At 38.8% G+C, this 288,358-nt stretch overlaps 2 protein-coding genes and 1 non-coding gene across 3 annotated transcripts; 2 read left to right on the top strand and 1 right to left on the bottom strand.

Annotated features, from left to right (window-relative positions):
* Nucleotides 1–71,318: 71,318 nt before the first annotated feature.
* Nucleotides 71,319–82,939, bottom strand: TMEM130 (transmembrane protein 130). The gene is made up of 8 exons (XM_050906066.1): nucleotides 82,875–82,939; nucleotides 79,953–80,243; nucleotides 77,892–78,060; nucleotides 76,598–76,767; nucleotides 75,880–75,964; nucleotides 73,771–73,973; nucleotides 72,607–72,719; nucleotides 71,319–71,855 (listed from the first exon to the last, which is right to left on the bottom strand). The coding sequence occupies exons 1-8, from the start codon at nucleotides 82,927–82,929 to the stop codon at nucleotides 71,679–71,681; spliced, it is 1,263 nt and encodes a 420-aa protein (XP_050762023.1). The 5' UTR covers nucleotides 82,930–82,939; the 3' UTR covers nucleotides 71,319–71,678.
* Nucleotides 82,940–85,081: 2,142 nt separating this feature from the next.
* Nucleotides 85,082–187,173, top strand: TRRAP (transformation/transcription domain associated protein). Its single transcript, XM_050906188.1, has 73 exons — nucleotides 85,082–85,228; nucleotides 85,578–85,627; nucleotides 89,494–89,604; nucleotides 90,185–90,289; nucleotides 90,974–91,057; nucleotides 91,820–91,876; nucleotides 92,538–92,663; nucleotides 92,999–93,076; nucleotides 93,308–93,396; nucleotides 94,310–94,406; nucleotides 94,766–94,904; nucleotides 98,524–98,602; nucleotides 99,637–99,871; nucleotides 101,858–102,185; nucleotides 102,308–102,405; nucleotides 103,047–103,241; nucleotides 103,772–103,963; nucleotides 105,719–105,884; nucleotides 107,112–107,368; nucleotides 108,243–108,443; nucleotides 110,901–111,052; nucleotides 112,177–112,376; nucleotides 113,148–113,365; nucleotides 113,507–113,704; nucleotides 114,383–114,643; nucleotides 115,642–115,803; nucleotides 117,047–117,143; nucleotides 117,586–117,707; nucleotides 119,190–119,360; nucleotides 120,119–120,187; nucleotides 122,752–122,803; nucleotides 122,933–122,955; nucleotides 124,111–124,230; nucleotides 124,554–124,673; nucleotides 125,032–125,196; nucleotides 125,602–125,783; nucleotides 126,073–126,271; nucleotides 126,688–126,816; nucleotides 127,532–127,798; nucleotides 128,382–128,588; nucleotides 129,467–129,625; nucleotides 129,709–129,843; nucleotides 130,068–130,178; nucleotides 131,442–131,588; nucleotides 133,049–133,262; nucleotides 133,943–134,068; nucleotides 136,079–136,225; nucleotides 137,310–137,509; nucleotides 138,197–138,318; nucleotides 139,225–139,438; nucleotides 140,428–140,607; nucleotides 140,970–141,116; nucleotides 141,821–141,940; nucleotides 142,242–142,528; nucleotides 143,204–143,222; nucleotides 143,946–144,083; nucleotides 144,499–144,611; nucleotides 145,116–145,251; nucleotides 151,150–151,341; nucleotides 156,618–156,813; nucleotides 157,107–157,372; nucleotides 158,149–158,249; nucleotides 161,010–161,211; nucleotides 162,362–162,526; nucleotides 165,068–165,158; nucleotides 166,700–166,899; nucleotides 167,660–167,921; nucleotides 176,141–176,366; nucleotides 176,953–177,170; nucleotides 180,481–180,665; nucleotides 182,348–182,551; nucleotides 183,514–183,708; nucleotides 185,925–187,173. Exons 1-73 carry the CDS (start codon nucleotides 85,129–85,131, stop codon nucleotides 186,207–186,209), a joined length of 11,604 nt encoding a protein of 3,867 aa, XP_050762145.1. The 5' UTR covers nucleotides 85,082–85,128; the 3' UTR covers nucleotides 186,210–187,173.
* Nucleotides 85,358–85,500, top strand: LOC127022677 (small nucleolar RNA ZL1). Its single transcript, XR_007767370.1, has one exon. It is a non-coding gene; the product is annotated as a small nucleolar RNA ZL1 (small nucleolar RNA).
* Nucleotides 187,174–288,358: the final 101,185 nt, after the last annotated feature.

Genomic DNA, 288,358 nt, shown 5'->3' with positions numbered 1-288,358 from the left:
ATGCTAATATTTTTAGGCTTCAGTAGTTCTGTGAGTTACAAAGGTGATCTGTCTTTATTTACTGCATTCATCTCAGGAAAAGAAGGGCCACACCTAAACGAGACTGATAACAGCTCTATGTGTCTTAGACCAGTGAATGCAGGTGGCCATGATGCTACAAATGACTCATCTCCAGAGGTGCTGTCAAAGACTGACTTCCTTCAAGTTCATACACAAATATAATTCATATTCCTTTGTCAAGGTGATTTCAAAGTATCTGTTGACTGTGATGGAAGCAAGGATTTTGTGAATTTAGGATTTTTCTGCTGATTGTAAGGAGGAAAAGGAAAGAGGCTTTCATGCCCAAATTATCAATAGTTATGGAGGCTTTTATGCCTTTGTATAAAATGTTTTCTGTACTCCTAATGCAGATTTAAAAGAAAGATATAAAACAAAAAATACAAAGGATACCTTTCCTATGAATTGTTCCATGAATTCTGTTCCTCTGCCTTTACTGTTTCAGTCACTATATACGAATGTTAAGTGACAATTATTTAAAACAGAGTATTAATTAATGCAACATCTTTGTTGGACCCTATTTGACACAGACAATGCAAAGCCTTTTTCTGGGGCTTACAGCTGCCGCCTTTTCCCATTTAATGTTTCCTGAGGATGGATTTTTCTTCAAAGCTTGCACTGACGTTGGTGCAGAATCAGGACTGGCTGATCCTGCATAAGGATAAGGGGGGAATAAGAGGGTTGCTGCAGAGTTTAGGGGGGTTTAGTTATAAGAGATGTTTGTACTGGCAGTGTGGAAAGAGGCAGCTCATGGATGACCCACTCGTGGTGCCTGTGTCCTATGTCCCTTTTCTGCACAGAGATCTTATTTCTCATGAAATATCCACAAAAGGGGATACAGAGCAACACTGGTGCTGAGCTGGTGATCTTTGAGATGGCTGCAAGCTGAGCTCACGGTGGCGAGGACTGTGCTGCTTGGAGGCTCCTCTTCAACGCATCTGTGTGTTGTGGCATTAGGAAGTACGTGGCTGGTGAGGAAAGCTGTCAGTATCTTTGCAAATCAACCCTTGGGCACCCAGAAGTTGCGTGTAAAAAATCTGTGGTGGCTTTTGGAAGCAAAAGTGCATCTTTTCTGTGAACATAAGCATAGATCTGTTACAATCAATGGGGAAAATTTACTGTTGATGAAGGGACCTGGAGGACAGAGAGCGACTGCTTGCTTGCTTGCATGGGTCTTAGTTAAAATACATCTCTTCTTATTGTAAAGCTGATAAAATTTTGAGAGGTTTCTTGTACTTACAGCCTCAGCTGAGCAGATTAAACATTACATAATGTGCCTCTCAGGGGTACTACATGATTAATGAATGCTTACAAAGTGCTTTGTTAAATATGACATAGTACTAATGTCTCTCTTGTAAAAGAAAAACTGAGGAGGCGTTAGTAGAAATTGTCTTCCCTGAAAAGGCATTCTCGAAGTTTTTTTTCCCTAAAGTAATCTACTGAATGAAGAAAAATAAACTGTGAATGATATGCATGATAAAGCAAAACACCAGATTTCTCCTCTTGTGTTGGAAGAGGGTCTTAGCTGCTCAGGAAATCGGCCTGATAAAGTCATACAAACTTTAGAAAAGGCAATGTGGAGGCCAGTAATTTAACTGACAACTTTCCTGTGCCACAAGCATAAAGAAGGAATATAACCTGAAGCTAAAAGGAGGCTTTCTTGAAATGAGTACTGTCGTGATAGCTGAGCTTTGATTTATTTTTATTTTGCATTGACAAATGAATCGAAGTGGAGCTTTGGCTTTCAAATTTCTCTTCCATAAAAGATATTTTGTATGTAATAATTCTAAGGACTCCATTTTGGAAAAGTGGGGACAGTTAAAGAAAAAATATTCCAAGGTATATGTATGTCTCTGTATGAAGCTGGAATACAAATTATAGGTCTATTCAGTTAAAAACCAATATTTGTAAAGACCCTGCTGGTACTAATTGCGTAGGGCTAGACTGATGGCTGCTGCAAATCAGCATGGATATATTAGCTTTCATTTTTGACCTTCAGTTTTGATGCCTCTTATTTGAATTCTGGATAACCTATTATTGGTGTTACATGTGTCTTTCTGCACCTTCTCCCAGAGAGAATACTCTTGGTATTGAGAGGAAAAACCAATATAGATTTATGTTTTGTATCTTCATGACGCTTTCTTGCAGGGGCTGTCACTGAGAGTAACGAAGGACTGAGATCAGAGGTGGAGGGATGGCAGATAAAGCTTAGTACTGTTAAGGATTTAAAAAATTGATCCTGTCCATGTGGATTTCCAGATCTTACCTACTTTCTTCCAAGGAGATCCTATTTCTGCTTTGATTTTTCCAGCTGCTTTGTTTTTTGATTATGTTATAGATTTTTTTTTTTTGGACGTATTTTCTCTTTCCTTCTTAAAAAGAGAAAAAAGGAAAAAGAAGTTGATGTATTGGGAAAGTGAGAGATTTAAAAAGCTGGAATTTTCCTTTGCTTGATATTTTTACACCGAGAGGGTAAAATTCCAGAATGGTGATGTTTTGCATCCATATTTCACTGAGATAAGTGAGGACATGCGGCACAACATAATGGAGAAACAAGCCTAGAGGCTGGCATCAGACCTGGCTCTGGTCTGCATTACTCCATTGCTTCCCTCCTGTAGTCCCATGCATATTCCAAGTCCAACTGGGACCAAAATTTGAACTAAGCTAAATTTTGCCAGCCTTCCAAGGCACTTCAAACCTGACTTGCTGTATGTAGTTTGGACAGAAGATCAAGTCATTCATTGCTGTCATACATATTGCGTCCTGAAAACGAGGTGAGTGATTTACTACTTTGAATTTCTTCTTAGAGAAGAGATGGAGCATTTGCTTATGATAAGGCTATGATTGGTGAAAGCTCATTCCTGAAAAATCAAGTTTTCCTTTTGCTAGCTGGATGGGAACAAATGGACTGGCCAAGCACCAGGGGTTTGTAAACAGAAAAGTGGCTGATGACAATTTATCTTCAGCTAGGAATTTGCCAGAAGAGTCCAGAATATGCAAACTTGGATATACTTTCCTTTAGACATCTGAATAAAGGAAATTGCATACATGCATACGTGATCATAGGCCTGGAGAATCCAAGAATTCTTAAATGCTTTAAAAAGACAAGCAAAACTGGCAATAATGGCAAAAATCTTCACTGGGCCATGTTTCCATCCATGGTATATGAGGAACTTTTCTGAGATTGGAGTTGTTTGCAAGTTCCAGACCATAAGATTTCTTTATGATTTATATGCTACGAGTATAAGTTTCTACGGTACTTGTATCCATTTCATATCATATATTATTGCCCTGAATGCTAAGCAGTGTATATTTTGTTGCTTGTATAAGCTACAGAGCTACAATGATTTATTTTGTACGTATTTCTTGGAAAAGTAGCAAAACTTTATTCAATTAAAAAAAAAAAAACCACACACAACCCTTGAAATTATCATGTGCAGATTTTGTGGCATATTTTCCCAGAAAAAAAAATTCCATGTTCCTGAATATTTAATCTCTTAAGAGTCATATACAAAGCCAAGTAGTTAACTGACATTTGGTTTATAATTACGAAATGCTGTGCAGCATAAAAAATGTGGTATTGTTTCTGGTGTACTGTATCCAGGTCCCTCAAAGATCTTACGTGTATGCATAACTGCTGTAAAACCTTATGCCCCTGTGTAAGTCCTGTGGGACTGAAACATTAATAACTACAAGTTAGTGATTTTGTTGTTAATGCTTTCAAAATGAAAAAGCTTTCAGTATTGCTTTGCTTGAAGGTATTAATGGCCACTGTTATGTAGGGTGTATTTTTTGTTCATTTGCAACGCTGGTTAAAGTTGATGGATATACTAACCTCTTTCATTTACGGTAAATAGAAAGACCAATTAAGTGCTCCTTTGTGTGGTGATAGATGAAACAACAGCAAGTTGGTACCCAAGGCAATGAGCTGCGCAAAACTAATGAGCAACTGAGCTGAATGGCCAAGGGTTTTCCTGCAGATTAATGGCAAACTCTGGTTTTGACTGGTTGGTGCTATGTCCTTCAGTATTTTTGAGAAATAAAAATTAAGGAAAACCACTGCAAAAAGGGAGAGAGGCAGTGCTTAACCTGGGAGAAAGCCAAGAGCAAGAGCTCCTAGTGGGAATAGCACCCACTGGGAAGGCAGTCTTGGATTTCTGAACAGAAAACAGATTCCTGTTTGTGGTTTCCCCCCCCCCCCCTTGTGTGTTGAGGAAGCAGGGTTCTCTCTCTCTCTCTCTCTCTCTCTCTCTCTCTCTCTCTCTCTCTCTCTCTCTCTCTGAATAAGCAGGACTGGACCAAAGAAACACTTGATTTGTCTCAGGTTATTTTCTTCCCATTGGGAAGCAAGTGAGCTAGCTAGACCTCCCCCCTCCTTGTGCAACCCCTTGGGGAGAAAAGGAAGCAACAACACACTGAAACATGAAATGTTTTTTTCTTTGTACTTCCACATGTCACAACTTAGACCAGGCCTCTGTGATAGGCATGGTGGGAATCAGGAGGGATCATCAAAGCTGAGGGTGTTTATGGTTGGATTTAAAGTCTTACAAACAAAACTACTTATTTAGATTATTTATGCTAGTTACAAGCAACGCCGATGCACTGAGAATGGAGCCTGAGTGCAGCCAGTGGCTTGATTCATGTAGGGCTCGTTAGGCACATTAAAAATGATGTACTATAGCATTTCAACGTTATTTTTTTACTGATATTGCTGAAAAATAGATGCAAGGATTTCTAGGATGAGGATGCAAAGGGTTCACTGCAGGGGAAAAAAAGTCTCAAAGGACTTTTTCTGACATTGATGAGAGCAAGTTGGATGCTTGGGATTTATGGTAACCTCCTGACAGCAAGATAATGCCTTGGGGAGGTGGGCTAAAAATTGCCAACATACTCTTTGTTAAAGAATACTCGAGTGTGTGAGTCATTGGGGAATTAAATACAGGAGAACAGTATTCGTTTTCAGACGGCAACACATCACTGCCCACCAAATAGGTTTAATGTTTACCCTATTGTAAGATGATTTTCTTTACTCATGGATTTGAGAACATCTTGTTCACTACAACTTAGTCACAGATGTGTCCTGGTACAATGACTACAAAAGTCCAGCTGGAAGAGCTGGTGGCTGTGTCTATTGATATTCATGTTGCAACATGATTATTTTTATAGGAGTCATTGTTATGAAGTGTTAAGCACTTGTGAGTGTTAGGCTGTTCTTGTTTGTTCCTTCAAAAATGTCATTGGTGGGGAAAATTGTTGTTTAGAAGTGTATAATATTTTGCTTTTCCTATAGAGTGGTTTGTCTTGACTGGTGTATCAGTTGTATCACCACATATGGGTGCCCAGTTCAGTTGCGACAGTATAAAGGTATACAGAGTACTATGGCAAGTTTTTCCTTCGTATTTGTATGATTTATCTTGATTTCTATTTATATGATTTCTCTTCCACTAGTAGTGGAAGGACTCCAAAACTTTAGGATGAATAAGCCAGAGATGCCTAAACCTGGGGGTAAAACTCTCAGAAGAATACGTTGTCTTGTGATCCCAATAATGAAACAGAGAAAGAGCTGCTTTCATCTGACAACTGGTAAAGGTTTTTGTTTAGAATAAGGAAAATATTGTTATACTCAAAGGCACTGACCCTTTCCTTGGAGAAGGGGGTTGTAGCATAGGACAACCTTCTTGTGTACTTCTTTTGTACCTTTCTTGTGAATGGAAAGGAAAAGAAACTGCTGCTAAGCAGCTTTACATAGCCCTTGTATGTACTGTTTGTTTAAATGCTGAAAGTTAACCTGACCAAAGGTTTCAATCCACCTTCACCACAGGATTTCAGGACAAAGTGATTCAGGATACTGGTGGGAACTAGAAAAAAAGAAAAAGAGCAGTGATTCTGTAGTTACTGGCTTTGTTTAAAAAGCAAATACTACTTCAAGAGAATACTGGATTTCTTCCTTTTTAATGGAAACAACATCAGCATGTCTTGCCTCCCTTTCTGTGCTTGCATTTGCCTATATTTTCCGTATGAAGTCACACTGCAGCTCCATTCCCTGAACCCTACAAGCCAGCATGTGTCCCCCAATCCTGCAGGCGGCAGGGACAGATCCTCACACTAGCGTGCAGCCTCTCTGACACAAGCATTGACCTATGAGGAGATCAAGGCTACAGTATTCATGAAGCCCTGGGCAGTGCTGGTTTGCTTTGAGCTCTGCCACGTAGGGAGATATTGCAGAGCAGCAAGGGAAGGGATTTTCATTACCAGGCTGCAAGAAGCCTTATGCGTGTCTTCAAGAAGAAAAGCCCTAAAGGCAGACACTCAAAAAGGCAGTCACCTACTGCAGAGATGCTCTTTTGGGTACTTATTCCCCTTGTACATATAAATTCTGAATACCCCCCCCTCCCCCCCCCAATGTATAATATTTAGGTCTGACTTCAGTATGCTGGAGACAAAGTCGAGGCCAGAGGCCAAAAATCCCATCTGGCCACTTGGCCCTTGCCGGGCTGCAGTGAGGAGCTGGCAAGGCTGATCTGTGAGGATCTGCAGGCTGGGTGGGTTTTACATGGAAGTGGAGCAGATCCTGATCTCTGCTTGAGTAGCTGTGGTTTAACAGCATCGCTCGGTGGCGTAAGTGACTGCGTGGGAGGCTGTGGGGCTTCTGGGGTCAACCTGTTTTAATGCATTTTGGCTGTGCGGTGGCCATCCCAAGCAGAAAGCACGGCGGGAGGAATTGTTGCTGAAAAGTTAAATTGTACCTGTGGAAGCCCTAAGATTTGAGTGAGATTTCACAGGTAACAGCCGTTGCTCAGTACGTATTCCTGCTTCTGGGGGCTTGATTCTCCCATCCTCCACAAAACCTTGATATAGATAGAGATGCTCTCTGCTATTACAGCTAAATATTATTCCTTTAGCAGAGCATTGAGAGGGGTGAAGAACAAAAGATGTTAAATTTGGAGTGAATTTTTGGTGTCCTAGCTTGAACCGTGTCTGTTGGACCATGGAAGGTGGCCCTCTGCTCTCAGTGGTGCCACCTCACGTGGTCTGAACCTGCCTGGTGTATTATGAAGTGTCTTTTCTGAAGCATGAAATCAAGTCAATATGTGAGAATCTCGCCTTTCGTTTTGCAGGAGAGCAGAGAAGAGAGGAGGTGGGAGAGAAAAGCATGCTTTTAAACCAGCTAAAAATAACAATCAGAAAGTGAATAAAAAAAATTCCCACAAACTTAATATTTTTAAAACTACGTGACTTTTTAAGCCAGCCACATGACTTCGGGGCGGGGGGGCTGACTCATAATATTTGAATACTACAGATTGGCAATACTGAGCCTCTCTGTTTTCCAGGCAGGCGTAATTACTGTTAGAGAGTGAATTGCCTCCCTCGGATCTTGGAAGGGAGTAGTAGAGCAGAGGAGTAGTTGTGACTCAGACATGGGGATGTGTGTGAGTCATGGTGACTCTTAGGTTGGTAATAGCTTGCTTAGGGCAGCACTTAAAAATCTCACGGTCCGTCCCCACAGAAAGGTGGATATTTGCAGCAGATACAGATACAACTTTAAAAGCTTGATGGCTCAGAAAAAGAATGAGCCATAGTATTTTGCTGTCTTACAGGTGAATTAGAGACTAAATGGAAATGCTTTGATTCCTTTCTCATCACATAGGCTGATTTCAGTATTTAAATAAACTCTAATCCCTAAGTGCTTCAGAGCTCCAAGTATTTGGGAAATGCACACCAACAGAGTCTAGACGAGGAGGAAAGTTTGAAGAGTAATGATAGTTTGGGGGCTTGAGATTTTTATTATTTTCATTGCTTTTATAAAGTATTTGTCAGTCATGTTTGCGGAGTGGGAATTCTAATGAGTAATTGGCATTGCTATTGTTTATTGCTTTGATGTGAAATCTATTTTATTTATTTGTTTGGAATTCAGCCCAGCAGTGGATTACTGTTTTGTCCATGTCCGGTTTAAAATATTTGATTTAAGCTTTCAGCATGCAAATTAATCTTGATGTAAATGGAGAAACTGTGCAGGTTTCTATTTATATGATATTAAAGATAAGGGACAAGAAGCAATGAAAAAGGAACCAAATATTTACAGTTGGGAAAAAGAGAAACAGCAACATCTAAAATGATATTCTACATGAACCAAACTAGAGCAAAAAGGGCTGTAAGAACATAAAAGGAGTTGTCTTTGCCTGCCTCTAGGAGATATTTATAGACGTACCAGAGTTTAAACTGAAATTCAGTTTGAATAAATTCTAGGCATGGGCTTCATGAGAATACAGATAGGAAGCTCTGTAGTCTTTGCTGTATGTTGGAGATGTTTGTATATGCAATGGGTATTGTCCAGTCTGTGATTTCCACCGGGAGGTAGGAGAGATGTGGGTGGGAGCATGCCAGGGAAGGCAGCAAGTGCTCCTGCGGAGATCCCCTCTGAGCAGCTGCTGCAGCCGATGCGCCACTGCACTTGCATTAGGGCTGGGGACCACAGTTGGGGTGAAGGGGATGTGGCTGCACCTGGGAGACCTTGCCCTGTGCATGCAGCAGAAAATGTTGTGAAATGTATCTGAACCCGGCGTTGCTGGTAATCTGGGTAAAGTGATTGCTTGATACTTCTATAGCATCTGAGTTTGTGTTGGCCCCAAAGAAATCTAGAGCTGCTGCTTGGAGCATCTGGTGTACTTATTCCTGAGCTTCCAGACAGAAATGAGCTGCTGGGCTTCAAGGACATCCTAGTTGGCTACAAAACTCCTAGATAACCCTGGCCAACTCCCCAGGTTTTATTTCAGTGAAATTTCACGTTTCAGTTTTATGCGTGTGTCCGAAATGGGGTTGAAAGCCACAGACTTGAATGATATTTTGTGGAGGAAATTGCACAGCTCTTAATTTGAGTAGCGTTGCACGGACGCTTTCCAGAGCAAACTGGTGCCCTTGGCTGGCAGGAGGTCAGCCGCCAGAGCTGTGCCGCTGCAGCTCCCGCCGGTCCCACTCCCAACACCAACAGCAAAGTGCAAAAAAGAGACCAGGAAGAGGCGAGGGCATCTCCTCAGCTGTATTTCCTGCTCCTTGATTAGGAATATCTCAATTGTTACAATTCCTTGGTGAAATTGCTGTCATAGTCAATGAAATTGTTCTCAAATTGGTCTATCCCCAAGTGATCCAATGATGTTTCAAGACCAGAAGAAATTTGAGGGAATTTAGAAGAGAGGATTTACTATCAAAGGGATTCTGATCTTTTTAAAGTTTTTTTTGCTTTAAAAGCCGTTAGAAAACAAACTGTCATCCAAATACTGTATCATAAGATTGTTTGTTTTAACGGTTGAAAAGAATGAGTTGGGGAGCAAAATTTGTACATTTGGAAAATGAACAGAAGATATTGAGTGCCTTGTTCCTGGGTGATCATGTTACAGTCTATATTCTCTTATTTTTAGTAGAAATAGCAGTTCTATCTGAGGTGAGATTTCATGGTTACTGTAGTGCAAGTGACACTGAGAGGGGAAAAGGTCTCTGTTTTCTTCTACACCTTTTAATTTAGAGAGGTCTAAAAATATGTTTTCTCAAAAAGGCTAATGTTTGGGTTGTTTCACTATTGCTCCTCTTCCATTTTCTCTATTTGTCTGCCCTTTGTATATTTTAATAGCATAGTATTGTGCTCTTTTCTTCATACTCTGTTCATGCTGTACTTGGCATAATTAAAATGAGCTACGTAGTTATTTTGGTATTACTTGTACATTGGGAATCTCCTGTGTGTCTAGTTATCTGTAGCCAAATATGCTTGCTCAGTGGCCGTAAGCTAAAATCTTGTCAGCATTAAAATCAAACCAGGGTCCTCGTGGAGTTCAGTGGCCCAGCATTTAATTTCACCAGGAGAAAGCTACACCGGCAACGGTTGATCCCATCAGCATTCTGCTTTTCCCTAAATTGGTGATAACTTATGGGCTGTGGAGATCCCTTGAAACAAGGAGTCCCTAGCCCTTTGGGATCTCGCACATCAGTTAAACCTCTGATTATTAATACTGGCAGGTCTGACTGACCTCAGCCATGTCAGTAAGAGCTGACTCTAGAATAGTGAGCACTGAGTGTCTCGGAAAACTAAGTTTCAGGTATTTTCCTGTCTTTCTTGAGGTTTTGTTCATTTCTTGGCCACCCTTGTCCCAGTGGGCTTCAACTCCCATCACATCGAGTTTTGTAGGAGCTGAATGAAGTCCTCACGTCTGGAGCCAAAATAATCTTGGAGCACGTCGCTAACTCTGAAGTACAGTTTGTAACGTCTGATGGATTGTGCTTAACGGAATTTGTAATGTGTTTAACAGTCCTTTGCCAAAACTTAATTGTATCCAAATAAATAGAAGCGCTGCTCTATACAGTAATAAGTTTGGTTAAAATAGGTGCAGTAAATATGGACTTTACCATTAATTGCTTTTCTCCTATACATTTTGAAAGTACACTTTAAAAGTGCTTTGCTGATTGATGGCTGTCCTTTGCTATGCCATTTTGAGGGTAACCCTGGTCTGGTTTGACACTCAAGCAGCTTAGATTTTGCTCTGGAGTAAAATCAACTTTTATAGGCAATATTGTTTTAGAGTTTTGCCTTTTATTTGAACTAAGCTAGGCTGCCTTTTCCTGAGGTGGCTGCCTGACGCATATTGAAACCACTGAGCCATTGTAACGAAGATGAGCCTTGTCAGAAAGGCATCTACCAATGTCAGCTAGAGCAGAGTTAATGGCACTTCAGTTAATGCAGTTCCTTAATCAGTGCATTCAAAATGCAATGCTGCTGGACACTGGCTTAGTTTTCTTTTCTGTGTCCCAGTTTACTGTATTGATGCGTTTTCACATCTAAAAATATCTGAGCTGTTTCCATGACACACTACGCTTCAGTTTGCACAGAAAACAAGTCCCTGTTTGACAAAGGAATATCTGCATTATATCCACTAGCACAGAGAGTCTCTGGTATTTTCACTGGATAGTCATGACTGAGGCGGGGGTTTGGTGCGAGAGTTTCTCATCTCATGTGATGAACCACAGTCTGGGAAAAACAAGTTATGAGGGAAGTTGTGCCTGTGACATCCAGCTTGACTCCTGCTTACAGGGTTCATTCCTCACTCCTTCCAGGCTGGGACAGACTTGGCCCTGTTCTGCACGCTCCACTTTGTGCTCACTTATTGTCATTCTGTGTGGGTGCTTGACTGGAGCAGGCAAGTCAGAAAATACTCAAAAGGAAAATATATTGTTGAAGACCAAGATAAAGTTTTAAGGGCTTGAAGAATTTCCCAATGGCTTTTGCACTGATGCAGTTTGAGCTCTGGCAGGAGAGTCGGGGTATTTTTCCCCTTCCTTTGGCAGCATGGGCATTAAGGAGGTGAGCTGATTGGCTTGCACAAGGAGAATGATTGCAGTCTCCAAGATGAAATGCTTCTCTTGGGTGTCATGTAACAGGTCAATAATAAATAGGCTATTGCTCCTCAGATGAGCCAATTTTGAAACCAGGTTCCCCTGCAGTCCTGTTCCCAGTAAGCCCCATCTGGAGACTTGGGAAACAGGAGGTAGAGAAGGTCTGGCAAGGTCTCCTCCTCTCAGATGATGGATGGTTCCTAACCCCAATGTGTAGGCAAGGTGATTGTGCAGAGGTAAAGAGGCAGCTTTGACAGTTGGCAAGGAAAATCTGTGGGTGGTGGGAGTTTTTTTGTTTGTTTTACTACCTTTTTTTTTTTTTTTTTTTTTTTTTTTTAAATATTGCACCCTGATTACCCCAGGGAGGTGGCAAGGCTGGGAGAGCACAAGTTGCTCCAAGGGCTGCTCTGCCATGGTCCCCCACTTGCTGAATCTCAGCTTTGGGTCTGTCGTGCTTGGTACGTGGTCTGCTGGTACCATGTGGTCTGTGAAACTCTCACTGCACTGTCGTAGATCTGCAACAACTCAAGCTGAGTTTAGTGGAATTAATTTGGATTTGCTCCAGGATAGTTGGCAGAATAATTTGGTCTAAAATAGCATCATTATTATCACCTATGGCAAAGCTTATTGGATGCAGTGTTTAATTTTAAGAGCTTAATATGGAGCTGAGTAAGAAAGGGTTTTCCTGTCCCAAAAACTCACTGTGATTTCCACCCCTCTCCCAATATCCTTCTTTGATTAGACCTCTTAAAAGCCCTTTCTGGGAGCAGTGGGAAGCACTAGAGGGCAGTGGAAGAAGGGTGAGACATCGCCAAGCAGGAAAATGCAGGTGTGAGGCTTGGACACCCTGGTGTCTGTGCCTTGCCCCCCTCTAATGTTCAAGCCTATTTGTTATTGCAGAGTTGGTTGCTCAGACTTCACCATCCTACTTGGAATTACTGACTCATCCAAGATGAAATAAATATTTCCTAATGGAGATTCATAAAAACTGCAATCAGTCCTACTGAAAAAATTTAGGAAGTTGATGTGTCTAATGGAGGTAAAAAGCCTCATCAGAAACTTTCTGCCATCTATGGTTTGTTATCCCTACATAAAATGTATATTAGCTACTTGTTTACTTCTGCTGTTTTGGGATTTATAATGAAAAGTGATGCCAATGCCTTGCCCCTTTATAAGTAGAGGTTGATTGTCAGCAATAGCAGGTTGATCCAGGATTTCAGGTACCTTTAGTGCTACTTACAGTTGTAATTTATGACTGACATTTTTCTGTTGGTTAATACAGGAATGGAGATATAAAATACCAACTTAAATATTTATGTAGGTAGCATATCTTCATGAATATTTCTTAGTGGTAAGGAAATGCTGTTTAAAGAGCAATACATTGCAATTCAGTGGGAATGACTATGTGAAAGCTGTCAATGTTTTGAACAAAATCTGTGGATGCCATAAAGTGGTAGAATTACTCATTCACCAAATCTGTGCTTTAGGAGGGAGCAAAATGTGTTGGTTAATGATACTTCAGTAGTGACAAAGAATTTGTCTAGAAAATTGGCACATCAATTGAGAATATCTGGCTATTGAGATAAGCATTTAGGGGTTCAGAGTTTCTTCAGTGCATGCATTTAATTCCAGCTAAACGGACAGAACTTGTGCATTCAAGCTGAATAAAAACCAGACAGCGACTACTTATCTTGCTATCCTATATAAGGTGGAGATCTGATGATGCTCAACTTTCCTCATTTGCCAAATCTGACAATTACAATTACAAATGTCTCTGCAAAAGATCCCATTTTCTTCCTACTGACTCACAGCTGCCCAGTGGATTTGCATGCATAAATTCATTTTGCATGCAAACACCTCAGATAAAAAAGAAAATGTTTCTGCAAAAATTTTGGATCTGCAGCATGGCAAGAGTTGCAAGAACTGATTTATATCTCTGCTCTCTTTTGCCCCACTTACCATAAAAATAGCTAACAAAGAGAGAGGAATACAGTTTAATAAAGTCTTGTGAAAAAGATAAGAACAAAATTAATCTGGAAAATTATCTGCCTACTATAGGTTTTATTGACACTTAATTTTTTCAAAGACATTGAATTGCTACATACTGATTGTATAATATTAAAGTTTAAGAATATATTAAAATTTAATGAAAATGTCTTAAATAGCAAGCTGAAGAGCCAATGCTATCTAATTTTTTTTTTTGTCTGATGCAGCTACAGCTGAAATCTCTGCAAGTCTTTCTCTTGTCTTTAATAGATATCAGAGCAGGCTTTTAAAGGAGCAGGTCTATTTACTAAAGGTCAGACACATTTGTAATGAAAATTCCATTCATCAAGATGCATTTATATTGTGAAAACAGCTTACTGCTTCAGAATGGATTTTTCTCCCTCCCTTGTCCCTTCTGGAAAAAACCAAACACCCCTGAAAAGAATGACGATAACATTTCTCATGGTACTCAAAGGTCAATTCATAATATAATAGCCCTGAGGGCTTACTGAGCTGGATGGGGAAGCTGTGCTCTTGCAAAGTGCCAATATACAGAGAGGTATGTAGGCATTAATATCTGTTTGAAATAATCCATCAAAGCTGATATTTATGTTTTTGATAGTAAAATGAACCTGGTGCTGAAGAACCTTGTAGAGAAAATCTTACTGGTGGATTGTCTGCTTTGAGGGGTTGAGGAGGTCTGGTCTTGTCTCTCCTGGTGTCTGTAGGATCATGTAATTATTGTAGTTTTTCCTCAGAAATGGTTTTAGTTTTTAGAAATGCCCCCCCCCCCCGCTGTTATTGTGTTTTGATTTAAATAAATGAATAAAATGTAAAAAAAAAAAAAAAATCAAAGCTCACAGACAACTGTCAGAGCCTGTCAGAGTTCAAGGAGCATCTGGACGACACTCTTAGTCATATGGTTTACTTTTAGGTCGTCCTGTGAGGAGCACGGTTTTGGACTCGATAATCCTTATGGGTCCCTTCCAACTCCAGATATTCTATGATTCTAACTCCCAGAATACTTCATCAAAAACCTGAAATTCCTCAAAGGACTTGTAGCTTGGGCGTGTGTGTTTTTTTTAGTTGGGTGGTTTTTTTTTTTTTTACTGCACTGCCCCACTCCTTGTGTTCCCTTTGCATGCTCTCTCTCCAGCTGATGGAAACGGTAGTCAGAGGAAGGAACGTGGCATTTAAGGTAGAACTAATGAGTTAAGCTCAAAGTACAGCTACTAAATGCAGTAATGCTATTTCTAAATGAATTTATTTCTGATAGCCAAAATAATTGTGTAGCCACTGTAGATGAAACAGAGGGTTTTCAGTGGTGTTTTGTATGTAGCTGGGGCAAGAGGAACCCAATTTACACTTATCTCACACTAAGCCATTATTAAGTAAGGTGAATTATTTCCAAGCTGTGCTGCTTTCCCCACTCTCCCTGTTCCCTCTGCTGCTGCCAACGGTGCCCAACCCTGTTTTGGCCTTTGTTAACAAAGCATCTCATTTGTTAAATGGTTTCAAACTTTGTACTTGCTGCCAGTATTGCCCAGAGATGTGATGCTGTGGGCATTAAAACCGAAGCCTGTCCCAAGAGGATCCTGCCTCTGCCTGGTGTGAGCTAGGTGAAGTCTGTACTATTTTTTATAAACGCTTATTTTGTGTCTAATTTGGAACATGCTTCCACATGCAAGCAGCTGCCCTTTTTTCCTTTGGGGACATATCCTGTGCAGCAGCAGTGAGAGCTGGTGATAAACTGAACAGCAGTTGAAAGCAAACTCCCAGCTTGTGTCCCAGAGATGTCCCCTCCCTCCTGCTGGTGGCTTAGCTACCAGCGTCAACATCGCAGGGTCAGTCTCCTGCATGAGTGTATATATATGCAAGGCGGGGATGCACAGCTTTCACAGGCAGAGCGAGCCACGTGTCCCCTTCCTCACACGTGCGTGCAGCTCGTGCATGCCTGCATGGGAGAACTAGTTTCTTCTGTAACAAGTTAAATGATGCTCTAGGATATAGCTGAGCCTGCCGATGCTGGGGTAGGAGGGGAGCACAGGGAAGTCGGGCACCTCAGAGCTCTCTCAGATAGTGTTCCTACCAAAGGCATTGGTGCTGGTGGTACACTGAAGCTATTTGTTTTAATGCTGTGGATCTTGAGGCACTCCTCCCCCTTGTAAAGAGAGTATTTGTTATGCATTTTATAGTCTTAGGCACGGCCATCTGCTAATATAGTCAAGTAGACACAATAAAGGAGGTTTATATCTTTTTAGGTTCTGCTACTTTAGGTTCTATTTTTGATGCAGTAGGAGCTGGCACAGCTGAGCTGAAAGACTCTCAGGAACATGCCATGCATTTTATAGTGGATGCGACTAAAGAAAATTTGCTGAAGGACTAGAATTAAAGGCAGCACATAACAGAGAATTTGAAATTGCTATTGCCCTGCCTTTAGCCGGGGGTACTTTAGAAGCTCTTTTTTACATAAGAGACTCACGACACTTTTATTCTGGCATTATGTAGCCTGTGCAGTGCAAGTCTGTGTGTGTGAACTGCACTGAGATGTGAATGGTCAATACCAGCACGTCTTTTACCAATATAGGCATGAAAAGCTTTTAATTGCAGTCCGGCGGAGGGTCTGTCATGTTCAATTTGTCTCCTGACATATGGTGGACTCATATCTGCATTAAATAAATAAATAAAGCACACCAGTAATTTTGTGTATAGATAAAACTTCAGCTGTCCAGAGGTTCAGTTTCTTTGCCTTTACTGTAGGCGTCACTTGTCAAAGTTGGGACCTCAAGGCTGGAAAGGACTCCTGGGTAAGTGAGCTGGGTGTGCTGCTCGTGCAAGCAACCACGCTGTTTATTCTGCGTTTGTCTAAGTTGCCCTCAAATCTGAGGTGTTTCTCATTTTCCAGAGAACTCACAGTGGAACTTACTCCGATTCAGCCCAGCGTGGGACAGGTCAGTGGGAAGGTGGCCCCTTCCTGAACCCAGTGGTGCGTTGTGGTCACTTGGGCTGGGCAAAGCAATGCAGCCATCCACATGGCTCTTCAGCAGCCGGGCAGGCAGGAGGAGAGACTGAGTGGCTGTCAGTGAATTATCTCCCATCTCTGTCTTTGCTGCCTAACATCCTTCGGGGTTTTTCTGTTGTTGGTTGGTTGGTTTTTGGTTTTTTTTTAAATTAATTTTTTTTTTATTTTAACCTTTTAACCGGCATGCTAGTAACTTTAACTTCTGGCTACTTGTTTTAAAGTCTATTGCAAGATCTGATTCAGTTTAACTTTTTGCAGTTCTCTTGTGTATCTCTACACTTCTTGACCTCCTGTAAGACATCACTATCTTTGGTTGATTCTCTCTTTCCCATTCACTGTATGCACTAAGCTGTACCTGAAATGCCTGTTCTTTTTAAATGTGATTATTCAATAGGGAATTTGGAAGTGCTCCCTTAACCCTAAGAACTTGATAGGAGTTGGGCCAAGAACAAAGCCTAAGAGCTCAAGCTGAACTTTCTACATTGTCTGGGGAAAAGTTGTGGAGGATGAGCAAAAAATCACCTGCTGAGAGCTGTAACTTCAGAGTGCCATTTTCATTCATCCTTGTCTTTGCCCCAAATTGTCACAATTCAAAATCTTTTGCTACCTTGATGCCTCTCAAATATGTCAGCCCTTTTTACAGGAGCTCTTCCAACTTCTTTTGTTGTTAATTTGGGTGGGTAACACCACTCAGAGTTGTTCTTAGGCTGGCAACCTTGCACAGAACGTGTTGTTGCTGAGATAAACTTCATCAGTGATGGCAGGTTTTGGTGTTTTGTTTTTTTTCTCACCTTTTAACCTGCATGCCAGAAGACTTCTAGTTACTTGTTTTAAAGTCTCTTGCAAGATCTGATTCAGCTTGACTTTTTGCAGTTCTCTCCTTCAAAGAGAGAAAGCAACTGTAGTAGGATCATGCCCTCCCACTTTGATTGGTGTAAACTGAGGAGCTGTAGGACCATGACTCCTGGCTCATAGCACTCTGGTGCTATGAATTTCAGCAAGTTAATTATGTATGAGCAGCTCTCCCTGCCATGTTTCTAATTAGCTGTGGTTTATGCCAAGCCTTTCCCTATCTTAATCCTTCTCTGCTACTGTTTTGAGATGTCCCTGATATTCAAAACAGATGAGTTGGTGTATCTTGTGATATCTGCGTTGCTGCACATTTTCTTTTCTTTCCCCTGATCCCCTGGACAGTGCAGAAGGGAGCGGGGGTCTGAAACAAGGAATGGCAAAAAAATATGAGCACAGAAAATTGCCCTCTCTTTTCTGATGCTCTTTCAGAGTTTCTGCATACTTGGGACAGGTCCTCATTTACCTCACTTTCTTGTTTTTCTCAATGTTTTCCCATAGCAAGCAATTGGCTTGGGCATTTTTCTGAATTCTACACACATCTACATGATAGATTCATGCGATCCTCTGAAGTATTAATTTTCTGTTTTATCCTGTGTTTTTCATGTTTATGTAGCTTTTGCTTTCAATTGTGTGCTCGTCAAAATGTTCTGCAGTGTTCAACTTCTTATTCCACAGCAGTTACATGATTAGATAGCAAGTGTTAAATTAGACTTTGGCTAGTTGGCTACGTATCTTGGTATCTGTAATATGTGTCTGGTCACAATTAAAAGGGAATATACCCATGTAATTATATAATCTTGTTTAAATATCCATGACCATGTGTAACAGTAATAAGTGGTTAAATAAGAGTATTAAGGTATTACCTCTGTGGGTGGAAGGATCTCTTTGGAATTACACAGAACAATTTGGCATCACTAATATTAATAGCTTAGCAGGTGATTTTGCAATGAAAATTTTGTGTAATAATTGGTCTATTTGTTCTTTTTAGCTAATGCATTTTGCAGCAAGTGCAATACATACTTGCAATTTATAACATATGTTCAGGAGAAAATCTCTGGTAATAGAAACTGTTCCATTATCACATGCTTCAGATATTTTCAATATCCCCACGCAAGGTAAGTACATTTGCTGAAGTCACAGCATAAATGAATGATCATGGTGAAACCAAAAATAGCAGGAGTGTACTCAGGTGATGCAGTAGCCCCCTCCAATATTAGGACATAATTCCTTCAGATACCACCATGTATAGAAACAGCAGTTGGAAAAGCAAATGTACGATTCTGGCATTGGAAGAATGATACTGTAATGACAGTCTGTGGAGACATCTTGAAATGGTTATGCTTTCTTTTTGTTTTCCCTCTGTCCTCTATCTCCCACTTCCTTTGAAGGCATCCCAAAGCATCCTCAGATGCAAACAGTTATTGCTTTTTGAGTAGCATCTATTTTGGAAAGCTCGTAAAAATGTATGAACCTTGCTAGGAGTGTAGCTAAATGAAGGGACAATTATTCCAGCTTTTGTTTGTTCTGGTGAGAGACATGTGAAGGTATGAATGAGAGTGGGCACTGATGGACAAGCACCTTGAATGAAATTTTGTCTGTATCCAAATGTAGCCTGTATCCAAACCCGTCTGACCTTGTGATTTCCGTTCTCCAGTACCTGAGAAAACTCCGTCTGAGAATTTTGCAGGTCTAAGGAGAGGAGCTTTGGAGGGCAGATAAGAACAGGGTGTGTTTAAAAGGTCTGATCTGAGATTTCATGTGGAATAAGAAAAGTGTCTGTTCCAGAAGGCTCAATTGCTTTATTTTTAGGAGCATGTGATCGGAGTAAGTGTAGTCTTGGCAGCAGAGCTGACTGGAAAAACACTGTTTTATCAAAACCCAGGTTGTGGGGATTTCTTCATGAGTTTAACTATTTTGACATATTTTCCTGAGGGGACAAAATTATCCAAACAGAACATACTTGCTTTGAAATAGCATTAAATTCTGGCTTGAACAGTTCAGCCTGCTTTCTATCCTGAAGATAGGAGATATTTCTGAATTCTGTTGAAGTCATCTCTGAGGAGGAAAACGGGCCCCAAATTAGTTTCCACAGATAAGAAGAAAGGATTCATTGTGCAACTGCATGATGCAGTCGGAGATGGCTTTGCTGAGAGGGAGACACAGGGATCACCAGGCTGTGGGAGACATGAGGGGAAAAAAGAGCAAAAAGAAAACTGTAAATCACGGGAAAGTGTATGCTGTGGTGGAAAAATAGAAGAGAAGAAAGTTGTGCTATGGTTTCTCTTGTTGTGATCCTCTTCACGGTAAATTTTTTTCCTGTGGGATGTGCACAGGGACAAGGGATACGTCTGTCATTCATTTTCACAGCCCTGGCTCTGTTCTGCCATCCCTCCTCTTCAGGTTTTGGTACAATAGCATTACTCTTACATGTGGCGATTATGTTTCTGTGTATCTTATGTGTTTCTGTAAAAGGAAGTATTAAGTACATACAGGTAACTTTGTGCCCAATTGGGGGGGAAAAAAAAAATCACCTTTGCGTCTTTACAGTGAGTTTACATTGAAAACTGTGCTGCCATATTTCAGCTTCAAAAGGAAAATGTTGACCAGGTTGTAGCGCGTGTGTGTTTTGGTTTGGTTTTGGTGGGTTTTTTTTGGTGTTGTTTTTTTTTTTTTTTTTTTTAAAGTCCCACTTTCCTTTTTTAAGTAGCAGCTCCAATACTCCGGGCTGGGCTGGGCTCCCATGTCCCTGTCCTGCTCCACCACCTTTGCATGGATCTTCCAGATCTTCTAAAGTAAGCAAAGGCATTGTGGCACGCTGAGCTCTTCCAGCCGAGGTCTCTGCCTCGTCTGCTTGAAATATTCTCTCTGGCTGTCTGAAGATCACTCTCAGCCTTGAAATCCACCTGGGCATTTTCCTCCTGCTCAGAGCTGTGCGTCCTCACGTCCTTTGTTTTTTGTCTCATTGTTTCAGATCTTCCTGGGGGAGTTCTTAGCCTTTTTCTGTAGATTTTTTTTTTTTTATTTTGTTTTGCATTAATAATACTGGAAGGGGTTGGAGAGAGGGGGGAAGGAAGCTTCAATTCTGCTGGAGTTTTTCCAAATCTGTTCATCATCATTAATCTTCCAATGTTACTTCCCTCCCTTAAAGCTTCTTGGTTCATTATTGCCACGAAAAAAAGAGGAACCCTTTGTTCAGTAACAAGGGAATTTTTGTCTGTCAAGGCAGCAGCTTTTTGCTCCAAATTCCATATCTAATTTTGCAGAAAAATATTGTCAGCAAATTGCTTGAGGTATTGCAGTGAAACACAGGGCTTATGTTACCAGCAAACATTCACGCTATTATGTAAATCTTTGCAGAGCTCTATTATTGTAAAAATAAATAAATGGACTGACCAGAAAACATATCTGAAATCAGGATGTGATGGGCACAAAGAGGTGGCTAGTGACACCGTAAAACAATTAGCTGTCTCCTTAAATGACACTTCCATTTCATTATACACAGAGAATTTAGCTTTATTCATTAATTATTGAAAAATAACTTTGAACAGAAGAATAATGCTTTCCCCATATGTGTAATCTGTGCTTGCAAAGCAAAAAATCCCAGCGGTTCAAAATGGAAATGTGTTTATTGGCATGCTTAGTAGCTCTCTTCTGCCAATGTGTGGAGTACGCGGTGTTTGATTTTCTACATCTGGGCTTCCCAGCTCGGTTTGCTTGGGAACCACCACCAGCCGTATATGCAGCAGCACCTCACTCGGTGCATGCGGCTCTTAAGGTGCCATTCAAAGAGGCTGGTGCAGTAGCACCTATGGTGGCATGCACAGCGAACCCTGTGCCACCTTACTCTAGGCTTCATTTAGCCAGGGCTGAGGCCCAGGTACTCGAAAGTGTCTAGTTTCTAGCTGGAGGCCAATAATTGCAAGAGATTATTTTTGGTTGCGCAGAGATAAATACCACTACTCTGAAGCTTGCATTTTCTCCAGCTTCTGGAAAATAATTCTGTGACCATATATCTGTTCCAAGTGTTGCTACATTTATCATAATTGGCATTACATTTAGAAACTGGGTTGTCATGTTCTAGCATTTTGAACTGTTTGTCTTCAAGTCCTTTGGAATATTGCAGAGATCCCTGGAAAGACCTGGATCTAAAAAAATGAATAAAAATTCCCAAACGTCACTTCTGTACCACCGAAGCTCGAAAAAAATAGTTTCTGAGCTGCACTTGGGTGGTTCTCCAATTATTTCTTGCTGGATGGGGCCCAAAGAGCCTAGTGTCCCAAGGACTTCACAAATCCAGTAAAATACTCGCTCAGCACAGCCCACGTGCTACCAACTGCCTCCCCCAGACATATGGCTATGTTTTTTGCCTATCACTATATAAGGTTAGAGTAGGGCAGAAACGCTTCCCCCTCCTGCTCAACAGAATAAGTTTGATAGTTTTTCTAAATTAAAACAAAAACAACTTACACTCAGGAGCATGACTAATGCAATGTAACCCAAGTGATTTATAAGATATGCCAGTGGAGTAGTTGCTTCATTGACTTCATCATGTTGTGCAGTTGCTGACTATGACTTGCATTTCTGTCTCTGTGGTTCAGGCATGTCTAGAAGCTCCCATCAAAGGTCAGATGTCTCAGTGCACATGATGAGACGTGACCCTCTAAAATGGAGACCAGTCATCACAACTCTTCTTGAAACTCAATGTTGAGTTTTCAGTACATGTTGCTGGTGCCTGGGATGGAAGTCTCTTATCTTCTCTAGTAGTGAAATTCTTCCAATGGCTGCCAGTGCCTTGTCTGCCACACTGGGTGGCAGAACCAGAGAGATGGGAAGGATGACGTTTACAGTAAAATTTTTGCATTGTTTTTCTCCTTACAGACATTTCTTTGCTCTAGTCTTACCTTGAGAAGTCTCATATGCTTCAGAAATGCTCTATATAGAGATTGTCACTATTGTCATTTAAATCCTTTTGCTGCTGGGAATTAAAAGGACAGCTGCAGTAACACTGCTGTATCATTGGCAGAAAAATACTATCTCGGAATTCAGCAACCGCTGGCAGACAGCATGTGGGAAAGGTTTAAATGGCAGGGCAGAAACAGGGCCTTGTTGCCTTGGGAAAGGCACCATCTCTGCTGGTTTCTGAACTCAGCTGGAGCTGGGAGTTGTTGCCTTGCAGCTGGGACAAAATAATATTGCCTGGCTGAATGGCGGGTTTTAATTCGCAGAAGCTGCGTCTCCAGGCCCTGCTCGGTTTCTCCCAGTGCACTTACTGCCCCAGTTTGGGAAAGAATAAACATTGTGTGCCATAGTGCCTTTGCAAAGCTCCCCACTTCTATGTTGTTTAATCAAACTGTATCGATGATCTGATGTGTCCAAACAATGTGCTTGCAAAGGATAGCTAGAACATTGGAGACTTATGAATAAATAGAAATTGTAGGAAGAGATTGAGCCTACCATCAGAGCAAACACTGCTGCTGCTACCCTGGAGAGTGAGTGGCACCGTTCTCTGCAGGTTTCATGACTTGGCTCTGCTCCTTCAGCAGTATTTCAAATATTTGGTCTTTTACAGCTACTGGGCAGGCTTATTCTTGCAAGCTTTTGGGAACAGAATGGTTGAAAATGGACACTGTTATGATTAAGAGGATTTAGGACTGGGTTTGAAGATTTGCGTTCTCATTCAGCCAGGGTCTTCCTGTGCAAACTACAGAGGGTCACTTGATCTCTCTATGCCTTGATTCACCTTTGTAGAAAACAGATAATGGTCCTTTATATTGTCTATATAGATCATAAATGATAAGGACATGGACTTATGTATGTAAATACCTGGTAATGCAGATTTCCCAGTCATGATTGGGACTTCTGCTTGCTACTGTCCTACAAATAAGTAACAGGATGGCAACTTCTCTTGCATGGCTATAATGAGATCCCAAACGTAATTTTCATAAGAAAACATTTTGGGGTTCACTTCTATTTTTTTGCATGCTAGTCATTAAGCATGATAATGTTTCCTAGTCAGTGCTGTCCTTCTTGAATCCTGAAAACATTATATTCATTGGGGGCGGGGTGGGAGGCGGAGGAAGAGGAATTTAAAACTTTTGTACTTAATTGGTCATGTATAAGTCTCATAGGTTTTACTCAAAACTCATCATTGGTTTTAATAGATCTGCTTAACAAGTGTTGGTCTGAAATGCCTCAGGGTAATTAATGCTAATTCTTACATGGTCTTGACAGTTCTGCAAGAATTCCTTCTAAAAGAAATAATCAAGGGATAAGTTATTATTTTAGCATGTATAATGACGCATTCCAGGAATTAGGGTGTTAGAAACTAGATGATAACTAAGTTGAGATGAATTTCTTATGAGATTAAAGCACTTGCAAATGAAAGTTCCCAGATGTCTTTCTAACTAACCTTACAAAAATGTAATACAACCAGAACCTACTCTCATATTCAGCCCATAAAGCAAAGTAAAGATGGTTGAAAGAAAATATCTAGTTCCCTTCCCTATCACTGATAAATATGGACCAAATTAGGAAAGCATTGAAGCATACAATTAGAGGAATGCTTAAGTGTTTTCATCAGGGCCTGAAGTAGTGAATTAGAGCAACTCTTACCCTTGTTCAAACCACACTGATGTCAGTGGAAAGACACTCTCATTAACCTCTGAGGATTTTGCATTAGATCTGTGGGTAAAATTCTGGTTCCTTTGAAGTTAGTGGCAAAGCATCCATTAACCTGTGCCTGGGACTTCATTTATTTTGCAAAAGGAATGTTCCCAGCATAAAACATATGATCATGTCCTGATAAATATAAAGAAAATGGATGCTATTCATTTAGGAATATCCAGCACTACCAATTAGTAGGAAGTTTGAATACAGAAAATAAAGCTAATCTATTATGTGAAAATCCTTGCTGTGTAATAAAATGGAAATGGTTTCTGCATGTCTTACTACAAATGAAAGAGATCAGTATTCAGAAACATGTTTGAATTTACTTTAATATGTATTGAAAATACTTTTTGCTTTCAAACTGCTTGGTAACCATTATAGTCTACTTTTACCAGCCATAAAGCTTCACTTGCCTTGCAATCTTTAGTTGTTTCTCTATTCCTAGTAATGTTTTGGAGGCAACCTGTTCATATTTTGTAAGATGTTATAATGAAACCTGGAAGTTCTGTTCATTCCATGTTTCTGAGTCATTTTGTGTGAAAATCTGTGAAAAAGAAAAGGAGTCTGAGACTTTGAGGACGGATAAAATTGGTCTTCAAAAGTTCAGGAAGAGCAATTGCATCAATTTGGAAGAACATGGTTAGGGCTAGAATTTGCAAATACAGACTGAAAGAATTGAGTGCGTTTACCCTAAAGAAGCCACAGTGAAGTGATGAAAAGGCACCCTGAGTTATCATTTTCCTTCTGAGGTGAAAAAAAATATTAAGTACCAGTATAACAATAGAAAATTTATCAAGGGCTGTAAAATATTACGTAGTGAATAGAAAAACTTTCTAAAATGGGTCTAGAGGGTGGCTAAATTATGGGCATGTATGCTAAATTATACTATAGGGAAACTGAAGTATAAATATTCCAAATTTCTTTTAAACTGTATTCAATTAATTTTCTTAATGGAGAAAATGCTATTTCATCTAAGAAGTTGGATTTAAAGTAAAAAAACAACAAAAATAGCCAACCCTCAGAGATGAGCAGTTTCCACTGTGAAAAGTGTATCTAGAGGATGAGATTTTTTGAAAGCCTGTAAAGCTTTGGTAATCCTAAATGCCTAAATAGAAAAATAAGTGGAGCTTAATATTCAAAAGAGCTTTTAACTAATGTTTCCAGAGGAAGTCAGAGGGCAGCCTGTGGAGATCTCTAAAAGCGGCGTTTGCAGAGACTTGCAACACTGCCTCCTCACTTCTGGAATGTTTATGGAAGAAGGTGTTGCCAATGCTGGGAGCAGGTCTGCATCCTCCAGAGAGGCAAGCCCACAGGGCAACTTGGACGTGAGCGTAGGCCTTCAAGTTGAACGTATTTTATAAAATGCAAGCAATCACATCAAGTTATGGCATGCTGTCTCATTTTTAAATACTCTGCTTCAAATAGGATGATACACTTTGCAGGTAACTCACCAACACTGCATGAAGTATTAATGCAGTTGCTGAACTGGAAAACTCATTCACTATGTCTTATGAGTCACACACCCTGAAGTCTGGGAGCTGACGAGTGTCCTAAGCTGATACTAAATTTGTTAGGAATTGAGGGTGCTCAACAACCCCAGAGGCTGTGTCAGGATGATATCGGAAGAATTTATTTTGGAGGAGTGACTGCATGGCAAAATTCCATGATCGCTTTCCGACTTTCATTGCCAGCTCTGCATTCCCCAATGACTGCAGTTATGAAACCTACATCAAAACAGATGACATCATGTGACATCACATGTTTGAAAACATTCATGCACGTGACTTTGAAACACTGCATATTTTTTAAAGATGATGAACATTTTCTCCCTGTATGAACTGGAGCCTTTTGTACTGAGAGATCTCCCTGTAAGTCTTCCCCATGTGTCTAATAAACTCACAAATGAAGACATAAATGCAGGTCTTGAGAGAAGCCAAACAACTAAAATAAGACAGCCAATTAATCTGAAAGCACATTTACCAGTTAATGAAGTGTTCCTGAGTTCTTGAGTGCCGACAAGGAATCTATGTTGGGAAGTATTTCTTGCTCCAAGGTATCCATTTGCAACAAAAGCCCTGAATGGCAGCATCTGCTAAAGAGCTTCTCAGTGCATCCTCCCAGTTCAATTGTATATTGTTCACAGTATGTTTTCTTGACCAGGCTACAGTAAGTATATCTAGACTATATTTCCCAGGGTTGCTTATGAACTGTCAAGTAAAACAACATTAAGAAATGTCAGAGAAAAGGAAATTACTTTTGCTTCACATATTTGTTCTTCACAAATCCATGTTGGCTATTACTCATCTTCATGTCATCTTCTGGTTTCCTACAGGTTATTTATTTCAGTATTTCTCTGCGTACTGAATGATGTATAAATCCCTGGATCCTCCCTTGCTTATTTTCTAGCAATCTGGGTTCTCACCTATCAAATTCTGCTCCAAAAACTGTACAACTACTTCCCTCAATATTTCTTTGATTATTTTTTTCCTGACCAACAGATGTAAAATCCTCCAACTGAGCCAAGTATTCTTCGATCTCTTCTGATTTTTGTTATAGTTCATACACTAATCTCTCTGAGCCAGCATCAATTTTGTTATCCATCTGATCACAATTAACCTTTTTAGTGAGAACTGAGGCAGAAGAGGGAGTAAATGCTGTGGTCTGCTCTGCATCATTTATTGAGACATTCTTTCCTGTTGGGTAGCAGGCTGACTTTCTCTGACCTTCCCCTTCCTACCAATATAGCCTGGGTTTTTTTGTTTCATTTTGTGTCTTGTTAGCTGCGCCTTTGTCTTTTTTTTTTTTTCTCTTCTTTACTTGCTGCAGCAGTTCTTCGACACACTCTTAGAAATTAGATGAGTAAATTGTATGTTTTCTGATGCCTCTTGAAAGGACTCAAAGTCTTTGCAGAGCTCTAGAAATACTCCAGCTGCAGCTTTAGCTGTAGTCTGCTATAAAATCTTATGCATTAACATTTAGAAGGAATAATAATCAGAGGATCAAGTAGCATTTGATTTACTTTTTTGTGGAATATTTTCTGTAATGGTTAGGGTACCATAACAATAACTTGCTAGGCCGCTAAAGGACATACCCTTTCCTGGATTTCTAAACAGTATTTATAATTCAAGAGAGATACCTATTATATCTGAATATATATTAGGCTTACCTAAAAAAAATCCTAGCTAGTAGACCTTTTTTTTTTTTTTTTTTTTTTTTTTTGACAGATTTCACTGATGGGAATTTTTTGAAAACATTGACTTTGGGTTTGGCTGCTTTTTTTTGTCCAATTTTTATCCTTTCTTTATAATTTCATTAGCGCTGTGCTTGAAAAAGCTTCTTCAAATGTTGTCTGTCACCATTATTTTGTTTTTATAATAAGCATTGTAAAGCCACAAAGCTGCAATGTTAATACAACAGAAATAATTGATACTGTATATGTATAAACATTAAAAATTCTTTCCCTAAATGTAATGGCAGCTTAACTGGGGCTCAGAGAGACATTGAGTATCTTGTGTCAGGTGTGATTTCAGAGGGACTGGCATGGCACAGTGCACTATTCTAGCAGCCAGGCTGCCATTGTTTTACCTTTCACATGCCCAAACCAAAGGTGTGGGAAGTTATAAACTGTCAAATTTTCACTGCTGACAACAGCCGTGTGCTATCACCAGTTCTGGCCTCTCCCCCTGTTGACACCATCTGGATTATTTGGTTATTGTCAACTGTAGAACCAAATGCTGTATAACTATGAATAGCAGAAAGTCTCTACACCCCCATGGGCTGATGAAAATTAAAGGTAGTACTATTTTTGTGTTGAGCTGCCTGTGATGAGAGGGGTTTTTTTATTTTTAAATGATCAATTGTTTTTTAAAGTTGAATGCCCCATTTATATGGCCATTAAAACTATTAGGAGTTAGTGCCCAAATCCTACTGAAACTCATCTGATATACCTTTGTGATAATGAAAATCTCCTCCTAAGCAGAAATATTGATGAGGGTATGATGAAATGATATTTACCTGCTTCTGATTCAGGTTTTGAAGACTTTACTCACATCTCCCTGCCCAGCCAGGGACTCCAAACACCTGAACTCATCCAGTATTTATGTGCTACTATATGTCTGTCCTTTAGATGGAAAGATTTTAGTAAGGTTATTAGTACATAAAATGCTGGTGTTTGTTTAAACGCAGCTTCCTTCAACAGTGTGCTTTCAGCTTCTCTATGGTGCTCTAACACCACCTATTTTCATATTTAAATCTTCTGTGGGCTTTTTAAATGTAAACATGCTACTTGCAGATGGAACTGATGTGAAGTTTAGACTTGCTTTATTATCATTACACAAGAACCAAAATAACATCTACATTTTTCCTGTAAGTGTGTGGTTAGTCTTTGTAAATACTGAAGGCTAAATTGTGCTGTTTAAACGGGAAGGATGACTAACCAATTTAAATTAGCCGTATTGTCATTGGCCTAAGATATGAGGTATGCGACTGTGTAATCGCTGCTGAAACTTGGGGGTTGTCTGCAGCAGCGCTGTGGTGTGTACTGGCATGCAGTGCGTAGCTGTAAATGTGCGTGTTGTGGGCACTGGATCGGGGCTGCTGCACCTTGTCCACCAAGGACTCTGCTCACAAATGGTCTCCTTCCGCAGCGCTGTGTGAGCAAGCACATGGCTGAGTAGTAAATGTCGATCAGTGTCTGTTAGCCCCATGGCTGTATGACCGTCCCCACAGCCTCCTGGGACACTGACGAGACGAGAAACAGGAACTAAGGGGAAGTTTTTGGAAAAGCACTGTAAGACCTACTAGTGTCCATGTGGTTAAAAATGATAAACTGTGATATAGGGGTGTCTGCAAAGAATTGCTTTTGGAAAGAGCCGGCGATATTTGCTGAGAACGTGGGTATGTGTCATTATTACCTACAACCCTCTTTGCAAGCATCTGTGCAGGTCTGCAGGGAGGGCTTCTCTCCAGCACCTGCACAATTTGGGCTGGGGTATTTGACCCCTGGAACAAAAAAAAAAAAAGGCGGGGGGAGGGATGTCTAGGACTGAATCCAGCAGAAATAATCACCTCCATGAAAATGAGAGCCCTCAGGTACCCCTTTGACTGCTGTTGAAAGGATGATGGCTTTGGGTAATAAAAACTGTAGTGCTCTTTTCCCCCCTCCTGTTGCCATCCCACGGCTGACATTTAATGCATAGAACAGGACCTGTGCTGTAGTGAAATATCACTCCTGTCACTTAGGCAAGTGACATGACTGGCGCTGGGGGACAGCGGGCTGTGAAAGCACCAGGCAGTAAAAGTCATCCTTCCCAACTGATGAAAGAAAAGTTAAAAGGGGATGCATAATTACGGAAAGAGGCTTCTCAGAGACCAGAGGTGGAAAGAGTGACAAAGAAAGTGCTCGTGTTGAAAGGTGCACAGACCGACGTGCGCAGCCCTATGCGACACAGTGGCTCTTTCATGGCTCTTGCATGCCCCTCCACTTGATTAGAGTTTCTGTAGCTGGATTCAGGCCCCTCTCCGCTTATCAAACGCCGTGTGCTGATTTTAATAGGCAAGATGAAACAGAAGACAGCTCAGTATGGGTTGTAGATTGAGTCATGGTTATTGAATTTGTCCAAGGTACAAAGGTGCTGTTTGCAGCAAAATGAAATAAGTGATTAAAAAAATCCACAAAGAACAAAGAGACTGGAGAGTAATATTTGTCACACTCTCAACAGTCTTCTGCTGTTTCTGAAAGATTTATGTGAGAGAAAAAAAAGAGTAAGAAACGTGCTGCAAACTTGCAACAGTGAACTGCCTGAAAATAAAAAAAGTTTAATGAAAATGAGCATTGTTTTTACTCAACTTTACAAAGCTTGGGGGAGGATAGGCATGTGGAACTGAACCTGCCCGCCCCCCCCCCCCCCCCCCCCCCCCCCCCCCCCCCCCCCCCCCCCCCCCCCAAGTAACAAAGAAACAAAAAAAGGAAAGATGAGGGGCAATGAAGGAGCCTTCACAGCTCCCATTTGGAAACCCTATAGATGTGCTTCCTCTGCTTACCCAGATGCAGTGCCTGGTTCAGTTGTTGTGTGAGTGTCCATGGAATGTTGAGTTGGGAGTTGTACCTCCAGACACGAGGTTCCTGCCCATCTGCTTGTGTACGCCTCTGAATCTTTTCTACTTTTTGATTTGCAAAGAAACATGTTTGTGTAAGTACTTAAGCATCTGAGGTTGAGTCTGTCTTTTTTAGCTCTTAAAGATAGGAATAGTTTTCTTTGTCTGTCATAGGCATCTGTGATGATGAATAAGTGATAGGTGATTAATTGCTATAATAAGGGGAGATCGGTAGGTAGATGCTTTCATGGTAAGATTGTTGTGATGGGTTGAGGACATAGGCACAGCAGGACTTGTAGGTAGTACTCCGTAAAGTGTAGTTACTTTATATGAGTACTCCAGACTTCTGTGCACAGTCTGCCCTTAATTTGGCCCTCATATAGGTTATTTAATCTTTTATGAAGCATTTACATCAAAAGAAAATTACAGTATTGAAAGAAATTGGGACAGAAAAAAATGAGGTACTTCTAGATGAACCCTTTACCCTCTCTTCTTTAAATGGGTATCTAATCAACCTCTGCTAACCTTTACCTTTCAATTTCTCAGCTGTGGTTACTTTTCCAGAAGAAAGCAGCTGTAGGTAGAAGACTCTTGGGCAGGTGTGTGCCTTTGCTTTGTGCCTGTTGGGGTGTAGCATCTGTAGAGTGGCCCAGCAGGCTGCTGTCGTCCGTATGTGCCACCGTTGTCAATTATGCAGTATCAGCTTTTGTTTCAGCTGCTGTCTGGAATAGGTAGAAATGAATAAGCCTTATCAGGAAGGAGCAGTAGAATGAAAAGCCAGCTGGAGTGAGATAAACTTTTTTCTCCCTCTCTATCGAGTCTTCCATGTGAAGTGCCGCCATCCTTCATTAATGTGCAGACTGCCGGAGTGCCGTGTTGCTCCACAGCTCTGTTGCCAAAGCTACAAAATCAGATGCTCTGGCTGTAAATGAAAGAGAACTGTCTCCACTTTTCTCATAATTTAGAATGGGTTTAGTTCCACGGTCCAGGCACCGCAGCTGAATCCTAATCTGATCAGCTCTTGCTGACTCCTTTCCACTTTGATTTATTTATTTTTATTTATTTTTCCCCCACTCAAAATCCCCCACCAGCAGATGGTGTCATCAGGGATGGGTTTACTCCTCGTCCCAAGGCTCTGTAAATGCTGTGACCCGAGGAGGGTCCTCAGTGAGCGAGGAAGCTCATAGAGGGAGATACGGTGCTAACCTTTAGGATTTGCTCTTGGCTGTGCTGAAACTGCATTTAACTTGACAGATCTGCTCTTGACCATCTGGAGACTCATTCATTTGACTTGATGCTCCACTACAAATCTGTATTTCCGTGCTTCCCCCTGTGGGCTGCTGAATCTTTCTGGTTCAGCACGGTCCTCCAACACTTGTGCCCAGACGTGTTTGCACCAAAGCAGTTTCAGAGGGTTTTCTGTTGTTGGTTTGGTGCAAGTTGTATGTATCTATTTTCAGAGCAAAGGTTTGATATTCAGATTTAACTAACGTAATTTTTTACACATATAAATTAAAAGCTAACTACTCATTTTCCAAAATAACTGTCTGTATCTTGGACTGCATTGGAGTAATAGGAGAATCAAACTAATCCTGTTGTTATAGCACCATTTTTGTCAGTAAAACAGCTGTAACTGTGTTTCTGTCTGGTCTATTATTTTTATTCCAATATTATAGATCTAAAATTCTCTGTTCTTACTCCAGGGAAGCAAATGACAATTCTGCTATGCCATAACTTTTAGTTAAGTCTTTTCTTACTGAGCCATTGCACTGTTGCTCACTGGTTAAATGCGGTTAGTGAGACATTTGCTGCATGCATTTCTCAAGCTGTCATCGCTTAATGCAAATCAAGGCTTGAAAAATGAAGGAAATATAGTTCTGCTGTTTTGCATAATTTTCATTTTTATGTCCTAACCCTTGTAAGAACAGCAAAGTTGGGTCACATTTTCTCTCCATGTTATTGTACCATCACTGTACCGCTGTGGTGGCGAAGTAGTGCCCGGCTTCCCCATCTTCATTATCCTCACAGTGTTAGTAGAGGAGGTGAACATAAAATAACTTCAGAAGCCTTTTTGGTAAAATGCCAGATACCAATATTGTTTTTCCTGCAAAATGCAGGATCTGGGTTACTAAAATTATTTGCAAGTAGTTTTTGCCAGACAAAAAGAGGGGGAAAGTCAAATGTTTTCTTTTGATATTTCAAAATGCTGGTTTTATTTCCTTCTGGGTGAACAAGTGATTAGAGGTGTAAGGAGTTAGCTGTAAAAGAAACGTCTCCAATGAAATGTGTGTGAGAACTGTGGAACAGCTGAAATAAATATAAATTTCTGTAACGGAAGACCAAACGTCTGTTTCTTTACCTTGGGTTTGCTCTGGCTAGTTTTTATGGGGGTATTATAAAGGGATTATGTCCATTACCCTTCAGAGATTTAATTAGCCTTGATGGTCCCACCTATACTTGTATAATTAGTTCTCAGGATGAATGAAGTTCCTAAGCAACTTGAGTATGAACAACTTCAGTCTCCACTGGGTCTTTCCAAGAAGTATTTGGAGGGTTTTTTTGTGTGTAAGAAGAGTAGAGTGTTTAAAAAAAAAAAAAAAAAAAAAAAAAAAAAATTCCCACCAGCCTCTCAGCCAGAGTAGATTCATAAGTTAACGGCTCTCTCCAGAGTCTTGTGCTTTTCTTACTTCCCAATAATTAAATTTTCCAGGTTCAAGTCAGATTTCATGCTGTCTTGGATGATGAGAATCTACAAATACATTCCACTTACAAAAATTCCCTAAAATCCTCAATGTAAATAAGGTACAACTTTGAACTTCAAACTATGACCTGAAATTCCTCTTTGTTGGATCTCATAATTTTAGCTGGCATTTAGTTACTTTTTTCATGTAGGGAGAATAAGCCTGTACAAGAAGGCTGGTGACCGCTCTTCAGCATAAGGATACCTGGAAATTTGGCTGCTGTGCTGGGGTCTGAATTTGCTCTTCCAGTTCCCATTTGAAGATGTGCTACATGATATCCACCCATAAACTCTGTGATAGACACACAATTCTTTTTCTTTTATCTATTAACAGTGCCTTTCTAGCAGAAATTTCTTACAAAATTAAGATATCATTATTCTTGCAAAATGTAATGCGATACATTAGTTTGTATAATAGGAAGTATTATCATACTGTAAATAATTGAAGAAACCATAAACTACAGTTGACAATCTAAATGAAGCAAGTACATTTTCTGATGCTTTTTTCTGTGAGTTTCCTTGCTGAATTTTGCAAATTAGCAAGTAATTTGTAATAGTTATCCTGAATTAGTGAGGGTCCATTGTAATTAGATTTTTTTTTTTTTAAACCAATTAGTAAGTGAAAATGATCTCATCATTTACTTAGAATTACTCAGGAAAAAAAAGAGCATAATTTTATTTGTACTGTATTTCTTTAACATTTTAATGCTTTAATTTCCTCCTAATAAAAGAACTTGTACCAGGGCAAGGAGAAGAGGAATGGTGAAATCCAAAGTTATATTCTTTCCTGCTAGATATGTAGGCTCCTTCTATTCTCAAAAGTTTCTGGATCAGACCCAGTATGATATAGGTAGTATTCTACAGGGCAGGGAATTAATTCTGCTTTCTGCAGATGCAGTCTAGTGCCTTCACCATAAGATCATTCTTTTTCTGCATGTCTTTGCACACATCACACTAGAATATTTTTAATTTCCATTTTAACAGAAGTGGAACCTCTTTTTTCATTTCTTTTTCATTTAGTAGTAACTGAATTGTAATAGAAATGAAATTGCATTAAATTTTCAACTCTGTCCAAGGACATCTCTAGTTTTGTTCTGTTTTTCTGTGAAGAGTCTTACGATAAGAGCAAAACATTGTTTTCCTTTGCTGTCACCTCATAATGTCAAAGGGAAAAGAGATTTGGCTGCTGCATATTCATGAATTACTATAGGAGATTGGATGAAGTACTTGGCAGAGATTCATGTAACAGCTGAGATGTTGACTTCTTGGCTAGTGCAAGAATAATATGGACACTACACCAGTTTGCACAGCAGGTCTGCAGTCATCAGCCCTGAGAATAAGTATCTTCTATCACTTCAGAATAGAGGGGTCAGTCATTTCTTTCTGTCAGATTGCTGTGCACTGGAAAGCTAGGTGATAATTGGAATCTCTGGGTGCTGAAGGACTGGTGATCTTTTATGTGAAAGATGTGACCTGTGTTTGAGGTACAGTGTAGTGAAGCTTTTCAAGTAGCAATGCATCTGTTTGCACTGGAAGGCCAAGACCAGCTGATGGCTCCTGTTATTCATTTACAAGCTCCTCTGCGGATGCAAGTCTCTGCTGTGTTGCAGCATAAAGGCTTTTTTTCTTTTCAATCTGATCTTATTTCCTGAGATCTATAATGAAATGAAGTCCTAGGGATTTTATGTGCATTATTCAGCTGCAGAAGTATTCTCCTTGAAGCAAGGTATTCTCTTCCTCTTTGTATTTCCATTGTTTTCTATTTATTCTTTGCAAAATACATGTTTTGCAGTTTGATTGTAGTTGCGTGGTCTGTGTGTGTCCTCCTTTCTGCACTGCTTTTACCTAGTTCTCTTCTTGGATTTTCTACCATCATGAACAAATCAATGGAAGAGTTCAGAACAGAGATGCTTTGTAATTTACAAGCAGTTTAGCTTGATGATGGGTCCAAGCTTAGAAAAACTCAATTAATAACCAAAAAAAAGTAAATGTTTCTCAAGTAGACATCAGCGGGAGTGGAGAGACCCTGGCTGTTTGCTGGAAGCACTCGGAGCTGCCCCCGACCAAGTTCAGCCCCTGACCAGGAGCTCTGTGGCTGAGAAGCACAGCTACTGAAAGCAATGATTTCAGTGGCACAGTTTAGGCAGTTTAGCTAACCTGCTAATTCTGACTATAAAAATCCAGAAACAAATGATAGAAAGCTGTGGTGCATCTATTCTTCCCCAGTCAGAGTGTCTGTAAGAATAAGCATTAATTGACTACAGAGAAAATCACAGGAGGCTGCATAAAATTGTAAAATAGGGCAGATGCATATAAAAAAAAAATTTTAACCCAGGCTAAAGCAAATTGAACCATGACTGCTGGAGCATTTAACATGTTTAATTACAAGCTGACTTACTGACATGGTTTCGTTGCTTGAGATTCCTTCGATAGTGAGACTTAAGCAACTGGCTGCATCTGAACATCTTGCATGTTTTTAATGATGTTTTTGTAGGTTTGGTTCCCCCCCAGCTTAAATTTCCTTGTGGGCAATACAGTTAATACTTTTCTTTTTCCAGTATTCTTTGAAACACTCTTCAAGAGTTCTAAGTAGTTTTGGTGGTGGAAAAGAAGTTTGCTCAGTGTATCAGTCATGGTAATTGCTGTAAGCCTTGCTCAGGTTTGGGAGGAAAGAACAGGGGGCTTGAAAATAGCTAGTTGTATGACATATATAGTATCTGGCAGAAAATTCTAGTAATTTTCTGCTCCGATATACACTTATGAATAGATATATCTTCTAGTTAACCAGCTCTGGTCCACTTCTTGCTCTGTGTATAGGTAACATCTGCTTAAATAAGAGGAGGAAATAAAAGGAACAAATTGACCATAAAGTAATATTTATGTTGTCCCATTTTCCTAAATAGAAGTTTTTTCAGCTTTAGTAGGAAGCTTAAATTGAGTGGCAAGTATTTAAAACACTTCTTTCTGAAACATGAGCTTTTAAAATCTAAGCAATGCATGAAAATTTAAAGACAGGAAAAGTTTCAGTTCTGTTTCTGAGCTCCAAATTACTCCTGTGGTGGTTCTGATCCTCAGGGAAAAAAAAAACCCAAACCCTCACATCCGTAGGGGGTGTGTGTCCCCTGGTACCACTAAGCAAACCAAGAGATTTCACATTACATTAATTTGCATGGTTTGCAAATATTTCTGAAGTAGCCTGTTGATTAGATTTCCCGTTATTGAGTAACTGGTTCATTGCAGGGCCCTTAAGAAATGTATTACTGAAAAAAATACCTTAAATTAGTTGTCTATGCAGATGAAGGAAACTATTGACAGAATATGGACACAGTCTAAATATTAACTGGGGATATATGGATAGGAATTTTTGTATGAGAACACAACTTCCCTCGGCTTACTGCTTTTAAAAAGAGACTTATTCTTCTCATGTCACATTGATAATAGTGGCAGTCTCTTCCTTCTTCTCAGCAGGAATAGCTATCAAAGATGAAAGTATCTTTGTAGGCTGGCATGAACTGATTTCTTTAGTTCTGTGCATGATAATATTTTAATTAGGCAATTCATTGTGGTGGTAACTAGCTTTTCAATTAACCATTTTTTAAAAGCTTTCTCACTTTCTCTAATTACATTACTTTAATTTCTTAGTGAAGGAATAAATCTCAACAGACAGGAATTCATTCACCTGAGTTTTTGGGTGCTAAAAAATCCGTAGAAAATCCAGAAAGCAATATGCAGTGGATGAAATATTAATAGCCACTCTGTTTCTTATGCAAGTTATTTGTGATTAGGAAAATGGGTGATGCACAGTGTGATGTGCGGAATTTCTTGCTCTTGAGAAGAGTGAAATATGAACCATTTCTTATAATTGAAAATACTGTGATGTCTATTCCTTAGATCACCATCAAGTAACTTGCCAGTTCAGACCTTGAAGAACCAAATTCATTCCTGATCAGTGGAATCAAACCTAATATGGAAGCAGCCAAAAAGTTTACCTGAAGATCGTTTCATCATGTTTTTATTAACATTTCAGAGAAGTTATGTAGGGGTTAATAAGTTACTAAGAGATGCTACAGGTATTACTACATGTTGCATATGTATTCAAGTGCTTGGAGCATCTATAGACGTTGTAGAGGACTATAGGTGAATGAAACTTCTTAGACTCTGTAGTGACTATTTAATCACAAATCTATGAAACAGATGTTTTATACACTATTTAAGTGGAATCTTAACTGCCTCTTTTTCTATTCTAGTTCTGTCAAAGTAAGTATTTCCATTGTTTCTGCTTTCAGATATATGTAGCAGCTTAATTACTGTTTTGAAACCAAGGAACATTTCAGAGGAGATGAAATTAAAAACAAGTATTCTTATCCCAATGGTTAGTGAACCTTTTAGTATTGAAGGAACTGCCCACTGATGAGAAAAATCTCATCAAGCAGATTCATAAGCAATTGACTATGGTTCAGCTATTCTTCACAAAAGAAAAAACAACTCTGGAGCTATTCAGATAATTATTAGTTCATTGTTGTCCAAAGAGCCAGGGTCTAACTCACACTAGCCATAACTAGAATGCAATTAATTCCTTCATTTTTTATTTTAACGTTTAGTTCTCATAATTTTTCTGAAAGATATGAAAGATAGCTTGTCTTTTTTGTAGGTTGTAATGCGGAGAGTGGAGAACACGAGGACCTGATAACAGGATACCCAAATTAGAGCTAGTTGGAAATGTTTTTGTGGAACAGTTTTTCCTCTTAAAAAATATAGCTTGAGGGGTGGAGATGGGGATTAAATATTAATTAGAACATATTGATATTTGACCAAGAAGTCTGATAAAAAACCAGAATAAATATCAATCAAATTCTTATTTTCTTGATTTCATATATTTTATCCCAATTTATATTTTATATAATATAATATATACTTTGAACCTTTAATAATAGTAATATTAATTTATAAAGTTTTGACACTTTTGAAATATTTTTAGTTGGTAACAAATTATTTTATCAGAATCCTCATTCTGCAGGTAAATAAAACTTGATTTTACATTCCAATTCAAAATAAAAACAGATTTTGAAATGGCAGCTTTTCCTGCAGAAAGAAAATCTGCCTTTCTAAACAGATGTACATGTGTCTTAATATAGTTTCAATATCACAAAGATTTTCACTGCAATTGACACTAATTGGAGGGGACAGGTGGTGGTGGCAGTGGGGAGGAAATCTCTCCAGGATTGTGTAGAATTGATAACAGGATACACAGAACTAGAGCTGGTTGAAAAATGCATAAATATCAGTTATGTAAAAAATTGATTAGCTAAGATTAAAAAAAAAAAAGAAGAAACTGCAATATAATGTAATTAACAGGAATAAGAAAGATGCTTTCTTTTCTGTGTCTTCACGAAGAATCCCTAGAAGTGTAACTCTCAACCCCTAATGGTCTCCCATGACTGCTACTAAACACCTCCCAATTAAGGAAACTCAACACAGTGCAAAAAATGGAGAGTATTTGTGGTGGGGAGGCATTGGAGGAGCTTCATCACCTTGTTGGTTATGGATATGTGTGTTCCTGTTTGCATAGAAATGACTGAATCTTTTCCCATCTTGAAGACAAATCTTTGGGTAGCACTAGAATAAATTCAGAGTTAAATGTTAAAATAAATGCAGTTGGTCAGCAATCGTTTTTTAAAATTCTCAGTAGATTTCCAAGAGTACGAAGTCCTGTGCTCAGTAAGGGAGAAAGCTCGAATACAGACCCTCTGCTAGGCGAGACCCTGCTAAGAAGTCTGAGTTACTGTAGCAGACATTAACACAAGAGGGAGTCTGAGATGTCTCTAGCACGTGTACTATGATAAAGTCTGTATACCATAGCTGAAGAAGTGAAGATATTTTTCCCAATAAGATACAGGCTGTGAGAGAATAGTGGGAGAATAAATTTAAGAAGGCTAGATCGATTCCATTTACTTTGAGGATCCACTGGTTTTGCCAAAGGAGAATGTGAACTACTGAGTTCTCAGGCTTGTAAACCAATGGACTGATTCAACAGAAACAAAGTAGACACTGATAAAAAGCCATGGTAATTAACTTTCAAAAGTTAATATTTATTACCAGAAATCAGATCATATCAGAGGTATTTAATACTCATAAAACAAGATGTAATTGAAAATTTTCACAATACTGTGATTTTTTTCATACTATAAATATTTGTCTCTTTAGAGAGCTTAAAAATGAAATAGATAAGTATGTAAAGTCACATGAGGAATTGAAACAAAAGTGCAGTGGCCTAGAAACCACAAATAGAGAATGGTTGTTTGATGCCCCATGGATCAAAAACCAGCTGCTTTCTAAACATGAAACTCAGCTTTCCTTCCCATAATCACTGCCTTTCCTCCAGGCACTTGCTCAAGGTGAATCAGCTTGAGGATTAATACTTTTGCACAATACTTTTGACAAAGTGTGTAATGCCAGAGTGCACGAGCTTGAGCAACGCTGAGAAAGGGATTTTACAGAGGAGCAACACGTTGGAACACCAGTGTTACCCACAGAAATGCTTCAGACCCTTTGATAAACAGTTTTGGAAACCGAAGTGACGTTTCTGCCTGAAATGCTGGAGAGAAAAGCAAAGAGAAAGGGTAAAACCAGTTTCCCAGCAGTGGGTTCTCAGCGTTCCAGGTTTCTCCCAGTTTCAGCGATGCTGCTGAGATTGGACTTGGTGTATCTGTGGTTTCCAGCAAGAATAACAAAGTTGTATAGCCAATTGCTGGTGATCTGGAGTGAGTTGGGTTTGCTAGAGCCAGTTTCCAGTTGTGATGTGTGTAGATGGAGCAGACGCAGCGATTTAAAAGACACTCTGAGCCTACATCTTGTCCCTGTTAGCTCTTTTGGGATGAGACATGGCTAAACCCCATGGTGAAAGTGGTCTGTAGGAGCCTGGCTGTGGTGGGGAGAGATTTGGCATTCCCCCAGGGACCCCTAATGAAAAGGGCTGCCCTGCAGCGAGCCCATGGTCAGAGCCCTTGATTTATTTGAGTTTTGTTTGGCAGCCGGATCAGGACAAGGACTGAGGTGTAGGTGAGGCAGGATGGAGCCTGGTGCAGTGGCATACTGCAGTTATTTATCACCGCTGTATATAACCTGCAGCACTGAAACAACATTATCACTGACTTATCTAGGGATTGCATTGTTATAACGCTTCCTTTTTACGTACTGCAAATGAGAAGTTGATAGGAAAAAGAGAATCATGCAATAGCTTTCTAAAGCAGAATTGACAGACTGCCGTTCCTGCAGGGGTACATCTCCCAGCAGCAGCTTCCTATTGCATATGGAGGAGACAATGATCTATCAGTGACTCAGTGAATGCTTTTCACTTCATCATAGCAAATGATTAAAAAAAAAAAAGAAGAGAAAAAAATACAATCTCCATGGCCTTATAAATGCGATAGGAACCTGTGATTAAAAATAAGGAGCTTAGCATGTGAAGGGTAAGAGCACAGCAGCAGGTTAGATGTTATTGCTGTTATTGAAATGGAGCACTGGGGTGACCGCACATTTACAAGAGCTGTATTGCTTCACTCTCATAAAAATGAATCACATTTCTCTCTCTCAGCTCCTCATTTTTCCCCTCAAAAGACTGATAGGAAAAAAAGATGATAAAAAGCTCCAACATGAAAAAATGTTCAACTTTACACGTCAGTGCGGTGTACAGATGGATGATTCACCAGAATCCATCTCTGTGTTTTTAAGCTGGCTTCTTGTTTGAACTGTAAACATGTCAAACTTTGTAGAGATTCCAGATTTGGGCCTGCACTAATACTTGCTTTTATCAGGTAAAATGTTATGTGATGGCATAGAAGGGACTCCTGCTGAAAGTGCTCCCCTTTGCTAGTTTGATGGGAAAATAAGGAGAAATCTATGAGAAGCCTTCATTTCTGTGCTCTGAGAGATTATTTCCATGAAGTCGTCCTGGGCACTGTCGTGGTTTAACCCCAGCCGACAGCTAAGCACTGTGCAGCCACTCACACCTTCCCTGTCCCAGTAGGATGGGGAGGAGGATCGGGGAAAAAAAAGTAAAACTTGTGGGTTGAGTTAAGAGCAGTTTAATAACTAAAGTAAAATAAAATATAATACTAACAATAATAAAAATATAATAATAATAGTAATGAAAAGGAATAAACAAAAAAAAAGAGAGAAATAAAACCCAAGAAAATACAAGTGATGCACAATGCAATTGCTCACCACCCGCTGACCGATGCCCGAGCAGCGATCCGCCCCTCCCAGCCAACTCCCCCCCAGTTTACTGAGCATGATGTTCCATGGTATGGAATACCCCTTTGGCTAGTTTGGGTCAGCTGCCCTGGCTCTGCTCCCTCCCAGCTTCTTGCACACCTGCTTGCTGGCAGAGCATGGGAAACTGAAAAGTCCTTGACTTAAGATAAGCACTACTTAGCAACAACTAAAACATCAGTGTGTTATCAACAGTATTCTCACACTAAATCCAAAACACAGCACTGTACCAGCTACTATGAAGAGAGTTAACTCTATCCCAGCCAAAACCAGGACAGGCACTGAAATGGCATCTAGAGGTACTTTCCAATATTGGACGCCATCCTTTGCAGTGTTGGAGAGGGTGAACTATACACTTTTCCAACTCTGAATCAATTTTGTGACTGTCCACTCTCTGTTAAGCACCTTTTAACTTTTGTTGCCATTACAGTCTTGGGACTTAGGGGCAGGAGAAGGCTCCAGCTATACACCATTCAACAGGCTCACGGCTTTGTGCCAGGTAGTGCAGGGACTGAAAGTCATTATTTAGGAAGCCATATCATAAAGGTACTTGCAGATATACAAAGGACAGGGCACCAGTCTGCAAGCAGGAAAGAAAAATTGAGTGTATAGTCCTGTAATATGTGAATATAAACTATGTATCTCGTTCCTACTTGCAACAAAATAGTACTAGTCAATGTTCAGTCTGCAGCAGCGCAGCTTGTCAAAGCTAAGCCATGCTGTCTGTGATAGGAACACTTCGCTTTCTGTGGTGCCTGGCATCTGACAGTCCTGAAGCATTTTGCAGTACAAATGTTAATTAAGCTTTACAACAGCTTTGTAAGGTAGGTAAACAGTATTCACAGACATTTCAGCTAAGGTACAGGGCTACCTCTGCTGTGGAAGGGTATCAGGGTGCAAGAAGGGGCCTGTTGGGTGGGTAGCCCAGTGTCTGCGGCCAGATTTGCACTTGGGAGAGCCGGTCTTCAAGTGCTGCGTGACCTTTTGTGCTAGCAAATGGGGACCTACATCGCAGCTGGGACCTCTGCTGTTATTACAGCGGGAAAACTAACTATGGTAATAGAAATGCTCCATAGGCTGGAATAGCACAGTGGTCTGTCTGCCAGGGAATTATTTTGGATTTCCCCCCAAATGAGACTAGAATCCGGCTTTTGATATGCATAACAGCTCCTCTTGTTCCCACTTAACAGGAAGCTTTTACTTGTTCCAGAAGTGTGACCTTGTACCTCAGCTGCGGCAGCGCCACATTGCGTGGGCTTGCTCTCTGCAAAGCCAAGCAGCAGCTGTGTGCCCTCTGGTCTGGTGTGAGCCTTCATTTCATTCACATATTGGTGAATCGTTAGCAGTCTGTGTGCAGCCTGTCAGCCCTTCGTGTTCTCTCTTCAGTGCTCTTAGTTTCCTAGCAGGAGGAAAAAATGCTCCTGGCTTGTAGCTGAAACCCTTTGCTGTCACATGTCCTTGTCCAGAGCCTCTCCTCCTAAGGGTGAATGCTCTGTCTGACAGCCCATCTCCAAGCTACCATCTGACATCCAAGGGTTATGCTGGGCGTTATTTAGACCCATCTGAGTCTTATGGGTAAATACTGCAGGATCTCTTTGCAAAAGGGTGGGAGGGAGGAGGAGGTAGACAAAGTGCCCAGTGTCCTACTTAGTAAATGCCTAAAACCTGGCCCGCTGCATTGCTTTGTCAGACGCTGTACACTGCAAAACTGATTAAATAAAAATGTAACATGTTGGGGCCAGAAATTGCCCAGTTCAATGTTAACATTGTGTAAACACTCTCCAACTGACTAAATTTTAGCAGATCCAAAAGTTGCCAGAAGCATTTTAATGCTTTCCCTTTCTGCTAAAGCTAAAATGGCAACTCTAGCTACATTACTGTCTCCCTGGGACTCATTAGCATGGTGCCGTAGTAGTTTCTGCTAGCAGTAGGCAGCCACAGGGGAAAGTGTCACACGTGCAGCTAGTGGCAACCTTCACGCAGGAACAAAACTATGAAGCAAAACTGCAGTGGAGGGGAAGGATCATGCTTAATAATATGCAAATCGATGTAGCATCTCACAAAGATTTGATTTGTGTTTTGAGGCATCTGCTAAAAATGTTGTTTTAACCCCTCTTGGGAGCATAAATATATCCAGTAGACACAGACTAGATAAAGGGTGATTACATTTTCTAATAACTTTAATTTTTCAAGGTAGAACATTTGAAAGCTGCTGTGTCCTTCATCCTTGGACTGAGTTTGTTGGGGAGATGTCCACGTAAGGATAATTGTATCAATTTAATATGGCAGAACCCTGCCAACTCATGCAAAAAATTGCACTAAGAAATGCCCTGCAGATTTGTCAGGACACGAGAAAGTTTTGCTATACGTAATGAAACGTGAAATATAATTTTCAATGCACAAAGGACATGCTTTCTCCTTGCTTTTTATTTTTTCATCACAGGCAGCCCAATACTCGGTGGTGCTGCTTGGGCTTGATCATTACACCATCAGGCTGCGTATCCTCTTCGCTGAATCAAGTGCTTACGTGCTAACCTGAGAAACTCAGTCAAGCCTAGTTGTTTTCCCATTTGTAAGGGCAAATGATTGGGGTCCTTTGCCTTCCTATAACCAATTCCACACGTTGTTAAGCTTGTGTAACTCAGGTGGCTTTTTATTGCCTGTGTCTTGTAGAAAGCAGCGCTAGACTTAATGCAGTTGCTTCAACGTGACACATCTGTAAGAAAGAGCAATATTATGGCCCAGTGCCGTTGAGAAGCAGAGAGCTGCTTCAGGAGGCAGAGACCTACATGAAGGCTGAGGCCCTAGTGCCAGGAAATGAATAAATAAGCAGCACACTGCTGCGCTAGCACTCAAGGAAAAGTTGTGTCCTGCTCCGCTAAGTTATTGTTCAGGAAATAGTAAATTGGTATTTCTGTGGCTTGGATCCATTTTGATTTGTTTTCCTGTATTCACATCATCTGCCTCTAGCTGCTTTCTCGGGTTGAGTTTGACAGAGATGCACAAATGGACTCATGGCTCATCATCTTCTGAAGAACATCTGTAATTCTCCTCCCTTTAGTTTTTGGTTTGGGCATTTGCGATAGCAATGCCACTGTAATGGGCCAGGATTCCTTGCTCTGCAAACACAAAACCGAGAGGCAATCTTGGGCTCAGGGAGTTTTCAGGCTTTATTTTGATTAGAGACACGTTGCTGATTGCAAGTACAAAGGTATTGATGGACTTCATCGTAATTCGGTACTGCCCTTGACAAAATCTTCTTAGCTGTTAAAATGAGGCCCTGTTGAATCAGAAAAGGGCTGCCCAAAAGGCTTTGCCATACTTGGGCAACCTTTATGGCAGTAGACCAGCAGCCCATTTCATTTTAGCCCTGCAGGGCTTGTCTCCTTCTTCTGCACCCACGCATGGCTGCAGGGGGCACTTGTGCCGGGCAGTGTGCCCAGCTGCGGGATTTGTGCTGCTCTCTGATTGACAGCTGGTGCCTTCAGTGCCTCTCCATCACGCGAGGGAGGGAGATTGTATCACCCTGAGACGATCTACTACTTCCCTGGTGTTTGCTCAAGTGTTTAATTATTCTCTATATTACATGTCTTGCAGGGCACCATTTTGAATTTGCCTAGTCTCATCTAGATTAAGGAACCTTTTATTAACAACTATTCCCCTTCTGCCTTTCCCTCTCCTTCTCGGAGGTCTCCATACATTGTAAACCAGGCAACTCTTGGTCTCTGTTTTGAACTCTGTCTTACAAAACCAGGCATGTTCTCTGATCCTCTAAGAAATTCTGTGGTTTTGCACTTTTCCTGGTTTTCAACATTGTTTTTTAAAATTGGGGTACCAGGGGATTATAGAATATTTCATCATCAGTCTTACAAGTGCTGCAAATGGAAGTAAATTTACCTCCCTATTTGTTATTTACTTGTTTATACATCTAAGGATAGTTTTCTAGGTTATAGTCCCTTATTCTGTAGCTATGCCTAGGTACACTTCTTGTTCCTAGATATATAACCACATATTTAGCTTTAAATGAACCTGGTGAAAATGAATGGATTTCTCTGAGATATCAAGGTTTATTAAAAATTAAAAAGATCTCATCTAACTCTGCTTCAGCTCCTCTGTGCAGGCTCTCCTTAACTGCCTTAAAGTGTTTATTCCTAGATCTTTAACATCCTCTTTAGTTACTCAAGGATTGAAAGACATTTAATTTTTCTACTGCCCTTTTCATATATGCAATAGAAATATGTATTGAACAATTTTACCTATTCTGCATTATTATTGAAAACTTTGCCAGCTGTATAGCTGCTGTGCTGCTGAGGTTCTTTTGCTCTGTTTAAACTCTTTGTCCTCAGCCAGACCTGCGATGGCTTTTTCTCTGTCCTTTTTAGCTTTCCTAATAAATATTTCATCTTTTCTAATTTTGTTTACAGTAATTCCTATTGATTTCCTCCTTTTCAGTCATTTTATATTGGCCTTTTGTTCCTAATTGCCTCCCTCACTTTGCACCAAATGAGAATGTGCTCTTAGAAAAACTTGTTCTTTTTTTTTTTTAATTGTGGTGTTGTGGCTCTTGGCCATCTCATGAATTTTTCCCCATGAACTCCCAATTCTCCTCCTGTCTACTTTTTCTTTCCAGTCAGTTTTTGTGCATTTTATGTTCTTGAGTTTTTGGGCAACAGTCCTTTTGAAGCCTCAGGTATAAAATTACATATGTCACATTTACTCTTCTCCTTTCTGTTCTGTCCTCATTTTTTAATATCTTTTTTTTAATTATGTTTTGCATAGTATGATATTAAACTGCAATATCTGGATCAGCAACAGTCTTACCAATATGTTTGAACAGCATTTGGAAAAATGTGTCTTGTATCTTTGTGGTCCAGAGTCTTTGCAGAGACTATAACAGACTATTCTGTTCTATCCTTTTCTGAATTAACACAATGAAGTTGAACTCTAAGCAATTTGTTCTCAGTTTGTTGCTTCCATTTCAACCCTGAAGTACCACCCACGTTTTTCAGGCTGTATCTGTGGGGTTCTTTTCTACATATATTAATTGGCATAATAAAGAATATTCCTCCTTCTACAAACCTTGCTTGCATCCTTAGATTCCTACAGCTACGCTGTTGGAAAATAGGATTTGGTTATAATCCTTTTTAGGAGACTACACTAAACAAGGTCTCCTGACAGGATGAATATACTTCTGCAACAGTAATTTTATATGTGGAAGAGACTATCACAGGGACAAAACTTCTTGTTTGGGGTGCTGAGTTATGAGACCTGTTGCTGTGAGATGCTGAGAGCAGGCATAAACCCAGCATATGCTCCTAGATCTGCATCCAAGGCCACTGCTGCACCAATTGCTATGAAATAATTTGCTCCTGCTGTGGCAGCAATTTTGGGTAGTATTTGGCAGCTCAAGCTGCCAGAATGATCTTGTTCCTGTTGCATGGGTGTCCAGCAAGCTATGCAGCAAGCTGTAAAGCTAAAAATCCACTGTTTTGCAAGAACACGGCAGTTTGAGTTTGCATTCCTCATCAGTCCTTTATTGCGTCACTTTGCCTTGTCATGGTCCTGAATCGCTGACACTTAATTGATGGAAACTTTTTTTTTATGCAACAGATGTCAGGCCTTGCTCAGGGGCCTGGTGAGTGATCCTGTACTCCAGGTGACTGACTGGGAAGGTTCTTCAAGTCAAACCAATCTACACAGCGACAACCTTACTTCCTCCATACTGCATCTGGCTGTGCACTGTAAAGGATGTTTTAGTGGCTGAGCGTGGTCAGATTGAACACCATGATCATAATTTCCTGCAGCAGCCCCCTAGAAGTATCTCTCTTCAGCATCTTCTCTGGGATTTGAGGGGGCACCATGATTTTTCCTGTGACAGAAGACACCTGGTAGCTCCCAAGATGTGAGTGAGGTCATTATGCTGTGTTGCGTGAGGTATGAACCTACCCACAGGGGATCCTGAAGCACTGTATCTGTGAGGCTGACAACAGCCAGCTCAGGCTTACATAGCATTCACAATGTGGTTTTCAATGCCTGGGAGAGCTCTTACTTCCACAGAAAATTTCTTGGAGCCCCAAACTTGATGAGTGTCCCTGATTAAGGTCTGCTGCCACTGAGCTTCTGTTCTCCCCCCTTCCTACCACACAGTTGTAGCTGGAAAGGCTGAATCTGGTCCCACTTGTCTGTGCTGATATTATCTTCCACTTAGTATTTGTGCAATATCTCTCCCTGCTTTCTTCCCTCTCTCAAAATGCATGTCCCTAGATACCTAAACACATCATACCAAGAGCGCTCAGTAAGCATGGAGCAGATTGACTGTGAGCCCTTCTGATGCTGAATTCGGCTGACAATCAGCTCCTAATGCCAGCAGCTATTCCTGTTTTGTATCCTCTTCCTTCAATCTGATGACGACAAGGTCAAGTTTAGAAACTTCTAACAAATGTTACTTTCTCATTAACCGACAGCCTGTTGGGTGGCAACTCCTATTTTGTATATGCCAGTTGCCATTTTAATCAGCTCTCTCTTCTGTAAGCTTCATATTTGAATAGCTGGTAATGCCAGAGTGGTGAATGGCGTAAGAGCCAGCAGGTGTCTCTGTACATGTTGTTTAGCTTTTCATATTTTTTATAGCAATTAGTATTTGAATCCCATTTTCCAAGTGACCCCGGCTGTTCTCTGCTCTTTGAGAAGGAAGGGATGAGGTGGCAGAGCAGGGGACGTCAGGGCATGGATGGATGGATGGATGGATGGTGAGCATCATGAACAGGTTGCAGCTGGTCCACAGAGCTGTGCTGTTAAAGGGAAACTTCTTCCATGTGGAGGAGTCCTGGTTCCAGATCCCATAATTCCAGTTTTCCTATACTGCATCTTCAGCATCCTCCACTAATCCTCCATTGGCTAAAGGCCATTGAAGTTTGCTAGGGACTCTAACTCAGCGAAGTATCTTAAAGTTGTATATCCTGCACAGTAAGGAAAATGAACTCCCTGGTGTATTGGTTTTGGATAATAGGCTGAAGTAAGCGCCCTGCTTTTTTAGAACTTCAATGTTGGCTCTTCTCATCTGATTATCACTGTAATCTCTAACCTAGTGCTGCAGGCATGGATTCAGATATGGACTGATAGCAATTACATAAGTGAATGAATCAAATATATATATATAAGATATATAAACATGGTGATTTAAAATTGTATTGTGAAGATGTATATGGAGACTTACAGTTTGAATCAAATCCCTTTTGAATCATTGGGAATCTTTCCACTGCTGTCGGTAGCCTTTGGTTTGGCTTGTTAATGATTTGTCTTCATTACTGAAAGTTATACAGAGTACATCTTCCTATGAACAGTTCAGGGCTGTCAAGTCCTGGCGGATGCTCTCTCTGAATGATGGTACTGAAAGTTAATGTCTGTTAGCGATGCAGTAAGGTGCGTGAGATGGTTCTTTCAGTCTTCCTGAGGGGCAGTGTCAGGGCTGTTTAAGGATGAATGAGGGTGGAATGACTTTCCACAGGTTGGAAGGAGGATCTCCAGAAGAGCGTTCTTGTCCAATATGCTTTGGGATTGATACCCGGCATCAGCTGCAATGAAATGGCCTCTCATTAACACTAATCACGCTTACCTCTTACTTTTCATATTAGATAATGAACATAGTTATGTACTGGAAAGCCTGCTCTCCCTTTTTCTGCTGTGACAGCATTAGATTGCTGTGATTTATACTCTTCATATAGGTAGTAATATGATTATTCAGTTAATCTATTATTCATTTCACTCATGATCTATTCTTTTCACATTCTTATTCTGTGAGTCAATTTCTCTCTCTGCTATTTTAGTAGTGTAGCATTTTAAATTGTGAGAACACCATATTAAACATGTATAAGATTTAATCTAATTTAAAATGCTTTCTTCTAGCAGGATATGCCTAATAAGCATAAAACCAATAATGTTCAAAATGCTATGGCATATTAACATGACACATTGTGAAGGATGCATTTTTCAAATAAAGCTAAGCACTAATTAATGAATACGTAAAAAACTTTCTTATCCGTTATCCTGAAGCTGTTTGATTGACATGGAAAAAGATCTTTTGACTGAATAGTATTGCATACAAGCTGCCTTGAAGTTTACAAATACTATTTCTTGCTGTCTAATGTGATATCCTTAAAGCAACACAAAATCAGTGATATCTCACAGTATTAATGTTATATGGACACTGAAGTACTTGTGAATAATTAATCTGCATTTGATTTAGTGCTGGATGTATGTGTGTGACCCACTGGTTGAAATGGATTTTAGGTTTCCTATCTGCATTTTGCTGCAGAGATCACGAGTCTGTTCCAGCCTGCAGTGGCACAGCCCGGCTGTTGCTTCTTATGCTTGTAGTTTTAGAGACTCTTGCTGGAGTTTAATTATCTGGGCAATAATTATTTTTGCTAATAATTTGTTTGACAGAAAAATGAAGTTTTGGTTTGACTGAAAACTTGTTTGAAACAATTTCAGCCTTCTACCTGCCGCCTGAGAAGTGAGTAATTTTGATGTGTACGTGAAACATTTTTGTTTCCTACTTTGAAATCATGCTTCCTTTTACAAAGTTAGGTCAATGCACTCTTGCGAAAATGTAAAACTTGCCGAGATGCAAAAAGAATATTTTATTGTCAATTGCACAAATACTTAGTCTAACTAAAATGAAATTGTTTATTTTTCTGTTTCATTGGCTGTTTTCATGACCCCTTTTAACGCTCAGTTTTTGACCATGCAAGCAGCCCCACTGTGAGGATACAGAAAACGGTAAAACCCTGATCCTATAGGAAGTTATGCACAAACTTAGGGTTTATTATGGCTGTGCTGGCTCCTGTGCAGCCCACAGGAGCCTGTTTTTCCTTTCTGTACAGAGCAAGGCAGAGGGTAGGAAGGCAGCAGAGCCCAGTCCCATACTAGGAGGCTGGGTTGTGGCCAGGACGAGCCCCCCGCTGTGCAGATTTGGAAGCCTTCTCAGCTCTGTCATTTTAGACAAAGCCAGTGGGAGCTGGTTTGTAATACCCAGTGGGAAAACTCATATAATTAAGCACGTCTCTATGTCTCTGCAGTTCCTGAATCTGCTTTTTAAATCTCCTATTCATTATCATTGTATCAGTTTAATTATAGATTTTCAGCAGAGGCTGACATGCAACAGGAGGTCTAATTGTGCATTCGGTTTCCGGGATTGCTCATTCCCAGCAGGTAACTCCAGGCGCATATGGTGGAATTAGCCATTTGCTCGTGCTGCTGACCTTCTCCGCGTGCATGATCTCGGCGACTGTGAGCTGCTGCACTCCCAGACTTTCAGAAGGGTGAGTCTGAAGTGATGAAAAAGGAGACTTGGACAGTCAGGTGAAGATCAGTGAGACAGCTTGCTGTAAACTGTGCCTCAAATGATGTAGAAAAATGACTAATGCTGCAAGTTCTAGAATACAAACTCCTGTGATATCAGGAGTGCTTAAAAAAAAATACTTCTGGACAACAGGTCAGAAGGATATTGGTTCTGAGCGTGGCTTGGATTCAGCAGTGTTTTTCCTTAAGCATGTTTAAGTTCTTGCTAAGGTCAGAACTTTGCTGAATATTTCTATTTATTATTTGTATCTTCCTCGTTGCTAGGTACTCCAGTTGTAGTCCAGGATCTATTGTGCTGGTGGTGTTTGAACATAAGAGAAAAATGGGAGTGCTTTGTATTTAAGGAATGCATTAGGAGTGTACTTCACTCTGCATATCTCTGCCCTGGAACTCGCATGAAGTAAACTTTTATGGGAAAACAACTCTTCTGAACATTACAAAACCAATATTTGAGAATGAGTGTGCATGTATGGCATTTTTTTAAACTGAGGAGGTGCAACTCCCCTTTGTAATTCTTTGTCCCAGGAGGAGCTTACAGAAACTGTATTATAGGGGTTCAAGAAACGCAGACTTAGATGCTGGGACTTCAGTGATGGTTCTTGGTGCGCTGGAGAGACAGATCGGTAAACTATGGTCATTCTTGCAGACATACAAAGTTAAACCAATCACCACTTTCAGAATTGGGAAGGAATTTTTCCTATGTATTCCCCAAGTATTGTCAGGTGCTGCGGATCCTCCTGCTGCCCACCCCACCGTTTCTCTAGCACTGCAATCCCAGTGAATTTAGGAAAAAAAACATCGGGTGGATGGTTCAGTTTTCTGTGGCTGCAGGTGAGTGGTGTAACTAGATCTCAGTCCTTCTGCCACCAGGACTATGTTTCTCTTTGCAATTATGTCTGTGCCTCTGCAGCACTAGAAAACAAGGTGAGTGGCACATCTCCTCTACCCTGTGCTCTGCTTAGCAACGTGCCTCAAAACCTGTCCAGAAACTTCCAGCAGTGAAAAATGCTATTATTTTATTACATTGCTTGGTTTTACAAAATACTGCCCTGTAGGTGACACCCTTCAGACAATTAAAAGAGCTGACTTTGATCTATAAAGCTTTTCCTGTTTAGGATCCTGGATGCCTCAGCACTGACATATCTCAAGCTGACGATCGGCGTCATTGACTGTTTGGGAAGCTTAGGCCCTGGGCACACAAAGATGCAGCACTTTTTTTTTTCATGTCTACCTCTCCTCGCATCCATCCATCTTAATAGAGATGTTATTTCTAGCCCTCGTTGTTTTGTTTCTGCTTTCAGCAAATAACATAAGAGAAAGGTCTGTGACAATTTTGGGAGGCTTTATAGAAAAAGGTTATTGATGGCTGCTACTTCTTCTGTGGGCATTTGGAAAAATCCTTGAAATGATGTTTGGTGGCTTGGGGAAACGAATTAATACGAAGGTAACAGCTGCTGAAATGTTACAGAAAAGTTTATCTCTACTTTTCCTTTTTTTGTTTTTATGCTGACATGAAATCATGTGGCCTTAGTGCTGAGATGGTGGCATGAACGTGTCAGTAATATTCGTTATGCAGCTTAAAAAAAGAGAAAGGATCAAGCATGTCAAAATCTTTGTATTCAGGATCTGAGTACAGCAGCGGAAATAAACACCATCTTACTGAAATAAATTAAGAAACTAGGAAGAAAAATCTATGCACATCAACTGGAGGAATCTTATTTTAAATGTTAGTGATTTTTTAAATTAAAAATTATTTCTTACTGGATTTATATCGCAATTCTACAGTTATGAGCTGCTATTGAATTACAAAAAAATTACCTTTACAGTAGAAATCTCATATTTCTGCCAGCATGCCCAAATCTGCCTTATGGTAGTTGGATAAGTTGTAGAGAAGGAAGAGCTGAATGCTCTGCCTGCCTGCCCTGGGGCTGATCAGGCACAAAGTGTCGTATCCACCTTGATGGAATAAATGGCCCTAAATTATCAAAAGTGTAAATGTCTGCTTGACTGCACAAAACACAGCAGGAAAGTAAGCTCTGGGCCTCTGAGTGTAGAAGTCTCAGTTCAGTTATCACAGTGGACACTAAAGGATGTGAAAGTGTGGAAATTCAAAATTAAAGTTAACAAAAGTTTATTGCAGCCTTTCTTAAGGGGGAAGAAAGATTTTTCTTGTTGAGTTCTAGGGCGCAAATGATCAGGACACTGAAGACTCACTAGTGGTTGACAGTATAGGTGGACATGAAAAAGCACGTGGGCAGGAAATACGACTTTTTTGGCCGCGTCCTCAGAATCCAGCTGGATTGTCCATCATGGATAGATACTCCAACCACAGCAGCTCATCTTATTGTAGGGTTGAAAGAGCCCTTGCCAGGCCAGTAGTTCATTTATCTGCTGTGAAGCAGAGTCTGGACTCGGGAAAAATTCAGCACCAGCTCAGTTATCAAAGCAGCTTGAAAAATATAGAGCTGTTTTTCCATATGAGATTGGAGAAGCTTTCTAATAAAAGAAATAACTTTGCTGGGTACATTGCAAGCTCTGCACGGTGGTTTGCATCACTCATTCTGAAATGAAAGTCGAATCCAAGTCAAGGGCAGGAGCTCTTTTTAGCACAGTGATTGCTGATGCTGGTGCTCATGACCAAAAGAAGGTGCCAGTCTCTTAGGTTTTCCCCAGGACACTTGAATAATTATATATTAATTGTGTTGCGGGAAAGCCTCGAAACAAACCCATGTATCTGAACAAGGTGAAACGTCACAGACTCTGAGGTTTAAAACCCAAAGGTGAGGCCAGTCCAAACGCTGCACGTGATACCAACCCAGGAGCCTTTATTCAGGTTGGACTGGTCCAGAGTTTGGGACCAGATGAAACACTTTAAGTGTGTCTCTAGGCTGTGTATCACTTGCGCTGCTGTGTGTGTGTAAAGCCTGCCATGTGTAGCAGGATGTATAAAGACATACAGTTCAACTTCTTTTCTTTCCTTGAATTTTAATAATATTTTTGGATTAGGACAACGAAAGAGAGGAGGATGTTATCAAAGACACAATAATCTCATGAGAACTGCGGGCAGCTGTAACTCTGTAGTCAGCGTGAGCACAGTCCTGCTGCTTAACCATGGACTTAGGGGAGAATCGTGCAAAAGCACATGGTTTAAGGATCTAAACCCAGGTTTGAAATACAGATTTATGATGTCAGTGGGGAGACAGGCAAACTGGAGTCTGCTCCCTGGAGCGGTCTCCTGAAATTGTGGGCAAGCTGATGCACAACTTTGTATCATGTATCACGTGTGGCTCATGCTCATGCCTTGGCTTCAGTGGCCTGACCCTGACATGCTAAAAAGCTATTGAGGTGTTTTATCATTTAACTCCTCTGTGAAATTGCAGCCAGACTTACTATATAGACAAGTACCAGACAGGTAGAGGGCTTGATCTCAAGGAATGACTTCTGCTCTGTCCTTTTCAAAAACCCTGCCTTTAGTGTGCTTTTAGAGGTTAAACCTTTGGTGATGGTTAAGGTGATGGGCTTTGTTGTAAGCCACAAGCACTTAGAAATATTTGATTTGAAATGACACCTAGCAAACTTTGAGATATTACTGTCAGTTTTATTCCACTGTTTGGGATCTTAGTCCTTCTGCAGCAGCGCAGTATTTCAGGTAATTTTATTGTCTGTAGCAATGGCTGATTGGGGCTGTCTGGCGACTGCTAATTTAAGAAATGGATTGAGGAATTTTGTGCATGGAAAATGAAAAGCTACAAGTGGATCAGATGGTGGGAGGAAAAGTGGGTTTGTGTTTGCAAACACCCACTCAGCCCTGAAGCACTGGCACCAGAGATATTTTTTGACAAATCCCGGTTCTTATCCTGTATAAATCAGTGGCAATTAGGAGCAACTCCACTGAAGTGAATGGGATTATCCATGTAAATAGAGATGAGATCATATTTATGCTTCTGTGCAACCAGTCTTAGCAGGGAATGGATCCTGAGCAAAACTAAAATACTCAGGTTTGAATGCATTTTTAACTTTTTTTTTTAAAACTATCCTTCCCATCACTCCTGCCTCTTTAAATCCAAAATAAAATATCACATAGAGCGCTTCCATAAATAATTTACTTTCTGCCTGACACCAGTCAGGGAGGCATAAAGCTTCCTGTGTGTACATGCTGCTTCTAGAGCTCAGCAGTAACTTGAACTGAATTTAAAACAAAAAATCTGAAGATTTTTATTTTCCTATAGGGATGGAAGAGGTTCAGGGACTCTGAAAGAGTCAATTCAGGCCCCACCACATCAAACACTCTGTGGTGTTTGAAAAGGCACCGTTCATTCATCCTGACCCCACCCAGAGGGAAGAGGCATGATGTGGGGAGGACTGCCCTTGTGGTTAAGGAACTGGGTGGAACTCATGGGATTTTGGCTCAAGTCTCTGCCCTGCTCTAGATGACGTCGGCTGGGTACAATGCAGTCCTGTGCTGAGATTTCCAGGCTACTGCCAAACAAGCTGGGAAGCAGAATAGTTGCATTGATACGTTATGTCCAGGCAAAGATACCTGCTGCCCATTGGGGTTAGCTAACACAATGGGGGTGTCTTGTTTTCCCAAATGACCTTGCAAAATTACTAAATTTCCATCCTTCACAGGGAGACTAATTATTGAGCAAGCTGTGGAGTTTGGAGCTGTTTTTCCAAATGTCCTGCATGACCTTGGGCAAGTCACTTAGGCAGAAATTTAGTGAAGTATTGAAGCATTTCAGTCCTATTGAGGGCTTATCTCCGCTTCATTTCAGTGGGATTTAGGCTTCCACTTTCTACTTAAGTACCTAAATCTCTTTGTGATCCATACAAATCTTAAAGTTTCTCTTTGAAAAAAGGGGATCATAACATGTCTTGTCGCACAGGGATGCTTTGAGGAGAAATTAAAGAATGTGAAAAAAATGAAAGGTTTGACTATGAGGCTATGTAGACGTGATAGAGAGAATGATCATGCATTCCCTAAAACAAAATCCAGAGTACATGCTTGGGATGAATGTTCTACAAGTGTTTTCAAGCTGGCAAGAGCATCCAGTCTCCATGTTGCACAAAGATCATTCTATAATTTACAGCAAACCTCTGGAAAATATTTCTTTCACTTAAAACAAAAATACAAAAAAATTCTGCCTGTGGCACGGCATCTGTAACATGCTTAGCAGGCAGCATGAGCTCTTTATAATTCATCAAAAAGGCCACACAGATAATGAGACAAGGCTCCTCGCTGTAGCTAAATATTTCTTCCCAATGCTGCTTCAAAACGAAAAGTACTGAGATGATGGGTGAAGGGAAGACTTGCTCCAGCACCGGGGCCCGGCACGTCCCAGGAACGAGCAGTGCACAGAGCGGTGCCTGTGTCTGGGGCGCTATTTGTTGCCCTACTCCAGGGATGCTCCAGGCCAAAGCACCAAACCATAAACCTCTCCTGCCCAGTTCTGGCACAGAATTTGGGCTAAAATGGCCAAGCTGAGGCTAAATGAGCTTCAAAAACCTGTCAGAGCTGCCTTGGTAGCTATGCTGCTGCCCTCTGCCACCACCGTGCTTTCAGCTGGGGCTGGGATGGGAGAGTTTTCTGGCTCCGGACAGACCCAGAAAATATTGCTGGAAGAGAGGGACAGCTGGGATTTGGGCTTGTTTTCTTTCTAGATGACATTGTGAGCAGGGCTGAGCTGAGCCTGCTTGTGGCCCTGGGGAAAGAAAATGTCCGTGGGAAGTCATTCTTTCGCTTGGCACAGTTTCCAGTGGGAATCAGTGAGGATTTCAAAGATGTTCCCCCTGATGTGCTAAAGCTTAGCTTAAAAAAACACAAAGATGAAAAGGCAGCCTCCTCTGGCGTGCAATGAGATGTGACAAGGTGAGCGGCTGCTGTTGCAGTGAGCTGTAATGAGTTCCTATAAGGGGAGTCACAAGCGCTGAAAAGTCAAATGAACAGAAATGTCTGTGTACAGAGTGATTTCAGCGATGCCTGTGCTGCCTGTACACATAGTGTGTCCAGTCCTGCTCCTTTTCACAGCTGTGTAATCCCCTGGGGCTTTGGGGGGACCTCTGAGGTGTCTGGAAAGAGAGGGAGAGAGGGAGAATTGCCACACCACATAGGTTTGCTCTGCATGCTGGCCACCTCCCTAGCTCACTGTTTGTTTTTTCCTTCTTTGTCTTTGAAATGTAAACTGCAGAGACTTTGATACTCTAACAGAAGAGGAGAGTTAGGTGACTGTACTCTACTGAAAAGCTGTTAGGTTATTTCCTAGTCTTACAGCAGTCTTTTCCAGTCTGCTGTAACTATAGCTGCAGCTGTAATGCAGAGATATGGGATTTTCCATCATGTTGCATGAATTTGGTGGGGTTTTCAGGCTCTGTAATTATGCAAACTTTTAAAAGCACAGTCTTTGTGGAGTTCAGGCTCTGTGTTCTCCCACGTGTATTGTGGCAAACTTGTAGGTGTAATGTGAGTGTTTATATCAATGAATCCATGGTTTCCTTCTCCCTTTTCTCATGTTTAGTTTCATGAATCTTCCAGAAATTGGTAAGGAAGACTAGGAAATGATGCCCCCATCCCTCTGGCTGTGGGATACAAAGTCAAATGGAAGCGGGCATTGAAGGAGAAAACACAAGAGTGAAGAGTGTGACAGGATGAAAGTGCTCCCACCTGCTCTACCTTCCCTGCATAAGCTCTGCATTTAATTGCAAAGTAAAGAATGGGAGAAGCAACATTAGAGATGTGTATGAAGGATTTGCTAACAGTTATAAGCAGAGGTCTGCTTTCCCTCTCCCCTCCTTCAGTTTGGAGTATGCCCTATGGTCTCACTAACGCACTGACTGAGCGATGTGCATTTCTGTCTAGTGGATGATAAATGGTGCGCAGTGACTAGCAATGACTAGGAATGGTACTACCTACGTCTGCTTCCTAAGTGGGGTACGCAACCAAGCTAACTTTGTATGCAGTGGAGAGGTAGGAGTTATTGTGGCAATAACCTGTTGAGTCACTGTTATTTATTGTACAACTATTCGTGTTCAGATCTGATGCCTAAATAATGTGCAATACTGAAACACTGCAGAAAAGGAAATGAATGCAGAGAGCATTGCTCCACACAGCAGAATGTCCCTGCTGAATAAAATCTATAGCTATTTCCCTTAAGCTCTAGTTAATAAGGTTCTAAAAATGATGGGTGAACTCCTTAGGGGCTGGTGTCTGAGTGGAGCTCAGAAGAGTAGCCCGAAATTCAGACACTTCTCTAAAGCTTCTCTCATCCATTTGAATGTCACGAGTCTTCAAACCTGGGCTGAAACCCTTGTGAGGACACGCTTCTCAGCAGTATTTCAACTTCTCAGGTTCCCACTGGAGAACTGAACTGCAAAGGCACACAAAACTCACGCCATTTCAAGCTTGAAAACAAGAGTTGGTGGTGTACTGGAAATAGACAGAGATTTAGGGTGGAGAAGCATCTTTGTGACTGGTTTCAAACAATGGAAAATCTCATCTTTGTTTAATGTATGGAGTGTGGGAAGCCTCTAGATAACAAACGGGGAAGGGCTTTGCAACCTGTCCCTATTTACTCAATGTTCATCTTGCTTATGAAATATCCTGTCTAGTGTAAGACAGGTTAACATAGCCCAGCCCACTGTCATCGTCTTAAGGCAAAACACACTCCCACATTTGAGCTGCTGGGATTCCTCTTGTAGCTCAAATAGCGCAGGCAGATTGTTTTACACGTAGAGCCCCAGGGCTCAGTCCTTTTACATGGACTGAGAAACAAGCAGGTCCCTCTTCCAGGGCAGCAATCTGTAGCCAGCTCCCATCAGCACCACTTGGATGTGGTGCACGTATCCCTGCATGATGTGACCTGGTCACATACAGATCTAGGCTGTGGCTTTCCATAAGGCAGCACCCTTAGGAGGGACGGCAGGTTTCCATAACAGATACAGTTTCAGTAGGAACCTTCTGTTCTTAAGAGAAATACTCTTTTTTGTGTGAGAGAGAGCAAGCCACACATAGCCTAGCAACTCTGGATTTCTGGATTGCATCCCTCAGCACAAGAGCTGGCAACCTGTCAAGACAGTTTTTCAGAATACATACATATTTTTGCAAATTGGACATTAAGCGTGTTAGCGGAAACCTAGTATAAATGGGAGATGTTTCCAATCAAAAGTCAACATGCTGCTGATCCAGCTCATCATCGTATCTTGCCCCTGGGGAGGCAGCAGGCTGCAGTTCCTGGCTCACATGAGGCAACAGATAAGGGAACCAGGGGTTAGGGACCACTTCTTGTTGACACATGTGCCTCTCAAGGTGATGTTGTTCCTCGCTGTGGCCCAACACCAGCCTGGCAACTTGCTGTTCAAAATACCAGCTTTATCGTCTTTGCCACCCCTGGTTTGCCTTGCTGACCACCAGTCTCCTGTCTTTTGAGTCCTTTGACATCAGCGTGAGTTCTGAAAATCTAATTTTGTCTGAACCACACAAGACTATTTAGAAATCGTGTGACTACAATGATGTGTCAAATCTGTGAATGTTGTCTGTTTTGGGCTTTGAAGGAAAGTACATATGAAGGAGCGAGGAGGAAGTGTATGAAAATCCCTGACTTGGGTTTAAACGATGATGACTAAGGATTGTCTATACAGGAGTTTCCTGTGTGATGAGGTAGGTTTTGAAGTGAAGTGCTTTGCTTAGCTGCCATTTCCATCTGCAATGCCTGGATCCATCGTATCCCTCCTACAGGTTTCTGAGGCAGTAGCATAGCTGAGTTAACCAGGGACAAGAGACAGAGGGACCTAAGGTGACTACTTTTAATGGAGAGTTTGCACAGAGTGTATAGAAAGCTGGAAATTCATTTTCTTGCTTAGAGGTCCGTATCATTTACAGTATTGCAGAAAAATGTCTGTGTTCTTTCAATGTTAGAACAAAGTCTGGTAGAGTTCATATGCAGTGCTCATGGAGTAGTCAGAGATAGGTGGAACATGCACTTTATCATATGCCTATAAATGTTTGGATGCACATCTATGTTTACTGTATATCTGTACAGCTTTGTGATCTACAAGCATCTGTGCTACTTGTCCTGAGTTACTGGCAGACCTGCAGTGCCTCCAAATGCCTGAAAAGCTACAGCTAGCATGGTATTCTGGCAACCTTTTTTAATAACAGATTTGTTATAAAAGTCCCAATAAGGATAAAGAACTGCAAAGGTGCATTAAAGATAAGTGAAATTCTGGCAGTGATGCAGTCCGGGGTTACTCACTTCATAAAAGGTATCTTGATAAGCGGGAACCTAGAAGGACAAATTTCAAAAGCAGAGGTAGGATTGTTCCTCGGAGGACCCCTCCCGCTTCCTTGGCTTTCAGTAGCACCCGTGGCCTTGCTTGCTCTCTGGGCTTCTGAAAATGTCCAGGCACTATTGGCACAGTTTTGTGAGAAAAGCTAGAAGTGCTATATTATGCACATTTTTCTCTTAAGCCACCTAAAATAAAGCCACTTATTTGTTTTCTTGTCAGATTGTCTGTGTGGCAGTCGTCTTTTAGGCTGCGAGAGTGAACCTAGCATTAAATGCTGTATTAGGGTATTAGAGAGAGGAGAATAATGTAAACTGTAGTTATCAGTGTTTTAGCTTTCAGAATGTTTTGTGGGTTTGCAGGCAAACTGCCTTTAAGGTGTTGAAATGTGAGGACCCTTGTTTTCCTCCCTCCCCTCGCGCCATCTCTGACTCCTCCAGAGTGCCAAAGCTCATCCTCCTCGAATCCGCGGAGGGAAGCCAAGGAGTAGTTTCAGTGCAGCTTACTGGATCCTTGATGCACTCTTGAAGGCTTTTTGATTGCAATGTTATTTCCTCTCAGAGCCAATGTGATTTCCTCTGTGCCACAATAAAACCACTTAACAATCTTTCTTCCCTTTCAGGAGAAAGGAAGCAATTTTAAAAAATATATAGCCACATATATCTCCAGCATTTCTAGGCTAAAAAATATATCACATTTAAAATGTTGTGGCTGTGGCTCTGCAGGCTCTCCCACATCCGAACAATGCAATGTCATGCTCCAAAACCTCATGACTTGTGAGATTCAGTGCTGGGCTGGTAACATATACATTGCATTTTTTGAAAAGTTACAATGCTGCATATCATTAGAAAGAGAAAATACTTATTTGTCCTCTGATATTGAGTACTGATTAGTAGCTATGTCAAATCTGAATTAGAAATATTTTAAACTGTGGCACTCACCAGCAAATAAAAGGCGTATTAGATTATTTTAGAATGCTTTTATGGCTCCATGTGAGTAATTCGACAGATGGTACTAAGGCACTTGGTTATAATGCTAAAGGAATATAAAAAACTGTCTTGCTTAAAATAAGAAAGTAAATTCTCAAAAAAGTCTACAACAGTTTCAAAAGTGTGGTGTGTGCAGCATAGATAAAGTAGTGAATGTGAATCCTTAATGCCATAGCCTGCCTTAAAATCCCAAGTAAAATCTCATGCAAGCAGTAATGCTGTCCCACATGCACATTGACGAAACATTTGCATTCCATGGTTCTGTATCTGTCTTGAAGATAAATGTGTGTATGTAGGTACAGGCTGTGTTCACAGAGTATATGAGTTAGGGAAACATATCCAGCTGCTGTGAAATCATGCTAACTTTGTGGCATAAATTAGGTGGAAATTTTCCAGATTTGTATTTAAAAATGGCATACTCAAGAGCTTTGGAACTAAACAAGCCCCATCTGTTTTAAAAATTATACAGCACTAAGAACGTGCCCCAGTATACATCAAAATTTGGGATGTTGTATAAGAAACAGTAATTTCTAGGGTTGCAGGAAGATTTCCAAAAAATGATTTTGTATGTCTCTTCTTGAAGCAGTTGGTTAAATGTACTCATTGCCTAAAACTACTAAGTTTTTAGTGTTAATCATGAACTATTTTCAAGTCTGACTTTCTGATGGAAGTGTTTAATCACATCTTATGACTGAACCGTATTAGTTGCTGGGTCCTGCTCAGCTAGGAGAGGGCTCACTCTGGCACCAGCCAACCTATGGCCCATCTGCTGCATAATAGCCATCTTTGAAATAAAGATGCTTTGATTGTAGATACTTCTAAACTTGGTTGTGGTTGGTGCTGCTGGATGGGAATATCCGATGATATCTGAATTTTCCGTAGCCTTTGCATCAAGTAACTGTTCCTCTTGGGATGCGCTTGGGAGCACAAGGAGGAGAAAGTCATCAGGAGCAGTCAGCACAGGTTGACCAAGAGTAAACACGCCTGACCAACCTGATTGTCTTCAATGATAAAACAACAGGATTTGTGGGCAAGGGAAGAACCTCCCTGTCATTTATGTTGACTTCAGCAAGGCTTGCAACAGTCTCCTAGATACTCCTGTATCTAGTGCGGGACATTACATTCTGGATGGACAGACAACTCAATGAACAAAAAAAATGGTTGGATGATTGGGCTCATCAATCCTGCTCACGCTCAAAGGCATGTAACAAGTGCAGTACTCTGGGGTCTGTCCTGGGGCCTGTCCTGTTTATGACCTTTACCGGTGACCTGGAGGAGGTGATGGAGCATGCTTTTGTCAAGTTTTCAGGTGACACCATATTCCAGGTGCTACCTGTCTGTAGCTTAAGGGCAGACCTGCCATTCAGAAGGACCTTGATAGGCTGAAAGGCCAGCAGGAACCATATGAAATTCAGTAAGGACAAATACAAGGTCTTGTACCTGGGAAGAAAAAGCCCTGTAACAATAAGGGCTCCAGAAGACAGAGCCAGACTCTTCACCGGGGTGCATGGTGGGAGGATAAGAGATAGCAGGCATACATTACTACAAGAGACGTTCAGACTGAGTGTAAGGAAAACCATTCTCCCCATGATGACTCTCCAGCAGCGGAGCAGGCTGCCCAGAAAGGCTGTGAAGTTTCCATCATTGGAGGTTTTTAGGACCTGACTGGACAAAGCTCTGAGCCACCTGGTCTGACCTCAGGCTGGCGCTGCTTTGAGCAGCAGGTTGGGCATAGAGACTTCCTGGGCTTCCCTCCAGCCTGAATTATCCTGTGACTCTGTGATCCTCTAAGGGTTTAACATTTTGGGGTTGAACATTTTTTAGACTCATGGGTGGTGTAAACCAGAGCTGACCACAGCAGAGCCAGACTAACGTATATTAGCATGGGGTTTACTATTTCAAGTCTCCCAAAGAGTCTGGGACATAACAGAAGAGAGATGCAGCTCTACAAAATGACAAACCTGCTGTACATTTGTTGACTGAGTCTAACAGGGCTGCTCAGCTGTGTTTTCTTTCAAATTTCTTTGCTGGCTCAAACACTGCAACATGTTACTGTAATAAACAGCAGAACAGTGGCCACATAGCCGGGGTTTGCAGGGGGACTTCTGTATGTTCGTTGTGCCCAGGAGATACTACATGGTCTGAATTACTGATAGTATAGTTGCTGTTCTAGGGAGAGAGGGAAGAAAACAGAAAGGTTGGCTCAAAGCTTGTGTAAACAATTAGTAGCAAGTAAACCAGGGTGTGAACCAACAGCACATTAGCTAACGCCCTGAATTCCTTTGTGTGAAGCAGCTTACTTTACTCAGTGCAGTGAGGCCCTGGGAAGATGCCCTTTTGCAGGTCCAGCTGAGCCAATGGAAGATGTTATTGATCCAGATGCTCCTCAGTGCTTCTCTGCCAGAGGCTGCTGCCCTTTCCTGTTTGCTGGCAGAACGGGTTTGCATGAGCACGTACGCCTTTGGTTCAGGCAACATCAGTACGGCTGGTGCAAACTGGCCATGCGGTTGGTGTGAGCTGGCCCCAGGGATTTGGCTGATGTGAGTTAGGGAATGCTCACATGGTTTGCTCAGTGTGGCAGATCCAGTGCAGGGACACGGACAAGCACTAGTGAGTGCTCCCACGGCACAGCTGGAGTGGGAGGAGGGCAGCCCTCTGAGGCTAATGGCACCTTGCACGGAAGAGCATCTACCTGAAAAACGAGTGCAGAGGAACTAATGAGCTCTGAATTCACACCTCTCTTGCTGTGCATTAGCTTTCTCACTTTAAGAGGGTGATCAGATTGCTGTGTGTCACTGCCAGTGAATGACGATACCCACCTTTTCTGAAAACTCCCTGTGATGTTGTACACAGGCCTTGATTACCCTTGTCTTTCTCCTTGGCTCTCAGGAGTGTGTTTTACAGAAGCACAGATGTTACCCAGAAAATTCCAAAACCATAAAATTGCCTCATACTTTTTATGCTTTTTGCTTCACTTTGATATTTCCCCGGAGGATGCTATGCCTTCTTCTGTCTCTTTCTGGACAGAAAGTCCTTTTGTAATGTCTTGATATTGCTGATGTTTTTTTCTTTTTTTTAATTTAAAAGCTTGCTTTGGAGTTGTTTCTCCTTCCATGACAGTTGGTCCCCAGGAACTATTTTGTTTTTACATAATTTGCACATCTATGTTCTGTCTGTGGTGTGAAAACCAGCAGAATGCTGGTTGTTAATAATAACAACCATATATCCATTGCTTTCCTATTGCCACTGTGACCCGCCCAAAGTCATTGACAATTCATCATCTTGTAGCAACTCAAAATGAGCAGTGCGCAAGGGGTGAATTCCTGCTGGTTTAGCATGGCTATTAAGTGTCCTCATTGCATCTTACACCCTGACAACTTCTTGACACTGGAGGACAGTTTCGGTTCACCTGTCACCAAACTGTGGCCACTTCTGCAATGGGCATGGCAAGTTTTGAACAGGCTCTGTTTGATCCAAAGCAAGCTCTCTGGGGAAGGGTAGGATCTGTTGATGATTATTTGTGGCACACATTTGCCTGTCCTGTAATGACGTGGGAGAACAGCTCTTTAAATCACAGGACTGTCAGCGGCTGCAAACATCTGCGGATATGGGATCTGTAATCTCTCCTCTCAGACCTTGACATTGCTGTTTAATCTCTGCTATTTGTGACTACAGGGTTTTTTTCTATGGGAGTCATGTAAAATCCACTGCAGGAAGGAATCACTGTGCATTTCTCATTTGAATGGCAGCAGATATTGCACAAATACATGTATATGTCTGTATGTGTGTGTGTATACACACACACACACACATATATATAAATAAAAACACAGGGAGCTCTAGTGCAAACATTACTGCATACTCCGGAAAGCCAAACGGAGGCAGCAGTTAGTACATGGGATGGAGCTGTTGAGTTTTCAAGTGGTACAGTAATGAAAAGTAGATGTGCCTCGGAGTCCTGGTCAGCCCTGATGGTGACACCCGTGAGAGCCCAATATATGCCTCAAGGACAATATACCTGGAGAGATGTAATCGTTCCCTATTAAAGTGCTCATTGTTTTGGAACTGAGGACTTTCTTTACTGATCAAAGAGCTGCCTTTGATTAATCAGTTTTGAAATGAATGAATTTCTAAGTTCTCATTTTTTGCTTTTCTTAGGGGACATATTTCAAAAGCCCTTTGATCTTTGATGATAGGTATTTAGTAAAAGGCAGGTACACTTTTACAAAAAGAACCATGGAAGTCTTGTTTTAAAGGGTGACGTATCTAAAGCCCTGATAAGAAAACATCCAGAACACATGTTCAGCAGGTCCATTGACTTCAGTGGGCCTACGCACACTCACAGGGTTGCTCTTGTGCTCATTCTTCAGCAGGATCAATGGTTTTAAAAGGTAAAATCAGGCTGCTGGTCTGTGGAAAAAAAAGGGTAATATCTACTGCAAAGGTCAGAAAATACTTATGCGGCATCTTACACTAACAGAGTACAGGCAGCACAAATCTTTACCAATAGGCCTCCTGCTGGTACCAATTGAAATGTAGGAGGCAGTTAGTGTTTCTCAACTGTAAGTGTCATTTGATCCCTAGGGAGGCATTTAATGGATGATATTTCCCTACTGAGAGTCCTGTCTTTTCTTTCTCTACTTCATTAGTAATAGTTGAGGGTCCTCCTGTTCATAAAAAATGTATGCACTGCTTACCTGATTTTTCACATACTGTATTACGAAAAAGGATGTCATTCCTAAAGAACTAAATAGAATACTTTACCTTTAATTACACAGTGTCTTCCTGTCTGCAAGCAGGTTTTCCCCACTACTTATTACCGAGCCGAAGGGAAGGAAAGAACAAAACAGAGAAAGGAGAATAAAATCAGAATAAAATAACGGCTATTTGCAAATCCACTTGCCTCTGAAAGTTCCCCCCTCCCCATCCAAGCTGCGTGGCCTGGATTGGTCTTAAGGATACTTCAGAACGCAACTCCTATCTGCAGTGAAATATCTATGGGAAATGGATGCCTCAGTCCTGCGGAGGTGGACCTGTGATATGAAACACTCATCTTACTGAGTATGAATAATTTTATCCATAAGCGAAATCTTGCAGTTCTTTGACAGGGTAGAGCATTACTATCCTACTGCTGTTAGAGGGAGAAAAAAATCACAAGTAAGAACTCAAAATACCACAAGTAGAGCTACCTGGACCAATTTCACATTCAAAACTCAAGCTGTAACAAAAATCCAAGTCTTTCCCTGTGGCTTAGGGGGACTATATTGACTCATCTCTGTCCCCCAGGATCAGGGGCTGCCATTCATTTTCTGATACTGTCTTGTTTGACTGCTCTCCTATTTTCTCACAATGTTTTAACTCAAATTTACTTTCTTATAACCTTGATCAAGTCCACAATATATAAATTATTTAGTAACAGAAATACCTTACTTTAATGGTCTAATTAAACACAATAAAACACTTTAACATGCAAATATAGAGCCTCCCACAAACTGCTCTGTATTGCTGGGGTTAAGTTCAGAAACGCAGATCTATCTGCCTTTATGGCTGCAGTGTTCCTGCATGGGGCACTTGCCCGGGGTGGCAGAGAACACGCTGCACAACCTGTCATAAACCAGTCCTGTTTGTCCTGTGACCCATGAAAATGCTCTGGATTCATTGCAAGTGTGAACTGCAAGTGAATTCATTGCATGTGGAAAAAATCTGATAGTGGGCTAAGAAATGGTTTTTGCATTAGACACCAGCTCTCCAGATGCACGTGCTCGCTGTAGGCCGTTTGATGTGGTCCTGAGAACTGGGCTCTCTCACTGAAGTGAGGCTGCTTACCTTTCCTTCGGACTCTTTCCACCACCCTGAGGAGCTGCTCCTCCAAGTCTGCTCCTGTGTTTGCACTTAAGCAAGTGTTTGAGTGCTTTGCTGAAGCAGAATCAAACCTGCCAGTTTCAATATTGGCTTGTTTTTGTTAAATTGAGCATGTTGTGTTTTGTTACATAGCTTGAGGTGGTGAGAGAAATCCATTAAACTTGAAGTTAATTAGTATGGGAGGACTGTAATTTATCAAGATTGTCTGAATGAAAGTAAGTGCATTGCTATTTAATTAGCAAGTGCATTTGGATTTTTTACATTATTTTTTCCTTTTTGATTTAATTCAAAATATTTTAAGTACTTTGCATATAACGAAAGAAGAATAGATTAAAGACAGGAAACTGAAAAGACGTTAAAAACCTATGGCATAATATTTCTTTTTGCTATTAAGTACATGCTGTTGATCAGATAAGAGCTTTTATTGCTGTGGCCTGTTCTCATTTTGTATCTAAATTGTAGCTGAGAAGATACTTTAAATGATAGAGTCCTAATTTATATTACCAGGAAGGACTGAGCTTACAGAACTATTAAACCATAATGTGCCTGTTTGTTGCTTCTTCTGCTTCCCTGTTTCTGAGACCTTCCACTGAAGCAATGGGGACCTCCAGGTGATTTCAAGAAATGTTTACACTCAGCTGTGTTTTATCCTGTGGGCTGCTTTCTTCTTCATTTTCCTTAATTTAAGATAAGTCATTGTAGATTGAAACTTCACAGTTACTCTACTTTATGGAAAATGATACTACTTTCATTCACAGGAATGGGCCTAGTCCCACCAGTTTCTAATCCCACAGCACGTGTCCCACTGACGTAAGGGACTGTGGAACGGGGTGTTGCCGTGTCAAGTGCGTTGAATCAAGTACAGAAAGTTCTCTCCCAGGAGCATTACTGCCTGCACAGCTTGCTCAGTCTGTCCATCCATCACCTTCCAGCAGGAGATGCAGGGCTCACCCCGTGCGGGGCAAGTGTTTCTGTGTGTAGTGATCGACACTGAGTCATTTCTCATAGTTGCTTGAGGTGGCGCCCAAAACTATGGTACTTGTATTGTGAATAATATGCATCTTTTATCAAATCTGGTTCTGCATTTAGCTTACATGCCACAGCGAGGCGTGCATAAAAATATTCACTGAAAGTCTTGCCAGTGGCTCACGCCTGCCATCGTGGGAGCGTGAAGGCTGTGGAAATATTCTTGTGCAGTGGGAGACACCTGCTGTGCAGTCCACAAATCGCAACTCCACGCTGCATGTACTATGCCCAAGCTCCTTGCTACAGCTACGGTAGGTAGGTGTGATATCTAAGTTGGTGTCTGTAAAAGGCAACCTAAATGTAGTGCTTACCTCGCTCCATGGACTGTAAAAAGAACCAAGATTAGGTAGATGGTCTGCATGGTTCCTTAATCTTTTTAATCTTGAATTTTATGCAGGCATCTATACCTGCCTCCGCACGAGCAAGCTCCATATCTCTATATGGCTCCCTTTTGCCTCCTGTGAATGGTGATAATATCACTTCCCTGCCTCCCAGGACTGCTGTGAGTAAATGCATTAGAAATTTATTTGGCCAGGGTAGTCTTTCACTAGTGCTCTAGTATAATTTGCCTTTGTAGTTGTGTCAGTTGTTGTGCAACTACGGTATTTTGTACAAAACCCACTACATGCTGCGACTGCTTTCCTTATGCACACTGCTGTAGGAATTACAAACGCTGGCGATGAGCATACCCAGCTCTGAAAGAAGTTTCTGGAACTTCTACGCTCCCCACGTTGGTGGCTGCAATTTAAAAATCCACATTTGTAGTGCTCAGTGTGCTGTCAAAGCTGAGATCTGCAGGATTTAGACAATTTTGTGACAGCTGCAGGATAGCACTTCAGTTTCCACGGAAACTGGCACTGGCTCTCCAAAATCAAGGTGAAGTGTTGGCTGATGATCTAATAATAATGCCGAGCATTTAAATATGAAGTTCTTCACCTTCCTCTTGCTGAAACAATTTCCATTCCTATAGCATCCAGCAAACGCAGTAGAGGTCTTGCGAATTCAAACTTGTCACAGCTTGGGCTGTGCAATCTACTTTCCGGAGATGAAAGACAGAATTCAGCCTTGACCTGTTCAGCCACTGAGCCTTATGCTCTGCTGTTAAGATAAAGGGCTAATTTGTCCCCACATCTACTGCACAAACTGGTACCATTGTTTATATGACAAATTACAGAATAACAGAAGTTCTTTTGCTTTACAGTGTGTTTTTATACTATGCCTTTCCAGAACATTTTTGTCCTCAAATGCATTTCCTTGTAAATAATTCTCATTGCATAAACTTCTTATCTGCTCGCTCTTGCTTATCACCTGAATTTAATCGCTCTTCCGCTTTGTACTCATTGGACTCTTTTTTGAATCAGTGAGTTTCATCGTTTTGCTGAACATTCCTTTTTCCAGGTCATTGATTTCTAAGGTTAACAAAATGAATCCTCCTGCTGATCCTTGTTACGTCCCACTAATCTCCTTGCTATATCCTGAACTGCTCAATTACCTTTTGTCTTCAATTTCAGAGGCATTTATTGAACCCACAGATCAGTCTTTTGTGCAGGAAGCAGTTTCATATTGGATTCAGGAACATGTTCGTGTGAATATTTCTCATACTTATACCTCAATTTGTTAAGGTGGTTTAAATTTTCTTGGTTAATTTGCTTCTTGACATGCCCTTTTAAGTGTACTTTCTCCACTGCTTATTTTTTGCAAGAGATGTCTGTCTTTCTAACCTCTATTCTTTTCCATCTGCTCTTGAATAATATCTTCCACTATTTGATAGTGTTGACTTTCCACTTTGCAGCACTTTATCTTTTCTACCCTTCTGAATCATTTGACTCCTCTGCCATCCTTTGTTCTTTTTAGGAATAGAATAAGAGCCAATATTCTTCTGAAGGACATTGCTGTTTTCCTCAATAGGAAATTGGGGATGTTCTTAGGCCTGTCTTTCATATCACTAACTCCATGTCCCTCTTTTTTTTGATTGGGGGTTGATATCCACTTTAGCCAGGTTTGGCATGATCGGTTGTATCTCAGCTCGGACGTACTGGGGAGAGCACGGAGGCACAAAACTAAAGAAGCAATGTTCGTGGCCTAACACCCCATGATACCCTTTGAATCAGCTGGGTATTAATGGAAAATGGGGCAGAGGATAGGTTTTACTCCTTTGATATGATTTTACTCCTTTGATATGATTTTACTACTTTGATATGATCTTCCTCCAACCCAAATGACCCCTGTTTCAGGTACGTATAACTGAGTCTGCTCTCATAGTTGTCTTTGCTAGGAGTGCAATATGGAGAAGAAAGGGCTTTTTACACATTGATTGGTGTGCCAAGGGGTTGTCTTTAGGTGTGTTATAGCAGCAAGGGCCACATGTCTGTCACAAATGTAAGAAAAGAAGCAGCCCAAACTAAACTTCTGGCTGCAGAGAGCCACTGTGCAGTCTGTCTAGGGTCACCGTCACTCTGAGTTGCATTTTTCACATCAGAAATCTGTTATTTCCAGTGCCCAAGGACCGTGTAGCCATTTACAGAACACACTGACATCCCATGTACCTTTGGCAGTGGCTCAGATGGCTGGGATCTCAGGAATAAGCAATAAAACTGAAGCTCTCGAGAACAATAGCTTCTTTGCTAAGGAGAGGCACATTTTTAACAGTGACTGAATATGACTGAAGATAAGAGTTTGACACCAGAGCACTGAGAAGGAATACAAAGGATACCACTCCTAATCATCGAGCTTGCTTATAAATACAATTTCTCTATAGAAAAAAGGCCAAAAGAAGTTCTGCCTTGCAAAGTACTTTTTGACAAAAACTTGGTTTTACTGGATCGTTTGTTATCTTAGATGATCCTATTCTATTTTGAATGTATCAAGTTAATTAACAAAGCTCTTCTGAGGTCATGTAATTTCATTCACAGAGGAACTGAAGCTCTGGCTTCTCTGAGGAAACGTAGAAGTTGAATGTGTGAGATAAGCACACAGAAAACCTCACGGTAAGTCCCCTCACATTCAGGCAATTATCTCCCAATCAGCGCATTTGAGAAATTATGACATACTTGAAAAACCCCAAGCCCACGATACCCATAAGCTTTAAATCAGATGTGGGGAAGGTGTGTTACGTTTAAAGAAAGAAATGGCCACAAAGGCACTTCTGTTTAAAAGCCTCCAGGGTACTCTGAAATGCGTCGTAGCAGGGGGCAAAGCCTGGCTGAGCAGGAAGCTGACCGGAGAAGACAGTCTGCAACAGGCATGGAATTTATACAGCCTTGAACATTGACTATGAATTTGAATTGAATATGCTTTGCTGAGCAGCTTTGAGCTACTGGTTGTTGCATTTTTTGGAAGAGGAGTAATATGAGAAAGAAAAGAAGAATGAACAGCCTGAAAAAAAACAGCTACTTATACAGATTAGAGTGGTGTACCACTTCACAAAGTGTTGGAGATGTGGAGTCTTCTACAGCACGTGCTGCGATCCCACCAAAATACTGCTAGCAGCTAGCTCTCCATGAGCAGGTCACTACCCACTCCAGTCCCACAGAAGCCCGTTAACTCAAAAAAGGGGTCTTTTAAGACAGGAGGAAAAACGACAACATAATTAGGTAGTCTGGTTCACTGGAAGCACCTAGGCCGTTCTCAACCTGGACAAGTCAGTTCCTTTTTCGAACAAACACACATTCAACAGCATTTTGGGTGACTTCCATTTCCAGTAATATTGTTGTAACATAGGAAAGAGAGGTATGTTTGTCTTAAGCATTTTCTTCTTTGAAACAGACAGCAGAAGGAACAGAAAAATTACAAGAGGTAGTGAGTTTAGCAAACCTGCACATAAAACAATCTTTCATAAGAATAAAATGCTGCATTTACAGCTGTAAATGTATACACCCGTGTAATTTAAAAATACAAAGCTACTTTTACTGTGTTTCAGGGCTTGCTCTTTTTTAGTTCAGAGAATGAAACGCTCAAGTGCTGGACTTAAAGCAGTTAACTTCATTGCATTGGCAAAACCAAACCATTCATGCAGCACTGGGCTTTTAACTCATCATAAGTGAGAAAGTTAAACTTGGCAGTTAGTGTAACCAAAGTGCAATTGTGTTCTTCATACTGTGTACATTTTGACTGGCTTGTAAAAAGAATGCAGAAGTTCATGACTTTCCCTGGCAGCTTCTTGAGATGACTGAAGAAAACATGATCTGCAACATATTTGGCCACAGCCTGAGTCCGAATGAGAAGACAGGCTTTTATCCGACAGTGGAGAAAAGTCAAAGTCAGCTACCTGGAAAAGGAACATCAAAGAGATCATTTTTAATTTGGGTCCTACTGGCTCAAGTGAGTCCAGCAAGAATACTTTGGGCCAGAAATGGCACTTGGTCCTCAACCAGTTTCAGTCAGTCACCAACTTCAAATAGACTTCTGATTTATACCTGCTGCACACATGGCTCATAGGCAGTGTCTCTAGAGGTATATTATTCATATTGTGGCATGATGTAAAGTGTATTAGGTACTTTCCAAAGGGCCACGAAAGCTACTTTTGATTTAGGAGCTTATGCTTATTACAAATATGATAATGTAGCAAGTGAAAGCTACACCAGAGATGGAAGGGAGCTGGGGAGATAAAGGTCACATACTAGGGTCAGGTGACAATTCAGTGCTGCTTTAGGTAACATACCCACCCTTTTTTACTACCCTGTATCCTCTCTCACTATCCCCCTGCTCTCTTTCATGTAACCACTCTGAGGTAGATCCTCTGGAAGGGATACTTCAATACAAGCACCTGCTTGGGAATAACAACAAACTGCCCATGATAGACCCAGCAACTTGAATTCTAGTTATAGTTCTCCACAACAAGCCAGAAGCATGCCTGTTGCTTAAAGTGTTTGCCTACACTGTTCAGATTTTTCCATGGAATGGATCAGACATACGAGGGAAATGCTCCCTCCCGCTCTGTTTGTCTGGGGATTAAAGAAGGGACATGGCTGAAAGGTATCTAATTACTATCCCAGCTCAAAGTAAGAGTAACTGAATACCTCCACGAGATCTTTTTGTTGTGTGTTGCTTCGAAAGGTCGTGTACAGCACCAGTCCTAGCATCACCGAAACCAGAGCAATGCAGAGCAAGACAAAGAAAGCCGGGTGGATCCCTAGGAAAGAGCACAAGGGCACAGTCCCAGAGTGATACAATACACTGAGAAGAGGCAACAGTGAGAAGGAAACGATATTTTAGGAGAAGTTTTCGTATTTTTAGAACAAAGGACATTTGTGTAACAGGGAATAAATTTTTCAGCCCAGATCACTTCAGGTCTTTCTGAAATCTCAGAAGTGGGAATGCAGGGTTGTGAGGTTGTAAGAGTCTTTCCCTTTTTACCCCTCTTTTCCCTTGAACAGCCTAAAAAACCCCACCCAGTTACATATGTTAGCCCTAACTCCCAGGGTGTTTGTACCTCTGTAGTACCCCAAGAGAATAGGAAGGAACCTCATCTTTACAGCAGCTAGCAGCCTCCAGCAAAGAGGATTTGCACACTTAGACCTGAATGCACACCAGGGCCTTCTGGAATGAGCTGCTCTGTCTGTATACAAGCGCTGGCCCACGGTGAGATGGTATAACCATTCTGTATCGTGGCCTGGCTGTCCTCTGGTCAGGTTCTCTTCACTTGGCCACCTAACCACTTTCTCAGATGATTCAGGGACCCAAGAGGGGCATGTATGAGCACGCATGGGGGAGCCAGCAGGGATTGCTGGCTGGGGGGACAGAAACCTGTAATAAAATGGAGGCCTAGAAAACTCTACCCCTAAAAAAACCTGTAACTAAACTAAACAAAAAGAATTGAGACTGCTTAATTAAGGGAGTGTTACAGACGTATATGTTTTTCTAGTTATTCTCTACAAAAGCCAGACTATTTAAACTGAAAAATATGTAATTTAAGTAACTCAGCCTTCCCAGGAAACTCATTAGCTTCAAGACACTCTTGAGACTAAGGGTTCAGCAGGATGCAAGAAGCTCAGAGCAGTTACAGTAGGCACATTGTAGGCTCTCCTTTCTCTTCGTCCTTCCTATGCTTTTAGGGATCTATACCAGTTTCCAGGAACCTCATCTGCAGGCTGGTTAATCCATAATTGTCCCTGACGTGTTTGAGACTGTCAGTTCCCTGCCAGGTGGGAATCTCTGTGCTGCTCAGACTAGCTGCTCCTCACCTGTTGGCCACACTTTTATTTCATGGTATGTCTGCAGCATCGTCACACCGTTCTCCACTCTGATGCTGAGGCAATACTGTCCAGCATCACTGAAGGTATGGCTGAGATTGTAGCAGGAGCCATTAATCACCACCAGATGGCATTTTTCATCTTCAAGTGGAATGCACTCAGCCTTTATAAGCCAGCATAATGCTAGTGGCGGGCTGAAATGACAAGAGCAAAAAGAAAAAAAATTAGGTGAAAACTTTGCAAAAATTTCAGCCAGGAGCTGATGAATCATTTGGTTAAAATAGCATAATAATTTTGCAAATAATGAAGTTAATCTAAATACAAACAGAGAAGTAATTAACTGCACAATTGTTTGGTTTATAGCATTTGTCAATTGAAAAAGTTCTTTGTGATGCTTCTATAAAAGCAAGCCTTTCAGCTGAGAGCTAAATACCTACACGGGTCATAGGCAGGCCATTGTGTGGAGAAAACCCCATAGTCCTTCTCCAATAAAGATAAAAGGAATCTTTTTTTCCTGTACTTCCAAAGGAGCATAGGTTGTTTTTTCTTTGTTCTTCTCACACAGAATAAACCACTGTCTGTGCTACTGAAGCACACCCAAGACTTTTCTGATTAAAAAAAACCCCACAACCAAAACTGGAAAGAATGTAAGATGAGCTCTGTACAATGGACTAATAGCTGGAAAAGGCAAATAAATTGCAAGGATCACAGTACTCCCTTACAATAACAAAAAGGTGTTTATTTGCTATCAGGTAATGTAGGTGCAATCCAGTTTATGGCCATGGGTCTTCTCACCATGTCTAGTTGATGCCTGTTATTTACATTTTCAGACCCTCGTTCCAACTGATTCTGCTTGGACTCACATTACGCACAATGAACTTTGATTCTGACAACAGACAGAGCTTTTCTTTATCCCATCTTATTAGTATTTTGTTCCTTATCTCTTTGGGACATTCTCTGCTACAGAAAGCCGCACGTTTATGTGTTTAGCTCATTTTCAAGCTTTGTTTTTGATAACCCATCTCTCAAGCCTTTGTCATTGCTTCTCTATCATAAACTCCTATTGCATCAGTCCCAGTCCTGTGGCTAGGAGGTTAGGTCTGGCAAACATTGTCCATCCTAAAACCAGGCCTGCTTTTAGGGGTCTCAGGTTTGCCTGTAATGTTTTTTGGCTGTTCATATTTACTGGTATGCCACCTCCAGTTTCCACTTCTGCCAGTGTGCCATTCGCTTTCTGAACGCAAACTGTGGCGCTTTGTCTATTGGGACTATTTATGCGTTTGGCAAATGACTCTGTGTTGGGTGCTGCTCACTCCATCCTCCATCCCTACTAACAGCTCAGCTCTTCCTCCCCGCGCCCCCCCCCTTTTTTTTTTTAAATCCAGTATCAGCCTAAACAGCTCCCAGTAGCAGAACATGAAAGTGTCACTCTTCTGGAGAATAAATGACTTCTGTGGTCATGGAGTTTTTATGGCGAAGGAGCTTTCCTGAGTGTTTCCAATGGTATTTAAAATGCTTCTGCCATACAAAAAACCCCTCTGATGTGCTCTAAATACTGCAGCTTGAGAGAGCTTGTGCTAGGATTGAGGTGCTCATGACTCTCCTATAATCCTCACTGCCTGAAGCTTCTCTGTCTTCTTCATCTTGTGGCAGTCTTAACTTTGCCAAAATTATTCCCCAAACCCATTACTCCCATGTGCCAGTCAAGGATTGCTGCTATGCAACAGGACTCTGAATACAGTTTAATTTAATAGTGGGGAAATTGGTCAAGAAGAAAAATTCGAAAGGAAGTTTTAAAATGTAATTTTTCCCACTATCTTTCTCTGGCTAGTTCTCTTTTAACATTCTCTTTACAAAGATAAAAAAATAACATTTGCTTTATGTAGGAGGATTCTACTTTTCTGTAAAGATGGAGGCTCTTAGACTTCATGGTATTTCAAGTCAGGAAAACGCAATATTCAACAGTATTTTGTTCAAAGGAAATTTCTTTGTTGTTTTAAGAAACAGTTCTATGGGCTGCAACTATTTTAAGGAAACAGTGGGGAAAAAAACTTAAAGAGACAATGCTTTTTAGGGAAAGAAGTTGTGTTTGCTACTTACGTGCCATTGATATGAAGAGATAAACTCAAGTTTTCCATTACGTGAGTCTCTCTGGAGCCCACTACATTAATACTTTTAACAGCATCTGAGAGGAAGAAAAAAAAGCATGTCATGCTCCACATGTAAACTTGAAATTCACTGGTTTTCCAGTGAAGGTTTGTTTTCATAGACTTTGCAGATTTTAGCTCCATCGGTCACACAAATAATAATACTTGCCTCACACCCAAAGAGAGTTGTAAGTTTTCTGAACGTTTTGTGATTTCTTTTTAATATATAACCAACTACTTTATTAATCCTTTACATGTTTACTTATGTGTTTATTTACTCCTGAAGCTGATCAAATCAATAAGACTTTCCTAATGCTTATTTTAAATAATTTATTTTTTAGGGATAGCTGGCATAAATTAAACAAACAAATCTTCCATAAGTTACAGTAAACATTTTATTGTAAGTTTTAAGTGTATGCAAGACTTTTACAAAAGACAGTGAAACTTTCAGTAAATGAAAAAGAACCAGAAGATTTTATATATTTCCCCCCATTTTTTCTGCACTAGAACAGCGCAAAGTCCATTTTGCAGTGGAAACTCTTCATTGAATAATGTTGGCCAGTTCTTGCATGTGAAACAATGCTGAAGTTGTATTATCACATTAAAGCTAGATTGTATCTGTACATATATAGCAAGTTCTGTTTTGAGTATGCAAAATGTTTTATAATTACCTAGCAGCTCCAGAGCAGTGGTAAAATCACCAGTTTTCTGCACCATTTCTCTTTCATGTACGATGCTTCCAATTTGCTCCCATTCAGCTATGACTTTCAGATGCACTGTGCGATTCCCCATGGTAGAGCAGTTATAGTAAACGAAGGGTTCCTTGGTAATCTGATAAACTCTAGGTGTAATATGAAAAGATTTAGAATCAAAATTGCTTTTTACCAAGCCCTTGCATATTTCTGATTTAAAAAGGAGCAAGCTCGAATATATTTTCTTTATAGACAATGCTACAGTTAGCTGTGATTCTGATTCTACTTTATGTCCATATCAATGAGGATTAATGTCTGTGGCATTACCAATAAAACTACAATCAGTATAAGACCCAGAGTGTATTTATGCATTTTTAATCAAAGAAACTAAAGATAATGCTAAAAGAATTCACAAAATGGAATAGTCAGTAAATGATGAAAACTACCTTTATAGCAGGTGTACTATAAGCTAACTGAAGCACTAAGGCAGGGCGGGAAGAAAGAAAGAAAGAAAAAATTTAGTATTCAAAGACTAAAGCTTACATTTCTATTTGCATACGCTTATTTGTATTGGACGTATATTTGTCCTCAGAGAAGGAAAATAACTGAATGTCTTTTTTCCTCCTTACTGCAGAGTGGCTTAAGGGCTAGATACTACCCATCATTTTACTTCTGATGGTTATGAGCTATGTTGGGTTTTTCCCCCCCCCTCCATTTTGTTATTAAGTAAGCATCAAGTGTGTGTTAATGTGCACCTCTATGTTACTTGAGAGAGCTATCCACTTTCAAAAGCTCCTCACCCAAGCTGTGGTATATTTATGAGTAGCTGGTCATAGTAACAGCTACTTACTGCCCAACCACAAGACAGTATACTGCTTCCATTTTCCTTAAGCGCACAAATTATTCACATATTCAACAACAACAAACTGCTAATGGAGATCTGCAGGCGTAATGATGTTTTAAAATAACAATTTACAAGAAGTTACTTTTTCCAGTTCATTCAGTTCATTTCAGCTCATTGCACACCCAGTAATACACCTAAGCATATATTTGAACAAGAAATTTAGGTCTTTAAAACATCACCTTTTTGTGAGTACGCAGTGACTTCTGTGCCAAAGTTTTCGTAATTCAGCTGGTTGATATGCTAAGAACGTACCAACTGACAAAGGTGTATGCTTTGTCCTATGATTTAATCAGGATTTTTCTCTAGTTGAGCATCTGAATCAGAGCTGTCTTGAATACTCATTAAAGCAAACAAACTAACCACACCTACCCATCTCCGAAATCCCAGTTGTAGACAAATGATGCTGACTTGAAGTAATGACTTGGGTCATGAAGACAGAAAGAAATCCGGGTCACGGCGCCCGTGGAGGAACTAGAACCACGTGTGATAAATCTACTGTCTTCTATCTGGGCAATGGTAAGATTCCCTGTGATAAATTCTGCAGAATAATAAGGTGGAGAAAGAATCACACTATATATCACTTTCATAGCATGCTCTGTGTGACTATCAAAACATTATTTAAAATGTACTACATAAGTCTTTCTGTGTCAGAGTCTAAGTGGTTAACTGTATGTCATATCTATTACTCAGTGTTGTTAAAATGTGTTAGTGAGGCAGAGAGATTAAATTACTTAGGGTTATACAATGGGCTTCTAATAGAGCTAAGAAATAATCCTGGACTGATTGAAGTCAATACGAATTTTTACTATTGATTTAAAAAGAACTGCGATTAACATGAAGTATCTAGATAAGGGATTCAGAATCAAACCAGTATACACGCTCTTCATGTTTGGGGTGGCAGTTTTTGTTTGTTTGTGGTTTTTTTATGTTGCTGGGGTTTGTTTTGTTTTGTTTTGGCTAATTCCACAGAAATGAAAATTTAACTACTATGAATAACAGATGTGCTACATATTGTGAATACAGAAAGGGCGAAATTTTCATTTTGATGTCTGCGAGAGATCCTATGCTCAAGTTTGTTTACAAGGACTGGCAAAGGCTGATCTAAAAAACCCTCTCTAACCTATGAATAAAGAGGTATTATGATGATACACTTATCAGCTCATTATAAAATTAATGGGATATTAATTACCAGTAACAGACTCTTACCCTGTTAACAATTCATTAAATCTGGTTAGCTGTTCTCTTGATGATGCACAAAAAAGAATCCTAATTACTGCTTCAGAATGGGGCTTGTAATGCAGAACTAACTGGAGCTGTAATTTATATGGGTCACTGGCAACTACCGCTGGGCCCCTGTGAAGCCCCTGTGGGTGCTCTTGCTTGGGGAAGGCAGAAAGGTACAATGGGATCTTACCTTTTACAGCTATAGAAAGCTTCTACCCCTTTTGCTTGTGGCATGAGAATATGACAGTGCAAAGTGAGACAGGAATAAGTAGATATTCAGCAGGGCAGCAGTTCTTAAGAGAGAAAAGATCTCATGTATACTTTTATAAAGACTTATCCAATAAGCTTGGTGTTTCTCAAAGAAAAATCTCAATAGCTATTCCCCAAAATGTCAGCTATGCCCTATGGTTAGCTCTTTTGTCCTCATGCACGTCCTTATCTTTGGCTGGGAGCTGGGTCTATCATGGAGTGTATAAGTAGAGCACTGGGACATGGGGTTGGAGGGATGTGGTTACTAGTCTCTGAAAGAAGGGATTGTAGGAGGCTGTCAGGTGGGATTTCATGTCAATCCCTGTATCAGAGATTAGGTTAACCATACCGCACCATTGGTCAATTTGTCAAAAATGCATATTTATGGTTATGAATATTCCCAGTAAGCTGAAATTGCACTTAGTAATATTTGGAAATGCAGCCATGACTTCACATCCAATTTCAGTACACTCAGTTAGAACTTTTAAAAGAAAGTGTAATGGCTCTGTTGTGCTGATGGCCTAAGTTTTTGCTATGTCATGCAACAGGGAAAATCAGTAGATCGTCACTGCTGCTGGTCATCCTAACTTTAGGACTAGAAATGCTGGGAAGCAGTACAGGAAGCATTGTTTTAGGAGTCTGGACATCACTGAACAACACTGATGTGTGAACTGCAGCTACTGAAGCATCTCGTTTCTAGTTCAGTTTCTCTAAGTGACAGAGGCAGGAAAACATGGGCAGGATCACATTTGCTTCCTGGATGTAGGCAGACTACAGCACGGCCCAGTTAGTACAATGCCATCCAACCCCACCTTCAATCAAAGGGCTACACAAATCAAACTGTTGGCAGAAGCCATATTTACACATGGCTTTCATTTTTCTGATGCTAGCAAAGGCAGCAAGCATCCTGATGTCTACTGAATTCCTGAAGATGTAGAAGTTGTAAAGCCATTTTACCTGTAATCTGAAGCACGGTGACATTTCTAGCAACCGGCCGACATAACCAACAGTTTCTATGAGTCACCCAGACAGATACAGGAAAAGTCCCAGGAAATTCACCAGTCACATTAATTATGGAGTTAAACCGCTGCTCGGATTTCTCTATCAGAATCAGAGGAGCATAAATCCAGTTAAAGTGATACAAGTTTGATGCGACACTGTCATTCTTCATACTTAGACTGGCGTGAACCGTAGCTTGAGCTCCCGTTGTGATGGGACCATTGTTGGTTATTTCCAGACCATACTCCTCTGTGGAAATCAGAAGAAAAAAACCCACCAAACCTTGCTGTATTGCATTTTTTATTTTGTTTACTTATTTACACATTTTAACTAGTCAGCTGTAGTTATGTGACCCACAATCACACTCATCCCAGCAAAGACTTTACCACCTTTTTTTTTTTTTTACCATTTAAAAACCTGGAACAGAAACTGTTTCATGTATATATGAGTTCAAACAAGTAGCATTAAACAACATGTTAGACTGGGTTCTAGAAATGTTAATAGTAGAAAGGAGCTTCAGTCTAGGGCATCACAAAAACTTTGATGAGGTTTTATAGGCAGAGCTGGGCACTGGCTGTAGGTTCAGTGTCACTAATGATCTAACATGGTGACTAAACTTCCAGCTACTGGAAAAAATTCCAGCTCAGCCTGAATCTCTGTCCTGAAAAAATGAACTTTCAAACTCAGGTAAGATTTCATCCAATAGATTCCTGTCAGCTCTGTTGACCCACAAGTCTCCCCAGTTTTCCTCCTAACTGAACAAAAAACCATCAGTACCAGCTTCTTCTTCTCTATGGTCTACCATTGACTTCCTTTTCTAGGAAAGGACCAAAAATCCCAATGTAAATGAAACTTGTATCATGCCCTAGTGGCAGATCAGTTGCCATCCAGAGGGACCTGGACAAGCTTGAGAAGTGGGCCCATGTGAACCTCATGAGGTTCAACAAGGCCAAGTGCAAAGTCCTGCACCTGGGTTGGCGCAACCCCCAGTATCAATACAGGCTGGGAGATGAAGGGATTGAGAGCAGCCCTGCAGAGAAGGACTTGGGAGTACTGGCGGATGAAAAGCTGGACGTGAGCCAACAATGTGCGCTCACAGCCCGGAACGCCAACCATATCCTGGGCTGCATCAAAAGAAGCGTGGCCAGCAGGTCGAGGGAGGTGATTCTTTTACGATGAGGATGGTTAAACACTGGAACAGGTTGCCCAGAGAGGTGGTAGATGCCCCATTCCTGGAAACTTTCAAGGTCAGGTTGGACGGGGCTGTGAGCAACCTGATCTAGTTGAAGATGTCCCTGCTCATTGCAGGGGGGTTGGACTTAAATGACCTTTAAAGGTCCCTTCCAACCCAAACTATTCTGTGATTCTATGAAACAGCAAGGCACGAGAAGTGCAGGACCTGTGCTACTGAACCATCCCTGCTGCTCTGGATCGCTCACCATTATCTTCTCTGCCATGTTTACACAAGCTACTTACTTCAGCTCTTACAACTACTGCAATGGGCAGAGCGTTAGTGAAGTTGGGTTTTATGGAAAGGATACATTCAATTTTTCCAAAAAATAGCACTGCAACAAGATTAAATGACCTGCATGTGTTAAAACAAAAAAACAACCCCAAAACCCCAAAACAAAAGGAAAGGCAACAACCACTGAAAGTTGTGAATTGGGGCAGAGCTGGGAACAGGACCTGGTTGGTTGCCTCCAACATGGAGCATGTTCCCTCCCTGCATCAGCACTCTGCCTGGCTATCCTCTCACCGGCGAGCAATGGGGTAATGCTGGGCAGAGCAGCAGAGCTGTGGGGGCTCTCATGCTGGTGACTTCCCTTCTCCTCTCTTTCAGCAGCCACCAGATTGCTAACAGGGACCTGAATCTTTGAGCTTCAGAAGTTGCATTTCTCACTCATCCATGACCTGTAATGTGGAGGGAGCACTGGGGTCAGCTAACCCCTGTGCTGCCTTTCCTGCACCCATCAGCTTGGGATGGGGTAGAAGGAGAACCAAAGCATCTACTTAGTGCCCGCATTTTACTTCACAGATCACAGGTGCTGAGCAAATCTGGATGCAAAAGGACTGTGAGAAATAACTGTAACGTGACTGCCTGAGCAAGAACGCCACTGTTCCCATTTCACAACACAAGGAATGGCCCTGAGTTCAGATTGTTTAGTTAATAGAGAAATGCTTCTGATTTAATGAAATCTGGCACAGAGAGGTTTCAGGTCTCTAGAAGATTCAGGCTACCCTCTGCTTTGTTTCAGCAGAACTTGGGAAAAAAATAGCCAGCTACCTCAGGCTTATCTAGCACTTCTCCTTGGAGGTTATCATGGTGCTTTAAAAACCAGGGCCATACTGAAGCCCAATAGCTGCAGCAGTTGGAGATTAAGTGGCTAACCCAAGGTCACCCAGTGAGTCACCGGTGGAGCAACATATTTCATCCAATTCAGGGATTTCTTCTACACTTCTGACCTCTCTTTGCAGAATGCAGCACAGCGAGGCTACCAAAGCAAGAGACAGAGGCTGCCCAGGTCCCTTGTGACCCATGGCGCTGGGTCAGCAGAGGAAGCAGAAGTGCAGCTTTTGGGTTAGGAAGTGCAAAGCAGAACCCTGGCTCCCCGGGATGCCCCAGATTCACTGCAAGCACCAAGGTCACAGCGCCTGAGAATAAAGTCTGGGGAGGCGAGAGGATGCCCGGAGCTGCCTCAATCCCCTGTCATGGCTAGCAAGCCCGGGCAGGGAGCCACCACCACCCCTCCACAAGTAAAGCAGCTCACGCCTGAGGTCTGCCCGCCTCGCTCCGCCGCCGCAGCTGCCCTCACCCCCCTCGCCCGCTTCCCAGGAGCCGCTCCCCGGCGGCGATGACAGCGCAGACCGGCGGCCCCTTACCTGCCGCCGGTGCGGCGCGGCCGAGCAGCAGCACCACGCAGGTCAGCCGCAGCATGCTCGGGGCGGCGGGGGCCATAGGCGGGCACTGCCGGGCCGGGGCCGGGGCCAGGTCTCGCCGCGCTGGGGCTGGGCGCTGCCCCCGAGGCCGCCCGCGGTACTGCGGCACCTCTGTCCGCGCCCCCGGGACGCTCCCCCGCGGCAGCGCCCAACCAGCCTCTCCCGGGGGAAGTTCCGGCGGGGTTGTGTTGCCAACGTAACGGGCGGCTGCAAAAGCGCCGGGGATTTTAAAAAAAAAGTAAATAAAAAGCACAGATACTGCCCATCCGCGGAGAGAGTGGGCACAGCTCTGAGCGAGTGAGCGTTTGGGAAAGAGTTTGTATTTTGGTTTGGTGGCTGACACGGCAAAAATAAAGTATTTTTCAGGCTCTGGTGGTGTGAGGACGCCTCAGCCGCGGGCAGTTTGGCTGCGGTTACCCGGTCGCTCACCGTCCAGGCTGGCGGCTCTTCGTAAGGAGTCTATAACGCGAAGTGCAGGTTTTGGTTTTTTTTTTTTAAGTACTTATTCGAAGCCCCTTCTTACTCCTGGCTGCAATTTTTTTTTTTTTTTTTTTTGTACGGCTCGGCCCCCCTCTACCGGCTGTGCTCCCGGTTCGCCGGCGCGGCGGAGCCGCTTCTGTGCTGCTCCCCCGGGGCGCCGCTGGGTCGCGGCTGCAGCGGCGGGGTGGGTCCTCGGCGGGAGGGCCCTGAGCCTGCCGGGGGGACCGACAGCGGCCGCGTCTGCCTGAGGTAACTCCTCGCCCGGTGTTACCGGCGTCGCGCCCAGCGGCCGCTGCGTTAGCGGACACCCCGGTGCTGAGGGGAGGGACGGGGCCTGCCGGCCTCGCCTCAAGCAGCGCGGCCCGGCGGCGGCGGGAGCTGGCAGGCGCCCTTCCTAACTAGGGCGAAACCGTGCCGGCAGGGCAGGGGGTGGCCGGGGGTTGCGGGTCCCCCCAGCGCCGGGGCGCGGTGAGGGGACCGGGCGGCGCCATGGGCCTCAGCGCCCGCCTCCGTCCGGGCAGATGCGCAGGAGGCGGGGAGCGGGAGGAGGCGGCCGGAACTGGGTTCGGGCGCTTCCGTTGCGCCCATGCGCTGCCGCCGGCCTCCGGGAGCAACAAAGGAGGGAGCTGGGGGGCCAAGTCTGGCCGAGCCCGGTGAGCCGCGGGGTGAGGAGCGCCGGGCGCGGCGGCGACAGCGCCTCGGTCGGGCCCGGGCCTGGGCGCGGGGGCGGGGTGAAGCAAAGCGGCGGGAGGCGAGGCCCGGCGCGGCGCAGCCTGTGGGGCGGAACCGGCGCGCCACGGGGAGGAGGAAGGGGCCGGAGCCCCGCCAGCACGGCGCTCGGAGGCCTCGGGCCTCGGACGGGAACTGGGGGGGCTGAGGGACAGGGGCAAGCGTGGCTGCAGCCGTTCACGGGTGCCCGTGTTCACAAGGTGGGCGCCTCGGCGGGAATGGCGTCGGCGTGATGGCGTCCGGGCAGCGGGGAGCGACCCAGTGGCGAGCAGCCCTGCGGCGGGGAAGGTAAGGGTACGCGGGGCCCTGCGGGCAGCGCCCCGGCCCTGGTGCAGCCGGGGGGGACCCGGGTTGGGGTGTTTGCGGGGCACCCCCATCTGTTGGTCGCGACAGGCGCCGTGAAGGGCGGTTCGGCTGAAGCGGGCTGTGTAGGAGAGCTGACAGGAAGGCGCCGAGGTGAGGAGAGAGGTTGCCGGTCTTTCAAGCTGAATTTGATTTCAGGTTTCTGTACAAGCGAGAAAGGCAGCTCGTGGCGGCAGGACAACTTGTGGCACCTCTGGGAGCGAGTCCTGGCGGAAGGGTAGCGGTAGGTTTGGGACCCGGCCGGATCGGAAGACAGAATAACAGGGGTGCGGCGCCGGGAGCATCCCTGAGCCTGCTGCTGCTTCGGCGAGAAACGAAACCAAACAAAACGCGTGAATGTTTACGCTGTGGTGTGAAGAGCCCAGTAACCACTTGTATCTGGAAGTCTGTTCCTGTGATATTGCGTGCTGTACACGCTAGGCATTGTATTTGTAAGCCTAACTAAATGTGATAGTTGTGGTTTTTGGAAAAGATGTGTCTTCTTCATTATATCAAAATAATGGATGTAGGTGATGTGATAGCTGCTGTTAACTAGCCACATAAACTAACAAATTTTTTTTAAATTTTTTTGTAGGTGTGTTGATCTTGATTTTATGTACTGAAAGCTGATCCTTCCTTCTCCAAGATGGCATTCGTTTCAGCACAAGGGCCTACGGTGGTGGACCAAACCACTTTGATGAAAAAATACCTTCAGTTTGTGGCTGCTCTTACTGATGTCAATACACGTAAGATACTTTTTTCTATTGAAAGTTACAGTTCTTCAATAGTTTGTTTCACAAACGTTGCATTACTGTGTAGGCAGTTGATAAATGTGTGTTGAATTCACTTTGAATTTTGTTTGAGTTTTGACTTTTGAAGAAGCAAAGTGATGAGTAATACTTGCATGAGCCAAAGTGAGCGAGCTGTGTGCGTGTGCAGTTGTGTGACTGTTGTTTGTGAGAATTGCGTGCCTTATAATTGGGCGGTGATAGCTAAACTGATAAGATCTGATTGCTTCTTTGATCATTGAGCCTGGTGTTTTCCTTCATGATGGAGTTTTACATTTAATTTTTTTGCTTGAATTTCCATTTTCAGCTGATGAAACCAAATTGAAAATGATGCAAGAAGTCAGTGAGAATTTTGAGGTAAATAAAAAAAAAAACAACCCAACCCAACTCATGCAACAAAACCGCACCAAAAAACCCCACCTGTCTGAAATGGCAGCCTTTCTTGTGCTTAATATATGTTGGTTTGATTTCTGATGTTATGTGGCTAAAATATTAATATTAGTATCTTGTGAGTTATGATTTATATTGTTCTAAGTCATTGATTTTAGGTTTGTATTTAGGAATTAGGCAGGAATTGTAATTATTGAAAAATTACAACATTTGGACTTAGAGAGCTCTTTCATTCTCTAATCTTTATTCAGTAAGCATTTAAATGAAGGTGAAGTAATAGATTTTTCTTCCATTTTGTTGAACGATATGAAATCTCTATATTTAAACTTTCTTTTATTTAGTTCAATGTGTATTGTGCCCTCATGAAGCAGAGGCCCCTCTGATTCCTCTGAGTAGTTCCATAGTATAGAAGTGAGGGAGGAGTTGTCAAATGCAGAATCTGATGTCAGGAGTGGAGATGGCTCCAGTGACATCTTTTGCATAGTGATGGACCATCAAGTTTAGATGAGCAGTGGAAAAAAAGTGAGACACAAGTTAAACCAACCCTCTGCTAGCAGAAATTATACTTTAGTTGAATACTTAGGTATTATGTGTCTGTTCTGAAATTATAGACAACTTGTTTTGTAGAATAAGTTCAAGATCTTAGAATCACTGTAATTCTCTCTGTATCTAGTTTTTTAGTCATGTTGCGATTAAAAAATGTGCTACCACTATAACGTATTCTGTCCTTACCTGCTTTGTTTGAAGTGATCTTGCTTAGTCCGTGATATGGAAACATAAATACACATTCTAGGCCTGTTTAATGTCTTTGGATATTTTTAAGTAAGCTTTATACAAAGTTACATCCAACAGGTACTGGATTTTGAAAGCTGTGCCAATTTTAGTTGTTTCTGAGTTATCGGTCGAATTTCCTGTCAGGTGAATTTTTTTGTTTAGTTCAGGTTAACATAGTGGAATAATAAATTTAGAGCTAGTGTAACTGTATAATAAAGAAAAGTTAAAAGGCTTAATCCTTGCTTAGTGTGTATAAGCAAAGAAGTAGGTGTCTGTGACAGTTCTGCATCTATATGCACATGGGGTGAGCAGAGCTTCATATTACCATAAGTGACTATCTAAAAATGTCCTTGTGGAGTTTTGTATCTGTTAAAGCTGACTTGCCGTCTCTGAAACAGTTTGTTTTAACAGCTTAGTCTAGTGACCTGTTTAGAATCTGAAGGCTTAGTTGATTCTTTTTGCTCTTGTCTTCAGTAGGGAAGAACTTGTTCGATGTTTGTTTTGATAGTGTTCTCTTGGAACTCGCTTGGTTCTGTAGCGTGATCCTACATAAAGAGATGATGAATTGACTTATGCTGAAATACAGTTCTGTTTGTTGGAAAATACTTGAGGGAGCAAGAGGAACCGCTAATACAGTTTGAGTTTCCTTTTTTCCTTTGGAGGTTGCGGGCAGTATTGTTGCACGTTGTTACGCTAGGTGGTTTCTTTTCATCTTCTGTTTCCATAGTCTCCCTATTAACTCTTCTCTGTCGCCTACTTCAGCTTCCAATAGCTATAAAGTTAGCAGGTTTTATTTTTCACTTCAAGTGAAAAACTTGACAGTGCCAGTTGTTGGGCTAGTTGTTAGGGCATTGTTCTAGGCTAGCAGAGGATATTACTCTTTTAAACCAATTTCTGGATGGAAACATTTGATAGTTTTGAATCTTGTTTCTCAGAAGTTATTTGTTTGAAGGGGAATTTTTTCCTTCTCCATTTCTTCATAGAGATTCTAGATTCCAAATGGGGAGAGAGGAGTCTATTCGTTGTCTTTCTGGTCTCTGTTTTGGAGGAGAAAAAGCTTCCGGAATCAACCTCCATTGCTGCTTCTGATGTTTTGTGCCAGCAGTATAATCCTGAACTTGGTTAGAGTAGTGGGAGTTTTAGTTTCTTGTACGGTTGAGAAGAGCAATTCACAGATATCAGGAGTGGCGCTAATTTTCTGCTCTTTGCAGATAATTAGCAAAGATATTGGGAAGGTGCTTTCAGAAATTTAAGCTGGGTTTGTGAAGGTATACTTTTCCTTGAATGGATTTGTGAGCCACTTTCCAAGAAGTTCCATTTCTTGTTGGAAACTTTCCTTCCTTTCTTCCTCCAAAGTAGGACCGTTCTCATGGCATAAAGCTGGGGAGGTTAGGAGTCTTTCAAAATTGGAAAGACTATAGCAGGGGTGGAGGAGGAGAAGATACAGACAGACTTTCTTTGGAAGACCTTTGAGGGGAAGAGAAGACGCGGGCTAATCTGCTGTTGATAATATCCTGTCTTGCATTGTCATGGTTTAACCCCAGCCAGCAGCAAAGCACCACACAGCCACTCACTCACTCCCCCTGTGGTGGGATGAGGGAGAGAATCAGAAGGGTAAAAATGAGAAAACTCATGGGTTGAGACAAAGACAGTTTAATAGGTAAAGCAAAAGGAATTCATTCACTACTTCCCATCGGCAGGCAGGTGTTCAGCCATCTCCAGGAAAGCAGGGCTCCATCACGCATAACGATTACTTACTTGGGAAGACAAACGCCATCACACCAAACGTCCCCCCTTCCTTCTTCTTCACCCACCTTATATACTGAGCGTGATGTCCTATGGTCTGGAATATCCCTTGGGTCAGTTGGGGTCAGCTGTCCCGGCTGTGTCCCCTCCCAGCTTCTTGTGCCCCCCCAGCCTGCTCGCTGGTGGGGTGGGGTGAGAGGCAGAAAAGGCCCTGACTCAGTGTAAGCGCTGCTCAGCAGTAACTAAAACATCCCTGTGTTATCAACACTGTTTTCAGCACAAATCCCAAACATGGCCTCATACTAGGTACTATGAAGAAAATTATCTCTATTCCAGCCAAAACCAGCACATGCATTTAAAATGTTTTTGTGCTCTTCTTGTGATATAGCTCTGCTTTCTTGAAAGCCCTTGAGATAAAAAACCCTTTGTTTGCACAGTGCCTAGTGTAATATGATTTATGGTTGCATGTTAAGAAATCTTACTGCAAAGTAGTGAATAGCAGTGGAAATGTATAAAAGGAGGTGGCTTTAAAAAACTTTTATGTTATTCAAGGAATAATGTGAATAAACCTGTGAAATACCTATATAGATTTTTCAAAAGAATGCTGCATTCTTATTTGTACCTTTATTAACAGACCAGTATCACAGATACTTCAGAGAATTGCCTAACAGCACGTACATAAACTACAGCTGAGTTTGCAAATAAACCTCACAGTGGCCAAGTTAGAATTTTCTTAAGGCAGATGCAGCAGTTGCAGATGGAGGAAGCTTACTCATCTAATATTTCTTCTGCCTTCACAAGTGGACAGTAGTGCAAGATTGTTTTCGTAGTGGAAAGTAATGCTCAGTTTGGGTGATGTATGCGTGTACACATATTTGCAGAAATAACTAAAATCTCAATTTAACAGTGGCTGAAAAGTCTTGGGAATCCTAGAGCAATGAAATGCGAGTGTGCTTGTCAATCCTTCTTGTTCAAGAACATCTACAGTGTGGTTTCCCCCCCTCCCCCCATTTAAAATAGCTGTATGTTATGCCAATTTTATTTTCTATGTGAAGTGACAGTGTTAAAATAGAAAAAAAATCATATTACAGTCAGTCGGGATTGGAGGAAAGAGATTAATTTGTATTTACTATTGTTTATTTCACTAAGTGCTCTGTAGTGTGTCAGCAGATGCGTAATCACTGAGTCTATTAAAAAGTCACTGAAGACGTTTAATAGTGGCTTTGAATGTAACTTAGTATCATCTGTATAATGTCTATTATATGTCTCCCCATTTTTTGGTGTGTTTTTTTTTTGTTGTTGTTGTTAACTAGAATGTGACATCATCCCCTCAATATTCTACGTTCCTGGAACACATTATCCCTAGGTTTCTCACCTTTCTACAGGACGGAGAAGTTCAGTTTCTGCAGGAGAAGCCAGCACAGGTAAACTGTGTGGAGCATCTCTTACCTTTTTGCAGTGTGTGCAGCAGACTACTCGTTCAGTGAAGTACTTGATTAATCTAATGAACTGATTTATGTATAGGCTTTGTTGTTAATAATAGATGTCATTTGGAGTGAAATTGAAGAAGTCCAGTTTCTAAATAAGTTACTTATAAACTTTGCAAATTTGGGCTTCTGTGAAAAATGAGGAAAAACTAGGTGCAACAGAATTGGCTTTCTCACTGAAATATGACACACTTACAAATTACTGACTTTACTGCGGAATGAAAGGCAAAAGTTGACTCTATGTCATTAAATACTTAAAATTGAGTTCCTTAAAAAAAGTCTGATAACTTGCATTTTTCAACTGCACATTTGCTAAATTTGCCTAATTCACATATGTGGGTAGCAGGAAACTATGTGTTTGTATGTAAGCGTATGTCTACGTGAAGTAAAATGGCTTTTTTCTTTTTAAGCATGTGGAAGTATTAAGCTGAAAAGATGTTGCAACCAGTTGCTGTTTTTTGTGGGCTTTTAAAAAGTTCTATCATATCTTTATTTTTTCCATTTTTTTTTTCCACAGCAACTCCGAAAGCTAGTGCTTGAAATAATTCACAGAATACCAACAAATGAACATCTCCGTCTTCATACCAAAAATATCCTGTCTGTGATGTTTAGATTTCTAGAGGTATTTTTTTTTTTCCTCTTAAAATTGTTTCAAATTTTCAGAAAGATTTTCCTCTTCTTTCCTCATCTTCAAAAATTGCTGGGGGTAGGATTTTAAATAGCTGTGCTTCTGGAGCAAGAGTGGAAGGGCATTCTATTTAGGCTTCACCAGTGTGATATCTTACTATCTACAGGTTTTCTGCGTGTTCTGTTCTGCCCTTTAGAAACTTGGATTTTACAAATGTAAGGAACTGTTCTCATGCTAGACAAGATTTCATTCGTGAACAATTTCTGGCTTATATAAGGGCAGATACCTTACTCTAGAGACTTTGGTTTTTTTCTTACTTGGAATTGAAAACATTGTCATTTGAAGCTCATAGAAAATAACCTGCTCTGTGTGGAGGTGTCTTGGTGTGTAAATAGCCCCTCTTGTATGTCTCTGTCTGTAGGGTATTAGAAACAGGTCTGATGGTATAGAGTGATTGAAACTTCTGTTTTTTTGTTCCAGTAGGGGTGAACTTAATTTTAGCCATACTCTTAAGGCTGCAAGGTAAAGCTGTTTCCAAGGAAAGGCATCTTGCTCATGCAAATTCATATTAATGGGGCACTTGTAGGTTGCTGAGTATAATTTTATAGGATTTTGAAGTACTTACAGAGTAGTTGAAGAAAGCAGCAGTAGGCTCACTAAAGATTCTCTTTTTTTCAGACAGAGAATGAAGAAAACGTACTGATTTGCTTAAGAATAATTATTGAATTGCACAAACAGTTCCGACCAGCAATCACTCAAGAAGTAAGTCATAAATCTTGTTATATGGTATAGAACTTACTACTATGCTCTTCAGAATTGTTATTTTGTTCAAGTGGGTTGCTTGGTTGGTTTGGTTTTTTCCTGCTGTCCTTTTATGTTGGCTGACCTGTTGTGGTAACCATTTTTTTTTTTTTTTTTTTTTTTTTTTTTTTTTTACCTTAAAGTAATTTTTAAAAGAGAATTGCATAGTGCTAGCACCCCTGGGAAAACACAAACTGTTAAAGCCTGGTTGTCTTTGCTCTAAGTGTTTATGGGCAGTATGATTAGACTAAGGAATAAAATTCCCACAGAAGGGAAGAGAATTGGTGCCTTTTTAGTTTGTGAAGGGAAAATCCTGGAAAAGGAATATTATGATTGTCTTCCCCTCCCGCTTCTCTCTTGTGACTCATGAAGGAGTATTTGAAAGTTTGCATTTTTATTCTGTTGCTTTCTTTTGTTGATTTTGTCCTGGGAAGACTTAGTTGGTTTGTAGTAATTATTTCTAGTAATACTGTATTGGAACTATGTTGACATGATAGGTAAATCGGATTCTTTCTAAGTGCAATTTGAATTAATATTGGCAGAACAGAAGGAAATAGGAGAAAGCTTTCAGAGTCTTTTTAATTATCATGAAAAATATAATCTAGTGGTGACTAAGGATTTTATGTAATTGTACTGTTAATACAGAGATTCTAAAATTGTGATTTTTTTTTTAAAATTTTTTTTTTCTTCTTCTTTATGGTAAACTGACTTCTTCCTTCCTAGATCCATCATTTTTTGGACTTTGTGAAACAGATTTACAAGGAACTTCCAAAAGTAGTGGTAAGCTTTTTATTTCTTAAATTGCCCTTGCTATAGTCAGAAAACTAGTTTTTATTTCTTAATTATGTTAATATCTTTTAGAGATAAAATTACTTTTGTATCTAGTGATATAACGTGAATATAGTTTTAATAAAAATATTTAACAAAAGTACATCTAAAAATGGAGGAATTTAGATTTTGAATTAGAAAACCTTCTGTTTCTAGCACAGTATTGCTAGTATGAGAAAACTGAGCTAAACATATAATAAAGCACTCGTCAGTTGACTGCAGTGGTGTCCATGTAGCCAAATGGGTTTTTTTGAGGGAAGGGTGAGGTGATGTACTTTCCAGCAGGTAGAGCTCTTCAGTGTGCTTGATCTCTGTGGAGGCCATCGCCTGCTCTTCCTCACTGATACAGAGTATCTGTTCGAATGTTTTTCTTTAGCAAAAGAGCCGCCTTGGTTGGGGATGCTTTTCTGCTTCTTGCTGTAGTGGGAGTGAAAGATTGCAGGACATGTGTGTAGTCCTAGTAGATACTGCAGTGTAAATGCCATGTGCAGAGAAGAAAAAACTGTCAGCAATAAGTTGGGGGGAAAAATTATATAGAGGAATTCTAATGAGATAAATGGCCTTTTGACCATTACTAGCATTATTATATTTTTCTTCTGCTCTTTGCTTGTAGAATCGGTATTTTGAGAATCCTCAGGTGATTCCGGAGAACACTGTTCCTACTCCTGAAATGGTTGGCATGATTACAACAATTGTGGTGAAAGTAAACCCTGAACGAGAAGACAGTGAAACGAGAACAGTGAGTACTCTAACTGCTCTTTAACTGTGAGACTGACTGTATCACAATACCCCAAATCATAAGGGCAGGTGAAGGTAATGGGCTTTCTTTTTGCTTGTTTTTCTTATCAAGGTTTATTTGTAGAAGCTGATTGAAACTTTTCAGCTATTTTCTATGCAGCTGTAATTACAGGATTTTTATTTAATACAATACCAAATGGTTTTGTAATTTTTTTTAAATGTTATTATCGCTAAATATAGTGCTATTAAAATGAGCAGTTTCTTTAAAAATGTATTTCAAATACTTTTTTGAATTAATAATTAAACTGTTTATAAAACATGTATTCTTTCTTTCAGCATTCTATAATTCCCAGGGGATCTTTATCTCTAAAGGTCTTGGCTGAGCTACCTATTATTGTTGTTCTTATGTATCAGGTTAGTATACTCCAGTATTTTGCATGTAAATACTTTTTATTACTGAATGGCTTGTGTAACTTCTGCTGGCTAACATATTAGTAAAAATGACTGTAACGTATTTTTGAGATTAAAATATGGTCTAAAAATAAGCCACTGAGATTTCTTCATTTTTTCTGATTAGCTCTCAAATAAGTTGACTGAGTGTGTGACTTGTAAATTTCTCTAATAATACTTTATTTTTCTTTTAAGCTCTACAAACTGAACATTCACAATGTAGTAGCTGAATTTGTGCCTTTGATTATGAACACTATTATAATACAGGTTTCTGCTCAAGCAAGGTAAGAGCATTTTAGCAGTATTTTGATGATATTTGGGATAAACTACTTAAACCTGCCATTCAATATCACCCAAAATATTTTTGTTTTATATCCTGTGATTTTTGCTTCTAGTCTTACTGCTTGTAATCTCAAAAGTAGCAATGATTATTTGACTTAAAATTTTCAAAGTTTTGTAAGTGAAGTAATTGGCAAATCTTAATATTTCCATTATATGTCACTGATAAAATCCATAGTTGTGCAGTAGATCCCAATTTATTATTTGATAATGCATTTTTTTTAATTAGAGTTTCTGACAGAAATCCGTTTTACCACAGATAGTTTGTGATGGAGACCATGTTAGCTAGGACACTTGCTGTTTAATCTAATACCACCAGTGATACATTTTTGCTCTTCCAAGGTATAGCTTAGGTGAAGCCTTGTGATGTTGCAGATATGGGTGTTGCTTTTCCTGCTTCAGAGAGAGATGTTTCTAAGGAGCAGCAAGTAGTGCTGAGCAGGGCAGCAAGAATAAGATCTCTGTCTTTCCCTGTCTGCCCGGATGATCTGAATAAGTAGTTGAAGCTTGAGAGAGACAGACAAGTCTGGGAGGGAATATTGCTTGGAGAAAAAACATTGCCTCAGTTAGGGAAGCGGAGCCAAATGTTTGATGCTGATGTATTGGCTTGGCTTTCTGTAGAAAGTTGAAAATTGTGTGGCTGCTTCAGGGCAGTGCATTTCTGCTTAGAGCACAAGATGCTGGGAATTTGAATGGCAGAGAGCTTGTTGAAAATGGGCTCTCCCATGATGATTTTATTCCCTTATGAAGCAAGAACCTCACTACAAGATGATGTAATTTGAAATGTCTGTGAATTTTCTGAACAGAGGTATTAAAGAGGAGGAAGAAAATCATAACCACTGTTCAATTTAATTTCAGGCAACATAAACTTTATAACAAGGAATTATATGCCGATTTTATCGCTGCTCAAATTAAAACATTGTCTTTTTTGGCTTACATCATAAGAATTTACCAGGTAGGTTGCATTTTTGTTACTTTGTTACTCTTAGTGCAATAGATCTCCAGTTACTTTATGGCAGGCAAGTGACCGGCATGACTGCAGTGCATGAGGGATTGGAGAGCGAGCATTTGTGTAGCAGATCTGAAGACAGAGCTATACTTGATTGTCCTTTCAGAAGTATTCTCATGTGAATGCAAAGTAAAAATGTGCTGTTCCCCCCGCCCCAGGCATTTATGGAACGGCTATTATGTTTTAGTTTTACAGGTAGACTTCTTAGAGAAACAAATGAATTTTAATTGAATGTTATTTTTCAAATGTAAAGCAGGCCTTTAAAATAGAATGTCATACTAATTCATGTTATTTTTTTGTTATAGGATTTAGTAGCTAAATATTCTCAGCAAATGGTAAAAGGAATGTTGCAGTTGCTCTCCAATTGTCCAGCTGAAACCGCGCACCTCCGGAAGGAGCTTCTGATTGCTGCTAAGCACATCTTGACAACAGACTTGAGGAGCCGTATGTAGTACTTTTTAAAAATGTATCTGTAAACTGGAAAGATTTCAACTATTTCTGTGTATTTAAGAGGCATATTGCCTGTTATTTGTTTTGGACTGTTACATACTTCTGATTATTTTGGGAGTGGGTGTGATTTTTGTTTTGCCTTTTTTCTTTTTTCTTAAAAAAAAAAAAAATCATCTGAATAAGATGGCATAGTGAATAAGTGGCTTTTCTAGCTTTCCAAGTATCTATTGGTCCAAGTAATTACCATTTGATGATAAACATTTGTGTTGGTTTGTAATTGTGCCTACAATTGTATAGATACTTTAAAATATTTGTTAACCTGAGTGGAAGTAGTTCTGTCAAAACCTTATACCATATGTTTGATTCAGCTCATAGTATTTGCCTCTAGCAAAGAAAAGCCATTTTTGGTCTGCCTAAATTAACTAGGTTTGGTGGATATATTCTGTTTTGGCAGAATTGCAAAATTGGAGATGAGCGTGCTTTGTAAAATATTAACTCATATCTTTTCATCTTTACTGTGTGGTCCCCTTTCTTTTCCTTCTGCTAATAGCAATTATGGGGCAGTATGACGTCTTACAGGTATTGTTAGCTTGCTAAAAAAAAATAGCATGTTTCCTAGTTCTGGAATTTAGTATTGTTGTCACATGGAAAGCTGTTTCTTTGGCTATTTTTCTAAAGAAATTAGCTTAATTGTTCTACATTTTTCAGCTTCTCCTTAATAACTTCTGAACTTGACCAGTTTCAACAAAATTCAACAGAGGAGTGAAGTCTTAAAGATATGGCATTCTGCATCCTTTGTGAACTTTAGTGTTTGGGTAGTGGACAAAACCCGAGTTACTGTCTCCATTGGTGGAATAAACAGCAGTGTGAGCTTAGCAATTCATTGCCCTTGGTCAGCTGGCTGGCGTTTTAGCATACATGTTGATAATGCATCCTTCCAGCCCTGCTCTTGGCTAGCTGGCATCCCCAAAGTGGGTGTAGAGGAGGAAATGCTTAGAAACGTTAAGGAGAAGAGGGAACATGGTATCGCAGGAGGAATAAGGAGTACGAGGTAAAGGAGAAGTGGGATGTAAAGCATGTGGAGATCTGTGGAAGATAAGGCTTCGGTCATTCTGGTGGTGCAGTTCAACTTATTTGGAAAAACGAGTGTTGAAGCGTTTCATCTTTGTGAGTGTCGCCGTTGGCATTATTGTTCAAACTGAGTCTTCTGTGTTGATTGAGAGTTGCCAAATAATGCCGTGTATCTTATTGTGATGCATTTTGTCTGCGTGGAACTTTGTTTCTGATTCCTAAAAGAGAGGGTAGAGGTGAAACTGTACTCACTCTCTCTACTGTTATCACTGTAAAGACTGCCCCTGTCTAAAAATACTTCATATCAGCAAAATGTGGTGTGCACATAAATATTAGATGGAAGTTTTAAAACCTGTCTTAGAAGATAGAATTCAAATTGAATTTAGAAACTTGCCTATTTTCATCCCTATTAAGCTATTTCTTCTGAGAATTTTAACTAAGATGTGCATTTCAAAAAGCTAGAATGGTTTGTATGGTGTTTCTGGAATTCTAATGACATCGTAAACATTTCTTAATTTCAACATAAAATACTCTTATGTTATGAAGTTTAATGAGAGAGTTCAGTCAGTGGTCCTATGTTGTCATGGCTTAACCCCAGCTGGCAACTAAGCACCACACAGCTGCTTGCTCACTCCCACCGCAGTGGGGTGGGGGAGAGAATCGGAAGGGTAAAAATGAGAAAACTCATGGGTTGAGACAAAGACAGTTTAATAGGTAAAGCAAAAGCCATGCGTGCAAGAAAAGCAAAACAAGGAATTCATTCGCTGCTTCCCATCGGCAGGCAGGTGTTCAGCTATCTCCAGGAAAGCAGGGCTCCATCACACCTAACGGTTACTTACTTGGGAAGACAAATGCCATCACTCCAAACGTCCCCCCCTTCCTCCTTCTTCCCCCAGCTTTATATGCTGAGCGCGACGTCCTATGGTCTGGAATATCCCTTGGGTCAGTTGGGGTCAGCTGTCCCGGCTGTGTCCCCTCCCAGCTTCTTGTGCGCCCCCAGCCTGCTCGCTGGTGGGGTGGTGTGAGAGGCAGAAGAGGCTTTGACTCTGTGTAAGCGCTGCTCAGCAATAATGAAAACATCCCTGTGTTATCAACACTGTTTTCAGCACAAATCCCAAACATAGCCCCATGCTAGCTACTGTGAAGAAAATTATCTCTGTCCCAGCCAAAACCAGCACAGATGTAAACAATGTCTTATTGCTTGCTTTGCTGTAATTTCTCTAGTTCACAGTAAGAGTAATAACACAACATAGGAATATTAATGTTAAATGTGTTCAGTACACAAAAACTCATTACTGTTTTTCAATTTGCATTTCCTTTGCTTTTTTTCATTGTCAGGATTTGTGTCTTAATCTCTTTGCTCTGCTAAACTGGTGCATCTAAGACTAATTCCTTTTTTCAAACAGAGTGGATTGATGATCAAAGGTAGTTCCTTTCCAACCGTCTTTTTGATTCAGCTTTTTTCTCCACAGTATTATTGGTTGGCTATGACTGAATTTATTCTCGCATCATGACTGCTGTGGTGGTTGCCTTGTGAAATAATGGACTGTCTTTGCATCTAAAAATCTTTATTCCCATTCTTTATTTGCTTTTTCCACTGTAAGTCTTCCAGATTTCTGTCCCCCTCAAAAAACCAATGCTGATGGCCTCCTTTTCTCTTCCTCTGTATTTTTGCAGAATGTGACATTCTCTTAAAGCAAAGACAGCTACCACGTTGTCCCTTTCATTTAAGTGGACCTCACTGATTCCTTGTCCATTTCAGATTTCATTCAGAAAATGCTGGATTTCTATCTTTAATATTGTTTGGAAATCTGTGGGGAATGAAGGTTGCTGGATGTTCCTCTTTCTCTTTATTTGACTTTTTGCTTATTTGTTGTTAAGTTTTAGCTTGTTGCATTATTTGGAGGTGGGAGCAGTTAATCCTTCCTGCCGTTTCCATCATCTGCCTTTAGGGTGGAGTGACCTAATCAATTCCGTAAACTTGTTGATTTCTATATTTAAAAAGAAAATGCTTCTTTGGTCTTGCTTTGTCACTTGATTTTGTTACTGAAATCTTCCTTTTTTTCCCTGGACCCCAAGTTGCACATAGTCCTCCTTGTATTTTGTGATAGAGCTTGTATGGTAAGATGCCAGACAAAATAGAGTTGTGTTGTATAGTGTTGCCCAAACTTGTCCTTTCCAGTAACTCATTAGTTACATTTAAAAAGTTCTGCAAAGTTGAATATAATACAAGCATTTTGTCTCTTTCTGGATGTAACTGTTTTCGTTGTATCAATGCTGTGGCTTTGACTGTGTACTGTAATGTTACTCAAGGGCCAAGTGTCAGTGGAGTTCATAGTCACAAGAGGTTAATTGGAAGTTTCCTTGTGAATGACACTGCCTCTTATAAGCTTCAGGAATGAATTTTATAATAAAACCACTTTCTGACTTAGGTTTAAATACCGAAGTTAAGTGGTTTAATGCTTAACTATTTTATTTTGATTATTTCCTTTGCCCATCATATGTATAGCTTTTTCTTTTTTTTTTTTTTTTTTAATTATAGAATTTATTCCATGTATGGACAAGCTATTTGATGAATCTATACTAATTGGCTCTGGATACACTGCCCGAGAGACACTGAGGTATGACAGAAAGTTTGGAATAGCTATTTGAGTGCCTGCCAGGGCTGGTTTTTTTTCAAGGTTTATTAATATTTACAACAATGTCTGTATAGGTTACTAAATCTTTGCTTTAAATAACTAATTTTATTAGATTCTAATATTGGAAGGGCTTCTGCTGCTGTAAAGAGTCGTCGTTGTTTAACGCTTCGATGGCACAGCATGGTAGCATGAGTGTAGGGCAAAATGAGATAAATGGGTGAATGAAAATGATTTCATTTTTTGAATTGCAGAGCACAACCAAAACAATGGTCACAGTGAAATCAACTCAATATCTTCCCAATATTTCACAAAACAGCCTAAATCTTGTCTCCAGTGTAAAATCTGAATGAGATTTAAACTGTTTTGTCAATAAGTACCTTAAAACTTTTTCATTCATAATTGAGAAAAATAAATGGGGAGAATGCTTTACTTTCTGTGTCTTCAATTGTCTACTAGTTTTTAGGTGCTTTTGCTGACCAAATTAAAATAGGAGAATCATTTCCTCTTGCTTCAGTATCAAGTGTACCTTATTGACAACATGTATTACATTTAGAAGTATTTGCTCTACTAGATGGTTAAAGCTGGTATTTGAAAAGAAATGATTTTAAAAATTCATCAGTTTTCATAACTACTTTTGAAATCATGAATCGTCAATGATTAATCGTGAAACAGCTTACCAACAGTGCTTAAAATGTGGCTTAAAACATGCTAATTTGCTCTTAACTGTATGTAGATGAAAATATCTGCTGGGGATGTTCAGCAATGGGGGAAGAAAGATCAGAGAGGCGATATTAGTGTTGTGGGACAGGTTAATGCATCTTTGGTTAGATTGTACAGGTTATAATCCTCTTGTGTAGTTGAAAAAGCCTTGTGAACTCCGGATTTGCATATAAAAATAGAAAATTTGGATTTAGAATCTTGGAAATAGCTCCAGGCAGTAATTATTGGTTAAGTCCAGTTAACAACAATTATATTGTCCTCAACGTGTTTTCTTAATTTCTTGTTTTTACTGATAGACCACTTGCATATAGTACACTGGCAGACCTGGTACATCATGTCCGTCAGCATTTACCGCTCAATGATCTCTCCCTTGCTGTCCAGCTATTTGCCAAGAACATTGATGATGAGTCGTTGCCTAGCAGTATCCAGACAATGTCTTGCAAGCTTCTGCTAAATTTGGTAGACTGTATCCGGTCTAAAAGTGAACAGGAAAATGGAAATGGTAGAGATATTCTTATGAGAATGCTGGAGGTATTGATTTGTTTAAAACATTTGATAAGTTGAATATCTTATTTTATAGTATGTTGTCAATCACATTTTACTTTCTCCTTTCTTCAGCAATGAGAATATGTAGAAACAGTCTGCATACTGTATTTCATTTTAATGCTTCAGAGAAGGGCTTTTTAAAATGCTATGCAACTGGGATAATATTTCAAGTATAGCGGAGATGCTTTGCCAACTCAGCTTATTCATTCAATGACTTGTTTCAAAGCAGGAAACTGAATGTGTATGATACTGGGGGTAGATGAACAGTTATTATTATTTTTTTAGATTTTCTTTTAAATTTTGAGTTGTAATCTCCTTTTTTTTCCCGGCTTAAGAGTGTGTAAGAATGGTATTTTTTTTAATGCCTTCTGGTTATGTGTGGGTTGTGGGTTTGTGGTGTGTGGTTTTTTTTTTTTTTTTTTTTTTTAAAAACCCTGAAAGAGGGTTATCTCACAGGTCCTTGGCATAGCCCAATACAATTTGTAAAATGTGAAATATCTGCACTTTCAAGACCTACTGATGCTTCTTAAGGATCTTCTTTACATGGAGGACTTTTTGGGGGCTTTTTTTTTTTTTTTTGGTTATTTTTAAAAGTCAGGAATGCACCCGAAAAGCTGTCATCCATGGGGTAGTACAAGTGAAACGCAACCTGCTTGCTGTAGCCAAGTTGTTAATGGAAAAAGGTTGCCTAGTGTTTCTCCTGCCACAACATGAAGATGCACTCAATTGTAGAGTAAAACACTTCTAGGGTAAATACTAGTTTAATAATCTTATTTTGGGATGTGAGAGCATTTCTTGAAATCTAAATCAAACTGGTGTTAACACTGTAACATAACTGAGGAAGCCATATGGCTGCTTGTTTTAGAAAGGGAGATCTAGGAATTCTGAATGTATTGGATCCCCTCCATCTTTGACTCTTCTCTGTCATTGACAGACTGTCATGGTTCTGAATGCACCAGGGAAGAGATTTAATTATTTTAGTCATCTCCAGGTTATTTGGTATTGCCCCTGAACTTTTTCAGGGCAGTAGTTTAGGTAGCAGGAGTTTAGGATGAATGGCTTTCATCCTAAATACAAAATACAAGTGACAGTGCAAGTGGAAAATCTTGATGTTATGCGTTGTAATGGGTCCTTTATTCCAGATTTCTCAAACTGAAGTAGCTTTCTAGTAGGGTTTGTCTTCCAAATAAACTTCTACTTTTTTTCTACTTTTTAAAAAATCTGTAATGTAGCACAGTTGTTTGGTCATTTGTTTATCAAATTAAAATTTGTAATAATATGTGAATTCAGAGAAGATACATCCAGGGAAGAAGGGAGCGTACAGAACTGTGGTGGTAGTGAAATACCTGAGCAAGCCAAGTAGATCTAGACTTAAAATCTGGGAAGTACAGAAAACTTTAAACTGAAACCTTGTGCAACATGTCCCTTGTTTAGTATCAGCCAAGAGGCAGAAACGTTGGGGACCACTGTTCTGCAGGATTGATTATTGCTTTCTAAATCTGATATGCTGCCTAAAACTAAAACCTAAACCTATAATGTATACATCTTTTAATACATCTGACATACATAATGTATACATCTGAAAAACTTGAGCTTTTTATGCTTAATAGTAAATATTTATAGACTGAAATATTAAGTCTTATTTAAAAAAATGAATTCAAGTAGCTTTTCATTTTAAATTAAGTAGAATTATAGAGAGATCAATTTTTAGTTGATGGTTTTACTAGTTTTCAGGAAATATTTTTACTTTTGGAACTTGCTAATAGTAAGCAAACTGCTTTATTGATACGCTTAAAAATGTTTGCTGTCATTTGAATGACCTCAGAAATAGTTGTAAATTTTATTGATCTCAGTATGCTGACTTGAAGTATTAGTATTATTAAATTTAGAATGATTTTTGAAGAAGAAACTGATTTTCTTTTTTCTTCCCCCTCCCTGCTCTTTCATTTGCCTTTCCTTTTTGTGCCTTAGGTTTTTGTTTTGAAATTTCACACTATAGCACGATACCAGCTTTCTGTAATTTTTAAAAAATGCAAGCCACAGTCTGAACTTGGGGCTGCTGAAGCCGCATTACCTGGAGTACCGACGGCAGCAAATGCAGCACCTGTTCCCGTTCCATCTCCTGCCCCAGCCACTCCAGTGGCCCCTGCACCAGTACCTGTATTTGAAAAACAAGGGGAGAAAGAAAAAGAAGATAAACAGACATTTCAGGTCACAGATTGCCGAAGCTTAGTGAAAACTTTGGTCTGTGGTGTCAAGACAATCACGTGGGGCATAACATCATGCAAAGCTCCTGGTGGTAAAACTGCATAATATTTAATTACTTTTATCTTTTGTAATTCTACAATTAAAACTCTCTAGCATGAAAGCAAATAGTATTTTTAATGGTTAACTACTGTCTTATTCTTTATCTTCTTTCAGAAGCACAATTCATTCCCAATAAGCAGCTGCAACCTAAGGAGACTCAAATCTATATAAAACTGGTAAAATACGCAATGCAAGCTTTAGATATTTATCAGGTATGTAACCTGGCACTTTTATTTATACAGTTACTGTGTATTAGATCTTTTAATAAGGATTTATTTGCCAGCTAAAAGACAAATTTCACGTGTGTATGTTTTCGTTGAGTCTTTAATTTGAGGACCACAGCTATTGGGAAATTTTGTGAATTTCAAAGTATTTATCACTTGCAAGGAACAAATTATTTTCTTAACAGCCGTTATTGTGTGTGTTTATGGAGGCTGGCCAGACTAAAAATAATTGTCTTTCATGTAGTGGATTAAATCTTTTCTTCAAAGAGATAGTTTAGCTATCAGTTGAAGCATTCACATGGCTATGTTTATCTTCTGTAGTTACACAAAGTACTGATGAAATGTAAATGTACATGATTTGGAATTAAGTAACTTTACAAATACACTATGATATCTCCTGCTGTTGTCTTTTTCCACTCCTGATTTCATGGTTTTAAAATTTGTGCTGAAAACACTCTATTTTAATATTTTTATTGTCACTGTTGGCTCTTGTGCCCAAATTCTAATTGTATGGGGCTTGCATGTGAAACCTGTAAAATCTCAGTTTTTTTCAAAGGTATTTTAAGAATAGTGGGGAAAAAGTTACTCAAATTCTGTAACCAATATATGTGTTTTCTCAATTGCTGTAGGTCCAAATAGCAGGAAATGGACAGACATATGTTCGAGTAGCAAACTGTCAGACAGTCAGAATGAAAGAGGAAAAGGAAGTTCTGGAGCATTTTGCTGGTGTGTTCACAATGATGAACCCTTTAACTTTTAAAGAAATCTTTCAAACTACTGTTCCTTATATGGTGGAGAGAATCTCAAAAAACTATGCTCTTCAGGTATTATGTTTTTGTTTACTTTTTTCAATTGATCATAAACCACATGTAGAAAATAGCCTATGCCTTGAAGTGCATAAGGCTAAAATGGAATTATAAATAATAATGTTGAAATTAGCATGCAGGATTTTAAGCAGTCTATAAAAATACTTTGTAAAGATGGATTTTCAAAAACTTTCCAGGCTAAGTGATGCAATACAAACATGAGCACTTCAGTTTAGAAGATATGAATGGACTTTATTCTTGAAAAGTATTGAACATTGTGGAGTTCTTGTTTTGTTCAGGTGTTGTGTTAATGTTCTACTGTTTTACAGAACGCAAGTCCTATAATACACAATTAAAATTAAACTTTAAACTTGAATACTTAAGTTATATGCATGGTTGTTTTCCACTGAGGATAACCTGAATCACTTGGGTAACAGTGGAGATGGGGAAAGAAATTTGTCTTAGTTTTTTGTTTTAAATAGATAGTGTTCTTTTCTCTGTTCTTCTCATTACAGCAACAATAACTCCTTTGTGGTTTCCTTTTATAGATTGTTGCCAATTCCTTCTTGGCAAACCCTACTACCTCTGCCCTCTTTGCAACGATTTTGGTAGAGTATCTTCTGGATCGGCTGCCAGAAATGGGCTCTAATGTGGAACTCTCCAATCTGTATCTCAAGCTGTTCAAGTTAGTCTTTGGCTCAGTTTCACTATTTGCAGCTGAAAATGAACAAATGCTGAAGGTAAAGGTCATTTGTGTTAAAACCAAAAAAAATCTGTTTTGACTCAATGCATTCTTCAGATGTCTGAAGAAACTTGGAGCTTTATGCTGTCTAACATTTGATAGTCTTTTCGTGTTTGAACCACTATTAGTGATACATCTCCATTTTTTCCAAATGCCAAGTACGTTGCCATATTTATAAGAGAGGGTTTCTGTGAATGTTTGCTTCATATTTGAAACTATGAAGTGATGTACTAATTCTGAGTATAAATGACTGATATGTGCTTGTGGTCTGATTAGGATTGCCATAAACCTGTGTAACTTCATGGTCAGGATATGCATATCTTCTTGCATATTTTTCCCCCTTTGTTTCCATATTAACTTAAGGCTTTTGCTTAGACTGGAGTCACTTTTTTGTGTGTTGGTGAATCTTGTTCATTCATGTCATATTCAATGACATGTACCTCTTGAATTAGATATTTCTGTGCTCTTGAAAAGTCTGGGTTAATGAATGCTATTTTTTCTATTGACAACATATTGTCTGTGTATTCCAAGGATCTATTTGTGTTGATGAGATCATCTCATTATTCAGTGAGTTTAGAAATACTGAGCTTGAAGCAAGAGTGTGCTTTTCTCATAAAAGTAACAGCTGCCTATATCCAGGAAAAATGTTAAGATATTAATTGAACCCTGCTCCTTCTCTCATCATTTCTCTCCATTTCTCTTCCTTCTACCGTAGAATAAACAAAATTTCTGATAGAGGTAACTGTGTGATAATCATTTCTGTGCTTAACGATTTGTTACAGCAGGATTAGTTCAGTTTTCTGGGTAGAACAGAGTAGGGACTACTAATTTTCCAGATTCTTTGAAAGATAAAAGTAATATGAAGCTATATTCGTAAGTAATATGAAGCAATATTCATATAATCTTGCTTAAGTTCTTCTAGTTTGTCATCAGAATCAAGGTCATTTGGATTTTATAAGCTGGAGATCCAATTTACGGAGTGTGATTTACTACCTTCACAGTTTCACGCTTCTGTTACTTTTTTTTTTTGTTTCTGCAGGGCTGATGATATGGGCCTTGGGGAGACAATTTAATTGAATGATGAAGGCTATTTGCAGCATTTGCATAGCAATGTAGAAAGCTTTTAGATGTTAGTAAAATCCAGAATTGTGTCACTGTTTGTCCCTGATCTGTGAGAATCCTTGTATTTATCAACTATTTTTAATGATTCCTGCAAACTGTTAATGTCCTCTGCTCTAGAAAGGCCACCAGTTCTGTAATCATTTTTTTACTTGTAAAAGTTTGCTTTCAAAGTGAAATTTTAGCATTCACAAAAATTAAGAATTAGTGATGAAGTTAGATCAGGAGTAAATTAATAGTGTGAAATGTCTTCTCTTGTCATTCTGACACTTCTGATTTCTGCTACACATCCCTAGGTTCTGTGGAGCAAATATTTTTCATTGTGTCAGATTTGCAAAAGGTTTTTTGTTTTAATAAAGTTACCGCTTGGAGTAGCAAGCAGACTTGATCATTTGGCTAATATGAAAGCAAGGTTTAATTAATTAAGGAATGCTCTGGGTTCTTGGTACTGTTCAAATACAGATTTACTTTTTAACAATTCTTCAACAGCAGTATAAAATTAGTGTGATATCTGAGTACTTGGAATAGCTGAAGGTTTTTGATCTGAAAAACTTGTCTCATGCTAAACTCTTGTACAGTACTATGACGATAAAATTGATATTTTATTAATCTTCAAGCTTTATTTTTTTTATAGCCACATTTGCACAAGATTGTGAACAGCTCTATGGAACTTGCACAGACTGCCAAAGAGCCCTATAACTATTTCCTGCTGCTCAGAGCACTGTTCAGATCTATTGGAGGAGGCAGTCATGATCTGTTATATCAAGAATTCTTGCCGCTGTTACCAAACTTACTGCAAGGTAGAACAATACCTTCTTTCCCCACCCCAGTTTCTGATCTTTTTATGTAAATAGTAGTAATAAAGTTATGTTATGTAATTAAAAAAACAAAACGAAAGCCCTAACCCTGATAAGTAGCTTCTGATTTTGAGCTTAGCAGTTGATCTAAGTATCTTGAACGTGGCTTATTTTCATTTACTATCAGCTGCTTCAGGCTCCATAGTTTTGGCTGCTTCACAATTTCTGCTGCTTGTTTTTTTGCTTTTCATTGTGGGGCTGTTGGGTTTTTTTCGTTTGTTTCTTTCATTCGTTTTTTGCTATGGATAACTTTGTTAGCATAAAGCATTGAGGAATAAGAGTAATAGGAGAAGCAACGTTGCCAGGCCATCAACGGTTTTGTGGGAAGAACGTTACAGAGAAGCTCTGGCTGTTCTGCAGTTGAGGGCATGTGTGTGCACCTGCAAGTGCATGATAAATATAAATGCAAGTAGTGTCAGTTTGCAAAAAGAAATGGAAATAACAATCAGTTTGATTAATTGAGCATTTGTGCTTGCAAGGACTGTGTTCCAGAGATACAGAGGATGAGCAAGGAAATGTGGAGAACTACTTAAACCTAAGGACAAGCTAATCAGAACAATTCCAGGAATGTGAAATCCTGTGGTTCCCATCTACAACTGTAGGGGCAAATTTTATTGTAGTTAGCAAATATGTATGTTATCTGTAAGCCATTGTGTAAAATACATGTCAGTGTAGAAGTGCTAGCTAGGTTTATGGAATATTTGAAATCTTGATGGGGAGAAAAATAAGTTGGGGAATGTGTTTAGTCGGTATGGGACAGTGAATGTACCTGAACTCATCTAATGTTTCTTTTCAGGATTCCAGATGTTTTAAAAACAATTTGTTCTGTGTGGATTTTTTTATTCATGCAAGGCTGAGTCAAATTATCTTTTCCTCGTTTTCATCTGCTGTGTTCAAATGCTACTTTATTGAGTCTAAATTTTAGAATATGCATAGATATTCTTTTTTTTATATGCATGTACCTACAAAAGCATTCATTGCATAAAATCCTTAGGTGTAAGTTATAATTATGAATGGTATTATATTTTGTAAATACATTATTTACAGAGCTATAAGCTTTACAGAATTTAAAAATGTCAGGTTATTCTGAATTTAGGAAATAGCAGTTTTTAACAATAAACTGTGGACTGTCTCTTTCCTTTGAGTGTATAACTTATCAATGATTTTCAGGACTCAATATGTTGCAAAGTGGCCTTCATAAACAACACATGAAAGACTTGTTTGTAGAGCTCTGCCTCACTGTGCCAGTTCGTTTGAGCTCATTACTGCCTTATCTGCCAATGTTGATGGATCCCTTGGTGTCGGCTCTCAATGGATCTCAGACGCTGGTTAGCCAAGGCTTAAGAACTCTTGAATTGTGCGTGGATAACTTGCAGCCAGACTTTCTGTATGATCACATTCAGCCAGTTCGAGCTGAGCTAATGCAGGTAAACATGTTGTTTCCTGTTAGACCACAAGAGGTCATTGATTCGCTAAATATTATTAGAAAGTTATGTGACCCTGTCGTTATAAAAACTTGAAAACTCTGTCATGAGAACCATACCAGTCTGATTTGTATGTAAAAGGCCAGTGGTGTTGTGCCATTAAACTGAAAATTCTGAAAAATTTAGAAGTGAATTAATAATTTCTTCTATACCCCCTGTTAAGGGGTTAAAGTTAAGACTTGGGACTCAATAGCAAGAATATTACTATGTTTAAGATGAGTTGGTACAGAAAATGATTAGAATTTGTTAATCTTTTAAAAAACAAACAAGAAAAGCTAATTATCTTCAGCATATCATGATTGACAGCTATATGGAGTCTTATATATACAGTGAAGATGATGTGGCTAAAATTTGGAACAATGTTTTAAATGTGGCTGTTTCCACTAATACAGTGCTTGCATATACTTTATCCTTTAAATATACTTTATTTGCTTTTTATATTTCAAAACTAGCTCTGTGAGGTTAATTCACTTCAGCCTTAACTGGCCTGCCTTTTTTTTTTTTTAATTCATAATGTTGTTTATATAATATTAGTCATAAACATGAAATTACATTTCAGTGCCGCAAAGATTTTGTAGCTGATCACAGTAATCTAATCTAAAACTGCATTTAGGAGAACCTTGTTACAAAGCACTTGAACTGTTGTGAACTGAGACTGTGTTTATTCAATCTAGATAAGTATTTTCTGGAAGTTATGCAGGATCGATTACCCAGATACAAGAATAAGTGCTTTCCTTCACATTTTTTTTACATTACAACTTGAAAAATTTTGAAGTGAGACTGGGTCTGACCATGTAACATTTAAAATACTTAACAGGCTTTGTGGCGTACACTGCGCAATCCTGCAGACAGCATTTCTCATGTGGCTTATCGTGTACTTGGTAAATTTGGTGGAAGTAACAGGAAGATGTTAAAAGAATCACAGAAACTACAATATGTAGTCACAGAAATCCAAGGACCCAGTATTACAATTGAATTTTCAGACTGTAAAGCATCCATTCAGCTACCAATGGAAAAGGTAAGGGCTTAAGTTATTTTCTGTGCTGAGAAACCATCTTACTCAGTTTTCCTTTATTACAGATTTTTTGGAAGTTTATTTGCTTGTAAAACCTTGATAAAATACGTGGTATGTCTGCCAGTTCCAGATAGGAATTAATGAATATCTAACATTATAGAATTTACGTAATTAAAAGTAGGTTTTAGGATCTCTTGCATACCTGATTTTTTTTTTTAATATCCCTTCAGTTAGACAAAGAGATTTCTAATGAATTTATGTTGTAATGACGAAACAGAATCTAAACCCACTTGTTTTTGTTTTGTTTTGTTTTTGTTTCAAGTAATTTTTGAGTTGCCAGACTTGGCAGGTAAAGGACAAAAAGTTGTTTCAGAAATCACTGCAAAGAGCTTTTTTGCTTTTTTACTATGTAGTGATCAGTTGCGAGTCTCCATATAAGGCAGGTAGACCTACACTAACTTCTTGCTTCATTTTAACATGCAAAATTAGGAGAACCTTGCCAACCTGTTCTTTCTTTATTTTCCCTTTAAACTGTTTTATATGTCACCCCTAAAATAATAGATTTAAACACGCTGTTCTGCTTTTATAAACTGATAGGATAGGGAGCTAAACTGGCACAAGTAAATGCTTTCTGTGCATTTTTTTTTTTCCCCTTCCTAACTTTTGGTGTACTGCTTAGATTAGGAGCGGGAATCTACTCTAAAACCTCCTTATTTTCTTTTTGGAGTATACCAAAAACTTATTGTAGAAATTCTTCGGTGATGATTATTCTAATGACTCCAATGATTTGGTTTTGTTTGTTGTCTCTAGGTTGGGTATAGTACCGCTTAGAGCTGCAAAATCACTTTGTACTTGTACTGGCTTTCATCCGACAATCTGTGTAGTGAGAACTAAGCATTTGTGATAATTACAGCAATCTAATCTGTGTCTATGTCTTGGGATCTGACAATGAAGCTGGATTCTGAGTTAATTTGGCCTGTAGAGTTTTAATAGTTACCTTTTCAATTACACTTTCATAAGTAGGTATGATCTGAATGTAGTAAACAATTTTCTTTACAGGCAGCTGGCTCTCTTTGGCTCCATACAGCCAACAGGCTTAAAAATAGCTTGGAAAAGTGATTCTTAAAATGCAGATAGCTTTACTGATTTCTCGTCTGTACTGAAACTGATGAGTTGAATACATATAAATACTGTAATTGCTGACATTTTCCTATCCCGCTAGGTTTAATTCAAACCAAGTTTTCCAAAGTATTTATGCATCTAACATGTTGATCAATGATATGGAACGATCTTCAGCTTCTTGGTGTTGACCAAGAAACAATGTTGTCTGCTGAATACTTTGTATCTATAAAAAGGAAATGTCAAATTAAAAGGAAAAAGAAGTGGAATAAATTGAAAATGAGAAATCCGTGTTTTCTTTCAGCGCTTTGGTAGTCTTCTGTGGTCTGTGTAAAATTCATTGTTCTTTTCATTGAGATGCTGATAAGGTGGTTCAAACATTGATGGCATGACAACTAGTTAAGTCAGTAAGTGGAAAGATGGTTTTCCTTTCAAAAAAGGAAAATGCCTGCTTCTTTGTAGCAGAGACTTTTTCTGCATAATCATGTTCAAGCATGCATGGTTAGATTTTATTTTCAATTGATCAGGTATTGAAATTCCTTATTTTGTGCACTCCGAAACAATGTTTATGTGTTTTTTTACTTAATTGCCTGTCTCATTTGTTTTTAATTTCTTCCTTTCTTTTTTTGGGGGGAAGGATAAAAAGTATCTAGCTGTGTGTTACATATATGCAAAATAGAAATTTTCCAAAAAGATGTACCCCACCTTTTCATCGCTTTCATATCTTAAGAGATTATTTGAATTATTCTGAAATCTTCTTGCAATATTTGAATTATTCTCAAATGTATTAAATCTTCTTGCAAAGGAAAAGAAGAGTACTATTTCCATTAAGTAAATGGCGTTTAGAAGTTGCTTACAGGGACATTTCATCATGTATGATGTAGCTCTTGATTTGTATGGAAAATATGACAAAGTAATTTGTAAGATAGAACATTTTTTGGTACCATTTATAGAGGTGTATAAATGCATTGTATACCTACAATATATAGGGATTAGGAACAGCAATTATTGCTAGAGGGAAGGTGAGCAAAATTTTCTGAAGGGGGGAGAGAGAGAATGAAAGCGTACCTCACTCATGACTTCAAATGCTTTCTGACCGTGGAAATAAATGTGTCTGCCCTGAAACTTTGCATTTATAAAAGCACAGCAAATACCATAATAGTTTCAAGTCCGCTCTCTCAGGCATTCTCTGCATTTCTTAACTCAGGCAGTCCAAGTTGTACATACTTTTAAAGTTACTTTTAATATGTATTAAAGAAACCGTTCCCTTGATTAATCACCTTATTGTAAATATTAAGAAGAAGAAGTGTTTGGTTACTATCTATCTTTTTTTCATTATAGGCAATTGAGACTGCTCTGGACTGTTTGAAGAGTGCTAACACAGAACCGTATTATCGGAGGCAAGCGTGGGAAGTAATCAAGTGTTTTTTAGTAGCTATGATGAGCTTGGATGATAATAAACATGCGTTATACCAACTTCTTGCACATCCCAAGTATGACAATTCTTTAAACGTAAATGTGTATGTAAAATTTATAGTGTCTCTAGAACAACCTAATTTAGGGACAGTGGTTAGTCTAGGCAACGTATTCTTCATGGGATTTTACCTACTGGTTTATCCTGCTTCCTTTTAAATCAGTGCAGGACTTCCCAGTAGGAGGAATTTTGTCAGCATATTATTTAATGCCAATGACATGTGTCAATGTTTCATACTTTAATTTTCTTCCCCTAATCACAGTCCAATGTATAATGTGTTAGATATGTCAGACATTTTTTTAATTAATTTTAGTTTAATATATTTAAATAATTGGAGTATTCTGGTGCTTAATTGCGTTTTAAAGATTAACTTAAATGTACATACAAAACATCACAATCTAACTTTTTACTAAAGTGAAAGAGATACAAAATTCAGTTTCATTTAGTAACCAAACTACAGCATAGTCACACATGTAACCTATGTTTGTCTTAGTGTGGGGGCTTTTTATTGGTGTGGGGTTTTTTGGGTGGTGGGTTTTTTTTTTCATCTTTTACAGTTTTGGTCACTGATACTTAATGAGTTTATTGCTTTTAGACAACTTTTGACATCTTTGCCTACAAAGTGTGTGCTGACTTCAACTCTTGCAGTGTATAAATGTAGCTAAAGAGTATAGTAGCTTTTATAATTTGGACTTGTTAGACTTGACATAAATATAGCTTTGCAATGAATAGGTTTTTCTGGGCAGTGATTTGATAAATAATGTTTCAGTCTTTCAAGATTAAAATCAAATGTCATTTTAAAAAAGGGAAAAATGTCAAAAATTGAAAATGACATTCTGTAATTGAGTTGCAGTGTGATGCCTGTATACCTATTATTTGTAATATACGTGGCTTCTTCTGAACCACTGGCTTTAAATGTTCCTGATGAAATTGAGCTATCCATCATGTTTGAGACCAGTGGTTGACAAAATTAATATGGACTGAGTGAACTAGTCTAGCTCTATCAAAATCAGGGAGAAACAGGAGGTGGAGAAGGAGTTAGGTATCGAGAGCAAACTTTTAAATCAGGTACTTGACAATGCTCATGATTGAGCTGCCAGTACTGCAGTTTAGGATTATAATGAACTTAGTTTTGTCTTTCAGCTTTACTGAAAAGTCCATACCCAATGTGATTATTTCGCATCGATACAAAGCTCAGGATACTCCAGCTCGTAAAACGTTTGAACAGGCATTGACAGGGGCATTCATGTCAGCAGTCATCAAAGATCTGAGGCCTAGTGCTCTGCCTTTTGTAGCCAGCTTAATCCGCCATTACACAATGGTGGCAGTCGCTCAGCAATGTGGTAAGTAATAGAGATCGTGTGGACTGTCATGAGAGGGGTGGAGAAGTTTATACTTTTTCTAATAGTAATTTGTTTTATGAAAGTCATGATATTGCAGTTGCTTCTGGGTAGATAGGTTGGTTTTTGTTTGATGGCTGAATTATGTTTTAATTCTTTTGAGCAGTGAAAAATATTAAATTTTAAAAAACAGTCAATCACCTAATAATACTTTTAAAATGCTACAGCCAATGAAATAATTACAGCTTGGAATAGTTTATATTTCCAAAGCATTTGTGTAACTTGATATACACAGTTTCTCTGATGGTCCTTTAAAACCGCAAGTGGAAACCCAATTAAAGACCATCCGCAAAAATAACTAAGTAAACGTTACAGCACTTCAGTGTCTTGTATCTATGAAGAAAACTTTTTGTTTGGAGTTGGACTGTATGACAAGTAATTTGGGAGAAGACATACTATAAGCATATCACTCTTCATTGTCACATTAATGTAACTTGAATTTTTATGATTCTTCATTTTAATTAAATCTTCTTGCGCTGCAAGGTCTAGCGCATAGAAGAAAATATTCAAGTAGATGTAATCTTTTCTTCTAAGAGTGAAGAATGCCTTACAATCCATTTATATGCAAATAGACACAGTGCTTACTGGTTTTGCCATCAGCTAGTCAGAGCAGTAGTAAAATCTAATTGAAAGACTATTCATATTGAAATATCCATTGTTTTATCTTTTTTTTTTTTTTCCTCTCTCTCTTTTCTTCCCCAATACAAATTACAGGTCCTTTTTTGCTGCAGTGCTATCAGGTTGGAAGCCAGCCTAGCACCGCCATGTTTCATAGTGAAGAAAATGGGTCAAAAGGCATGGATCCCTTGGTGCTAATTGATGCCATAGCAATCTGCATGGCATATGAGGAGAAGGAACTCTGCAAAATAGGAGAGGTGGCTCTAGCAGTGATATTTGATGTTGCGAGCATTATCTTGGGTTCAAAGGAAAGGGTAATATATATATATATATATTTTTTTTTTTTTTTTAATGTATTTAAATGATCTAGTTTTAGCTAATGCAATTTTGCTTCTAAAATTTTGGAGGCTACCAATGAGCTGAAAAAGCAAACTGATGCATTTCTTTGTTTCCAGGCTTGTCAGCTTCCCTTGTTTTCATACATTGTGGAACGTTTATGTGCTTGCTGTTACGAACAAGCTTGGTATGCTAAACTAGGAGGTGTTGTGTCAATTAAATTTCTTATGGAACGACTGCCTCTAATTTGGGTCCTCCAGAACCAGCAGACTTTCCTGAAGGCACTTCTCTTTGTTATGATGGATCTGACTGGAGAGGTATTTAATGAATGAATTATATCAAATAGTATGGGGAAACAAACTTTTGTTCTTAAATTCACACAGATTGAACTCTTGCTAATCTTCATTTTACTTAACTTCATAATGTATCGTATCTGCGATGGTTACGACTGAATTTTAGTCATTTTAACTTAAACCAAGACCTGAAGTTAGGAATGAGGTCTGGTTTTTTTCGACATAACATTGCCAAAGTTGTGGGAATTACACTTGCTTCCTTCAGAGTAGAAATATACATGTCGCATTCAGATCAGTGAAAGAACACTGGATTCACTGTCACTTGCATGAAAAACACTGTTTTTTTCTTCTTTCTGTGTTTAGTTTGAAAGGTGTTCATCTTACCAAAAAGCTGTATGTAGTTATAGATACATAGAGAATCGGCTGCTTGACCTTCTGTCAGTTGTGAATCATATGGTGACAATATTGCTGAGGGTTCCAGCGCTTGAGTTCGTTTGTAAAATTGTGTTGCATTGCAACTCACAGTTTTGAAATGATTGGTGGGAAGACTAGTTGAATATGTGTTCTGTTTAAACTTTATATGTTTTTGGCCGTTGGCAGAGGATTCATCAAAATAAAATCCTAAGTTCGCTGATAAGTAGCGTGTCGATTTGTGATCTTTGTTCCGTACTTATTTAATAAAAATCATCTATGATACCTTAGGTTTCCAATGGAGCAGTTGCTATGGCAAAGACCACATTGGAACAGCTTTTGATTAGATGTGCAACTCCTTTAAAAGATGAAGAAAAAACAGAAGAAATCTTAGCAGCACAGGAAAAGTCTTTTCATCATGTAACACATGACCTCGTTCGAGAAGTAACCTCTCCAAACTCTACTGTGAGAAAACAGGCCATGCATTCGTTGCAGGTACTTGCACAGGTCACTGGAAAAAGTGTCACGGTGATTATGGAGCCACATAAAGAGGTAAGCAGAAATCCTTACTGAAAGTGAGTTTAAAGTTTTTTACCAGTTTGGATTTGCAAAATGCTTTTCTGAGTACATTTTCCCACATTAGTGAATTAAACTCTTAGTGCTTTGATAGCGTATGTTTGTCATTTGCTAGGTTTCATTGTTCTAAAATACACTGTGGCTGGAGTACTATAGGGATTCATACAAGCTGTGCCTGACTACTTAGCCAGTATTTATAGTGTCTTCAGGTTGATTTACTTCCTGAAATTATGGGCTGCTTGTCCTACCACCAGACATAGGCTAGGCCAGGTAGGTACTGCATTTTGAACCTCAGTTTTGTGTTATTCTCTAAATATGAGGCATATTGCTATGCCTTTCCCTGTCCAGAAAGAGACTGTAAAGATCAAAGCTGGTTGAGATAACTTTTTGCTAGATAATCCTTAAAGCTAATAGCATTCATTCTCTTGAAAGACAGGTAAACGTACATAATCCCTAAGGGCCACCACAACATACAAAATTATAGATGTCGTTATTGTAGTTTGGGAACATACAGAGAAGCCCCCTAATTGATATCTTATTTTGCTAAAGGTTTTATGAAGGAGAGTGAGAAGTTGATGTAATGGAAAAAAACTTAGATGAATGTTTTTGTTTTTCTGATGTTTTAGGAGCTTAAAATACTCTTGTTTCTTGACTTGAACATTTAAAATGCTTAAGTCTATGAATTTCTTTGTTGTTTCTAACATTGTGTGAAGTTATTAAATATCATAGATCTGTTCACAGAGAATATGTGATAATTACAGATACTAAGTTGTTTTGCTAACTGACTGTGAATTAAATTAGTTCAGGGAAATACTTTTCTTCTTGCTTAGTGATTTCTAAAGAGGTACATCTGGAGCCACAATAGCAAATGGATAGAAACGTGCAGCCATGACTAATGATGTCTTCTTAGTGGCTAGGTCTGTGGGGTTATTTGAATAGGCTGCTAATTCAGTAATCTAAACTACATTGTGTAGGTTCTCCAAGACATGGTTCCTCCTAAAAAGCATTTACTTAGGCATCAACCTGCAAATGCCCAGATTGGCCTGATGGAGGGAAATACATTTTGCACAACCCTGCAACCCCGGTTGTTTACAATGGATCTAAATGTTGTGGAACACAAGGTTTTCTACACAGAGGTACTTTCTTTTTATGTTCTCATATTTGAATGTAGATACTTAAGTAGTGATGATGTTAGAACTTTTGTTGTTAAAAATACATATTTTCTCTGTGCATTTTAAACTTTGACTGAAATGTAAGAATTTACCTTTCGAAACGTGAACTGAGGTCTGTCTTTACCTACAACATAATAGGTCTGACCTAAGCAGAATATTCTAATGTGTGTGAAATATATTAAATGAACTTTGGTGTTACACTCCTAGTCTAGTAGTCCTAGCTTTCATATTTAGGTCTTATTTTATGCACAGTATATCTAATAAATAAATTATTGTACCACCAAAACATAGATATTGTTTATTAAGGTTTTTGAGTCCCTAACAGTTTGAGTAAAATCAGATATAAAACTAGTGTGAATTTAACCTAGAGAAACTGTCTACTCCCTTGGTTTCCTAGCTGTCTTGTCCAAACATAAGTTCAGAAGGTCTTTGATACCAACAGTAATTGCAATTAGCAAGGCAGGTATGGAGTATAGTTGTCAATGCAGAGAATCCTCTGTTTTTTCCTTAAGACAAAAACAAAGTGTTGGAGATCAAAAAATATCTGTAAAGGTGTGAGTTATATATTGGTATCGTGAAGGTCTGAATCATAATAGCGTTCTTGGATATAGGTGCAACCTGGACATCGTTAACTTGCATAACTTTGTTTCAACCTGTTCAGTGTTTTCTAACAAAAAACATATACGTATGTTGAAAATACTTGCCTGCAAAGAGGAGAGCTCTGTAGGAAAGAATTGTCCCTCTGGGCAGTGACCCATGACCATTAGAATTACTGAAGACATTTTCAGCGCATTTTTTCCCTATTAATCTCCTGTTCTCTTACCCCTTTCCTCAATATTTGCAGTACTATTACTGCCATTCAGGAGGCAAGCTTTTCTGTAGACCTGTTCTTTTATCATATGAGCATCATGTTTGCAAATAGACCAGCTAGGTATTGGGCAGCAAAATGGCTAATTTTTGCCTGACTTTTCTCTGGTGGCAATGCTAATGGGCTCTCTTGCCTCTGGCTAACCACTGGTTTTCATGGGAACTTAGACCCTAATTTTGAGTAGAATTTTTGCCTGTTGGTGAAATTTGGAGGTTCATTAGTGTGTTTGCATAGACTTGGCTCTTTGAGGAAACAAGACTCAAACGGTAACTGATAATACTGTTTCAAACGTGATTCACAATGCTATGCTAAAATGATTGGTTGTTTTTTTTTCCCTAGTTACTGAATTTGTGTGAGGCTGAAGATGCTGCCTTAATGAAACTACCTTGTTACAAAAGTCTTCCATCACTTGTACCTCTTCGGATTGCAGCCTTAAGTAAGTAACACTTCCTAAACAAAATCTGATGTAGATAAGTGTCCTTGTGAGCAACGGGCAGTCTTCTTCCCAAGATCAGCAGAAAACTTGAGCGCTTGGAGACTGATGACTGCTCTCTAGAGGTCACAGTTTAACGGAGAGAATAATGGGAAAGTATTGCTACTTTCTTAATGACTAGGATTTAGTTTCTGAAATAAACCCAGAATATTTTTAGACTAATTATGTTATATAGCATTAGGAAAACTAGAACACTGTTAATAAAATTTCCATTCTTTTACTGTTTTATGATGCCTGTTGCTTTTGGCAAAGCATGCTATGCTTTAGTTGTCTGTAATTTAGGATGAAATAAAAGAAACTTGAAGAAATGTAGAATTAGGGTTTTTTTCCTCTCTCTTTTGAAATTGAGTTAACAAAGAGAACGAATTTACTTTGATATTTGCAGATGCTCTAGCTGCCTGCAATTACTTGCCTCAGTCGAGAGAGAAAATCATTGCTGCACTTTTCAAGGCACTTAATTCAACAAATAATGAACTGCAGGAGGCAGGAGAAGCATGCATGAGAAAGGTTAGTGTATTAAAACAACGTTGCTTTTGAGGCCATTGTTCTCTCTGCTTTACTTCCTTGTTGCAAAGCTTCTTGGGAAAGTTCCCTACAGGAAATAATGGCTACTCTGTTAAGTTTTTGTTAGTGACACCAATATAATTAAGTTTCTGTCAGATGTGTTTTTTTGGGGGTTTGAACTTAGCCATAAAAATTTCTTCTGGTTGAAATTAAGCATTGTAAGCTCTGGGACAAGGACCATGGTAAGTCTTTCAGTCTTTTTATCTGTCCGGTCTTTCAGTCTTTCTGTTTGTCTGATCTTTGTAAATGTATCTTCTTTTCTAAATAAACAGTGTCAGTCTTTCCCAGCAGTTTTGCAAATGTGCATGCCTGGCTTTATTGTAAAAGCTTTTCTCGTGTTTCTTCTTTGTGCCCAAAAGAAGTGGTAGAGACCCCATAGTTGGTTTTGGAAAAGTAAGCAATACAACAGAGTTAGACTGTGCATCACAGTGTGGCAGTTACCTTAAGGAACAGGACTGTGGCTGTACTGTTTTAAGGTCAGAATTAGTGTCCTTACATGGTGCTACACTACACTGTCTGTTCTGTGGATGCTAGGTTATAGTGTAAAAAAGCTGGAAGGACAGGGAAAAGGGTGTTCTCTCATCATGATTTGTTGCCCACTAGATATGCCTAATTCTGATTCAGCAAGATTTTAATGCCATTCTTCTAAATATAGAAAACGATAATCAAAATACATATAGACTCTTTGTAATGGTGTGTAGATTGGCTGGCATGTAACAGGGAATATAACTATAGTAGTACTGGTGGTTTACATTTGTTTAGGCCATTGGCTGATTAGAGGTCAGACATTGTCTTTTCATGTCACTCTGGTCATGAGGGGGAATGTACTTATTATTTATGGCTTGCTGACCGTACAGTTGGGTTGAGAGGTAAAAGGGAGCAAATAAGGGTTGTTCTGACCTATGCATGTGGTATAAGATTTTTCTGATTGTTTTTTCCTGTGATAAATCCATGCCCACAGGATGTTTGGTTATGACAGGAAATATTCTCTCTGTCTGCTTGCAGCCAGGTTCTCTTGACCTTTTATGTTACTTAGGATGCATGCAGATTGTAACACAGAAATTTGCTCTATTGCCTTCGGCCAGGTGCATGGGCAGTTCTTAATAAAGCAGTGTCTAAGTACATTGTCCATAGCTGCATATTTAATTTATAGCTGTGGCAGTTTTTCAATCCATCTGTAATTAAGATCTCCTACTTGATTATTTTACGGAATATCCTTCTGTGCGTCAGAAATATGTAAGTGCTTCCCAAATCCATCTTGTCACTATATATATTTCCAGCAATAAATATTGTTTAAGCTATTGCATTCTGAAAGTACAAAATAAAAGAAGAAAAATCAAGTCATCAGAATTTATTTTAAGAAAGATGCTTGCACAAAAGTCGCTCCCCTCTCCATCTGTATCTTAATGCTGTACTCTCTTGCAGTTCTTGGAAGGAGCTACCATAGAAGTTGATCAAATTCATACACACATGAGACCGTTGCTTATGATGTTGGGAGACTATCGAAGTCTGACACTGAATGTTGTGAATCGTCTGACATCTGTCACTAGACTTTTTCCAAACTCTTTTAATGATAAATTCTGTGATCAGATGATGGTAAGCCCATTCAAGTTTTCTTTAGCTCTTCCAGAGGAAATCTTTTAGCTAATATTCGTATTGTTAAAAAGTCAAAGAACAATTCAGTAGTGACTCAATGTATATATTGGAAGTAAAAGATTTTTGTTTCACAATTAATAGAAAAAAAAAAAATCTTTAAAATTTTGAGTTAATTTCTGAAGAGCTACAAAACCAGAAAGTTAAGAGACGTTCTTTTCTAGTGAAGACATACCTAGTTATGCTAAGGTCTGCTTGGAAAAAATTTATCTTTAAGCAAGGTGCCAGCAGCACAATATACTAAGGAAACCCTTGAAAATATGTTTTACTTCCGAGTGGGCTAAGCCTGTTTTGGTGTTTTCTTGATTTATAAAAAGGTGGAAGGTATTGCCCTTCTTATTTGCAGTTTTTGAACTGTGTATGTGAATTCTTTATCCTTTTGCCATGGATATTTAAATATTTAAATGCATACATATCAAGCAAATCATTAAACAAGTGTAAGTCTATCAGACTTCAGATTTTTGTGCCTTTTAATGTATGTACTCTTACAACCCCTGGTTTCTTGAATATGGAGGTGACGTTTAGCAACAGTAAACTCTTCAATCTGAGGGAATGAAAATAACTAATCATTTTTCCCTTTGTTTCCTTCGAACAATCATTTCTGCCTCTACTTCTTTTTTTTTTCTTGTAGCATAAGCTGTCACTTGCTAAAATGGAACAGTATAATTAGAAGAATAATACTAATTATCCTCTCTTTATAGCAACACCTGCGTAAATGGATGGAAGTTGTAGTTATTACACACAAAGGTGGACAACGGAGTGATGGAAATGTAAGTTAATGAATGCTTTTATGTGGGAAAACTAGAAATAAATAGTATTAACGTTTTGGAATTACAGAACTCATTCAATTGTAGATGTTGCCATAACTGATTACACACTGATGTTTTGTTACAAGCTAATGAACTTATATGTATATTGAAAATTTGTAACAAATCTTAGTGAGAGGAGCTTCTTATCTGCTGACAATGGTTACTTTAAAGCCTGTTCTATACAGGTTAGTGTGGGAACAGCTCATTGGTTTTTATTTCTTTTTCCTCAGGATTTTCTGCTTAGAAATCTGTTCTTCATTGGAATGGCTGATGAGCTCAGCAGCATAATCCCTCTTTTTTCACTAATAAGTTTGGTGTTCATAACATAGTCTTTTGAAAATTATACAGAATAATAATATAATCCCAGTTAATTTTAAATATAATTTATGAAGAACAAGTTCAATGTTTGCCAGTTGAGATCATGTTAAAATCTCTCCCCCTTCCAAACTAATGGCCTCAATGTTGAACTATGGGAAGCTGATAAATTTTCTTATAAATGGAAAATTGCACAGCATAATGACAACACTGTGTGCTCTTAGCAATACGGCACTGAAGGGAATTCCTGCTTCAGTGTTTTCATGTAGATTACCCGAAGTCCCATAATTCTATTAAGATTTTATTAATAACTTATATTGTGTTGAGATTTATTATTGCAACTAGGAAAAAATTGGGGGAATTTTATTAATTTCTTTGTTTTTCAAATTAGAATGAAATTAGATTGGCTTTTTATTTCCCTCAAAAAATGGAAATGGCATAATGGCTTTTCATTACTCTTTCCTGTCATTGCAAAGAGAGCTTTTAAATCTGAATTTAGTCATTGCTTTGTATTTGACCTAGATGTTCTCTAATGGAGTAGAATTTGTTTCTTCTGTTTAAACTTAAAAACTGTGCATTTTTCAGTTAAACACTTACATTTTATTCAGGTCAGAGTAGTTCTAAGGCCTTCATATTCTTCTTTTGGGATTCACTTTTCCTCAAACGTGATGATTACAGATATCTTGCAGATCTTTTTATAGCAATAGTCTTTTAAACCACAATGTGGCACTTCTAGAACAGTTTTTAGTTGTCCCTAAATCACATTTAATTGTGAATTCTTCTGCTTTTAATGTTTTCTGTTGAAGTTTTCTATGTAGTTGTGTGTTTAGTCTCCTAAACCTGTAATTTTTTTTCAGTGTTGGTTTAAAACCTATGTATGTTGAGGGGGAGGTGCACACCAGATGCTTGAGAAGGGATTTACTGTCACATCTTGTGGGAGGAGAGAAGTCTATGGAAACATTTTCAAATGGAATGGTGTGACTGCAAAGCTGATTGAAATACTGCTTTTTTCCTCCCAGTTGTTGCTCTAAAGTTTCCTTAAAAATCAAAACTCTAGGAAACTGAAGGAGGGCACAGACAGTGTGGTCTTTACACAATTGCTATGGCAGTCTGTGTTCATATGTCTGTATGTACAGTGTGCTGTTGCTGTAATTGTATCTTCTAAAAGTGGAAAAACTAGAATGGTGAAACTGGTGGTCAGAGTTACTGTAGCTGGCCTTTCACTTACTCTGATTTCTTCTTGACCATAGTGAGATTCCAAAATCTGAATTAAAAGCAATGTTGGGGAGTAGGGTGCATCATTCAGACTGAGTGAGTGGTTAGATCTAGGAGATGGTAAACACGCAGTAGAGGATGGAATTGGTCAGGAAAGCCTTATGTTTGCTAGCTGAAACAGTACAGAGCACTGTTACAATAACTTTTTTGACCTAAAGAGTTTTCATCTTTTTCCAGCAGCAATTTAGGAAGGTGCCATTTGATGGTAATGCTGGTGGTGTCAGGCAGTTCTCCAGCATAGTGCAGATAGTGGCTAGTCAGCAAGGCTTTTTAATGAAACAGTCCAAAATTCTATGGAATGAGTTTTCATATGTAAATAGGAATTCTGGACAAACTAAAAACTTCAGACATCTGAGTTAAAAATGCTGCGTAATAATTAACTACCATTGTAAAGATCCACATTGATGCCAGAATAACTAAGCTCTTCGTTCACCTAAATAATTTTATGACAGTCCTACTGTGTTTCTGAACTGTGACTTGGCTGTTTAGATAAATGAACAAATGAAAACATAACGTATTAAGTAGCGATTAAGATCTAATTCATTGGCCTAATGAGCAAAATCTTTGATTTAAATCCCTTCTTCCTCTTTTCCCTGCCTCCCCAAGGAAAGGTGTGGGGTTTTAGGTCATGTCTGGTAATTGAAAAAACAAGTTTTGACTAGATGGTTGCCTCCAACTGTCCCTCTTGTGAACCATGGCACCACGGTGGAAATTCTGCATTACAACCTATTAGAAGGACTCTATAGCTTGGTAGTTCAAGTATTGAAAGTGGTTTCATAATTGATACTGGACAAATTTGTCTTTGAAGATACTAAAATATTATTTCCCCTGACTTAATCATCTCTAATATCTTTTTATTCAGTACAAATATTTGAGAAGCTATGTCTAAACAATGTACAAGTAGAAAAAAGGAAGCTTTTCGTCCTAATCCTTAGGAGAGCAATTCAGAGCATGGGAGATACTCATTGTCTCCATCCTTTCAGTTTGAGATGAGAAAATAACCTTACTGAAGTCAGTTTCTGACTGCAACCTGAAGAATAGCATATACTGATTTGTTCATTTATTTGATATTTTTGTGGGCTTTTTCTTTTCATGCTGTGACTTCTGTTTTGGTTCAGCCTGCCGCAGAAGGGGTAGAGGTGAGAAACTCAGTGGAGGCACCAGGAAGTTCTTTGTTGTTGTGGGTTTTTTTTGTTTGTTTTTATTTTTTTTTCTTTCTTTTAAATTGTGGTTTGTTAGTTCTCTTGTTGTGTTTTGGGCAGAGTGCATTGTGCCTTTGAGTGCAGTGCTGTGAATTGTCTTCTGTTTGTCTGTGGCAGAGTTGTTTTGATAACATTGCTGTTAAGGATGTTAAGTGTGTTTGTACTAGGAAGAGCAGGATTTTTAGTTTCTGTGAAGGTATAAGTGCTTTCAAAAATTTTATACGTATTCTCAGTCCTGCACTTCAATCCATGAGAGTAGTCTTGGAGGGGTCTGTCTAGGCAGATCATGTTAAAGGAGTGGGGCCTAATACTTTGTGTTTAAATTCAGTTGAGGGAATGCCATACACTTGATAATATTCTTTTGTATACTGCATGCTAGAAATTGGTTTTAGAGGGATGGTGAGGGTGGATGTTTTGTTTTGTTTTTTCCTTTCCTTTTTCTTACTGAAGGAAATCCACACTCTAGTTAACTGAAATATAGTCCCCATTTAAATCACACAATGAAAGAAAAACACAACATTATTTTGGACTTCAGAAGAATTTAATATCTTTATTAAATATTTTAAATATTTAATATTTAATAAGAATTTAATATAGTGGGACAACAGAGCTGACTTTTCTTCGAAGTAACCAGCTGTTTGCAAGATATACTGAACAGTGCTGTGAGAAAGCTATCAGTCTTTTTCTTTATGTCTAGTCTGGGGTTATGTGGTGTATATGAGAAACTGTTTAGAAAGGAAGGTCTGGCTTTTTGATGTGTAAGCCACTTGGTGTAGTGCAGTGAGCACTCCGTAACTCCCCCGTCACCATTATCATTGCACAGTGTTTAACTCTTACCTGTAGAACACCACTATACTGACAAAGAAAATAAAATTAAACCATGATATTACAAGGGGGGAAGGGCAGACTTCTACAAGAGCAATTTTCTCCATACCTCATGGTAAGTAGATGCTGTATATACGTTAACCCTTCACATTTGGTTGCTGGCTATGCTAATATAGAGAGGAAAAAAAAAAAAGGTAGGATGTGTGATACTTTTTTTATATATTTAGCTGGTAATATTAATTTAATCATGTTTCTTTTTACCTGTAGGAAATGAAGATTTGTTCAGCAATTATAAATTTATTCCATCTGATCCCAGCTGCCCCTCAGACTTTGGTTAAACCTCTGCTGGAAGTTGTTATGAAAACAGAACGAGCAATGTTAATTGAGGTAAAAGTGGAAGTTAACATTGCTGATATTTTTCCTTTATAGTATTTTTAAACATTAGTATATAATAATTATAATATTTTAAACATGGTGTGGGAACATTTGATGTAATAAATAAATATGTTCTTCAGGCCTTTTAGGTGTTAACATTTGTCTTAGACTCTTAAAAGTGAAGTTTTGAAATTGTCAATAAATTCTCATCATAGAAGTTCTGAACATTTTGTATCTGCATAAATGCCAAGTCAAAAGTATTTTTCTGAGTGCTAGTAAATTAGTAGAAAATACTGTACTCTGCATTTTTAATTTGAACTTTATGACTGTTGCAGGCTGGCAGTCCATTCAGGGAACCACTGATAAAATTTTTGACACGTCATCCATCCCAGACTGTGGAGCTGTTCATGATGGAAGCCACTTTAAATGATCCACAGTGGAGCAGAATGTTTATGGTAAGCTGTGTGAGGAGGGGAGCTGGAAAAAGCCCTCATCTTCACAAATCTGATGAACGAAAAGTTTTTCATCTCTTCCATCTTTTTTTTTCCCTGTATGACCTTGTAGTCCTTAATCATGGTCTTGCTCTCACTGTAGGGTGCCTATTCTCCGTTTTGTATTTGTTTGTCCTGAGATGTTGATTTTATACCTTTCCAGATCATGCAGGATTATTACTGAAGTGTAGAGATTATTTTTATGTATGTGAAATATAACCTTTGCAACCAGTGAGGAATATAAAAGCTACAGGATGATATAGCCTTTTGGTATTTTTGCTTTTAAAGGTTGTTATTAAAATTATTTCTTCCCCTTCTTCAGAGTTTCTTAAAACATAAAGATGCCAAACCTCTACGAGATGTACTGGCAGCTAATCCTAACCGATTTATCACTCTGCTGTTACCTGTTGGTACCCAAGCGGCTGTTAGACCTGGTTCTCCAAGCACTACCACAATGCGTCTCGATCTACAGTTTCAGGCTATCAAGGTATTAATTTATTCTTGTTTGTCTCTGCACTTGGTAGTTAAAACCTCTTTAGCTACAAGCCTGTTACATACAGGCTTTCAAGTGTGTGTGTATGTATTATAGCTCGTAGAAAAACACTTGTAAAGAAGTGTTTGTAGTCAGAGTCACTCTAGGAAAGTAAAAGAGACTCAAAGGAGCTCGATTTTTTTAATCGAGTGAGATACAAGAGGAAGACATTGCAACAGAAACTTTTTTTTTAAAAAAAAATTCCTTTAATAATTGATCTAAACTGGTTTTTATTTGACTCTTTTTTTGGAATATTTTAGAACCCTCAATTGACCTGGAAGAAGTACTTTTATATCGTTGTTTCTACTGACAGATCTGTTGCATGTTGACTGTGCATTTGTCTTGTTTTGCTTTTGACAGATCATAAGTATTATTGTTAAGAATGATGAATGTTGGTTAGCAAATCAACATTCCCTGGTGAATCAGCTGAAACGTGTGTGGGTGAGTGAAGCTTTTCAGGAGAGACATCGTAAGGAGAATATGGCTGCGACAAATTGGAAAGAACCTAAGCTATTAGCATATTGCTTATTGAATTACTGCAAGTACGTAAAAACATTTGTTTCCTATAGCTTGTGTACTTTTTTTTTTTTTTAAATTTTGAAAATACAGTAAATGTATACAGGGCTACTAAAAATGGTTTGCAGTTATTGAAGAGAAAGTTTAATATATTTCATAATGCTGCCATTAGCTATAAAACCATGCCTCTGGTACTGCCTGCTCTTACCTCTCTGCTCATTTAAAACCAAGATTAGTTTCTTGACCAAGTCATCAGCATAGTAGTTTGGTTGGCTATTCTTTCACAGAAGCTTTTTGTTTTATGTGTTTTTACAGGAGGAATTATGGCGATATAGAGTTGCTCTTCCAGTTGCTTCGAGCTTTTACGGGTCGATTTCTCTGCAATATGACTTTCTTAAAGGAATACATGGAAGAAGAGATCCCCAAAAACTACAGTATTCCCCAAAAACGGGCTTTGTTCTTCCGGTTTGTAGACTTCAATGACCCAAACTTTGGAGATGAGCTCAAAGCCAAGGTAACTAAAGCAATTAAATCAAAGAAGCCTGGTATTTAGATTTAATCTTCTTCTTGGGAACTAGGACAACAAAACTCGCTTACTTAAATGTCAACGAGTTTGATAATTGGCAGAGCCATTTAGGTGAAAATATCATACCTGAAGAAGAGCGATAATAAACAGAGACAGCAATTCATCTTGCTTTCAATGCGGACTACTTTAGTTTACACTTTCTAAGATCCTTTGCCCTTGGAAGGGGGAAAGAGAGGAAAAAAATCTGTGTGTATCTGTTTCTTAAGGTTTTATTTATAGCTTCCTTTTGTAACGCAGTGAGTGTGTCTAACATGCAGGTTTGCATATGAAATTACTTGAGTGTTGACTGCCATTAGAAGAATCTGATAGGTGAGTATAACTGGTTTTTTGTTTATATTCTGTAGGTACTGCAGCATATCCTGAATCCTGCTTTCTTGTACAGTTTTGAAAAGGGAGAAGGTGAACAGCTGTTGGGACCCCCAAACCCAGAAGGAGATAATCCAGAAAGCATCACTAGCGTTTTTATAACAAAGGTAACAATCTTTGTTGACATTAAAGTGTTTGAAAATTAAAACAAGTTGTTCCTCTCATTTGGCTTTTCAATCCTGATTTGAATTAGTTGTGCTATTTGTAAATACTATGATCAGTTATGTCAAATGACATCATAACTTTTTGAACTGTTGTGAGATCCATCAGTCATCAGTAGGGTTGGACTACAATTTTCAGTTGATGATATCTTTAGGATTTGAATGTCTGTCTTCAGAGATGGGCCTTATATGGCTGTAATCCCAGTCTTTTTTGTAAGCAAAGCTTTCCGTGACTGAACATCAGTATCTTTGTGATTCACTTTGGTTTCATTGAACCAGCTAGCAGTTATAAAATAGATGTTGTTGAAGATGAGAGTTGGGTGTGGGTGTAGGGGTTTTTTTTGGGTTTTTTTTTTTTGGTTTGGGTTTTTTGTGTTTTTTTTTAAATAGGTTAGCACTTCGAAAGTTCCTAGATGTGCTCATGATTTAAAAGTTCTCACCTCAGGAGGTTGTTTTGTGGGTATTAAACTGAATCTAAAAAGTGATCATAGTTATTAGTCTTCTTAAAAACTGCTCAAAAAGCAAAAAACTAGGACTTTGCTTTCATAGATAATAAAGTTGGGGTTTTGTTTTCTGTGTTGTGTGTTGTGGTTTTTTTTTTTTTTTTTTTTTTTTCCTTCCTCACCTTCCTCCTCTCCTCTTTGATCATCCCTGGGACTAGGTACTTGATCCGGAAAAACAGGCTGATATGCTGGATTCTCTCAGGATATATCTCTTGCAGTTTGCCACACTTCTGGTTGAGCATGCTCCACATCACATTCATGACAATAACAAAAACCGGAACAGCAAACTACGACGCTTAATGACGTTTGCTTGGCCTTGTCTCCTGTCCAAGGCATGTGTGGACCCAGCATGCAAATACAGTGGACATCTGCTTTTGGCACACATCATTGCAAAATTTGCCATACATAAGAAGATAGTTCTGCAGGTATTGACTATGGGCTTGTATTCATACATTTAAGGGATGTTGATAAGTTCTGTAGTGTGCTTTCTTTTATTTTAAAATGCAGGGTAGAGGGTGCACAGTAGTTTTGGATACTTAGTATACAAGTAACAGTTAAATTGATATGCAGCAAACAAATACAGAAGCAGCAAGCCAAATATTAATACAAATTTATTTGGGGATAGGATAGAAAAAAGTTTGAAGATAAATGAAAACAGAGAGGGTAAATGGGACAATGGTAAGTCCTTTTGGTTGAATTAACAAAATCGGTAATGTTTCTTCATTTAAAAGAGACAAACATTTCAGATGAGATAGAATGTGGGGACCAAAGGAAAACTTCAAATTGGACAGTGGAGAGGGAGGAAGAAAAAGAGAACGTAAGGGAGACAGAAGTATATGCTGTATACTTCTGATAATGAAGTATCACCATGTATTTACCAAATTATGGGCCTTTAGGAAAAAAATGTGTTGTTTAGAAAACGTATGTTGTAGTTTCTCTTTCTTTATAACCGCTTTGTTTTTGTAAATATGTATAATATTAATGTTGATCAGAAACTTTGCTGTTTAGGTTTTTCACAGTCTTCTAAAAGCTCACGCGATGGAGGCCCGAGCTATTGTCAGGCAAGCGATGGCTATTCTGACTCCAGCTGTGCCTGCTCGAATGGAGGATGGACATCAGATGCTGACTCACTGGACACGAAAAATCATTGTGGAAGAGGGTCATACAGTTCCCCAGCTAGTACATATTTTGCACTTGATAGTACAACATTTCAAGGTACTTGTAGCAGTTATTCTGGTAGTCACTGTATCTCAGATATCAAGGAGGTAAATTGATTAGAAACTAACATAATCAGATTTATATGCTTTAGCTTCAAAAGGCATTAGCTGTCTGCAAAGATATTTAAAACTGAAAACAACCATTAAAATTAAATAGCAAACCACTTATTAAGCTTTATCGTGATTGAAGTTAGAACTCAAAATGTTAGGTGAAAGTCTGCAAGATTAATTCATTGCATGTGCATTAGCAGTACTTTTTAACAGAGCTGTGAAGATTCTTCAATAGTTGTTTAAAAAAAGTGCAGAACCATATTCTTTTCCATCCTCCAGTAATCCTTGTTTATTTGACTTTATTATGTATTTTGTGGGGTTAACTAGGTAACTTTTATCTCCAGCTAATGTATGTTGGGAAACATTAAACAAATGGGGGGTATATAGAAAATATATATTACAAACACATATTAAAATATGATCCAAAGTGACAGCTAGCTAATATGCATTTAAGTAACTTTTCAGGAATCGATGCCTCAATGCTTTTTGAAAAAAATATCTGAGTGTGTTCAAATGTGAGTTGTAGCTCTCTCAAAGGATCGGCAAAAAATTGGAATGATTGGTCCTTGAGAAAAATCATGTATCTTCAAAAGAACATCTTCATTTGGGTACATGCAATCAGTAGTCACTACTGAAAATTGTAGCCAAAATTTTATTTTCAAAGCACCAGTTACTTTTCTGGATTGCAAAATTTGAACATGGTACAGATTTAGCAAACTTTGGGATTGAAGACTATTTTACCATTTTGCTTTATTTTGAATCTGTAGTTTTTATGTAGAATTTTATTGGTTAATGGCTAACGTGACTGTGAAACTATCTTTTCAGGTTTATTATCCAGTGAGACATCACTTGGTTCAGCATATGGTTAGTGCCATGCAGAGACTGGGCTTCACTCCCAGTGTTACAATAGAGCAAAGAAAATTAGCTGTGGATCTTGCTGAAGTAGTTATTAAATGGGAATTGCAAAGAATTAAAGACCAGCAGGTAGGAAGTCTAAATAAACTGGTAAAGATTGAACTGTTACACAGTGAAATGCTTTTTTAACATGCACATTGCTGATATTTCAGCCAGATTCAGATATGGATTCAAGTGCAAGTGGAGAAGGAGCAAGTTCTGCCTCATCTGCTGTTAAAAGAGGATTGTCTGTGGATTCTGGCCAAGAAGTAAAACGATTCAGGACAGCTACAGGAGCAATAAGTGCTGTAAGAAAAAAATCAGGTTTTGTTCAGAGACTCTGAAATGATAACCTCCACTGACTAAGCAATTTAGTGTAATTGTTTTTTCCACATAACTTGAAACTCCCTGAATTGAAGGTTATAGTTTTAGAAAGTATTTTAAATCTGTTCTGCTTGCTGTTATCCTTCTTCAATGTTGCTTATGATTTTTGTGTTTTGTTGTCTTTGTGTTTTGTGTCTGTTACATGCAGGTATTTGGACGTAGCCAGTCCTTGCCAGGAGCTGATGCACTTCTTTCCAAGCCGATTGACAAGCAGCATACAGATACAGTCGTGAATTTCTTGATTAGAATTGCTTGCCAGGTAGTGTGTTTATTCTGATATGCAAATACCAATGCAGCATTAGTAGCCAAAACCATAAACTCCTCTTTTCATAAGAGTCCTTTTATGCTTGGATTATTCTAGTGTTTGTATACTTTTGCTGAAAGGTTAGAAACTTTAATGCAAAATTGTACGAAAAGTAAAATGTTTTTATTTTAAGGAGGAAAGAAATTGAATTTGATAACCAGTTTCTGCATGTTTTTCATTTCACAAATGATGGATATTATTCATGAGAGGTATGCTTTAGCTTCTTATTGTTGGCATTGTATATTTATAGCTTGATGCAGGGAGCGTGCACTTTGAAATGAAAACTTTAAATGTGAACGGTTGCAATCCAGATTCTTAAATTGAAAGAGTCTCCATTTTACTGTGCTGTTGATCACTTCTAGCATTTTGTTTGTTCTTTACTTTCTCTTTTCAAGCAAGTACTATATCAGAAGTGACATGATTGAAATAAACGTGGCTAGTAGAATTTGGCTGGAGCCAGGCAAAGACTTCAAAAAGTTCCCATAAGCGTTTTTTCTTAATTCGTTTATATGTTTGCTTGATGCTGCAAAGTATGCTTGTTCTATTGCCTAGATCTAATGGCAAGAATATTTTACTCAAAAACTGAAGAATATTTAGCAAGTTTAATAGGGAAAGGCTATGTCAATTGTGTATCTAAGGATAATGATTGTAATTGTATTTTTGAGATCAAATACGTGCAATTACTTCTTTTCATGCAGCACATAGAACTAAAGCTTTTCGCCAAATTTCATTAAGAATTAACTTTTCTGGAGTGGGGAGAATTAACTGAGTGTAGCTCAAAGCTGACAAATTTTATGGCTTCTGCTTCTGCAGCAGACTCAGCTGATAAGTAACAGGGGATTTTATACACTGCAGTCCATTGCACAGAGTAGACATGCTCTTGAGATGTATTGAGTACAGAGCTATGTATGTTTATAGATACTTTGCAAACAGAAAAGATTAACCATCTTGAGCATGTTCAATAAGGATTAAACTTTTCTTAAATATACCTTTGATGGGTGATTTGGGGTAATTAGCTAGCAGTTTAGATACCAGTTCTGATGTTTACTATTAGTTGTCAGCTTTTTATGTGGTTAAATACTCTGTGACTATACTGATAAAACTACTTAAGCTCATCCATTTCAGAAATAAGAAATTATATGCTTGCTTGGAATGCATAATAAATTAATGAGTTGGTTACAAAAGGGTGTCATTTTGTTAACTCTGATTAATTGCTAGGTAAATGACAACTCAAACACTGCTGGATCTCCTGGGGAATTGCTGTCTCGCCGCTGTGTCAACCTTCTGAAAACAGCTTTACGACCAGACATGTGGCCAAAATCAGAACTGAAGTTGCAGTGGTTTGATAAGCTGCTAATGACTGTGGTAGGTAACCTGCTGGAAATTTTAAAATGTATAAGATTACATGAAAATTCGCTGTGGCCCATTTTTTCCAAATGTTGATCTACGTGTGCTATACTTTCATAATGCTGTTGTCTTTATGGAGATAGTCTTTGAAAGGGCAAGTATCTACTTTCATCCTTTTCTCCTTCTGTTGGAAGAGTTTTTGATGTGGCTCCATTTGTTTTGGGTTTACAAGCGTTGATGGTGCTCCAGGGAGCTCATATTTGTTGCTTTACTCATCTTTTCCCAAGTAGTGTGCAACCTGGGTGAAAATTGCCATTAAAATTAATAATTTTTTTCCTGTTGATGGCATTTGATAGCCTACAACAGGAAGAGCTGCAGTCAATTCTGACCATTGTTGCACAAGGATTACCTCCTACTCATCTTCCTCACGGAGGCTGTGCAGTAACAGCAGTGTGACTTCAGGAAAGTCATGACTTAGAGCGATTCCTCTGCACTAAAGACATAGAAGGTTGTGAGTATCCTCGTGCTGGCTGCTGAAGAAGAGCTGCATGTTATGTACAGACCAGCATTGCCCTCCCTTTCTGGAACAGAGGGGAAGATGGTGGAGGTGTAAAAATAACAGTAGTGAGTGCAATTCAGAGAGTTCATGTACTTCCAGAACGTGAACTGCTATCTTTTTCCTCCGCCTCTTTCAGACAAATCTTCCAGTTTATCATCTTTCATGAATTTGGGGAAGGTGGACAAAGTGCACTGCTTCTAAGAGTGAGCCAGAATCAAAATCTAGCCCGCTCCACTTCTCCTTCCCCTACCTCAAAACAAACGCACCATACCACCCCTCAAACCTCAGGAAGGTGGACGTTGTTGATGTTTACTTAATACAAGGATATGAGCCCTCTGGAATAGGAATTTTATATCTTAATTCTGTGCTATGTGGCATCAGTTATACAAGAGGTTCAGAAAAAAGAATAAGGCTTCTGCAGCAAACAGACTACCTTAATGATAATTTCGTAGGTTTACAAAGATACATCCAGGAATATTTTTCTTTTTCTTTAATTCCAAATATCCCCTTTTCTAACCTTTAAGCTATGATTTATCATAGAATATCCTGTTTTAGCTCTTCACTGAAGGCCTGTCTCTGAAAGATGTTGACAAGGAGATAAAACGTAATCCTCTGTTGAAAGCATTTCTAACCAGCAAGGTTGCAGGCAAATTTCAAAACTGAGGATCACAAAAAACCACCAGAAGAAGCATACCTGTAAATGCTTAAGTAACATTTTTATGGTTAAAGATTTTATAGCGCCTTGTATTTTGCAGTTTTATATTGCATGACTTATCCAAAAGATTGACGTGAAACATCGCTAGTGTAGAAACCTCAACCTTATTACAGGTTTTCAACAGATTTGATCTGGACTTACTAATCTGCGTAAAACTTGTGTGATTTCCCCCACTCACTGCGTTTTTGTATGTGTTCTCTTTAGGAACAACCCAATCAGGCCAACTTTGCCAACATTTGCACTGGCTTAGAGGTCTTAAGTTTCCTGTTAACTGTACTGCAGCCCCCTGCTATCCTTAGCAGCTTCAAACCCCTGCAACGAGGTGTAGCAGCTTGTATGACTTGTGGAAACACCAAGGTTTTGAGAGCAGTCCACAGTCTGCTTTCTCGCTTGATGGGTATTTTCCCTACAGAACCAAGTATGTGGTATTTTGTTCCTCCTTTTATCCTTTATTGCTGCATAACTTAAGTGATTAAGGGTGGGGTGTAGACACTCTTTAAAATGTGCTAATATTCTGTTTTATGATTCCTGCATTTAATGGTCCATTCTAGCTTGCACTTTCAGCCTCTGTTTAAAAAAAGAAAAGCTGAAATAAGTAATCATGTGGAATACATCATTATGCGTTGACATAAAAACTTAATAACCTGTGGCTGTCATAACTTTGGTTCAAGAAATGCATGCTATAAATTTAATGTATTTTTGCAATTATAACTTTTCAGCTTCAGAAGTGCAATATTTTAGTTGTTAAGCTTTGCTGTTTTGCTAAAAGAAGGAAGGGAGAGTGTAAAAAAGAAAGACAATAGGTAATATACTGTGTCTTAATACAAACTAATTCAGATAATCTCTTAAAAAAAATCAGTAATCTAAGACTTCTTATCAAAATGAGTTATTTAGAAGTAGTGGTACACTATTGTAGAAGACATTGGTTGTATAATAAAGAGGTTTATATAAATGAGGGATCTGCTTGTGTTGTCTTGATTCATTAGCAAGGTAAAGTTCCGGTGATGGTATAGATGACTGTATGTTCACAGTGTGACTGTTCCTTGCCTGTTCTGTGGCTAATGTTACCAAAAGTAAACACAACTCTAAACTCTGCAGGTACCTCAAGTGTAGCTTCAAAGTATGAAGAGCTGGAGTGCCTTTATGCTGCAGTCGGAAAGGTTATTTATGAAGGACTTACTAATTATGAAAAAGCCACTAATGCTAACCCTTCTCAGCTCTTCGGTAAGTTTCCCAGATCTCTAGTAGATCTATGTAGAGTGCCCGTTAATGAGTATGATCTTTGTCACGAGCTTTTATTTTCCATAAGGAAATTGAAATCTGATATCATGCAGAGGAAGCTGTGGGAAGTATTTCGAGCTAACTTGAGAGACGAGCTTGGGATGTCTGTCGTGTGAAGAAAGGGACTGGGAGGTTCATTGCATTCTGTCTTCTCCCAGTAGCTGACTTGGGAGCAATTACTGGAAGTGGGGAGCTGCAGCTGTGCTAGATGGAAACCTTCTGTATTCAAAGTGCATAGGGAAAAGATGCAGCATTCAGATCAACCAAAATACAAAGTAGAAGTTACTGGAAACTTGTTACATGGAAAAAACAAAATCCTGCGGGTAGTACTCTGAGATACAATAGAATATTTCAAGGAATCTGTATAAACATTCTTACATGTTATTGCCTTATACTTTCTTTTTCAGTTGTTTTTAAAGCCTCATTTATCAGCTGATTTAAGTAGTGTAGGAAGATTTATGTATTTATACATCTTGAATTCTCAGTAAGTAAGAAATCAGAAAAATACTTTTTTTTTTTCTTGAGTGAGCAAATCTGAATTTTTAACATACACTGTTCTGAAGAGCTGGAATGTTCTTATTTTCTTGTTTTTTGTACTTAATTAACTGGTAGAGAACTCAGCTACATAATACAATGACAAAGATATATTGGAATAATACAGTTTGGCCCAGAACTGGTTGTGTTGGTAATACAGACCTGAAATTGCACAATTTTGGAAAACTTGCTGATGTAAATGGCAAATGTCCTTCACTATTCTACTCTGTGATCTGTGTAGATAGTTGTAATTTTGCTTGGGGAATTGCCTATTTGTCAGACGTCAGGATGTGCTTTACAACAAACTAACCAAGAAAGATGTTTCTTACATTTTGTCCAGAGCTCACTTAAAAGCAGCACTACAATCTAACTGTCAGGTGGTGCATATCTTATTAATTCTGTGTTTAAGAGGCTGAGCTTTGTGTGCCAGATTTTGTGCACATCTGAGGATGAAAAGAAAGCAAAACTTTCAAAGCAGCCATTCAATGAACAAAGCACGCTTCTATAAATATTGTTGTAGACTTTTGTTGAATTGTGAAGTTGCAGTAAGGAACGGGATAGCTGTAGGTTTTTTAGAGGGTATAGTTTGACAGGATGTGTGTATTTTTTTAGAGGTAAGTATTTTAAAGCGTAGGTATTGCTAAAACTGATTGGTTTGCATGAATATGGATAAGCTTGTATTAGGATAGGCATTGTTAACAACTATGTATAATTTGAAAGCACTGTGATCTTGTAGGCATAGTGCATTCACAAACTGTGCTGAAATTAGCTGTTTCAATAGTTAACTTTTTCAATCTACAGTAACTGATTTATGAAACTTTCTAAAGTTTCTAGATTAGAAAACCAAGATTGTTTAATTTTTTTTATTTTATTTTTAAATACTAAACCCAGGCCTATTCATGTAAAAGTTTTGCTACTGAAACAAATGTGCAACCTTAGGAGTAGTTTCACTTCGCCTGGTGTCCGCGCTCTCGCTCTCTCCTGCTCTCGCCCCCCCCGCTGCTCTCTCTCTCCCCTGCTCTCTCGTGCTCTCGCTCTCTCCCCTGCTCTCTCTCTCGCGCCCCCCTCTCTCGCTCTCTCTCTGCTCGCTCTCTCCTGCCCCCCCCCCCTTCCTCCCCCTTGCCCTCCATCACACACTTATATACAGAACTTCAAAATATTTTGATTAATGCAAAAATAGCTTTTTAGTCTCAGGCTAAAGACTGAAGTTGAGACTGAAATTTTTCTTCAAATCTATCCAGATTTCTAGTGTTTGTAACTTGGGTAGTCCCATGCTTCTTTCATGGCAGGACAAAATACAGCTAGAATGTTTTCCTGTGTTCTTTCATACAATGAGAACGTCCACATTGGAAACCTATATCTGACTCAGGTCATGCTCAATAAAAGTTTTACTTCCTTAAGTATTGTTTTTATCTATAGGTACTTTAATGATTCTGAAGTCTGCATGCAGTAACAATCCCAGCTATATTGACAGATTGATTTCAGTTTTTATGCGATCTCTGCAGAAGATGGTCAGGGAACACTTAAACCCACAGGCTACAGCAGGAACAGCAGAAGCAAATACAGGTATTACATTATATAGTCTAAGGATGTTAATGATTAGAAGTGTTTTAAAGTATTAAAATCTCTTCAACCTAAAGGGATTCAAATGATTTTGTAGAGTTTTGTGTGGTTTATTACATGTTGAAAAATACTTCAGCATTAGTGAGAAATATTACTGAAGTATTGAAGGATAAAAATGCACTTTGAGTTCCTGTTACCTGCTTAATATATGAATTTCAGTATTAACTCAAACATTTCAGTGAATAGTTAGTGAATATTTGTTGAGCTACAGCATATATAGAAATACTGAAATTCTTCAAGAGTTTATAGTGTTGAGGGGAAAGGGGCTGAATTTTTTTGATTGTTCTGTGCTTTCACTTTTTTTTTTTTTAACTCCTTCCTATTGATAATATTGGAACAACTTTGTGAAATTAACTTGTTGGAGCTGATGCTTTATTTTTTTATCTTAAAATAGCATCTTTTTCAGTACGTATAATTCTGTCTATCATCAAATGAATTAGGTCATGAGTCATTGAAAAAATCAGATGTTCTTGTAGAAGAAAATTCAGTGCTGGTAAAGAGCACTGTAATTTATTAATGAATAAGCTACTGAAGAAAATACTCTGAAAGAATTGCTGCTGTTAGATTCCCAGCCCATATTTTAATTAGATAAATGAGTACCTTGCAAATTTTATTAACACTGAGAAACAATTGGAAAATTATTAAACTTGACAGATAAGCAAGTCAGGAAATTAACAGAACAGAATAGGTGTGCTGCATCATATAGTATTTCTTTCACAAGTTTAATTACAGTTTTTCAGTACTGGGGTTCTGTAATACCTTTTACCAAAGATTTACTGAAATGAAACCACACAGGCTTGCCTTTAGGATTTTGAATGGATTTGGGTTTTTTTGGAAGGGGTCTGTCTCAGTTGTTTAGGAATGAAAAGTAGTAATTCTGAAAACATCATTTCTAGGGATATATTTCCAGGTAACAGATACTGTTGTTGCTCTTTTTAAAATTACAGTAGCTTATCTTGAAAATTTTTTTACTAGGTGTTTTATAGGTGTATACACAATTCTAATCCTTTTTTTGCATCCATAGCAGGTACAAGTGAACTGGTGATGCTAAGCCTGGATCTTGTGAAAACTCGCCTCGCTGTGATGAGCATGGAAATGAGGAAAAATTTTATACAAGCTATTCTAACATCTCTCATTGAAAAATCTACTGATGCCAAAATTCTTCGTGCAGTGGTAAAAATAGTGGAAGAGTGGGTGAAAAACAATTCCCCAATGGCAGCTAATCAGGTAAATTGAGAAGATAAAATCATTATTGCTCTCAAATACTAAATAACTATAAGCCACTGTTATAATTCATCAGTTTTTGACAGTGAGGTTTGTAAGGATCTGTTATATATATTTAGATGCCCATGATGAGGTTTGGAATATTTTTGCAGCCCCTGTGAAAGTAACTGGAGTTAAAGATGCTTAGCATTTTATGGGCTTATATTAGGTATTTGATCTCAAATGCTGTTTTGCTGAGAACTTGTTTTAAAGTAGAAGTTTTAAAATATGTTTCACATTAACTTGGATAGAGAGATTCTTCAGGAGGAGGATGACTAATGCTGATTTAAATCATGTTATTCCTGTAGCAGTTTTTGGCCTTCTCAATTTGCCATATTTTCCATTAGAGTTGAGTACTTGACAATCTAGTGCTGTATAAAAGAACCTACACTTTTAAAAATATATGTTAGATTTTTGTAATCATTGAACAACTTAAACCTGTTTTTAGTAATGATTTAGAAATTCTCTAGCATCTATTAGAAGGATAAATGCTTGAGTTATTTTTCTTTTTAAGAACTATGACCTTCTATCAAGCTATTTTTCAGTACTTTAAAAGTGAAAGTGTGATGTAAAGGTGTACTTTGAATGTGCCAGTTCTCTGCATGTTTTAAGGTGAACTGACAAAATTAATCATGTCTTCTTTTAACACAGACACCTACTCTCCGGGAGAAGTCCATTTTACTAGTGAAAATGATGACTTACATTGAAAAGCGTTTTCCAGAAGACCTTGAATTAAATGCCCAGTTCTTAGACCTTGTTAACTATGTCTATAGGTAATTATAGCAATTAATCATTTGTTGCAGCTTATTGGTTCATAATTTGTATTATATATGATCTTTATAACATGCCATCAATGTTTTTAGGTCTGAATTAAGTGATTTTTTAAAAAAATTTGTTTGTTTATTTATTTTCCTAAAATGCACAATCAATTCATTTCACTGAGACCACAATAAGTATTTACGGAAGACAATTTGGAAATAGAAGATCCTTAGAAAGGATTTTCTTTTTGGCTCTGCTAAAATATCTCCACCGCCCCAACCTCTTCCTTTCCCAAGATACCAGGGAATCCTCGTAGCTGATTGTATTCTAAACACTGTGGTGACAGCTGAAATCTGTCCATCTTTTCACATCTGTAGGGTATAAAGATTTTTTTTTTTTTCCCCTTGGAAATTTATTGTAAATTATACTTTCAGGAGACTGACTTTGCTAGCTAAACTGGCAGGTTTTGTAACACGATGAAATAATTAAAGTAGTTACCATATCAACAAATGCCAGGTATTTAATTTTGTGCTGATGATTCACATTATTTTGAGTTACTGTTTGCTGTTGTTCTGTTTGCTGGTTAACTGTGCAAAACCCTGGTGTGGACATGGTGGTCAGAAGTTTTTATCAATGAATATCATTTGTAATTTCAAACAGAATATAGATGTGGCTCACAGTGTTTCACAATTATGGTAAGATTTTATCCTGAAAGAGTTTTTACGATAGTTCTGGGGCAGTTTTCTAAGAAGCAGCAATATTTTCTTTGCTGTTTCTTTCAAAATGCCGCACCTGGATGCATGCCACACCATGTGGACTTCTACAGAATATCACCTTTTTGGATTTTTAGTATTTTATATACAAAACCTAGAAGGCTTCTCTTTCTCATGTCTCTGTCATTTCATCTTTACTCATTTTAGGGATGAGAATCTTTCTGGTAGCGAACTTACTGCTAAACTTGAGCCAGCATTTCTTTCGGGTTTACGTTGTGCTCAGCCACTCATACGAGCCAAATTTTTTGAAGTCTTTGACAATTCTATGAAACGTCGTGTTTATGAGCGCCTACTTTATGTGACCTGTTCTCAAAACTGGGAAGCAATGGGAAATCACTTTTGGATAAAACAGTGCATCGAGGTAGGGAAATTATTTTTATCAAAAATACAATTATAAATCGAGAAATATGTTTTATTCCCCGTTTTTCTTGGCTGGGTGTAAAACCATTATGCAATGTGTGTCTTGTAGTATGTATTAAGTGTATCAAAGCTAAAAATACCAAGTCTGCTGCCTCAGATACTTCCTGTGGTGCTTAAAAATAAATACAGTGTCTAAGCCATGAAATGCTGATGCTTGGAAAGTGGCTTTAATATCAACTTTTAAAATCTATTTTCTCTGCGAAAAGCTTAATGACCAGGTTAATACTTCTTAAGAAACCCATCTCTTATAAATGATGGTGATTATAAAAAGTAAAAGAATTGTTATAGTAGATGATTTCAAGAAAACCATTAAGGCTAGAGTGTCTGCACTGGTGGTATGACAACCGTTAGGTGGGATTACTTTGAAATGAAATTGCATTTTTGGTTGGTTTATTTAAAACAAGATGGGACCAAACTTTTTTTTTTTTTTTTTTTAAACAATCTACATATTAAAACATGAGTTTAAGGTGACTGTGAGGATAACTTTGTACTCTTAAAGGTATTAGAACTCCTTCCAGAGAGATAAAAAACAGCATTATTGTTTTTTTTTTCCCCACATCCTTTTTGGGAGGACTTTCATCGTAATGGTGAGAGTCTGTATATATTAGCTGATTGAGGGCACTAAATATATGTGTTAAAAAGTACAAAATACAGAGTTTAAGCATAGAAGATTCCTATTTTTTCAGCATTTTCAGGAGAGGCTTGAAAAACAATCTTGAAGTTCATGACTATACTTTCAAAGTGGTGACAAAATGTGATCAGATTAAGATGAAAATGTGTTAGTGTATTGAATAAAGGTGATAAATAGGCCTTAAACATATTATTGCAACTTTTATCTTGTTGATAAATATTAAACCATAGTGATGTTTTCCGTGAAATACTACAGTTAAATGTATATTTAAAAACTCTCCTTGCTTTTTAATGTCTTAGCTCCTGCTGGCAGTGTGCGAGAGAAATACTACAATTGGGACAAGCTGTCAGGGTGCTATGCTGCCTTCTATCACCAATGTTATCAACCTTGCTGACAGTCACGATAGAGCGGCATTCGCTATGGTAACCCACGTCAAACAAGAGCCTCGTGAAAGGGAAAACAGTGAATCCAAAGAAGAGGTAACTCTAAAGAAAATACTGTAGAAAAAGAAATCTTTTTGATGGACTGTTGCTCTTCCTAGTTTCTCGTCAAATAAGTTTGGAGAATATGTCTTGAAGATGATGTGTGCAGATTGTTCAGTATATCTTGTGTTTAATACATTGTATTTTAACCATGCATGGGTTTCTCAGAGCTTGCATTCATTCATTTAGCCTTTTCTTTATTATAGCACTCTAGCAATTATATATCTGAACCTGAAGAAATAGCAGAAATAATGAGACCTGAAATAAGTTGATCGGAAGGGTATTTTGTATTTGTATGGAAAAAAAGCAAAAGTACTTAGAAAATATCTGCATGCTTTGAGTTGTTTACTTCTGTATAGGATGTTGAAATAGACATTGAATTGGCTCCGGGAGATCAGACCAGTACACCTAAAACTAAGGAACTTTCTGAGAAGGACATTGGCAATCAGCTGCACATGTTGACCAACCGGCATGACAAATTTCTTGACTCTCTTCGAGAAGTGAAGGTTGGTACAGGTCGTTGGTTTCCTGACAAATCACTTTAGTACTGAAATCTTCAAACTGACCTGATGTGCTTTTTTTTTCCTCTCTTTTTTTAATCTCACACTTCTGATTTCTTAGCTGATTTTTTTTTTTTTGTGTACGCATCTCTTATAATCTGATGTAATTTCTTATTTGCCTAGGGTAAAAAATTCTTAAGCCTTCACTTAGTCACCAGTTTTTACTGTATCCCTTTCCTACAAAGTTAAATTTCATCCTTCTCCACTTGTAAGTGTATTTTAACTGTTCAGTTAAGAAAATAGTGATGGCAAAGACAGGGTATAGGATCAAAAAAGTATATCAGCATCTTATGTTTAAATAATTTCTAAGAAAAATTTTAGCTGAAAGCTATGTTGAAATAATTCTCACAGTAGTAACAGCTCTATCCAATTAACGTGATCATTCCTATTACCAAAGTCATCAACTTCTTTCCTTTTTCCTTCCTTTTTTTTTTCAAATGGTTACAGTAGTGAATCAGAGTCTTGATCAACATGAAAATAGGATTAAGTTCTTGTTACAGTAGTCTGTATTGCTAAAGGAAACATATTTTTGATATGTTGGTTGGAAAAGGCATTTGCGTTACTGCTTAACTGTATAACTGTGAACTGGTTTTCCGTAGTATTAATTGTATTTTTTCCATTTATATACATCTCTTTCTTTTTGTTTCTAGACTGGAGCGTTGCTGAGTGCCTTTGTTCAGTTATGTCATATTTCTACACCGTTAGCAGAGAAGACTTGGATACAGCTTTTTTCACGACTTTGGAAAATCTTGTCTGACAGACAGCAACATGTGAGAATCTCTCTCTCCTTACTTATGAATTCCTCTTTGTAAATGGCTGGTGTTTCAGGAAAATGTATTTGTGTGATAAATGAGTTGTTCACTTGCTTTGAGAAGTTTGCCATTCTTTGCGACTAGTGAATGCTGTATACCTCTATCAATACATCTTTTGAAAGAAATAGGGCCCTTCAATTTACAAAGAGAAATACACTTATCAAATGATTGTTCCCTGTATTAACAACATCTTTAATCTAAATTCTCTAATTCAAGAATCTGAATGAACAGATAACTCTTCTTATGTTTTTTCTTCTAGGCTCTAGCAGGTGAAATAAGCCCTTTCTTGTGCAGTGGTAGCCATCAAGTACAGCGAGATTGCCAGCCGAGTGCACTGAATTGCTTTGTGGAAGCAATGTCACAGTGTGTGCCTCCTATTCCTATCAGACCTTGTGTCCTGAAATACTTGGGTAAAACTCACAATCTCTGGTTTCGTTCTACACTGATGCTGGAACATCAAGCCTTTGAAAAAGGACTGAGTCTACAAATTAAGCCTAAACAGACAACAGAATTTTATGAGCAGGAAAGCATAACCCCCCTCAACAGGTAGTGTTATATTAATTGAAATACCTTATGAAATGTGAAGAGAAAAACACAGTGACAGTGTAATACAGTAGTATCATAGAATCATTTAGGTTGGAAAAGACCTTTAAGATCATCAAGTCCAACCATTAACCTAACACTGCCAAGTCCACCACTAAACCATGTCCCTAAGGACCACATCTACATGTCTTTTAAAGACCTCCAGGGATGGTGACTCAACCACTTCCCTGGGCAGCCGGTTCCAATGCTTGACAACCATTTCGGTGAAAATTTTTTCCTAATATCCAATCTAAACCTCCCCTGGAGCAACTTGAGGCCATTTCCTCTCATCCTGTCACTTGTTACTTGGGAAGAGAGACCAACACCCACCTTGCTACAACCTCCTTCCAGGTAGTTGTAGAGAGCGATAAGGTCTCCCCAAGCCTCCTTTTCTCCAGGCTAAACAACCCCAGTTCCCTCAGCCGCTCCTCATCAGACTTGTGCTCTAGACCCTTCACCAGCTTCATTGCCCTTCTTTGGACGCACTCCAGCCCCTCAGTGTCTTTCTTGCAGTGAGGGGCCCAAAACTGAACACAGTATTTGAGGTGCGGCCTCACCAGTGCTGAGTACAAAGGGACAATCACTTCTAAATCTTTGCAGTTAGAAGCTTGTTTAAGTACTGTCAATTTTTTAATTCAGTGAAGAAATTCCTGTCCTTGTATGTTTGTGAATACAGACACTTGCAATGTTGACTGTTTTGTGTCTTGGCTACTTCTCATGCTTTTCTTTCATCTGTCATTGATATTTTTGTATTTTTCTCTCTTGATCCCTCTTTTCCGTCTGCTTTTGACACTAATTCTCTGCAGCACTGCAGAACTAGATGAAACCACTTCTGCCCCTAATTTTAGATCTTGAGTAGAAATCTGTAGTGTCCATGTCTCCCTCAAAGGGAGTATGCTTTCTCTAATCAAGTCTGTTGGTATATGACCTTAAAGAATTATTAGCTAAACAAAATTGAGTCCCCTGTAAACAGGTGCTATTGTGTTTAGCAGTGTGTCAGGTAGTTATGATCTACCTAGGCATGTTTGTGATCAGCTGAGGAAGCTAAATATTGCAGATTCTTTTTACATTAAAGACCGAGTTGTTGGCTTGTTAAATAATTTTGTTTTCTATGATTTGATCTGATATATTAGGGAAGACAAGCAAGTATCAATATACAAGCCATAGGGGTGTTTTTTGTCATGTAATGCAGTGTTGTTGTTCTTCACTTGGTTGTTACTAATTGCTTGCCTTCTAGAGTTTTAAAAAGAGTTTATATAAACACTTCTCTATTTCCCTGTCTTTCTCAATTTGCCTCAATGTAGAACATGTGGTTTTGCTATCTACTATGCTTTATAAGGACAGCCTGACTGTGAAGAAATATGTGTGCTTAACATTCTAGGAAATACTGGATTCCCTTGCTGAGCTCTACTCTTTGTTGCAAGAAGAGGATATGTGGGCTGGACTATGGCAGAAACGCTGTAAATTCCCAGAGACAGCAACAGCTATTGCCTATGAACAACATGGCTTTTTTGAACAGGTACACTCTTGATATTAGAAATGGTTTGAGTAGTTCTACTGTCAGGATGAATATTCTGGTCAGCAAGAAAATATTCAGAATATTAATAAACAACTTCAGTCTTCTAAAATAGAAAGTGCCACAGCTTCTCTACTGGCTAAAGTAGTAGTTTAAGGCCATGTAATACCTAGATAAGGTGAGATTTTTGAGCACATCCATCAGTTTTTCATTACATTTGTAAAGCTGCCAAATAATGACTATATTCAGGAATGAGTTAATACACTTCACCTTTTTTTTTTTTCTTTTCTTTTCTTTTTTTAAACTTAGAATTTATAAAAGTTTTCTTATCACTTTTTTTTTTTTTTTAAAGAAAAGAATGTTGAGTTAATGTGTATATAGCAGATGGGAAAAATAAAATGGTTTGAATTTTATTTAGGCACAAGAAACTTATGAAAAAGCAATGGAAAAGGCTAAAAAAGAGCATGAACGGAACAATGCTTCCCCTTCGATCTTTCCTGAGTATCAGCTCTGGGAAGACCATTGGATTCGGTAAGACTTTAAAGCTGATGTAGAACAAGTATTTTTGCCCTGCAATAGAAGTAAAATACCCTGCTGATTTAAAGCATTAGTTACAAGAATAAACTTAGTTCAGGACTTAGCTCAGATGCAAGGGAAGCTTAAGGGAATAAAAAACGCTATTCTTTACTCCCTTAACAGACCCTCAGAAGTGATATGCCTGAAGTGTTGTAAAAAGGTAATTTGGTATCGGTGGAAACAGACTGGAGCTAAAATTTGTTTTTCCTATTTAAAATGGTTGTTCTGGGAGACACAAAATGCAGCTCTTCCCTGTTCACAGATTTCTGTATTATACCTGGTAATAAATAAATAAATAAATAATTCTTCCCATCTGGATAAAATTTTTGCAGTGCTTGCAAAGCTGTTCATAGACAAAGAAATATGCAGATAATATTCTGATACACAACATTTATAGTCACTTTTATTGAAATTTTATTTTTTTGGTAACCAAATTGACAATGGTTTTGATTTTCTTAGTTGCTCAAAAGAATTGAACCAATGGGAACCTTTGACAGAATATGGCCAGTCAAAAGGTCACATAAATCCTTACCTAGTACTGGAATGTGCGTGGAGGGTCTCAAACTGGACTGCTATGAAGGAGGCTCTGGTTCAGGTGAGTGAGGGCTTTTTATGCTAATGTTTAGTTTCTGTCTTCATTTTACTGATTACTTTTCTAACAAGTCAGCATTACAGTTCATGTCACAGACAGAGTGAACTGCTCTTTGGAAGTTTTTTTTTGATGTCCAGCACACAGCTGGGTATTTTGGCAATTGAAGCATGTAATTTCAACAGGCAAACTTGGTTCTCTTTTCTATCTGTTTATAAAGCTGTACTATGTAAGAAATTTAGCCAGGACAGGTGAAAGACATGGTGCATGGTAATGAGTCACTAAAAAGCAACAAATGCTTGCCACAGAAGTGTGTGCCAGCAGGGATACGTGGAGAAACTTAGAATGGGACCCTTGCAAGTATATATTATTATTTAAAGTAATGCAATACTGGGGAGGCACATTTTTTGTATTTTACACCTTTACAGGAACAAATGTTCCTTTTGTGAAAGGAGATAAAGTATGAAAATACATCTATTGTCATCTCCCTGCCTGTGGGCATCGTAACTATGATTCCAGGTATCAAAGGGCAAAAGGCCATTGCCTCTGTTGTTTTTGTTTGTTTTAGCACCTGAAAGGCAAAGCCAAAGAGTTCTCAATTTCTACTGCCGAAACTTAAAACTGCTAAACAATTTATTCTGTTCATCTTCACTGCACATGAAGGAGGATTAAGACATGTATGAAAATGTGAGGGTCAGGGACTTGTCAGCTAAGTTTGATTTACTTTAAATACCTTAGTGTATCTGAGGAATATTTGTAAGGCTGTGTTTCAGGATCCTTGTTAAAAAATCCCTGAAAAAGCAACATATGAAATCTCAGTTTCAGTGTTGATTGGTTGGTGAGGCTGGTGCACACTGCAGATTATACCAGTAGTTATTGTTTTAATGAAGACAGTGACAAATTTGAAGTTGTTTATATGTGGTGGGAAATGTATTGGGATTACTTACTTGGCACATGCTGGTTTTCTTGTTCTTAGATTTTATAGCCTTACTTAGCAGAGGCATAATAGAAGGTTTGTTTTTCTTTCAATAGCAATGTTTTTCTGTACTGTCTGTCTGGAGATTGCTTCCTGTATCTATCGTCTTTTGCTTTCTTTTTAAGTACTCAAATACTTTATTACTGCAAATTAACTGCTAGATTTCTAACTTTATTCTCACTTTGAGTCTACTTTAGTTCCATTTAAAATAAGGCTCATTTGATTTTTGCAATGTGTCCATTACATATAATTTTAAAATATCTTGGGAGCACCAGAGGTTGGAGCCAGTGTGGTCAAGACCGGAAAGTGGAGATCTAACGAGAGATGAGGGACAAGAAGACCAGGTAATGAACCTCAGGCAGTGAGCCTGAGATTGGGAAGCAATGAGGAGAATATGAGGTGAGGATGAAGGAGACTGGAGGAGTACAAATTTGACCAGGAGTGGCAGGGATAACTGGGTAAATAGACTGAAGCAAAGAGTTGAAGAAAGTGATTTCCTTTGAGAAAGCATAAAGGACTTGGTAAAACTAGCAGAGAGGAGAGAGGCGTTGAATTAAATGTTGCAGGGTGCATCAATGAGACTGGCTGTGCAGGAGACAGGGTTTGAGTTGATTGACAGCGAGAGAGATAGGGATTTGACTTGAACAAGATCACCGGGATTACAGAAAGGGATAGGTTACTTCATGGTCATGGTGACTGACTTTCAAATGTGTTCCCCGAACAATTTTTTGTGTGTATAATCTTTATACTAGAAAGCATACAAGTAAAAATACTGAGTATATAATACATGGTAAAAATACTGAGACCACTTATAAGAAAGAGTAGGCTTTTGTGAAGTGACACTGTTTAAATCTACAATCTTTACTGAAAAAAAGAAATGAGGCTAGAAAGTATTTTTATCTCCTCTCAAATTGTGACAATTTGTGGTAAGTTTTGTGCGAGAAGTAAATATGATAATGATTGTACAGACTTCTAGATATATACGTTTATGACAGTGCTGAGGCTTTGAGATAGCACTGCTAGTAGGAGTTTTTTTCCTGCAAGTTCCTTATTTGATGTTCTGTGAATCAGAAGACTTGAGTTTGGAATTTTCTGATGTTCCAAGGTTTCCTCAGAAGCTTAATGCATTGATTATTATACTTTTGTAGTTTAATGTAGAGTTTACAGAACCATAAAATAGTTTGAGTTGGAGGGGACTTCTGGAGGTCATCTGGTCCAACGCTCCATTCAGAGCAGGGCCCAAGTAGATCAGGTTGCCTTGTCTACTAGAGTTTTAGTATCTCTAAGAAATGAGATGCCAAAGCCTTTCTGGATATATTCTTCATCTGAAGTAGCATAGGTGTGCCCTGCATGTTATATGTTGTTTTAGGAACCAGCGCAGTACTTAGTTTCTTTTGTTAGAAACTAAGGAACTTGTGTATGGCAAGTGAGGTAGTTATCATCTTCATTTGGTAACGGATAATATGTATTGTTTGTGCTTTCCTGCTATTGACCTTCCTGATTCATTATGTAGTTCATTATTGTGTTCAGCTTGTAATTCATTTGCTGAACAGCATGCACTTGTAAAACATTTAACCTTCCCTTTGTCCTTTCCTGGGTTTCGCTCATGAGACTGTGTATTCTGTGCTACCCATGTGCTTGATGAATGAATGTACTTCATTCTTCTGTAAGGTTTTGGCTGTTACAGAACAGTTTGAAGGCAGGGGGCACAGTACATACAGAAAATAACATTTCAGAAGATTTAAATCTGGAAGATCTTTTTTCTTTCCAGGTGTTCATAAACGTTTTTGTGTGTGTGAATAAAGTGTTAATGGTTAGGGAAACATGCTGAAAATGACCCTCCATTTTCTGAAAAGGTGCAACAGAAAATACGTAGGTAGATATTTTTATCTGAGAGCAAATTTTGAGGAATTGTTCCATGTGCAAAAAAAAAAAAAAAAAAAAAGGCCATATTTAGGTAACTTCCTCCTTATCCTGTCTTAGGCGTCTTCTTCCCAACTGGTTTAAGAACCATGCCATGTGAATAAGCTAGTAGTTATTATTCTTGAGGTTGCTATAAAATGTCAGGCTATACAGCCATCTCAGGCTTCTTGGGACAAATGACAGACTTCTGTATTGGAGTCACCAGTAGATTTTTCTGGGATTTTTTTTTTTTTTTAACTTTGTATGTGGTATCACTGTTCTATAGAAGATGGAATTTTTTTTTTTAGTTTTTTTTTTTTTTTTAAAAGTTTTAAGGAAATATACCCTCTTTTCATGGTAGATGGAGTTGTTCATCTGTGATTAGTTAATGTAGAAACATAAAGCAGATGTACAGCTGAAATCTGAAAGGTGAGAATTGCATTAAATCACAAGTGGAAAGGAGCTTGCTGATCTTCATTGCACCGTTGCTATATAATGTGACACTGCTGGAATTACCCTGCTAAAGATGCCAGAGTTTGGAATAAGGAGGTGAATTGCGTATTTAAAATACAATTTTACTGACAAAGCTCTGAGGAGAGCCTTAGGCAGTGTTTTTTCATATTGCAGAGAGAGTGCCCGAAGAATTAGTCCCTCACTTAATTGGGGTTTATTATTTCATCAGTACTCTTTAAGTTTTGAACCAATACCTACCGGTTAAAAGTATTACATGTCAAATTGACAGTTGACTGTCTAGTTTCATAATATTTGCAAAAGATAGAACATGATTATGAAAAATGCTGAGCATCCTTTAATTCCAATATCTTGCAGGATTAAGTTCCTGTGTACAAAATACCCTAACAGCATGCTTCATTGTGACAACTTAGTCTCGCATGATGAATGTGCCAAGTTGTATGTCTCTCTTACTTTTTTCAAAATCAGACTGAATATTACATTTTTTAAATGTAGTATGTTTATTCTTCTGTAACACTTTCTTTTGTCAGAAGGGAAAATAGGTGGATAAAATCAGTATGTTTTGCTTTAAAGGCTAAACTATGAAAACAGTAAAAGTTGTTTAATTAATTAAAGGTAGTGTTGTCTTTTGATGGAACCTAAATTAAAGTTGTCCAACCATTGCAACATTTGAAATGGAATTTTTCAATATTTGTAGTACTGATAGTTCAAATTAAATAGGTGTCTCTAAAGATGGATTTTATCATTTATCAACCCATGTGAAGCCAAATCTGTAAGTAGCAAGCTGCATATGCTACAAAAATTGCCGTATAGGTTATATTTACATTTTAATTAACTTCTTTTGTTCTTATAACAATTGGTATTTTGTGTCCTATTTAAGTATACAACTTCAGTGGCTAATTAGAGAAATAATATTATTTGAGAAATCTTTAAAGCCTAAACTAAGAACTGTATTGTACAGTATATTATAAACCTTGAGTTCGAACAGAATGAAGTAGATCATGTCTGACAGGTTCTGGTTTTGGAGATTTCCAGGTTGAGCAGAAGTGACAACCATGAGTAACTGCTGATATGCTTTAGCTGCAGTTATATTAAATGAGATATTTTCAGTAATGAGACATTTACTGAACAACTAAGGAGAAGATGCTGCTGAAGCCATAAATGGAGCTTTTGTGGCTCTACTCAGATTCTTGTAAAAGTGTCAGGACATGTTTGCATAAATAGTAGGATATGAAAGAATCATTGATTCTATGCTGCTGTATTCACTACTCCAATTTTATTGATATTCTTTAATGTAGCTGTTTTTTATCAAGTTCCATGGTTGATCACAAGAGAGGTCAGAAAAGATGGCAAATATGTATCAGTTTTCTTAAATCTTTGTGAAACTTTTTTAATAATCTGCCTATTAAAGTTGAGCTATTAAAATAGCAAGTGGCCTTTGATAGGACCCAAGACTCATTTCCATTTGCTCACATTGCCATTGTGTTTAATGATCCAGTAGATAATGTAATAAAGAAAGAGATTATTTTCATTGTAGAAGTGTAAGATTGCTACCTGGCAGTTTCTCTTTGCTGGCTCAGGCGTAAAAGTCAGTTGAGGATAACAGAAATAACAATTGTAATGGTTAAGATACAGTATATCAACAAGAAGATAATGCAGAGGGATTTCTGCGTTGCCTATCAATCCATAAAGGGTTTGATGTAAAGCGGAAGAAAGAAAAGTGAAAAAGTTCTAGATTTAAGGCCTGCAGTGTCAGCTAGTGAGCATTGGTTAAGTGCAAGTTTACTGTAAAATACTCACAGAACTTAGTTGCTAGACAATTCAAGTACTTTGCTGGTTTTAGTTGCCATATTTCTACTCTTCCCGGATTTTTAGAAGATGGTTTTAAATTATTTTTTAAATTATTTTAGCACTATGACCTGACTTTGCACCTGTACTCAGAAATTACTTTGACATAAATGGGAAGGTTAGTTGTAGATGACTTAAAAAATTATGAACTGTTTATTCTCATAAACTTAGTAATGTCCTAGAGCAGGCAATTAGGAAGTAATGCTGGCATAATGTGCTGACATAGGGACGGGATCCTTTTAAATGAGAGTTGACATTACTTGTTCTGGAGCCCCTGAAGCATTTCAGAGGTAGTATGCGTTATCTGCTGAGAAGCATCTTTTTTCTTTATACAGGGTGAATTGGTTTGCAGTGAGCTTCATGCTCCTATTGCAAGAGTGCTTTCAGCTTGCTCAGCTGTCTCTGAGCTACACTGCCGTTGTCAGTGTAAAAGTACCCTCACAGCAGGTTGTGTGCAGGCACTTATACTCTTGTGCTGAATTTGCAATTTATTTGCTAGCCTGCCCTTGCCAATAACTTTGAGAGCTGAAACTCCTCTAATGACAGAAATTTTGATATTTTAGTCTGATATTTTTAGAAATTGAGCTAATTTCATAAAAAATAAAACTTAATAATTTGCTTAAGAAGACTTTTAAAAAATAATTTTAAAAAGCCTACATTTGATTATAAATAATCTTTAGTAGACTTTTTTTCCATTTCATTACCAGGTGGAGTTGAGTTGTCCAAAGGAGATGGCATGGAAAGTGAATATGTACAGAGGATACTTAGCAATCTGCCATCCGGAAGAGCAACAGCTTAACTTCATTGAGCGTCTAGTAGAGATGGCGAGTAGTTTAGCTATTCGAGAATGGCGAAGGCTTCCTCACGTAGTCTCGCATGTTCATACTCCCCTTCTCCAGGTAAGAATGAAAAGTTTTTTATTGCCAGTTATTTTCCAGTAGCAGGTTTCAGGACTTTTAGTAACTGTGGGCATGAAATATTTTACTGTATAGTACTGATTGGGTTTTTGTAATGGTATTTTTTTGTTAAAAGTTGCAGAATGTGCATTTCGATTTGGATTCCTTTTAAAGTTTTTTATAGTTTACCTGAATTGATTCTGTTTGTGGCATACAGAGGTAGCTATTTAAAAATTGATCAGATGGCTCAGCTTTTTTTGTGGGCTAATGCATAATGCACTGCAGTACTTGCAGATCTTGAACATTCAGTGGGTTTTTAAGTGAGGTCCGTTTTGGGTGTGTATATTATTGCGTTATGCTATTTGCAGAAGTGTTGAAATAACCTCCTAAGTGTTCTTTTCAGTTAAACGTGTTAAATGTGGTATGGAATTTTGTCAACTGTAATGTGCTCCTATATTTTTTGGTTTTAAATTTTTTTAAAAATCTGAGCTAACTGTTAATGCCCTGTAAGGGAAAAAGTGTATTTAGAAATGCTGATGATTCTTTGAGCAGTAGCGTTCTGAAGAGGCTGAGCAAGTTCTGAACATCCCCATGGCTTAAGCATTAAGGTCAAAGAACCAAAAAACTGTAAAAGTCTGTTGTTAGTGAAGGACTTTTCAGGTGAGCGCTAATACCTTTAGGAAAAATACTGTAAGTTCTGGCCAATGTGAGCCTTACCTTTTCTTTGTCATTTCTACATTATATTGCTAAATGTTCTGATTTGCATCAGGGAAAGGAATCTAGTCTTTAAGTATATGATATTTCTCATTGGACAGGGAGTTAATTGTATACAAGTTCTGCTGAAAAAGAGAGTGGATTTTATTAGATAAACTAACGTGTGTACCTCAAAGCTTCATGCATTGGTCATCAGCTTTAGTCGTCCAGCTAGCTCACTTGGCAGGTTCTGTTCAACATTGCATTAAAATCTTGTAGTAATGTGGTAAACAGAATTCACATGTTGAATCACGTTGCTTCAGAGACTGAGATGTGGGTTGGGAAGAATGATCTCTGCTCCCCTCATCTAATCTGATGCCAGCTACAGGAAAGAAAATTTCTTTGGTCTGAGTGGAAGGCTGTATTTCAGTAATGCTCCTTGTCTACATGTGGGTGCACATCGTCCAAATTTAGCTGGGCTGATTGAAAAGGTTACTGCGTCCAACTAATTGGTTCATTTTAATTCCAGTCTGTTGTGGAGCGCTCGTGTGAGTAGGTCAGCTGGAAGATTTGAGTCAGTAGTAACCTCTGTCAGGGGCCTTTTGCTGAACTGAGAAGGAATGGACTGCTTGAATCAGAAGTGAATGGAGCCCTATGGCCTTGCTAGTTTGTGATCTGAAAGAGATCTACATGCTTTCTGGACAAAAATGGACAAAGCAAGCATAAAGTTTTGAGAGAAGCTTGCTCCTAAAGTAGGGGCAGAATTCTGGCAATGAACCAGTGAGCTGTCCTGTCCAGAATGAAATGAGGGACAGCTAATGAATTCGGGGTTACAAGAACTTTAAAAAAAAACCCAAATAAAACCCCCAACACCTCCCTCAAAAACAAATTAAAAAAACCCTGCCAAAAGTTGAGTATTATCTAATCTTAAGTAGCTTAATTCTTTGTCAAGATCATTTAAAACAGAGGAGTAAGTTTGTAACTTGAATTTCACACTGTCCTGTAAAATTACTGCAGTATATTGCACATGACTTTTAACAGCACTGATGTTCAAATAAACTTGCGTGCATGCTTGAATCTTTGACTTATAAAGGATGAGTAACTTTCCAGTTGGATAACCCAGTGCGTACACAGAGGATGGGCAAAGCTAACATTTTTTGTGCTATTTTTCTACTTATTTACTTTTTTCTTAACTCTGTCATCCATTTCTAGGAGAAGGTAGTGCTCATTGGCTGCTTCTGAATCATAAAAGCCTTTTGCTCTCAAAAGGGGGCATGCTGTTTTCTGTTCTTCTAAAGGAGTATGCTTGGAATAAGGAAAGTAGAAGATTACTTTTCTTTCATCCTCGCTAAACAGGTTCTTAGTGGTTGTTTAAGTACGCTATATTTTAGCCCTCAAGTCATTAAATATTACAAGGCAAAGAATGTACTGTTTTCCAGTATTCATTTAAATGTAAACTGGTTTTCAGATGCTGTACACCAGGTACATCTTTATTTTTGCTTGTGAGGAATCTTTTATTTTGTTCACACGCCATTGACAATTAAATTTCAAGACAAGATGTGTTTAAATCCTGTGTTTTTAGTCTTTCTCTTTGGCATACATCTTACTCACAAATGATCCACTTAGAAAATTGGGGAAAAGTACTTGTTTCTTGTCCTGTCAGGAAGAGCTTGTAAGAACTTGAGACCATTCTTTTCAGACCTCCAGAAATATTTTTATGAAGCAGCTGGCACAACTCTGGTAATATAGAATATGTAGTTTAATTACTATGTGAGATGAAATAGCACATATTACATGGTGAAAAATGCATAGCTTGTGTCCTTTGCAACTTTTACATGTATTTCACCATAACAAAAATGGACTCCTGTTTCCTTTTGAAATGTATGAAATGTCAATACTTACCATTTTGTTTTCTCTTGGATTTAATTGTGTAAATAATTCATTTGGCAACTGTAAGAGAAGAATTTTTAAGAGTAGATGTTACTGCCAAGTATAATCGAATGGAAGTGGGTACCTAAACTCATCTTTAAAAAATGGGATTTGCCCTTGAGGTGCTTCCAGAAGCTTCTTGAAAATGAACCTTGTGTCCTCTGATTTGTATTGTACAGCTGCAGCCAGAGCGTGGAAGTGGGGCTGGGGCAGGATTGTGTTCAGTTTGTCATGCAGTATGTGATCTGGACAAAACATGCCATTCATTTGTCATTTAGGCTGACTGTGTCCCTGTTTAGGTGTCCTGATAAACGTACACCTGACAAAGATTAGCTCTTGTTACTGTTGAGGGAACCTTTCATCTCCAGGGGAGAAATTTTGGAATATCTCAGTGCGACACAATATGAAATTTCATAACAGGGATGCATTTCTTGATGGACCATTGCTCAGAGAACTATGAATGAACCTTATCTGTAGAAATGCAGAGGACCTTGCTTTCTGAGTTCTGTTTGATATAGTGGCTTCTGTAATGCCACTGAAGATCAGTAGTTTCACCCTGTGTGATTCATGAGGAACTAAATCTGCATGATCTAAGGTACCTCTACTAAAATGACTGTACTTGTGGGTAGAGCTTACACAGCAGCACATACCTTCAAATTTTTATAATATAGGTTGACTCATCAGATAAAGTGAATGAAAATGGAAGTTTTCTCCATTTTGAGAGGAAGTTGTCAAGCAAATAGGTACAATGTTTCATTTGTTTGAGCTGATACAATACCACTAGAAGCTTCTTGATGAAATTAATTCCTTCCTGCTAAGTTTTCACTGATATTTCAAGGTTTTTTTTCCCCTAAGACTGGCGGTATCTGCAGCCTGAAAGGATTAGTATTGCTAAATAAAGTATTTAAATGCTTTCAGATATCAATTAAAACAAGCTTTTAAAATAATCTAATATGTATATATCGCTCATGAAGAAATGATAAATTAGTCAATGACTGACAGAGGTACAAATGCAGCCATGAATTTGCACTGCAGTAATTACTTTTTTTTAATATCAGATAGTATGTGATTAAATACCTGTGAGAAAATTAAATTTATGTGATGAATGGGTGTAGGATGAAGGTTAAGCTATTGTGAGAGCTGATACTGAGAGGATGGTAGGAAAATATTACTTTGTTTAATTTATTTTGTTTCAAGAGATTTCACTCTGTAAATTTGGACTGCCCCCCCCCCCCCCCATAGTTACCTTATTTGGTTGATTAACAATGAATACAACTGTTATCTGCCAAGAGGTAGCTTAGAGAATACTACGTTGGTTTTATTGTACTACAGGTAATTAAATTCCATTAAAGTTTCTGGGCCTTTTCTTCAGGTTGTTGAAGTTTTAACAAAATATCTGCTGCCTTTAGTAGGTTTGAGACTACTGCCATCTTCTGTTTGTTCCTCTCATTAATTTGAGAACAGTAGATGTCAGTGAAAAACCATCCTTAAGTAACTTCTCAAAGCTAAGGTCTTTGCAGAATATCTTAAAGTAACACCTTCAGGAGCACGTGAATAGTATTTCTGTACATTCAAGTTTCTATTAAGAAGTCAGATCATGACCAGGGAATTTATCCTAGTAAGTTCTGTTAAAAGTTTTGTTTCTTAACTATTGAAAGTTCTGTTAAAAGTTTTGTTTAAGGTCAGTATTTTTAATTCAGCCTTGTATTTAGCACACTGTATATATATTTACTTGTGCTTTTGTATGATTAGGGTGGATGAAGTAAGTCCAAACCTGTATGCTAGAATTTAATTCTAACCTGTGGTTTTATTTAGATGTGTGTGGGGAAAAGGATAGGGGTGAAGAGAGAGTGATTCCAGTAAACTATCTTTCCTTTGGTGTTTGTTTTTTGGGTTTTGTTTTGTTTTGTGGGGTTGTTTTTTTGTTTGTTTGGTGGTTTTGTTAAAGAAAAAAAGAAAAAAATGCTTCCTAAAAGTAAGACACTACCTTTTGAAGGATAATTTGTGAAAGCATTTGCAGTTCAAAATAAAAGAAAGGATGAGAGAATTTTTATCTTAATACTATCAAGGAAAGACATGTCATAGTTGACCAAAGTTAAACCTAGCAAGCAAACCCATAGTATTATAGGACGAACACATTAAGTATAGATCAGTAATGTCTTTTGTGATCAAATAATGTTAGGACATTTAGGTTTTGTCAGAATGAGGCGTGCATGAAATAAACTGCTTGATACTTGTACTCCATCCTTGGAGAAGAGGGGAGCCTGAAGTTATGCAGGGACCTTTTGCAAGCATGTAAGAAAGTACTTTATGGCACCTTTATTTATTTTTTAAAATAGTTAGTTTGTTTATTAAGACTAGCGACCCATTGGTATAAATTCTGTGCTGGTGATTCAGTGGATGAATTCAACATTTCGGTCAATGACTAAAGTGTTGAATCAATCTCATGGATTTTTTTTGCTATTTTGTTAATGATTAGATTGGTTGAAGGTCATTTATGCAGCTAATAGACATGTCCCTAAAACAGCATAAATAATTTCATCTTTACTTGATCATTTAAAGGTGGCATCATTCATAGAGATCTTTTTCTAACCATGAAATTAGCCAGCTTATTGTACTATACGTTATGATAATTTATATTGCTTAATGTTTTCTAGGCAGCACAGCAAATAATTGAACTTCAAGAAGCAGCCCAAATAAATGCAGGATTGCAACCAACTAATCTGGGGAGAAACAATAGCTTACATGATATGAAGACTGTTGTGAAGACTTGGAGGAACAGGTTACCTATTGTGTCAGATGATTTATCCCACTGGAGCAGCATTTTCATGTGGAGACAACATCATTACCAGGGTAAAACTGCCTGGTCCAGCATGCATTCATCATGTAATTTTCCAGACAACACATTGTTTGAAATAAGTTCTTGTTTGGGTTTTTTTTTTTCGTTTGTTTGTTTGGTGGGTTTTTTTTTTTGTTTGTTTAAACGTAGAAGAAGGTTCTTGATTTTGACAAGTGTTTGTTTTTATTCAATTTCCATTTAAGTGTTTCATTATCTTAAGTCATCCTTTCATATGTATTTCTGTGTAAGATATTGCTGTACATACAATTTCATTTATAATAACAAACATTTCATATTTTATTTCTAGCCATTGTAACTGCATATGAAAATAGTTCTCAGCATGATCCTAGTTCCAATAATGCTATGTTGGGAGTTCATGCTTCTGCATCGGCAATTATCCAATATGGAAAGATAGCTCGAAAACAAGGGCTAGTCAACGTAGCTCTGGATATACTGAGTCGCATTCATACAATTCCAACTGTGCCCATTGTGGACTGCTTTCAGAAGATTCGCCAGCAAGTTAAATGTTATCTTCAGCTGGCTGGAGTCATGGGCAAAAATGAATGTATGCAGGTACGGTAGCTTTATCTCTGAAGTTGTTGTTGGAACTTGGAGGATTACAAGGGCCATCAGATACATTGATTTAAACAAACTGCCTGTATACAGAACAGGGTCTGAATTTTGTTGGCCGTGTTATACTATGCATAGAGTGTTGTTTTAAGTAATGCTGTTAGTCAAAAGCAGCCATTGTCCTCTTTGAACTGAATACTGTGAATATATTAAAAATTAGCCAAATAAAAAGTAAAGTGGAAATACGTTTTTTGAAATCTTACACGATAGATAAATGGAAGGGAAATTATATTATTTACAATAGGAAGAAACAACACTATTGCAAGACTAACTGAAGCTCTAGGTCAGTTTTGAGTGTCTGACTCATGAGTGATGGATGCTGGCAAAATGAAGTGAAATCGTATATGTTAAAAGGAAGGGAAAAAATGTGATTGTAGGCAAAACCCACTGACATATGATTATAAGGTCAGCAAACTGGGACCTTATAATAATAGTTTAATATAACATAATATAAATAATAATAATATAACATAAAAAAGCAAGGTGGAAGAGGTAACCCATCACCTGATGAACGTTGTCTATAGTATCTAATAGTTTTGCATAGGCCAGTGGAAACTAAAAATTGTTGTCAGTCCAGATTTTTTAAAATGAAAATTAAATACTAGAAACTCATGCTATTTAAATTTCAAGAGAATATTTTGACTGTTGTTCTATGGCACTTTCATCTTAATAAAGCCTTCCATTTTAGAAGGCTTTTCTCACTAAGGCTTATTTAACAGGGTCTTGAAGTTATTGAATCAACCAATCTGAAGTACTTCACCAAGGAGATGACTGCTGAGTTTTATGCATTGAAGGGAATGTTCTTGGCACAGATTAACAAGTAAGTACGTTGGCTGGAAGAGGCACTAGCACACATCTGAGAAAAATGCAGCTGAAGTATTTCAACACAGTATTTGAGCAGGAAAGTTGTTCCGTATGTTCATACCAGCCTAAAATTTGCCACAACTGTATACTGAAGTAAAAGTATCCATGAGAGTTCCTTTGCAGTTTGAAGATACAATGGTTGGTCATATTTCTAAGTATTGCAGGAATGAACTAGTTAAAGCAAACATTGCACCAGTTCTTTTTTTAAAAGTTTTATATTTCAAGGGGTGAGATGGGAAGAGGCAGGGAGAATAGGTGTGTCCAAAGCTTTGCAGCTTAAAATACTTTTTTGTTTCCCCCTGGTTCTGTGAGTACTTAGACAAACTGATGTCTAACTGATGTCTTAGTGTAGTTGACAAAAGGAGGTCGCTTTAATTATATTCTTAATGTAAATATCACATATAACACAAAGGAAAAAAAAAGTTCAGTCTATAAGCTTACAGCTACTTAAATAAAATTAGCCTACCTCTTTGTTTCTCTCATTTATGTTTCATTGTCATTGTATATGTCCCATTAATAGCTGCAACTGGTCAAGGCATAGGAAAATGTGTGGTGGCATAGTTCAGAGTGCTTAGACGAATCTGGTGTGTGATGCAATATGGAAAAGCAACACTCAGATAATTGAATTGAGAAGACTAATGTGGTGTGCATTGGAGACATCTTGCATTGCAGCAATTAAACACCTAGGTGTAAGCCTTGCTTTCACACAGCTACTTCTGTAATATTTTTGCTTTATGCTGACAGGCATCTCGCTATTTTGAGGAAGATCTCTCTTTAATTCAGTAAACAAATATCTCAGCAGTCAAATTTTGTTCGATGATGCCAAAAAACCCCTTCAGATTTCAACGGCTTTTAGTATGCATGGTATTTAATGACAGTATTGCTACATGTTACATATGGGTGGAATAATTCCTTTCCCACTACATTGTGGATACTTACAGAATGAAATCCATCAGGTTTTAAGCTGTACACTGCAACCTCACATAGCAATTTAAGTCAGGAAATGATGAGTATCTTCTTCTGTGGATACAAGAGAGAATTTTAAATAGGCAGAATGCAATTACTTTGATGGAAAGTGCAGTGGGCTTTTTTTATGGCCATAAGCAAGCTTAGTTTCAGTTGAGGTGTAAAGAGAAGAAAGTGTACCTCCCCCCATCTTTTTAAATTTTTTTAAATTCATGCAGATAAAGTAAAAGGCAGCTAAACTGTCTCTATTCGTTCTTTCAGGATAGAATGGATAAAGGTTTCTGTTTAAAACATGGTTCTGATGTACTTACAGTTTCTGAATCTTACCAAAAAATATACAGGCATTTTTTAGCACCACAGTTGAGGTCAGGAATTTAGGAAGGTTACAATTAGGAGCAATGGTAGTGTTGAACCTGAGAATGTGTGACTACACATTACCTGTGTGTCAACTAAACTGGAAGTTAAAGGTGACCTCTGCTCTTGCATCTCCCTGTGCTGCCCATTTGCTGAGCAAGGTGATAGAAACCATTTTAAGAAAGTCATCTCAGGTGTCAAGAATGATGGATTGTAGAGAAGGAGAAAAGAAAACTGACTGAAAAGTCCCCTTTTTATAAAGGGGAAGTAGTGATACAAAGTCATCTATCAGGATGCTGCTGTGGTAGTTCACTTCGAAAGCTTGATCTAGGGTGCAGAAAGCCTCTGAAAGCAAGTAACATATTAATGTAACATAGAAACTAATATATACTTTGACAGACAAAATTGCTTTCCTTTTCATAGTTTTGCCTCAATAGCTAGTAATTTTAATTTATCACTATAATCCTCCAAGCTAATATTTTTATATAAAAAATACTTTACAGTTAATTTTAAAAAATCAGTCAAACTAGCATTACGTTACTTTTGTATGGTTTATTTCAATGCTTATTCTGTAAGGGAGACGTGAAACACATTCTATTAATAAGGAATCTTGGAATGCTTTAAGAGTTTCTTCATTTCAGTAATCTGTATGTGAGTTTTCTCATCCTTTATTTTTATGCCTGAAAAGTTACATAGATTCAAGGGCTGTATATATATTGGGATGAATCGTGCCAAATCATGGACTAGGAACACTTGAGGAAACTTAGAGAAGACTTCAGAAGTATCAAATAAATAATCTTTTGGTTACCAAGAACTGTGTGATTACCCTTCATATTACTTCACTTTTCCTATTGAAAAATAAACTTTTAAAGCTGTGAGGATGAGGAACTGACTTTTTCCAGCTAACGTTAATTGTAAATTTTTTATGACTTTGGTGGGAAAACAGTTAAGTAAGATGTAGTCCTCCAAAAGATAGCTAATATAACATCTTCCCAATGTTGCTTTTTCTTACTCCCTTTTTTGCTCAGCAGAGATGCACTTCTTAATGCATTTGCTTCTGCTCTTTTTGTGTTATCATTCATTCTTCTTTCTCCCAGTATCGTTTGGGTTGCAGTTGCAGTGCACTGGAAGTTTCTTTAGTTTTTTTCAGGGAGTATCTGGAGATCTTAGACACTTACATAATTGTTTCCGGTATGAAACATTTACTTTCATAGGTGCTGAACTTTAAGGAAAACTAAGACAAAACAGTCATAAGGGACCTTACTAGAGAACTTAATGTAAAAATATCATTGAGTATTAAGGAAGTAATTGAGTACCCTATCAGAAATCTGACTCTTACATAATGTAATAACTTTTTGTTAGTGTAAAACTAATATTCTTACTTGTCACAATGCAGGTCTGAAGAAGCAAACAAAGCTTTTTCTGCAGCTGTGCAAATGCATGATGTGCTAGTGAAAGCATGGGCAATGTGGGGTGATTACCTGGAGAATATCTTTGTGAAAGAACGTCAGCTTCACCTGGGTGTGTCTGCTATTACTTGCTACCTGCATGCATGTCGTCATCAAAATGAGAGCAAATCAAGAAAATACTTAGCAAAGGTAAGATCTAGATGTTTAAAAAAAGAATTGGAGCTCCACCCTGTCAGAAAGGCTGGGGTAATGTTCAATGTCCAAATTTCTGCGATTATATTCTGCAATATCAGTTACTGATGGAAAGCTTTAATTTAGGCAGAAAGTCTGCATATGTTTGCTGTTGGGTCAACCCATGTAACTCATCTTGGGTTTTTCTACTTCATTGGGATATCTGGGGTTTTCTGTAGGTATAGAACCTCTTTGTGGGAGAAAGGGGACAAATCACATCCAGCATTTCTACTATATAATGCGGTGAAATATCTGCAGAAAGGTATCCTTTGGTCCGTTAAAAAGTAACATAATTTGATGTCTGTTTATCATTACTATGGATAATTCTTACGAACTCTTACCTCAGTATTGCATTTTATTCCGAATAAGCCTTTTCTGTAAATTTTTACTCTAATTCAACAAAATTTCAGCCAGAAAAAGCTCTTTGTAGTATGTATTTCTCAATTTGGGGACATTTACTTTAATCTCTCTCATGAAGAAAATTTAAAAAATGATAGCAGACTGTGGAAGACAATCTATTTTGAACATGAAACAAACACAGAAAATATTTTTTTCAGATTAAAGGTGGCCTCGATAGCACTCTGAAGTTTATTATTCTCCCTGTCTGGTTGCATAACTGTTAGTGATTTTTAGTCAGTGCTTAATATATTTGCATTTAAATTAAACCGTAGAAAAAGTATCGTTAGGGGTGGACAGTTAAAATAATTAAAAACACCCAAAGAAATACTCAAGTTCTTGCATCAAAGTTAATTTATCCGAATAGCATATTTTAGATTCTATAAACATGCCTCATTTTCCACCCACCCCCCTAACCAAAAACCCAGAGAATTTGTGGAATGCGGTCATGTTCATTCGCTTTTTTCTGTCTTGTTTCATAGCAAGTAGTACACTTACATTTATTTTTTACAACCTTTTAAATATTATTTCTAAGGGAAAAAATGACATTCGCCAGGCATAATGAATGTAAGTTCTTGTGTCCAAGGCAACTTTAACACTTACAAAGAATCCACTATCATAGTAATAAAATATCTGTGTTTTTTTGTGCATCATAATGATTGATGTGTCTTGAATTTAAGCGCTGAGATGTCCTCTTGAAATTCTCTTTTAGGTTCTTTGGCTACTGAGTTTTGATGATGATAAGAACACCTTAGCAGATGCAGTAGACAAGTACTGTATTGGTGTTCCACCCATTCAGTGGTTGGCCTGGATTCCACAGCTGTTGACATGCCTGGTTGGCTCAGAGGGCAAACTCCTTCTGAACCTCATTAGTCAGGTACAGAAGATAATCACTAATTCTTTATTGTCTGTAATCTTTGTTTTCAAGATGAGATACAAATATTTTTCCAAGCAAATTAAGAAAATGCCAAGCTTTAAAAATGCTATTGTTTACAACTGTTGCTGAATTAAAAAATGGTAATTTCTCTCTATAAGTAGAATATTTTAAACTTCAAAGTCAGTGTTACTTAATGAGATTAAATCCAGTGAAATTGTATGCCATATGTGCGTGAGGTATTATAGCTTTCCCTCTGGAATTCTATTTATTACATTTTTGTGAACATTATAGAACACATTTAGAAATATATAATTAAATGCTTCTAACATAGGAGTAGGGATAAAGAATTGTTAGCTTTAGTGACTAAAGGGCAAACTATTTCATTAGTGCTCTGTTTTTTGTTAGACTTGATTTTAAAAAACAAGTTCTGTCTGTCACCATCAGAAATCTTTACCAGCACTTTGTAAATTTTCGCTTGAAGTTTAGCATGACAAAGGATTAGACAAATAAGGATAAGGTTTAGGGAGTTAGATGAAAAACTGACTTCCTGGATTTGTACCTCTGAACTGACAAATACGAGTTTTGATTAATCTTGCTTTGGGATTTTAAGGTTTTACTGCCTATTGCTGTCTGCTCTGAAGCAGAATCAAAGAATAGAACATATACCTGCATCTCAGTATAAAGCTGGTTTAAGCATGTCTGTAGACTAAGGGAGAATAAGTTGACGTCTTTCTGTTCATGTGTTTTTAGATACTGTTATTGCTTAGTGCGAACAGGGTTCAAACATCACGTTTTCAGAGATGTTAACTGTTCATGGTCTAACTTCAGCTCTGTTTTAGCATGTGCACAGCCTGGAAGCATTTTGATGTTTGTTCATTCAGGTTAATGTAAACCAATTGTGAAGGCCTGTTAACGTACAGGTGAACACATGAAGCTCTCACAATAGTCTGTACCCCAGGCCGCTTCTATCTGCAGTGCTCCACTGTTTCCTGAAAACTGGCAAAGGACAACTGCTGTGCTGAATTCCTCACAGTATTCTTCTTCTTTCTTTCCCTCCACTCTTGGTTTTTGAGATATGGACTTGATGATCCATGTGGGTCCCTTCCAACTCTGGATATTCTACAACTCTGTGATATCCAGCTCCTTTTATACTATCCCTAATCTGTGCTCTTTCAAAGCTCTGAGAATGTGTATTTTTGTAGAGAGAGAATATGTTGATGTGTGTTTGCATGTGCATTGATGCTTGTGTATGTAAATCTAGATAAGTATATGTGTGCATATGTATACATATGTTTCCTTCCCCCTCTCTCCACAAAATCGAAATGAAACTTTGAAGAGACCGTGCACCCAAACAGCTTAAGAAAGCAAAGTAGCTAAGGCAAAATTTCTGATGTGTATGGCTTGGTGTTGTCTTGCAACACCAGTGTGCTCAGCTGTCTTCAGACAGCAGACAGAAAAAACTTATTTCAATGAGTTGTAGACACTTTTTATTTGTTGAGTTCTGTATAAAATTTCTAGAATTGAGTGCCTACTCAGAAGTCCTACTGTAGCTGGAGTTTAGGCCCATAAATATCACGGATATTTTTGTTTATCTTGCCTTTAAACTTCAGGTCCATAGAAGGAATATAAAATTAAAAAATACCAAATTTTCTGTGTTCCTAATTTAAAACTCTTAAGTTTGCAGAAGTACTAGAATCTAAACCTCACAGTTCTTTTCAAATAATTTACTCTTGAATTACAGCGTGAAGCATATGTGTGTCAGGTTAGTAATCTGCCGTAATTACCATATTACTGAACAGTTAAATACCATTGCAAAATTTCTACCACTTACCATACCCATTTGGATGGAGAAAAAAATCCATGATTTAGTAAAATTGTGGCTGGAGAAGCCTCTAATCATGTCTTAAGATGTGCTCTATTGTGGGTAGTACTTAGACACATTGTTTCTTTCCTTTAATAGATACTGAGATTTACAGATTTTAAAGGGGATGCTGAATGTTAGTATGTCTTTAGCTTTTTTTTTTTTTTTTTTTTAACAGAAGCCATAAAATCTTTTTTATTTTTGGGTGAAATTGGTATCCCCTTCCATTAAGTGCCACAATTAGGTGGAGTAAAGTTACTCTCTAATGGGCCTTCTTATCAAGTATCATGGGGCTTGCTGGGAATTGTGGCCTAGTTTAAAGAGTAACCACTGTCATTATGTCTGTTTTTCTTCCATTATGTGCATGAGTAAGATCTTTGAGCTGGCCCAGCTGGTACTCTGGCATTACGCTGTTTTCAGGTTTATTAGGCAATATGATCTGGAAGCCCTAATTAGGTAATGCCTTAACAGTGTGTGTAGGGAGTTACCATTTCATCCTCTTTGGGTTTCTGTTACTGAAAGAATCTTTAATTTCCTAGTTTTCCATAAGCTGTTATTTAAAACAAGGAGCTGATTATTACTGAATTGCACTCATTTACAAAGAGAATTTGTACGTGTTGATCTGATCCAAAGTCAGTTTTCCTTAACTGAGAAATATGTATATGTGTATCTCCAAATAGGTGGGAAGAGTCTATCCCCAAGCTGTCTACTTCCCTATCAGGACCCTCTATTTGACCTTGAAGATAGAACAACGGGAGCGCTACAAAAGCGGTGAGCTTGATAATGATCAGATTGCTTGGGCTCTTTGTAACTTAGTTATTATTTTGAGTTTCACCTGATTTTACTGGGAAAATAGATTATCTAGAAAACATAACTTATCAAGGCTAAGGAAAAAAATTCTTGATAAACTTTGCTTGCATTCATTTGTTTCTGTGAAGTTAAATCTACAGATGGCTTGAGCTGTCTTGAATTTTCTTGAATAAAATATACACCAAGAAGAGTTTCATCTCCTTCATTCTCATGTCACCTTAATTACTGAGAATCACAGGTTCTTTACTGGATTTTTATCTTCAAAAATCAGTGGAGAGGTAGAAAATTCTTGGATTACAAATACAGAAGAGCATCATAGTTTTCTAAGATGTTCTAGTCTAATTTTCATTGGAAGCATGAACATGCAACATTCAGTTTCTTTTGAAATGAGTCAAACTTAAAAATAATGTAATAAAAGATGAGTTCATGTAACTCAAGTGAGGTAAACTGCTTTCTTTGAATAATCTGTACTTTAACATCTCCATAATAACTTCTTATGGTGAATTTTCAAGTAAAATGAGCATCTAAGTTTACACAAAGTAAAATCAATTTTTGGCTTTGAAGAAATGTTTGGGAGGTGGGAAGAACATAAAGCAACTTGCACAACACCTTTTTTTCCAAGAACAAATCCTATTTAGAATTGTTATATCAACTGATTCCACAGAATTTAGTTGTTCATTTAATTGCCCTTTTCACTTGGGAATTCGTTCACTGAATTTCTGCATAAAATTTTGAAGGACACTAATTAAATAATGTCATATTTTTCTTTGGGTGCTCCTTTGGAGGAGGAGTCAATGCCCACATACCGTAATACTTCGCTACATTCATATCCAACGACAGAGGTTTCTGTGCCAAATTCTTGGTATTGCTACATGCACAGTTAGGGATAACCAACAAAATATTTTCCTAGTGGTTCTGCCACAAACTGCAGCTCTGTCGGTGGGTTGTGTGAAGTAGTGGGGAGTCATCTGATAAAGCAAAACTCTGTGCTTAATCACGGTCTGATGTAGTTGTAATGCAAGAGATCAGTTGTACTAAAAGATACGCTCTGCGACAATTTGTGTGTTGTTGGCACCAGCATGTTTATTCTTCAGTTATGTGTGAGAGATCTCCCCAAAAGGGAAGGGAGGAAAACCCCCACAATTTAAATAATTTGATCCTGTATGAAACAATGTCAGTTACTTCAAGAGCATGGTGAGGTAGTGTGAAAGCCTAAGGCTACACCTCCTGTGTGTCTTTGAAGAGTGTTTATATTGCTCTAACTTTGGGAAGTCTGTAGCACTGAACAGCATTTGGAGCAGAGTTTTCTTGTTTAAAAAAAAAAAAAATTCTTTCTAAAGAACAAATTTTCTCAAATTTTCTGAAATTCAGTAGGTAATACATTATTAATTCTTAATGCAAATCTAAAGCAAGTTCTTGGAACAATTTATTTTATTTCATGTAGGCATGTATCAAGTTTATGAAAGGTAATTTTTATTTTTTTTAAATTTTCCACTTTCCAGATTCTGGGCAACAACAGCCAAGTTCAGTTGGAAATCAGTCCCACTCTGCCTCAGATCCTGGGCCAATCAGAGCCACTGCACCAATGTGGCGATGCAGCAGAATTATGCATATGCAGCGAGAATTACATCCAACACTTTTGTCTTCTCTGGAAGGCATTGTAGATCAGATGGTCTGGTTCAGAGAGAATTGGCATGAAGAGGTATTTGGCTTTAATACACCTTCATATGTGTGTATCATCTAAGGAAAAGTTAACTGCAAAATATTTATCTAGAATTATTTTTAAACATTAGAACATAACTATTTGTTTTGATTAGTAAACTGATGTATTTGTAGAACTGATTGTTCTGATTGGACTTTTAAGGAGCTTGGTTATTTCTGGAAGCAATACAGAGGTTTCCCCAAACTACTAATTTGATGAATGCCTCTAGGATTTAAGCTGTTGCTTGTACTAACTGCAAATTTATATTCTTACACTAAGTTTCACAGACACCAGTTTCCTTCTTGATCTGGCGGTCTGTGACAGGTGGTGATTATTGTCCAAAGTTTGAATTAGAGAGCAGATGGACATGCCATTCCACTTTTATTATTTGCCTCTCAGTGTCAGGCTATTCTGTTCTGTCTACCTAGCACAGTGTTTGTTTGAAGAAGGATTCATCATATCACATCACTTTCTACTATATCATAAAATATGAAATTTAAAACTTAGAAGCTGTTGAAAGAGCAAGGTGTACTTTGTGATGCAGCATTTCCACTGCTCAGTTTGTTCAGTTGCAGTGCTAATAAGAATCAGTGCTGTCATTCTGATTGACCCTCTGATGCAATTTAAAAATACAGTTTTAGATAAATGTTTCTGAGAGGATAACTTTACTACATAAAATGCAGTGCGGGAATAAATAATTGGTGTCAAATCAGAAGGCCTAATCTTCCTGACTATTTTGTCTTTTTTTTTTAATCCTTAGGTTCTTAGACAACTGCAGCAGGGCTTGGCAAAGTGCTATTCAGTTGCCTTTGAGAAAAGTGGAGCCGTTTCCGATGCCAAAATCACTCCTCATACACTAAATTTTGTCAAGAAGTTAGTCAGCACTTTCGGAGTAGGTCTTGAGAATGTCTCTAATGTGTCCACCATGTTTTCTAGTGCAGCCTCAGAGTCGCTAGCTAGGAGAGCACAGGCAACAGCTCAAGATCCCGTGTTCCAGAAGTTAAAAGGGCAATTTACAACAGGTAATGTTTAAAATGTGTTTTTAAATGTTACTTTTAATCTCCAGAGCAATTTCCCCCCCAAAGTTCAACTGTGAAGCCATTCTGCTTTTTTTATTCTTCTTCCAATATTTTTCCTGAGAGAAAATGCAGAAGACAGCACCTTTCTGTCATTCACCGAACCTGAAATAGTTTGTTCCAGTCTTCTGTGGAGTAATAAAGATAATTCAAGTGAAAAACGGACCTCAACATAGAGAATGAGTATATTGTTCTATTTTTATTACCTAAAACTGTGGTCAAATCACATATGTGTTTAAAGATAAATGAGATTACTTCACTATAATATTTTTGCAATTTGCGTAGAACTGTGTGCTATACATGAGGGACAATAATGATCTCTATTTTACGGTGATGCCAGAATTTAATGAAATTTTCATCCTAGAACTCCAAACTGACAATATTGTGTGAAGTCTTTCAAAACAGCCTACTTCTGATGAGTAAGATTACTTTAGTGTTTTGGATAACTAGGTTATAAAAATCCTATTACACAAATTTACATCATTGTTAGGTAAATTGAATCAATAACTTTGATCAGATCTAATAAAAAAGATACTTAAGGAAAGTAGCTTTTTTGCTTCGTTTGTTTTCTTTTTATCAGTGGAGTTACATGTTTGAGTATCTGATGTTGATTTAAAATTCTAAGAAAAGCTTGTGTACAGTAGAACATGGTTTTGATATATTTGGTGAAAAGTGTTAAGGCCACGCAGCTATATGTGACAGAAGGTGACATTGATTGGCATCAGTGTTTTGGATTGCCAGGATTTTGAGTTTTGCATCTATCTATCTAAACTACATTAGCTTTTCCTTAAAGATAACTGTAGAATTAGATGAAAATGAATAGTTAAATGTAGGTGTTGTGGTTTTTTTTAACAGAAGAATTCAAACTTATTAGTTGTTCAAAACTGGAAAGATAGAATTTTTGTGAAGACCTGGGTTTTCATCTTTTTCTGAATCTACTTTTCTCTTTACCGTACTGGGACTCTGAGTTTTAACTCATGCCAGAATCATCTATCATCTTAGCTTTTATAGTGGTTTAAAAAACATCCCCTTTCCACATCAGGCTGGTTCCTCTGCAAAAGTGAATCTTGCATTGAAAAGTTATTCTTTTTAGAATTCTAAGTTACATAAAGTTGCCTTAACTTAAAAATATTTGAGCTCAACACAGCTACTGAGCATTTACAGAGTTTGACAAGTAGACTTGTGGTGTTTTTTCAAGCATTTTACTGATAATGTTGTGAAAATAAGTGAACTGATGGGAATCTTGTGAAAGTAACTGAGTTGTAGATATGACCTACATATCTTGTGCACGCTATGTATTGCATAATGTCCTTTTTGAGGCACAACAGTTGCATGACAGCAGATAATGAAAGTCCTGAACCATATGATTACATTTTTAATGGATGAAGTGTACTAGGGAGGGAAATGGAAGTAGAAATATTTTGTGTGTCTTTAATGGAAGCATATAGCAGGGGGAAAAAAATATCATTGGGCAATGATTAATGGGATGAAATGTAACAAGTCCAAATGCTGGATTCTGTACCTAAAGATGGAGTTATGCTGGGCACAAGTGTAAATTGGGAGAGGAGTGGCTGGAGAGCAGCCCTGCAGAAAGGGATCTGGGATTGCTGGTCAACAGCAGTCTTAATATGAGTCAGCAGTGTGCCCTGGCAGCCAAGAGGGCAAACCGCATCCTGGGGTGCATCAAACACAGCATAACCAGCCGGTCAAAAGAGGTGGTTATCCCACTGTATTCAGCGTTGGTACGGCCTCACCTGGAGTCCTGTGTGCAGTTCTGGGCCCCAGAGTTTAAGAAGGATGTGAAGGTACTCGAATGCGTCCAGAGGAGGGCAACAAAGCTGGTGGAAGGGCTGGAAGGAATGTCCAGTGAGGAGCGGCTAAGGACTTTGGGCTTGTCTAGTTTGGAGAAGAGGAGGCTGAGGGGCAACCTCTCTGCTCTCTGCAGCTTCCTGAGGAGGGGAAGTGGAGAGGGAGGTGCTGAGCTCTTCTCCCTGGTATCCAGTGATAGGACGCATGGGAATGGTTCAGAGCTGTGCCAGGGGAGGTTTAGACTAGACATTAGGAAGCATTTGTTTACCGAGAGGGTGATCAAACACTGGAACAGGCTTCCTAGAGAGGTGGTCGATGCCCCATGCCTGTCAGTGTTTAAGAGGCATTTGGACAATGCCCTTAATAACATGCTTTAACTTTTGGTCAGCCCTGAATTGGTCAGGCAGTTGGACTAGATGATCAGTGTAGGTCCCTTCCAACTGAATTACTCTACGTTTAATACAAGTTTAGACCTGTTTTTTGTTTTTAATAGTGGTTTATATGTCTTTACATTATTGCAATAGTAGTATAGTCACCTTTTTATTGCTGTAAGTGTTGTTGATATGCTCAGTTTTTGTTGGATTTGAGTTATTTTTGGTCTGTCATAATATCTCTTAATTTCTTTCCTTTGAGTGTTAGGGAGATCTGGGGTTTCAGAAGGTGTAAAGGAAAACTAAATACGATACCAGGCTCAAGTCTGCAAAATCTAAAGTAATGTTTCAGAATGTTTCTAGAGAAACAATTAAGAACGTTTAATTACAATTCAGTTATAATTTTTAGTTAAAACAAAAAATGGAGAGGATTTTCAGTTTTTATATGCTGTTGTGTATTTTTTGCATGTCTTTATGATATATAAATGGCAGTTAAGGTTTTCAGGTTTGCTATCTAATCACAGCATTTATAAAGAATTATATGGAACAACATATAAAACAAAGAACAACAACGTAGGCCTGGACATAAAAATCATGTAAAGTCATCAAATGCAATGTGTTTCTTAGTAAACTTCAGTTTAATAGTAAGTAATTACATTCTGTATTTTTTTGCTGAAGAGTTCATGTTTTATTTTTCAAGTATGATTAAACATGAATGTCTACAGGATTAAAATAATTATTTTGCTTAGTGCTAGATTTGATTTTATTTTAATCTAATAAATTCAGTGTTTTAATTCACAAATGAAGTGTGGGAAAACAGAAGAAATTAAACTGATCAATATACTTATGCATTTTTGTAATTTAATTCATTACACAGAAAATGAAAATAAGTTTTTTATTAATTTTGTAATAACAGTAAAGTGTACATAAATGAATAGGATTGTAATTACTGTACTGAAGATAGCAAAGGCTATTTTAACATTATGAGAAACCATTTGTAAATCATGCCTACTGTGTCCTTTTGTCACACTAGAACGTTCATCTTTGTTTGTTTTTCTCATTCTCAGTACCAGTTGCATTTAGATGATGGACAGATAATTACAGTGGTTGCCTTCCATTTCAAAAGTATCCAAGCTGGGGAGCTGTCATGGAGTAAACTCTTTTCTTCAGTTATTTCCAGATTAATGTTGGCAGCTATGTTCTATAGACACTTTCAACTATGTTTGGTTGCATAATCATTTCCGTCAACATCTGAGTTGCATGTTGATTCCTGTTTGAGCCATTGGGGACACTCACACCACTTCTTATATTCTAAATACTTTGTCTGCAGTAGTCTGGACCATTGGAGCTTTGATAGGTCATCTTTTTCCATCCTAATGTTATATATTTTAAAACCAAATTTTCCTTTGAATTATTTTTTTTCTGGAACTTCAAATGCATAGTTCTTTGACCATCTGTTCTTTGTTCCTTCTCTCCTTTTCTGCTAAACCTTTGACATCAAAGAACAGGCAAATGCTGAGAAGTGCTCCCTTTGAGAGCTCTCTCAGCAGTGAAAGGAGGAGAAAAACTGCCTCAATTGTTCTTTTGTGGGGAGATGATAGTTTAGAGTTTGGATCGGCTTCTTTCTGCAACCATCTCTCCACTCAAGCTGAATACGAATGGAAAATTCACCCTTAAAGGGCAAGATAATTTTCTTGAGAGTTTTGGCACCCAGCACAATGAATTATTTACTGCGAATGGAAACTCTGTAATCAGAAGGAAGCTTCTTGAAGTCCTAGTGTGTCTCTGAAGTGTGGGGAGAGGGCAGGGGAAAGAGCTCTGTTAATAATCTTCAGCTTTTTTAAGTTCCCCCGTCCCCCCGTCCCCCAAGAGTGAGCATAGCATCACTTTGGTAGCTCTTTCTTTACTTCCCTTCTAATTTTTAGATAACAGGATGTTATCCAGAAAATCCAGACGAAGAGATTGGAGTTAGCATCGTATTTGACCTTGGTGTGGTCTTTGCAGTCTTGGTTTTCTGGAGCTGACTGATAAACCAGAAGTCCTGCTTCGTATTTCTGCCTAACTGTCACTGAGGTTTTTCATGTTTGTTGGTGCTCTCCAAAAGTTCTTGTGAGATTAAAAAGAACCTTTGGGAAAGTACAGAGTATGTAAATGTCTGAATAATAACTTCAAAAGCAAGACAGCTCTTTTCTGTTGGAGAATGCTTGGATCTTCAGTATCATATGTATAAAGGATTTGAACTGCTCTGCAAAGCTCAGTTTACATTTCAGTCCTAAGTGGCATCTTACATGATGGGTGTCCTGGCTCTTTAGTTGAAGATCCTTGAGTCATGAACTTTCTTAAGCGGCTTTGTCTATGGTCAGAATAATCTTTAAAATCTTGCAAATGAGCTATTGCTTGCGCTAAAAGCATTAACAGATTAGAACTGTTTTCTGCCAGTGTAGCAGAAGCTGTTTGTTATAGTTGTTAAGTCTTTGTTTGGAGATGTTTTCTTTGTTTTTTAATGGTATGTTAACGTAGGTCAAGGGTTTTGAGGGGACAGAGGGTTCGGCACTCTAATTTTGCTAACTAAAGCGTTCTTTTTTTGTGTTGCTTCATGAGAAGTGATGGTACAGCCCTCATTCAGAAAGTATTAAGCTTTATCTAGTTGTGTTAAGAACCATCAGGATTTTTTAGGTCTGTCTCACTGGCAGGAAGATTGTGCCCACTGTTTGTCCTTTCATTGAGAGTGGCAAGAACTTGTCAATTATGCTGGATTGGATGGATTCAGGTAGCAAGTTTTGAGGCATTCAAGAATTTGAATGAATGTATTTGTTTGAAATACATATATCACACTGTAAAATCTTTAACAGCATTGAGAACAGAGAGCAAGCTTCTTCAGTTGAAACACAGTCTGTAAAGTATCATGGTCTTCTGTGAACATCTCCATTAAAGATGAGGAGGTAAACTTCCTATTCTGTCAAGGAAAAGATGGTATAAGCAATAAGGTGTTTTAGACCAGCATGTGTTAGCTTGAGAAGATGTTCTCCAGTAGTAAGTACTGGAAAAAGTGGATTTTTTTGAAACAGAAATGCTATTTGTATAGATTAAGATGTCTGCAAAGCAGAGAGACTTTGTATACAAATAAGGTTTGGTCTTGCATTTCCCTTTCTTCCAGCTGAAGTGATTTTTCTTCTCAGACGGGCTCTCTGTGACATGAGCAAAAAGACTAATTGAACTCTCTCTTTTTCCCATCTGCCACTGGGAAACAAAACAACAAAAAAATCCTAAAATAGGCATTTCAACAAACATGAGCTATTCTCGTGGTGAACTGAATGACTTTTTTTTGTAACGAATGTATATTGATGCATATTTTTACTACTTTGGCGATTCACATTAGCACAAAAACTGGTTGCAATTTGGGGATACTTTCCTGCACTTCAGAGATTCAGGAGATAAATGATTCAATAATTTTGTCACTTTCATGAAATGATTTACTCCCACTGCTCACTAGAGGGTAGGCTTGGGATTATAAGAAGTGTTTTACAGTGATATTGCAATAGATGCACTGCCCATACCAGCTAGAAAAAGAAAAGGGAATATTACAGAGTTATACTAATTTCTAACATCTGTAAATATGAAACTATATCTTTCATTATAGACTTTTTTTGTTATAGAAGTGCAAAGGATTTTGTATGTCGTGGTTTTTTGCTCTGTTTTGGGCTAGTAGACTTAAGATTTTCACTGAAAGCTTTTAGCATATCAGTATATTGTGGATACACAATGAAATATGTTGGGTTATGTGTTCTCTGATATTTTGTTTAAGTAACAGAATAGCAAAATGAAAGGAATCCTAGGTTGCATTATTTTATTTGGTAATAGTATCCTGTACATGTGAAGAGGAGAACCTGGAGAAAAAGAGTGTATGTATAGAAGTATATGAAATCTTCTGGCTAAAAGAACAAATGTTGTAAGCTTATTTGTAGGAGTAAGTCTTGTGGATAATCAGAGTTTTGAGTGGTTTTAATCGTGGTTGAAAAAAACTTTTATATGCAGTAATTGCTGTGCACATGTACTTAATTCACTGTTAGCATACTTGCAGAAAGATGCTTGTAGCATATTTATGTGGTCAAATTAATTTCCCCTCTGAGCAGCACTCATGGTTGTGGTGGGTTTTTTTTGTTTTGTTTTGTCAATTTAGGAAGATATTGTGTGTATGTAACATACTGAAACATAGGTTCTGCAATAAGATTCAGACTCATTTTTGAAACTGTGTTATTGTTCTGTTGCATTGAACCATAATGAAGATTCTGTTTGTTCTGCTTTAGCTGTAAATCTCAGAAATACTGAATCGACATTCTCTGTTTCTTTCCTGCTGTTGCTTTTTCACTTGTAACATGTTGAACTTAAAATGGCATCTTTTAGACTCTGGTACAGAAATGCTTTTTAAAAATTCAAGTCTGTTAATTAATTTGCACAATTTGGGATGCCATAACTAATGAGGTTTACAGAGAGAGCAGTTTATTTTCTTATCCGATTGTGTTTAATCTCTCATTGTTGTGGTACTGAAGTGCTGAACCATAATTTCATTTGTGTATGTGGTTTATTCATTTTCCCTCTTTTGGGAAATTCAAACACATTATTTATTTATTTATTTGCTATGTTCTGAAACTGTAGTGAAAGCAGTGTTGAGAAGATGGCATTGGTGTTGGCCCAGAAGATGGTCGATATTGCAGTGATTTCTGTTACAGAATTATTTGCATAGTGTATTGAAGACCATGTATTGACCTTGAGAAAGTTCTTACTTCACTTGCATGTGGGCTAGAGGAGATAGTTGCACGCTGCAATACTGTTATGTTGCAAAGGAAAGAGCAGGCTGTTTGCATAATATTGTCATTTTTGCTTAGGCTGTCATATCTGTTCTTCCTGTGGTGGCATGCAATTGTTATCTAAGCCAGGAAAGAATAAAGAGAATTTTCTTGCAGCTCAGAATAGGAGAATAATAGTAATAGCAATTTTACTACTTGTACTGCGGTTGCTCACAGATTGTACATTGTATCCTCAGTTGAGGCTCTTTCATCCCTTTTAAAAGTAAAAAGCCTCCACTGATTTTAAATAAATAAATCACTTTTAATGAAACAGGCAGAAAATTATAGTGCTAGGCTGTAAAATAAGCTTACTTTTCCTCTTCACTAAATGATCTGATCTAATCTAATTGATTGGTTTATTACTGCTTTCTTTCTATGCAGTCTGTCTGGTTGCAGTATATAGACAGTTAAATACAGTAGTAGTAGTAGTATTTAAAATTTTCACAGTGTGTTTTTTCTAATGTTTACATGACTGTAAACCGGGAAAATCTTGGGAATTTCATTATTTACTAAATAATAGAGAATATTTTAGAGCTGTGTACAGAAAAGAGGTAGCAGATTCTGACAGGTTTAAGTTATACAGAATTTTAGGACATTACTAAAAGATTTTCTGTAGAGATGAAATATTCAACAGAGCCTGTCTTTTAAAGCCAGTACAGCTCTATGGGTGTGTTCGGTTTGCACTATTGAATTGTATGATTTGTTCTTCTCCAGCATCTACTGTTGTAGTGTTATTGCTGTTGTATGATCCTATACCAATTATGCTCTGACTCTTCCTTAATGATTCTTACGTCTCTTCTGTGTTTGTCTGAACCTGCTAGTTTTTCTTTGTGTTTAGGGTTCATAGGTAGCCATGTTTCTCTGCTGGACTGGCTTGGTAGGATGCTTTTCCTTTTTTTGTGTGAGTTGCTGATTGTAGTAGCTTTCCATTTTGCTATAGTATTCAAGACCAGTGTGATGCTTTTCTACATAACAGGTGTGTGTGCTGTATGTGGGACTCCTTAAAGTATTTTGCTTCAGGGCATGTGGCTGAAAGAACCTCTTTGAAAATGCAAACTTCAGACACTTGACAGTTAAATACTCTATATAGAATTTGAAATGCTGAGGATGTGTATATATATATATTTTTTTCTTTTAGACTTCGACTTCAGTGTGCCAGGGTCAATGAAACTTCACAATCTTATCTCTAAACTGAAGAAATGGATCAAAATTCTGGAGGCAAAAACTAAACAGCTTCCAAAGTTCTTCCTCATAGAGGAAAAGTGCCGCTTTCTAAGTAATTTTTCAGCTCAAACTGCAGAAGTAGAGATACCTGGAGAATTCCTTATGCCAAAGCCAACACATTACTACATCAAGATAGCCAGGTAACCTAAAAATACCCTTTGGTAGTTGTAATTCTGAAAACAGAGAAGAAAATGGAAACCTCCTCTATCCGTCCACTCTGCAAAAGTACATGTCGTGTATATTTCATGTATGTAAATCACATAAATAGAGTCATACTTTGGTATAAGACTTTTTTATTTTATCCTCCTTTTGGTAATTTTACATTGCCTCACTAAGCAACTGTACTGTTTTATGAAGAGTATATTTGGTTTTCTTTTATGTTGATATAAGTTGAGATTATTTCTTCCGTAGTACTCAATAGAGGTACTAATCTTCAAAACAGTGATAAAGGACTGATCTAATGATTAATTTTGCTCAAGAACTGTGTTTTCTTAAAAACAAATAAACAATCAAACAGAAGAGCTTTTTCACTACAAAATAGAAACCATGGGCTAGTTGGATAATAGAATTGTACCATGTAATACAGTTGCACTGCCTTATTTCTTTGGTGGTTTGTTGGGTTTTTTTTGGTCGTGTGTTGTTTGTTTGTTTGTGGGTTTTTTTCATCATGATTTAATATCAGAGGAGATTAGCTCAGATGCTTTAATATCCCTTTCTTCCTGATAGGTTTATGCCCAGAGTGGAGATAGTTCAGAAACACAATACTGCAGCTAGAAGACTCTATATCCGAGGCCATAATGGAAAGATTTACCCATATCTGGTAATGAATGATGCTTGCCTGACAGAGTCTCGTAGAGAAGAGCGGGTATTACAACTTCTTCGCCTTTTGAACCCCTGCTTAGAGAAGAGGAAGGAAACCACAAAAAGACATTTGTTTTTTACAGGTACTGAAAAGAGAGATCTTATATTATTTTTAAATATATGTTATACTCAAAGATTATAATTGCTAAAGTTTTTGACAGCTACTAATCACTGATACTGAAGTTTTTGAATATTCAGAAGGTAAATTCACATCTGTCTAGGTGATTAGTCTTTTCTGGCATTGTAGCACCCCTCTGAAGAAGTAAAGTTGATTGCATGCGATCTAGGGTGTTTTTAGAAGAATTTACACGCATCATTTATGGTATAAAGTTCAGTTGTGAATAACATATATAAGGCAGAGGCATGCCCATTGGATCTGTTTCTATGGAAATGGATACATGTACTTCAAAACAAGCATTTAGAGACAAATGGGGAGGGACAGAATAAACCTTTTTCTCCCCAAGTTGCAATATATGAATATTGAATTTCTTTTATCTCTTCCACATAACACAGAAGAAGAAAGAATTTTTTTGTAGAACTTTGAATTTTATATATAGTTTCTGAATTCTCCGATATAAGAAAATATCTGTGTAACTTTTGAAGTAACTTTATATATCCATGGTGATGTTTACTTTCAGGAATATATACTGACTGGTTAGTTGTTGCCAAATAAAATCCATTCATAATCTAGATATTGGATGCAGGACTTCTGTTCTGTGTACATCTATGATCCTGTAAAAGGTTACTTGGTTTGGAGAGTGCACTTTGCCAACAGCACCAGCGGGCAATGCTTAAACATTACAGAATTAACAGACATAATGGTAGGGAGGCCTTAATGAGGAGAGTTAAGGAGGGTTCCAATATGATTTATGTGTATAAATGGCCAAAATACTCATGTAATAAAAAGGTCACATAGTTAGGCATTTCAAAACAGAAACAGTGAATGAAGGCTGAACACACAGTCTTAATTCTTTCTCTTCCCTTGTGTATCTTGGCTTTTTCATGTGTTGATTATAAATAATTCATTCATGAAATGAGAAACAGAGAGTATCAGAGTCTTGCCTGGCAACATACTTGATCTGCTTGTGATTCAAATACTAATGTAAATGCTTTAAAATAGTTAAACTCTTGTGTTTTCCAGATACTAAGGCTGTTGGCAAGTTCCAGCTTACAGCTGTGTAGTTACTTCATATTAGTATATAAATACTTTTCATTTCAGAAGGTCAATGAATAACTTACTAACTTCATATAAAGGAATTCTGTACATTGCATTAGTTCTAGTAATCCTTGGTTGGTGAGCAGGAAATATATTATGTATAAGGGAAACTTTAATCACAGATGCTAAGACAAAGCTGCTATTTTGCTGTTGTCCTTTTAAAAAGTGCTGAGCTCTGATTTTTAAAAAGTGTGGTTTTATCAGTCTTCCTTTTTGGGCTAATAGTATCTATTGACATGTAGTTGCTGTCGTGAGCTTAGGTGGCCAGGTGATGCAAGTTGCACTTACAGAGCTAGAAATGCATATTTGAGTTCTAACTTTAAAAAGACCAAAATGTAGAAGCCAAAGAATTTGTTACAACAAAAGGTAAATACAGTATCTCTGCATATGTGAAGACAATTTTGCATCACTCTGAGGCCAAAATAACAGAAATGCAGTAGATAAAGCCTTGAAAGACATGATAAACAAGGCCATTGAAACAGAAATATATCCTCTCTATAACATGATTAGTGAAGTAACTTGTTTTCTTTCAAAGAGCTGTTTTTAAACTATAGTGTTTTTGGAAATAATTCTGTACCTTGTGGTTTGATACTATTTGAAAGAACTTGAAGAACATTCATTTCTCTGCTGCCAGAGGTTAACGGAAGCAGACTAGAAGAAATAGCTCATTAACACCCCTTCCTTCTGCAGAATGCATTTTCTTCTTTAAGACTGAAGAAATTACATCAAACAATTTAAATGCATTTAAACAACTTTTCCCTATATTTCTGAGGTTAATTATTATAGCTTCTGAGAGAAATGATGAGAGAACAATTTTGGTGGTAACTGGAGATAGCTGTCAAACAGTACAAACAGTGTCACTGGAAAAGCTAGCTATGGAAGAGGCCTAGTGTGTCGTGATGTAGGTGGGGATGCACATAAGACTCAGTAGGATGATACATCTGTTGAGCACTGTGAAAGTGCAAGTAGGGTTTTTGCAAGTTTACTGCTCATCAAGGAAAAGCTCAGTGGCTTACGTTATCTTATTATTGAATATTTCCTTGTGTCCTCCCTATGTTATTTTCAAATAGTGTCATTTAAACATCTCTTCCTCAACTATGTTCAGATTTTTTTCCTCCAGTTTTTCTGAATCACTTTACCCTATTGAGTTTAGTAGTTTTGTTCTTCAGAGTAATTTTTATTGACATAATGCCAGTGTCATGTAATCAGATACTACAAACCCGTTTGCATCTGAACAAAATATTACCCTCTTTTCTGCAGATAAAGAAAAGTAGGAAGAATAACGAATGCTCAATTTTTTTTGCTAATATAGTTGAGATGTGTTGTGGTTTAACCACAGCCAGTAGCTAAGCACCACGCAGCTGCTTTCTCCTCCCCCCTCCCAGTGGTGTGGGGAGGAGGGGGAAAAAAAAAAAAAGTAAAACTCATGGGTTGAGACAAGAGCAGTTTTTAATAACTAAAGTAAAATAAAATATACTACTAACTAATAATAATAATAATGATATAATAATAATAATTGTAATGAAAAGGAATATAACCAAAAAAGAGAGAAATAAAACCCAAGAAAATACAAGTGATGCACAATGAATTGCTCACCACCCGCTGACCGATGCCCGAGCAGCGATCCGCCCCTCCTGGCCAACTCTCCCCTGTTTATATACTGAGCATGACGTTCCATGGTATGGAATATCCCTTTGGCTAGTTCAGGTCAGCTGCCCCGGCTGTGCTCCCTCCCAGCTTCTTGCACACCTGCTTGCTGGCAGAGCATGGGAAACTGAAAAAATCCTTAACTTAGGGTAAGTGCTACTGAGCAACAGCTAAAACATCAGCGTGTTATCAACATCATTCTCACACTAAATCCAAAATACAGCACTGTACCAACTACTAAGAAGAAAATTAACTCTATCACAGCTGAAACCAGGACAAGATGTTTCTGTTAAGATAAAAAAAATCTACTATCATACTTGCTTTCTTTGTAACTGAGCTTGTGAATTAGTTATGAGTGTAGTAATAAAAAATTTCTCTTGATACGCTTCAGTTGATTATCACAGTCGTGTTTTAAGGGCTGAAACTTGCATGTTAATTCTTCTCTTAGTATTTGGGTTATGGATTAACTGTTTGGTTTTGTTTTGCTCTCTATGCTCCCCCCCCCCCCCCCCCCCCCAAATTACTCTTAGTCCCCCGTGTTGTAGCAGTTTCTCCACAGATGCGTTTGGTTGAAGACAATCCCTCTTCTCTTTCGCTGGTGGAGATCTATAAGCAGCGCTGTGCCAAGAAAGGCATTGAGCATGACAACCCTATTTCTCGTTACTATGACAGACTGGCAACGGTCCAAGCACGAGGGACTCAAGCTAGCCATCAGGTAGTAGAATATATAATGAATTTTAATCAAGGGCTTTTCTTGAGGACTCTACTATACTGTGTCCAATCCCCACCCTGACCCTTCACCTCTCATTAGATGTGAAACATATATTTTGCAGAGGTGGTGTTTTGATTTTTTGGGGTTTTACTTTGTTTTTGCTTAATGTATTCTTGGGAACTCTTATATCTCTTTGGTGTGTTAGATTATCTTGGAAAGCTTCAAAAAGGCTGTATTTGTTTTAGTCTGGGTTGTTTTGGGTAACTGCAACTGAAAACAGACAAGGCGTTGATTGCTTTTTGGCCCTTTCATATAGTGCTTTGAAAATAATTAATTGATAACATGGGAAACGGCATTCCTAATTTACATAAGCAGTTACAGCATGGTATGTGATGCAGGCTTCCCTATGTTCTTCTAATGTATCTCCTAAAATTGCCAGTGGATTCATTTCGTCTAAGTTGCATAGAAACAGTTGAGTCATCTCACCTTAAAAATGATAGCACTCGGAAAGAACGAAGCTCCCTCTCTCTGTAACCTCCATCAAACATCCAATTGTGATAAATAAGGTTATTTTGTATTATTTTATCTTAAGGTTAATGCAAATTCTTACATAAAATGCCAGTCCCATTTCAAATATAGCTATTAGAAAATACACAGTATACATATATCACAGATATCATTTAGAGAAACTATCTTTTCAGGCTTTCTTTGTTACAAAATAAAATCAAGTGTTACGTAACATCTGTTTCTATTTTGAGAATTTTTCCTTCAGGTTATGAAACTCTTTAACAGCCATTTAATTGAAGTCAGTATGACTATCGTGCTTTCTGGTGTAATAGAACAGATCCTAACTTTCTTTTTCTAATTAATTAGGCTAGTATATGCTACAGTAATTAAATATTTTGGTAGATTGCAAATGTTTACATCTAGGGGAAAAAGTATTGCACAGTGTTCACTTACAGAACCAGTTGAATACAGCTCTCAGCTTTTATCTTTTTGTATTTTTGAGGTAATTTTGCTGTAATAATATATGATACAAATTACTTTACTCAGTGTCTTTCGCTGTCTTGTATAATAAAAATCCTTTACCTTTTACCCTGCATATGAAGGAACCATGCGGAGAGCCATCTTTAGGTTGCATGCTTTGTAGGTCCCATGTATAATTTCAAAGCTTGCCATTATGCTTAAAATAAAGGATTTTATTTTATTGCTGCAAAATGCATATCCAGCTTACACTGAAGCTAGAAAATAGTGAAGTATGTTCTGTTAGTTTCCCATGAGGAAGCGCAGCATTGTCAGTTGAATGTCTCTTTAGCTCACTTCTGATTTTCTTGGAAGTCTTGAATAGAAGATATTTCAAATCAGGTTATGTAACTTTTCAGCCTCAGGTTTTCTGACATACCCGTTTGCAATTCTCATGCTTAAATGGTTGTACTAAAAATTTAGTCTTTTCAGATAAAGAATATTTTCTAGCTGTGCAGAGGATGGGCTAACAAAATACTGTGTGTGTTTTGACAAAGAAGTCAGGAAACAGTGTTGGATTGAAAGCATCCAAGTTCAGAATGTTTTTCCTAAAATGGGATACAGCCATTGAGAGAAGTTTGGTAGTTGCTTTTAACATATTTGTCTGTTGCTAAGACGTGTATTAAAAATGATCTCTTTCAACTAATATTTTTCATATGTAGGTTCTCAGAGATATACTTAAAGAAGTACAGAGTAACATGGTGCCGCGCAGTATGCTTAAGGAGTGGGCTTTACATACATTCCCCAATGCTACGGATTACTGGACTTTTCGAAAGATGTTCACTATTCAGTTAGCCCTAATTGGCTTTGCAGAATTCATCTTCCATTTAAATAGACTCAATCCTGAAATGCTGCAGATTGCCCAGGTATGCTTTAGTTTGTTCTAGATGCATGCTGTTGTCTTTGATCAAATGGAAATTTGGACTATACTTTTGAAATGAATCAAAAAGGTAATTCGACGTATATAATTAACAGCGCATTTCAGTAGGCTTTTCATTTGTATGTGATTGCACATCATGTAGGTAGTAATTTAAACGGCAGTCCCCGTGGTCATCAACTCTACCTTCTGTGGTGAGAATTTAGAACTTTGTCTGTAAAATCATTCTTAGATATTGGAACTGTTATGTAAATGACTGATAAGTCTCTCTTTTTAGTCCTCCTTCAAGTATATTGCTTTGAATATATCTCTGTGTCAAATATATTAAAAAAAAAAAAAAAAAAAATTAGAGCTTCATTTTCCTAAAGGGGAATACCCTTTTTCAAATACTGTTCTCTTTTCAGCATTGCCATCACGTCAAGCTACAACTCCTATTAATAGTGATTTTTCTGCTTTAACCCAACATTTAAAATGAGGCTTGCCACCTTAGTAGGGCAAAGGTGGTATATATTAAAGTCTTAATGCCATTTTAATGCATGGAGGGCTATACTCTGTATAGCAATTAAGATCCTTTAATCCCTCTAGATAAGCGTTCAGATGCTTACCCAGAGTGAACAATACATAGAGAACCCATACCCAGAGCTGGGACGCATAGAGAATGGAGATCTGTCTGTCTGCATGACTCCTTATAGACCATGCTACAGAAGAATCTGTTCCTTAAGTTTGATATTACAATAACGTGTATTTAGTAAGGGGTTTTGGACACGTTTTGAGAGAAATACATACCTGACTTTGTACATGCCTTCAACTTTTTTGCTTAAAAACTGTTTTGACTGAAAGAGTGAAAAGCTATTGGAGTACTACTTGTAAACAAAAATCCAACTTCTTTTGGTTTCATTAATGAAAATCTGTTCCTTTAATTACTTTTGTTCATCTTGCTTTTAAATCCAGGATACTGGCAAGCTAAATGTAGCTTACTTTCGCTTCGACATTAACGATGCTACTGGAGATTTGGATGCCAATCGTCCAGTTCCATTCCGGCTTACACCAAACATTTCTGAATTTCTTACCACCATTGGGGTGTCTGGTCCACTGACTGCATCTATGATTGCAGTAGCTCGCTGCTTTGCACAACCAAACTTTAAGGTTTGTATACCTTTTGAAAAGTGGTTTGCAGGCATGTTATATTTGGCAATTTAGAACCTAAACAGCACTTTCTTCATTAGAGGTAGAAACTGAACAGTCTGTATTTGTTTTTAAATCTTACCCTAAGTTTCATCACAAAGGCCAGCTGAAATGTTTGCAGTTTGCCTTTTTGGAAAGAATAGGAGGATGATAGGTGTAATTCTACCCTTAATTTAATTTTTTGTCCAAACATGTTAGTTCAGGCTGATTGTTTCAGTGCTCTAGCCTCATACATCCTTACAAATTCTGGCAGTGGTAAATACTAAAATGACAAATGCAGCATCATTTAGAATCTTCATAATAATCTGTGAATAGAAATATGTGTCTTGGCCCTTTGTTAGCGGAATAGAATGCTAACGATATACTCTTACTTTGATGGATCCTACCTCTTAGCAGGGTGTAGTTTTCTAAAGAAATTGTCTAACTTGTTTTTAAATTCTAATGCTCTCCAAAAATGAGGCATCTTGCACTTAGGCAAGCAATTTGCACCAGAAAGACATTGCACATAACATACTGTAGCTATGGTGTGAGCTAGTTACTTTTTAAAAGATGGAGAATATCCTAAAGTGATTTTTTTTCTTTATCTATAACACAGAAAGCTGTGTTAGAATATTTTTTAATAATTAATCATCTTACCTTACAAAGCCATGTCTATACGTGCAAACGAATTTGCAGACATAGCCTGTAATTTCAACATCTGAATGATGTACACCTAGTTAGACTTGCCACATCAATTTGGTGTGGCCTCACCTCAAGTACTGTGTGCAGTTTTGGGTGCCTCAATGTGAGAACATCAAACTATTAGAGTGTCTACAGAGGAGGGCGACCAAGATGGTGAAAGGTCTTGAGGGAAAGACTTACGGGGAGCAACTGAGGTCACTTAGTTTGTTCAGCTTGAAGAAGAGAAGGCTGAGGGGTGCCCTCATCGCAGTCTACAGCTTCCTCGAGGCGGGCACTGGAGGGGGAGGCGCTGGTCTCCTCTCTCTGGTGACCAGCGATAGGACACGAGGAAATGGAATGAAGCTGCATCAGGGGGAGTTCAGACTGGACGTTAGGGAAAAGTTCTTCACTGAGAGGGTGGTTGGTCACTGAAACAGGCTCCCCAGGGAAGTGGTCACGGCACCAAGCCTGTCAGAGTTCAAGGAGTGTCTGGACAACACTTTTAGTCATATGGTTTAGTTTTAGGTAGTCCTGCGAGGAGCAGGGAGTTGGACTCGATGATCCTTCTGGGTCCCTTTCCAACTTGAGATATTCTATGATTCTTTGATTGCTTGAAGATCAGAGCACAGGTGCCCATTTATTCTTTTTGGAGTGATGGGTGCCCAGCTCAGTTCAGGCATGTGGCGATTACTGCTTTAGGTTATTTACCTTTTGGATTGAAGAGGAATAGTTTTAACATTTTCTGCATTTATCTTTTTTACAAATGTCTGTAAAATATATTTAATATGTGTTTGTATATGTTGGCCTAATAGCTATATGTGTTATAAAATGTTTTATTTTTTATGTGCAAACAGTGAATTTGACTCAGACTGGATACCTGAAAGTTTGTTTTAGAAGCTCAAGGCTGTTGCAGTTGACAGATTAATGTCAGTAACTGAACTCAGTGATGAGAAAAAACAGGAAACTATTTGGTGCAGGCATTTCTTTTTCATCTAAGGATAGAACTGGCCTATATATACATAAATATATATATATTATATACATATGTATGTATGTTGCAGTCAATGTTCTTTCCCTGTTTGGCAGAAAACAGTATTCTCTGAGAGCGTAATCACTGTGCAAAAAACCCCCCAGGTTTGCAAAGCACTCTTAATCATTGCACAAGACTTGTGTGTATGTGTGCATGTGTGTGGGAAATGTGTGGAATCATTTAAAAATAGAATATACATGACTGTATTTGTGTATGAAGATCTTAAGATATGTTATAGTTTATGTGATTTTTCATTTCTGTAGGAGTCATTGTGTTGTGTTTTCATAATGAAAGCTTTTTATGAAAAGAAAAACCTTGAGAGGAAATAGTAAAGACAGTTGGAAGCCCCACTCATTTTGAAAAGACTGAGATTGCAAAGCGGGACCAAAAGTGTCAAGTGCCGTTAACTTAAATCTAGTTACAATTCTATAATCCCTGATGGTTCTTTGGATTAAGTATAATAGTCTGATTTTTCTCCTTCGTGTAGGTTGATGGCATCCTAAAAACTGTGCTACGGGATGAAATAATTGCATGGCACAAAAAAACACAAGAGGATACTTCCTCTCCACTCTCAGCAGCTGGGCAACCTGAAAATATGGACAGCCAGCAGCTGGTTTCACTAGTTCAAAAAGCTGTTACTGCTATCATGACTCGACTTCATAATCTTGCTCAGTTTGAAGGAGGAGAAAGCAAAGTCAACACTCTGGTAGCAGCTGCAAATAGCTTGGATAATCTCTGTCGTATGGATCCTGCCTGGCACCCCTGGCTGTAACTTGAAGTTTTCAATAGCTTTTTTTGCTGCTGTTTGTGGTGTGAGCCATATATTGTGTTACGAAAACATGAAAAAAGCTTTCCAGACCGTGGCTTACCTGTCACACTGCATTTTGTCAGTCTTCATTTTAATCGTGTTTACAGTAATGACAATTTTACTGTTTTTAATTTCATGAGGGGACACTTCCTCCTGTTTAAAAAAGGTTGGTCAATATGCAACAACAACTTTCACAAATAGCTTAAAATGAAGAGAAGAAGCTTAAATAATGTACAGAAAAATCTTACTTTATGATGAGGACTATAAAACTAGCACTGTTAGATTTAGGGTCTGCCATTCCTAATAACCTGCAGTATATAAATTTTTTTATACAATAGTAATTATTAAAAAAAAAAAGACAGTATTCCCAGTTACTGAATTTTACTTCGTGAAATTTTACTTAATCACTATCCCTTCATTATACCAAATTGAAGGCACAAATAAATACTCTTCCTTTAAGTTTGCTTCAAATTTACATGAGCAAAGTTGGTTTGTACAGAGGATTTTGTACCAAATGTATAGAGGTGACTTTTTGTTAGGCACTGAGAAAATGATGATCAAATTGTGCTAGCTTTTCTTGGAGCACAAGCTATGTACAGTAAAAGTGTAAACCATTTAGGGTAATTGGTTTAGTTGTGGAAGGTGTTTGGGGGGAAGTTTATAAAAAGGATGGAAAAAGTCATCCTTTGATACATGTATTTGGTTGTAATAGATAAAGTAAAATCTTACAAAGTTCTCTTTTTTTTTTAATGTTTAGAATTACAATAGCTTCTTTAGAATGAATCTGTTTCTTTGTAATTTAAGAAAAGATCAGTTTAATGTTTCACTCGTCTTTCTGTTGTGTTAGCATTTTTATAAAACTTCAGTGTTGAGAATGTTACATTTGTACAGAGTGATTTTTTCAAAATAAATATTTTGTAAAACTCTCTATGGTATTCATTTTATTTAGAATATTTTTAATATAATACTACGGACTAAATAGAAAAGACCCAAATGCAGGTGTAATCTTTAATAAATGAAAACAGCCTGTATGTTAAAGGTGACTGTATTAATGAGATATGGATGTGATGTTCTTATGTATACTGTTGAATTTTTTTTACAGAAGAGCTGCAAATAGGAAGTATGTATATGACAAGAATTTCTTCATTCAGTGTACAGTCTTTCTTCCTAGCCAGTCAATTAATGTGTTAAACATCTGTTTTCTATAAGTCTTTCTTTAAACAGAATAGTCTGTGTCGTGTCTACAAGAAATTCAGCTTTTAAGTAATTGTTCAGAGGTCAAGATTATATCTGCAGATGAACTCTATTAGGGGATTTCTGCTATTCCCACAGAAACAAAGGTGATCTTGATTGCCATAGCAAAGGATGGGTCCTTCTGTCTTTTTTTTCTTTTTTTTTTTTTTAAATAAGCAGTCAACAGGTTCTTTAGAGATTTCAGAATAACATGAGAGGCATAACTGAAGTTAATCACCGCCATTCAGTAGTCTACTGTCTGTGAGACAAGGGGAATTTCTGAAAGCCAATCTGATGACTTTTCCTGGGTGGGTGAGCTCACCTGCGAGTTAACAGATGAACAACATCTAACTCATTGGTTACCCACAGATCAAGGCTTGCGGTAGGTATGACTGTAGTCAAGTCATTAGTTCAAAACAAAGCAACATATGCTTTCCATAGGTCTCTTACAGAGTTGCAAAAAGACCTGTTCCTTTCATCTTTGCAGCCATTAGCAGAACCAGTCAATCGATACAAACGTGAGTGTTAGCATTATGCAGGGGTACATGTCCCTCTCTACTGTTCATCTTATATGACAGTTCTGCTAACACCATAAGCAGCACTGAACCTGATGCAGAGAGAAGTGAGGCTGATGGACAGAAAGTGCTATGTATGTATATACAAGTGTATATATAAATACACAGACAGAGTTTGCAGCCATGACTGTAATATGAACTCAAAATTGTTTAGTTAAGTTGATGAATTTAAACCCATTTGAAGGCTAAGTGTTAAATAGGTTTTTTTACTGTATGTTTGGCTGGGAGGCATCACTTTGTCATGTCAGAGAGACCACGGGTATCAGTTATTTGCTCAGTCTTCATTACCTTTCAGGTGGGATATTCCACTGTTGTACTGGGCATGAAGCCTTTGGTGGTTAGTACAGAATATTTTGCTATATGTTAGTTATGCATAAATGTTACAGTATGTGCCAATTAAATGTATATAGGATAATGTATAGTTTTGCTAGGTTAATTTGTGAATTTGCGAATTTGCACCTGTTCTTTACCTTTTGACTAGCAACAAGTACATCTAGTATTAGAAATGAAGATACCTTGCACTCAAATGCATTTTTTTTTTTTCCTCTTGGGATAGAACTATAATATAGAAGGAAAAATAAAATGCAATTTTGAAAATGGAAATTAAGATATTATTGACTTGTAAATGAAAAGGAGAGGTTTGCCCTTAGCTCTCGTAAATGAAAAGTAAATGTGCAATAATGAATCTATGGAAGAATGTCATATTTTTAGAGAGAAAGCCTGGAAAATAAATTAATGTTTCATTTTCATTGTGGAAGACAACACAATGTTAAGGAACAGTGATAAATTTAGCTTATTCTGTGTAGGAGTAATAATCTAATCCTAGAAGTTCTGGAATAAAAAGTGAATTGGAAATACTTGTTCGCTAGCTTAAACTGCAACTGCAGTAATGCATTATATGTGTCTCTGAAATTATGTCACTTGGAGGATTTTTCCATGCAAGTTTCAATTCTTTCCTAGGTGAGATGAACCAGAGCTTTCCCCAGCTGAATCACTACTGCCTTTCCCATTAGTTGGTTTGAGGACCTTAGCAAGAGCAAATGGACTCTCAGCATGACTTTCCTAGGTGTCTACCTACTTCTTCCCTGGGTCCAGAAGAGTCAATAGCAGATAAGGTCCAGCAGAAACAGATGGTAAGCATTCAGCCCTCAAAAGTTTAAAAAAGAATGGTAGCCAACTGGTTGACCCTGAACCATAGCCACGTGATGACAGGTAAGGCTAGTCAGTTTGTGGACTTGAGATGCAGGCATTTAGATCAAGGGGATCAAGCCTTTCTGCTTAACATAGTTCTTACATGGATCAAAGGATTTGCTGTGGGATTTGGCTGGGAGGAAGAGTTTGTTACTTCTCACCAGATACTTTTTGTTCTAGATTATGGTTCTGTTTCCTTGTATGATGAATAAAGCATGGCCCCTTTATTCCCAGACTTGGTTTGTGTGCTCCTTTTATATCGAAGAGAGGATGATAGATTAGAGTCATGCTGTATGCCAGTATATACAAGGGGAAGCTCAGATACACGAGTGGCAAGGACTAAATAAGAATTTGAAAAACAAACATATCTTTTTTTGGCATAGACTTGCTTCCTTATCAAAATCATGTTGGCAAGAATAATCTGAACTTTCTTCTTATAAAACGTAACGCTTCCTGCATGTGTCACAACATACTCTATATGCAGTCATTCACAACTAAGCTTAGTGCTTTCATGACTTGAAGGGAATTGTTGGCTTTATTTTATTGAAGATTGTAACATTTGTAGCTGTGAAATATGGCACATGCTGCATCAGAAGAGTTGTAGTATCTTTTCCTTAATTATTTGCATGTCTTAGATATGTCCAGCTCTCAGAGATGACAGCATTCCATGAAAGGAAATCATCAGATAATTCAGCCACTTTTCTGTTCATGATAGAAATCACAATGGAAAAATAAGAACGTAAGTTAAAAGAGACAAAATTTGTTGTTTTTAGATTTGTGACATCTCCCTTGTTTATTCAAATATACTCCTAAAAGAAAACTTGTGTGAGGGAGCAGAGCTAATAGGGAGAAGAGAGTTATTTTAATGAGGTCCCTGATGGTGTTAATGTGCAAATGTTAATACTTCGTTCTCTTCTTTCATGAATATATGCTATGGATTTACCTTTGTGAGAAGGCTTACACAGTCTTAACCCAGAGTTTTACCACTGGCTCCAAGGAGGTAAATCCTGAAAGCTTTTAGTTATACATGAGCATTCTTCAGAGTCTGGAGGAAATCTTCTGACATATCTTGTATGATCAGCAACTGTCCATTAGCAGGTAAGTGGTTTGACATAGTAACAGTATATGAAGTTCCTGATTATCTTTAAGAACACGTGGCATGTATGTTAGCTGCATTTAATTTTTTATGATTGTAGATAAGGGTTCCCTCTGTCTCATTAGTTCAGATATGTGCTCAATATGCATCTTGCTGAGCAGATACTTGAAAGTGAAATACATTAATTGTCAATTCACTCGAAGTATTCCCTTTAAGGTTTCTTCCCTCAGATTAGATATTACACAAAAAAGGCCCATGTTACTACTCTGTAAAATCAAACGCTTGAGAATTAAGAGAGATCAAATTTAAAATTGTCTCTGAAATTGTGTGCATGGGCATTATGCCATTCTTAAAATTCCTCCTGTTGTGTTTTGGTTTTTTTCTCCTGTAGAGTCCTGGACAGATTTGGCTGGATCTTCATGAGGGTAGTGACAAGTCCTTGACACCAAAGTTGTGCCAGCCATATTTTAAGACTGTATGAAATGCATAGAGATATACATGTTGGTAGACTTATGCACACATACCTGTGTTGGTGTGAAGTGGGCTTTATGGTAGGTCGCTTAAGTGACAGAAATATTAGTAACTAAGAAGCAGATTTGGCATGAAAAACTGTAGACAAAAACGTGAGCTGTGGATTTTACATGGAGAATAAATAGTTGTCAGGTTTCTCAAATTATACTGCTTTATTTCAGTCTCCTGATTTTTGTAATCATGTTTGGCTCCGTCTTTATTAGACGATGCTGCTGCAATTTAACCATTTATTATTACAGTCTGCTCTCAAAGTAGATTATCAGAATTAATTTGCTTAAGTGAATTATACTCCAAAACAAAATCATTTAACGTTAGTTGGGTGTTTGAGTCCACTCTCTGAAACTGGTATGCCGCTTTCCTCTCCTGTAATTGGGCTGTCCATGAATTGTCAGATACAAAGAGAGAGAGCGAGAGATTAGTTATTACTGGAAGAAGATGACTCAGAGCGTTTCAGCAGCAGACAATGAAGGCTCTGTTTTGTAATGGCAGTAGAATAAAGTAGCTTTTAAGGCTCTGATCTGTTTCAAATATGATGTATGAAATGTTCTTTTGTGGTGTAGAAACGTATTCAGGGAGAGGAATTCACACTCACAGGAACTTTTAATCAGCTCAGTGTGGGTGCATTTCACATTTAAGAGGTTCAAGAGAGCACATGTGAAACAACTGGTGTCTCGCATGTGATTTATTATCGCTCATTGGATGTGTCGGGGTCCTTGGCATCCACGTGTGCAGGCACTCTAGGCTCACTCTAGGGTGTTAGTCAAATGGTAGTGCTACATGGGATTTCTTTTAAAGGAGGACTCAAGGTGCTGAAATGCAGTGGAAAAAAAAGTCTGAAATTGTTAACTTAGAATTCAATCTCTTGACTGTGGTCTTTTCATTTGCTCTAAATTAGCATTGCTTTTCCCAGAGAGTTTCAAGAAAAGAACGGAGGAAATGCTATTTCTGTGTCAGCCATGTTGCGTCCCCTCTCCACTTTCAAACTTCTCCCTTCTCTGTTATAATCTATGCTTTGCTCTAAGAAATCTTTTATTTTCTTTCAATAACCCCACAGAAAAAACCACGACATATGAGTGTACTGGGCATAAATGCTAGGGTCTGGGTAGCAAGGGCTGGAGCAGGGACCTGTGGGGAGGAGGCTGTGAACCGCCCCGTGCTGGTCACAGCCGGTTCCAGCCGGTTCAGGAAACTGGTGGGAACTACAGCCACTCAAGGAGCATGTGGCACTGCAGCTCGAGTGTGCTTGAGAGGAAGCAGCAGCCGTGAGGGACCCCAGCTGCGGGTGATCCATGCAGAGCAGAGAGGCAGTAAGAAGCGAAGACCTGTGGAGAAGAGAAGGGAGCAAGGAGTGGCTGAAGGGCACCATTACACGCTGCCCATGCCCTTACCCAAGGGTTTGGCAGTGACTGAGTGGAATCCACTGCAAAAATGAGGAAACTTGAGGCTAGGAAGCAGGGAGGAGAGGTGGCAGAGTGAAGCTGAGCCTGGCGAAACGGGAGGAAAGGAGCTTCCCTAAGGGTTTGTTTCATTGTTTGGTTTTTTTTTCCCCCCCTCAATAACTGAGTCAGTAATTAAAGTTTTATGTTAATTGGCAATAAGTTAAATTGAGTGAAATTCCCCCAGTCCAGACTGTTCTGCTGACAACAGTAAGCAGCCTGGCAAATGTTTTTAGCTGTGGTAACTTACCCTGATGGCTGGGTGTTGTACAGCCAGGACTTTGAAGACATTGTCATGGAAGCTCCTTAAGGGAGATTTTGGTGCTACAAAAAGCAGTTACTACGGTTTTGTGTGTGTTTTTGGGTTTTTTTTGGGTTTTTTTTTTTTTAATTAGGTGATGCTTTTCCCTCTGGCTCCACTGGAGCACTACGTGTGGTTAATATGCTCTTTGAAAATCTTTCTTGAGTGAGCTATAAAACTTGTCCTGACCTTGTCTAGTCCTGAAAGATTGTATCATGCCTCTCGTAAGAAATGAGGTGCAAACCCTACAGTCATGGCAAAGTTTCAGGTGGTTCGTGACATTCTGCTATGTCTGCGTTTCCAAGGGAGAAGCAATAACTGGTGTGGGTGCTTTCTCCCCTGTCCCGTATTTTGGCAGTGTAGTCTTTTGGATTTATGAGGGCAGAAGCTGTTTATTTCTCGTTGTGTTCAACAATGTGAACCTCTTTAGCACTTTGTACGAATACATATCTTGCCATTTAATTGGTGCCGGTTGGATTTCTCGGAAGAAAACTCTAACTGTCCCAGAAATCAGCTGTCATAACGAAGTGCTGATAAAAGCCCTTTTCCCATCCACCTGATTCTTGTGCTCCTCGACATGGTATAGACATTTGTTATATTTAGAAGTATTATTAGCTTTGGCTTTTAAAAGTCATGTGCCCTATGCCCTAATACCAGGCCTCGCTGCCTGCAGCCTACTTTTATTTTTTTTAGGAAAGGGTATTTATCCAGGCTCTAAGATGCTGTCAGAATTGTACCTTAATCAATCAACCACTGCTTACCCTCAGTCCAGCCTCCATGAACTGTTACAGTACCAACTATATTAAAGAAGCTTTCTCAGTCTGTTATCTGGGAAAGGACATACACCTTTGCAAGCTGTTTGTTTTTCTTGATAATAACACATTAATTATTGTCTCTCTCCACTCCTTGCTGCTGTTTGTAAGAAATTGGCATTAAAGAATCTATTCTGCTTATTCAGCAAGAATTCTCATCAGTAGCAATTCGTAAACCACCTTACAGTGGGTCAGTATTGCTTAACCATCCCTTGAAGCAATACAAGTGGCACAGAACTTTTAATTGAGGTCTGGTGGTGTCACTGAAATGTTGTTTCATTTTGTAATAGCTGTCCCCATTCCTTTCTGTAATAAAAAAATAGCAATTATCAAGAAAGATGCCATATTAAAATTCTGTAAATTAAGTGCATGCATTATTGTAAAGGCCATTTTTTAACATCTCATGCAATAAACTCTATGCTATACTTTTTTTTTTTTTTTTTTTTTTATAGCTTGAGCATGCGAAGGGACTACTCTCCATCTTTGTGAGATTCTGTAGAGAACTGGCGGTCAGGACTTCAGGATTCCTTGTCTAACTCTGTGAGTGATGCACACTCTCCAGTATGAAGTAAGTGGGTGAAAAAAAAGTTTTGATACTTTTGATACTTGGGGGGGGGGTGTTGTAAAACATATTTGCTTTGTAGTCTGTGGGTGAAAAATGCTACTTGGTTAAAATAATCTTCTAATCTTTCTCGTTAAGGTACTGCAATCTGAGTGGTCCAAACTCAATTTTGTTGGGATTAAATGAGTTTTGAGACACTTCTGTGGGACAGTGTCCAAAATCCTGTGATCTCCCATAGCCCTTTTACCCTCTTCTCCCTTTTACTACACATGCTTGGCAACAGCTAGCAGAGACTAAATGTATGGACATGCACAGATACATAGGAGGTGGCAAGATCACAATAAAAAAAACTAAGTGGGGTCAGATGAATTTGCTTTGCAGGCTGTATCTGGTTTCCAGATGTGTAGCTAGATGCATCCTGTGTGAGACGCATTGCTCTTGCTTTAGCCTTTGGAAATTTCTGGAGAGAAAATAGTATTTTTTTAGTATTGCATATAAACGCTTGGTGGAAGTGTTGGGTGGGTGTACAGGATTCTGACTTTCTAGAAAGCTGTTACTGCATATTGCTGGGTGTGGTTTGTAACTGCAGTGGTTTTCTCTGTAGGCAAGAATGCATGGAGAACTGTATGAACGATACCTTGGTAAAGGATTTACCTGTTTCTCTATGCAAACAGCTCATCTTTAGTGCTCTCTTAACTTGAATGTTGTCCAGAATCAAGATTCTCCTCTAAGGGACCACACCTTGCTCTTGTGGTAGCACTTTCAATTCACGCTAGCTAATTGTAGGATGTCAGTTGGCATAGAGCTTCACTCACACACGGAATCCCACAGCCCTGCTTCAGAATTATGTGGCTTTCAGATGAACTAGACTAGTTTTGGAGGAGCCAATCTGACAACAGGTAACTTAAACCAACCCTGCTGCAAAGATGTAGTCTTAATTGTTGAGTGTAGCTATAGATACTAAATGGAAAACCTTCAGGACATTATGTACTGCTAATGAGAGGTCCTTAATTGATTGCAGTGGGGCAATAATTCAATCCTTAACCTATGAATTAAAGACAGTATAGCACAAGAATTATCATGCAGACTAGTCCAGTCTTCCGCAGCTCTGACGGTTCAGTTCTTTCAGTGAAACATCTTAATAGGCCTGTCAAAATTTGCATTGTGATCTTTTGTGTTCTGGAAATGGATCTAAAACCGAAGACTTATTAAACAGAGACACTAGGGGACTGAAATAATGGGGACCCTTCCTCTGACCATCTGCTACCTGGTTCTGATCTGGTGATTTTGGAAAAAGAAAGACTCAATCTTCCTGAGCCTTTCACAGCTTTGCAAGAAAATAAGCATTAGTTTGGGGTGAAATAAAGACTTGCTTGTCTCCGCTTTGGCTGTTTCACTAAGCCAATATGTTGTGAACGAGGAAATTATTGAAAACACGAAAGTGCTTGTTTCATTCTTTTTGTGACAGATGTGATGCTGTAGAGCTGTGTTCAGTACAGATATGAATTCTGTGTTCAGCTCTCAGAACAGGCTATTAATCGCACAGGGAAAGTTATCTAGGAAGTCCAGTTTAGTTTTCATTTGGACATATTTTTTAGGAGTTACATGTACTATGTGATTCATCAGTTCTTTTCTGTGACTGGAATGAAGTCCTCAAAATGGTGCTTTGTTGTAGTAATAGTTACATACAAGGGTGCTCAGCTTCATTTGTTGCACTCTTTTGCAAATCCGCCCAGAACGAGATCTCAGCTTTGGTAACTGTGTTTTTAACCCCAGACTTTATTTTTTATTTTTTATTTTTTATTTTTTTAGACTTTTTTATTTTTATAGACTTTATTTTTTATTTTTCTTTATGAAATACGTTCATAGATTGATGCAATAGTTGTTCTTTAGTGGGGCTGATTTAATGTCAATTTAACTCAATTTAGTGTCTAAAACCCCACTTCTTAACAGAAAGTTCTATTTTAGAAAACTTTTTGTAACTTTTTAGGCTCTTGCTGAGTAAGACTGTATACTTGGTTAGTCTGTGTTTGTGTAGCTCTTGGTATTTATTGCAGCATGATAAGCAATGCTTGAGAAGAGGATTTTCACCAATTTTCAGTCCTGTCTTTGTAAATAAGAGAACCATAGATTTCAGGGGTTTTGTTAAGAGCAACTTACACACAGCTTAATGGCATAACCCTTCATTCCAAATTCCAATTAGACAAAGCACTGATATATTTACTTTGCAATGAGAAATATTATCTTCAACTTCTCAGTGTTTCTCTTACTTTTACATGTCATTTAGTCAAAGAATAGTAATGAATTTGCTAAAGAATGAAGTAGCTTTGTCAGATCTCAGCCTTAAAAATCTCCCTTTTATTTATGCAGAATTAAGTGTAGACGAAAAATTGGTATTATCCATTGACTGCAGGTCATTCTTAGAGGAAAGCAGCTGAATGAATTGTAACTTAGTTTACAATGCCGGCATCTGAAGACTCGAGAGAAACTCTGATGTCCACTAGCTAGGGCACAGGCTGGAAAATTTCAAGATCTGTTTTCTGTTTCTTATTCTGCCATTGACTCGCTTTGTCATGTTGGCCACTCCTGTCTGCTTTTGATTTCCTTGTCACTCTTTTGCCTTTTCCATAAAGAGAAAAGCTTGAACAGTGCTTGGCACAATGAGAGGCCCAATGCAGGACCATGTCTTTAAGTGCGCTTGCTATGTAAATAATGTGTTGCTATTCAGCTATGGTTAGTTTCATCACCCAGGAGCTAGATGCAGACATAGAAAAGAAATGTTGCTCCTTTGACCTTTAGCAGATGTCGTGGTTTAATCCCAGCTGGCAACTAAGCACCACGCAGCTGCTTGCTCGCTTCCCCCCACCCAGTGGGATGGGGGAGAGAATCGAAAAAACCCTAAAACTCGTGGGTTGAGAGAAAGACAGTTTAATAGGACAGAAAGGAAGAAAATAATGATAATGATGATAATATAATAATAATAAAATGTCAATAATAATACTAAAAGAAGTAGAATATACAAAACAAGTGATGCACAATGCAATTGCTCACCACTTGCCAACCGATGCCCAGTTAGTTCCCGAGCAGCGATCCGCCCCTCCCAGCCAACTTCTCCCAGTTTATATACTGGGCATGACATCATATGGTACGGAATATCCCTTTGGCCAGTTTGGGTCAGCTGTCCTGGCTGTGTCCCCTCCCAGCTTCTTGTGCCCCCTCCAGCCTGCTCGCTGGCTGGGCATGAGAAGCTGAAAAATCCTTGACTTAGTATAAGCACTCCTTAGCAACAACTGAAAACATCAGTGTGTTATCAACATTATTCTCACACTAAATCCAAAACACTGCACTATACCAGCTACTAAGAAGAAAATTAACTCTATCCCAGTCAAAACCAGGACAGTAGAATTTTTCCCATTTAATTTATATATGTTAGTTTAGCACTTTTGGGGTATTACACTTTTCCTAGAGTTGAAGACAACACAAACAGACAAGTTAATTACCTTAGTTGCAAAATTTTTCTCTCTGTATTTGTAGATTTGGTTAACAATTATATAATTATATTGCCTGAATCAATGGTGAGAACTGCACACTTAGAGTTGTATGATTCACTTCTCTACATGCTTTTAATATTATTCAAAAGTAGCAGGGATAAATGCTGTCAGTTGAAGCAGTAGATTACAGAACATGAATCAGTGATAAAAATGTGCAAATGGACCTGACATCAGTGGTGTAGCTGAAATATTATTTCATGATTGCTCTTAGGGATTTGCAGTATCTGTCCCCGCCATCTTTAATAGGTAGCTGTTCATGAATCAAATACAATTTCAGTCAAGAAGCGGCATGCCAGTGGGAGGAAGTGTATGAACATAAATTACGTAACTATTATTCCACTTGCTTTTATGCATTTAATCACAAAAGAGCAGAAGCCTGAAGATACAAAATAAACCTTAAAGGCATCATAATCTTAAACAACAGCAGCAACACACCAACACGTGCCCTGTAAAATATAAAAAGATTAATAAAAGAGTGATTGGGTGTCGTGGTTCAACCCCAGCCAGCAACTAAGCACCATGCAGCTGCTCACCCCTCCTCCCTCCCAGCGGGATGGGGAGGAGGATCGGGGAAAAAAAGTAAAACTCGTGGGTTGAGATAAGAGCAGTTCTTAATAACTAAAGTAAAATAAAATATAATACTAACAATAATAACAATAAAAATATAATAATAATTGTAATAAAAAGGAATATAACAAAAAAAAAAGAGACAAATAAAACCCAAGAAAATACAAGTGATGAACAATGCAGTTGCTCACCACCCGCTGACCGATGCCCGAGCAGCGATCCGCCCCTCCCGGCCAACTCCCCCCGGTTTATATACTGAGCATGACGTACCATGGTATGGAATATCCCTTTGGCTAGTTCAGGTCAGCTGCCCTGGCCGTGCTCCCTCCCAGCTTCTTGCACACCTGCTTGCTGGCAGAGCATGGGAAACTGAAAAAATCCTTAACTTAGGATAAGCACTACTTAGCAACAACTAAAACATCAGCGTGTTGTCAACAGTATTCTCACACTAAATCCAAAACACAGCACTGTACCAGCTACTAAGAAGAAAATTAACTCTATCCCAGCCGAAACCAGGATATTGGGACACTTAATTTATTTTCCTCTTTCATGATCATTAGGCAATACCATATTTGCTTACTAAGTCAACAATTACTCTAAGCAAAAGCTGAAGAGAACTGGAAACTTATTGGGAAAAGGAGATATGTGGATGTACCTCATCTTATGAGAGGAGGAAAAAAAGGGAGGGATTTTTATCTGTATTTTCTTAGGGCAACTGTCACTGTGTGATAGATATAAGCTGATACAGTGATGTTTGCCTGAATTTGCAGAGAGTCTGAAACAATAGATCTGAGGTGAAAAGTGCTTCATCTTCTGTAACTGGTTGCTAACACCAAGGTCAGTTGTGGATTTTTTTAGGTGTCAGCATTGTGAACTGTGTCCCTGTTTATGAAAGAAGAGCAAGAGTCATGGAGTCGATTCTTGTCATCCATGGAGAGTTTATCCAGGCTGTAGATTTTGTCGTGAACACAGATGCATAGAAGTTTATTAGGGGTAATGAGTGGAGCGATAATGGAAGGTTGATAATATTAAAATCTTATTTGCATTTCCTGCAAGTGGAATATGTCCCAGGGCTTGTTATGGTAGATGGGGCACAAGAAGATTTCACAACAATAGTGGAATTTTGTGCCTTCCTCAAGGGCACCTCAGCTCAGCCTTCTTAAATTTGGAAACTCTGTTCTAAACCCTATCATGGCTATGCACAAACTTTTTCCATCAAAGGAGCAGTACTTTCACTTAACAGAGAACACAATATGTTTGGTTATAGTTGCCTTTATTTTTACTATAGGATGGGCTGCAGGAATAATAGGTCATTGCATGGGATATGCCTGGATCCCATTGCACAGAAAACATTTGGGTCATTTAGCTTAGAAAGTATCATGATCTCATGGAAATTGTCACAGTAGTCTTGTTGATCAGTATTAGTACTCTGAACCTAGTTTACTGACTCCCAGTGTAGATTCATTTCACTCAAGCTCCATTCAGAAATGGATTCCTGAAGAACCTGAAGGAAGAATTTATTTTGTAGTCAGTGAACAATCAAAATTAAATTCATTCTTCTTGCCTATGAATGGATATCTCTAATCTTTTTCCTTTTTAGGTATATTTCTAAGACTTAGCCTGCCTTGAAGCCAAGTACAGAAAGCAGAATAGATGTTTAGCTGTGGGAGCGCAGAGCTTTAGTGTGTCAATAGGTGTGGCAGAAAAGTGAGTCTTTTGCAGGAGGTTAGAAGCAGTATATCTTGGTCTATAGCCACTGGCCTAGGTAAGGGGACATTCTGGGTTTTGTTGTGGCACAGTTTGTTTCCTGGTGGCTTTTTGCTCTTTCAGCAGTGATTTTGACTGTTTACTCATTTTTCTCTGGGCTTCTGGATAACTGCCATTCATACCAAGATGAACCATCTTGCTGTCTATAAACTACAGCACATCTGTTTTGCCCTGAACAACACAGTATGAGATCCCTGAGCCACCTCCAGACTCAGAAGCAATGTAACGTTGTCAACTGGATGATCTGCCCAACCTAATTCAACCTGACGAAGGGTAGAGCTTACCGGCTAAGGCAAAGCAACAGGGCAATTTGGCCATAATGCTTTCAGAACTGAAGCTGGTATCGCCATGTGGCCCTGCTCTGAGGTATGTGGGTGAATTAACACAGCCATAGCTTCCCTGTGGTGTGTGAATGTAGCTAGTGGGTGAAGGTTTCCACCGTGCACTACAAACACCCCTAGGTCTCGCTGAACGTTTCAAAAGGGCAGAGAAGAAACATACAGAAAGTTGATTTAGCCATAGATTGCTGGTCAAGACACTAACAACTTTTGTTTCACTTCACTGTACCACAGCTGGGAACAGGCATAGCCCTTGCTTCTCCCTTTTATATGACCGCCTTTAAGTGTCCTACAAACATACACATTCAATAGGAATGCATTCCCATTGTCTTCTCTGCAAGAAAGGAGCAATTCTTGGGCAGAAGATACATGGCATGTTGATAAAGCTGGCTGAGGAGTTAACCTCATTGGAGAAAACGACCTAGGAATCTTATTTTTGTTACTTTAATTCTGTATAAATCAGAAACAAACAAACAAGCCATAATGAGAAAACCATTTTATCAATATACTGTGTCAATGATATGGAGATTAAGGGCAGCTGAATTCTAGCACAAGCACAAAACATTGGACAAAGTACTCCTATACAATTTAATCCTTTAATCCATGCGGTAAATAAATGTTTTTGATGTGAAACACAATCACTTTGATTACAGCAGCAGAGGGGAATATTTTTTCTTCTGCTGCTTTATGTAGGATAAGTAGGAAAAAGACTGATGGAGGTTTGAGAGATTAAGCCTTATAAATGTACTCTCTTCCTGTCCTTTAGACAAACTAATCTTTGGATAAGTGCACTGTTATTAGCAGAATATGCCATGGCTCAATTTCTTATCATTGATCTCTTGAGTATGATAAGTATTCTTCCAGAAGAGTTTTGTTATTGATATGGGATAATGTAGTATTTTAAAAAGTAGAGCTTCAGAAAAGTGGTCTATGAATGTCCACTTGATAACTTTAAGGTCATGATCCTGTACATTAAAGTAATTGTCTCAGTCAGGCTTCAGATGTGGTATCACAACACCACCGTATCCTGTATGAAGTCAGAGTTCACCCACTCCATGTATTTATGGTACATGTTAAAATATTTGGGGGATAAAGGTCTAACACACAAGGTAAAAACAGGTCAAAATGTCAGCAGAAAGTGGTGAGAAATACAGAGCCACCAACATCAAAGCATTTCATTGGTTCATTGAAATATTATGAAATTGTTTTGTTTTCAGAAAACAATTTAATGGTTGTTCTTTTTTAACCATTTTCAAATGAAATGCATTTTGATTTTATTTTTTTTAATTCAAAAAGACTTTTGAAAATTTTATTTTCAAACTTTAGTAAAAATCTAAAATTTTTTTTTTTTTTTTTTTTTTTAGTTCATCCGAAAACAAAGTGAATTGCAACTTTTTTAGTGGGGTGCAGTTGGGTTGTTCTCAACTTTACAACCATTCCATTTTGTGTCAACTTAATACCAAACCATATAGTTTTATTTTTGAAAATGGCAAGCAAATAGAAAAGTTGTTTTTTCTTACTGTGCTATTGTTGGCTTATGTTTGCAGATGATTTGCAGCTGATATTTTAAGGAACCTCAAGTTGTTACTGCATGCCACTGGGCTACATTATGCTTTGGGGCTGCGTTGCCTTGGGGCTACCCAATTAAAATAACGGATTCTGCTACAATGATGGGGGAGCAGATCACTGTGATTAAAGATAGTGAGTTATTTTGAGAGTATGTGTTTGCTGTAGATAAAAAAATATTTTCTGACTGAGATGCATTTAGCAAAGACAGACAGAATTTGAAAAGATTCTTCCAGAAAATGATGAACCCTTACAGATACCGAGTGCAGTGTTGAGTAGACAAAGTAGCATTAACTAAGTCAGTCGTGTTCCTATACTATATGGGGGTATTTGTGTGGTACATATGTAAAAATGAAAGAGATGAGGAAAGTTGTGATGCTTCATTCTAAGCTTCTTAGTATTTGCTATCAGTTATCAGTGGTAACACTGTCTAGAGTTCCTATGACAGAGCTGCCTTCCATTGGGTGCCACACAGGATTGGAACTTTGAAAACTCCAGGGATAGAACTGATGGTTTAAAAGTGAAGGAGAACTTAAGCAGGATGGATTACAATAATCTAGTTAAATTAATTGAGATCTAAATGGGGCAGGCCTTTGAACATCTCCTGAGTAAATATTGGCAGGATTTAGGGAGTCTCGAGTTTAGTTTGTCCTTCAGAATTACCTCTTGGCATCTCTGTTTTATGTTTGGAGTGTGGATCCTTGAGAACTTTTGTTTATTAGTTACCCCTTATTAATTACAGTGATGCAGTTCTGAAGTCTCATGTTTATTCTTGATTTGTTTTAGCCTATTCTGTTATAAAGGCTATCGGGCCCCTCAAAACAAATTTTATTTTCTGATGTCTGTGCCTGATTTCTTTCTTTCTTGGTTTTGCACCCCAAACCTGTTGTCCTTTTCAAAAGTTTGGAAAACATTATCCCAAATCACACGTGGATCCAGCCTTGGTGGCTGTAGGGAGCTTATTTAAATTCTAAGTTGTTTGTAATATCCTTTTTCTTGAAATGTGGTAGAGCAGATTATTTCCATTTTTCTTTAAAGAAAAAAGCAAAGAAAAGGTTATGGATCCAATTTTACTTTTTATATAATAATTAATTATACTTTGATTTTTTGCATTATCAGTCCCTTGTGATGTCTCAAATAGATATTTTTAAGAGTAGAGCTGAAGTTCTTTGTTAAAGAACTGTCGTTTTCCTGTATTTACATACTGCCCACCACAATGGGGTTTTTATTCATCCCTCCTCTGTGCTATCCCAATGTAAATAGTAAAGTGATGATGCATTTTCCTCAGAAATCCAGAGGAGCTTTTTAGTACAATTTTTTTTTTGTTCAAATGTAATATTTTAAGTCTGATTTTCCATCCTACAAGCTATAAATCATACCTGTTTTACAGATATGTGTAGAATTCTGTGGACTAATGATTTGAAAGTGCTATCACATGAAAACAATGGTGTTGCACAATAGTTGACTCCCTTAGGAAATTACATAGCTATCTCAGTACTCAGGAGGTTTAAAACTGTCAGTGGTTGGTAAAGATGAGTAATAGCAATCCTAGGTGTTCTCAGCCTTGAGTTTTAAAATTGTTTTCAACTCTCAATGCAAATGTCCCTTTCAAGGTGAGAAATGTCACACTAGAAAGGCTAAAAGTTTCCAGGCAATTACACTGGTGAATAAGTGTGTCTGGATTCTTGATAACTTCTAAATAAGCTCTTTTAAAATAAATAATAATGGTGAAAAAGACAAGAGCCTTTCGTAATTTATATAGGGGTTGACTGGACTGGAGAAAATAAGGCATTGAGTAAATCTGTAAGGCCATTTACTGATTGTTGAAATCCATAAATGATTTATTTATCAGTGTTGCGCTAAGCTTGCCACTACAGATCCGGCTCTACAAAGGCTATCAGGTATTATGTAATGACATGACCTAATCTCAGTCAGTGACATGCAGAGCCCCAGATCTGATTTTAAATTGCAAACCTGTATGATAGGCAGTAGACCATCCATAGATTATCTCTTGTTAATTTGAGAGAATATATAAGCAGCAAACAAGAGCATACATAAGCAGCAAACGTGGCTTCACTTTTGTGTCATCTATAGCTCTCCCTACTGTAGACAACATGAAGTCTTATACAATAATTTTTTACATGTTCGTATTATGGCAGGAATTTGGCTACCTGTTCAACTGATGCAAAAAGCCTGCTTCTGTCTTTTTCTGGCAGTTTTAGGAGGTTGAAAGACAGAGACACAGAAAGAGAATTGTTACTACTGTGATTAGTACTGAGCAAATGAAGGTTAATATTTCAGAGGAATTTGTTTAATGTATGTTGTGATTTTCATAATTTTCTGCTGACATATGACAGTTTTTTGACGGACACCCAAATGGCAACATGTTCATGTTCAGCACAACTAAGATTTAATTGCCCTGTTGCCCCTGTAATATGGCCCCTGTATAACACTTGCAAGCAAGAAGAATTTGGGTCAGAGATGTTACATGACAAGTTCTGGGTCAAACAGTTGGTTTGTGTGAGAGTGGGATTAGAACTCCCCAGTCTGGGAAAAGCCTGAGCTTTGTCTTTGGTTGCAAATAGAGCAACCATTTAAATGCTGGCTCTGCTATTGAATCAATCAGTAGTGTTGGACATATCTTCATCTCTCTGGTTATTCCCCTCAATCTTTCTACTCTACTATTCTTGGTCTCTTGTTGCATCATGTGAAAAGGCTCAGGTTAGATTCCCACTGCAGTAGCTCAGCTTCTCTGCAGTTTTCACATTTGATGCACTGAGACCAACTCAGCTGCTGAGAATGTGCAGATTGCTGGGAACATGTCAGGGGACTGTGAAATGAGTGCAGCTAAAGCCTCCATATCCTCCCCAATAACTTTGTGTCTCCTTGACCATGAAGTAGAGCATATACAGAGACATTCAGCTAATGCTGAATGAATTAGGCTTCAGAACAGCATAGCCACCTGAAGTGAGACTTGCACTCATAATGATGGAGAGAGCTAAACACAGTGTGCCCAGGCTGTTTCCTATTCTGGACATGATACTTGTGGCCCACTGCTCTGTTTGGCTGCACAGCTGGTGTAGAGCTGCTTGGGTATCTTTAAGTCGGTCCCACACTAAGCTGTGGGCACACCTGCTGAGTGAAAAGAGGACAAGTCTTCTGAGATGAAGACAGGTTTTCAAAAAACAAGCTGTAAGATTTCAGTGCAAGAAAAAAAGAATCCTCATATATGAGAAAATAAACGTGCTTCCTTGAAACTATTATTTGTAGCCACTTTGAAAAAATGACTTTTAAATTCCTGTTTAGCAAATTCCCTTATGCAAAAGAGAATTTTTGTTACTCCAACAATTATTATTATTTAATGTGAATTTGAATTTTAAATGACCCATTTCCAAAGAAATATGTAAACTTGATTGCAGTTCTTTTCCCCATCATTATCCTTTAGGGAAGTAATACATAGCATGCCTGGAGAATCCTGAAGACCCTCTAAGTAAACTGCCAGTTATGCTGCAGAAGGAAAGGGAGTATATTTAGATGCTATACAAATGGCAGAAATAAATCTGGTGCCATTTGGTATCAGGCATGGGTTTGTAGGGTAAATGGAAAGAGTAAATATTTTTTTAACGTTGTAACTCTCTGAAGCATAGCAGGTAAAACAGCTGAAAATACAAATTTGAAGCAACTTCTCTTTAGGCAAAAAGAAGCTAAGAAGGATTAAAGCAGGTAAAGGAAGTACATGAATGGGTAACTGGAGGAAAGTAGTTCTGCGAATCATCTAGTACAGACAACTGTCAAAGATATAAGGCTCTACAACTATTTTTATCTAGTGCTTTATGTGATCTGGAAAAATGCTTACACACATGTATAACATGGAAGCAATTCCATTGCTTTCAGTGAGTTAGGAACAAATGGGGCAGCCATATGTGAATACGTTTTCAAGCTTAGAGCTATCAGACTCTCATTCTTTGTGCCTGTTCAAAGCATCCACTGAAGTCAGTGGGAATTTGGGCCAGTTGGAGACTTCATCTGGAGTTCATTTGGAGCAGTCTCATAGCAGAGCTTGTATTTCCTTTCAGGATGTAAGTCATAAAAAAAGAAAAAAATTAGGCAGCCATTTCACCCCTCCACATGGCCTGTTCAAGACAAAACATACTCTGATTACTGCTCATGGAGACTAACATCAAGCAGACCATTACTTAGCCTGGAGACATTTATCCTCCCAGCCTTGTAGTCTTAAGCAGATGATGGCTTCAGCAGATTGCAGGGCTTGCTAAGACAGAGCTATGAAAATATAGTCAGGCAAGCCTCATGCTAATGACAGTGATGTCTACCGAGGGCAGGCTGAATTTCTTCTTGAAAGTTTAAATTTGGGCTTCCTGACCACATGGTGAGTGTCATGAATGGGTTGATGCTAGTTTAGAAACTTGTCCTGTATCTTCCCTGCCTGGGGTGAACACACTTTCCCTATCTTGCATTTAACAGCTGACCACCCTTCACTCTGTACCAAATGCAGCTTGGGATGGACAAGCCCTGGGTAAGCTTCGCGTGGTGGGGTAGTTTGAAACAATGGGCCAAATATAGCCACTTGCTAAATTATTTGTAGTACAGTTGAAAAGAGTGAATACATTGATGTCTGGGTATCTCTAGGTTTCTCTGATCTAGTCCTGAAAATTGTAATTATGATTTCAGTTATGAGTCTTACCTTTAAGGATCAATGACGTGTATAAAGCTGCAAACTGTTTCCATTATAACTTATCAACAGAATAAGATTTGTCTTTTTCTTGGAAGCCTCTCTTTTTTGACTGTGAGAAACAAAACAGTTTAAAAGTATTTTTTCCCAAAGGTTTAATTTTCCATTACATATTGATATACACTTGAAAAACAGCACCTATCATACAAACATCATTCCTTACCTACCAATTCCCTAGAGTCATTTAGTTGAAAGCCCATTATACACTCCTACCATGAGCAGATCAACACCATGCATCTATGAAACAGTCCATTGATATGGACGTAATTAGATTTTTATCAGTTTCAGCTAGGTGTAACCATTTCATTATAATTGACCTGGATTAGTTTCTACATGTCTCCCTCATTAAAACGTATAGCACCTGTGCTAATGGGTTTTGTTTCTATCAAGATATAATGAGAACTGGCATATCTGCATATTCTCCGAGCACACCAAGAACAGAGACAAATACTCCATTTTATTACCATCTGACAGAGACATAATGATTGCTGAGAAACTCATTACTATCATATTATGCAATGATTTAACTTGAAAACCTTGCCGTGCTGCAGCCTGGCAGTGGTAGAGCTCTTGGAAATGCGTGGTTTTTTGTTTGAATAGTGTGAGCTGAGCCGATTCCCTTCTCCCCATGTGCTGTACACAGTCTATTTGCTTTGCAGATTTCCAACTGATTTTGAGTGTATTTCATTACTGTGCTGTGTAATTAAGGAATATCACTGAAGGATGGTTAGAAAAACACGTGTGATGAAACTACAGGTAGTGCAGGAAGCTTGTACAAAAGGCAGAACTTTAAAAATATTTTTTCCTTCTCTCTCAGTACTCCCTCATTTGCACGCCCCCGTAACACTGTGGTTTATAGGTAAGACATCCTAGTGCCTCCTCTTTTGAGGCAGCTGGTGAAAGAGTTCTTGCTGGTCTTGGTCAACTTTTCTGCAGCTTTGCAGATATAGACAGGTACTTACAGATAAAAGCTTTTCAGCTGTAATTTGAGTCTTTGTTCTCTGTGCAACTTACCCTCTTCCAAATGCTACTGCTGAGCTGATTTCTTCAGAGCTCAGTTCAGTGCAAAAGACCATGACAGAAAATGTCACTGAGCACAGTTTATCATTTGAACACAAAACCCCGCAGTAATGCAAAATAACACAGTTCATCTGGCAATGCTGGCTGCAGTCTCTCTGCCTCCATGCTAGACAGGGGAGAGGGAGGTGTACTGATAATTTGTCTCTGTCACCTGAGATAGGAGGTCCTTAAATATACTAAATATCTATATGGTAGGCAGGAATGCCAGTTCTAACCCCTTCTAGCCTGTTTGACAAATTCACCTCAAGGTTTAACATTTCACAGTATGTGAAGGAGTGGGTGCTTTAGAGAGAGATCCCGCTGCTCTTCCTTACATTGAGTAGTAAAACTTCTGTAAGTAGCCAAAATTATTGTACTCTGACAAGTGCTCATTAGCGTGAATTAAGTGTTTTATTGTTTCCATGCGGTTTCTGGAGAGAAACATCCATATTGCAAATTGCTCACTAATTAACAATCTCGGTAACAGTACTAGTATAGAGATGAAGATGGAACTTATTTCTGTCCTAGCCAGAATGGATATTTCTAGTGCAGGAATCATGGTAGTAGTGATCAGAAAGACACGTACATTGTTCTGGAAGCAATGCTTACATTTCTCCTTTCAATGTATAGAATTCACAATGTTGAAATATGTTAAAAAGTTCATTCTTTCATATATGTATGTATACACAAATACACACTTTTTAATGGGAGGACAGTAAGAGAGTTCTGTCATTTTGTAAAGTTTTTAAAGTTCAGAAATTGTGTTAACATTTTGAATTTCAAACACTGAGCAGCTCTAACCAAAAGCGAGGCTGGATTCATGTTTGGGGTGGCATTGACATTTTAAATCGCTGGACAGCTACTTCAGCAATTTTGATCCCTTTGAAAATCATTTGTTCTTTTAAATAAGTTCAGTTATTGAAGAAACATACAAGGTGTTCACAAAGATGTAATTTATTTGGTGAGAGGAGGAGTGACTCAGGTGGCAATCTAACTTCAGCCAGTTAATTTCAGTACTGTAAAGTCAATGAATAGAGATTAGTTCCAGGTTGTCCTTTAGAGGAAACAATGTGTCTCCTGTGCTGATAGAGAGAGACTAAAGATGGATGCCTAAAATGAGACAGTGCTTTGTATTCAGCAAGAAAAATGACGGGGATGTTTCATAAACCTTCTGTTTTCATCTAATCAGCAATGAGAACTTTGCACTACAATGACTTTCAAGACTTAATTCAATCCTGAGCTTGTTTACCTGTGTTTTAGTATTTAGAAAGGAAGGGGATGGGGAAACTTCTCATTCTGTCTCTGTTTATGAACATTGGTGAGCAGGTTAACAGATTCAAATGCTTGCTGAAAAAGATAATGCAAAATTGATAAAATAGGCTGTGCATACCTGAAAATAGATGGAAAGCTTTCTCCATATTCAGTGTTTGATCATGTAAGTAATTTAGCTGTGTTATGTCATAGAATTGTAAACACAGTATTTCACCTGGGAGAACTGCTATCGGTTTATAGAGCAGGTTTCCCAGTTGGAAAATGAACCATATGGTGCATATGTCAAATCAAGGGAAGGAGGTAAGTCTCTCAATACATAGAGTTAACAGACTGACTCTTAATTAAGGTCAGATGGTGCCTACCGTTAATCAGATATGCAGGCAGTCTATTTATAGTTGCCTGGATCTTGGGTATAAAGTTGTTATACGAACAAATTTCTCCACTCACCCAAAATCAATGGAGTTTCACTGATGTGAATGAGTGTTGAACATGACCCTTAGTCTGTGTTGGGGGAATTCCTGTAAGTGGAGATGAGAACCTATCTGGACAAGCCATCTGTCTGCTGCTCATGTGGTTGTAAGGTTGTCATTCTTGGAGGAAGACAACACACAGAGCAGCAGGGGACTAGGAAGAGCTGTGCATGATAGAACTTGTTTCTAGAGTGCAGAAAGGGTGAGATCCCTTAGTTTCTCCATCTGCCTGCTGTTTCCATCTAGCTCTTTGCTCTACACCGTACTTTCATATTCTAGAAGGCACCAAGGCATTTCAGTCTGTTACAAAAAACTTATTTGCTCTCAGAAATATTAAAGATTATTTAAAAAAAATGGTGGTGTGTATAAACCAAAAAGATCTAAAAGTCCTTGGTGGTCTCCAGATGCCATCAGCCCAGGCAGTAAGAGAGGCAGAGCCAAGACTTGTCTCTTACCTCTTAAAGAGGTCCTTTATAATACAATTTGCACAGCCCTGTGCAGTGTAAAGTTGTACGCCTTGGTTATCTCTTCTAATAAGTTTTGTTATATAAATGCCTTCTTCATGCAGTCCTGCCCTGCATTGCTGGTGTTCCAAGTCAAGCAGTGAATGAAGACCTTTGAGAGGAAAGGATACAAATAGATAATAAAGTTTTGTTTTGTTTTCTGAATACATTTAAGTTAGCCCCAACTGGCCCCTCTTTGAAGTGGCCCAAAAGCATTCGGCAATATTGTGTCAGCCCCCCCAAAAGCTGGCCTATTCTTCTCACCCAGTATGTAGCATCAAGCTGGCATTTTGTTATCACTAATGCCATCAAAGAAATATTTCTTTTGTAATGCAACTTATGAGGGAAAGGGAAGAAGACTCTGTGGATAATAGTTACTAGCCAAGTTTGGCACTGGGGCTATGAAAAGACTTTCTGCAGATCACAGCATTTCTTTTTCTTTCCTGTAGCTTTTTCTGCGCTTTGGCTAAGGCAATCACGCTGCCTATGTTGTATGTCCATGTGTATAGAGTGTGTAAGAAAGTGCCATAATAGTTTTTGAGTAATGAGAAGGAAAAGACAGTTGTACACAGAGTTTTTTCCAACAAACTGTAGGATTGCTTTCACAACATACAACTTTGGAGCTCAAATGCTTGCCTGCCTTGCATTATTCTTGCACACAGAATTTTATGTTGATTCTGTTGACCAGAAAGAAATAAGGTCACTGCACAGTGAGGCATTGAGCTTATTACTGATGTTGTAAAGGATTGTTTTTCTTAAGTACAAGGATATTGATAGCTAAACTATACCATATGTTTATTTTGAGTAAACATTTTGCTGTAATTCAATTTATGAGAGGGATCTTTCTCTTAAAAGCATTGGACATGTCTGCATACTAATAAGAGATTATGCTCTTTAGTCCTACATATTGGAGTGGTTGAAAACAGGTCATTTAAGTCCAGCAGAAGTTTGTTTACTGTGTAATTGCGAAATGCAAAAGATAGCACCCAAAATGACAACCGGGGTGCTGACTTTGGAAACCTCCTGTCTTTGGAAACAAGAGTTGTGTTCATTCTTGTGTTTCTTGGGTTGGAAGACTAGTATGTTTTAATGTTATAAAAAGAAAAAAAAATCCATATGATAGAGAAAAACAGTGAAGATAACTAGAACTTTGCAAACCTTAGAAGGATGAGAATTGCTGTTTCCCAAGCACAGGTTTGTGTTTGCAGTGTACCAAAAGGAGTCTGTTGTTTGTGGTTGTTGGTTGGTTTTGTTTTTTTTTTTTTCCCTCAAGCTACGAGCAAAGCAGGAGGTTACTCTGTAGTGAGCAATATTTGGTGTGGCAATGGGATATGGAAGAAACCAATTTGTGGTTATCCTGTAAGAATAAATTGTGGGGGAAATTCTTTTACATCTGTAAGCATTCAATCCATATTCCAGAGTTTGGTAAGTGATTCTTTCCAGTAAACAAAAACAATTTTTTTTTCTCCTATCTAAAACCATAAGATGTTTTCTAAGTAGTATTATACACAGTTTAACTCTTTAGTATAAATTCTTACCTCAGTGGCTGTGCACACCCTTTGGAGTGCGTGCTGTGCGGAGGCTGGGAGGTACCTTGTGGTGGTGTCCCACCTGTGCCAGTCTCCGTGCTGCTGCCAGCCAGCCTGCGGGCAGCAGCCGGGGTGTGAGTGCTGTGCCCTGGCGCAGTCTCTCCCTGGGGATATAGGTATAGAGCCAGAGATACATCCTGCGGTGGTGATTTCCCTTGGTAAATGGCACAGAGTAACAGAACAGCTTCTTTTTATTTGCTGAATTTTCATTGTCTTTTAATTTAGGTGAGTTTTGGTTTGCTCTAGAGGAATGTTTTATAAGTCAGTCAGAAACTGTATTCGTGAATCTGATAAAGCAAAGGCCTGTACTTGCTGTAAAATATAAGCCTGATTCAAAGCCCTCTTGAGCTCTTGGAAGTATTTCCATTCATTGCAGCAGGCTTGGATCTATTCTTATTTCTGTGAAAATTCTATAATAGATGAAGCTGCTTTAGGTCATTGGGAATGAAGGATAGCAGCTGTAGGTAGAGTGTTACTACTGTGGTGCCAATAATCTCCAACTGTATTAGGACTGCTACAAGGTGTCCATGGGAAATGGTTCTTTTTGTGAGGGAGAGATGGTTTCAGAGTTCCGTAAGAATTTTTTTGGCTTTTCACTCCCAGTTTCTACTGGTTTCTCTTAGGTTCCTGACTTCTTGTTCTTTTTTCCCCATTGGTGTTCCAGTCACCCAGGGAGCCAGTAGCTCTTCAAATACCTTGCTGGATTCCAAAGTTTAGCTTCTAACCTGGTGTGGTGGGTTGACCCTGGCTGGATGTGAGGTGCCCACCAAAGCCCCTCTATCATTCCGCCTCCTAAGCTGGACAGGGGAGAGAAAATATAATGAAAGGCTCATGGGTCGAGATAAGGACAGGGAGATCACTCACCAATTACCGTCACAGGCAAAACAGACTCAACTTGGGGAAATTAGCTTAATTTATTACCAATCAAATCAGACTAGGATAATGAGAAGTAAAAACTAAATCTTAAAGCACCTTCCCCCCCACCCCTCCTTACTTCCTGGGCTTAACTTTACTCCTGATTTTCTCTACCTCCTCCCTGCCCGCAGCACAGGGGGACGGGGAATGGGGGTTTGGGTCAGTTCATCACACGTTGTTTCTGCCGCTCCTTCCTCCTCAGGGGGAGGACTCCTCATGCTCTTCCCCTGCTCCAGCGTGGGGTCCCTCCCACGGGCTGCAGTTCTTCATGAACTGCTCCAGCGTGGGTCCTTTCCATGAGGTGCAGTCCTTCAGGAACAGACTGCTCCAGCGTGGGTCCCCCGCAGAGTCACAAGTCCTGCCAGCAAACCTGCTTCAGCATGGGCTCCTCTCTCCATGGGTCCGCAGGTCCTGCCAGGAGCCTGCTCCAGCATGGGCTTCCCACGAGGTCACAGCCTCCTTCGGGCATCTGTCTGCTCCGGCGTGGGGTCCTCCACGGGCTGCAGAGGGACAGCCTGCCTCACCATGGTCTTCACCATGGGCTGCAGGGGAATCTCTGCTCCGGCGCCTGGAGCACCTCCTCCCCCTCCTTCTTCACTGACCTTGGTGTCTGCAGAGTTGTTTCTCTCACATCTTCTCACTTCTCTCTCTGGCTGCAATTGCACAGGGTTTTTTTCCCCCTTTCTTAAATATGTTATCACAGAGGTGCTACCACCATCGCTGTTTGGCTCGGCCTTGGCCAGCAGTGGGTCTGTCTTGGAGCCAAGCTTGGCTCTGGCTCTGTCGGACATAGGGGAACTATCAGACACAGGGGAAGCTTCTGGCAGCTTCTCACAGGAGCCACCCATGTAGCCCCCTGCTACCAAAAGCTTGCCACGCAAACCCAATACACCTGTATAATTTATTTAGACCATCAGCATCTTGCATAAGAGACTTTATCATGTAGCAGTCTCAGACTGTATCAGCCTCTGAGAGTGTGTTCGGTAAACAGCACTCTGTAAAATACTGTGTCTGTACCATGTTACTAGAATGTACTTCCAAGATAAAATGCTTTTGATATACCTAAAATTAAATGTTTCTCCTAGCACATTTTTGTTATTTGGTAAACACCTTCTTCAGACATCTAACTGAACTTAAAACATACATAGCTTTTTCTGACCATTCTTTTGTTTTTACATTTTTTAGCAGTGATGCTGGTACAGCTCAGAAATGCTTGATAGCTAGTTGCTGCTCATCAGATGGGCAAAAAAGCATACGGTATTGAGATACTGAGCACAGAAACACTGGTTGTTAGCAAGTCTTCTACCAAGATTTCAGGAGTCACACGATTTGAAAAATCTTTCTCTCTTGCATTTCCTCTCCCTTCTCTTCTCTAGCTAGGAGTTATAAAGAGGGCCAAGCTGAAAAATTATGTTCTCTTCCATTTAACCACAGAATGTGGTACAGCAGGTAATGGTGCTGGTGATGCTGTCAACGTGCCTTGGCTCTGAAACAACAAAATCAACTCAAAAGAACAGTAAGGACTGTTCAGTCTTGGACCTCTTCAATCCTCGTCTTCTCTGTTGAGATAGGTGCCAGTTAATGCCAGTAACAGTGGATGGCTTTGACGATGTGGAGACTTTTAAATGAGGAACAGGAATAAAACTGCGAGCTCATTTTATAGATGTTTCTATACAGACATTCAAAATTTGTCATTGTCATTTGTCATTGTCCATTTGTCATTGTTACTGTCTGGGATTTGGGTCACAGAAAATCTCCATGTCTTTTTGCTAGTCTTCTTACGGACTGGATCATCAAAACAGGTATTTTAATCTCTAAATCTAAGAAATAATGGTAAAATAAAATGTTGGGCATGAAACTGTAAGCTGTAGCCAGTCTCCTTGAAACAGGGCTGATTTTTCTGTTTTTTGGTTTTGGCTGGGTTTTTTTTGTTGTTGGTTTTTGTTTATTTAAATATAAACAATGTTGTGCTTTGCACAACTGGGTTTTATTTTGTGTTACTTCAGAAAAATATCTTTAAGTTTCCAGTTGTTTATTTGCATTTTTAAATGCAGGGTGTATTCAGGTCATATTTTTCCTTCCCTTTCCTTAGGCTTATTTTAGGTCTTTGACAATATACAAAATATTGTCAGGCAAGTTAGAAACTGTATGAATTGTCATCTCTGATTTAACTCTGTCAAAAACAAAGCATAAGGTTTTCCAGGCACTAAGTTATCTTGCTTTTATTATAATGTTTACTTTATTATTAATTTGAATATTTTAACAATGTACTAGATAAAATGTCCAGGTATATTTGCATATGTATAAAAGAACTTTTTAACAATAAAAATCTTAATAACTGAAATGAAAACCAGCAAACAATTACTTTTTCCTTAGAATGAATTAAAAGATAAATGAGGCTGAGTTAACTAAGGTGTTTACTCTGGCCATTTTGCTGGTAAATATATTATGTTCTCAGTTTTCTAAAGCAACTAACCAGGGAACAAATTGGAGTGTTTTGCTTCGATTATATCATGTCATTCAAATTCCAGAGACACTGTAGACAAGTCTAAAGTAGCATTAAAGAAATTCAGTTATGTTATTTATAGGCATCATACCATTGATGCTCCTGAAATTTAAACATGGTGGTTAAGTAATTTCCCTTGCCCCATCAATATTTTTTCTATCCGTTTCTACTGCTGCCTTGTGTTTGATTGAGTTGCATATAGCCCCAGAAAGCTCTGTCCTGTGATTTCATTTTTTTGAAAGTTAGTCTTCACATTCAAAGATGCACAGGTTCAGATAAAGTTATTTTCTAAATTGTTTCAATTTGACATGTCCATGTCCAAATAGAATCCTCTGAAATCTGTTGAACCCTGACTTCTGGAAATATTTGAATTTGAAATTTGAAGGGAATGGATAGCAACTGTACAACACTTAATATTGGTTTAGCTAAATAAGAGAAAATTATGAGAAATCAACAAAAAACACATCTCCCTCGTTGTCCTGTCTCCTTGGTCCAGTTCTGTGCAGGTTGTTTTCAGTAGTGCACACTCCCTTCTTTACTGGGATTGGAAAACTTTGTATTTTGATTCCTGCCTGGTCTGCCCAGTTTGAGAAACTAACCTTTATATATCAATTAAGATGAGAAACACTCTTTCCCTAGCATACACCCATGGAGATTCCTGATGGCCACTTGGATGAAGCCCAAGCTCTTGTAGTGGTTGCCTGTGGTGAAAGTCCAACTGCCTTTGTGCATAACAGACCTCTGGGCATGGATGGAGCATGTTTGCATGGATCCAATTGTAGGATCAAAGCCCTCATTAGCTCTGCTCAGGCTTTTGTTGGAAGCTGATCTTTCATTTGCACAGATCTCTGCTTTACCACTGTGGAAGTGTGTAGCTAGATCACATGAATTTGCAAACAGGCTGAGCAGAGAGGCTGTAACCACCACATTAATTCCTCCTCTTGTGACACAGTAGGAACTTTGCAGCCCACCCAGCTGCGTGTGTTGCACCCAGCCCTACATACACATGTAGAAACAAAGCTCATCTGTCTCCTTCAGCTAAAAGTTTTTTACTGACCCTAATTAAAGAATTAGCCTTACGATATAGTGCCTTCCTTCTTGTCATTGCTTTCTGGTCCTGAATTCGCCATAGGGTTTGCACCATTCAAGAACCTGCATATTTCAGAATAGCTTTCAGTGAATAACTGTGTTACACTAATTCAATGGGGGAACAGTCAGGACAGAGGGGTTTTGTCCAAGAGCTAGCATTTCTGTAACAATGCCATTAATTGTCTAAATGATAGTAAGTGTAGTTTCACATGCTCTTTGAGCCAGCATAAGCAGACATTACTGCCAAGAGCAGCAGTTCAACCCTCCCTATGCCCCTGGCTACTTTTTCCCATTCCAGAATCACCCTCTTTGGTGAACTACATTGTTTTCATTCAGATAAGTTCCTTGATCCACTTCCCCACATGGCCACACAGATACTTGGCAGCATGGATGAAGGAGTGGAGCTGCGAACAAACAACTGGAACCTGGGGGGAGGGCAGGACTGCCTCTTCTGGTGCCTGTCCTAGCTTAAGCCAACTTAAAGTGTATGTGAAACTACTGCCTCACATAAAATAATGTTATTTTACATCCTGCTCCTTTAGTTCTTCACAGGGTTCCCACATCAAAGTCCCTGTGCTGTAATATCTGGTTAGAAGAGCTACAGCGAGAAAATATTTGTTATGTATTAGAAGATGGGCTCGGTTAATTAGAGTTTGAGAAAGGATTGAATCTTCTCTCTGAAGTCAAGAAATCTAGAGTTTATTGCAGGGACAGAGTGGGGGAATGGTTCTGGAGGCATTTTAAAAAAAATCCATCATCTGGAGGCGTGGATTCTCCTGGACTATTGGCTTTCTTTCCCTAGCAGGTTTATTGGCTGGTCAACCCTCTGACTCTGTACCAGCCAGTGCAAATTTAAGTAGATTTTGAGTTGTTTTATGTTATACACAGCTGTTTCTTCTCTGGCTTTGGACTGGGGAGAAAGGAGGAAGATGGCGTCAGGCCACCTCTGCTACCTGTCTTAGCTGAACATGCATTTGCTTCCCTGTGGAGTAGTGAAACACCATCTGCTCCCAACACTGAGATCCCTGCCAGCTGGAGAAATGTGGAGGTACTTGCAGACTGAGTGCATTGCCCCATGAGCTATGATCGCAAGGTGGACCTTTTTGGTCTGTCTCGTTGTGCTTGCTGCATGGTTAACTCTGTGAAGGGACTTGCTCATTCTTATGCAGGGCCATCTCTACTCAGTCTCACCAGTAACTCACTGCAACTCAGATTTAAGTGGCCAATTTTTTTTAAAGCTGCTACAGTCTTTAGGCTCCTAATGACTCCTAAAACATGAAGTGAATTCCTGTTCACTGAGACTGAAACAAAAATAAAAGAAGAGAGCTCAGTGCTTTCTCTACTGTGTGTTTTTCTTGCCTTTTCATGGGTGAATTATTATAAAGGAAGCTATGTATCCATGGAGACATGCATTATTACAATGATAACAGGAAGGGGCTTCCTGTTGAGGAAATAAGTGTATCCTGGGCTGAATAAACTCGAAGAGAGAAAACTCTCTCCTTCTGCCTGTCCCAACATGGTGCCCCTCTGCAGGAGTCCTGACGATTTCTATGTAGAGCACAAGGGAGAAGCTGCTTCTCACAGCACCCATCTCTGGCTGCCTTGGGGTCTCCAAATGGGAACCCACATGGGAGGTAAGAGAGCTGGGAAATGCGTTTCCCTCCCTCTAGGTCCCATCTGCTGTCACCTCTCAAGCGAGAACCCTGCCAGTGATAAAGTGAGTAAGATAGCACAGCAATGGAGAAGGTATGATGAGATGTTACCCATTTGCTGTGGGAAGGCTCCTGGCTGCTATGGGAGGAGAATGGCTCTCAAGGGGGAACTCTATAATCTGTGAGTTTAAGAGAAGCAGAGCTTCTAGAATAGCAACCACTCAAGTGCTTTTCTCTATTAAGGACTGTTTTAGAGGAAAGAATGAGAGGGAAACCTTAGAGGGTTCCTCTTTGTTTTAGTAACTTCTGCAGCAGTAAGCACCCTGGCCCTCAGTCCTCTGAATCAACTGCATAAGGCCTGTAAGTGGGGAATGCTGGTAGACAAGGCAGGAAGGATAACGATGTGAAAACTGTTTGGCTAAAGTCTTCCTCCTTTCTATGGGCGTTTACTTGTCCTGTGCACCTTTTGAACAGTTAGGGTCATTTGCTGAAGAGTATTGCCCTGGGTTGTCATAGGGTTTTTAGATTTTGTTCTAAGTAAGCTGAGGAAACATACCTGTTCCAGCAGGGAGAGCAGAGAACCATGCAGAGTTTATGGCTGATTGAAAAAAAGAAAATAAAATTACAATAATTAAAGGAAATCACTGACCTTGGATTAAATGTTGCTGTCAGCTGCTCAGAGCGTGGAGCTTTGCATAGCTGTGGGGCGATTATGCAGATCAAATGCACAACCAACCAGAAAATAGGAATTCTGTTTTGTGAAAAGCTAGAATTGTGCAACAGTACCACAACAGCATCTCTGCACCCCGGGTGGCTGGGGCAGGACTCCTTCAGTCTGTATCAATAAGCCACACACATGCAGGTCAATGAAAGTTCTCCTTCGTTCAAAATCCTTTTATTCTAGATAAAAAATTTCATGGTTAATCATTATCATCTTGTTCCCTTGCTAGGTAATTAGTATTGCATTGTTGCTTTGTGCCTTTCCCTGTGTTCCCTTCATGTTAGAGAAGTTTAATTGACATTAAAAGAGGAGGAAATTAAAGGGATTTTAATCAGTTGGTCTGTCCTATCTGTTTTAAAAAGAAAAGCTGGAGTAATAGAAAAATAGGCTGGTGTCTATGCTCTCTTATCATCCATTTTGCCATTCATTACTGAATTGATGAGAGTGTCTGCTTTGCATATTTAATCATATAACTGATTAAAATACTACTGGGGTTTCTTCCCATTAGTGGGTCTATAGGCAATGTTATAGGTGGTCAGTAGGCTTTTGCCTAACTATTACCTCTATTTTTTTTCAATTTTCACTCAGAAACCAACACTGTGTGTGAAAAATGGACGCTTACTGCAGTTTTCTCAAAACATCCATTGATATCTACAGCGAGACTTCATCTCATAAAGAGCTAAGTAAGAAAATAACTTTCTTATCTATGAGAACTCTTTAAGTGTATACTTTAACATAAGGGTTTGCTTGAAGTTGTTTACTTAAAGATTTTCTGAATCAAGACTTTGGTGCATTAAGCTTGCAGAATCTACAAATGCCCAATCTCTTAGTTATAAAGTGATTAGTGAACTTACACTGAAGGCAGCAAGAGAGTAGTATAGGTCACAAAAGAGTATTTTCAACTATATTAAATATTCAAATCCTGAGAAAATTTTAAAACAATCTAAATAATAAGTCCTTTCTGGAATTTGGCCCAACAAATAAAATCAGTTTAATATAATTTAATGACATGGATGAAAAGAAAAAAAAATTGATCTCATTTTTCGTAGCCAAAGATGTTGAAGAACTCTTATTGTTTTTCAGTGTTTCTTATAGTGAAGAGCAAATATGGATTTTAAATATAGTATTTATTATGCTCTCTTCTTTTCTGGAATTTGCAACGACAAAGAAAATCAGAGAACATTCTTTAAATAGCCTTGGAGAAATTTGCTAGAAGAATAGGACTTCTGCAATTTATTGTGTGCTGTTCAGAGGTGAACTCAAACATGCCTCTACTAGGCAATTAATACAAAGCAAATTGTTCAGGACTTCAGGCTGTACACACTGGAACAAGCAGAAGGGCTCCCACTGATTTCAGTGTGCTTGGAGTCAGGCAGTAGAAATGAGATCCTGGCAGTTCTCCAGTGCAAGCTGATGGCAAAACTCCTATTGCCTCATTAGGGGCAGGATTTTATGCTAGGTTTTGGTAAGACTTCATTCCCACAAAGTTTTTATCCTCAAAAGAAAGAAAAGCAGGAGATGCGTCTGATTGATTGGGTCTCTGCTGTTGCTATTTAGGTGGAAAACACTTAAATGCTATAGTCAGGTCTGGATTTAGCAGCCTGGTTGGTGATGGGAGATGGCCTTCAGGAGCTTTATTAGTCATTATTAGGAAATGGAGTCTTTCATGAGGAAGTGCTTACAAGCTCTGACTGTATAGAATGCGCAGAGTGACATGTTGGTGGGAACATGCTGTCTAAATGATGTATATGGAGAGGTAGCTTCCTCGCTTATATCCTCTCATTAGCTGTGCTCATTCACCTACATCTCAAAATCATGGAGGTGGGTAGACATGTTCTGAATCCCAAGGGCAGTGTTTCTGTTTCATATTTTGTTCCTTTCTATTCTTGGCATGTGATAGGAAGTTGGACAAATTGCTTGTAAACCTCAAGACCCTCCCTAAGATTTGTCGGATCCCTGAGCTAAGCCTTTCTAGGTTTCAGAGCAGCTGATGACATGTTTCAGTGCACCCCTGAACACCAGTGACTGTTCTATCTGTGGTGAATGTATTAGAGGGAAGATTCCAGCCTCTTCTGTAAAAGCACTTAAAACAGAAACTTTGCATAGTATCCATTTTCATTTGCTGTCCATAGACTAATGTTGGAGATAATTTGGGAACTGACAGAAAATAAGTAGCAGGTTTTTTGTCTCATAGTTTTGAGACTTGCTGTCCAAATATGATACCCAAGCTAGTTCCGATTCCACTGAAATGAACACAGACTTTTTTGCTTTGGTTTTAATAAACCATGGGTTGGTTCCTCTGTCTACACGTTAGTAGTTATGAGAATAATCATGTGTGGCTGTAATTACTCCTATGCTTAATTTTCATCCTGGTTGAAGGCAGAAGGAATTTATCAAAGCAAAAATGGAAATGGTTTGGTCCCAGATATGGAGTCATGTTCTGGCATATAAAAAAGTTGGCTGACAAACCAGATGAAATGCAGGTCTCTTCTGGGAGGCCTTTGGCCATTGTGTACCTAAAAGAAAATGTATTTACAATCTAATATACGTTCCTCTCAGATTTTATTTCTGGTGTCTTTTGGAGAAGGCTGCTTTGTTTTTTTTGAGGGACATCATCTGCATGAAAATCACATACTTCTAGGAACATCTGTGCCTTCATATTACAAGAATATCTCTGTCTGTAAATGAAAGAAAGCAAGGACAGGTGTAGTGTGGTTCTCCTGGGTGTGGATGATGCTTTATCCGTGACAGCGGCCATTTGCACTGAAAAGAGAAAATGTATTTACTGCTACTTTCTTTTCAGAAACCTTTAATTTGGGAGATCCTTAGACTGATTTAATTTCAGGATCTCTTTATAAATAGCTGCCCTGGTATGGGAAAGCATGCAGGTAATTTAAAAATGTTTTCTGTGTCTTACGATAATACTGCTACAGTAGTGTAGATGTTGTCTAAGCTGCCTTTAAACTAGCTTACGTATCTGGAGAATTATAGTGCAAGCAGTACAGGGGTAGTTATAGGCTAAAAAACCATCTGAAAAGCAAGGAAAAAAGTAGCAACAGAATTCTTTACAGTCCTTCAAAAAAAGACCCTATATCTACTATTTTATGAAACATAATGCTCCAGACAGCACAGAAAGGAAAATATACTTCCACATTATCCATCTGCCTTTGTGAGACTACCTTTAAAAGGCTCTTTGGGATGGGGGGAAAACCTTCATTTTTAATTCAATAAGGCCAGCACTAGAATACAGACAGGAGTATTCCTGAAGCTTTTTCCTGTTCCTTTTCTTTTTGAGTGACTGCAGTCTCTAAGGGGAACATGGACACCACCATTAGCAGGGGATGAAGAGAGAGCTGTGTTGCTTTTCAACAAGTGGACAAATAGAATAACTTGGAAAGGAGATCTGAGGAAAAAGGAGGCTCAGACCCGTGCACCTTTGGTTAATGAGCCATCTCAGTCCTGTAATAGTGCCTCTAATAATTCCTGAATAGGGCTATTTCCTAGCAATGGAGTTGAAGGACATTACACATCTCCAGTCTTCTCCTCTTTCCCTTCTTGTCCTTGTCTTGTTTCTGCACTCAATAAGCAGAAAGCTTTGCTGCAAATTGACAAAAGTCCCAATGGTTTCATAGCAATCAACAGCTTCCTGCAGGCTTTGCAGGGTGTCCTGATGTGAAGGCTGGAATGATGAGCAATTCAGTCTGCACCGATGGCTGGGTCTGCAGTCACTGACCGAGTGCACTGTGAAAATCAGTAGGGTCTCTTGTTGGACCTTGGGTGTGATTTCCCTGTGGAGAGGCTTGCTCCCTGAAGCTCCACTCTTTTAGTCTGAAGTTCTCTTTATTTATTCTGGGATAGGAGCCTTATAATAAAGAACTCATATGCCAGTTTATTTTAATGAAGCAGACCTATAGAAAGCCATTAACATAGGACAATGCTGCGTTAAAGCCATCAGCATTACATGGCACAGCTTTATCTACCCCTTCATAGCACTTCAGCAGGGCAACACATGACAAGGAGACAATGAGTCAAAAGGAAATGTAGTCTTGTAAGCACAGTTCTTTGGAGCCTAACCAGTTTATGGCAATGCTGATATGATTAGGTGGCCTTTGGTAGGGAATGAGACTCAAGAGGACCAGATTGTCCTAGTAACCTGTGTTGCTGGGATGCTCTTTGCAGTGGACCACAAGGGGGAGGTAGATGCTGCTTTATTATCAAGGAGGATAACTTACAACAAGGAGATGCAATCTGAGTGATACATGAGGGCAAGGAGGCTGTCTGGCCAGAACCATAAAACCCAGACCTGTGATGAGCAGCTAAGGCCTCGCTCTCATCTTCACCTTTCAGTAGTCAGACTCACAGTGTTTTTAAACAGGAGCAGTGTCACTGTGTCACCCATTTCACAGGTGGACAACCTGAGTTGCAAAACTATCATGTGAGCTAACAGGGATTACTGAGAAGAGCTGGGTGACAAGGCACTGGATGCCTGTCTGTGGCCCAGGGTGGTCTGTAAAGGGCAAAGGCTCCTTCCTCGTCTTGTCCTCACACTCATGTGCTAGGAAATACCTGTATTGTTGCAACGTTTGTCATATTGTGTGCTACTCTGCTGTTCCACAACGCTCAAAGGTAGCCTTTTGCAGTCCTTTTGTATCAGGTGTTATAAATATTTTTTCAGCTCCCCCTACGTGGGAACATGCCCTGGGAACTTGCTTAAGCAGAAGTTTTGCTGTTCTTTGTTAGAGAGCTGTGACCCTTCTTCTGAAATGCTAGCATTGCCCTTGGTTTTCAGCAAAGAAAAGATGAGCACATATTTACAACTTCACATAATTATGTTTTATGATAACCTGATGCTAATGTGAACACCAAATTGAACATAAGAATTTAATTGTGTACTTCCTGTTGAATAATGCAAGGCAGTAGCAGTCATTAGTCTTGTACTGTCTGAGAATGCAAGGCTCTTCCCCTTGTGGAAAGCACATAAACAGAAGACAAAGAAACAAAATCTTCTCACAAGGTTGTCATTGTTCCTTTCTCTCAAATCAGAAGCAGTGTCTTAGTGAATCAGATTCCCAGCATTGAGCACTCCCTGGTGTGCCAGATACTTAAAAAGAGGGTGTAAAACATGTTGTACCAGCTAGCAAGTCACACTAGCTTCTTTGAAATCAGTGGTTGCACTAAATGCCCATCTGGTCTTGAAATGTGTAGTTCTCTGCTAATGTGCAGAAGTGGAAGGAGAGGAAAGAAATGAAAAATTTCATGTTGAGGCTGAAGGATAGAAACAATGAAAAGTAGCAAGTGGGCCAGCACTCTTGGTAACACCACCTGTTTCTGGGTGACCACTTTCATAGCATTCTGCAAAGTGTCTGGGTCCAAATATTTCCAGGTGCACCTGCAGATTCAGGTTCAGGACTTAGTGTGAGGTCTTGATATTCAAAACTCCTTTCAGTAAGGAACCTTCCACATGGAGAGGGTAGGAGGAGGAAGAGGAATTTTGTTTGGGAGGTAAAATCATTGGTTCAACCGAAGCAGAATGCAAGACACAAGAACCTACAGACCTAGCTCATTAATGAAATTTGGTAATGGGCTGCAACATTTTGACAAGGCTATTAAAACTATTGTTTTCAAATATCTGACCCAACTTGTGGATGCTCAGTGCTTCTGCAAATCCAGGCCTTAGTATGGGGCTATTCATCAATTTAGAGAACTGAAAAGTAACTCTGCAACAAGAGGAACTTACAAAATGGAATGGAGTAACTGATCAAAGGTTTCCTGATCTGTGCCTCAGCCTTCCTCTCTGTCCCACTGGTGTTCAGGGGGCAAAGGAAGAGACTAGAGGGGATCTTTTCCTTAATATAATCTCCCAGCAGGAGAGAATTTTCCTCTTTAGCAGGCAGAGACCTGGGAAAAAGATTAAAAAAGGCCTGAAGGTTACCCTTATCCCCAGTGGAGCATGTATTTAGTGCTGGCACTAGGAACAGTGGCAGGATTTAATCCATAGTGTGTTTCTCTTGTCTGTTCTGTGGCAATCACATCCCACTTATAAACAGTCCTTATACTCTTATATTCACTCTGGTGGGATTCTGACTTGCACTGTGGGAGATCCAGGTAGCATCACGTACCTGGATATCCTTCCTGTCTGTCAGCAGAGCTTGGTGGTACGTGTATCTGACAAGCCAGCAACTCCATGGACCTGAGTAGGTAAAAGCCCTAAAGGAGGTAAGAGTGACTGCCACACACAGCTAAAAGTTTGAGAGCATATCATTACGTCTGTCAGTTTGCACTGGGAGTACCAGCTGCCAATACCCAGCAGTAGAAGCTCTGACTCACTATTGTTCCTGTTTCTGGCAATCGCAATATTTGCAATCACCATTGGGCTAATTGTTATGGCAAGTGCCACTCTGCTTCACACATCTGATGTGTGTTGATTGGAGTTGTATAACAGAACAGTTTATAACCTTCTGCTTCTTGTCTGCACGAAAGGGATGTTTCTTTTCACCCTTGTGACACTTCAGAAATTAAAAGCTGTCTCAGCTGGGGCTGTGCATGATCTAAGACTCGGGCCTGTCTTCTTCTGTTACACAGCTCCCTTTACTACTTTGGGGTAAGCTGTGGACGTAAGGGTTTGCTTATGTGAGTAAGTGTGGTGGGTTGTGCCTTCAGATTGCAAGGGTGATAGTCTGAATTTCTAAGAGTTCAGAATTTATGTGTAGTTTTCCAGGCTCTGAAGGTGCAAATCATTGCACCCAAAGTCAGCTTAATGTGATTTGGGGGGAGTATGGGCAAAGCAGAAGTGTCAATCCCTGACTGGATCACCTGGTCAGACTGGCCTCTGTTCAAAGCACTGCAATCACTGGTGGTGTTCTGAGGCCAAACTTTTCTTCTGTGGCCCAGCCTTAAGAGGATAGGAAAGATGCTCCTGGCTACTGTGTAATTTACAGACTTGGTTTCACAAATGTAGCTCTATGATGTGAACGTATGAAAGATGAAAGTAGCATAATTTTGGTTGCTTTTCCCTTGAGTTGAAGGCTTATGATCTGCTGTTGAGTCTTATGCAGGATATGAGTGGTTTGGGAGAGTTCCTTATACTTTCCTTTTTCCTCACATTCCTTCTAGACCTGCATAAATCCTAAATCCCAGGCCTGTTTGGCACTGCCCAGGTGCATTGCTTAGATGCGAGTCAGGTGGGCTAGGCTTGGGTCTCTGCCAGTGCTGACATACTATTACTGTCTTTCTTTCCTGTGAGTTACTGCCTGGCTCTGCTGTTTGTTTTTCTTCCTGATTTTGATCAAATGTTTATATACAATAAAGTTTATATGTAATATGAAGACAACCAGTATTATGAGCTCTCCTTATATCTGTAGACTGATTAACAAATGGTCAATAAGATTTTCTTAATGGCAAAAGCAAGTGTCTAAATGTTTCCAGGGTTGTATTTCTATCTGCACTATGTGCAGGTTGCAAGGTGAGTGAGGGTTTTCCTGTGGGGCTGTTTCAGTCTGTGCTTACCTTTCCCCCCAACACATCTACTCTCTGGTATAGATGGGCTTTTGGATAGATTTGTATCTAATCTGAGAAGCGAACTTCCTCTCGTGGTAACTTCTCTTTTCTTTCTTTCTTTCTTTCTTTTTTTTTTTTCTTTTTTCTTCTAACCTGAGCAAGAACAATTTTGCCTTGCTCAATGTCAGATCTTTGGAGAGGGACATTTTAACTATGGTTGTTTGAGGATTTTAAAGCAGCAATTCTGGGGCATATTTAAAAAGAATATTATTTTCCTACTGAAAGAAGGAAGCAATGTCTGTATTTTTCTGTCAGATTGCTAAACTCTCTGCCTTCCCAGATTGAGACTGCTTGTGTCTTTGTCTCCTTTTTGTTATTGCAAATGGTTCTTTTTCAGACGTCTTTAGTACTGGTCAGTGTTTCGCCACTCAAAATTTGTTGTCCAGCCCTTAGTCATCCTTAGAAATGAAGCTATGCCATTTAATCGCTAGTGATGGTCCCCACAGTTAGTGTAAAGTTGAAACCAGCTGCCTGCTTGTTTGTATGTCGGCTTCGCTCGCTGTGATCCCTGGGCCTTGTGGGCCCTGAGCAAGGGAACAAGATACTCTTTGCGCTATGAGAGGTTTAAAGCAGAAGTCTTGTGTCGGTGACCTTTAGCAGCCTTCAACACGAATTAACAGGCCGCTCTTTCACCAAAGGCTGAGTGAAGTCTCCTGCAATGCTGACCTTGGTCTGACACCTGTACGTGCTGGTAGCCTCAGCCAGTCCCCTGGGGCTCTGCAGCCAATGCCAGGCACGAGGCTGTGAGTATTTTACACTGGCGAGCACCTTGCTCACGTAGCTGCACTGGGACTATATCCACGAGCAATCGCTCCTTGAGGTGAGTAAGGGCATCTTTCACAGATATGTCTGGCTGGACATTTAACCTCACTCTGGCATAGCTGTGCTTGGCACCAGGGTGCTTTCTGCTTCTGGACCTGCAGGGAGGAAATTGGCTCACTGAGGTACACTGTGTGATTAACAAGAAGTGTCCAAGCAGTCACTGAACTTTAAATAGGAGACAAGGTGCTTTTAATAATTCTAGCACGCACTTAAATACCTTTGTGAATCTAGATTTTTGATTACTTAAGAGCCATGTTTCCTTGAACTCCTTGAAAGTCCCTGGGGCTTAGCTCAATTTAGCTAGGCTTCCAAGGGAGCTAAGGCCACATGCTCTGATGCCTATGGAAGTTTTACAAGTTTACCCACCCAAGCAGGGTATAACACTAAGGATGATAAATGAAATGTGTGTTTAAAAACAACAAAAAAAGTACTGTCAAAAAATGCACTAGGAGGCTTAGCAGTTGTATGAAAGGAAAAAAGTTGTGGAAGAGAATGGATCTAGTGGACAACATCACAACACTTTTCTGGGAAATGGCTTGAAATGGCACGAAACAACATTTTCTAATCCTTCAGGAGCAGAGAAAAGGCTTTCAGCTCACTACTTTTAGCACTTATATGTTGTGGCTTGGCTTTATGCTTAAATCCCGATAATTTAATATTTAGCTGAGAGTAAATGTCTTTGGAAGCAAGAGGGTGAGAATGGCAGCCTGCAATCTGGAAGGCTTGGTGTTTTAGGCCTGATTTTCGTTTGATTTTTGAATGAAATGAAAATGCTCTTGATACATTGATAACCAGTAGCTTCTTTGAGCTTCTTAAATAAAAAGGATGAGTGGGTGTTCTGCAGAATGGCATCTTGTGCATGGACAACTTCTCTTTGGATAGTTTTGCCCTTTGTCATTCATATCTCACACGGTTAGCTGAAGCATTGCCATTGTTTTGGAAGATGAAGAATTTTTTCCTTCCAAATTATTCCTGCTTATGCTACTTTACTTAATTTTCCTTAAAGTAGGCTTAAAGATCAGCCTATTGACTTACTAACTGTGTAGTCACTAGAAAGAGGGACCAATCCTGTGAATACTAGAAGATAAATCTATCGGACAGAGAAGCAGGACTTTGTGTTAGAGAAAAGTCAATACGAGACTGTTGTCCTGAAGTCCGTAATCCATTTAAGCTCTTGTCTCAACACACATTAGTATGTACATTTTCCTGTAGAGTCATCAGTGTTTGCCCTGAGTGAGACGTGTGTATGCACCTTGTCGGGTAGGGACAGCTGAGCAGTGCTGTCTTCTGCTCCCTGAGCATGGGGCCAAGGTCTGCCCATGTGGTTGATGTAGGTACCTGGTCCAAGGCTCACTGGCTTCCAGTGGAAATCTTCATTATTTGACTCGCAGGTATTCTTGTACTGTCTTGCAAAACTAGAGAAAAAAAATCACTGGGTAGTAGTGTTTCCAATATGACAAACTTACTTAGCAAGTTTCTATTAATTATTCCACAAAACTTATAAGTTGACCCTTTTGTTTTCTTAACTCAAAGTAATGAAGAAATTCTGTCTCCATTCCATACCCATATGCACAAAGAGACTATTCCCTTATGGAAATATGGAAAGCAGTGGGCCGGTTTTCTTGAAAGGATTTATTTTTATAAATTCTATAAAGGAATTTCAAACCTACCACACTCTTAATATATCCTCTGGGGGGAGGGGTTGTTTATTGCTCTTCTGTTTTTTTGTTTTTACTGTATCACTGCTTTGCACCAGTAGCTTTTGGTATGTTGTTTTCATGAACGAGTGTTCTATTCCTACTTCTCCCTCCTATTGACCACAAATGGAGACTTTAGTTAAAAATCCACTCACTTCTCCTGTTAAATGTTTCCAGCTGAGAGACAAATCAGGCCTGTATCATTTTCATTTGGTAGCCGTCAATGTCATTTTCCTCTGAGGTACTTTTTGTAAACTGTGACCATGATTGTTTTGTAGCTATTGCTTTCAGACATGCCATGTACTTCATCTGTCAAAGTCAGGAAATATGTCTTAGCCTAATTATGGTGTTTGTGAGGAACAAACTAATCAACTGAGTTCTAGTTTATTATTTCCAAAGACAGACTTAAATAGATGTATGTACATAATGTGGTGGCTCTTTGTGCAGTCAGGGGAGCTGACAGTGAAACCTGGGAGAGAGGAAGTGGCACGTGGATGTTACAGCTCTTGCTGCTGGTTTGTTTCCAGGACTGACCAAAGGAAATGGGTGAAGGATATTTGATGTTTTGCCCCATTTTGCTTAACCAGGTGTGTTTTGACCTATGGTTTTTTTTTTTGAGATGATTAAACTGCAGCACTTGTAGGCAGTTCTCTATGCAGATACAGTTCTTATAGTTGCTGTAGTATAGACACAAATACTGATCAAGGTTTGTTTTCAATCATAAAGACGGGTTGCCTTCTGGAGGTTGATTTTCCTGCTTCTCTTTAGAAATTTGCTCCTAAAATGTCAGGTTGCTCTATGCTGAAGAGCCACTACCTGCCTGCATGGTGCTTTATTTTACATGTGGAACCGTGAAATAGATAGCGCTGCTCAACAAATAAGGTATTACTTGTTGTGTGTCAGAGTGGCAGGGTAAGAATAGGCGTTGGTCATGTGTTTCATAAGGCTTTGTGGAAATCTCCTACTCTGGGATTTGGCCATTGCATTCCCTGGTATCACAGAACCTCCTCTTCTACCCTGTATGTCATGAGGAGCAAGTGGAGGGTCTTGCTTGGGTGACCATTTCCCCAGCAGAAAGGAATAAACAAAATCCTGAGGGAGTATTGTCAGAGTCCATCCGATAAAGAGAACTTTACAACATGGAGAAGTCAGCTGGATTAAAGGATCAAGACAGCTTTCTGAAATTCCAGGACTGAGAGTTCTTTTCTGACTGTAAATAACCTATTACAAACTTATCACAAAGGAATATACTACGTGATGGATGGTAGTGAAAATCCAACCATCAGATTACGAAACTAAATACATAATCTCCAGAAAAGAAAACCTGATACATGTTTTCAATGGGTTATAACTAATGGAAAATGCTTGATCATTTAGATTTGTCTTTCAGTGTGTTCTTTAATGAAATTACCTTTTTGTGGAATTGATGCAATGTATGTCTTCATACACAGTGGCAGTTTATTGAGCTAGAGCTGAGGTCTTTTCTGGAAATGCTGACACAGGAGTGAGTCAATTTACCAGAAAAACACTAACCACCTACATAGCTCTGAGTTCTGTATTTACAGTGGAGCTCTTAAATGCGAGAATGGCACATGTATATACAAGTCCAACCTTATTCTCAGTGTCTTCTCTTTCATTATAGATATTTCTAGTGTGTTCCATGTCTGAGGATGGGTAAGCACTGTTTGCAAAGTTCTGCTGCCCATATTTGTCTTGAGATATTTAATGAGTACTTTTTCACAAGGTTGTGCTAACTGAGTTAGCTCAGGGTTCCCTCTGTGTCAGGGCAAAGTCCTGAGGGTGGCTGTATAATAATGTACACCTGATGTCAGAAATGGTCTTTGGAAAAGCAGAACAACATAATAATCGTGCGCATGTTGCTTACCCAAGAAAAAGTGAATCCAGTCTATTCAGGAATAAGAGCTTCTCTTTTATTGGAACTTCTGTTATTTCAGAACAAAATTCCAATCTGAAATGAAAAGCTGAAATATCAAGATTTCCTGCAGTTTGGAAATTAAAAAAATAAGTGTCAGATCAGTTCTACCACTTCTTATTATGACAGTACCAGAATAGTTATTCAAATAAAATAGCTTTAATTGAAATACTGATTTTAACTAATTTTGAATTTGTGATTTTAGTTGTGTTGTTTAACTTTTATGCTTAAATATTAATTTCTGAATCTATACTGAAATATATCAAAATGAAACAGATTTTCCATATTGAAGTGTAGATGCTCTGGTAGCCTTGCACCAAAAAAGGGAAGTCAAAAAATGAGAGGTTTTGAATTTATATTCAACTCTTAACCTATATCTCAGAGAAAGCTAACTTCACAAGCTCCCTTCTTTATAAATAGAATATGAGGACTGTAGAAAGCTTCATTCTAAACCGGTGTCCTTGAATGCAGATGAGGTGGCTTTCTTGACCCTGAGGTTATTTAGGTGTCAAGTGTATAGAAGTGGTTCTTTCTTTTCCACTTTTGGGAAATGTCTCTTACTTAACTCAGGGCTGAACCATTTGGACCCAGTTTGTACAGTGCACAACGCATGCTCATGGAACAAAGCAGCAGTCTCTGACGCCTTGGCTCTGAGTAACTGTGGAGCGATATCACCGTCACTGATTCTCTGTGCAGGAAACAACTGTTATATTTGACATGGGACACTCAAGCTGTGGACAATTTTTAAGAAATCAGTGATTTTTACGTCTCTAAATTCTAGTGGTGTGTTGCAGTTTAACCCCAGCCGGCAACTAAGCACCACAGAGCTGCTCGCTCGCTCCCCCCCAGTGGGATGGGGGAGAGAACTGGAAGAGTAGAAGTGAGAAAACCCATGGGTTGAGATAAAGACAGTTTAATAGGTAAAGCAAAAGCCATGCGTGCAAGCAAAGCAAAACAAGGAATTCATTCCCTACTTCCCACTGGCAGGCAGGTGTTCAGCCATCTCCAGGAAAGCAGGGCTCCATCACACGTAACGGTTACTTGGAAAGACAAATGCCATCACTCCGAACGTGTGTCGTCGTGTCCCGTCCCCGCCCCCCCCCCCTTCCTCCTTCTTCCCCCAGCTTTATATGCTGAGCATGACATCATATGGTCTGCAATATCCCTTGGGTCAGTTGGGGTCAGCTGTCCCGGCTGTGTCCCCTCCCAACTTCTTGTGCCCCCCCAGCCTGCTCACTGGTGGGGTGGGGTGAGAGGCAGAAAAGGCCTTGACTCAGTGTAAGCGCTGCTCAGCAGTAACTAAAACATCCCTGTGTTATCAACACTGTTTTCAGCACAAATCCCAAACATAGCCCCATGCTAGCTACTATGAAGAAAATTAACTGTATCCCAGCCAAAACCAGCACATGGTGTTAAATGGAAAAGTGGATACTCAAGTGAAAATTGCTCTCTCTTTTCCCCACCTAGATATTTTTATTTCCCTTCTTTCTGATTATTTCACCAAATCTCTCCCACTGGCTCATCTTGGCCTTTCAAGGACTTGGTGTTACAGCTTCCTTTCTTCCTTAATAAATCTTACTGTGGTTTTGAACAATGGGAGAGAAGTGGTAGCTAAGACAGCTCAGACCATTAGAGTGATCACCTGTCGTATTTTATCACTGGTAATTTTTCTCTAGCCTAGCTGCCTATTGTTGTTTGTCCCTTTGATGTTCCCAGAGTACAAATGTAATCAGTGAGTTGGAAAGTTTTCAGGGGTGGTGGCTGTATTGAGTAGGAACATCCTGCTTCCTTCACGTTCAGATTTAGGCTAAAAGTGGGGCATCTTCCAGTTTTTGGCAGACTCAGCCTCATTTTGAGAATGCAAGGGGATTAATAATGAATGAGGTCATTATATATGAAGCTTTTCTGTTGTTTCTCTTCAGAAAACACATCTGCAAGCAACAGCTTCATTGTGTCATGTCTGGGATCCTGATTAAATGAAAGTTAATATCCTTTTTTGATTCCTGACATTTTAGGACACAGAGAGCAAGACCTGGTACCTGTGAACTGATTGCTTGCTGTATTCTGGTGTGTTGCTTTGGGATTGTATTTAATGGCATCACTAAAATAAAAAACCACACATCATCATCCTAAGACAAACCAATGTGAATTCAGACTTTTTGTAAAGCAACTTATGTCTCAGCTGTAACTGGCAGACTTTACACTGTCTTTACCTCAGATGGCAGTTGGTATTTAGTGCCCCAGTTCTGCTGCATTGTTTTCTTTAGGAATCTCAATATTTCACCTGCCAAACTGCAACTCAAGTTGAAGGGTGACACTTTAAGTATCCAATTTCTACCACAACTTACCCTAATGACATTGAGGGACTGTTCAGTGTGCTGTGAAGTCCACTGGATAACAGCATGAGGCAAACCAGATAGAGAATGGTATTGTTCTGTATGGTGGCTGATTGTAATCCAAGCATGTCCTCCTTTAACTTTGATTTCTTAAAAGTAAAAATACCCTAAGCAGGAAACATACAGTAAATCTTCTTTGCCTAGTGAACCTGTTCATCAAAGGCTGTGATCATAAATCAGCAATTATCAGTGGCAATTTCTTGAGAACTGCAGGGCTTGGGGCATGTGTACAAAATTTCAAGGCTGATCCAAACAAACCTCAAGGTGGTTCCCAGAAAGCCAGGGAGGCTTCTCTCATACTGTGATTACTGCCAAGCAATGGTCTATCCACCTCAATGTTTATACTATGTTCAGTCTTGTTATTCTCATTGTTTACTCTGTGGTGCTTAAAAAAAATCCAAGCCCAGAAACTTAACTGACATTTTTTGTTGTGGAAGAATGTTTTTGATAAATGCAGTAGTTCAAGGGATGTGGCATCTGGCGTGGTTATGACCTCAGGGAGGAAGAACACATGAGTTTGGATCTGTGCCTCCACACATGTGCATTTTAGGACAATTATATCTGTGTTCCAGGCAGAAGGGAAAGCAGTAACTTCCCAGCTATCTAAATGCTTGTTTGGATCATTCCCCATCTTCATTATAACTGCACTTGCAGCCTGACCCTAATACAAGGCAGCTGCCTGCTAGCACTTGGCATGAAATCTTTACAAACAACCTGTTTCATAAATAAGTTTGTGTTTGGTACAGTTGCACCAGAAAGTTTCCTTTTGTGGTTTTCTCCATCTCCTTGTTCTCTTTCTCTTTAGTCAGAGGAGCCTTGAGTCATGTTCCTATTTGTCTATTCTGCTTCCAGCTCAAATGGAATAGATTACTCCTTGGCATTGAGTATTTACTAAATAAGTTTCAAGTAATTCCACCCTAGGAACCAGGGGAATGTCTGCCGAGAGTGATGGTGTAATTAAAAAAAAATACAGTGGGGTTGTGCAGCAGCAGTGCAAAACATTGCAGCAATAAGAGTGCACTGAGAGTGAGTTCTGGGATTGAGAGTTTTTGAGTGGGTTCCTGAGTTAAGCACCTAAATCAGTGACCTGCCTGTCAAAACAAATGAGCTTCTGACAGATTTCATTACCTCTAATTCTCCTTTCCCTCAGTTTGCCTGTCTGTCACATGAATGGGATGCTTTAGCTCACTGCTGGGATATGGCAGAGCTTGATTCTTTTGTATTTTTTAACAGCGAAATGATAGTCTAAGGCGAAAGCACTGGCATGAAACAGAGGAGACTGGGTTTTCATTTCTGGCTATACCACAGAGTACACGTGACCCTGGGCAACTCATTTGATCTGTCCATGCCATGGTTTTCAGTTGTAAAATAGGGCAAATCCTATCTTTCACACAGCTTTTTCCCCCTCTAGCTCTAGTTTGTCACCTCTCCAGGCCAGAGGACTATTTCTTACTGTGGGTACATTCAGTCCCCCATACAGTGTGGGACCCAAATGTAATTCTGCTGCTCGCAGGATAAAGTAAAGAGCAAACCATTACACAGAATCTAAAGGACTTGGGGCTCACTTTGCTGCCATTTAAGTTTGCAGAAGTTTTTCTTCTGTATTAAGTGAAGTATTAACTACAGTTCACTCAGGCTTTTTCAGTGCCTTGTTAGAAAGTGTTTGAGAAGCTTAAAAGATGAGCATGCTCCAGTGATGAGTTCTGCATTAAAATCCTCTACACCTCCTTTCTCCCCCATTAGACAGACAGATCTCCATGGCTACTCTGCAACAAGCTCTCAACACTTTTCTAAAGCTCCTTTACTTTTTTTGCTATTATTTCCTTCTTCCAGGTTTTTCTTAAGTTTGAAGCATTCCATTTAATCCAATTAGACTTGCATGCTCGCTGATGACCGTGCTAAGTGTGTTTAATTAAAAAGACCAGCTTCTTTGACAGGGAGTGACTTCCTGAGTTATTTCCAACTCAGTGTTCATATTTTCCAAGACAATATTTTATTTACAGACACCATGTAAGTAATTTGCTTTGCTTTGACATTTTCCAGCTATCTAAAAGAAAGCCACCTTTTGCTATTTCTTCAGTGGGTGCCTTTCTATCAGAGGACTCCTTTTTCTGTCTATATGTGGTTTATGGTGATACTTCGTTTAGTCAGAATATTTTTTCCAAGTTAGGAAAAAGAGTCACTTATTGACCTGACTTTTATTGCTGCTCTGAGCCAAACATCACCCATAAATTGAGCATCCTCTAATTTTTACCTGAATGAAATGCTGTAAATTTTATTAAACATTTTACCATTTCTCTCTCTTGCAAGAATGTTGGAGTGTCATCCAACCCAGAGGAATAGTTCCATTTTTGTTATTAAATAATCTGGTCCTGTTCTTTATCAAGCTCTATTTTAAATGAGTTTGGTTAAATTAAATGGCTCTTTATAGTCGCTGGCAAGACAGAGTGGTTTAGTGCTCTGGTCTTTTATCTCTGGAGACCTGAAGGCCATGCTGTTGGTCCAGATAAGGCTGCTTTGCACCTCTGAAGCAGCGTAAAGTGACATTCAGCTAGCCTCAGAGGACTGTTAGCAGAATCCTTTATAGCTTGAGAGCACTGCACAGAGACTTTTAAGAAAGTTCCTTTCCAATCATTGCAAGGTACTGGTATAGTGTAACAAGTTGATTTGAAAACTCGTGACTTATGCTCAAGAACAAAGTCTTGCGCTGATTTCCTGCTTCAGGTCACAGGCAATCAATATTTGTTTGGATTTATCTGAGTCTAGTAGGTACTGGCCACCTCACAGGGACATGTTGCAGTTTGCTCTAAGTATAACATGCCTGCTTGCCAGCTCCTGGAGTGACCAGACCTGCAGTCTTGGGCAATGCCTGCAAGTCCATCCTGGCAGAACTGTCCATTGCTTTTTATTACTTTGCCCTACCCCAAATCCCCAGGAACTCATTTTATCTAGAGGGTAATACATTTGTTTATACACGTTGGGCCCAGTCCAGCATTCTCTGGTGGTGTTGAGGGTTCTTGACTTCAGCATATGCCAGACCAGACTTAGATTTTGTGATGTCTATGGAAAGAGCACACAGGTGTTTTGGAACATTTACAGCCAGACATGCAGAGGTAATGTTGTACACAGGTTTGCCCCATGCTTGCAAAACGTGAGTAGTTGTGAGAACAACTGCATTGCTCAACCCCACAGCCTCTATGTGTTCAATATCTATCTTGCTGGAAACTTTGGGCTTTTGCAATTATTTTAACTGTCTTGTGTGGTTTGATGAAAAGGCAGTTATTTTAAGGATTTTTATTTCTGTAAGTTCCAGTGAGGAAGTTATTTTGATAATGTAGAAATAGAAAAGCTTTTAAAAGTAGTTGCAGAATGAAAGGGAATTGGCTGGCCAAGAAAAATAAACCTTCAACAATCTAGGGGGGATCTAAGGTAATTGGCAGAGATGCGTAAAGTGACATTGGATGCTGTTGTACTCAGGTAAGTGAATGCGCATTTGGTTGCGGAACAGGCAGGTATCAGTCTGTCTCTGAGAACCCTTTCAAACCTATAACTTTGGCTGCTTCCATGGTGATCTGGCTTTATTCCAATGTTTGTGGAAGCCTTGTTGAAATTTAGGAGCCGGGGTACTGGATTTTATGTCGTTCCATGTTACACATGAAAAAAGTTCCACCATTTTCCTCTCCCTCCAATAACAGCTGCAAAAGTTACTCATGCAAGCGTAGCAGAATTGCCTCAGATGACAATGCAGTAGTTGAACATTTGCTGTAAAACGGCTGGGTAAGGAAGCAATTGGATTTATACCATCCTGATATAGCAGCATATGACAGGGACTGGAGGAACCCCCAGATCTGCAAACCTAGACTTTTAGGGAAGTTCAGATCCTTTGACTTCTTTCCTTTAACTTGCTGTTGGTGCACTTCTGTGCTGGACTCTGCTGAACTCAGCTGAGCTAATCTGAGGTAGTAGGAGCACTGTGTGCTCCTCTTCTCAGCTATAGAATTAAGGCTTTAGTGGCCAATCTCTAATTTGATTAAAAAAAGGAAAAGAAGAAAAAAAGAAAAGGGAAAAAAAGAACTTGCAGTTACAGAACGGTCTCAATGAACTTTCTAGCTGTCATCGTAATAACCTCTATTGCATTATGTTTGAAATTTCATTATGCTCTAGTCTGGCACTGATTCACCTAGACAGTGAGAGGGTATTAAGACCAGCTTGTCAAATAGTTGCAGTAATAAAATATTTCCTGCCTTTCTGTGGAGAGGTTTATAGAATTAGGGGAAAGGTAGAAGTACAGCTGATGAGGGCTTTATGATGCTTCATACCCCAAGTGCTTTTTGTGTGTTGCTCTATTTCACAGTTTGTATCAGATTTCACAGATAAAAGACTAATTTTGCTGCTTTTTTGGCTTAATTTGTTTTGTCTGCTTCATGCGACTAGGTGATTTAAATGGTCCACAAGTGAGAGATACCTTGGGGACAAAACTTGGTTTTATGCTTCATATTATTCAGACTCTAAAGCTCAAAGTAATTGAATCTCTACTCAGAAATGAAGATTGAGTATTTTTATTTTGAATTTAAGTGTCTATATAAACATGATGCCTCAGGGCTTTGCTGATTTATAATATATGTGATTTGAAGGGTGCCTTAGTGGCTTCAGCAGAACCCTTTTCATTATATTAGTCTTTGGGAAAAAATATGCAGCCCATAATTCTTTTCTTTCCTACACTATAATATTGCTAATGCTCTTTTCTGTCATGATCCTGTATAATGCTATTAGCTAAGCAGCTGTTCTATACCTCAGACACATGACAAAACACCTTACAATATTGGTTCCTCCGCGTACTAACGATAATCTCCGTGCAGTTTTTTCTCTCTTTTTGTGTTTGCCTCCTTTCCCCCGCTGCCTCTCAGCCCAGTGTGTTCAGCCTAATTGCCATAATAATAGATGAGCTCATGTTTCCAGAGCCTGCTAACTGACCACCGTTCTTTTGAAGCCTATATGGTATTATTGTAAACAGTAGGATGGCTGCCTTCATCCTGGAGCCTGTTCAGTTTGAAAGGCAGGGCCTAAGGGCCTGTGCGGTGTCTCACTGACTTCTGTGGGGCCCTGCCCAGGTCTGGAGGGTGACTGATCAAATTCCCAGCGTGTGATTTAGATGCCTCTTGCCAGAGTGCAAATTCAGAGTTATGAAGCATGTTGAGTGATTTCACTCATCCTTTTTTGTGACTACAGTCCCATGGCAACAGGTGCTAAGCTTGTCACCCACGGGAGCAGTGGCTGAGGCAGCAGGTCGGTTTGATCTTTTCTAGCCAGCTGGCAGGCTGTGTTATGGCTTAATCTATGTCAGATGTTTCCAGACACAATAAGTTCAAAATACATTCCTTTAAATTAAAAACAGTGACAGGTTAGAGAGAGCTGCAGTTGCAGTGATCAGAGAAAAGTCCTCATGATGCCCTAGTGGGGACCAAAGTGAATACTACCTTGTAAAGACATCCAGTTCAGTTTTTATTTGAGACCCAAAATAAAGCTTGAAAGGTGCAGAATTGGCAATTTTAATATGAGAGCCAGCTCAGCCTGACTCTGATAAGGTTTCATGAGCCTGTATTTTCCTGTGAGGACCTCTTGCCTCTTCTTTCACTTCATGGATGGCCAATGGTCCATCCTTTGCAAGGCAGTCCAGGGTTGAAATTTGGAATGACCACATGTTTGAGTGGTAATCTTATAAATGCAGCAATTTATGTACTGTAACCTGATGGTGAGACCATAGTGTTGCTTGAAGAACTGTGTTGTTTTCCTCAGGGAGCAACAGTAAATTTGCTACAGGTTTGGTCTGGCTTTTTGGTGACACTCTGAATGTCTTCTGTTGATATGCAGTGAACTGGGGAGTTAGACTGGGATAAGTGCTCCTAGCGGCACTTTCTATTTGGGACTTTATTCTTGTCAGTCAGGCAAGGACAGTGGACAGAATTATCTATTGCTTGGGATAAACCCCTCACCTTCTGCAGAAATGCAGCAGATATGAATTGAGATTTTTTTTTTTTAATTTTTAAATTTTTTTTTCTCCTTCTAGACTCGCTTACTGGCCATTGAGATATGAGCTGGCCTCCTTTTGTGTGCAGGAGGGAAGAGTCCTTTTGCACAGTATAAATTCCATGTTCTTTTAAAAACTTCTTTTTCTATGGGCTCTATAGAAGAACATTCATTCTGTATAGAACTGACAAGAAAATTGACTTTAAAAATGTTCAAATTATTTGAGAATGGTGTTTTCATTGCTGGTACTTAGATACCAGTGTAAAAGGTCCCTTAGAAAAACCCAAGACAGTGAGACTTAGCTATAGACACTTCCATTGTCATTTTTCAGCATGGACTGAAAAAACTTATGCTTAAAGGAATTATGATTTTGCATATTTGCTGGTAAACTTTTACCCAGACCTCTTTTCAAGCTCTGTGCAAGAGTCCACATAGGCATGCATACAAAATAACCTGTATTTTTGTCTTTTCTTTGCTGGAACAAAGTAGTTGCTTTCCATAGTCTATTGTGCGTGTGTGATGTGTATCTGATTTGTATCAAAGGAATGTGTTGGTACCTGTAAATTCTGATAGTGTAAGGTCTAATCCTATTTTAAGGAACAAGTGGTAGTTCATGCACAGATGCTATGACATGCAAGCACAGGTTCTTTCAGTGCGCAGGAGAGTGTACATACACAGCTTTTCATGGTCAAAAGGGAATGCTAGCATTTGAAAGATGAGGTCTGTAAATCACATTTTTTATTGAACTCTTTTTCTATGTCCCACATATCCCTCAGGCCACTGGCTATGAATTATCCCACGCTGTTGGCCTATTCTTATCCCTGGGCTTTCCTCATCTTCACATTTGTATAATTACATGTGTTACCTAAATACACTGTATACCTCAGGAAGAATGTTTATTTTTTATTGTGACTGCTATTTCATTTCCTAGTATGCTTCTTGTTTCCTCAGGAGCCATAGAGTAACAGCTGGGGCACAATATGTACTTCCAACAGATTAGTAGGGGTATATGTGGCTTTAGTTCCTAAGAAAACAAACATTTTGTTTACTATTTCCAGGAGCAGCCTATTTTCCACTGAGAACAAATATAATATGTCAAACTAGGAATATTCCTCTCATGCCTAACTAAACAGAACAAATTAATGTATAGTATTTCTTGCTCTAAATACTTCTGGGAGGCATTTGGACAGTCATTCAGGAGAAGTATTCCCTGTTCTGCCACCTCATTCATAGGTGAAAAGAAAGAGAAAGAAAAAGAAAGAAAGGAAATGCTGTCAATTAAAGAAAAACTGTTGTGGCTGGAATGTGTGAGATCAATGAAGAATTTTAAAAATCCACCTTTACATTAGTTATTTGAGTTTTTCACTTTGCTTTGAGTTCCAGTCCCAGTTTTGAGTTCCAGGAAGATGTGTTGCCCCTCCCACACTGCTCCTGCTTTTTCAGCAACACAGTTGTTATAGAAAGGGAAAATTAGTTCAAAATTAGGATACAAATGCCAAACTTTCCCGTTTTGATGCAGTGATCTGTAGGGCAGACTCACAAGAACTTTTCCTACTGAACCCTGGATACGGGTGAGCTCTCTACTCTTCCTTCCCCAAGAATTTTGGTTGGTTTCTTGTGGAAGACAGATTGTGTGGTAAAAAGGAATGAGTGATATCCATGGAATGACGAAATCAGTAGATGGATGTGACTTGCCCATAGTCAATGAAGAGGTCTGTGGTAGAGCAGGGAATTGCTTTGGATCTTGTGAGCGCCAATATTTGGTGGCCTTTTCTGGAGATCTTGCTTTTTTTACTTTTTCTTTTTTTTCTTTTTCTTCTTCTCTTGTTATTCTTTCTTGGCCAATTTTCTTTGGTGGTTTGGCAGCATCCCACATGCATTCTGATAGACATCTGAGAAATGAATAAAAAAGAAATTAATACAATGGAAAAAGCAATCGACCGTTTCAGTGACAGTAAGAAAAGGTGTGGGGGGGGGAAAAAACCACCAAAAAACCTCAAGCCTCTCCTATAATAAAAACATCACTATTCATGAGCCATTACTGAACTTTTATTTCTAACATCTGATTTTTTTTTTTAATAGCTTCTTTGAGGAAGAAAGAAAATAGGATCAGAGCTGCAATGCAAAATGACAAGTGTTTAGTTTGTTATTGGTTCCAGCTAATAAATGTGAATATTGCTGTGAGCCTCTTTCAAACTGGTGGGCATAACAACTGAAATTCCATTCAGGCTAAATGAGGGAGCGGTTAAAAACAACTTTATTTAGTGAGGGCTGAAACAATAGAGGCTGCTGCCAAAAGCATAAAATGGTAAAGCACAGCAAAGAAGTTAGTCTGGTTGGATTGAGGCATTTCCTTGGATTAATAGAGCAAACTGAGAGATTGGGGTGCTGGAGATGAGGAGCATATTTTGAGAGAAGGAAGCAGGACCAGAGAAGCTGAGGAGATGGTCACAACAAGCGTTACCGCGATTGGGAATATGCCTTTGAGAAATGAGACGGGAGACATTCTTCTCACAAGAAAGTAGGGTGTTATTCCTTCCTTATTTAAAAGGGAAAAAAAAAAAAAAAGCAGGACTGCATGAAAAAAGGGTCTTGTCTCCAGCATCTGTTTCTCTTTTGGATGTGGATGACAGCTTAGGTTTGGCTCAATGCTCAGGTGAAAAGGGAGGTAACGAGGTATATCTTTTGGGCTGGATTCTCCGCTAATGTAAGTGAGCACAACTCTGTGCTCTTGACCCTTTGTAAGGACAAGATGTGCAGAAGCAAGTGGGAAAGGTGAACAAGTTCTCTTCTCCTTTGTTTAGAGCAAATTAGATGTCATTTGACACAGTATGGTTTTCAATTTTGACATATTTTACTGCCAAAAAATGATGTTAGGATGAAAATAGAACTGCTGGAAAGAACTAACATTCATCCCTCATCTGACCAAACTGCAGAAAACAGGATAATTATAGGTGTGTGGGGGATGAGGAACCTTCTGAACTTTGCCATTTTCCCTGTAAACAGTAAGCCCACTGAAACTCATCCAAACTCTGTCTGGAAGTAAACAGTGGGAGTCCATTGCTGTGGTGAGGTTAGGGGTGTAAAAGGTATTGCTCTGGCTTGTTTTCAACTTTTAGGTGAGGAGATAGTAACTTTGAACAGGGTGTATGGTCCCCAGCTCATGTCCATATACCATGGATGTGATGAGGCCCAGTGCTGTGGTTAGGATATTTAGTTTATCAGAAGGCAAGTACTATTAGGAATGAATACCCTGGTGTGTGCTTAGAAAGTTTTTTGTGGCTTTGAGTATATGTGCAAGGGAAATATTTTGAAATATTTCAGCTGAGTACATTCTCTAACCTTTGTTGGCACTGACTGGGAGGAAACCTTGCTGAATCCCTCAGCAGTGAGGGCTGGAAAAGCCTGGTTATTGAGCCTGAACTTCTTACCCTCTCAGCAGCAGGAGATGAGGCTGTGTGGGGGAAGTCTATTGTAAATAGTTCCCAGTGTTTTCCATTTATCACCTTCCCTCTAGGCTGCAGTCACTGTTTATTTAAAATATGTGCCAAATATGAAGGAAAACAGCTTTGTTTCAGGTGTGACATCATACCCTCAGTTTTGCACACTGCCTGGATATTTCCTTATATGCACCTGGCATCCACATGGGAGGGCTGATGAGGGACCTGAGCAACTCTTGAATTTATCCCCTTCCTGCCGTTAAAGGTTTGAAGAGACTATTGAAGTGATCACTTCATCACACTTAGATCAGTGAGATGGTCTTGTAGCATCTTATAAGGAGCATTTCTAGTGGGAGTGAACATAGGAGGAAGTATGGAGATACTGCTTTGAAAATTTAGGAAGTCAGCTCCTGCCAGTCTGCCCTGCAATTCTGACAGAAGTAGCAGGCAAGCAAGGTCTCATCCTGTTGTTTGACATACTTATGGGTATTTGGTGGCCAAACTCCATTGTCTGCTTGCTGTAAGGCACTCCTATTCGCATGCTACTGAAAGCACAGATGTTACAGACACTCTTATATCCACTCACAAGAAAAGGTACTGCAAATACGTTGCTATCTCCAGGTTTGGTCTTCCCGGCACAAATCTATTTCTGCAATAGAAATGACTTGGCTTTGCAAATGAGCTGTTTACAATTGACTACATGAGAGCTGATTTGGTCCTTGCTTCCTTTCCTTAAACAGTATTCTGCTCTATCGTAAGCCTTCACAGCAAATGAAGTTTTCTTATGGTGACATGTTCATGAATTTTTCTTATTGTGACATGTTCTTGTCTATTTGAGGAAGCCATGTTCTCTCCTTTTGTGATTGAATAATACTAGCTGCAGAATTTGTTCATCTACTGACTTTTTTAGTTACACCCGTGTCAGCAGAGAAAGCTGTAAGAGAGCACTTGAAGGGACCAGACACTGTGGGAGGACAGAGTCACTGATCTGTAGGGAAGTACAGTTGTGGTTAGAATAACAGAAGGTGTGTGATAGCCTCCATCTTTTAAAGCTTTCTTTGACTACAGTTAAAATCTTGTAAGGTCTCTCATTATGATAAGGCACAGAAAGACTCTATCACTGGCTCATCTGTACTGTCTTGGCTTCTTTGCTATAAGAGAAATTGATTTATAGCCCTTTTAGCTGTCTCAGTCTCCTCATGTGTCTAGGACTGCTGAATGTACGTTGGAGCATGAGCCCAGGAGGAGGACAAACAGCACTGAAGAGTAGGGAGAAACTGGAAGGAGCAGAAGTCTTTGGAAAGGTGACATCAAAGAGGTCTAGGAATGTGGCTTGTCAAGAGTTATTCTAGCACCCTGCAAGTGTACTTGGCACCTTGTGCTATGTTTACAGCCTAATCAGAGAATGGTATTCATGTTTTTGGGTTGGGTTTTTTTTGAGGCTCAGAGTTCTGTTTGAACTGAAACTCTCTCTCCTTCTGGATTCTGTGTCTACGTGTATTAAAATAAGTGTATTAAAAAAAACCCCCATGTATAAAAAATATACATTCTGTAATGTCAGGCCTGCAGCTAACCACATCTCACCTCTAGGAAGAAGATGGTTTTCCTCATCTTTTCTTTTTTAGCCTCAGAAGAGCAACTGTTCTGCTTTTGCAAGGCAGAATGTTTGGCAAGGCTTTATGTATAATAAATATGGCATGCTGGTTATAAATGAATAGTGCCACCACAGTAAATTCCACTCAGACATGGTAAATAAAACAATGGGAAGTTACCTAGTCCGTGATTTGCTGACAGATTTTAGTTAGTCAGTTGCTATTTCACTCTGTTTTAGTGACTATAAATTCCAGACCCACAGAAACTGCTTTCTACCATTATCATCCCACATTCTGTAGTTATTTTGCACTTTTTATGGTGTCAACGTTATTTCCTATTCAACTGCATAACAGCTAATTTAACTTAGAAAAATTAGCTGAAATGAAAACATAGTGTGACTGCGGCCCTAATTGCTTTCTTTTTCTTAAAAAAAGGCAAAAAAAAAAAAAGTTCTAAAACCATGAAGCGTATCTGCAGGATATGCAATTAGCTCCAGACTGCAGAGAGACCCTTGAAGAAAGTGCTGTGCAAGTTACCCATCGCTTTTGTCACTTCTCACTCAGTATGTACCATATGGGAACATTCAGCAGAGATTTGTGTAGAGGTAAACATCATCTTTTTGCAACAGCTCACCCATGGAGCAAGGTTTGACAGGCAGCAATGCTTAGATTTGCCTGCAGAGTTGTACTTCAATCTGAAAACCTTCCTATCTATTTAGCCTTCTACCCATCTTGATTTACTTTGCTGAATATTTGAGTTTTGTGGAATGGGGAGATAGTGAGCTCCACACTTTACCCGTTGGAGTCTGTTATAATGCAGCTACTATGTCAGCAGACCTACCTGGTGAACTTTTGTTAACTTTCAGTCCACTTACAGCATGATTTGTGGTATAACTGAAACACAGCCATGTTGCCAGTTCTCACAAACATCCTAGATTTCGTGAAAGCTTTGGCACCCCTCAGAGGAATAATAAATTCTGGAAGATAGGTGTATTTGGTGAATAATTGTTCTGTGTTTGAAGGTTTATCTTTAATAGTAAAATGCATCTTATTGTAAGGGAATGCACAGTCACAAGTGATTGCCTTGCCTTACCTTAACAAGTTACTGCTTGCGAGCTGACATGACTTGTGTCTGAACTCCTTGCTGGTTGAAACTGAGAAGTAAGATGCTGACATCAACAGGGTACCAGTTTGGGGTAGGTGAGATAGTAGGAGTGACCACCTGTTCTGGAATCTAATTTGGTTTACCTAACCCAGAGACTTGGTGATTTTTATTTACTTTTTTAAAGGTAGCATGGGTATAATAGAGGTATGACTAAAGTTTTCCTGGAGAATAAAGATATAAGTATCCTTTCACTGAGATGAGAAACATATTTTCCAGACCATGAGATGTTAACTGCTGTTTGCTATTTAGATATCTGTATTTATTTATACCTACTTCTTCCTACTGCAGGTACAGTTTGAAAGATGCTAATCTACTCTTCAGCTGCAAATTCTGTTGTTGTATTTCTTTAATAACTAACCTAATTGGAGTGTGCGTTATTCCACTGGTCATAAGGCATGAAGGATGGTGCTAAAGGATTACAGGGAGGCCCTCCTGATATTAATGTCTGTAAACCTCAGGCAGTAGCTTCTACCCCACATGGGAAGAAATTGCTTGCATAGCATATGACTGATGTAGGGATGACAAAGAACTGCTGGGGCAGATACGGTAGTAAAAGTTTGTTAAACCAGCATTTCTGCCAAAGAAATTACATAAAATATTTTACCCTGATTTATGATAAGGTAGCAAACATTCAGGGCATTCATAAGTTAGAAAAACACCCTGATTTAGCTTCCTCTGCTTTTTGACCAGTTCTTAGATAGTCCTGATGAGTCTATAGTGCACACACTCTTCTAAGAAATGCTCAACTCCTTTTTCATGTGTTATCCACACTTTATATCTGAAGTGTTCTCCTCAAATCCCATTAAATCACCTCCTGTGTGCCGACATTCTTCTCCATCTTCTGACCTTTTCAAGCAAATTAAAAAGACACTTGTATACATCTCTTTAGCCACATTTTTCTGTTGATAAGAATTTTGAGTGCTCATCTAACACTTTTCAACTTCAAAGCTCTTCCGAAGCGAGGGGCCTGATCCAAAGTCCATTGAAATAGATGAATAGTCTGTTAGCTTCACATGAACTTAAACTCCAAATTGTGCTCCTATTCCTGTCATGTTCCCCCCATCTGTTCTCTGAAGACCTGCTGTCTTTTGCACCTACTCAAGTTTTAGACTCCGGGTAGTAACTCTCTTATTGTGCTTCTGTTTGGCAGTGGCATAATGAGACCATTTCTGACAGTAGCTTTCTGAGGGATGCTCAAAATTGGGGAATAAATAAAGTCTCATAAGCCCGTTGTAACTACAAGATGTCTTTATATGTGAGCCTCCAGCCTGTCATTCACAGTAATTTCTTCAGATGATATGGCAATGAGGTCTCTCTTTTGGTAACAAAACAAGCCCTCCTTTGAGTTTCCAGGTGGTTCCATGATTCTTCCCCTAAGCCCCTCTCCTGTTAGAGAACCCCTCCTTTTCTCCTGTCAACAAACTGAATGGGTAATTCCACTTCTTTAAGGACTGTAGGAAGCTTTGTCCTTGTAAAACTATTTCAAGGGTGCTGAAACCCTTTGCTGCTCACAGCTTGGTCGGCGGCTATCTCTGTGCAAGGATGTAGGTGGAGACTGTTCATTCAGCAGCTCCACTTTGGCTTTAACAGTGCCTCTACTTTGGCATCCTTTGTAACTCCTGGTTTTCCTGCTTTTGCAACATTGCTTCTTTCTTTCTGGCAGATTTTGCTTTCTCTGTGCTGGCAAAATGTTTCTGCATTGGTTCTTTCCCCTGTTCATGTTTTCTCTTCCTTGTCTGTTGCATGCATTTTGTTTCTGTGTTTTGTCAGCTTTCCTATCTGTTTGTTTGTTTGTTTGTTTATTTTTTTTATTCATTCCCAGTATTTGTTTTTCTCTTCTCCCTACGGGATACTCTGCTTCTGTGGAGGTGATGCAGCATTGTCAGCTGACAATGTGTAGGCAGGTGGTCAGTAGCGATTACTGATACCAAAAATAGTCCTCCTTCAGTCTGTTAACAATGTGCCATTGCTGTTTTCATTGTTGCTTTTTCTGCAAGTCAGCTGGAGCCATTGAAGATCTCTGTGTGACAGTCAGTGTGTGTGACTTACCGGTCTGAGAGCTCCTTGGGCATCAGGGTTGTGATTTACCTTGTTGCTGCTGGTGTTTTTGAGCACCGTGGAACCCACATTCAACAAAGTACACAAGCAGTGCTTTTACGTGCCTGTGTAACCTTCTGTTCCTACCACTGGTAGGCTCTTCATTACCTCCAATTATAGGTCTTTTCATTAGGTTGGAGCTTGCATTAAATTAGCTCTCAGTTCTACTTATTCCTGCACTTGACTTCCTGGACCCTACTCAATTCACATTTTCAATTCTCCTTGAACAGCACGACCACTTAGATCTGGTACAATGGATGTTCGTAAACCATCCTCGTCTTGCCATTGCAATTAGATAATGCTGCGGCTGAATTACCTCTAATTCTCTCTTTTTAATACAAGAAAAATAGATTCTGCCAAGGCAGCCAGATTGCCTCTTGCTTGTTTGCTTTCCTCACAAGTATCTTGGCACTGTCTCCCATGTCCCTTTCTTGGAATTGATGTTAAGTCCAGGTTTATTAAAAACAAGATGCAGGTTTTATTTAACAGCCAAAGTGATTAACCGTTAGAGGACACTGCTGTAGAAGGTGGTGGGAATCCTCCTCCTAGAAAGTAGACATGAATCAGGGGGTTTAACAGTGGCTTCTCTGGGTGAAATCCAGTGTTGTTTGTTTTACGAAATGTCAGTCTAAGTGGTGTGATTGTCCCTCCTGAATCACTGGTATGCTAGATGCACTGTGAGACATGCTCTTGTTATTCAGTGTCCAGTGGAACTGCTGATGTGAGATCAGGGCTCCTAACCCTTTCAGAGACATGTATTGATGGGATTTATGAGCTGTGTGAGTTTCCTTAACACACAGTTTAATGATCACCATCTTCCACATGGTATGTAACAAAATGTTTTAGGAAAAAAATACCTCAAGGAAGTTATAAAGCTGTGAAAATCATGTTTGAATGCAGCATTATAGACTTCTGTGCTTTTCTTCAAATGTCATCTCAAATCCTTTCCCAAAGTGCTAGCACTAGAATTATTTATATGTGCTGTGTATACTCAGCTTCTATTTAAGCAGACACAACACTGTGTTCCAAATCTGCATTTCATGACTGAAACCAGCACCACTCCGTAAAGACGTGATAACACATCAAAAGAAGTAATGAGATACCGTGACACATGAGTGCATTTTTCTAAGGCTGTATCAAATGCTGACTCTAAGGTTAAAAAAGATGAGCATTTCACTTCAAAAATTTGATTTCAACAGTTCTTACTTATTTGTTAAACAGCGAATATTCTATGGGTGGGTAAGGTGTTTGGAAATAGTTTAATATGGTATTTCGGTTGTAATTCATGTTTCCTGCAGCTGCCAGCAGTTTAAGACTTGTGAGCAGAGAGCTGGATATTATACATCAGTTCTATGGGGGCCAAGGTTGGCAGGGAGAGAATCTACATAGAAACAGTGAAGATGGCAGCTACTGGTGTAATTATTGGATAATAAGTGGTGATAGAGTATGGAGATCTTTTATAGCCTTCAGCTTTTCTCTCATTCATCATAATGATTAATCTCAAAAGCTATACATCTCTTTCTTCAACCACATCTCTCCTTGATACCCTAGCAAAGAAACAGGATTTTTCTAAAGGCAATTTTCTTCCAAGAAACAACACAGACCATTTCCTTTTGGACTTCATTGCTGGCAGAAAATTTTCACCCTGGTAATCTCTACAGCAAATTGAAGAATTTATAACAGAAAAATGAAAGCAATTAGTTTTCTGATTAAATTCACCTTGGCATTGAGGAGCAGGTAAGTATTTTCAGTTTCCATGTGCATTCAGATGAAACAGACCTGGTAGAACAATTGAAAAGGCATTAGTATAGAAAGTAATAAGAAGATAATTGGCTCTTCTGTGTTTTTAATAACTGTCTTGGGTTACTGTCTCCTTTGGGGAAACAAACACATCTGTCCAATACATATGTCATTGTAATCACAGGGCTCTGTGTGCCCTGTGACTTTAGTCAATAGGACTAGAGTGAATACTGTGCGTTAGATCATACCTTGAGTAAGAGGACACCGTGTCACCTGCACCTGGAGCGGTAGCTCCTTGTGCTCTAAGATACCCCTTTTACTAGCAATTATTGGCTCTCCTTTCTCTCCAGGAGAAAGAGCAGGATGATGAATGTCCTGTCACAGCCCCAAATGTGAATGTGCCCCTTCATGTCTAGTGAAAGGATATATATAATCCAGGGTCTGCCTTTCCCCTGCCCCTGTCAACCTCTCCTCCTTGGCTGCTGACCCGTGGAAAGGATGTGAAGGAGGAATTTCAGGCTCTTGGCTCCTGTGCAGGTCTATTATCCATGTTAATAATCTAGTCTTAAAATGTGGTACCTTAAAGATGGGAAACTGTAAGAAGTTCTAAATGGTTTGACGCTGTGACAGAGGTAATTGCTGGTAAGATGATGCTTCATCTTGGCAACATCATCATGTTGGAGTGAATGATGACAGAGTATATCGCAATGACTGAGTGAGGAGCACTTATTTAAACTTCAGCCCTTGTTCCTTCAGTGTTTTATTAGGTTGAATTTGCTTTTCTCAGATGTTAGATTTATACTTGCATACCCTGGTATGAAAACACAGTTTTGTCCAACTAAAAGAGTTTGTTGTTTCCACTTGCGGGGAGATAATTAGCTGTTGGTTCACAGAACTAGAAGAGGATATTGCCCTTGTGTACTGAAATGGAGAGAGATGCTAATTTTTAGAATAACAATTAATTTAATTTGCATGGCTTTGGTAGTTAAAACAGCCCAGGTGTTTGTTGTTAGGTCATAGCCCGAAGAAAAGGCCACCATTTCTTGTTCAGTGTTTTAAATTTAAGGATTTTGTATGCCTCTAAACTTTACTGACTTGGTCTGAAATGCATGATGCTCTAGTCTTGAAGGGCATGATGCTCTAGGGCCTAAAAGGGAATGAAAGTTGGACGGAGGTCTGAATCACTGAAGAGGGCTTGTGTCCTGAAACTTGCATGTTCTTTACAAACTATATTTGTCTAATGAAAATGGACCAACTTCCTACAAACTTTGCCCTATTCCTATTGCAGAGTTTTTCTTTGGTGTAAAGGGTATAACCATAGGCTGTTCTAGATCTACAACTACCATCTACAATGGTTTAGTAACATTTAGACAAAATTTTCTTTGGTTTGAACTTGTTTCCACTCCAAATCAACTGAGGAAAAAGGACAGGTATTTTCTGTTTTGATGACTTTTCTGATTACTCCTGTTATTTTGTATCATTTTTTACCATTTATCAACCTGGTGGCATGCTTGACTGAGAAATGACAAAGGTATCTCATCCTGTCACATATTTCTTACTTTGTTGAAGATGGCCCTTCACTTTAATCCTGGCTTTACCTGGAGCATACTGCTTCCTGAGAAATGGTCTTATCCATCATTTGACATGTGATTTCGTAGGGTCATATGTGAAACAACCCCATAAAATGCATCATCTGACCTGTTTTGATGTGATGTGACATAAGTCATAAAAATTGCTACTCTTTTGCTGCTGGTACAGTCATTTTAAGGGCACTTTACTTGCATTACCCATGAAGCTGCAGTTTAGCCTGTTTGCTGACAATACACATGACTTTTGGGATTTTAAGCATATCTCTAGTTTCCACTCTACTTTATGAAATCTGAAGGATTCTTAGGGATATATTTGCAGTATGATTTCTAAGGATTTGTTGCGCACCTATTTCTGTCAAGGGAAATTATGTTGTTGTCAGCACATTCATCTCATGAAAGATGAGCCAGTATTCACTAGTCAATGTTGTATGTTGAAGTTTGATTTCAAACTCCTTAAAAATCATAAGGCAGATAAGCAAAAGGGGGGGGAAAAAAACCCCCAAACCCTCACCACTTCTTTTTCAAAATGAATTCTACTTATACAGTTTTAAAAACTCTTTTTGCATTGGGCACTCAGAACAATGTTTAACAAAGCTTTGTAAGGAGAAAAGAGCAAAACATACCAAGATATCTGCTTACACTCTAAGCTTTCCAATGCAAATTAATAACCCCCAAACACTCTCATTTATAAGACACTGATCCATGTTGAACAGGTTTACAATAGCAATAGCAGTTTCTGACCTAATGGAGAATTATTGAAATGCCCACTTAGTTGGCATCACTTATTCTATAAGACATCCTGTTCTTCCACAACTTAAATTAAAAATTACGTGAGGCGGGGACTCACACTGGTGCTTTTGCAGTGCCTAAAATAATAGGATCCTGACCTGTGACCTCTTACGTGAGACTGCAATAAAGATAAAAAATAATGTACTTAACAGGAAAATATGAAGAAATACTCATTGCAAGCACTTCGCCTTCATGTTACAAGCAATATCCACCTTTAAGGCATTACAGCTGTATAAATATATTTGGTACAATGATGTGCAAGTGTATATCAAGTAATTTCACTACTGTCTTTGAATAGTTCAAACCATACGTAACTAAGTTTCACCAAAATTTAGGCACAAACTCATCCATCAGCTCAGGGTCCTTTGAAAATGTGTCCAAGTGTTTTCAAATACGTTTGGGCTTTCAACCAGTCTCGGCTGAGTTATGACTTAGTAGCAAAACTGCAAACACAGATAAGCTTTGGGGAGACTGGTTTCACTGTGAACGTTTTATTCAAGCCTGAAATCTGATGAGATGAAGCTTAGTAGGGAGGGGTTTTTTCTTTCTAAAGCTTCTGATGAAAGTTATTTACTTGATCTCTTCGCAAAATCCCCAGATGAAAGTTATTTACTTGATCTTTTCACAAAATCCCCATAGGTTCTACACTGTAATGTTCCTTCATTATTGCTCATCTCTCACCTGTAACACAACCACAGAGGCTGCAGATTGCCTGGAGACTCCTGGAGTCAGGAATGATGCCTCAGGCATTGTTACATGTCTTGTGTGTTAAAGTCAGATGGTGGAGGGGAAAAACAAAAAAGAAAAGCAAGTGTAGTGTTCTCTGTGGGCAGCAATTTTTGCAAGGTACTTCAGGGGAATTTGGAAGTGAGAAAGAAGCCTGTGTCTTTATGTTTTAGCAGTTTAATTATGTCTGCGTTAATAAAGAATTTGAAGGGGACTAGGAGTGATTATTACAGTTTAAGGATCTACTCATGGATTGTAGTGCAGTGCAATGGATGGCTGTAAAACCTGGCCAGAGAATTTCAAGTACAGATCAGAAACTGGTCCCTGGAGCAAGGTTGTTTTGTCTTGCTTGGGACCTGGGGCAGCAGTCAGGTAAGCGCCATAAGCAGGGGCTCTGGATTGTGCGGCGGGTGTGCATGTGTGGAGAGGATATCTCTACTTCAACAGCACTATTTTGACAGATGCTGCAATGTGTATATTCAAAAATGTGCTTTTCACAAATGTCATTCTTCTAAGCAGTGAACTCTGTGCAGCTAGGATTTATTCTGGTTTCATCTCCATTTCTGTAGCCAGTCAGGTGCTAGGTACTCAGTATCCCATAACTCAGATACCTGTTTCCCTCAATCTATACAGGCAACTGCTGGAAAAGATGAAACCCTTTTTCCTTTTAATTACAAAACTGTACAATGCTGCTTCTTGTTCTGTAGTGCATTGCTGGGTACATTCCTTTTAATAATGACTTCTGTATCAGAAATAGCATACGTATCACATAACGGGATGCTTCTTTTGAACTTGGCTTTGACTGAATAGCAGTGTCTTACAAATTCCAGATATTCACGTTGAATTTTGTATCAGAAGTGACCCTAGGCAATAGTCTTTGAAATACCCCTGCTTTGAAATTTATCCTAATGTAGCCTCCTTTTGAGGTCAGTCCATCCCTCTTTAGCTTTCTTGATATCAAGAAGGTGAACAAAGGTGCTGTATGCAGTGAATGAATAGAGATTTAATGAACAGGAGAAAAGCAGATGACAATTATTATACTGTGAGCTGTTTTTGAACAAAGTCCTTGGAAATCATATGCAAATAAAGGAACTATTTTATTGAATGGACTTCTTTGTGTCAGCTGCAAAAGTGGACAAAACCGATGTTTGTGTCTTCAAGAGGAAATTCTTTGAGACAGTGATCCTGTTCCTAGGGGAAGATACAGTAATCCTAGGTAGTAGCCTGGGAGGTCAAAATATTTTGCAATATGAAAATCAGTAGGGCTTTATTGGTGTAAACGCTATTTTACAATAAACTTTCTAGCCTTAGCAACTGATTGTTATGGTGCTCTCAAGTTGTGCTCTGTAATTGTCTCCATTAATACTTTGATCTTTGGCTGTGTACATGAAAAGCATTTTAAATGACCACCAACCGAAAGTGTTATTGAGCAAAACAACCTTTTATATTTTATATCCTTGCCCATGTAGTAGCATTTTGTTTCATTTTATGTAAATTTCCTAGCAGATTTTTTTTTTTTACTAGAGAAGCCATATGAAAATAACCATAGTTTGTACTTGATAAATTATTAATCTGGCAGCAGTTGCTTGCTAAACCATTTTCTCTCATACTAAAAGTGCTGTTCTGCAGTATAGTGGAGAGTTGTTTCGAGCTTTTGTTTAGAGACAAAGAAGTTCATACCAAATTCAAAGTTAATGCATGTAACAATACCTATCTGATATCAATTTAAGTGCCACCTCTACCGACTGACTCATTTCTATTTACCTTTTTTTGGAGGCTGTTGAAATTAGAGGGGAACATACCATGATTTCTGCATCCTTGGTTTCTGTCTGTGATCTTTGACTCTTCAAGCCTTACTGAAGAGTTTATACTTCTCACAGTTAGCTGCTGGGAACAGCAGCTACAATGAATGACTGACATTCATTTGTCTTTGGAAGATTTAATGGAAGACCTTTATTTTAAAGTGGGTTTTGGAGACCTCTGAAGCTGTAAAGCAAAAGCCAACCCAACTGTTAATACCACTGGACTGAAGTTAGCCCTACAGATAACCAGTAGGACTTCAGTACGAAGCTATAGTCATGTGTTTTGCGTAAGGTCACTTTAATTACTTCAGCAACATTAATCCTAAATTAACAAGGCTTATGTATGGCAAATGACTTATCTGTATTATAGAGGGCATACATTTTCACCCAGCAAAATTAGAATGTTTGAAAGTGATATGCTGTCAATAGAAAGGATAGAGAAAGAAAAGATCTTATTATACATTTCCTTCCAATGGGCATTTGAAAGTCATCCTTCCTACTACAAATATACAACGTGTTACAGTATTTTCTTCTAAGCTGAAGTTTCTTTCTTGGTTCTTTGTGCTTTTTTTGTGCCATTAGTCCCAACAACTTCTGTACCCTAGAGCCAGTTAAACATAGTTATGCAGATATATGCAGACAATGCCAAGCTGGAAGGAAGAGAGCATATCCTGAAAGGGGAGCTTGTTCTCTCTGCTCCTTTCCTGGGATGGGAGCTGAGTGCTGGCAGGTAAGGACAACACTGAGCAATGGATTTCAGGAGCAAGGACACAGTTCCCTTTCTTCTATTTTGGGGAGAAGCGTATGGAGACCCAACGTTGGTCACCCTGCCAGTCTGGCCATAGAGAACTGAAAGGTTTTTGACCTATTTTAATAGGAACTTAAGTCCAGAATTTAGGTTATAATGATTGCATGAGCGATGGATTAGAGCTCAAAGCAGAGGTTCTAATGGAGGCTTAACATGTAACTCAGAGGAGAGTTTGGCTTCTTTCACCTAGTAAAACATAGGCCTGGAAGAGTTGTGATTTGTCTCTAAATACAGCACAGGCATGAACACTAGAGGAGAAGACCTTGCTGGTGTAAGAGCAAAGGGTGAGAGTTGTCCAAGAGTACATTTGGGTTTGTAATTAGAAGAGTTTTTCTCAGACCAGTGGAGCAGTAGACTTCTGCAACAGCCTTCTAGGAGAAATCATCAGGGTGAAAATCTAAGCTTTTAAGTTCTATTAAAGCTGACAAGAGTTAAGAGCAGCTTCCCATTGTAAAGGATAACTTACACATGTGCTTTAATAAGTTATTGAAACACTTCTTAGCCAGAGTATTAGAAATGCAGCGCATCACTTGTAAATTGTTGTCATGGTTATTACTTATTACTGTTGTATCCAAGTGAGGTCAGCACCTTATTGGCTAGATATGCTGACAATGCAAAGAGCACTCCTGCTTCAGATTTCTTTAATTGGACAAGACAGACCAAAGATAGCAAGGAAAACAGCAGCAAAGAGAAACAAAGTGACTTGCCCAAGGTCACCCGGCATTTCTCATTTCTGTTTCTGTCTCCCAGTGCACACATTTTCTCTTCCGGGAATAAAATGGGTGAATTCTGCAAGGCATGTCTCATTCGTTATGAGTAGTCAGGTGAGAATTCTTATCTTGCAGTTTCAGGAGCTGCTGGTATGCTGCTACTTCAGTGAAAGGAACATTTTCCTTAACACATAACAGAAGCTATAAAATAAAAGGTGAAGTGAAAAATGGTTAAGATACTGTAACTTACACAATTAAAATCCGGCACTGAACAACAATAGGAAGCAGAGAATTTGCTGAACAATGGGGAACTTCGCCTCTTGTTGTTGTGCGTTTGAACTTGCATGCAAAAATGAAGTTTGTCCTATATGCCAAATAATTAACACAGACCATAAAAGTAAAGAAAAGAATAGTTAAGGTAATGTCTCTAATTTTAGCTGAGAAAAACCACAGCATACCTTGTCTATGCTCCACCATAAAGAAATTGGCTCCTTTTTTCTCTTGTTCCCATTGTTAGCGTCCTAAACTGACAAGGTATCCTCTTTCTTTGCATCTCTGGACCCTCCCACACATGAAAAGAACCCTATAGTCTTTCAAAAATCTTACTTTTAAGTAGCTGTAATGATATAAAGCCTCCTAATATACAGTTTTGCTCAAAATAGCACCTAAATACAGTCTGAACTCACAGATCTTGAATACTTAGGTATCAAGATACTTAATTTTTGTTTCTCTGATGTAAATGCAAAAAAAGGACATGACTTGAGTATGGAGGAGTAATGTGGACTCCATTGCCAACATTACATGTAAAGCACAATTCAGTGGAAGAATAAAAATAGCGCTTGATTTTTCTTGTAAAGAAAGATTCCTGTTTATTTCTTCTAAGTCAATGAATGTTTTGTTCAGATACCACCGTCATCATAGCTTTTATTTTTTGATTTTTTATTTTTTTTATGATAGTTGCTCCACCTGGAGCATTTCATAAACAGAGCAGTAGAAATAATGCATCGTGTTCTCTGAGATGTGAAGAGGACTCTTCATCTTTAAAAGACACATTCTCTGTCCTATTTTAATTACTTTCACCCTTCTGGTCTAGAGATACTTCCCACATAGGTCAGGAAAACTTCATGACCTCTTTTCCAGTGCTTGGAGCAGCTGCACCTCCTCACAACCTGTTTTACACTCCTTTTAACAGTTTTTGAAATTAATTTTGCTTGTAAAACCTTTTGACAAGCTTTGAATCAAGAAGCAGCAGGAGTATGCAAGGACATGAACTGATAAAATTCAGTTTATTACAGGGTCGACAGGGATGCAGCTTTGAACAATCATGGCTAAAAGAACGAGCCTCTCTTGCTTTAAGAGAACAACCCTTCCAAGTTTTGAAGGGGTGGGTTCATTTCTTCTGCAGCTCTGATGTCAGGGGACAACACTCAATGTGGACTGACTGTGGCTTGGGAGGCCGCTGGGATGCGTCCAAATGTAGTGGTTTACCACTGAGAAAGTGTTCTACTTCCTGGTCATTCAACTTTCCAGTTTCTCACTGTGACATAAATTGTTGGAGCTTAACTCTGGATTTCTCCATGTTGCCATAGGTGGTTTTTTTGTTGGAAAGATTGCTGATAACTCTTGAAGTAGGCCAGTTTGAATTACAGGTTTGGTCTAGTAACTTTCTCATTAATCTCTCTTAGAAGAGTAATTAACTTAATGATTTGCAGTGATTTATTGGTGAAATTCTGCTAAAAAAGTGATCTATACAAGGTTCTGTGAGCTGCAAGGTGAGATGAGTAGCATGTTGTACTATATGCTGAAAGGATGATCTCAGCTGTTTCTTCTGTAAGGTGGGAAAAACAAAGCCAATTTACTCTGTTTATGTACTTTTAATCATAATTCACTAGTGTATGTGGTGTTATCTTCTAACAAACAACTTAGAAAAAAGTAAACTATTCAAGAAGGACCAAATGCATTCTCTAGATGGGAAATTCTTTATACGTTGAGCAAGGGGAGGAGAAGAATCTTTTTCAAGGTTTATTCCCCTACATGAAGAATTTCTGCCTGAGTTGCTGAAATGAAAAGTAGCACCTGCTGGATACTACAGATGTTCAAAATATCTTTGGGTAGTTTTCTGTGCCCACAAACATTGTTCTCTTCTGTGAAGGTGCCATATCCTTGAGCTCTGCCAACCTCCTGAGCTTGCCCAGGGTAAAATTAAATGTCAGTGTTACTTTCCCAAATAATGTTACAGCAAATGATCTTCCATTTTGTGTTCAGTGTCAATTTGTGTTACTAGGGACAGTAAATGGGGCAGATAGAATGATAAAACTTGACAGGATTTCCTGATTGTCAGTTCTGGTTTCATGATATCTGAGTTTCCTTCCCTTTGCTGTACAAGGGATGAAATTATCATGAGTGCTGACATATCATCATTGGACACCTCACTGAGTTGAACAGGGCAGTTTGTTTCTGAGTGATATTCCAGATGTGTTCTTGACACCTCTGAATTGTTACGCTCTGCTTCTGTTTCTGATCATTGGAATTCCAAAAGATAGAAATTTACTTTTTTTTTTTTTTTAATAATAAAAAAATAAACTCTGGAGAGCTAGGAGACTAGCTAAAAGAATTAGGCAATTGGACTTGCTCATTTTAATACTAAAGACAAACTTTGTAGAATGGAGGTCAGATAGTTCCATCTGTCCCCATGTAAAGGGATCATATTGTTTTATACATCTAGGCTCCTCTCATGCCCTCTTAGTTTGGTTTTCAGTTCAGAAGTGATTTGAAAATCAGGACTCTGATGTGGAACCTAACGAAATCAAACGCTTCACATTTGGCAATGGGTATTTCAAGAATTCCTTGACTTGGATAATGCTTTAATGTAAGCCACTCTTTTTGTTGGCTTGATACTTACTGTGATGTGTGTAAGAGTTAACCAGCGAATAGAGAAAAGTACCTGACTTTCTCCTTTTATTGCATCATAAGCATTTGCTCCAGGTTTCACTTGGAGGGAAAAGTAATGCATGTGAGCCAAACAGTGGTTAATTTTTTTGGTAGCTGTGAGTTTGGAGAGTGCTGTGATCCCTTGGTCTTTCCTTGCTGTTACATTGGGCCTTAAACTAGAAAACCTATGAGCAAAGCCCCGCTAAATTAAAAAAGAGACTGTTCTTTTCTGAAAAAGCCACTGTGTGCCTGGCTAAAGTTAACTGTTATGTCTGTGTAGGGGATAGCCTCTCAACAATCTGCTTATTGTGCACAAGTTCCTCTTGATTTAACAAGAAGAATCAATTAGAAAGGCAGCCAGAAGTATCACCGTGTGTCATATTAATTTAAACACTGTTTTCTGCAGTTGAAAACTTTACATTCATCAGTAACTTGTTAGATTTATCCCCCTCCCCCCATCCTCCCAGTCTCTGATGCACAAAATTATTGAACTTAATTGGGTTTCTCTGGACACTACTCATTTCTCAAAATGTATTGCAATTGTACAGTGCCCATAGCTCATTTTCTTTTTGTTTCCTGGTGATTAAAACTTAAGACACTGAAAAATGTTATGTGTGTTTTCCTTTTCATCACTAATCCTTTTCTGTCCCCTACATTCAAGATACATTCTGTAGTCATGAATCATGAAAGTAGCAAAATTCACAGGCAGACTTAATTTATAGCTAAGTATAGGAAAACCAGAATGCAGGTCAGAAATCTTGAAACATTTTTAATGAGATATTTTGGTTTTGTTTCAGAGTATGTTTTTCTTAACAGTGAAACCATTCCTGTATGTCTTATCTCAAATTGAAGTAAAAATTAGGTTACTACAGAAAATCGTAGAAGCTAGAGAATGGAACCGACCTGTGGGTATAGCCACACTGCGTTGTGTAGTGATATCCCAGTGAGCGACTGTCTCTGCCTGCTGTGATATTAGAGGTCTCCGTGTGGTTTACCCTGATGAAGGGAGACCTGAGTGGGACATTTTGCCTAGTTCAGGGTACAGAGAGGATTTTTTTTTTTTTAAAAAGTGTCAGTTAGCCTCCATGTATCATGACTAGTCACACAGACTTATTCTAAAATGTGTTTGGGTACCTACACGGGACTGAGAAGAGACTAGGTAAATTCATGAAAGAAAGCATATCCCTCGAGGGCTCCTAAGCCTAGAGATCCTGCTGCTGAGCTGCTGCTTTTTCAAGGCTGGGCAGTATTCCATGGAAACACCATCACATGCTTAGCCTGTTTTTATCCTCTTTCTAAGCTGCCAGCTATTAGTGACTTTTTTAAAAATTGTAGTTATTTAACAAAAATATTGTGTGAGCAACACTGAGTGATACGGTTACACCCAAGCAAGGTGAAGGGAGAGGAAAGGAGGGGAGGTAAAAGTGGTGGAAAGTCTTTGGGTTTCATGAGCTGGTGCTGGTCCTGATCACCTCCACGTTTTCTGTGGAGGTCTAGTTCTGCTTGTCTTCACCCAGGAGGTGGAGGCTGTGCTTCTCCCAGGGCTCATTCAACCCCTGCTGTGTTGCCTGTAGCTGCTGGGTCAGCATCCCAGTGATTGTGTTGTTTTCTGGGACAAGGAGCACTTCTCAGGACTATTCCCACTAAGCGGCAGCATGCTGAGGTGGGGTCCTCATCCTGCAGCATGTAAATGTCCCAACTTATTCACCTCCATCTCCAGCCTTGGCTCTGCTGCTCCTCCCAGAGATGACTCAACCCAGCTGCCTGCTCACCTGTGAGTGCTTTCTTGACAGGTAGTAGCCACTGGCTGGGTCTTCCCTGAGTGCTGTCTGTCACCTTTCCACCACGCTGACTCAGGGAACTGAGCTAAGTGGGCTTTTGGTGTGATCCAGGGTAGCTGTTCTGACATTTTTATGTCAGGAGGTGTTTGGAGGACCCTCGAGTATCCCATTCTGCATAGGCAATGTGCATTCCATACTGAGATGCTGCTTTGTTGTGTTCGTAGGTGAGTGATGGAGATGAAGAGGGAATAATTAATACCATTATAACAACTAGTGGTATTTTTAGCATTAGCTAAAGTAGGAGCTAAGTAGGAGGCACAAATATTTCTTCATGCAGAAAAACTCCCGAGATAATGCAGCAGAACAATGCATGTGACAGGGCAGTGGTATCTTTTCAGGACAATGCAGAGTATGTTAATTTGATATATACTCAAATCATGTAGAGTCTTTCCCAGCTGAAACAGCAGCAAAGCTATTCAAAGCAAATATATGCAGTGGCTGAACTTCCTTTAGCACTTCGTGAATGGAGTTCAAGTACTGAGAGGTTGGCCTACTTCCAGAAAGTGGGGGCTTCTGTTTCCAGTGCTGGCAGAACAATGTTTGGGAAATAAACTTGCATCTGAAATGTAAACATATCCTCTAGTTCGCCAGACTTCTGAAATCAGCTAAAGTGAGTTAAAACAATTAAGTACTGTAAGGTGGAAGTATGGTACTTGAAGATACTGTAGAGAAGTGATTTGAAGTGTTCATCTCTCTGGAGCTGAGGAGCTTCTTTGTAGACAGAGAAGGGCCTGTGGTGTGTTGTCTTTCTGATTCTACTTGAGGAGCCCAAAAAAATTCAGTCCACAAAATTACCAATTGTTCTTGCTCTCAGTGTTAACAGAGGAAAATAAATTAGTATGCGGACATTTGTCTCTGGACAGATTCATTATCTTCTTCCTCTTCTTGTCTCCATGGTGAAAGATGGGTGAAAGCCAAGGCAAATAGCAGCCATCTATTTGTAAGTTGTTTTAGGGACCTTGTTTAGAAGGAATTGTTATAGGCCTTTTAGTCCAAATCTTGCTCACATGGCAGCCAGTGGAAAACACTCCTTTTGACCTGAATGGAAAATGAGTCAGGTTTCTCATATTTTTATAAGTTCTATAAAATGTTGGCTTTCCTTTCAGATATTTCTATGAGTGAGTGAGAAAAATAATAAAAAAGTGTTTCATTTCTGTCATGCCTTCCAGCTGAAGTCCTCTAAGTGCTTTAGAACCTGTGTGGATTTAGCTTCACAGCATCCCTTTAATTCTGGTAACACTCATTTCAGCATTATAGATGGGGAGGTGAGAGAAGCTACTTGACATTCTCAGGCCAAATCTGTGTAAGCACCAATCTCCTCTTCTGGCACTGTTCCCACAATGCTGTTTTTCTCCTTAGCTATAATGGACCTCTACCAGCAAGCTGGATTTTGTCCTCTAGTATGAGCACTTGAAACAGCTGAATAAAGTGTCTCAAAATGGTAACTAGGCCTGAGCTGCACGGACTTCAGCACTACGTGACCTTTAAGTGCTGTCAAGGAGTCTTGCAGAGAAAGGTGATCTGTTCACCTGTGAGGCCAGTTTGCAGCAGGTGGATTTTGGTGATTATTGAACATGCCACACTCTCCCCAAATTCTAGGTAGCACCCCACTGCATATACTTATTCTATCTGTCATCTGCCTGGAAACTCCCTGCTAATATTAAAGATCACTGGTGTTTAAAACATGAAACAATATCCTTTACTAGTATAAAATGAAAATCAAGCCTCCCATATCTAACACTTCCTTGATTTCAAACGTTTCTTTGTATGTATCAGCGATCATTCAACTCTCCCATGTTTTCATCATCCTCCTGCTCTCCAGTGGGGACTTTTCTTTATTTAAACATGTAAGGAAAGAAAAGACTTGCACTCTTAAATCAGGTTATTTGGTGTCATTGAGATGATAGTCTGATGACAAAGACCACCATGATTGAGCTGAATCATGGTCTCATTTCAATCGTTGGCAACACAAATAACAATTGTGATGGACAAGGTAGGATAGGCATATCTGACTGAAAGCCTGAGTTTTTAGGCTGTGAACCAGCTATGAATACGCTGCCTACAGTGGTTTCAAAAGCTGACTACTCGCAACAAGTTGCTGGTTGTGTTGTCTTGTCCAAATTTATTCCGTGAACCAATGAGGTTAATGGGCTTAAACTCCCCACCTTTCACTTTCGTTTGCCTGACAGGTTTCTGTCAGCTCAGATTTTGATTATCACTTCCTGCTGACAGCAAAGGAGAAGTCGAGCTACATTTTGTATTAGAGTTGGCTGAAAAACTTCAGTTGAAGTTGTCCGCACCTGGGACTCCATTCCTTCTGAGATGGAGTTTCCAAACACTGGGTTTTCATCCAGTGTCAAAATACCAAACATGCTCTGCAAAGTGGCATCATCTTTTCCCTATATATAGCTGAACAAAGCAACACACGAGATCTCCAGTTTGAGAGTAGAGGCGCTGAGATCACAGTGCAGAAAACAATAACCTTACAAGAGGACCAGTTTAATTAAAAGGTGAATGACATATGAAATGCATGATTACGGGCACTATAGCATTTAGTTTCCTGAAAGTAACTAGAATCCAATAACATAATTAATTACAGCTTATAAAAGACGTCTGGAATTTACACTGTCCTTTTTTTTTTTTCTTTGTAATGCTGGTGGCTAACTTGTTCATCAGTCATTTCATTGTGATTTAGCCTGTGTACTCCATAATCACCAGATTCTTGTAAAAAAGCATTTTGGATGCTTTTCATCAAGGCATTCTACTTGTGCTCAGGTCATGGGGAAATCAATGAGCTTTATGGACCTGCTTAACTTTAAACGTACAGGAGAGGTGGTGTTTCAGAGGGGATAGGAAACCATTTTCATGTTCTGGGAAAAATGCTGGCATCCTGAAAAAAATTTTGTCTGTACACAGGACAAAAAAAAACAACCTGGAGGTTTTGTTGTTGTTGTTCCTGTTAAACTGAAAATAGTAATAAAGCAATTGCTTCTGGTCAGCTGAATGTTTTGTTTCCATTCCAAGATTTTATTGTTAAGTCTTGAGTTGTTCCTCTTTTGCTATAATTAACAATTTTCTAAATAAAAATTCATATTGAAAGAAACACAAGCTTTCAAATATGTCAGAATTACTGCTGTCATGTACTGAGCCTCTGGCAGTATGAGCAGTCTTGAGCTGAAGTTTCTTCAGCTGGAAATCGGCACATCTGTATGCAGGCAAATACTAAAGTTGCATGAAAAGGGTTAAGTAGAATGGAAACAGAAGGGAATTTTGACTTGGCTCATGCTTCTGGAGTAAAAAACTGTGAGAAGTTTAAGTCCTCCAGCACAGGTCTGTAAAGTCCTACAATCAAATTGATTTCCATGCAGGGAGAACTGCCTTTTGCATTGAGGAAATGAGCACATGCATCATGGCACAGGAGGGAGTGGGAGGATAACGGGCAAATTTAATTTCACTCTGAACCTGATCCCGCTGTGACACGGTGGGGGTGCTCTGTCCCTTGTTCTCCTGCTGAACAATGAGAACTCACACAGATTACAGGAGGAAAACATCTGGTAAAGTGGATGGTGTAATTATGTGTGCAAATGTGAGACAAAATTTTAAAAAAGAAAAGGAGGAGATATTGATTCAGTGCTGTGTATCTACAGTTTGCAGTGATGTCGTTCTGTAAAAGTCAACATAACACAGTGATGGCCTGTGGCTGCTCTGTTTTGTTGTCACTGGTGAGGCAAAGCAGGAAGGCAAAGAGGTGGGGTTCTGTTTATTTTTCTTGTGTTGAAAAGAGCTTTCTCCTTCAGAAAAGACCCCAAAACTAGATTAAAAGAACATCCTGGCAATGATTCAGTGAAGCAACTTGTGAGATAGTCTTCAGCGTGCTCTCTCACGGGTGTGTTGCCATTACAGTTAAATTCAATCCCTTAGGAAGTTGTCTCCTTGCAGCAGTGCGTATTAACAACAAATTGCTTTGGGTTAGTAATGAAAATGCTTTCAGTACAACTTGTGTTTGGGAAAAAAATGTTTCAACAGTGCTACAGAAAACCCCCATCAAGTCTCAGAGTCTCCTGTGGCTGATGTACACAGGTGTTACACATGCAATGTTATTGTAAGTTTGGTCTTTGGTGTATCCTTAAGGAAATGAGATTACAGTCACATTCTGAGTGTGTATGTGAGAGACTAACACCTTGCCTCATAACTTTTGAACCTAGGGATTTATTTCAGCCGCATTTGATGGAGAGGTGGACATGTCCAAGGTATTTAAGTTCATACATGCTTCATGAAAATAGATGCTGATGGAAGGGTGAAACCTTAGAAGTATCCTTTATATGCTCCCTAACCACGGGAAATGGTTTACATGCTGGTTATTAAACATGCATAAAAATCTCCAGAGGAAAGGGTAACCTATACAGACTCCACCCACATATATCTTTGCACTTGATTTGTTAGAAGAAAGGAAAAAGAACAGCCGTGATTTAAATACCTTATTCTGTAGGGCTGGATGAAAAATAGAGAGAAAGTTATCCAAAAACATCAAAACAAGTTATTTGGCCTTTTTTCCTTGAAATTCAAAATAGTGATGGGAAATTACAAACTTCAGCCAGTTGTAGTTATTTAAGCAATTAATGCAACTTGCTCGGCTGAGTTAAATCAAATCCTCTTTCCCTTATGAGTCCATTTTTTGACTCTTCAGATTCATTGCTTAAAGATGATCTCATGCCATGATATGACAGACATATCAGTCATCCAGGGCTGACCCCTACCTGACCCTTTGCTCTGACTATTGATTTCTCCTGGTATTTTATTTCTAGATCAGGTGATAAGATAGCAATCTGATTAGGAGGTGATGAGAAACTGAAATACATTGATATACAATAAGTTCAAAAAAAGCTAATTGAGAAATAAAAGCAAAACACAGAAGCTAACTCTTTTCAACATTGACATATATCTTCTAAAATACAGAAAATCTTTTAAATCCTTCCAAGTCTTGTTAGCTAACAGAGGTCAGATTAGTCACTTTAGATGTAAGGTTGTACCCATGTAATTTTTTTTTTCCTGTTGTACTTTGAGATTGTTAAAGGACCTGTTGGTTAGTGAAATGCAGTTAATTCATTGTTCTTGTACTTTTACAGCTAGATGAATTCTTTTTAAATGCAGTGTATGTTTCTGAAGGAATTGTCTTTAAAAATGGCCATACTTATTTAGTCTACCTCTAAATAGCTTTTAGGAAGATACAGAATGTGCCATTCATTTTTGTGCCTTCATAAAAATGTTGCTGAAGTGACAAGCAGGGTCACTTTTTCATGTGTACTGGCTTCCTTAAACCTACTGGCGTCAGAAAGGTGCTGGTTAATAGCTCTGTCTTCTAAGCTTTAAATAATTCAATTCCTTGGGCTACTACATACCGTTCTTAAAACTTGGCAACGCTTGAACCTTTTAGCAAACCTGATATGAAAAGGACACTATCTAAATAGCTGAATTTGAACATAACTCCTCATGGCTTGATGGTCAGTTCTGGTTAAAAAAAAAAAATCAAACTGAAATATTTTCTCTGTTGTCAACTGCTTGATTTTTTTTTTTTTTGGATGTGCAATGCGATTGCCAAGAAATAAAGCACAAAACCTAACCCTGAATCTTTGAGAAATGCTTAGAAAAACAAATCAGTTGCACTCCCTGCTCACACTAGCAAATGAATTGCTGCCAAATCCTTGAGAAAGCCAAGAGGCCCCACTGAACAAAGTCACGGCACTGGGAAGCCAACACTTGTCGATGCTATATGAGGGTGTGTTTGAAGGAATATGATAGTGCCCATGAAACTGAGGGCAATGCCCCAAGTCAGTGAGAACCTGCTTAGCTTTTTCTTTAGCAATGAAGTACATAGTGAATCTTCTAAGTAGCGAGATGATCCTAGTTAGCTTTGCAGGAGCAGTACATTTTCCTGTGCTTAATTATTTAAAGGAAGCTGTATAATGGGTCTTTGGAATTGTGTGACCCACTAATCAATCCATCTACTTTTGCATAATGCATGTGGCATCAATGTTATTCCATTTCAAGATCACTTAGGAAAAACTTGCCAATTGCTTCTCTGCAGTGCAAACACAAACACACAGCTTGCAGTGCCATTTGCCTTCTGTGCTTACTTAGAGCCAGCTGTAAATGTTCCCAACAATTAGCATGTAAAGAAGAAAAAAGAAGTCTGTAAATTCTTACCTTTGAGTGAGATCACTCAAGGTGCCTGACCTTTGGACCTGTGAGAGGTTCCCTTCACAGTGCCGAGGAACATTGGACCCTCGCTGTGAGATCTTAAAGATGAGTACTTGGTGAGCCTTGCTCTGCAGGATGGCATTGCTGTCCAGCTGGGATTCTTCACCTGAAACCTTTTCTTCATCATGTCTGAAGAACAAACCTTTCAGACAACAGAGTAGGACTTACTCTTGTCTTTTAAATCCCAATTGCTGCCACACTGTAAACTTAAGGAAAGTACTGCCCGTAACAGCCTAGCAGAGCTCAAACTCTCTTCTTTCACCCTTAGGGAAGCTCCTTCAAATGAAGCTTTTTCTGCTGAGGTGGAAGGAGGTGTTCTTCACTCTCTGGATGAAGAAGAACTGTAGGAAAGGAAGAAGCACAAAGGAGAATGTGTTTCTGTAGCTTCATAGTTAAAAAGTATTGGGGGGGGGGAAAGAAATCCTATAACCTAGTCTCCAAACTGTTCATCTGATGATTGTCTGGTGTGATCTGTATAACGGGTGCCGAGGCACTCTGTTCTGCTTACATGGAGGCTGACCTCCATCTGGGCAGATCTGAAGTGAGAAAGAACAGCTGTAGTGTTTAAGGAGCAGCTCAGCTGAGTTTTACGCTACAGGTTTGGATGAGGGTACCTGTAGTCTAGCTAAATTCATATACATGCCTAATTTTTTATTAGCTATGGTTGAGTAACTGCTAACCAGTGCCTTGGGCTCTTGTGCACTCTGATGAACTCCTTATCTCAAAGACTCTTGTGAGCCTTTTTCAGTTGTGGCAATTTTGTCTGACGAATTTTTGGAGAAGAACATCCCTTTTGATGTGGTATGTACTTAAAAGCCACCAATATTGCATGACCCTTGCATTTTATTTGTATTTCCACTGGCATTTGTTCTGTCTTCTATGAATTGGGCCTTTTCTTGCAAGGTTTTGTTTTAAGCTGTGCAGAAAAACCACAATAGGCCAAACCAGTTTCCTAGAGTGCAATCCTGCGTGATACTAATCTTTCTGGCCTGAACATACATAAGGATTTGTTAACTAGTTAGGATTAAGAATGTGCTGAACAGGTTTTGCTAGTCTGAGGTCAGTGTGTAGCATTTTGCAGGATTGCACCTTTAATTAAGAAAAAAATATAACCAACAAGCCATGCAGTAAGCTCGTTAAATATAATGTACTCTCATTCCATCTCTATTTACACAGAAATGCTTTTGAAATACCATTAAGCCTCTGCTGATCCCCCATTATTTTAGGAATTGCTATAGGATTTTCCATTATACATTCAGGATATTTTTATGGACAATAATGCAATTTGTGGTTAAGCAAGCTAAAAAAGGTCTATCAAATGTAATACTTGAGAATATAAGCTGCTTGCCACAGAAGCTAGGAAAGAATTTTTCCTCTTTGCACATCTATCATTATGCTATTCTATAGGTGCTTTGTGAGGATTGTTTGGGTATGTTTTCCCTTTTATCTGGAGCACTGTGATTTGGTTAATGCCAGAGGCAGGACACCAGAATTGACAGTCTCATGGTCTAGTCCAGAGTCCTATCTATCATTCTCTTTTCTTTTAAATACTGTTTACTGTTTTGACCTCATACTGGAGACTTTGAAATAAACTAGATCTTGCAACAGAATATGCACCTCCCTAGAATATGCCCTACTGATTTTTTAAATTTTTTTCTTAAAAAGACCCCACAATAGTACGTAATAGTGCCAGGAGGCTGAGTTAGAAAATTAGCTACTGGGTGCTTACAGGATATAATTGTTTTCAAAACTGTTTATGAAGTGTCTACGTGGTTCCTGCAGGCCCCTGGGAGCAGCAGAGTGTATCTTCTTTGTAAAATATGCAGGAAACCTTGTGAAGGGAGAATCATCTTTGACAGAGTATTGTGACCTCTTGCCAATGAACTGTTTCAAACACAGTACTGGAGAGCCATAGATGTGGGAATTAAGGAGAATTTACTGCCTAGCAATTTTTTCTGCCATGTTTTTAAAGATATTTTCCCCCTGCGTCTGTTTTCAAGGGAATAGTGTTTGGAGATTTTCTTCCAGAATATTGTGCCTTTTATTTTTGTTTCCTTCACCTATGTTTTGATAGTAAAAATATATTGCCCTATACATTTGAGCCCTGTTGCCTGATTAAATGAGCAATGTATACCACAACAGGGTTAGCAAAAGCAAAGGGGAAGGAAGGAGAGGGGCTTCAGGAATGGAAGAAAACCTGCGTGTGACACAAGGTTTGATAATGCTTCCTTTAGTTGCTTACTGGTGGTTTGAGATACATGTTGCTTGTGTTGCAATCATTGCTGTATACGTACAGGAAAATGTGAAGCATGTGTAAATGCTTGCACATACATATATCATTAGGGATTGACAGGCTTTTAGTTTCACAGAGGGAAGGAGAACACACTATTTGTTGTTAAAAAACTGCTTTACCTTGGCTTTTGCTTCATCAGTTTTGCTGAGTTTATTTTCTTTTTGTGTTTTGGTTGGCTTCATCATATTGCTGGGCTCTGGTCTGTGGGAACAGACTGTTTCCTTTTCTCTTAGGGTCAGTGCTGACTCTTTCCTTGAGAAGCAGTTTTTAATACTTTTAGAGGGAGATGTGACAACATGGTCTTGCTGATGAATGTGATATTTTACACTTGTGCAAGGGGCTTTACACCTAAAATGGTGCATGCAGTTGTTTTCCAGTCAGTTGGTACTATGAGAATAGTTTGGGGGAGTGATGCTTCTTCACATAACTCCCAGTCTGCATCTGTGTTTGAACCAACCATTGAGTTTCTACAGGCAAATCTGTCTTCAGCACAAAGCATTGAAGCCATGTTTGTAGCTGTGCAAACATGAAGAACTTCTTTTGACTTACTGTCTACTGCCTTGTTTTCTGTGCTTGGTTACATTTCCAAATTCTATGTTTGTCAACTGAACCCTGCCAAATTCTTTTATATTCTGCAGTATTTCATAAGGAAATGTATCTCCTTAAAATCCTACAGAAAACTTTCAGGTTTGGGTTTTTTTTTTTCAGAAAAGGATGAAAAAAAGGTAAGAAACAAAATAGAAACTGCTCTCCCAAGAATCATGAATATACCTATGTAGTCTTACCAGGTTTTCCATCTTCAGCTACAGTCAGATAACATTCAAGAAAGTGAAATTATGCTTAGACTTTGTATGTTTGGGTTTTTTTTAAATATTGTTAGGAGTGATTGTGGTATCAGCAATCAGGGTAATTTTCAGGTTCCATTTGTGAGAAAATGAGCATTTCCATCATCCTGGGTAAGAGTGTGTGGCGGTTGAATGTGTGTTTCTGAAGTACATGTCAGCATATATGTGGCCTTGATAGCAGTTTTGTGGCTAATAAGAGGGAGACTTACCTTCAAAAGCTGTTTACTTGCAATGACTGTGGGGAGGGGATAGCTGTCCTCCTCTTCTGATGTCCAGTGAGTTGCTTAGGGTAAGCACAGTATCATTCCAGTCTTGTGCTCATTGTCTGACCTTGTGAACACCGTACTTCCAGAGCTCTGCATCTAATTGTACCTCCAGAATTGAGGAGGAAGCTTTGCTTTGAAAAATGTTTTGCTTTGGAAGATGTGCACAGGATCTTGGACATGATGTGGTCTGGACATTCTTCTTTATAGTTGAAGTTGGGTAAAGTAAGGACAAAATGAGAAACAGATCCAACTCTAGCTCCAAAACTGGAGTCTCCAGTCTCCAAAATGGATACAAGTGGAAACTTTCTGAAGTTAAAAAGAAATTTGGAATTACCTATTCACTTTTGCTTTCAGCAGGGCTTGACCGTACAAATACAGGAAAGGAATTTTTATAGCAATACTCATCTGACTCAAATTAATTTTACAAGGATTTCCAATGCTGTTTCCTGTTTTAAGAGGTTTGGATTAAGTCTTTATTGTTTTGATGCCTTACCTCAATCAAAATGGAATAGACCAAGGCTTTACGTATTGTTATTTTGCTTTCTTCCCCCTTCTTCCCTCCTGCAAGTGTTATGCTTATGTTCTGGTTCTTCAGTCAGCCACAGCCTCTTGGCTGTTTTCACAGTACACCCTTTCTGGAAATACTTAGCAGTTGTGTGTTGAGCACAGATGAAGGGAGGATAAAGGTACTGTACTGATGGCCCCAATGTTAAAACTAAAATATCATTTGGAATCAGGATTTTTTTAATATTTTAATTTCTCATTTTTTAACATATGTAATGATAGGATAAACCTTGAATTAATAGAAACGTATATCTAGCAGGATGGACTAAGTCCCTTCCACACTGACCTATTTCCTGCCCTGTACCTTTCTAGAACTTTATGTAGGCTACCTTGAAACGTCTCAGGTACTGGGCCTCCCATCTCTTCCTCTGAGAGGATAAAAAGCAATGTAAGGGATCACACTGCATAGAGGTTTTCTTGCACTTAGTGAAATATTTCCTCATCTTCTCCTTTTGCCTTCTTTATTGGTTGTTGTTGTGACATTACACACTGACAGAGGTACCCAGCAGACTTCCCTGTTGAAGACTTGAACAAACACTGAAACAAACAAGATAGTCCTTGTCTCAAAAACTTGGAGTCTAAAGATACTCTACTCTTTGCCTCAGAAGTATTCCCTTTTGGCTTTGTACTGATTGCTTTCATATGACAATGATCAATGTACTACCCATAATGATACCTTTAGAGTGCTTGGTTACAGGTATTTGCTCCTGAGAGTAAGCTAGTAAAGTACAAGTTTAGCAGGAGTTTATTTAGGAAACTGAATCATGAGGTAAGTCCTCATGATATCAGACTCTGTCGCTATTTGCAGTGGAAAGTAATAGTGGTAATAATAGTAGTATTTTTTCAGCTTTAAGTGAGCGTTCCCTCTGTAGGAGAAGATCATGCAACTTTTCTACTTTGACTTTTCTACAAGTCCCAGTATAACTTGGTTTTTAAATAATGAGGTAATAATGACCTTAATTACTAATATTTTAAGATGGAACATTTTCTAACCTCTGTTACTTTCCATAACCTCCAGGAAATTGTGTAGGGACTGAGAGGAGGATACAGAAAACTTTAATTACAGTAGTATCTTGATTAGATGCCTTATCTTTTACTTCTTTAGCCTATTTCTGTTTCTGTTAACTTGTTTTTATTGTGTGTAAAGGAAGAAGATTGCCTCAGTCCATGACAGTCCTGCCAGAGACAAAGGGCTGTAAATATCCACTTCTAGAAGTATATGATTATTAAACATCATGTGGCCCAGCAGAGAGGCAGTCAGAAAAGGTGTTTGTCCTGTTGCTTCTCTGCAACTGCCTTTGTGAGCCCCAGTGTTGCCACCTGCAAAATAAAGAAAATTATTCCCTCTTGTTAGAGCGATTTATGATTGGTTGATGAAATGTGCTATATTTTAGCCAGACCTGGTTTCCAGAGAAGGGTGTGTATCTTCAGGATTATTCCATTAATTCATATAAAAGGATTCTTTACTTAAGATTGCTGATTCCTAAGTCTGGACTGGATAAATAAATTCAAATACACTCACTTCCTCCTCACCCTCCTTGTGCTGTAGAGTTGAATATGTTGCAAGAAGGCTTGTCATACCGAGATGCATATGCAACATCATAGGTAGTCGCAGGTGATACAAAGAATATAACTCGATAGGTTTAAGTTTGTCTGTGTTGGTCCTTTTTACAGCTGTAGTCACAATGATTACTTCATAAGCTGCACCTCTTCAGAGTTTGAGGTATTTGAATGTATACTTCTAATTTAAGATTATCTGTGCTGTGTAGTTTTTTTAGGTGAAATCCTGGTCCTCACTGAAGACGGAGTGGAGTTTTGTCATTGACTTTGTAAAGACTAACACTTTACCTGTCATATCTAGTGGTAATGATAGGTAAGTGAACATTAGCTTTTTAAGAAAAATGCCCTGCAGTGCTTCTTCTGCAATGCACAACACACACAAATATATTGTAGATGTAATGATTTGTTCAATGAATGTAAAAGCTGGTTGCATAAAGGAGATTTATTTTGAAGTGATTATTACCATCTGTCACTAGGTTTCACTGTGCTGCAATAAAAGTGTGTTTCAGATTCTCAGCAGTTCAGTCATATAAAAAACCAAAAGGACTGGTTTCTTGTGATGGCATTCCCCAACTCTGCCCTTAGAATTGCCTCTCCAGATGGTGGGTATGTGAGGTTGGAAATGCACAAAACATGGATGAAGCTGCACTAAAAGCTTCCTAAGTGCAGACTGCAAAACTATTCAGGGCAAAAGAGTTGACCTGGATTTCAGAAGGCGGGTATATTCCATATCTAACTTCTGTAGTCCCCCAATCATCTTCGATCCTGCAAAAATATAGGGACGTGTATTTGCCCGTGGCTATTGCTGCTTTCCTCTCTAGTCTGTGTTCTTTCCTAAAGACTATTGGAGAGAAAAAAAGATAAAATTGAAGGATTAAACAGGTGGAAGGGTTTTTCTTCTTCCATTCACTTCTTTAGTCTTTGAGGGGAATCCCACCATATTGAAAAATGGATGCCTGCCAAATATGGACAATTATAGAGACAAGCAAAACGGCTTGGAATTTGTTGATGATGTGATTTTGGTCATCCCAAGGCTACACACTAGTCAGCACTGTAATCAGGAAGTAAATATATTATGTTGTAACTAAATTTGCAGTAGTTTGTCAGAGAAGGTAATGGAGCCTCTTTCTAGCTACGGGGTCATAGCACTTACTTATTCAGGTCTTAGATTTTAACCTCTTTCTTTTGTCTATCAGGCTTGAATGTATGTCTCTCCTCTCGTAGGAGCACAGGCTGTCTACTAATCTGGAGAATCAGTTTGTGCTCTGCCTGAGTGAATGTTTCTGTATTCTGTACGACGTTGGGTCATCTCCAGCAGAAGGAACAGACAGTTACCTCCCAGAGTACCCTAAATACAAAGCTCACTGCTTAGCATATGGAAGAGTTCAAAGATTCATTGAGTTCACTCTGATTCAGTGTAGTTCAGATATGTCCAGGCAGTGGGAGAGTACCCACTACCAAACCTATTTCCTTGCTGATGTAATTAATTTCTGTGTACGTGCAAGAAGAGAGCACAGAAAGTAAATTGACTGTAAATATATGTGTCCCTGAACCCAGAGTAAGTCTGGGTCAAGAGTGGACCTCTATGTCTAAGATTTCATATATGTCCAGATGCCTCTGCATGCTCTTGTCTTTCATGTATGATGGGCTTGTTGAAAAACCATGGATTTTCAGTGTCTTAAAACTGCTCTGCCCTCGGCTGTGAAAGCTTTGGGATATAGAAACCATACATAAAATGTAACTGTAACCTCTTACAAGAAAACCAAAATGGCTTCCATGCCTTTGAGCACAGGATTGATGAGTAACAATGTAGTTATTGACACAGGTTCCTGCTCTCATGAGTTCCATTTTTCTTAACGTCTCCTGACTGAATCTAGAGCTTTGCTGGCCTCCTTTAGCCTATGGCACCATTACACTGAATGAGTGACAGATGCTGGCATACTGTTTTATGCTGATTTTCCCTGTCAAAGCTTAAAGCATTTTACAACTCCAAAACATTTTCATTTTCAGCTGAGGGGCTTCTACAGAGTTTGGAAGGAAATCTGTACAATTCCCTGGAGAATGTTTTTGCCTGGAAGGACCTGCCTAAATGCTTCTGTGCAAAGCTAGATAGCTGATAGCCTGGTGAACATGGTATTGCCTCTTCAGCCTTTGCAGTTGGTGTGGGCTTTTTTGCAAAAGCCTGATTATCTGTTGGCACACAAGGGAATTCTTTCCTCAACCTTGTTGCTGGTTGTAACAATAACTAGCTAACTTGCAAGTTTAAGGTATTTAGAAGGTTTGAAATGCCAACTTACTTGGACACCTGTATTTCTCATTTTAGTATGAGAAAGAGCAAGATCCACCTCTGTTTCTTCTTTTTGTTTTGTTGCATCACTTAAATTTTTATTTATGTTTTTTTCCTTGCCTGTTTTGCTGAATCTTTTCTCACAGAGGTTTTGGGTAGGAGCTGGCAGCAGGGACCTGAGCTTCTATTTCAGTCTGCTGAGCTACTCCACCAGTCCCCTTAAGACCTGCCTTCCTCCTGGTTGCCATGAAAATGTAAAACACAGAGAAAGTAGAAGGAAAGGGAAGAAGAGCACTGACAGGAATGACACTATGGTGCACTCCTTCAAATCTAGCTCTTTTTGGTTTTTTTCTGTTTTTTTTTTTTTTTTTTTCCTCCTGTGGTTCCCTGTAGTGATTGACACCAGTTCACCTTTCCTGAAGTATAGGCAGAACGTGGTTTAGGATGGTCTTTTTTAATGAACTAGCACTCTCTTTCATATCTCCTTTCTTCCTTCCTCTGATATGGAATCTGAAATATCTTTAATATGACAAGAAGAAAAAGGAAAGGAAATAGTTAATAATTTTGTGTTTTTCCATCTCAGATCAAAATTAGCAATAGAGAAGGTTAGTATTTTGCTATAAGCAAGTGAGCAGGACATCAATCGTTCTCTATTCGTGCCCTGGGAAAACCAGAGGAGGAGAGTCTGATTTTGGATCTTACCGAAGACTATTAATGAGTAACAAAAAAGAGAAACATGGAAGAAGGAAAAGGAAAAAAAATGCTATCACTGTTATAAAGTTTTTAGCTGATTTCTACTGAATCCTTTTCTTGATGCTTTTGTAAATTTCCTAAAATTGATCATTTGATATTTTCTTGTTTTAATAATGCCTTAAGCTATTAAGAATTATTGCTTTGTTTCAATGGCTGTTGCGTTCCATGGATGTCTTTGCCTAGTGCTTGTGAGGTGCTTTAGGATTTTGCAGGATGAAAGGATCAATATTATACACATAAATAATATTTACTGTTTTTATTGTTCAGACACGGGATTTTCAGCCACAGCATAGGCTGACGATTTGGTGAGGTATTCAGCTCCATGTGTGTCAATCCCAGTCGGTATTTTTTTTTTCTCTAGGGTGTTTTATACAGCCATTTTGTTTCCTTGTGTTTATGCTTTGTTCCTCTCGTCCCCCACTGTCCTTCCTGAAGACAAAGGTGTAGAAGACATACATACAACGTCTCTTTGCCTGTCTACGTAAGAGGGGGCACTGAACAACTATTTGATACTCTAAAGGAAGATCCAATTTGGATTCTATTGTGAAAGTCTGGGACCCTGAGCAAGGCTTGTCAATTGGTCTCTGAATAAAGATCTGATTGTCTCTGGTTTTGGATTGGCTCTTTGTGGCTTGCACAGTGAATGCTGTTACTGAAAATACTTCCCTTAGCTATGGCTGTAAGTGCTGTGCTTGGACTGTTCGTAAGTCATTTTCTTTGATCAGTGCTAAAAGTACCAAATAGCTTACACCCACATTGTTTGATAGTCTGATTTGAAGGTCTTGATCCTGTAAGGCTCTGTGAACATCTTTTTGCTAAAGGAAATTTTTACAACTGCAGTGTTGAAATGCTTTGTGCTTTCTAAGGCTGCAAAGAGATAGTGTTTGCCTGAACTTCATGTCCAGGCTGTCTCCCAAAAAGTTGCAGCAAATTATTGACAGCAGAATCAAATGCGAACCTTCACAGTTTACAGATATATTTTCACTTATCTTTTTAGCAGCAGCAGTGCAATGATGGTATTATTTCCCTGAATCAAAGGAAAGAGGTCAGAAAATTTTGAAAGGGGGATGGGGTATTCTTCATTAGCGGTGGTGCTGTGTAGTTATGTATTTGTCTTATTCTTCATGAAGCTGTACTGGAAATGTGTACATGAATGGATTTATCTGGACATACACTACTTGATGCTTGTGGAGTACTGTCCAAATTTTCTGTACTTTCTAGTTAGTTTGAAATAGTCAAAATCAAATCTAGAGAGTCTGAAGTATAGGACAGATTCCACACCCTAAATTTCCTCAACTTGGAAAAAAATTTTGAAAGGATCTAAGTGTCTTATAATCTCATGTTTCTTTGGATGGCTGTGTCCGTGCTGTACCCCAGAGAGTGCTCAGGAGCACTCTGAACTCCAGGCGACTCCTGAGACCTGGTATCTCAGCCTGCTCAGAGATACCATATCAGCAAGAATATGGTATCTCTGCCATATTCTTGCAGCCTGTGATATTAGGCATTGGTGACAGCCTCTGAGATTTCCATTCCTGTGAATGCATAGTCATGTAGTGAGTTTTTAAACTTTATCTCACATATTCATAGGTAGACAGGACTGACTTTGTTGTTTTGTATGAGCCTTTGTGAGGATGGAGTGGTTCTGTTTAAAGTCCCTTAATTTTTATTGCCTTGAAAGTGGAGGAATGAGAGGAAGATGAAGGACTGTATTGTGTTACTCCTAGTCATAGCAACCTTTTTGGTCTAAGTTACAGCACAAGTATAGTATTGATAGTATTGTTATTCTCCTATAGTCTATTTAGACCTCAGCTGTCTGAAGTATATATTAATTAAACATGTATTTTTGACAGATGTTAAAAGCTTGTTACTATCAAAAGATGCTGTAGTGGTCCTATCCTAACAACAGCTCCATTTATCAGACTTCATTATTTTTTAAATGCTTTAACAAAGCTGTACTCAAGAATGGAAGGAAAAGGTAGAGAGGCATGAAAACCAGGATGGTTCATTTTTATGGAATCCTATTTTTCCTTCTTCAGGTGTCTTTCATCACATTTGTGTGCATATTTTGTTTTCTTTGGTGAGTTTCAAGGGACACAGAACCAAATGTTGTGCTTTTCATGTGGAAAATCACTGCTACAAAGAGAGGATATTAAAAAGTTCAGAAAAGTTGGAAGAGAAGCTTGATCCCCCATGATCTGCCTCTGCATGTATTTGGTTGAATTCTCAGTCAGACTAGCACTGCTCCATTCAACATATGCACTTTTTCACCAGCTGAAAGATGGATGTCCTACTTAATGTGGCACATACAGACTTAACCTAGTATCTCATTGAAAAAGAGCATGAGAAAAAGTTACAGGAGAAGGGAAGAGATCCAATAAAAAGAGAGACATGTTAAATCCTGATCTGTCATCTCTCTAACCAAGAGTCCTGATCAGCGTGAAATGGAAGATATTTTTATCTTTGAGAGAATGACAGTAGGTCAAGGGAAGTGTTAACCTTGAAGTCTGTTGTCTAGGTCAGCTGGGCAATGATCAATGCTTCAAGAGTGACTTGAGAAGTATTTCCAAATTGGCTTCGGGAGAATGTTTTTATGTTCCTTCTTGTCTATTTATATTCTATCTAGAAACACAAATGTTTGGATAGTTCCCAAATAAGCCACTGGAACTCTTGGACACTGTCCAAGGGGCAAAAAGGATCAGATCCTCAGCTGGGGTAGATCACTACAACTTCATTGTAGCAAGAGTCTTAATCCTGTTTGTTAAAATACTTTGGAGCTGATGATATAACAAGTATTAAATTAGGTAAGAAGTTATGCAAGTCAGCAATGCTAAACGCTTACAATTTCTGCTGGAGAATATTGTGTGTGTATTTGCTGTGGTGGTTTCCAGCTGTCAAAGTCTGAGTTTCCTCAAACTTCGCCATCAAGAAATTACCTTTGAAAGCAGTCAGCATTACCTGCCATCGTGTGATGTATAATCCTGGAAATTACAGAGAGAGACACACCAGCAAAATTGAGTAGTATCTTGTTTTCTTTCTTGCATTGCATAGCTCCAGAACAGTGATAGTCAGGAAGTAGCAGTGAATTAAGCTGTGGAGTAAGATGGGGGATCGTGTATTAGCTAAGTGTCTGTTCACTTGAATGTTCTTTCTAAGTAACTCTCCCTTTTCTCTGTGTAGACTTTCTCTTTGTAATCAGCATCACATATTGGTCAAGGTTAAGTAAATATTTTTGGATGAAGCTGGCTGAATAACGAGGAATATAGGAAAAAGGCACCAAAATGCCAGATCAGCTCAGGGAAACAGCAAGTCTACTATCTTGTCTCTGATAGTGCCAGGGACCAGACGCTGCAGAGAAGATGGACAGTACTGTGATAACCTGTACAGGGAGGTTTTCTAGCCCATGTCAGTTAATAATTGGCAATGAAGCTTGAATGCTTATGCTCTTCTTGTAATTTTTTTGGATGATACTTGCTGTCATTTTTCTGTTGTCACCCAGAAAGCTATAGGCTTAATGCTGATTTTTATTCTGTTTGCTTTGAGACTTCCTGTTGATATTCCTTCTTTCTCTGTCCCTCTCCCAGGCACTACACTCTTCTTGGTTTACGGTATTACCATTTTGATATTTTCTTCCCAATCACCAGCTGCATATCAAATAAGTTTCTATTATATACACTAATGCACTGCCATTATTTAACTAGTGATAACTTCATAAACTTATCAGTGATATTCCATGGGCTGGAAAATGCACAGAAGTTAGTGACTATGCAAATAAAAAGTGAAGAGAAAGGCTATAAATTTGATGGATTTGTCTGCACTCTCACTTAAATATTAACTATAATGAAGAAAAGAAAAGGCAAATCTTTCCTACATGATACAAAGATACTCAGTTTAGAAAAGTGGTGAATTAAATAGTTGTGTTGAACATGCTTCTAGTTCTCTACAGTAGCAGTTGCACCAAACTTGTCTTTAACATAGAGCTGGTAAGGCACTCCTAGTTAGAAGCAATGCATTTGTACAGTTTAGGAACCAAAGAAAACAGATGAATAACAAATAAAGGCTAGGTGTAAGCATCAGGTTTCACTGTGGTGCCTTGAGAAAAGTTTTACTATTTTGCATAGCAGAGAGTGATTCCTGAGAATTCTGCCAAATGGGCCTCTGATGGCTTCTGTAAAAAATGATTTGCAAACAAAGCCATTTGTCCGGTAGGTGAGTGTACATATGTGGGGACTTCACGCTGGAACTTGCATGTGCTGTGGTACAAAATCCATTGATCACATAATAGGCTTGATTGAGCAGTGTTCTAGCAGGGATGCAGCTGAGCTTGGTGTGCCTAGAAGTGAGCATAAAGATATTCTACTTCAAATTTTACAGACTTGGCTGCAAGGGCCAAGTCAACGTGCCATGAGGCAAAAAAGAATAGAAGAGTTGTTGTTACCCTATTGATATTCCAATACTATGTTATATTTTGTATACCTTTATTCACGAAAAAGTGAAGCAACTGTCTGAATATACACAGCAGGGGAAAATGCTAAGCTGCAGTTTTTATTATTTGTCACAATATTTGGGTTGTAGCTCAATAGCTTTTCTATTGTACTGGAAAATTCCCTCTTTGGTAAGAGAGCACAAATTGCAAAAGCAACTTGTTAGGAATATACTTTGCTTATTTTCTACACGAACAGCATTATTCTTCCAGATATAAGCTGGAAAAAGTCTCTCATTTTGAGATGCATATTTAGGATTGGGACAGAGACAGTTTTCTGACAGCTCTATGAAATTAATATTTCTTTATGACAGAGTGTTTTACTGCTTACTGTATGTAATAGTCAGTTTCTTTCATTGCCACTTACGTCCTTTGCAGGGAAAGAAATTCGCCTCTGTATGACAGTACACTTTGAGTGTCACTGGCTTTCATATTGTCTATTAAAAAAGATAATTGTGAGGAGCAGATCAGACCTCAAGGAGGCCTTCTGAACTGAACCAATTTCAAGGGAGGAAGCCAGAGCTGTCAAAACTTTGACTTCCTAATTCCTGAAGAGACGTTAATTCGCTTGGCTGCGTGATCTACTGGGAGTAGAAATGAAACTCCACTTGCACGACCTCTGGTGTCAATCATTAGGGGAGGCATCTGCATTTATATTGTCAATGCACAAACTTTCTTTACTTCCTGAAGCATGAAATCACCTTTCAGATGAAGAAAGAAATATAACCCCCCCAGAGATGTAGCACTTCTGTCTAAGGCTTCTGTTACACAGAGAAATGTTTAAACACTACATTCTGATTTCAACATCAACCAATCTCTTGGAATTTGTCTGCTTTGCAAGTGAAATTTACACTATTGTTTTTAAAGAGATCTGTTACTACTTCATATAATTTTAGGGCTTTTGATTCTCCATCTTTAAGCCAAAGTGAGATTTACCACTAACTTTGACACTGTCAGCAGAACTTGGCCCATAGTGTCCCACATTAAGTTCTCTGTTAGGCCTGTGTTCCTGTGGCACAGAAAAAAATGAGGAAGTACGTATTTTAATGAAACTTTACAAACCGGAAGAGAAGGGTTAGTTGGTAAGCTGCAGCAGCAGCATGCCTGCTAATGCGTTTGATATACAGTCCTTTAATGTCATTGAATTCATGTTTCTTTGGGCTATTTTAGGGTGTTTTGTGCTAGGTCTTTATGATCTGTGCTGCCATTCATTTTGTTGGTGGATTCACACAGACAGTGCTGTGGATTCCCATTGAATTATTTCACAATGAAGTCAGCAAAATGAGACATACTCATACATTTAATTACAATGTTTGGGCCAGAGATCATCAACTGCTTAGTAGGGCAATGGCTTGTTTCTTGCTGGTTTTGCTAATGCTCATGACAAAGTTCTTGTCCATCACCTGAGTGAGTCAGAGACTTCCTATTTACCCTGAGTTTACGTGCAGCTCAGAAAAGAAGTTCTGACCCTAAAGAAAACAATATGCTTTTGATAAACTTCTGAAAAGGTTAGCTTTTATTTTCAAAGTTAATGAGATCACAAAATAGACATGTCAACTTTCTCATTCTTTGAAGTACAGAATACTTTTCTTCACTCTAAATGTGCCAATTTGAAGCACAAACTTGTCTGTGTTGGTACAGCCTATACTAACTACTTCTGCATGATTGTGACTGCCACAGCCTTCCAGGTATAGTCTCAGTCATAAGGTGTGCTTCAAACTGTCTCAACCCTCTAAAAGCAGTCCTCATTTTGAAGTGAATGGGAGAGAAATTTGCTTCATTTTCTAGCTTTTTTTTTTTTTTTTTTGGTAAGCTGTGATGTGTTTCCATGTTCTTTTATTACCTGAATCATGTGGTAGAAAGGCTTAGTATCAAATGAGGTAAAATAACCCTCAGGGATCTGTGGAAATGGAGCCAGCAAATTTGCTCTACTGCATGCAGTTGATGCTCTAGCTTCAGTAAAAGGAACGATAGCAAAAAACTTAAGACCTACACTACACGAAATATTTCAGAGTTTTCCTCTCAGAAGGGCAGGTATGCCGAAGAACAAGATGGGGCTGAGTTGTTTCCAATCACAGACCTCTCTTGAGTCCATTCAAGATAGCTGCCGTCTGTATCAGTGACAGAGCTTTCAGAGCAGGCACTGAATATGAGGAAATATACAAGCTTTAAAAATGGAACTTCTGATTTAAAAAACTGGAAATTTCTGTCAGACCTTACAGTTAAGCCAGTTATGCTTGCTGTTAAAATGTGGCTATGGTAGAAGAAATTAGTTAAAAATGGTACCTCCTTTCTCAACAGATTTGCTATTTTTTGGGAATCAGGCAGGATTATTTTAATGCCCAGACCATACTCCTCCTGATCTTCTTAGCCCTTTGCAGCCATTAAAGTTCAGAACAGTCCGGTTCCTTCTTTCCTTGCTCATCTATCACTAGGTTTACTAACCGACACTCATTGGCTTTTCCTGCAATCATCCAGCGATTGTTAAGATATAGAGAGTATGTTCATTTGATGAAGGTCATATTCTGTGACAGCAGCAGCAGCATAGCATTGGAGCATAAAGCAAATAACCGAACTGCAAAAAGCCGTACCAAACCAGGATGCTTCTTACTCATCTTAACCATCCAAGGTACCTGTGTCCAAAGCAAAGGATGCTGTGAGCATTCCTGCGTAACAGTTGGCAGGAGAGAGCCCTACGTGGATGGCAGCCTGGTCTGAAGGGCTTTGGGAGGGTGCTGGAAGGGAATGCCCTAGGATTCCCTGCCTGCAGCATTCCAATAGATTCCATGGATTGTGTCTCTGCATCTTGATGAACCCTTCACATGACAAGGTTGGCAATTAAACAGGAAAAAAGAAAACAAAAAACAGTGCAGAAGAGATTATTGGAGGTAAGGAGAGTCAGTTTTCCTTACTCTCTTCTAGGTCATGATGCACAGGAATCAGGAGTCAGCCAGGAACTGAGAAGATGGTGGGATTTGAAAGCAAGTTGTTTTGTCTCTGTCAGCAGACTGCAAGTTTGCTTATGAAAGACACAAATTGAACAGAAGATTAAATCTGCCTGATTTTTTTTATCTCCATCTGTTTATATGGACTGAGATGAGCCCAGCAGCATTATGCCATGAAGCTCTTTGCAAGACCAAAAGCTCATAGAAGCCTGAATTTCACTCTCTTTCCCTAGAAACTTGCTAGAACCTAGAAGGGACATGGATATAATTAGAGGTCGAAGCCTTAAAGAAAATTTGTTCTTTATTCTTCAAACCAGAAACCACTTGGCATGATCTACTTTCCTTTTTCTGATATTCAATAGGATACAAATATAGGTAAGCATAATCCTTTGTTTGCAAAGATAGCATGACAAAATACGAGACAAAAAAGAATCTAGACTGCAGGATTAACTTCCCCCCCCCCCCCCCATGAATATGGTGCCTTTCTATGCCAGTTTTGTAAAGGAGTTTTTCACCATATTGCGTTGCAGTTACTCTGTTCAAGGACCAGTTTCATGCCAGGTGTAAGATGTCCTGCATCTCACATGACACAAGTTTTGGCAGCTCTTGCCACATTTCTGTATTGTTAGCACAACTTCTGTTGTCTTCTTGGCATAATGAAGACGCTAGCACGCTACCCAACTGTCCTTAGATAATTCTGTGTGTATCTTAGCCTACTATCTGTCAAGTTCAGTGTGACTCCATGTTCTACATCTTTTTACAAAAGACCTGTTGTTCCTAGTCAGATAGTCTTGGTTATATTAGCACATTAAACAACCTGCTTAAAATGTCACCTGAAGCAGTGCAGAAAGTCATCAATACCAACTGTGAATTTAGCCCAGATGCTTTGAACTTGTATCTGATATGTCTCATGTCTAATATGTTCCACAGAAAAATTCAGCACAACATCAAAGTAGCGCTTTCCTGTGAGCCTTCACATCCTGAAGAGCCAAGGCGATGGAAAGCAGCCAAGTAAGTTCATACTGCAAAGTTGTAACTCACTTTTCATTGAGTGATGAGTCCGTCATCTCTCGCTACTCACAGTTTTAAGAAGCAGAAATCCTTCAGCCAGACCCCAGGAGTGCAAGCTAGTGACCGTGTTAATCTCTTCTGTACTTCAGTGTCATCTGTCCTTTTTGTTTCTTTTTCTTTTTTTTTTTTTTTTTTCCAAAAATCATCTGTACATCCTGGCCAGCAGGAAATCAAAAGAGCAAAAAGTAACTTGTCTTCTCAGTAAGTAGGGCACCTTTCATCGTGTGAAACAAAGTAGCTTTTTTTTTAAACTAGAGCCTGAACTGGAAACTTGAACACATCATGAAGAACCTTTATCTGCAGAAAGCTCTGCGAACAGCCCTTATTGTACTTAATGTTTACCACACCTAACTGCGAAAAGGGCTGCTATTTGTGCTGTGTCTTGTTCTGGTGGAGATATTAGACAGGTATATTAGACAGGAGGAATGAAGGTGCACCATCTGGGTTAGAAAAACCTATAAATAGGTATGGATAAATTAATATATGACTGTAGCATACAATTATATGCCTCCTCCTTTGTGTGCACACTGGGAAATATGGGTCTGGCCCTTCAAAATTCCTCTGCTGGCCACTGCTGAAATCTCTTGCTAGAAGGGGTGGAAAACTCTGCAAGCCGTCTTTAAGATGGCTTTGAGCAGTCCCAGATCTACCTCTGCTGCAACGATCTGTTTTATAATGGTATCTGTTGCATCTAGAAGAGGGAACAAAGGTACCTCTGGGTCCACACCATGTTCAGCTTACCGTGGTTTGTTCTTTTTAAAGCTGGACCATGGCATGGGAGAACAGCACTGCTCTGTAATGTGTTCCAGTGTGCTTGCTACACTGAGGATTAATGCTATGTGAATACAAGCTCTGTGTGTGTGTGTGATGTACATGCATGCCTCTATGAGCATGTGTATATAAACAGAGTCTAAGCAGTAACAAAGTCTCAAACGCCTTCAGTAACATTGTGAATTTTCTGGTTTAGAAAGAATATATAGTCCAATTTGCTACCATGATTAAATCTCTTCCACTTACTGAGTTTAGGAAGACTGTCTTTTGGTATTTGAAAGAGAAAGCAAACAAAAGCCAGCTTTTAAAATTATTGACTTCTAAAAACTGTGTTTTCTGTAATAATCTCCCATATCGGTATAGAATACAGATTTGTGGTCTTCCAGTGCAGCCAGTTTCAGATTGACTACTTGTGCCTGTGTTATCTTTTCAGGCTGGAGAACCATGCTGATTAAAGACACAGACTAAATACAGATTTCTTATTCAGGCCTTTTGAGCTCAGATCTTGGCTTAGCCAGTGACTGCTTTGTGACTTGATTAAGTGGTTACTCTAGCACAGGCTGTTTTAAAAATGCTGCAGCTGAAGAAGTAGAGAACTTTGAGACTCTTGGAGGTACACATATTTGTAAAAGAGAGTAGGAAACTGAACGGAAAGCAAATGTTAGTGTGAAGTTTTTTGTGAAGAAAGAAAACATTTGTTCAGGTAAGTAATGACAAGAAGCTTGCCTAGAAGAGCATGCTAGATGCTCATAAGCTTAGTAGCATTCAGAAGAGCAAGGATACTAGCCTGATTCTTTGTATACATTTTTATAAAGATGATTGCTCATACTGAAAACTCTAAATGCAACACAAAAGGCATGTATTATGCAGGATTGTGTGGTTCTTGAAAGTATATTCCTGACCAGAAGTTAAACATAAAACTTCAGCATCATCAGTAAAAGCAGAAGCAAAATTTCCCACTCAAGTAAAAAAAGTATGCATTTTTCCTTCCTTTCTAAATGAAAATGGAAAATAATTGGATAAGTTTTTTTGTTTGTTTGTTTGTTTTTTTAACTCTTCAGTACCTTTCACTCTGGCTATCCTTTATGTAGATATCAACAAGCTCCTTTGCTTTTGCTGTTGCATTACTTAGAAATCATAGGGATCGAGAACCTCAGAAAAACACGTGCATGGTTCAGGAACCTGCAGTCATGCTCCTTGTCAGAATTTCCAGTTGATTTTCTGTGTTTGTTAGTTTTCATAATGCCATATAGAAGGTTCTTGAAATCAGCAAGGAAACAAGAACTGGGCAAGGACTGAAGACACACTTCTTAGTGCTTATTGGTCCAGACTTATTCTAGATACTGGATGTGAATAAGGGAAATCAAAGACTCTGTAGTCAGTCTCCTGTAGCCCCAGAGGCTTAAAGATCTTTTTAGGAAGATCACAGTTCTGAATGTTAAAGCACGTATGGAAAAAAATCCCTGGAGAGAGGGAGAATGCTTGGTTGTAGCTTTTTTAATTAGCAGCCTATATTGTGTGTTTATAATAAAGTCTTACTGACAAAGCTAGAAACATTTCTTAGGCTCCAGATGGCTGCTTTTCTTTATGATTTGCTGTAGGGTACAGACTTTGATTTTATATATTTTGATAATCTATCCTGATTATTCAACTAATACTCATTGTTCTCCCTATGCTGCAACAATACCCTTTGAGAAACTGCATCGTATGGCTTGGTGAGGGAAATTTCAAGGTTAAGAAAATCTTCTTTAGCTATGTCTCTCATTTCTTTGTTTCCTTTTTCTTAAGGCTAGGACCTGTAACTCTGATAATATCTCTTTAAATATTTCCTAGTAACAAGATTCTCATTCTAGGTAGCATCTTTCAATGGATGGGGAAAGGTCTCAAAATATTCCCTCATCTTCAGAAGTCTCTTCTAAAGGCACCCAGTATGTGGGATCAAGTTCTAATCCAAAACAAGCTAACAGCAAAAACAACAACAAGAAAAAACACATGGGGAATTTGGTGGAAAGAAAGCGCAAAGGGCAAAGCTGCACTTGTTTTGTGTGGGTGACAGAGGAGATGGGAACAGAGAATCCAAAGCTCTTGTACTGCTGAGCGAGATTGCCACGTCAGGAGGTGAATTGGCAGGATGCAGTACAGTGTAATTGCAACACCTTCAGAATCAGAATATCATTATCATTAAATGAGTATCTATTTAGAAGGAGGAGATAAGGAGCTTTAAAGAAAGGAGAATATTGGCTTGTCTGGGGGGTTGGCATTTTGATTTTATTCTTTCTCTCTTTCTCCAGGTCAAAATGTATCTAAATACCTGGAGCTCAGTTTTTGCCCGCAGGTGTGTTCTTCTAAGAATACTGCATCATCTTAGGGTTACAAAGCAAGCAACACAGGGCTGCATTCTCCATAGAAACATGCTACACCTTACAGTCTCTCTGAAAAGTTATCTTGAAACAAACTGTGGTCTGAAAAGAAAGAATTCCTCTGGCTATCTGTGAACATCCATGATCTCTTTCTCTTTTCTGGACATGTCCTGTTGCAAATAAAACTCCAGTAAAATTATTTCATATTAACTGTGAGTTGCTTCAGGGTTTTCTTGGAGGGAGGGAAATGTATGAATCATGACACCAGCAAGCATCCACAGCACCCTCTGTCTTCCTAGAAAATAACCAAGACGAAATGGGCCAAAGCTGTGTCTGAGAAAACAGGAATGTATTGCAGTGACAGCTCTTAATGCAATTTTCAATTTTATATCCTCTGTTAAAACAGTGTCTTGTATTGAGCCAACATGAGACCTCTGGGCTGCACACTAGCATCTCTGGTGATATGCCATTCTGGGCAGTGAGGTTTGTTCTGGCATTCTCTGACAGCTTCAATGGGCTATTCTTCTGTTCATTTGAAAGAAAAGGTATTTTGTGAAACGTTCGAAAATGATCATTGCTGGAAAGATTTCCTCAGCCCAAACCAGCATTTTTTTCTAGAAAAACAGAAAAAGGAGTGAATCATAGCAATTAGTCCAAATTTGGAACCAGGACTAGGCGCAGGTATCCTACGTCCCATGGGAATTCCCTGATTGCTGGATTATGATTAGTCCAGTGGGCTGAATCAGTTAATATTTACAAAGTCAGATAATGCTAAAAGGGAGTCTCTCTGTTCTGGAGAGCAGAATGGCACAGACTTAAGCCTCTGATCTCAAATCAGAATGAAGCAAGACAAAGATTTGAACCTAGGGTCTTCTTCAGTTCCAGTGAGCATGTCGGCCTATTAGCTATAAGTAGGGTCCCTTTGTTTATGACGGGTGAAGTTCTGTGTTATTTCTCAATTGTTTTAAAAAAAAGTTCTACAACAGAACAAAACAAAATACTGGAACTCAAAATTCTAAGTGAAAAGGATTTTTCTTTTTTGTTGGCCCATGTAACTTCTTAGAATCATTTGAAGTGTCAAAAGTGTGTAGTTAAATTTGTCCTAATTCAGAGGTTCAGCTGTGCTTGGAGTTGCACAGATTTTTCAGTTACATTTAAATAAGTGACATTATAACAGCAAATTAATTTTAGAGGTATTTACATCTCTTCAGAGTTGTCTATAGTACTTTGCTGTATTTAACTAGATTCATAGTAAAACTAGAAAATAATCAGTCTACTAATTCTGGTTTACAAAAAATAATACTTGCTTGAGCTTTGTTTGTGTGTCCCAAACTAAGAAGCAGTTTTTGTAACTGCTGCAAAATACAACTGCTTCCTAATAAAACTTTCTCTTTCTTCAGTGTGTTACAATGTTAAAACTGTCCCCTGATTAAAAGCACCGATCACATTCTTAACAAATGGGGAAAAACTAGTGTCATATGGACAGAAATTCAGGAGAGAGCACTCAATGTAAATTTTTCATTGGTTTGTTTTATGAAAAATGAAGTTGAGCCAACAAGGAAGGAATGTGCAAAATATATCTTTTTCTTAAGCTCTGCAGTGCTGTTGTCAAATTTGTTGTCAAAGCAATCCGAAAATAATGATTATGATTAGCTGATGAAATGGGTCTGTGAGTTATGGGCCATATAAATATTTTGGCATTAGTTCTGTATTCATACCATGGAATAAACTTGCTGAACCTCTGCACTGGAATGCAAGTAAAAGGGAACATAAGGGATGTTTTACATGGATATTGTTTTTCTTAGGAAAAAGTACTTCATTTATATCCCGATTTTTCAGACTTTCTACACGGTTCCTAGATAAATACAAATCCCACTCCCTCCCAATTTAAAATACAGCATGAAGAAAAATAGACAACAGTTTAAGAAAAATATTTTACTTGACTA

Source organism: Gymnogyps californianus, chromosome 15, assembly GCF_018139145.2.
Source record: "Gymnogyps californianus isolate 813 chromosome 15, ASM1813914v2, whole genome shotgun sequence".
NCBI classification, from domain to species: Eukaryota; Metazoa; Chordata; class Aves; order Accipitriformes; family Cathartidae; genus Gymnogyps; species Gymnogyps californianus.
Note: the sequence above shows the minus strand (reverse complement) of the source record. Positions and strands in the feature narration are given on the sequence as shown.

Excerpts from the sequence above, each read along its gene's own strand:
- TMEM130 (XM_050906066.1), bottom strand. The coding sequence starts at position 82,929 with ATGCTGCGGCTGACCTGCGTGGTGCTGCTGCTCGGCCGCGCCGCACCG. Across the intron at positions 76,768-77,891 it reads AACTGGGATTTCGGAGATGG|AGTTTATCAGATTACCAAGG; the intron begins GTAGGTGTGGTT and ends TATTACACCTAG. Across the intron at positions 72,720-73,770 it reads AATAAAAGTGTGGCCAACAG|GGATCCACCCGGCTTTCTTT; the intron begins GTGAGGAGCAGC and ends GCTCTTTCCTAG.
- TRRAP (XM_050906188.1), top strand. The coding sequence starts at position 85,129 with ATGGCATTCGTTTCAGCACAAGGGCCTACGGTGGTGGACCAAACCACT. Across the intron at positions 126,272-126,687 it reads GAGATGAGCTCAAAGCCAAG|GTACTGCAGCATATCCTGAA; the intron begins GTAACTAAAGCA and ends TATATTCTGTAG. Across the intron at positions 183,709-185,924 it reads TTGCACAACCAAACTTTAAG|GTTGATGGCATCCTAAAAAC; the intron begins GTTTGTATACCT and ends TCCTTCGTGTAG.